General features: G+C 40.7%; 1 protein-coding gene across 2 annotated transcripts; it reads left to right on the top strand.

Annotated features, from left to right (window-relative positions):
- The first annotated feature begins 63,549 nt into the window (after positions 1-63,549).
- Positions 63,550-198,104, top strand: MCTP2 (multiple C2 and transmembrane domain containing 2). 2 transcript variants are annotated; one of them, XM_075207709.1, is made up of 23 exons: positions 63,550-63,671; positions 89,382-89,919; positions 106,584-106,646; positions 110,002-110,107; positions 129,236-129,378; positions 129,463-129,539; positions 130,791-130,905; positions 134,901-134,936; positions 139,899-140,063; positions 140,972-141,102; positions 143,749-143,935; positions 145,037-145,130; positions 150,273-150,375; positions 152,193-152,295; positions 156,014-156,115; positions 156,221-156,295; positions 156,784-156,903; positions 175,391-175,510; positions 176,296-176,337; positions 189,200-189,309; positions 192,145-192,254; positions 193,190-193,287; positions 196,369-198,104. In XM_075207709.1, the coding sequence occupies exons 2-23, from the start codon at positions 89,431-89,433 to the stop codon at positions 196,435-196,437; spliced, it is 2,658 nt and encodes an 885-aa protein (XP_075063810.1). In that variant the 5' UTR covers positions 63,550-63,671; positions 89,382-89,430; the 3' UTR covers positions 196,438-198,104. The 2 variants fall into 2 exon arrangements, with proteins under 2 accessions (XP_075063810.1, XP_075063809.1); XM_075207708.1 differs by having other exon boundaries at positions 134,898-134,936.
- The last annotated feature ends 90,254 nt before the right edge of the window (positions 198,105-288,358 follow it).

Here is a 288,358-nt window from a genome sequence, read left to right as displayed (position 1 = left end):
ACAAAAGTTGAACAGATACTGCTTGCCAAAGGCTATGGGATTGGGGCAAAGAATGGCACACAAGAAGAAAAAAAATAGAGGGGACAAACTAAGATGAAGGAAAGGGATACAAACAAGAGAGGACAAACAGAGATGGACAAGAGGTGAAACAATATATGATAGACAATAGGAAGACCCACAACTAAGACAGAGGACAGACAATCGACAAGAGGGGGTAGATTTCAAAGAGCTTCTATTTATATAAAGACCTAAATCTTAATGGAATGCATACGTACAGAGAGGGGTTGGTGTTATACCAGACTGGTGGATTATGGTAGGGGCATGTGAAGAAGTTCCCAGTTTATAATCTAAACCAGATACCAGGTCACCTTCTCCTATGCCACACCCAACTTTGCTTCTGCCAGGAAAAGGATGCCACCTCTGAATATTTTCCACTGAAGTAGTAGGAAGACACACAAGGGATCCCCACATTATATATTGTTTGAGAGATCTTCCCCTCCAGTTTTATTGGAAGCGGGAACATGTAATCACAAGCTGAATGTATGATCTTCTTTACATACATCTTTTCACATCAATTTAATAGGAGCCTAAGATTAGTGTTCTGTACTGTTGCGGGACCTGTACTTTCCACTATTTCTCATTTTCCTTAATTCCACTCCCCACACTATGATACAGGAACATAAACATTGGTGTGTTAGGGGGGATGAAGGAAGCTGGATTTTAAATTAAGGACAATTTAATTTTTAACTATCGCGTATTATCCTGGTGTGGAAGGCGAAGGGACTCTAAGAGCCTAGGGTTACCTAAACCCTTAAACAGGCCCTGAACAGACTTTAAAAAAATGTCTAAAGTTAACGAAATCTGTAAATAAAATGAGGCACCAAAAATAGTGTAGTATATTTATGTAAAAAGTAGGAGCTTGCTGAGTTTCAATATCTGCGTACTGAAGTTAGTGAGCTACAATGATCTTCAATATTGTTGTTATCACTGAGTCTCTTCAAGCTGTATTGATGTCGCAGTTGGAACCCTACGCGTTTCGTGTTTCCTATATAAGAATGTAGGTAAAACTGATTGTCAGTACCACATATTGCACATAGTCAGATTTGTGAGCATTTGCATGTTGAATATCCCAAGACGGTAAGGAAAAAATAGTTTCTTTCCAGAGCTTCCCCGTGAAGTCTGTAAATAGCGACAGGAGGAGTGGCAGTTTTGGACTTGAGGGATTTAAATAAAAATGATTTTCCTTTGTATTCCATTGATGGGAATCCTAGAAACACGCTAACAGTTATATAACAAAAATGCAGTGTTTACATGTATTTTTTTCCACATTAGGGTACTGGGACTGACAAAAACAATTTCAGCCTTTATTTTCTCCAAGGTGATGGGGAGTGTTGCGTTTTAACCAAGGAACAGCATGAACTTCAAAGATTAATTACACTTCCAATGCAGGAGCCAGGAAATAAAATAAGCAAGCAGGAAACATCCTGGTTGCGTGCTTTGGGAAGTAAAGTTTGTTCCTGTGCTATACAAAACGACAATGTCACAAATAATCAGCAAGTGGCCAGCTATAACCTACAACATAAAAACAATGGTGAAATGTGACTCTCAAAGCAAGGAGTATTTCTGTGGCAAAGAAAAGACGATAAACTGGCATTTTCTGATCTGTTTTAAGAAACTAAAACTTGGTATAAATACTCTGATTAGGTCGAATCAACAATTTATAGACTGGAAGTATGGAATCTTCAGAGCCATGACAGTTTGAAACACAATATTTATTATAATCTATTTAAATATATTATTAGATAAAAGTATAAAAGTTGTCACAGGATACTATGCAAAGTGATTTAAAGTGAAATAAAATGTATCTCTGGAGTAAAATACACACATACCAGAATACACGATAATATGAAATGTACAATTACACTTCAAGAGATCTTACATTTTCTAGTGCTAGAAACTTACACAGTTATTTATTAAACCCGGCATAAAAAACTACAAGTTCTTGCTCTCATTGTGATCGTTTGGTCTCTATTAGAGGCTTATTTATTGTGAGGATACCACCCTTAGATGGGATGGCAGTTATCCTCTGTGGGATTCAACTCACTCGGGTAGACCAGGATATATCCAAAATAAGACTTTATTACGACAGCACAACACCACAAGACGTTCACAAGATACAGGGTAAATGGTTGCATGTATCCTCCAGCAGCCTCTTGCAGTCAGCACTCCAAAGTAATAATCTCTGTCTCTTTCAGGGTCTTATCCTCCCACAATATTACCACTACCGATTAGCAAAACAGTTATGGTGTCCCCCAGCCTGGGTTACTGGCTCACACCGCCCCTGTCCTGGTAGGGTTTCCTCCAGCGGCACCACAATGCCTGATGTCTTCTACACCAGGATCCTCCAAACTAGAATAGCTCCCCTGGAATTCTCCTCTCCCTATATTATTTTCTGTCTCCACAGGAAGTAGGGTCAAATGTCTCAAACCTCCCCTTTACAGAAGGGGTCTCCCAGTCAACACTTTAACTGCTAGACATGCTGTCCCTGTTATCTTGATTAAACAATAGAATGGCTTGACTCAATTAGCTGTTTTGGCTAGATACACTACACATGGGGTTACAATAGTACATCAAGGAATGACACTGCACGCTTACATGGAACAATAAGACTTTTGACACATTATATCAGCAGTGTTACACAATATAAGTCTGTGATACCTTTTGATACAATTACATTTATATTGGTACATATTGATACATTTCCCCATGCTATTTCAACCAATATATTACTGTGGAGGCACATTGCATATCATTTAGAAGTTCTAACCTCATTACCTCTCAGGTTATCTGTTGACCTTGCTAATTAACATGGGCTGCCAACTAGTTAACTCAGACATTGTTCTGATTACAAACCAAATATCAGCTGCTCCTCATAACAATGGACATTGGAGACAAATGGTACTTACATTAGCTAACACAAGCAAAATGACTGCTGCTGTTCTGTTATTTTCACACAGTATGGCAATATTCTTTATATTTATACTACATACAATATCGCAGGTAATAGCAAGGGCAAAATGTACCTAATAACATGAAATAATAATACACATAATACACCAATGCTCTGGTGTATATACTTAGACAGGGCCAAGGATTAAAAAGTACATTAAACCGTGAGAAACGGGTGATGAATACAAAGTTTTCAGTCCAGTAGCACCCCGTTTCCTCACATTTATCAATGTTCTTTAAGCCTTAATTCCGGAGAGAACATCTTATTTTTGCCAGAGAAAGACTCTTTTATTGTTTTGCAGGATTTATCAAATGGCTAATGCAAGAGGAATCAGGTGTTAAACCTGTTATCTCCGAATACCTGTAAATCTCGGGTCAATTTAACCCTTTCACTGCTGCATTAAGAAAGCGGCAAATGATACTTCCGTGGTGATCAGTCGTGGCAGTGATAGCCACTTGTTCCAGTAAGACGCACTTGACGCATAGCTCAGCAAATTCATTTCTTATCACTGCAATGAGCAACAATAAGGAATTATGCTTAACAGGTTTTGATTGGCCCCATAATGTGAAAATTTTAATATTATTTGCAGTAATTAAGCAAACAGTTGCAGTTATTCTTTTGGTAACAGTAACAGCAGTTCATTATTATTCATTATTTTTTTATGTAGCACATACAGGTACTCCTCACTTAACGACCTACCCATTTATCAACCACTTGGATTTACGACCAGATTTTACGACCGGCACTCTGCCACTCATCAACAGGGGAAATTGGTGCGCTAATGACCTCTGCCCTTGTGACGGGATGTAGCCACACCCGTACTACCCACATAGTGCGGAAAGCAAACCACACTAACAGAATACGTGATCTCCCTGGGCCCTCTTTGTTATAATTGTTGCTGTTTGTACAGCTTTACTGTACACATGTTTATTTTCTGTTAGGCAGAGTTATGCAAAGTAAAGCAAACTTATCAAAATACAGTTTTCTTTAGTCCAACTCTTTATTCAGAATCAACAAAAATGATTACAATACATGTAGGTGCATATTACAGTACTATACTCACTTAGTGACCAATTCGCTTAACGACCTAGTCGTAGGAACGGAACTAGGTCGTTAAGTGAGGAGTACCTGTACAATATTATGTAGGGTTATGCACAGAATTTTTTAAGCACCGTTTAAATGCTGAACTGAGTTCACAGTCTGATATATCATATGTCACAGCATAATAGAGCTCATATTGTTCACCGTCACAGTTGCAAATTACAGTAACAGTTAGCATGCTTGAGGTTTTGATCATGCAAATGTTAGATAGATCATGACTATTAATGTACTCTATGTGCATGTGCCATCAAGATGGTACCTTAAGCAATGCCCATCTGAAAATGGGGAAAGAATTGATGTAGAGTAGAGATGAGCACAACTTTCAAAATAGTTATAAAATATTTGCCTTATTCTATATTTGGCTTCACCGGAATATGGCTTTAAGTGTTCCCACTCCTGCCCCGCCATACCACACAGCAGAATGAATTGAATATTGTAATCCCAGTTCTATACAGAGATTAAAAATTCAGCTAAATGCTTCCTGATTGTGGGTTCTTGTTGCCATGAGCAAAATTAATGTATTGGTCGTATTGGTTATTATGCTGTCAGTCAGATGGTGGTCATGCAGTCTGTGTCATTCATGGGAACATTTATTTTTATGCTGCTACTCGGATAATTGTAAGAAGAGAAGCGGGAATCGAAAAATAGACAGGATGATGATGGCAGTTTCTCAAAGTAATTTCTTCTGCAGCTTCAACCTGTTCTGAAGTGTAAAAGTTCATACCAACAGGCATTTAATACATGTCTTTTTTTACTAGCATTCTTGATGCTAGTAAAATGCATGTAAACAGGTTTGACATTGGCATCACCATACCCAGTGTCGTTTTTATTACTGTTACAGAGGCATTCATTCCATTTGCTTTCCGGTTTTCGGTTCACATATTGATCTACTTTTCACATTGGATAAGCCTACAATGAGCTGTAAACCATATTAAAACATTAGTAGTAAAAGCATGCCATGTTTTCGTTTGACATGAGTTTTTATTAGCATTTTTAAATGCAAAAGAAAAAATGACAGTGTGTATAAGACCGTACTATTACAGACCTTATGGCTATTTCTGTATTTCTGTTTAATAAATATACATATTTTGAATAAAGTTTCTCGCACAGAACTCGATAGGGATCTGTCTGTTTGCTGAACTACAAATGAATTGGGAGATTCCACACAGAATTCAATAGATTTGGTACTAATTGGGTAACTTCAACCGTGTCAAGCAGCCCAATGAGAACTGTCTTTGAAAGTCTTTGGGGTCTATTTATTAAGCAGCGGGTCCGACAAAACCGCCAATTCTTGGCGCTTTGCAGTCATTTTCTTAAAATGGCAATTTTATTCAAGACAAAACCAAAAAGACTGTAAAAGCGCTGAGATTCCTCAGTTCGTCGGAACCACCGGTTAGTAAATATACCCCTTTGTGTAGGTTAAAAATGTATTCAGCTCCCTATCCTATTATGCTAAGACACAAAATATGGAAGCTGAAATGGGGCATTTAGAGAAAAGGACTGGCAATAGATTATCCAAACTACATACACTTGCTCAAGAAGGGTTTCAATTGTAGAAGCTCAATATAAATCTATGTCACTTTGGTACAGACATCTGAGCCTTGTTCACAAAATGATTCCCAGTCCAGTGGACTGCCGCAGAAGCAACATCGCAATAGTGAGACTCCTACACATATGGTAGGAGTGCCCAAAAATAATGACCTTCTCACCGCCAATACTAAGTATAAGGTCCATTTGGGTTTCTTGCTTTTAAACATAAAATCCCAAAATGTAAAAAATCTTATTGAAACACCTAAATAATGCCACAAAGACAGTGATCCCAATCCACTGGAAGTCCTCCTATCCCCATTACTAAAAGAATGGTATAAACGGAATCAACTATTACATGAATATGGAAGATATTATAACATCAGCATATATGACAAATTCACAGAATGTTATACTACATGGCTACAATGGCTGGCATTTAAGGAATCAGACTGGTGCAAGGGTTATATGGTAACGGTGGAGTCTGAGTGAGTATGTACTGGTTGAAGTCTTCACCTGGAGATACCAGGCTATACACACTATATATATAAATGAGTAGGTACTTACCACCATCCTCACCCCCTTTCCTTCTCTCTCTTCTCTTCGCTCCCTAACCTCTGGGTTTTTCCTTTTGTTTGCCTATCACTGCTCTGCAACCTTTCTCTCTCTGGTTGTATAATGTTCTTTAAACCTTTTGTATAATGTTATCAATATTGGTAAAATGTTCTAGTGTTTGTACCATTTTGATGTTGCTATTTATGATAAAAAAAAGTTTGAATAAAAATGTTTCTGGAACTGTGTCTTGCTTGTAAAGAGTTTTTCCAGTCCTCCAGCGACACCACTTTATGACACTACCCAGATGAGACAAGTAATGCAATGAACCCTGTGAAAAAGGATGACCATATCACAAGGTCAGGAGGAGGGGGGGGGGGGCAAAGGTCAAAACAACAATAATTGTTTTACAATGAAGGACTCAAACATACAAAGGTAAATACAGAACAGTGAATACATAAAATAAAAAATGAAACCATTGATTATATATACAATATAGAGAATAGTTGTGAGGATTTATTTTTCATGGTCCAGAGTAACTTCAAAATTAATTGCACAAGGTTCATTCACAGAGAAATATTGATCCACATGTAGTGAATTTATTGCATGTCAATGGAATGTTACATGTTTTAGAGTCTTAACCCTAGTTCAGGCTACATTACAAATGTCAGATACAGTGTGGTATCAAATTTCAGATTGCATATTTAATTAACACGTGTGGTTCCAGGTTTTTCTATCAGCTTGTATCTGAATGTCTATAGTTAAAAATATTCTGATGAAACTCACATGGCCAGGACTCAAATATATGTATTTTGAGGGTATAATAATAATAATAATCAGTTAGTGGTACCATTTATCTGTATCTGGTGATGTTCAGAGTAGTGATATTGTTGGTTGCTGTCCTCCTGGTGTTGGTAGGCTTTTTATGTAGGGTCCCAACAGGGAAACCAGGGCTTCTGTTTTAACAGGTTCTCGTTTTTTTTTTGGTGAATCCCTCAAATTCCTTCCTTGCATTACCACTTTCTTCTAATGGTTTCTGATTGTTTTTATAAGCTTACTTTCCTTTTGCTACATCTCCCTGCCTGTCACTGCTCTTTTCTCTGGCACTCTTTACTTGCTAGACCCTTACCATTTCTATGCTACTCTACTTGTCAATTTTCTCCCTGTCTGAATCTCCTCTAGTCCTTCTGTCTTTGCTTCTCTTTTCTCTTTTCTCTTCTGTTTATCCTGTTGCTTGCTATTGTCTACTACCCTTTTTCTCTCATCACTATTTTTGTGTCTTTATCAAATTATTTTGCTCTCTGATTTCCCAGAGTTGATTCTTACTCTGACTACTCTCTTCTCTATATATTTTACATCTGCATTTTTCTAGTCTCTCTCACTGTCTTTTTCCCACACAGTTTTTTAAGTGTCTTTTCCCCATTATTATATTAAAGTCATTTTATCGCTTACCAATAAAACATTGTCCAATGTGATTGCTGTGGTTCCAAAGCACAAAGATATTTAATTGCAAAATATAGCAGGATTTACAGCAAGCCATTATTACGCATTAAAGATGTTACAATAAAGCAGGAAAGTATAAAAACACTGAATACATTACATTTTCCTTATAGTACTTTGCCCAGGCCCAGAGGATACAGTCATGGTCACATGTAGTCAGGATCAGAGAGACCGAACAATGGGGACCAGCATGCTTATATGCAGCTTCAGTATAGAAAAAACACTGATGATGTCACTATGTATACAGATAACACTTAGTGAGGTCTTCATTGGTCCAGGATTAATGATATTCCAGTTGCCTGCAGGTCATAGGTCAGTTCATTTGATCCTTTCAAAGGGTGAGGGGCAACTTCCCCCAACTGTTGTCTATGTGTCTTCACTGTGAATAACCAGTTCAAACTGACCCATTCAGTACTTTTGAGTGTTAATCTCATATTGCTTATATCTTGCGATCGCTAGATGCGCTCGCTACTCTGTCGAAACCAGGTTAATGCAGGTGAAATAAGCTTTAATATGAGACCAAACTCTTAACCTTTTAAAACACCTGAACCATAAATACCTTTATTATAGTATTATCTATGCATAAATAAACAATCTAATACATTTAACTAATAAATAAATGGGGATTGGAACCTTATTAAATGTGTATTATTTACAAGTGTAAGTGCGAATGTAAATGTGTGTATTATGAACCCATGCGATTGCATCATAACAAGTGGCATATTAATCATAATCACACGGTAAAACAATATTAATCAATTTGGTTTACTTCATCCAATTATCTGACTTTGACAATTATTTTACTGTTTGCAGTCTGCCACAATGATTAAAGGCACAGTGGCCTTCTTCTCCTCAGCCTATTTCACTGTGCAGTTCCACTGAACACAACTGTTCTATGTCTGCCATATAACTCTGATCACTATACTACTTCCCTTAACATGACTAATAGTAGTGGGGTACTCAGGCTATTTAATTAGTAACGCTACCCCCTTACGGAATTCAGTACCATGCCTGACAAGACTCTCCCACAGCCTTTAAATCTTGAAACCCTCTTTGAAATCCCATCTCCTTTTTAGAGCTTACTCTACTCCCACCTATACTTCACACACCCTCAGAACTGTCCCAATCTACACTATGAACCACACTCGCTCCATTTGTTTCAGCTGTGGCCTCATCCAATTAGAATGTTAGATCTCTCATGAGCAGGGCCCTCCAGACCCTTTATTTTCATGTCTGTATTTACATTGTCTACCTTGTATGATCCTGTTTTAAAAATGTCCTGTTGTTCCCATTGTCTGGCACTATGGAGCACTATGACACATTACAAATCTACAGTAATAATAATAATTAGTAAAACATACCTGTTTTTACTATAACTTTGAAGGGCATTATATTTAAAATGTTGTTTTTGACTAATTATGTTAAATAAGTTTCAAAACTAACAACAAAATGAATACATTTATATAATAAATTATGTTTTTACTTTCAAACATACTTTTAAACAACTGACTTAATTGTAAAGGACAAATTAATGCTCAGTCAAGACAAGCGATTCATCTTTACCAGCAAATAATATAATCAGAATTTAAATTTTTTTCCAAACAGCAATGCATTTTGTAAGTCAAGTGTTAGGTTTTAAAAAATATGATGGCTCAACTTCCAAGAGTCAATATTTACTCTTCTTGGAGGGAGATAACAGTACATATGAAAAATGTTGAGAACAATTTACACCACCTTCAGTAGTAAAATCACTGCCTAAATCACTGAATCACTGTCTGATCATACATACAGAATAAGTAAGCTGAACCTGGGCTAAGAAGAACAATAGCATACAAGAAAAAGTCAATTAATGCACAGTTGTTAGCATTGGAAGGTTCGTCAAATTCTTGTTCCTGGAACACATATTTTTAATTTTTATTGGGTTTTTTTATACAAATTATATAAACATGAAATACATAAAAGTACAGAGGCAAGGAAAATTAAGTAAGGAAGAAAAAAATTGCATAACTACAATGAAATCCATGTCCCCAAATCTGGTGAGACTTTCCTCAGCAATTTCCACTCACCCAGACAATGTTGGGCAGTCAGATAAAGCTCAGCACCCATTGACCTTCGTCCAGATTTGTGCAATTATTTTGTATTATCATTTCCCCACCCTTGATGGTAAGTGATGGTACTGAGTCTTGAGGAAGTCAGATACAAATGATGCATTATTATTATTAGTAGCTGTTTGTTCTGGTATGCATTATCACTTGCTGTTCTGAACACTGAACTTGGCAAAGAAGGGAATTCCATTTCATTTCCTTCAAAATGTGAATAATCCAGGGCAAGCTGCAAGACATATTTGGAGGTTTAAACACACCCTCCTATAAGATGACGGCTTCTCAAAAGGATGGTGTCTCAAATTGATAAGCATCTTGACATTTGAACTTGAGTAGATTCCCATATGTCCCTCATCCTGTTCCCTCAAATTCAACGGTGAGAAGGTTCAATTGCTCTGGTTGTTGTTTTTCACTAAAGTTTTTATTTATACACTGTTATATTTGTTTTTCTTTATTTTGACTTAGTTGCTGTGTTGTGGATTGTTATTCCCCCCTCCCCTTCCTCTCCTTTTCTCTTTCTGTCTCCTCGTATCCTCTCCCCCTGTTAATAATCAAATATGTTATATGTTATAAAAATGAATTGACAAAAAAAAAAAAATAATATCTTATAGCAAAATCCCAACCTCCCTCGGCCATCCAGGAAGCCAACGCACTCATTTGTCCTAAAGCTCGCCCGAATCAGAAAATCCACTCCATACTTCCAGTTCATTTGGAGTCTAAATGATAGTAAAAATAAACATGAGGTGTTAGAAAAGAAACTAGGCAAATCCAGACATATGGAAGCCCTAACCATGAGCAACAAGAATTCTCCAAACTTTGCACAATTGAAAGGTTGCTTTTCAGAAACCTTTCTACTATAAGAGGACATCCTAACCTGTTGGAAATATCCCTCTTCATTGTCTTCTTTCACTTAATAACAATGGAATACTTCCTCAAACAAATCATCAGAGTTGGTTTCTTAAAAGGCAGATGGGTTTTGTGATGCACAATTTCAAGGGGCTCCTCTCGCTTTTTTCAGTGTTTTTCAACTCTTGAAGAAAACGGAAGAACATATCCAGACCTTCTCTAACACACAAATGGCATGAAAACTCCAGAGAGTTAAATAATTCCTTGCCCCTTGCAGGTGTGTAGAATTGGCTTAATGCAGACATCTGCAGGAGTAAAAGAAAATAATATATACTAATGTTAGCCCTATCATATAATGTGTTGTACATTGCAGCTTTTGTAGTCCATAAAGGACTGTGTAAAAACAGGCTTTGTCTGTTTAAAATGTAGATATAATTTTTCTATAGAAGATTTTTCTTATTGTTGAATTTTGGCACAAACATTCTTATCATGAAACATGTTCTGCATTGTATGCTACTTATTCCCTTTCTTCTACCTATTTGCAGTTAAGACAATCAAGTAAAATTGCAAAGCAAACTTCTTGCCCTGCCAGGAACAGGCAAAGTGAATCATCTAAAACAGGGTTGTAAATGTGGCCCAGAAGGAGTTTTGGTTGTGGCAAGGGGGCAGCGCTCTTAATGGAAAAAAAAAATCCTGCAAAAAAAAAGAAAAGAAACTACTTACCTTGCGGTCACGTCAGCTGGTACTCCGGCTCCCTCCCTTGTCTCCTCCTCCGTGCGGCACTCGCAGTGAATGTCGGGTGTGATTTTTTTTATTATTTCAAGGGACGCTGACAAGTGAATAAAAGTCACCTGGTCCTGGAGCATCATGGACCTTATCTCCTTGCTACATACTTCTACTTGTATTACTAATGGGGTATTATATATTATTCTCTTTGGCCCATTATAAGTTGTTATCCCTTAACTAACATAGTGGTGTAATTATCAAAACAGGTCACAATTTGGGGTCACAGTGGTGTATATGTCAGGTACCGCAGGCCTGGTCAGGGCACCCTGATATACAATGCCTGGCTTAAATGATATTGCATCGAAACAATACAAAAAGTGATTATAGTATAATAACTAGAGAGGATTTTTTGAATAGGGCGATTGAAAGGTAAGTATAGTGGGATTTGAAAAAAAAGTTATATATATATATATATATATATATATCACTTTTTTTTCTCTATATATATATATATATATATATATATATATATATATATATATATATATATATGTTAACTATGTTTTCTATGGTTTTTTGGATGATCAGCTATCGTTATTGTTAGTGTATCTTATGTGCGGCCCAAACCAACTCGTCATCTGCCAATGTGGCCCAGGGAAGCTAAAAGGTTGGACAGCCCTAATCTAAAATGTTCTCATGTTTATGTTAAGCATTTTCCTTATGCTTCCATGAGCAGATGCCACCCCAACAAGGATGTACAAATTGTGAAAACAAATACAGTTTCACAGGTTCCTATCAGGATATATTTGCCATTAAGCTTGAAAGAGCTACTTCCTCAGCAAGTGCCTGGATGGATTTTAAATAATTTGCAAAAATCCAACTTAAGATATATTTTAATATCCCTTTTATTGTGTACATTTGTAATGTTTAGTTATACAAAGGAAAAGGGAGGGAATAGAGAATAGAGCTACAATCTAAATTTAATTTCTTGGAGGAACAGGACATTTTGCATTGGTTCGGTAATACAATCTACATTTACAAAATAGTTAGCATGGGTTAATTTCAAGAGGGGCTGACTGTTATCTGGAGGTGGGGAAGGCCCATTAGTATCCATTGTCTTTTACAGGACTGGGCCAGACATTCTGTCAGCGGCACAGCAGGGCGCCACTGTGGAAGAACAGCTCATCTACACTCCCCCTCCAACCCCCTGAACCAGCACCCACCAATGTTTAAGAGGGAGAGTGCCAGGGGTTTGGCTAGGGAGGGGAAAGCACTGTGGAAATTTGATCCTACATATAAGGAACCACTCGAGGGGAGGAGCGGTGTTCATTTTGAGGATTGATTCCTGGAAGGTGCAGGGTGGAGGGTGTTGAGTTACCATTCTCTACCAGCGGATAACATCTGCAGCTGAGAGAGATCCATTGGTCTTGGATTCTGCAAGTCAGGACAGCCAGGTGACTGTAACTCCTTAAGCTAGTGGGGTAAGGGACAGATAATGTGATAAACCTGAGAAGAAGATACAAGTGATAAAATAAGCGCAGATCTAAGTCTCCGGCTGCCCCCTCCATTTAAACTCCAACCCACAAAAAAACGAGTAAAACTAAATAGAATAAAAAAAAGGCAAAATAAATTGAAGGTATGGCGCTAGTGACTTATGTTCAAATGTCTGAAATAGTCTGAAACAAGATCTCACTGATTCTGGACCATGGAGCGTCCCAGTGGAGAATGAAATAGCTGTTTCACCGATGAGTCCAATTGTCCTTGAGTTGTACTCAACAATAGTAAGGAAATAACTTAAAGGGTAGTGCTTCTCATATTATCTCATCGTAAGACATGAAAGAGAAGAAACAAAAACCATCATGGTGCAGATTTCAGAATATAGTCAAATACACAGATATATGCTTTCAAATGATGGCAAAACACACTTCTCTCAGGAGACCCGATAACTGCTTCTGTGCTCCACCCTTCAGGAAATACACTTACAAGAAAACTTTTGATAGCAGACATATGTGATCTCATATATTCTCCTCTTTTCCTTAATATCTTCCGAAAGATCGACTCCAGAATGTGCCCAAGGAAGAGAAAAAAAGTACCAATAGTGCTTTACCTCTTATTTCAAAAAGGATATTTATTCCAGCACATACAATATAAAATAATTAAATATAAAAACATTTCTTATCGCATCTCGTTCTAAATGGACTCTTACCCCCAGGATGTTAGTTGTCAAACACATACAAATGTACTTTGATCGCCAGCAATACAAGGTACATCAAGAGCGGAAACAGAGTAATTGGGAAGAGATGCTTTCCCCAGCCAAAGTGTTTTGATTGTAACAATCTTTCTCAAGGCATACGGGGTCCCACTAACTACTTCCTTTTAATACTCAGCTTTTTCAATCATTACTAATACAAATAGCAATCACCTGGAGCTCAACAGAGCAACAGGCGAAAACACTGTATGTGTGTGAGATCTAGAAAGCATCATAAGTCACTAGCGCCATGCCTTCATTTTATATTGTCTTTTATTCTTATCTAGTAAACCTGCCTGGCATTTATTTACTATTTGTATATCATATTCTAGTGTTTGTTTTTATTACAATAAATGTATTGTTGTACTTTTCTAACTGCATTTGCCTGAATGACTATGAGAACCCTAGGAGGTATTGGGTAGGTTTCCATAGTAAGGTACCCCTGGGTGGTCAGCCAGCATGAAGTGGGTAGAATTGGGCCAGATAAACGTGGTATCCTCACACCACATTTTAAATACACCTCCCCCTCCAATGCAGCATTATTTTGCCAATGTGCAAAGTTACTCCTTTATTTGCTTTGCTACCTTAGTGGCTCAGGCCCAATGTGTACATTTTAGTAAGATAATTTTTTTTTTTTTAAACGTCCTCCCCCAACAAAATACAATGGAAGTATTTAGTAGAGCTAGACCTACAGTGTTTCTTTTTTTTACCAGGACCTGGATTTGTATTTAAAAATGCCAACTGTGCCAGCCTGGAACTAGGTGAGAAAGAAACTGTTGTAGGGGAGTATTTATTTCAATTAAAGTATTTTTACAAATGGTGTGATGGTGTTATACCAAGTGCTTGAGCTAGCTGGCTTGCTAAAATTAGTGACAGAGCAGTGGCACAAATTCATGGCAGTTTAATAAAAGATACAAACCCTATGAAACATAGTGCATAAAATCTACATTCCTGAGTTTTTCCAGGAGATTGACACTGGTATGTTTGTTACTGAAACCAGCGATACAAAGAGTATCATGCTGGTGAATGACCTGGCATTTTGTGCTAGCACTACTATGTTGAAAGGTTAAGGTGGAGGAAAATTACCAAACAATTTTTGTGTACAAAACATGCTACAATCCTTATGAAACATAGTGGCCATTTTAGACATAGAAGTAGATAGAGGAAGGTGGGCTACACTCAGAAGAAAAATGATAAAAGACCACACACACTATATTTTTAACATTAGACCACATGCCTCATGGAATGTGAGGAAGCTGGCAGTAATCAGAATTCATTAAACAGACAGTGGCGGCATCGGTAGACATTTTATACAAGAGGATAGACCAAGGCTATATTGTACAAATGTGCAAGATAGAATTGTCCTTGGGCCCATCCACCCATTTAAAAGGACATGCATAACTTAAAATCCAAGCACTTCAGCGGCAGGGGCTGCCACTTTTGTGGCTGAAGTGCTTGATTTGTTTGGCCCCGAACAAAAGCAAAGTTTTTGGTTGTTGGTTGTTGAATAAGAGAATAGATAGAAATTTTAACAATGTTGTAATGGGCATTTGGCTAACAGTAGTCATTTTCCTCATTGTTGACAATCATCACCTGCATCTTAATTTTTATCACACAATATTAGTTTATTCCCACTGAAATCTAATGTTACAGATTCTGTTTGCAATTAGCAGCAAGAACAGAATTCCTCATACAACTTGTAGTTCATTTTGATGAACACCAGTTTTTCTACATTTTTGTGAGATAGTCTCCTCTGACGATCACTCACAATGTTCCCGGGTGGGCAGCTTATCTACACCATAACTAGTTTGTACAAGTGGCTCTAAATTACCTTTTTTTCCTTTCAGAATTCAAAGAAACTGTCTGAGATATACTCCATCATTCTACTAATACAAGGTGTATAAGATTGAGACATGGTAGAGGTGTCAATATATTTCGACATTTCTTTTAAGCCTGACCAGATGTGATAATAATCTTTAACATTGGTGTGCTATGTTGACTCATCATCAGTATGACTCTTAGAAAAGGGAAGTTTTTTTCTCAAAGTAGCATTTTTCAAGAGAAGTCGAAGCAGGAGACATATCATGTGCGACTTGAGTAGACAGCTTGCTTACAAGGAGCTGTTTGCATGTGCAAAGGTTTGTGTCAGTTGGAAAGACATTACATATGACTTAAGCCTAGGATCAAGCATGGTTGCCAAAATGTAGTGATCCAATTTCAAAGTGCTGCAAACCCTTGGGTCCTTGCGATGTGAATGAAAAACTTATTCTAGAGAGCCAACATAGTTTGCAGAATCCCAAAGTTTCATCTCCCCCTTCAGCTTCTCTAGATGCTTTCACAGTAGTTTGATTAGGGTTATGGCCTGACACAGACTGGCAGTGTTTTAATTCCCTTCATTTCTACTAATTGCAATTGATTTCATTAGCTTGCATAAAACAGTAAGGATTCTCCAATGTGCTGGAGTAAGGTAACTTGTCAACCTCTCCCTATCTCAATGGATTGATGTGTAGCATATAAAGAATGGAATACCACCTTGTTACTACCTCTTGCTTCAGTTAGTGGCATGGCAGATGTTATTTTAATTGCAGCCGCTGAAATGTTCTACATGCGGTCACTGAATGTCGAAAATGCCCAGAAATTTAAATTGACAGCATCTCCTGCATTGAGCTCTCATGTTTTAAGAAATTCTGCACCACCAAGTTTATTGTGTGTGCAAAGCATGGTGTGTGTGGAAATTCACCAAGTCGTAATTCACACACAATGTTCGCTCTGTTATTAGCAATGAGAAATCCGAGGAGAGTCTTAGTGAAGTGACCCATTTTACTTTGACATCACTGAGTTATTCAAACAGATTGATAATGGTGTGCCCAAGTTGTTCTTCTGCCTTAGTATTCTTTTCATGGACTCATGTGACTGTTTTGGAGGTAACAGACCTACACTCTGAACGAGAAGGTGTGCATGAGAAGTTAAGGAAGATGCATGACCAGGTCAGGCACTGTGTTTTGCAATGTACCTGTACGTGTACCAGCTGTAGTAGGAACCCTACTAGCAAAAACTGGGAATGCTCTGAGCCTTTTCTTGCCACTATGGGTGGTGTATGGATGTTAGCTATTTTCGCTTTTTTGAACAAATCATCACATTATCAGAAACTTCTCTCTTAATCCTTACATCAAGAGCTGATGTTTTATTTGAGATTGAATTTGACAGTGTTTGGAATTTGAGCAAAATCAATTACACTTTCTACCCGCATGACCTTTTCTACTAGGAGAGGTGACAAATTACTACTACTGCCAGGACTGGTATTGGGATACTGCTGGTCTGCAGACTGATCCATGATTGACAAAAAGAGTAAGGCTAGGTACACACTGAAGAATTTTCCGGCCGACGTGTTATCTACAATGACTTTACCTTCGACCGAAGGTCCGATCGCTCGGACGATTAATGCGTAAACACTAGTCACGTTTTAGACAATTAACGAAAGACCGACCATCCCAGGCAGTGACTTTTCACAGCCATATTGTCATGAGCAAATATTAGAATTATGTACACATTGAAACGACTTATGAGGTCCATGTAACGATATCCCCAAGAAATTTAAATAAAGGGCAGAGAATGTTCAATAGTAACCACCCCAAACCCCATAAAAAGCGAAGGTACCACGTTTTCTACATACATTCGTTAGCACGTGTACAGTGTACGTTCGTTCACAACCGCACATAAACAATTTTTTTTTTACTAATATGGATACTGTTGAAGAACAACAAGCAACTGCTCTTTTTCTTCTCGCTGTGGCAAGAAGACTGCAAGTACAGACCCGAAGGGAAAGAAAGAGAAAGAATAGATCAAAGGGTGATTCAAGAGGAGAGACTCAGTCTCTCATGTGCCCCTGCTAAAGGAGATATGGGACAACAACCCTGATGACTTCAGGAATTTCCTGAGAATGAAAGAACTCACATTCCAGGAACTGCTCCAACTAGTCACCCCCATCATCCAGAAGGAGGACACCCGTTTAAGGAAACCCATATCTGTAAAGCAGTGCCTGGTTGCTACCCTAAAATTTCTGACAACAGGGAGGACACTGGCTGATCTGAAATACAGACTGGTACAGGCATCAGAAATACACACCTCCCAAAGGAGTCGCAGCTCAAGGAACTATCTGCAGTTGATCGTGGATCAATAGGAAACCAAATAAGCCGACAATCAAAACTTTGGAATGACTTTTGACCATCGTATCACTATACACACTAACCCAACTTCCGATCGAATGGCCGTATGTCGGCTGATTTGCCCAATTATTGGACGAAAATGCTCCAGTGTGTACCCAGCCTAATGCTACATGAAGTTGGAGCTACTTGTAGCCGCTAAAACACCAGGTGACTGCCCAATGAGATAGGTAAAGGAGGGAATGTTACCTTACAATTCTTCTGACACTGTTCCATAATAAACTCAAATTTAGACAATTAGTTCTTTATATCTATCTATCTATCTCTTAGGAATAGAATATAGTAGATATTCTTAGTATCGCTTTTAATTTTGTAATAAAATTGAAACGACACAAAATCCAGTTTTGAAGGTCTGCTCTAAACAATAAATGTGCCGGCGTGGCTTTAACAACCCACCATGGAGCATTGCCATTGCTTTTATTGTGTGCTTGTGGTATTGAATTAGGGGGCAATTAGGGGCAGGGGGTTCCTTGGTCTTCCTCTGGTGTCAATGACAAAGGACATTAGCCGACGAAGAGCCTACTAAAATTGACCAAGCTGGAGGCACTGAGCTCATAGATATTCAAGGTGAGAGGATATTCTACGCTGCCAGGCACACACATTTAAAAAAAAAAAACCACCCACTTGCTTGGGAAAATCCCTTATACTATAAATAGACCTTGCGGCTGTGCTAAGTTCATTGCGCATCGGAGCTGTTCCTGCGTCGTGTGTCCTCTTTTTAATTTTTTTAACCAAGCATATTCCGGATTGGATTACAAATATGGGGGCCCCTCCTGGGCTGAAGATAAGACGACTGCTAGCAACAAGGGGGCCCTTCTGTTAAGAAGAACAGAAGATATTTACAAACAGGGACATTTGGAATTACAATTTATTTTGGACTTTTCAAGAAGGGGCTATTGGAATTACAAATTGGGACATGGTTTACAAGCATTTTTGGATTGAAAGCTGCTGATGAAAAAAAAAGGAAATCTGATTGGTAATTATATTGGGGTTATCTTAATTTTAATAAATATATGTGGTATGAATGAGGGTGTTTACTGTATTTATTGGGGGTTTTATTCTTTTTAATAAAAGTATGTGGTTTTAATGAGGGTGTAGCGGTTTTGTAAACATTTTGTTTTGTGGTACTATAAGTCGCAGTCAAGCATGGGTGTCAGGGCATGTTGGCACTTGTGGTTCTCCAAGTGCCAGCATGCCCTGGCTGCCATGTGTATGCTGCTGCTTGTAGTTATACAAACATCAGCATGACCACACTGTTTAAGGCAGCCGGGGCTGACTGGGACTTGCAGTTTCAGAAAACAAAATGGCGTCAGTTTGTTTTTTTAAATACTAATTTGCGTTATTACCCTTCACCCATCGCCCAGGGGTGTAAGCAGAACCTTAGTGCTTTCAGCACTGGGCTGGTTATTCCTCCCGCTCGTTGTTTTCGGCAGACCCCACTCCCGAGGGAATCCAGCCCAGCGCTGAACAGCCTGGAGTTGGTTGTCATTATGGCAGGGGGACCCCTGCCGGGTGTCCCTCTGCTATAGTGCCACCCACCCTAGGCTGGTTTGTCTAGTTCTGGTTGCGTGAAAATCGGGAGGACCCCATGGAAATTTTTCACCTTTTTAAACTTTTGACAGTCGCCGGACCTCCGGCTCTATAGGCAGGAGCAGTGCAACAGTGATGTGTTTACTAATCACGCTGCTAGGATGCAGAGTGTTATATTTAGTGATTTTAAAAGCAAACTCAGTAGAGTTTGCTTAATTGCAGCTTCATACATTTGAGACTTGTATAGCTAGAGTGGCAAACAGTCGGGACTTTGATCTCTATCGATTTTGTAAATAGAGATTTTGACAGAAACACATCTCTGGCGATGTAACAGCAAATCTCACTTTAATACATCTGCGAGATGAAACACCCGTGAGAAAATTGCTGAATTTTCAAAATCAGAGCTTGATACATTTACCCCCAGGTCTTAACTAGTAAGTAGTGACTCTGATTAAATTTCCTTTTTTATTTTCTGAAACTTATTTGTGCAGCATATTGAATGTCTTGTTATTAATTTTTGTAACAAAGCCTTGGAAACATTTTTCAAATTAAATAAATTTAATGTAGTGTGTTCTCCGTGATTCTTTGTGAATTTACGAAGTCCATGGAGGCTCATGCTATATGTGTATATGATTTAAGTGTGAAACATTAATAGTGGTTCTGGTGAACATAAGGAAACCATAATAAATCCTTTGTGGTGGCAGAAAAGATGTATTCATTGCTAGGTGGCTAGGGTGACGCCACTAGGCTGTTCAGATTGCTGTATCTGGGACAGGCTGGGCATTTATGACAATTACCCCACACCCAACACCCAGACGTATGGAAAGAGCCCTAGTGCTTTCAGCACGGGACTAGGGACCCCTGGAGGGGGTCCACTTTATTTGTGACCCCCATTACACTAGGGGATCCAACCCTGTGCTGTTTATTCTGGGGTACGTTGTCATTATGGTAGGTGGACCCCACACTGCGGCCTCCCCTGCTATAGTGCCACAAACCCCGGCTGGCAAAGCCTAGTGCTGGTACTGGTAAATCGTGAGGACCCCACGCTTTTTTTCCCCCTGATTTTTCTAGCACCAGCCTAGGCTGACAGCACGAGGGTTAAGCTGGTGGGGGTGGCTTTTTTTGTTTGTTTTGTCGTTTTATTTTTGTTTGTTAGTTATGTGTTATGTACTGTATTATGCCAGCAGGTCCAGTGTATATTATGTACTGTATTGTGCCGGCAGGTGTATTGTCTGCGGGTCCGGTGGGTGTATCGCAGGCTGGTCTGCCAGCTGGCAGCGCCATTGGCATTTAAATGCCGACATTGTGACTGTCAACTTTACTACTTGTCGACAGTCAAAATGTTGCCATTTTAACCACATAGACACACTGATACAGTCGACAGTCAGGTTCAGTGTCGACAGACTGATTTCATCCCCTCCAGACCTCGGCTGGATCTAACCCTCTCTTTTTTTCAGAGCACCCACTCGGATGCTGACATGTAAAACATTATACATATCAAGGATCACAAGGCTCTTTAATGCAGTTCTGTCACACTTTACAGGAGGTTAATATTAACTATGGGCCAAAAAAAGGAGTAACTTTTCACCTTGTCAAAACCATGTTGCAGGGAAAGATGAATTTAAAATGTGGGAAAAGTTTTTTATAGTTGGGGTATATGTATACAAAGCTATATACAATATGGGATAATATGGGATAATCGAATAAGCGCTGACAACAATTGTCTTTTTGTTTTGAATACATATATGGGCATTTATATTTCCATGCAGCTGGAAACATATATAATGGGATATCTTCTCTGGTTTTGCCTACTTAATAGATGGGCAGACAATCAGGAGCAGTCTCTCATTCGCAAAATCTTTTACTGACAGGGGCTCTTTGGGAGCAGTCCACTCCGTGTATGAGGATTTTTTGTCTCTTAAGGATTACACCAGATCAAGACAAGAATAAAACTTCCAGGTGCCCATTTCCTTTACTTATGGGACACAATTAATTTATTCTAATAATAAGGAGGTACAAATACTTTATTGTGTATGAGTTAAACCTATCAGCGCTGCTCCTTTTGAAATGTCCAGTACCTAAATGCTGCCATTGGTGTGGAAGGTGATCCCCACCTACTTATATTTTGAATATAAAAGATTATAATCCCCTGGTACATAAGGTAATGTGTTTAATTAGATTTGGACTACATAAAATTGAAATTCACAACATATTTATTTTAATTTAAAACAGCAGTCATGTCTTATGCTGAATTGATTTTGTATGTCATGTGATTTATTTTGTTAATTGCATCCATGTATTTAATATCCAGCTTAGCTTATCTGTACCCATTGTACTCATCTGTATGTATTTATATAATCTTGTAATGTTGTTGTATGTTTTAACCCCTTATGTATGGTGAATAGGAAAGAGTAAGTCTCGTGGCACTATATATATATATATATATATATATATATATATATATATATATATATATATATATATATATATGTATGCTGTAAGTAGTATTTCCTGCACTCATCCCTTGGGCATTTTTCCCATTCCAGTGCCTGCGTTGTTCACCTCCATAAACTATAAATCTGATTTCAGTTCCTCATTATGATTCAAGAGAGAAGCGTGTCATCACATGAAATGAACCAAGCTCTATGTTGCAAAAGAATAATATTATACACGTGAAGACCTGCAGTATAACTTGGAATTTCAATGTGGTTAACCATTTGTCAACTGTCTTCCCCTGTACCAAGCTCCACAGTTGGTTGAATGTTTGTAATGAAAACCTCACAGACACCATATATTTTATCTCATTTAAAGGTATGCTAAATCACTAAATTAATTTATCATAGATATATATTGTGGCATGGACACCCTTCTTGTAACACAGGTACCCCACAAACATCATTCACACACAACTTCTAGTTGAAATAAATGGTACTTTTATTGTTCCATCACAATAGTATATACTTTGTCAAGGTGACACCAGGCAACCTATCACTGGCCAGTCCCACCCATTTTGCCTTTAAATGGAAGTCTCCTTAGGTGTTCTGTAACTCCTCTTCACTGCAGACACATCCTGTCAGCTCTGCTGTTAGCTGTGGGAAGGACACTTTCAAAGCATGTAAGTTACATCACACATTTCATATTTCTACCTTGTGACACATGTCTCAGACCTGTATATAACTTGGTCTGCAGCTTTTTACCTGCAAACTGTCAGCTGATTTCTCTCTTAGAGGCCTGTGGTAACCCTTCCTTTTGTCACAATATATATATATATAAAGTGGCTACATAGTGCAGTATTGCTTGACAATTTAATGCGATAAAAAAGGATGCACTTACATGAAATAAACTTGATAACAAGCACGTAAACAATGGATGTACAAATTGGTTGGCGTGTATGGCTTCGACGAGTTTCGTTCTCACGGACTTTCTCAAGGAGTGAAAGTTTGAATGTGGCGGGAGTGTTTTGAAGGTGGGGCGGGCCCTAGATTGGATGAGATTTCTCGGAGATTATTGGCTTACATGGTGGGGGAGTGGTTTCGTGCTTCGGTCCGGAGGAATGTGGGTTGACCGAAAAACGTGAAAAATGTATAGATCTGATACATGTCGGGCTCTGTGTAAAAAGCTAGCAAGGAAAGGCAGATAGTAGTGGGCAGTAGCTATTATTAAAGGTCCTACCGTGATAAGACTTTACGGGAGCCCATTAAATCTGTGGCGTACAATCGATCTACTGTGGGTTGTCAGCCTTAAGGAATGGGAATTGCATCCCTGGGAGGCTGCAAGTGAGAATGATGAGCGCCCTGACATATAGGGTAGTTCAGAACGTATCTGGTGGTTTTGAGTCACACATGTGATAAGTTTGATGAGGACGTTAAGGCAGTTGGTAGATGATTAGGGTTGTGGGTGATGACTTGGTTAGGGTCACTAAGGTAGAGATGGAGATGGAAATCAAAAGATATATAGATGAATGATAAGTAATGTGAGGGAATAATCAAGACATTTATGATAGTATTGATTTTAGGTCAAAGTCAATATTCAGACCTCTGGGATTGAGGGTTTTGAGGTTGTATATCCAACTGCTTCTTCCCTGTCAATTGCATCCTCCACCCCACTTTTTCAGTCTGTATTGTTTTTTTTTACATTGCAGCCTTCTTTTCCTGTGTATACTAAGAGATAGTTTCTATTATTCACCTTCTACTATCATTCTTCATCCGTTTTTCCCAAGCTCATGAAGATAAAGTCCCATTGCTAAAAGCCACAGAAAATACAGCTTAAACATATTTATTGTACTGAAAACATGACAGCTAGTCATATGAAATGCGTGGTTGTTATAACTCATAATGATTTTGTTTATGCATCATACATATGCAATCTTATCTTTTTGTGCAAAGCTATTTTGTACACAAACAAAAATAAATACAGATATACAGTGTGTATTAAGCAAAATGTGGATTAAGCAAGTTGCCTAAAGGTGAAAGCATCCTTTAAGCTATAGATTTACAAAACTGGAAGTGTCAAATAAAGTTGAGCTTAAGTTAACAGTATAGCTAAATCAGCATAGTGAAAATACCCGGGCTATAGGGCCAAATTGGATATGAGTGAAATTGCGTAAAAAATTTGCATGAAGGGAGTTTCACACATAACAGGTCATTTGACAGAGTTGCAAAAGTTCAGCTACACAAGTTCAGCTACACAACATGTTCCATTTTACTTCACTATTCCCGTGGTATTTCATTCCTCATTGTATTACCAGTTGCCTTGACAAATGTTGTCTGGGTTTGGATAAAAATATTTTCAAACAGAAGAGGTGCTATTTTTCGGTTTATGCCCTGGCATGATAATGCACTTCTCATGGGTATGAGGTGCTGGTAACACTGGTTTCTGCCTTAGTTCAACACAATCGTCATTTTCCTCCTCGTTATCTCGTTCAAGTACAACACAGATCTTGCACATTTGTGGCTTCCAAAGTAGCTTGCTCAGTTTATAGGTGTAAATCATTAACAATACCAGTCCTACTGCTTATCCTCATATTTCCAAATGGTTGAGGAATTTTGGAACGAGGTTGCTCTATAATGACAGTGTCAGAATCTGAAACATCAGACTCACATATAGCACGCATGGATATCCTCTTTAGACTCTCCTCAGGATTCTGTTAGTGCCCAAGTTGTTCTTCAGCCTCAGTGTTATTTTCAGGCACTTATTTGGCTGTTTTGGAGGTGATAGTGACAGCCCTACTCTCTGAGAAGGTTGTGCATGTGAAGTTAAGTAACATGCCTGACCACATTAGGCACTTCATTTTGAAATGGCCATTCTAGTACGAATACCAGTACCAGCAGTTGCAGGACCCCTACTAGCAAAAAGTGGGGATAGTCTGAGCTTTGTTTTGCCATTACGGGTGGTGTATGGATATTTTCCTTTTTCTGACAAATAACCACATTCATCAGAAACTTCGCTCTTAAGCCTCCTCCTTACATCATAAACTGATGTTTTCTTTGAGACTGAATTTGGCAAATAGTGTTTGAATTTTGAGGATGCTTTCTCCTGCATGATTTTTTTTACTACTAGCGGTCATATCGGTAAAAGTACTACTACTGCCAGTACTGGTACTGGGTTGCTCCTGATTTGTAGAGTGATCTATGGTGGCCAAGAGGTGTGATAATACTTGAACAAGTTGGAGCTACTTGTAGCTGTCTGCCACCATACCAGGAGAAAGCCAAAAGAAATAGTGAAAAGGGGGAATGTCATCTTACATTTCTTATGACACTGCTCCATAATATACTTCTAATTTAAAAAAATATATATATTTTTTAACAAACTTTTATATTTTTTGGGGGGTATGCTGCTCAGAGTCAAAGTAAAGAACCCCATGTGCTTGAGTGTCAGCAGCAGTACCCCCAAAAATACAACACCCTGACAAAATTTCTTACAAACTAGAAAAACGTTTAGATTTAAGAAGAAAGAAATACATTGTTGTTTTTTTTTTGGGGGGGGGGGGGTCCTGCTACACTGCTCATAATCAAACACATCATCCATTTTTTTGCTAGCTTAATAAAGAGGTCACTGAGACTGACCCTTATCAAATATAAAATGACTTTAACTAGAAAAGAGAAATGATTTTAAAATAAATGCATTTGTTTTTTTGGTGGATGCTGCTCACAGTCAAACCCTGTGTTTTGCTTGTTTCATAAAGATGTCACTAAAACTGACCCCCCCACAATATTGCTTCTACAAAATGATAGCTAGATTCATATTGGTTGCTATAGGCATATATCTTCACTTTTCAAAACTGCCATAAACTCTCAGCTTGATACATTTACCCCTTAGAAAAAAAAATTCTCGGAAATTATATTTTACCTCGTTTTCAGATCCGATTTTGGTGTGAAGAACCGAGTCATGTTTTGTTTATACTCGGATTCACAAATCTCTGATCTGTTGGATTTCTCTGAATCCAAACTACTCATTTCTATCCCAATCGGCTCCTGGGAATTTGCCCCTTCAGGAATTCAAACCTTATTTTGCAGTATATTTAGCCACCCTGCTCTGTCTTGAGAAAGTAGTATTGTACATTGTATATTTTTACCATGGTGATTATTAATCTCTATGATTAGATTTGTTATAGCTGCATTTACCATATGAACAGAGGGGGCTCAAACACCAGTGTTTACATCCCCTAATTCAAGTAGTTGCTTGAATATTAATTTACCTTTAAGAAGTGAGCCTAGGGCTTTTATTGGGTTTAACTTTACATTCCCAACCATTTTAAACTATATTTGACATCTCATACTATACGTATGTGCCTAGATATAGCACAGTGTGGAAAATGAATTGCATGAAGACCTGGCACATAACTGCCAACATTTTTTATTTGAAAATCATGACATTTTCAGCCAGGCCCCAAAACTACACCTCTAAATTGTGAAGTTCTGCCCCTAGATCACAAAGCCAGGTACATCCATGCCCATATCCTAGTCTCCATCTGAATACAATTTCATAAAGAAACATTTTGGGCCTCCAAAGTATAGAATTATAATACCTATATTTGGCCTCTGGACAAATAACAAAGGTGTTATAAGCTATTGTTATTTCAAATCAGGAGGCGGTGCAAGAAATTAAAGCTTAGGTAGTCAGTTCCTTTATTATTTCAAGCAGCACACTAGCTTTAGCAGAAACTATCACCAGCATAAGGGATCAACTGGAAGGAGGGCTTTATTTAGAGAAGTACCAATGGGAAGAGCCCAAAGTGATTAGCTGCACTTAGTGCAGCAGCTTCTGATGATCAATATTAGTTAGGCTCCTCCTGAGAAACGCTGGTTGCCGTTACGCAATCAGCTCAGGGTGAGGCAGCAGCCGCTGTTGCTGCTGCTAAAGACGCCGTTTAAAGCTGCTAGGAACTGTCTGCTGATCTTAACACTGCTCTGTATAGTTCCACCCTAGAATAACTACATCCAGTCTTCCAGTCTCTCGGTACTGCAGATCTTCCTGCCAATCTCAAGGAATGTGCCCTGAAGAAGCATGTAACCAAATACCAGCAGGCCCTTAATATTGTAGTAAACAGCTTTTAGTTTAAAAATATCTATGCTTTAAACAATACCAGTTGTCCCAAGCAATAAAAGAAGTACTTGTTCATTAGCTTGTCCAGATATTAAAGGAGGCTTATACCTATCCTTTCTCCACTAACAGATTTGTTAAAAACTACTCAGCTGCGGGGCGTGGCCTAGCAGCCGAAAATGGCAGGACGGATTCCCTAACAGCTCCCACCATCGTGAGCACAATCAGGCTGCTACCCTGTCTCACACCCAAGCCCACTAACTTAGACAAAGCTGTTTGGACTGCTAATATTCCCAGCTACCAATTAATACCTGCTTTGGGTATCAAATCGGCACTAGTGGTCACATCTCACCGCTGAGATGGTTTTGGTTGCACCCGGTGCCTCTATAATGTATTCTGGTGCCGGGTCCACCCATTGCCACCTTAAAAGCAGCAGATGCACTCTCAGCAATGTAAATGACGTCCTTCCCAGTCGCCGCCTTTTGTTTATTCGGAATTTACAGGTGATGGGTATAAGTGCTGATGGAGATGCTGTACATCTAAATTATGGTATGTACATATATACTCACTGTCGCTGTGATGTTAATCATTATTTTTATGCTGCTGTCTTTCTTGTCGGTGTTACTGTCATCGTGATGGTGACTACTACCGCATGCCTAAGGGGGAGGGATACCATTCCAAAAGTCTCCCATAATATTTTGCTAAGCTTGCCTAGCCTCTCGCTCAGCCAGTAAGAATTCACCACACACTTCTGCTGATTCGAATTCAGATGAGGACGACATGGCTCCCATCACTCGACGAGATTTTATGTCTCTAATAAAAGAAATGAAAGAACTTAAGTCCTCTGTGATCCAAACCACTCTACATTCACTACACACGGACGTGACTTCTATTGTGACCATACTGTTGAACAGAGGCTGGAGGCTGTGGTGTTTTACCAGTCAGGACTGGAAGAAGACATTAAATGTGTTTGTAATGAACTTTCCTCTGTACAGGAGCATCAGGAAGACATGGACAACTCGGCCAGATGGAACAATTTACGTATAAAGGGCATTCCTGAAACAGTTGAGCCTGCACACCTAGACCAATACCTCAAGAAGCTTTTCTCCCAGCTGGACCCTGAGGTTCCGGAGGATCACTTACTTTTGGACAGAGCTCATAGAGCCCTAAAGCCTAGGTCACCCAACCAAAACGAACCTAGGGATGTTATCCTCCGGCTCCATTTCTACATGGCCGAGGAGATGATTCTAAGTGTGGCGTGGAAACTACATACCCATCATAACATATAAAGATCATACCATACAGATCTTTCAAGACCTGTCACCTACTACCCTGGCTAGATGCAAAGAGCTTGCACCAATAACACAAGTTTTGTGTGACCATGATATGCGATATCGGTGGGTCTTCCCCTTTTGCATCTTCTTGCTCTTCTTCACCTCCTAAACACTTTGTCAAAAGGAAAGTAAACTGAAACCAATGACCTTTATTTGTTGTGGTTATATTTGGTATCTATAGCTTTACTAGTGTGGGTCCACGGTCTTAAGATCCTCAACTATTCGCAAGCCTTCCTCTTCATAACCTAACATGCTGAACCCTTTTTTTTTTCTCTGGCTTTGGAGAACCCTTTCCAATTCTGACATAACTTTACTAAGGCGAGCACCAGCAGCTGTGATCGCTCCACTGGACAGGGCCCAAAAGATTTGAGAGGCCTTGTCCCGATTTGAATAGTTTTTTATCGATCCCTTGCCTCTGTCTGTAGAGATCTTACTCAGGAGTGATAGAGGATAGTGGAGGCAACACACAGACTGAATAACAGTAGCAATAAGATACTGGAGATGATAATAAAATTGAAGAATATATTGCTTGATGATACAATAGTGTCACTCACCGGACCGTGAGTGCCTCTTCCCGGACATTTAGGAACCGTGGCCGTCCACCATCCTGAGGGTCTGCGCATGCGCAGCCCTTTTCTATACTTCAGTGTATACCCCTTTAACTCAATTGGCAGATCAGGCAACACTCCCTATATTAAGCACCTGTGGTCAACACCACGTTGCCTGATCTTGGAGTCTCATTCCTCATGAGTCTCTGAAGGTGTTCCTGTATTCCTCGTGTATTCAGCGCTGCTGATTCCTGTGGTTTCCAAACCACTTCTATTCCTGTGGTTTCCAAACCACTTCTACTACTGTGGTTCCCATACCACTTCTACCATCAACTGTATCATCGTGACTGTTTGCTGATTCCTATCCGCTGCCTCCGTGCACTACAGTCTTCCATACCACTTCTACCATCAACTGTATCATCGTGACTGTTTGCTGATTCCTATCCGCTGCCTCCGTGCACTAGTCTTCTATACCACTTCATCGCTATTGTATTATATCTTTGGGACTGTTGCTGATTCCTATCCGCTGCCTCCGTGCACTACAGTCTTCTAAACCACTTCAACGTTATTTTATATCAATGTGACTGTTTGCTCATTGCTATCCGCTGCCTCCGTGCACTCCAGCTTTTACTTCACTCACCTGCTTCTCATCAAGTCTGTTTGCTGATTCCTATCCGCTGCCTCCGTGCATTACAGTCTCCTGCTTGCAACTCGCCTGTGTTCATCATCGTGACTGCCAGCTGATTCCTATCCGCTGCCTCCGTGCACTACAGTCTCCTGCTTGCAACTCGCCTGTGTTCATCATCGTGACTGCCAGCTGATTACTATCCGCTGCCTCCGTGCACTACAGTCTCATCTCATCTTTGCTGTGGCTTCCTCGAGACTGCCGCTTTCATTACCATCTGCTACACTTCGTGATCAACAGCTCGTGCCCTGCGCTGCACTCCTGTTTCCCATCGCTGTTGGTTCCTGTGGTTGCTACTGGTTACCTCCGTGTGCCGCTGAGTCCTGCTGCTGTGGCCAGCGCTATCGTCCATCTCCTGCTGATCCACTCTCCACGCCTTCACGTGTTCCACTGGTCTCTACCCTCCTGTCAGCATTGGATTTGTATCTCATCTACTACCCTCTGCTGGATCATCTCCATTCTCCTGGGTCCCCTATGAGTCCAGTTCCACGTGTTGCTGACTCCTGTGGATTCGTGTCCCTGTTGGCCTACTCACCTGTGCGCTGCACCTGCTAGACCGCTGCCTCACCTATCCAGGGACTTCCTATTCAGTCGGCCTCCAGCCGCTCAGGTACCGCTGCAATCCCATCTGACTGCTACTGCTGAACCACGGTATGCATACTTCTCATTGACTGTGCTGTGTATTGCATATCTTGCTGGACTGTGTTTGGTTCTCTCTGGAGTCTGCTATCCGCTGAGTCTATTGCCATCATTGACTGTGTTATCATTGTGCTGGACTACTCCAAGAGACTTTCTAGATTGCAGACCTGCTCAGTCATTTATATATATATATATCTATATTGTGCATATTACTGTGGATCGTGTATAAGGTGCCTGTGTATATCCTGTGTTGCAGTCTTCCCCCGTGCACCTCCTCACATATATATTCAGTGGTACAACTTGCTGATGTCAGACCACTGATCCCTGTTTCCGGTATCACCTGTTCCATTATCCTCTCACATAGCAGTGGTACAACTTGCTACCGCAGACCACTGACTACCTGGATACCTCCACTTGGATTCCATTCCTTCACTCAGACAGCGGTACAACTTGCTACCCGCAGACCGCTGACTCTCATCACCTCCTTGTTTCTGTTGGACATTCCTCCTCACTATAGCAGTGGTACAACTTGCTATCGCAGACCACTGACTACCTTCACGTGTCCTTGTCCATACAGTTCCTTGTGTATTATTACCTCATTATTACCAGTGTTGCTAGTCATAGACTTTCCTGAGCATCTCATCGGCCATCATTTCATGTTCCGTGATCACCCAGCTACCAGAGTACTCTATTACCATCTACATTGCTCTGGTAAGCCTACCATCTGGTGATCCCTGGGTAAAGACTCCTAGTGCCCGTGACAGTAAGATCAGGCCATGACAGACCCAGATGCGGAACCTACCGCCAAAGAGATGCTGCAACATCTGGTTAGCCGTGTGGAGCAACAGGATGCCCGCCAACAGCTGTTACTTCAGTGTTATCAGTCATTAACCTCCCAAGGAACATCTGGACAGACTGTGACAGCTATTACTGAAGCTCCTGTGCTTTCCTCCGTTTCCCCATTGCCATCCCAGGTGTCTACAGCTTCCACGCTTCACCTGCCTACTCCGTCAAAGTACGATGGAGACCCCAAAACTTGTAGGGGTTTCCTTAACCAATGTTCAGTCCATTTTGAGCTCCAACCTCAAAATTTTTCTACCCATCGTTCCAGAGTGGCCTATCTTATCTCTTTGTTTTCAGGACAAGCCCTGGCTTGGGCCTCCCCTCTGTGGGAGAGGAACGATCCAATATTACAAGATAGTGCCAAATTCATTTCTACATTCCGAAGTGTGTTCGATGAACCAGGTCGTGTGACCTCCGCTGCTTCCAGCATCCTCCGTCTGCGACAAGGATCTCATACTGTAGGCCAGTACGTCATTCAATTTAGGATCTTAGCCTCTGAACTTCAGTGGAACACTGAAGCCCTAGTTGCCGCCTTCTGGCAGGGGCTTTCCGATAAAATTAAAGATGCACTGACTACTCAAGAGCTTCCTTCGTCACTTGAAGATTTGATCTCTCTATGCCATCGTGTTGATATGAGATTTCGTGAAAGAGAGGCTGAGAAAACGACTTCTGCTAAAGCACCTCTTCGCTCTAACCCTCAATTTCGTCCAGTGTCACCCGCTGTGATTCCCATGGAGATAGGACGTTCCAAGTTATCTTCTGAGGAGAGGAAACGAAGAGTCAAGAATAGACTCTGTATCTATTGTGCTGATTCCACTCATGTCCTCAGCTCCTGCCCTAAGAGATCGGGAAATGCCAGGCCCTAACTAGTTCTGGAGAGGTGAAGTTAGGGTCCCTGGAGTCCTCTCCATCGTCTCTGAAATCTAAAGTCTGCGCTTTTGATGTGACTATTTCCTTTGCTACCAAAACCTTTGAGTCACAGGCATTGATTGATTCCGGAGCAGCAGGAAATTTTATTTCCAAATCGTTAGTAAATCAATGGTCTCTACCAGTGATTACCTTAAAAACTCCCATTACTGTGACGGCTATCGATGGATCACGTCTCATCAACGGTCTCATCACCCAGAGTACGTCTCCAGTAACCCTTCAGATTGGTGCTCTGCATCATGAAGAGATATCGTTTTTAATTCTTCCTGTTACGACAAGTCCGATTGTCCTAGGCCTTCCATGGCTTCAGTGTCACTCTCCCCAGATTGACTGGCGCACCCCTCAAGTCACGTCTTGGGGGTCTGAATGTCACCATCATTGCCTTTCCCAAGTCATTCCTCTCAAGGTACAGCAAGCTTCCATCTCAGCTATTTCACCGGGACTCCCTCCTCAATATGCTTCATTTACCGATGTTTTTGATAAAGCTCAGTCTGAACGTCTTCCTCCTCATCGTTCTTGGGATTGTCCGATTGACCTTCTTCCTGGCAAGACTCCTCCCAGGGGCCGGGTCTATCCACTCTCGTTACCTGAAACTCAAGCTACATCTGAATATATACGGGAGAACCTCCAGCGTGGGTTCATTCGACCTTCCACCTCGCCCGCTGGAGCTGGGTTCTTCTTTGTCAAAAAGAAGGATGGATCATTACGCCCTTGTATAGATTTTCGTGGACTCAATGCCATTACTATCAAGAATCGGTATCCCATTCCGTTGATCACTGAGCTATTTGACCGCATCAAGGGAGCCCGTATTTTTACTAAGTTGGATCTTCGTGGTGCCTACAATTTAATCAGAATCCGTTCCGGTGACGAATGGAAGACAGCGTTTAACACCAGAGACGGGCATTACGAATATCTGGTAATGCCTTTCGGGCTATGTAATGCCCCCGCTGTTTTTCAGGGCTTCATCAATGAGATTTTTCGGGACTTATTATATGTATGTGTCGTCGTCTACCTGGACGACATATTGATTTTTTCACAGGACCTGCCTTCTCACCACCAACATGTGGCAGAAGTCCTCTCCAGGCTACGGAAAAATTCATTGTTCTGTAAATTAGAAAAATGTTCATTCGAATTACCCCAGATTCCATTCTTGGGGTATATAGTTTCCGGAGTTGGCCTGAAGATGGATCCTGACAAAGTAAATGCTGTACTACATTGGCCCCAGCCAACTACTCTTCGTGCGATCCAGCGTTTTTTAGGTTTTGCCAATTACTATAGACGCTTCATTCAAGACTTTTCTTCCATTGCATCTCCTATTGTGGCCCTGACTCGAAAAGGGGCTAATCCTAAGCAATGGTCAACTGAGGCTATTCAAGCCTTTCAAACATTAAAAGAGTCCTTCTCTTCGGCTCCAATCCTTCGACAGCCTGATGTGACACTCCCCTTCTTCCTAGAAGTAGATGCCTCTAATGTGGGCTTAGGAGCTATTCTCTCCCAACGCTCGGAACAGCAAAAATTCCACCCTTGTGCCTTCTATTCTCGGGGTCTCCTACCCGCAGAGAAGAATTATACCATCGGGGACAAGGAATTACTGGCTATCAAAGCCGCATTAGAGGAATGGAGATACTTGTTGGAGGGAGCTCGCCATCCGGTGACGATCTTCACGGATCATAAGAACTTGTCATATCTCCAGTCTGCCCAATGCTTGAACCCTCGTCAAGCAAGATGGTCTCTTTTCTTTTCCCGTTTTGAATTAATAATTACCTTCAAACCAGCTGCCAAGAACAAAAAAGCTGATGCCTTATCTAGAGCCTTTGTTACGTCCTCTGATATAGAAGAGGTTTCCAACCATACCATTCTAGACCCCAAATGTATCTCACTGGCTGCTTCATCCACCAGAACGCTACCATTTGGGAAGACCCTTGTGCCTCCTATACTAAGGAGGAAAATCCTTTCGTGGTTCCATGCCTCTCGTTTTTCTGGACACGCCGGTGAACACAAGACTTTTGAGATCCTCTCTCGAAGTTACTGGTGGCCTTCAATGAGGAGAGACGTCAAAGAGTTCATTGCTTCCTGTGAATTATGTTCGCAATTCAAATCCTCCCGCAGAACCCCAGCAGGGTTGCTGCGACCACTACCCATTCCGTCCAAACCATGGACCCATATTAGTATGGATTTCGTTACTGACTTACCACCTAGTAAGAACCATAACACTATTTGGGTGATAGTGGACAGATTTTCGAAGATGGCTCATTTCATCCCTCTGTCTGGTTTGCCTTCCTCGTCTATCCTGGCTGAACATTTCATTAAAGAGATCTTCCGTATCCATGGATGTCCATCTGAGATTGTGTCTGATAGAGGAGTACAATTCGTGTCCAGATTCTGGCGAGCCCTTTGTAAAACCTTGGGCATACGATTAGCACTCTCATCTTCTTACCATCCGCAATCCAATGGACAAACCGAACGTGTCAATCAAGATCTTGAGACTTTTATAAGGATATTTTCATCAGCCAATCAAGACAACTGGGTAGAGTTACTCCCTTGGGCTGAGTTCGCCCATAACAACATGTACCATGAGTCATCATCCAAAACTCCATTTTTTGTGGTCTACGGTCACCATCCGTCTTTTCCGGAATTTCCTGCCCTCCCGCCCACCCAAGTTCCTGCAGTGGAAACTGTTTGTCAGACCTTTAAAAATATCTGGTCTCAGGTCAGAACCTGTTTAAAGAAGACATCTGTCAAATATAAATCTTTCGCTGATAAAAAGAGGCGGGCTATTCCACCACTAAAAATTGGAGATCGTGTCTGGTTATCCACAAAAAATATTCGTTTGAAGGTTCCATCCATGAAATTCGCCCCTCGTTTTATTGGTCCATATAGGATCATTCAAGTTATCAATCCAGTATGTGTGAAACTCCTTCTTCCTAAGAGTCTTCGGATTTCTAATGCCTTCCATGTATCCTTGCTCAAACCTCTTATTATCAACCGTTTCTCAACTCCTCCCTCAGCTCCGCAGCCAGTTCAAGTTCATCAGGAGGAGGATTTTGAGATTACCGAGGTACTAGATGCAAAAATTTCGCGAGGAGTCCTCCACTTCCTCGTTCATTGGAAGGGCTTTGGTCCTGAGGAGCGCTCTTGGATCAAAGCTGAAGATCTTAATGCTCCTGCCCTTTTGAAGAAGTTTTACTCCAAAAATCCGGACAAGCCCGGTTCCAGGCGTTCTGTGCCCACCTTTAAAAGGGGGGGTACTGTCACTCACCGGACCGTGAGTGCCTCTTCCCGGACATTTAGGAACTGTGGCCGTCCACCATCCTGAGGGTCTGCGCATGCGCAGCCCTTTTCTATACTTCAGTGTATACCCCTTTAACTCAATTGGCAGATCAGGCAACACTCCCTATATTAAGCACCTGTGGTCAACACCACGTTGCCTGATCTTGGAGTCTCATTCCTCATGAGTCTCTGAAGGTGTTCCTGTATTCCTCGTGTATTCAGCGCTGCTGATTCCTGTGGTTTCCAAACCACTTCTATTCCTGTGGTTTCCAAACCACTTCTACTACTGTGGTTCCCATACCACTTCTACCATCAACTGTATCATCGTGACTGTTTGCTGATTCCTATCCGCTGCCTCCGTGCACTACAGTCTTCCATACCACTTCTACCATCAACTGTATCATCGTGACTGTTTGCTGATTCCTATCCGCTGCCTCCGTGCACTACAGTCTTCTATACCACTTCATCGCTATTGTATTATATCTTTGGGACTGTTGCTGATTCCTATCCGCTGCCTCCGTGCACTACAGTCTTCTAAACCACTTCAACGTTATTTTATATCAATGTGACTGTTTGCTCATTGCTATCCGCTGCCTCCGTGCACTCCAGCTTTTACTTCACTCACCTGCTTCTCATCAAGTCTGTTTGCTGATTCCTATCCGCTGCCTCCGTGCACTACAGTCTCCTGCTTGCAACTCGCCTGTGTTCATCATCGTGACTGCCAGCTGATTCCTATCCGCTGCCTCCGTGCACTACAGTCTCCTGCTTGCAACTCGCCTGTGTTCATCATCGTGACTGCCAGCTGATTACTATCCGCTGCCTCCGTGCACTACAGTCTCATCTCATCTTTGCTGTGGCTTCCTCGAGACTGCCGCTTTCATTACCATCTGCTACACTTCGTGATCAACAGCTCCTGCCCTGCGCTGCACTCCTGTTTCCCATCGCTGTTGGTTCCTGTGGTTGCTACTGGTTACCTCCGTGTGCCGCTGAGTCCTGCTGCTGTGGCCAGCGCTATCGTCCATCTCCTGCTGATCCACTCTCCACGCCTTCACGTGTTCCACTGGTCTCTACCCTCCTGTCAGCATTGGATTTGTATCTCATCTACTACCCTCTGCTGGATCATCTCCATTCTCCTGGGTCCCCTATGAGTCCAGTTCCACGTGTTGCTGACTCCTGTGGATTCGTGTCCCTGTTGGCCTACTCACCTGTGCGCTGCACCTGCTAGACCGCTGCCTCACCTATCCAGGGACTTCCTATTCAGTCGGCCTCCAGCCGCTCAGGTACCGCTGCAATCCCATCTGACTGCTACTGCTGAACCACGGTATGCATACTTCTCATTGACTGTGCTGTGTATTGCATATCTTGCTGGACTGTGTTTGGTTCTCTCTGGAGTCTGCTATCCGCTGAGTCTATTGCCATCATTGACTGTGTTATCATTGTGCTGGACTACTCCAAGAGACTTTCTAGATTGCAGACCTGCTCAGTCATTTATATATATATATATATCTATATTGTGCATATTACTGTGGATCGTGTATAAGGTGCCTGTGTATATCCTGTGTTGCAGTCTTCCCCCGTGCACCTCCTCACATATATATTCATGGTACAACTTGCTGATGTCAGACCACTGATCCCTGTTTCCGGTATCACCTGTTCCATTATCCTCTCACATAGCAGTGGTACAACTTGCTACCGCAGACCACTGACTACCTGGATACCTCCACTTGGATTCCATTCCTTCACTCAGACAGCGGTACAACTTGCTACCCGCAGACCGCTGACTCTCATCACCTCCTTGTTTCTGTTGGACATTCCTCCTCACTATAGCAGTGGTACAACTTGCTATCGCAGACCACTGACTACCTTCACGTGTCCTTGTCCATACAGTTCCTTGTGTATTATTACCTCATTATTACCAGTGTTGCTAGTCATAGACTTTCCTGAGCATCTCATCGGCCATCATTTCATGTTCCGTGATCACCCAGCTACCAGAGTACTCTATTACCATCTACATTGCTCTGGTAAGCCTACCATCTGGTGATCCCTGGGTAAAGACTCCTAGTGCCCGTGACAAATAGATATATAGACTGATGGTATAATGGCAATGGAAGAATATGTACAACATAGGTAAAGCACACACGGCAAAGGAATACAGGCAGAATGCAATTCACGATATATTCATCAATTGTTAGTAACTCTTAGCAACTGTATGGGATGAGCAAGTAATAGTCCAGACATAAAGATGGCAACTAGAGAATACGTGAATCCAGAGATGTAACACACGGCAGATGAAGGTGGATTACTGATGTCAATAACAGTCCCGAAAGAATGATAATATGTTCCACGTAGCAGGTGGTTACAGGTATCACGATAATTCTCAGCACAATATACTGGTATCAATCCCAATTGATTAAATAGAGCAGAGAGCACATCAAACAGTCCGTTACTTAGAAGCAATAGGAAAGCTAAGTATCCAAGCCGCGTGCCGCCCCGTAAGGCTAATATCTTCCAGCAATAATCCAATAAAATAAATATCTTTAAATGCAAAAGTAGTTCACAAGAAGAAGGTCAATAGTAGTAAACTTTAAGGCAAGCTCACTATGGAGCGCAGCCGCAGCAGTACAGCGAGCGGAGTCACAGGAAATTCTTTAACAGGAGCCAGCATGAACATACAGCGACAGGTGCACAGAATCAACCCGAGTATGCAGCAATCAACTCAGGAAAGATGTTTCAATCCGTAGACTTGACAGCAGCAAAGCTCAGCGGACCAGCGTAGGACTACAGGTACCAGATGCATAGATGAAATAGCAGGAGTTCAGTCAGCAGGTAACCACAGTGGTAGATTCAGCATACAGCGTAGAACTACAGGTACCAGATGCAATGATGTAATTAGCAGGAATCCAGCAAGAAGGTAACAGCAGTAGTAGATTCAGCATACAGCGTAGAACTACAGGTACCAAGTGCAATGATGAATTAGAAAAGTTCAGCCAGCAGGTAACAGCAGCAGTAGACTCAGGAGGCCCAAGCAGAGGAACAGGTAATGGTAACAGGACCGAGACAAGCTGAGTAACACGAAGAACAGGCAATGAGCCAAGGATCATGGGTAGTTTAAATAATACTCCAGAGCCAATGAGAATCAGGGAGGAGGTCCAAATCAGGCAACCAAGAACACCTGTGTAAAAGTAGTGTCTCTGAATGGGAACAAGTCCAACTGCAGTTCATAGAGAAAAGTCACAATGCCGGCACCTATCTGAGAGACCGGCGCATGACAGGCCTCCTGGCTCCAATCCTTTTGGTTTTGCCAAAATCCATTCTTCTCTCAATGTACTGCTCATATGTTGTTGTATGATTGCCTTTTTTCTTCTTCTGAATTGCAGGCTGATCACTGAAACCACTGTTACAGTGATAACCATATGCTGCTTGTATTGACTGTCCTGGATACGTGGTTAACCTTGCTCTCCCACCTACAGGCCTGTTTGATGTTGCTCTTCATGTTTATATCTGTACATGCTATTCTATGTGACATTTACCTGCTCTATATGTCCTTTTTTTTCTCTTGTCTTAACAGTGCAGTGATATGATGTGTTTCTTTATTTGTATTTTATATTTTCTCACTGTGTTTATTTATACCGTTATGCTCCCTTACTTTAACTCCTTACCAGCTGTAACTTTTGAGCCCACTGGGGAGATGGCACTCATCCCCCCCCACCGTCCTAACTGCCCCCTTTGCTTGGTATCTGCCAGTCACGTTCCTCATAGAGCTTGTTGCTCTCAACTGGCCCCTGGGCACCTAGTGTGCCGCTGCTTTTTCCTTACCAGCACCATGGACGGTTGCTTAGCACCACAACCGCCCTCTTCCCAATGCCATCCTGACACTCCCTATACTTCTACCTTGACTCCCCTTTCCTGGTCACTCCATTTCTCCACTTCCTCAGCTAGCCAGAACCTTATTTTGATGCCCTTGTTTCTCTTTCCACTTACCTTCTCATGACTATCCTCCTTGTCTCCTTCAATGTTAAGGGCCTTAATCCACCCCAAAAGTGAGGCAAACTTTATGCTTCCCTCCAGGCCTTTAAAGATGATTTTGTCTCTCTCCAGGAAACCCACTGTTAAATCGCCTCCATCCGGAACTTAGATCCAAAATATTCCCTCTCACTTATCATGGATGTGACTTTGCTCAGAAGAGACGCGGGGTGGCAATCCATTTCGCTCGCCATCTTGTTTTTTGAGCTTTTGGAAGCCCATAGAGATAAGGAGGGTGGATTTCTTAATCTAGTGGGTAAACTGAACAACCTCCCTTGCACCCTGGTGAATATCTATGCTCCGAACCAAGACCAGCATAAATTTTTAAACGACTGGGTACAATACTATCTCAGATTCGTAAGGGAGAATTGATAATGGGGGGCAACTTCAATGCGGTCCTTACCCCTTCCCTAGATATATCTGGCCTCCCGACCTCCCCCCCAAGAGAGATGGGAGGAATTCCAAGTCCCTGCAAGAGTTCATAAGGCTGCATAACCTGTATGATACGTGGCAGATCTCTGACTTTTAGCTTGAGACCACTCCTTCTATTCCCCCGTCCATAACACAAATTCACAAATTGACATTATCCTGCTCATGACCTGATCCTTAAACTCCTTAATTCTAGTATTCACACAGTCACATGGTCAGATCATGCCCCAATATCCTCAAACCTTTTCTCACTAGCACTACATCCCTTCTCCTTTTCCTGGAGGCTTAATTAATGAGTCTCTACTCCATGACCAAAACACAGTAGCACACCTCAATTCCCTTCTGTCTGAGTATTTTGAAGCAAATTATTCCCCAGACATTTCACTTACAACCCTCTGGAATGCCCATAAGGCCTTCATCAGGGTTCATCTATTAGCCCTAGCTGCGAGTGCAAGAAAGGAGAGACTCGCTAAAACTCTGCACCTTACTGCCTCTCTCCAACAGCTAGAGACTCAACATAAATCTAACCCAGACTATGCCATTCTTCAGCAAATAGTCTCCATGCGAGGTGAACTTGACCTCCTGCTCTCCCACCAAGTGGCCAACAAGCTGAAATGGCTGAACCAGCGTTTTTATGAAAAAGGTGACAAGGCCGATAAGCTCTTGGCCACTCGGCTCCGGACCAGGATCTCTGTCCGTAATCTCCTGGCTTTCAGGGACTCATTGGGGGTGCTGGTTTAAAACCGTAAATCAATTTGTTCTGAAATCCAGAAGTACTATCTAAAACTGTATAATTTCCTTCAGCACCCTGATGCCCTCACTTGCTGGAAACAAGCGGAGAGCATAGAAACATTTCTGACGGAAGCCAAACCTTTCTAAACTGTCCCCCCAGGCAACAGCCCGCTTTAGCGAACCCATCACCCAAGAGGAGGTGGAGCAGATTATAAAAGCTCAAAAAGCTAGCAAGGCAGATGAACCCAACGGTTTTTAGGCGGCCTACTATAAAAGGTTTGTGGCTCTCCTGGCCCCTCGTCTTTCCACCCTCTTCAATTCCATCCTGAAAGGTGCCTCTTGGCCCAAAGAATCCCTGGAGGCTCGGATCTCCCTGATTCACAAAGAAGATAAAGATTTGCTGTACCCAGGGCTGTCAAGAGGAATTTAGGGCTCCAGTACAGCAACTTACCCCCCCCCTCTCCACAGGTGATAAGTAAGGGAGCTGTTGTTAGGGTTCTGTTCACAACCACTTCCTTAATTACAGCCATGGAGCCAGACACGTGATATAAACGTTTTAAACTGTTTATTGCAGAAAAGTATAGTCCAGGTAAGGCAAAAATAAACAGTAACAGTTCAGGCTGAATGGAACAATGGATTTCCAGATCTTGGCAAACAAGCAGTAAATAATAAAGAAATGCAGCAGATGACTTAACTGAAACCAGTTTGCAGCAGTAGTCAGAAACATGCAGGTAAATCAGGAACAGAGAAACACATGAGCAGGCTAGGAACATGAATGACCAGCAAAGGATTCTGGTAATGGCAGGCATATATAGGCCACAGACAGGTGTGGATAATTAACTAGCAGTGCTAGTTAACCCCTGATAGTAGGAACGCTGAACAGCAGCTCCTCTGGGGAATCACAGGTACTGCAGTGTAATATGCACACAGAGTAACAAGGCAAATCATAACACAGGGTAAAATGCACACAAAGAAACAAGGCAGATCGTAACATTATCCCCCCCTTACAGGAGCGGATTCCAGAAAATCCATAAAAAGTCTCTTTTAAGCTTTTCTCTTCCTCTGCTTACCCCTCTTGCGGGATTTTCTAGGCAACATAATTGAGTCCTTCTGCAATGGGGTGTAGACAAAGCCCAATTCTTCGAAAGCACAGAAAGAATTGTCAAGTTCATCCACCAAGTCTCTAGAATTCTCAATTTCAGACTCAGAGTCTGAGTCCCATTCTAGAGTCGGAACAGGATCTTTTATTTTTTGACAAACTGGTGCTATGCCCATGAAGCCGGCGACCAAAGTTTGTTGTGATTGGTATAGTTGAGAAAGGGTTTTTTCCTGTTTGTTCTTTTTAGTTTTTGAAGATATAGGTTGACCAACAGAAGCAACGGACATCGATGATTTGTGAATAAGCATAGTAGCCGAGACACAGGCCGGAATGGAAACAGAAGGACTATAACCAGGAAAATCAACTGTTGATAGAGAGTACTTCTTGCACACAGCGTTAATAAAGTCCATGGTATTATGGATAATGGGGTTATCGGAATTTAGAAGGGAGAAGGCCCAGGTCTGTGGCTCCCCTCTAAAACTCATAATTATAGAACCCACTTGGTTAAATTGGTTGGCAAAGTGATCTGGAGAGTCTTGAAACTGTTTCATGGACAGCTGAAGAACCGACAAAAACTGTTTGATGTCCCAATCAAAGAAGACTGGAGGAGAATCTGATGACTTGGAAGAGGCATCTGGGCATTCTGGCTCACTAGGAAACTCTGGGGAGTCCTCAACTTGAGCAGCAGTCTCTGGAGAATCCCGCACTGGGAGGGCAGCGCATGAGTCTCCGACTGGGGCGGCAGAGCAGGAGTCCCCGACTGGGACGGTAAGCTGGGCACATCTGACGGATAGCCCAGACTGAGCACACCACTCGGACTGTACAGCACTGTTAGGAGCCGCAGAGAAGACAGCACTGTGAGGAGCTGCAGAGCAGACAGCACTGTGAGAAGCCGCAGAGCAGACAGCACTGTGAGGAGCCGCAGAGCAGACAGCACTGTGAGGAGCCGCAGAGCAGACAGCACTGTGAGGAGCCGCAGAGCAGACATCACTGTGAGGAGCCACAGAGCAGACAGCACCAAGTGGTAACTCGGGCTGAACCGCATAGAGTGTCAAGCACGGATTTGAGAGGAACATTAACCAGTATTAGCACTACTGAGCAGATAGGTGCGGAGTCTAACGTACCCCTGGTTTTCACCAGGGACCTCCGCAAGGAGGTATGGGCTTCGCTGCACAGGGTACGCAGGTCGCGGTCCTATCAGACAGTTACTGGTGTAGTGAAGAGGAGTCAGATGGTCCGGGTCAAGCCAATCGGTATACGAGGTACAGAAGGAGAATTCAAAAGCAATGTCAAAACAGGCCAAGGTCGCAGGAACACAATGGGTCACACAGAATAGAGAATGGTCAGCTAGCCGGGTCACAACAGGAATGCAGAGACTAGAGAATGGTCGTAGAAGCCGGGTCCAAACACGAGGCGCAAACACAGTGGGAGCTAGAGGCAGGAACCTGTTACTTTGGCACCCAAATGGCGCCAGAGCCAGGTTTAAATAGAGGCAGAAGACAGCTGATAGGCTCCGTGGAATAGGCACAGGAAGTGCCGAGGAAAGCGTCCCGTTGCCTAGCAACGGAACGAGCTACTGCGCAGGCGCCCGACAGGGTTGGGAGGCGTGGCTATTCGGTTGCCCAGCAACCGTCCGGGCAGAGCGGTTGTGACAAAACCGGATTAATTATTTGGGAAATGGCAAATGGTCCAATTAAGCGAGGAGCTAAATTCATGGAAGGGACACGGAGTCTGAGATTCCGGGTAGCTAGCCATACCCGATCCCCTACCTTTAGTACAGGAAGGTTTCTTCAGTGACGGTCAGCAGCAGACTTGTACCGATGCATAGACATAGTAAGTTTTGCTTGAGTTTTGGACCAAATTTGTAACATATCGTGGGCGAGGGTTTCAACTGCAGGCACCGTGGAAACTGGAACTTCAGATAAGAGAGGAGGTGTAGGGTATTTCCCGTAAACAATGAAAAAGGGAGTGTCCCGAGGAGGAATGTGAAAGGTTGTTATGAGCAAACTCAGCCCAGTAGAGAAGGTCACTCCAAGCAGCTTGATGTTCCGAGGAAAAGCAACGCAGGAAACACTCCAGATCTTGATTAACCCGTTACGTCTGTCCGTCTGGGGGTGATAACCCGAAGAGAACTTGAGTTTGACCCCGAGTTTGGCACAGAAAGCCCTCCAGAACTTCGCCACAAATTGTACACCCCGATCGGAGATGATCTCCTGAGGACATCCATGAAGACGGAAGACATTCTTCAGAAATAGATTAGCAAGTTCAGATGCTGAGGGAAGGCCTTTACAGGGAATGAAGTGAGACATTTTGGAGAATCGATCTACCACGACCCAGACGGTATTATAGCCATGGCTTAGAGGAAGATCGGTGATAAAATCCATTGTGATGCTGATCCAGGGGGAATCAGGGATGGGAAGCGGGAGAAGAAGGCCAGGAGGACTCTGCCTGGGAGTCTTATTTCGAGCTCATATGCAGCAGGCAGACACGAATTTGCGTACATCTGGACCCAAAGAAGGCCACCAGTAGTATCTAGAAAGGAATTCTTTGGTCTTTTTGTAGCCAGCATGTCCTGCAAATTTAGACTCATGTGCCCAGCACAGCAATTTTGGGACAGAGATGTGGAACCACAAAGGAACGTCGGGGAGGAGGAGTAACCGTGGTGGAATTTGTCAATGCAACTACTTAAATAGGATTGAGAATAGTTTTTGTTATCTGGAAGAACCAGAGAATCAGCCTCGATAAACGATCTTGATAGTGCTTTGCAATTCTTAGAACCAGGACGAAAAGTAAGAATGAGTTGAAACCGGGAAAAGAAAAGGGACCAGCGGGCCTGGCGAGGGTTAAGACACTGTGCCTCCTGAAGGTAAGAAAAGGTTTTTATGATCGGTCATTACAGTCACAGGATGTAATGCCCCTTCGAGGAGATAACACCATTCTTCTAAGGCCATCTTCAGCGCCAGTAGCTCCTTATCTCCAATACCGTAGTTCAATTCGCAGCCGGAAAATTTTTTGGAGAAAAATCCGTGTGTATCCAAAGAACCGGAAGAAGATCTTTGGGACAGAACGGCCCCTATTCCCACAGAGGATGCATCCACCTCGAGAAAGAATGGTCTCTCTTGATCTGGCTGTTTCAGAATGGGAGCGGAGATGAAGGCCTTCTTGAGTGTTTTAAAGGCCTCTTGGGGCCATGATTTACAGCAGACTCCTTTGCGGGTTAAGGCCGTAATAGGACTGATGATGGATGAGAAGTCTCTAATGAACTGGCGATAATAATTTGACAACCCAATAAAGCGTTGAGTAGCTTTCAGACTAGAAGGAAGTGGCCAGTTGAGAATTGCTTCAACTTTCTTTGGATCCATCTGGAGGCCAGTACCAGATACTAGATAGCCAAGGAATGGAACCTGGGAACATTCAAAGAGGCATTTCTCCAGTTTGCAGTACAAGGAGTGTTGACGGAGACGAGAGAGAACAGTCTTGACATGGAGACGATGGGAATGTAGGTCAGAAGAAAATATCAAGATATCGTCCAAGTAAACAATCACAGATTGGTATAAAAGATCCCTAAAGATTTCGTTGACAAAGTCTTGAAAGACGGCCGGGGAATTACAGAGCCCAAACGGCATCACTAGGTACTCGTAGTGCCCATCGCGGGTGTTGAATGCTGTCTTCCACTCATCACCCTTACTAATCCATATCAGGTTATATGCTCCCCTGAGATCGAGCTTGGTGAAAATCTTTGCACCCCGGATACGGTCGAACAGTTCCGTAATAAGGGAAAGCGGGAAGCGGTTCTTGATAGTGATTGCATTCAAGCGACGGTAATCGATGCAGGGTCTTAAGGAACCGTCTTTCTTCTTAACAAAAAAGAATCCAGCCCCTGCAGGAGAGTGAGCTTTCCTGATAAAACCTCGCTGGAGATTGTCAGAGACATATTGTGACATGGCCTCAGTCTCCAGTAGGGACAATGGATACACCCTACCCTTAGGAATGGTCTTGTCTGGCATAAGTTCGATGGGACAATCCCACGCTCGATGAGGGGGTAAGGTCTCCGCAGCAGATTTGCTAAACACATCGAGAAATTCTAGATATGATTCCGGAAGCCCACTTCGGGAAGCCAAAGAAAGACAAGGCACATGGATTGGTGGGTGCACCTTAGAGAGGCACTTGTTGAAGCAAGAAGCACCCCACAAAGATACCTGGGCGTGGAGCCAGTCAAACTGGGGAGAATGAGTCCTGAGCCAGGGTGAACCCAGAATTATGGAGTTGACGGATTGAGGAATGACCAAGAACTTGATCCACTCTTGATGAAGAACCCCTACCAGCAACTGAACTGGATTAGTGATACAGGTGATGGAACCGTTGACAACTCGATAACCATCTACTGCGGTGAGAACCAAAGGCTGCGGCAACGGATGGAGGGGTATGCCAAGCTTCGATACTAGAGTGGCAGACATGAAGTTCCCTGCGGATCCAGAATCCACAAAGGCGGAGCATTCCAGAGAAGTATCCGAGGTCTTGAGGGTCACTGGCATCAGGAAGTTGGTATCTTTGAGGGAATAGGGAGAATGGAGACTGGATCCTAGGACAACCTCCCTACATATGCCTAGGAGGTAGCGTTTCCCGGCCTCTTAGGACAAGTAGATAACAGATGACCAGCCTCTCCACAATAAAGACAGAGGCGATTCCTAGTCCGGCGTTCTCTCTCATTCCGAGATAAACGAGAGCGGCCAATCTGCATAGGTTCTTCAACTGGAGGTGCCGGAGACTGAAAACGAGGAGCCAACCGTGTGAGGTGGCGACTTTGATCCCTCTCCTGGGAACGTTCTTGTTGGCGAATGTCCACCTTGACGCTGAGAGAGACCAGCACGTCCAGTTTAGTGGGAAGATCCTGGGAAGCGAGAGCATCCTTGATTGGATCGGACAATCCCTGCCAAAAAGTAGTTGTCAAAGCCTCATCGTTCCATCCTAGCTCAGAGGCGAAGGTGCGGAAATGTACGGCATACTGACCAACCGAGAGAGCCCCTTGACGTAAAGCAAGGAGGCTGGAGGCGGCAGAGGACACTCGCCCGGGCTCATGAAACACTCTCCGGAAATCTTCATTAAATACAGAGGCGTTGTTCAGAGATGCATCATTTCGCTCCCATTATGGGGAAGCCCAGGCCAGGGCCTGGCCGGTGAGCAGGGATATAATATAAACTACCTTGGCCCTTTCAGAAGAGAAATTCTCCGGAGCTAGCTCAAATTGTATGGAGCATTGATTGAGAAAGCCACGACACCCCTTAGGGTTACCATCAAATTTCTCCGGAGTAGGTATAAGTAGATTTCTGGACGTAGTGGTACTTGCACCCGAAGGAGATGCGACCGGGGGAGATGGCTGGGAAGGATTCAAAGCATCCAAACGGGAGATCACCCATTGAATACACTGCAGGAGTTGAGCTTGGTGGGCTTCTTGCTGCTCCATGCGCTGACCCAAAAGGAGGAGAAGGCCGCGAGCAGAAGGTTCCCCAGAGCCGTCCATCATGGCCAGAGTAAACTGTCAGGCATGGATTTGAGAGGAACACTAACCAGTATTAGCACTAATGAGCAGATAGGTGCGGAGTCTAACGTACCCCTGGTTTTCACCAGGGACCCCTGCAAGGAGGTATGGGCTTCGCTGCACAGGGTACGCAGGTCGCGGTCCTATCAGACAGTTACTGGTGTAGTGAAGAGGAGTCAGACGGTCCGGGTCAAGCCAATCGGTATACGAGGTACAGAAGGAGAATCCAAAAGCAATGTCAAAACAGGCCAAGGTCGCAGGAACACGATGGGTCACACAGAATAGAGAATGGTCAGCTAGCCAGGCCACAACAGGAATGCAGAGTCTAGAGAATGGTCGTAGAAGCCGGGTCCAAACACGAGGCGCAAACACAGTGGGAGCTAGAGGCAGGAACCTATTACTCTGGCACCCTAATGGCGCCAGAGCCAGGTTTAAATAGAGGCAGAAGACAGCTGATAGGCTCCGTGGAATAGGCACAGGAAGTGCCGAGGAATGCCTAGCAACGGAACGAGCTACTGCGCAGGCGCCCGACAGGCTATTCGGTTGCCCGGCAACCATCCGGGCAGAGCAGTTGTGACAGGCGTCCATCTCCGCTGAGAGGGAGTATGATGGAGACGGCGCCTGACACTTGGGCTGAACCGCATGGACTGGCAACTCGGGCTGAACTGCATGAACTGGCAACTCGGGCTGAACCGCATGGACTGGCAACTCGGGCTGAACCGCATGGGACAGGGCCCTCTCTGGAGCAGACTGGAGGGACAGGGCTCTCTCTGGAGCAGACTGGAGGGATAGGGCCCTCTCTGGAGCAGACTGGAGGGACAGGGCCCTCTCTGGAGCAGACTGGAGGGACAGGGCCCTCTCTGGAGCAGACTGTAAGGGCAGCGCCCCCTCTGGAGCAGACTGTAAGGGCAGCGCCCCCTCTGGAGCAGACTGTAAGGGCAGCGCCCCCTCTGGAGCAGACTGTAAGGGCAGCGCCCCCTCTGGAGCAGACTGTAAGGGCAGCGCCCCCTCTGGAGCAGACTGTAAGGGCAGCGCCCTTTCTGGAGCAAACTGTAGCTCAGGAACAACGACAGCAGCTTGTAACTCGGCACTGGAGGAAGCGGCTAAAGACTCGGCACTGGAGGAAGCGGCTGAAGACTCTGAACCGGGTAGCACAGTGGCAGGAGACTCGGGTGCAACGGCTGCAGCAGGAGACTCGGGACCGGACACAGTGGCAGCGGGCTCAAAGCTTGAGGCAGATGATGTGACCTCAGAGCTGGAGGCAGATGATGTGACCTCAGAGCTGGAGGCAGATGATGTGACCTCGGGACAGGAGACAGAGGCTGGCACCTCGGGACAGGAGACAGAGGCTGGCGCCTCAGGACAGGCGGCTGGAGCTGGCGCCTCAGGACAGGCGGCTGGAGCTGGCGCCTCAGGACAGGCGGCTGGAGCTAGCGCCTCAGGACTGGTAACTGGGATTGGCAGATTGGGTCTCATCCCAGGGAGCAGAACAGGTGAAGTGTAAACAAATCCAGAATGCGGAGAAGTAACAACAAAAGATGGTTTGGTAAGCTGTCGTGGTCTGCGGAGAGGACAGGCTTGTAAGAAGTGTATATTACTTGCACAGTAGAGACATAGTTTGTTGGTTATTGTGCGCCGTCGCTCCGCTTTGGTCAGGTGGGGGCGTGGACCACCTGTGAACCGGGTATTTGTTACACTGTAGTTGTTACTTAAATGCAAATTTGTCATAGTACTATTAAGAGGTGCTGGCAGCACAGTTTCAGCAGCAGACAGAGTTGGCTGAAGCAAATCAACAGTATTGGATTTCAGATAAACAGATTCTGATAGTCTCCTGAGTGGGTCCAAAAGTATAGCAGAAAATTGAGCCAGCTGAGAGCATAACAGAATTATGTCAGTTTGTAGACACTGAAGCAGAGGCTGTTCAGCCATTTGTAGAGCAGACATGTTTGCAGGGAGAAAACAAATGAAATCAATTGCAATGAGAGTTCCAGGTGAAATCTGAAGCAGGGTTTTTCCACATGACTCCAGGGCTTTCTTTTTGGCTGGTCATTCTGTTAGGGTTCTGTTCACAACCACTTCCTTAATTACAGCCATGGAGCCAGACACGTGATCTAAATGTTTTAAACTGTTTATTGCAGAAAAGTATAGTCCAGGTAAGGCAATAATAAACTGTAACAGTTCAGGCTGAATGGAACAATGGATTTCCAGATCTTGGCAAACAAGCAGTAAATAATAAAGAAATTCAGCAGATGACTTAACTGAAACCAGTTTGCAGCAGTAGTCAGAAACATGCAAATAAATCAGGAACAGAGAAACACATAAGCAGGCTAGGAACATCAATGACCAGCAAAGAATTCTGGTAATGGCAGGCATATATAAGCCACAGACAGGTGTGGATAATTAACTAGCAGTGCTAGTTAACCCCTGATAGTAGGAACGGCTGAACAGCAGCTCCTCTGGGGAATCACAGGTACTGCAGGGTAATATGCACACAGAGTAACAAGGCAAATCATAACACAGGGTAAAATGCACACAAAGAAACAAAGCAGATCGTAACAGCTGTATGCCGCTGCACAGTGTCGGAGATGCCAAAGAGGCGTGGTCACTCATTGGGGGTGTGGTCAACACTGGGTGGGGCTGCACTTCTTTAGGCATGACATATTGAGGGAGATTCAATTGCCGGCGATGTGACAGGGTTAACCTGAAACAAATAATATGAGGGGTAGTACTGGGAAGAGCAATAGGTGTGAATAGCTTAATTAATATTAGATTTGGATGATTTCATAGATGATGATTTGGATGCTAATTATTTTTAAAATGTGGACGGTTACATGCAACTCATTGATAACTTCATAGCTTGAATAGCAACGCCGGGTACTTCGGCTAATAGGATGTACACCAGGAAGTATGATTCAACTGTCAGAAACGGGATACATGTGAAAGTTGTGCACCTAAGGACTTCAAGAGTGTCAGAATCTGCCTGCAGCTTTCTGCATTACATGCTGCTTGCATTGGCAGCTCCTGCCTCCAGGACCTTGGAATTGTTGCATTAATGTAATATCTGCAGTGCCTCTGTTCACCAGAGGTACTGCTATTGTGCATTTCCTTTTCATCACTAGGAGTTAACTTGTTGCACCAATTATCTCCTGCACCTGGGTGTTCCCTATTTATACCTGCCCCTCTCTTTTTCCTGTGCTGGTCATTGGCTTTCTTATGGGTTTGTTCTCCTACTGCTCTTATGTTCTCAGACTTTTACATTCTGCTGCTAACACGACTTCTCCGGATCTCTCTCCATCTATCCATTCTACCTGTGTCCGCAGTACTCCTTGCATCCAGAATCCAGCCTTCTCAATAATCCCTGTGAAGTTTCAGCAATATTGGGTTTGTACTATTTATATGTATTTTCTGATCAATAAACACCTTTATGCTTCATCACATCTCGGGCTCCATAGCTGTGATTTACATAGAAGCGTGACAATGGGAGGGTGTTGATAAATCCCTTTAATGTGTAAAGGGGCTAAAGGACAAGGGCAACACATACAATGTAACCCCTTCCCAACACCCCAGATACTCACCAGATCCTGAGGGACAACTACAAGACACACCGTACCATTCTCAACAGCAATCCGGGAACCACGCCTTGTGTCTGATCAACCTAGCACATCTGCCTTTACTGGGGCCTGACCTTTGGTTCCTACAGGGGAAGATACTAAAAAGAGAGACAGGTTGCATACAAAACAACAAAAGACAGTACCTTGTATTACCTGCCAGTGACCACCGCACCAATAGTAACCTTTTTCTTTTCGGAGAACAGACTGATACTGCTACTTACCTGTCCTGGGCCACCAGTATCCATCGACACCTAGCTACACCGCAGACCTTTGCCTGCTGCCTGGAACACCGATCTCTACTGGTCGGCATTCTGGAATTGGTTGTCTTCTTGGCAGAGGCGCTCTTAGCCCTTAACAGCTACGGACGTCTCATGACGTCTGTCTTCTTTCACTGCCACCGGACTTCTGAAAAATGATGGCACAAAGTGGCTTGGCATGCCAACGTCACACGCCGTCATTACGACACAGTGTAGTGACGCAGCGGGACCTGATTGGCTATTTGCGGCACCAACAATTCAAACAGCCGGAAGCGAGCCATAATTAGCTTCCATTCAAGGCCGCTGATTGGCCAACAGGGTAAGTTAAGCTCTGAATGGCTCAGCTGCCCACTGTCACCGGTGCCAGGACCTGTAGGGAAAGAAGATCGAAACTCACCGCCGCTGGATCCCAGGAACGGTGAGTCTTCTTCTTGTTCTTCTTTCAACCCTTTAGTCTTCTTATATTTTCTTCTGTTCTTCTATTCCATCTTTACCCTCTTCAGGTGTGCCTCGAAGGAGCACATTCTCACTAATGTATCACTAGATCTAAGACACACTTTTTCATACTCCCTGATGAAGTCAACTCTAATGAAATGCATTGAAGAGAATAGCAATTCAGAGGTCTTTTAAGGGGAGGGGAATTGGTGGTGTGGCCATGTACCTTCACACACTTTGTCCTGCTTTGGAGTGGGATCAACGTTAGGAGATATGCCAACATGATTCAATAAAAAATGCCTTCAGCAAAATTTTACAACACAAATCTTTCATTTCTTGTTAAGTTTACAAGACGCATAAAAAAAGAGATTATACAGATGATGTAGTTGACTTCCAACAGGACAGCTACCTAGTCTTACCTTGTAGGAACATGCAATCACAATGGATTTATCTTTGAGATAATAAAGGATTTGTGGTGTTATATTTCTTTTAATTTCTGGCACAAATGTGTGTTTGCTTCATTGTTGGTTTGGCTCACACAACTTTTCTCTATTCTTTTTCCATTCTTTACACTCCCTGCCCATGCAACACACCTTAAAATTTCTATTGCACTATTGTCACAGTACATATTTGTGTTCGACTGTGTACAAACATTCATTTATTACATTCTGCAAAAGCATATATTTGCAAACAGAGCAACATATTTAAAACTAAATATATTACAGTAGAGTTATGAATCCACTAGCTTTGCAACTGTTGTGTAACTACATGTCCTCTCGGCCTATGGCTGACAGGGCATGCTGATACCTGTAGTTCCAGAATAGCTGAAGTAGCACAGGTTGCCAAAGCCGGTATTACAGCATGGTCAGAGAGGGCCCATAGAATGCAAAATGCTTCAAGGCCTCTATCAGATATATTGGAAATGTTTATAATAGGGATCTCCACCTGTGATGGTTTCTAATCTAAATAGTCTCTGATCTAAATGGTTTTAGAAAACTGCATCCTGCCTGGCTACAACAATTAGCATTCAGCTCTATTCAAAGTGAAATCCCATTCAGCCTTACCTAGAGCAATAAAGGGTTTAATTGCACTTGTAGTGATTTGAGATTATGATAGATTACTACAGATTAGGTATAGGCTCTAGCAGCCCATGTTGATTATTTGCCATGCAAATGAATCCTACAGTAGCTGTCACTTTTTATTAGAGATGGGCGGGTGCGATTCCCCGAGAACCGAACCCACCCGAACTTTGGCTATCCGAGTACCAAGCTGAGGAGCTCGGTACTCTCCCGCCTGTTCCGAATCGAAATCGAAGCCGAACGTCATCGTGACGTCATCGGATCTCGGGGCTCGGTTCTCGCGATACTTGAGGATTATAAATACATGCCTCCACAGCAATCCATCGCCATTTGACAGAGGGAGAGAGCAGGGTGTAGTCATAGGCTGATTAGAGCAGGGACAGATAATACAATATTATTCTTGCAATTGCTCTAACAAAAATCGCTATAGAAGAGAGGAGGATAGAGGTTTATAATTTTGTTTTAATATTTGGCACTCCTCAGGGCTTTTGGGGTGTCCCCCATAATTGTGCATAAATATTTCTGGCTGTCAAAAGTCATATCTGTCAGCAGTATCTACCAAATAATTTTTAGCACTCCTCAGTGCTTTTGGGGTGTCCCCCATAATTGTGCATAAATATTTCTGGCTGTCAAAAGTCATATATGTCAGCATCTTACCAAATAATTTTTAGCACTCCTCAGTGCTTTTGGGGTGTCCACCCTAATTGTGCATAAATATTTCTGGCTGTCAAAAGTCATATCTGTCAGCAGTATCTACCAAATAATTTTTAGCACTCCTCAGTGCTTTTGGGGTGTCCCCCCTAATTGTGCATAAATATTTCTGGCTGTCAAAAGTCATATCTGTCAGCAGTATCTACCAAATAATTTTTTAGCACTCCTTAGTGCTTTTGGGGTGACCCCCCTAATTGTGCATAAATATTTCTGGCTGTCAAAAGTCATATCTGTCAGCAGCATCTTACCAAATAATTTTTAGCACTCCTCAGTGCTTTTGGGGTGTCCCCCCTAATTGTGCATAAATATTTCTGGCTGTCAAAAGTCATATCTGTCAGCAGCATCCTACCAAATAATTTTTAGCACTCCTCAGTGCTTTTGGGGTGTCCCCCCTAATTTGTGCATAAATATTTCTGGCTGTCAAAAGTCATATCTGTCAGCGGTATCTACCAAATAATTTTTAGCACTCCTCAGTGCTTTTGGGGTGTCCCCCCTAATTGTGCATAAAGATTTCTGGCTGACAAAAGTCATATCTGTCAGCAGCATCTTACCAAATAATTTTTAGCACTCCTCAGTGCTTTTGGGGTGTCCCCCCTAATTGTGCATAAATATTTCTGGCTGTCAAAAGTCATATCTGTCAGCAGTATCTACCAAATAATTTTTACCACTACAAGTGCTTTGCGCTCAGAATGGATTCAAAGCAGTCCACATATGATCAGAATGAGCAACCAGGTTCTGTCACCAGTCCTGATGTTAGTGTTCCCAGTACGTCATCTGGCCAAGGCGATGTCAAACAACAGAGTGTTTCCAAATCAGTGCAAAAAACAAAAAGCAAAAAAAAAATTTACTGTGTTGAAGCGAAAAAGAAGTGTTACTGAGCAAAAGTTAAGTGCCGAAAAAAAAAAATTGCAAACATGCCATTCTACACATGCAGTGGCAAAGAGAGAATGAGGCCTTCACCTTTGGCTATTAGTGGCAGATCCCAAAAAGTTACCCAGCCTACAATTGGTGCACAACTACTGTTACGCGTCAAAGCCGAGCTGCAAGATAACAGTAAGGCATTAGAGGAGAATGTTTGCTCTGATTCACAAATGACAACAACCCCTGTGGAGAGTCCATCCAACAGTGGGTTGTCTAATCGTGAGCATTCTGCTGATGTGTGCCTTAATAGCCCGAGTGTAGCCGGTGATACCCAAATTGAGGATGCCACTTTGGAATTAGAAGAGGATGAGGGGGAGATTTGTGTAAGCGACGAGGGCGCTAATGAGGATGTTGATGAGGATGATGTTGTTTGTGTAAGTCCTGCACCAGTGGCAGCAGTTCTGGCACGTGACAAGAAAAAGGCCATTGTCATGCCTGGGCATAAAACAAAAAAATCCACTTCTTATGTGTGGAATTATTTCTACCCAAATCCAGACAACAATTCTATAGCCATTTGTAGTGTGTGTCAAGCCACAGTCAGTCGAGGGAGGGACCTTAACCATCTTGGAACCTCGTCTATGTTACGCCATTTAACGAGAGTTCATGTCAAAGTGTTGGGAAAAGCTGAAAGTTCTTCCCAAAAAAATACAAGCACTCTATCATCAGCTAAGACCCTCCGCTCACCGACATACCGACGGCTACAAAATACACCCACCACACCATCCTCATCAATATCCTCAGTAGCGCTCGGAGTTAGCCCGGCATCCCACTTAAGGCTGGATGACTCCTGCACTATTATTGATTCCTCTGAAGAAAGCGTTAGTCCCACTGCTGCTGCTGTTGCTGCTGGGGGTGAATCGTCATCCCAGAGGCAGGTCAAGAAAATGAGCAGTCCTACATTTTAGCAATTAACTGTGAAACAATCATTTGCGAGGGGAAGCAAATATGACAGCAGTCACCCAGTCGCCAAGCGAATTACAGACGCCATGGCTGCAATGTTAGTGTTAGATCTGTGTCCAATCTCCACAACGCAGCTGGTTTTTCACAGTTAATTGAGGTTTTGTGTCCGCGTTACAGAATTCCATTGCGACACCATTTCTCCCGTAAAACAATTCCACAACTATACCAAAAAGTGTGTAAAAATGTAGAGATTGCGCTGAAAAATGCCATTCTGCCCACTGTCCACTTAACCACAGATATGTGGACAAGTGGAAGTGGGCAAACCAAAGACTATATGACTGTGACAGCCCACTGGGTTGGTCATTCACCTTCACCAGCAGGAACAGCAGCAGCATGTACACCACTACGTAACATTTGTCACAGGCATGCCACTCTTTGTATCACCGGCTTCACTAACAAGCATACGGCTGACAATTTGTTAGGCAAACTGAGAGATGTGATTGATGCATGGCTTATACCACTCGGACTCTCCCCAGGGTATGTCATTTCTGATAACGCCAACAATATAGTGCGAGCATTACAGCTGGGTGATTTCCAACATATTCCCTGTTTTGCTCACACCATCAACTTGGTGGTGCAGAACTTCCTACGAAATAACCGTGAGGTGCAGGAGATGCTTTCGGTGGCCCAAAAGATTTCAGGCCATTTCAGTCATTCAGCCACAGCATGTAGGAGATTACAGCAGCTCCAAGAGCAGTTTAACTTGCCCTGCCACCAACTTAAGCAAGAGGTGGTAACTAGGTGGCATTCCACCCTGTACATGCTTCAGAGGATGGAGGAACAGCGCAAAGCCATCCAAGCTTATTGCACAAGCCATGACATTGGGAAAGGAGGGGGGATGTATTTCACTCTTGCACAGTGGGGAATTCCTTCAGTCCTGTGCAAGGTGCTGAAACCATTTGAAGTTGTGACGTGTGAGGTGAGTGCAGACTCTGCTAGTTTAAACCAAGTCACTCCTTTAATTAGACTATTGAAAAAGCAGCTTGAGAAAATGGAGGAGGAGCTGAAAGCAAGCAATTCAGCAAAGTATGTTTGCCTTGATGATCAAGTACTTAATTTGCTTCACAATGATCCTCGAGCTATTAAGATCTTGAACTCGGATCAGTACGTTTTGGCCACTGTGCTTGATCCAAGGTTTAAAACCTACTTTGAGTCTTTACTTGTAAATGAGCGAGATGTGAACTTTTGCAAGGAGCTATTGCTCAGTAAGTTGTCCGTGGAACTGGTCCTTGGCTTGACGACGTGTTCTCCTTCAGTTTCTCAAGCAGCTGCTTCTCATAAAAAATAAAATTTTCAAAAAAGAAGCAGGGAAGACGCAGGGGGCAGACCAGAACAGTTTAACATCTGGGCTGGTTTGAAGGATTTTTCAAAAAAATGTGTCACTTTGCCCATAACTACATCCAATACGAGTATAAACATGCAAAGGATGGTGGAGGATTACTTTCAAGAGGTAGTTGATATGGAAATGTCAGACAGTCCCTTTCCTTACTGGGAAGAAAAGCAGGCCATTTGGAAACCCATGTACAAACTTGCTTTGCAATACCTAAGCTGCCCACCCTTCAGTGTGTACTCTGAATGAGTGTTCAGCACAGCAGGAAACTTAATCAGTGACCGCCGTAGGTTACTTCCCAAAAATGTGGAGAAAATGATGTTTATAAACATTAACTACATCTTCCACGAGAAAGGCCTGTACCATCCAAGACATCCAAGAACTGACTGTTCTCTAATGGCGGATTCAAGCGGCGATGAATTGATAGTCTGTGATGATGACGTACACACACTGATGAGGGTGAGGATGAAGCTGAAGATGATGATGATAACATCTTTTTAAAACTTTCTATGTAACTGTAGGGTGCAGTCTACCCCCAAAGAGGAAAGGGACTTGTGGCATTTCCATATCACATACCGTCTTGAAAGGCTGCTGTTTGGGCAATTTCTCCTCAAGGGTAGGGTGTCATAAACAGAGTGACCCCAAACTGCCTTTGTCCATTTTTCATAATATTGTACAGTCTATAATGGCTGAATTTTTGGGTATTTTATACAAGTGGAGGGGAGCCAAGAGAGACAGAAACCAAACTGGCTTTCTCCATTTAAATTAATATTGTACAGTTTATAACGGCTGAATTTTTTTGCATTTTCGACAATTGGAGGGGGGCCTATAGAGCCAGAAACCAAACTGGCTTTCTCCATGTCAATTAATATTGTACAGTCTATAACGGCTGAATTTTTTGTATTTTATACAAGTGGAGGGGAGCCTAGAGAGACAGAAACCAAACTGGCTTTCTCCATGTCAATTAATATTGTACAGTCTATTACGGCTGAATTTTTCGGTTTTGTAAACAAGTGGAGGGGGGCCTATAGAGACAGAAAGCAAACTGCCTTTTTCCATTTCTTTACATATTTAACTATAAGTGTAGGGTGTAATATACATCCAAAGACGATGGCTGCAATGCCAATATGCATAGATGGAGAGGAAGACAATCTGTTTTGTGTGTATAATAAATGAAGGCCTACCAACGAAGAATTAAACTCTCTTTTGGATGATTTATTACCTCTACAATTAGATTACTTATCTCTAAAACAGTTGGAGCACTAAATTGGGCTAGTTTAGGCCCAAAAACCATGATTTTCCAACAAAATAGCAAAACAAAACCAAAACACGCTATGGCGGTTTTTGAAAACCAAAACCAAAACACGACGGTAATCCAGATCCAAAACCGAATCCAAAACCAAAACACAGGGGTCAGTGACCATCTCTACTTTTTATTAGGGATGTGCACCGGCGACTTTTGAGGTCTCGTGTTTTGTGTTTTAGATCCGGATTTTCTCAATGTTTTGGGTTCGGATTTGTTTCGCAAAACACCTGCCGAAAGGTTTTGGTTCGGATTTAAGGTTTTGGATTCGGATTTTTTTTGAAAAAAGCACAAAAAGTTAAAAAATCAAGTTTTTGGGCATATTTTCACTCTTACGCTATTATTGACCTCAATAACATTCAATAACAAGCATTTCCACTAATTTACCGTGTATTCTGAACACCTCACAATATAGTTATTAGTCCAAAACGTTGCAACGAGGTATCTTTCTGGACTGCGTAGTGGAGTGGTCCCCACAATATAATAAGAAAACCATCAACTGGTCTTAATCGCACCAAAACATGTACCTGGACTGCGTAAAGGAGTGGGTCACTACAATATAAATTAAAATCCCTGAACTTGTATGATTCGCACCAATAATGTACCTGGACTGCGTAGAAGAGTGGGTCACCACAATATATATAATAAGAAAACCATCAACTTGTATGATTCGCACCAATAATGTACCTTGACTGCGTAGAGGAGTGGGTCACCACAATATATATAATAAGAAAACCATCAACTGGTATGAATCGCACCGAATAATGTACCTGGACTGCGTAGAGAAGTGGGTCACCACAATATAAATTAAAAACCCTGAACTTGTATGATTCGCACCAATAATGTACCTGGACTGCGTAGAGGAGTGGGTCACCACAATATATATAATAAGAAAACCATCAACTGGTATGAATCGCACCGAATAATGTACCTGGACTGCGTAGAGGAGTGGGTCACCACAATATAAATTAAAAACCCTGAACTTGTATGATTCGCACCAATAATGTACCTGGACTGCGTAGAGGAGTGGGTCACCACAATATATATAATAAGAAAACCATCAACAGGTATGAATCGCACCGAATAATGTACCTGGACTGCGTAGAGGAGTGGGTCACCACAATATTATTAAAAAACCCTACACGGGTCTGAATTCCACCCAAAAAGTTTATGGACTGCGTAATGTAGTGTTCCCCACAATATTATTTAAAAATTTTGCAGCAACAGTCAACGTTGTTTAATATCTGATACACCTCTATCTGGACTGCATAGTGGAGTGGCCCCGGTACCCAATTTGGTACCGGGGCCACAATACCTCCTCCAACCATGGTACAGACCATTCATCATTGAGATCCCATCAAGTATGTTAAAGACAGACAGGGTCGAAGTGTTATTGGTTGACTTTGTAAACCAAATAACTGTCCCTGTTGCACATAGTCGTGCAATGAAGACTGACTTTTCATTTAAAGGCACCATCTTTCAAGTGTAGTGTTTGTAAGTCATATTATACTTTTGGTAAAATTTGTTTATTTTGTTCCTCTTTATGGTAACTACTAATAGAATTAAAGTATTAAATAGAAGCGGCAGTTCCTCTTTATGGGAATTAGAAATAGAATTAAAGTATTAAATAGAATTAAAGTGTTAAATAGAGTGGTATAGAGTGGTAGTGTGGTATAGAGTGGTCCCCACAATATAATAATAAAACCCTCAACTGGTCTGAATTCCACCAAACAAGTATCTGGACTGCGTAGTGGGGTGGCCGAGGTACCCAATTTGATACCGGGGCCACAATAAAATAAATACACCCTCAACTGGTCTGAATTCCACCAAACAAGTATCTGGACTGCGTAGTGTGGTGGCCCCGGTACCCAATTTGATACCGGGGCCACAATAAAATAAATACACCCTCAACTGGTCTGAATTCCACCAAACAAGTATCTGGACTGCATAGTGGGGTGGCCCTGGTACCCAATTTGATACCGGGGCCACAATACCTCCTCCAAGTTCCAAGTGTAGTGTTTATAACATCTTAACACTACACTAATTCTAGCACATCAAAACCTCTTGTTTTAAATAATGACAGGGCATTTAACTTTTTATTTAATTTATTGAATTTGTTGGCATTTTCTTTTACTTTTTGAACATGGCTAACGACTGTTGAATGGTCACATAATGCCAAAAAAATAGTTGCAAGATGGAATTGTCCTTGGGCCCTCCCACCCACCCTTATGTTGTTGAAATAGGACATGCACACTTTAACAAACCAATCATTTTAGAGACAGGGCCTACCAAACAACTGTGGCTGAAATGATTGGTTTGTTTGGGCCCCCACACCAATAAAACAATTCATCTCTCCCTGTACAAACTAAACAGGCTCTACTGAGGAAAGATGTCGTCCTCATCCTCACCCTCTGATTCCTCTCCCCCTACAGTGTGTACTTCCTCCTCCTCACACATTATCAATTCGTCCCCGCTGGACTCCACAACCACAGGTCCCTCTGTACTGTCTGGAGGGCAGTGCTGTACTTCATTGAGGAATTGATTATTCATTTTTATAAACATCATTTTTTCAACGTTGTGAGGAAGCAACCTCCTTCGCCGCTCACTGACCAGGTTCCCCGCTGCACTAATTAACTTCTTCCGAGTACACACTGGAGGGGGGACAACTCTGTTAAAAAATAGAGCCAGTTTGTACAGGGGCTTCCAAACTGCCTTTTGGAGTTCTACCACGTCACTACCTCTAGTTAATTTAGATTGCAAGGCTTGTAAATATAAATACTTTGAAGATAAAAAAAAGCAGGCTGCACAGACTGTGGAGCTAGAAAGTGAAATTAATTGGACCACGTTACTTTGGTGGCTATCTATGCCCCCCCCCCCGCCCTACACTTGTAGATGAATATAAATAAAGCAGCCTGCATAGACTGTAGAACTAGAAATTCAAATATACAAAGAAATGGACAAAGGCAGTTTGGTATCTGTCTGCATCAGATCCCCTCTCCACTAGGAGTAAAACAGGAAACTTTTCAGCCGTTATATAATCTAGAATATAAATAGAAATTGAGAAAGGCAATTTGCTATCTGTCTGCATCATAATCATCAACATCCTCCTCAGCGCCAGCTACATCAATATCCTCCTCCCGGTGTACAACATTCACACCTTTATTAGCCAAGTCTGTAACTGGACTGTGGGTGATCCTTCCAGCATATGCAGAGGGCATGCTGCAAATGCTGGATGGAGTCACCTCTTCCCGTACAGAGATGGGAAGGTCAGGGTTCACAACCAACAACACCCTTGGACTCGTCTTGGGGATTTGTGATGTCATCTGTTTAGAAGGCAGAGTTCTTTGCTGTTTTGTTGTTGTTGCTGACAGCATAACTCTCTTAAATTTATTGTAGGGGGGGGAGGAGGAGGGCTTAGATCCGTGGGTGAAGCTGAACCACTAGTCATGAACACGGGCCAGGGCCTAAGCCGTTCCTCGCCACTACGTGTCGTAAATGGCATATTGCCAACTTTATGTTTCTCCTCAGATGATTTTAAGTTTCTCTTTTTGCTATTTTTTGAGAACTTGGGCTTTTTGGATTTTACATGCCCTGTACTAGGAGATTGCGCATCGGGCTTGCCAGACGACGTTGATGGCATTTCATCGTCTATGTCATGACTAGTGGCAGCAGCTTCAGCATTAGGAGGAAGTGGGTCTTGATCTTTCCCTACTTTATCCTACAAATTTTGGTTTTCCATTATATGTAGCACAAGAGAGCGTACCCCTAAGCCACACACACTCGGCAAAGCCTTTAAAAATTATATGCGGCACAGGAGAGTAGCACTGGACTTATACTGCTGAATCAGTGAACTTTGTAATAGCAGTACCACTGGACTTATACACTGCTGAATCAGTGAACTTTGTAATAGCAGTACCACTGGACTTATACACTGCTGAATCAGTGAACTTTGTAATAGCAGTACCACTGGACTTATACTGCTGAATCAGTGAACTTTGTAATAGCAGTACCACTGGATTTATACACTGCTGAATCAGTGAACTTTGTAATAGCAGTACCACTGGACTTATACACTGCTGAATCAGTGAACTTTGTAATAGCAGTACCACTGGACTTTTACTGCTGAATGTGTGAACTTGGTAATATTGCAGTACCAATGGGCTTATATACTGCTGGATTGGTTTTGCAAATTTGGTTATAATTATTTTTTTTTAAATTTTTTATTTTAATTTTTTTTATAACTTTTTTTTTATTTTTTAAAAACTTGGGAATAATCGGGAAATAACTATGCCCTTAGAAGCACAGAGCACAGGACGCAGCACCACTGGACTGAACAGGACACAGCACAGAACCCAGCAGCACTACTGAACTCAGCAGGACAGAGTACAGGACACAGCACCACTGGACTGATACTGCAGAATGTGTGAACTTTGTAATATTGCAGAACCAATGGACTTTTACTGCTGAATGTGTGAACTTGGTAATATTGCAGTACCAATGGGCTTATACTGCAGGATTGGTTGTGCAAATTTTGTTGTAATTAAAAAAAAATTTAATTAGTTTTTTGAATTTTTTTTAAATAACTTTTTTTTTTTTTTTAACACTTGGGAATATTGGGGAAATAACTATGCCCTTAGAAGCACAGAGCATAGGACACAGCACCACTGGACTGAACAGGACACAGAACAGGACCCAGCAGCACCACTGACCTCAGAAGGACAGAGCACAGGACACAGCACCACTAGACTGAGCACAGCACAGCACAGCACAGCACAGAACTTAACTGAACAGCACAGAACTTAACTGAACAGCACGAGATATAGCAGGACAGAGGACCACCTAACACACCCTCCCTCTACCCTGATCAATGCCCGAGTGAAGATGGCGGCGACTAGCGGGGAATTTATAGGATCCGAGTATCGGGAAGATCCGACAACGGGATTATGAGTCAGAGCCTCAGTTTCAGATTTGAATTTGGCGCCAATACCCGGATCTGTCTCGAATCCGACTCGGATCGGCAACGTTCGGGTGGGCTCGGATTTCATAAATCCTAGTGCGCTCATCTCTACTTTTTATACACTTTGTAATACACAGAATCCAAACAAAACAGTTTCTATGTTGAACCTCAAGGTGCCCACACACATGCAATTGGCTGGGTATGGTAGTGTGTCTGTGGGCAGAAAACAATAGTGATAGGATCATTATCGGGTAAGGCAGAAAATGTGCTCCAATAATGATTGAAGTGATACAGGTCAGGTGTTGGCTCAGGTGGCTGAACAACCGTAACTTGCCCGATTCGGCCACCAACGTGCAGGGCCTGGATGGCCAATTTTAGCCTGGGGGTGAGAGTCTAGTACTCAGCAGTCTATTAGGAACCTTTTAAAGAAAAAAAATGCTGGTAGCCCAGTGACCCAGCCCAAGGTACCCCACAATGGTACCAGCCTGGGGGGCAGATGCCCCCTTACCCATGTGTGTCTAGGTAATTTACACTACAGATCTCTGCCCTGTCATCTATCATCCTGTTTAACAGTGACATTACTTTGCCACGGTGATAGAGTATTAAAATTATATTTGAAATAAAAAATTATCTATATCTGTATTTTAACTAGGTAATAATCGGAAAGAAAAAAAAAGTCCTATGTGATATAAACAACTTCTGCTTTGCAGTTTGTGGCCAAAAGCCGTCACTGCTAACTGAAATCCGCGCTTGTACATTTGCCAAGCCTAAAAAAAAAAAGTGTATGTACAGTACATTAGCAGGCTGGCTAATTATGAGCAGACTGACTAATTAGCAGACTGGCTATTTTATTTCGTTAGCCAAATAAATCTGGCAGACAATGCTAGGAATCCACCTGGGCAGACGGCTCGGTGTCCTGGGCTCCTCCCCGGCTCGGTTCTGACAGGTTAGTCGCCTCCCATTTGTGGGCTGGTTATGGCAGAGAAGGAAGTCAGATTAGTAGCAGGAGGTGGAGTGCCCCAGATACGGATACAGTGTGATTGCCGATGTTATTTAGTGATACAGTGTAACAAGTGCTGCCAGGAGTTCCGGAGCTCAGGCCCAGGGAGATGAGCAGAGATCACCTCTACAGGTGAGGCACATGGCCGGCGGCGGAGGAGGATTAGGGGGGAGACTCTGTGCAAGTTACGATGTATCAAGTACAGGAGCCATAAGAGTGGATAAGGCTATTGGGCTATTACCAAGGGTTGGTTAACTCTTCCCTGTTCTCTCTGTGTGGTCCATGCACCAGAAAAGACTATTGATTGGACACTAAGTTTTTACAATCTGAAATAGAAATGTCTGTAAGTGGCTCCTTAGAAAGATTACAGGAGACCGACAGTTGTGGCATTTGAAAAATCATCAGTGTTTATCCATATAGCTTTTTTTAAAACACTTTTATTATTTCAAAGGTATTTTGTGTAGACCAAGCTGTCGGGGTATACAAGTGCAGGGAATGGGGGATAAAGCAGACAGGGGAGTGAATCAGAACCTCTAAAATGGTTGTGTGTTTATACTGTTCGCACTTTAACAACCCTAACATTAGAAGACAGTATCAGAGCACTGCAGCATGCACAATAACATGTATGTTCAATGTTCATGTACTTCTGTTCTGTCTGTGTAGCACATGGAATATAGACTTGGTGCATAGAAGATATCCGCATTGATCCCTATACAGTATGTATATAATGTGTGTCAGAAATGATGTGGCAATCCTAATCTTCCCCTCCCTCTTGGAAAACTCCTGGTATTAAGATAATGGCTCCATCTGCATGATCTGCTTCAGGTGTTTCTTGTCATACCTTAAATGTGCATAATAGGAATATCATATGGGTATTTTAAGGTATTGATATTGCTTTGTAGTTTCTTTAGTTCTAATATTATATATAGCACTTAATTACCACTAACTGCCTTCCACCATCACCCATTTCTCTAAAACACATTGGTTTTCTCTGTTCAGGTTTATTTTAATACTGTGGTATCCTGTGCTACATTAATAAATTGTATTTAAACACATACAATATTCTTTAATTCCACAGACGGTTTAGTGTACTAATCTAAAATTGCACAAAATCATAGCAGCTGATCATACACTTTATTTAACTGTCTATTGTACACTTGACAGATAAAATATGATTGGGGTTTACAATTTGCACCCACATGTAATGTTAATAAATGAGCCCTAGAATTGTAAAAGTAGTTGTAGTAATTTCAGTTGTCCGCTATATACCAGGTGAAGTGGGGGATATTTAGTGATGGCGTCCAGTAATAATGAAATTATATATGAATCGTGGTAAGATAAGTATACAGTCTACTAGTGAGACAGTGTAAAAGTGTTATTCTCCCTAGGGGACAATTCATTATTGTATGGCTGTAAACATACAGGTTCACCAGGAAAGTCAATAGTAAGTGACCAGACAATTGAAACACAGACATATCTTGTTATATTTTAAGCAGCTTGCTGGATAATTGAAAACTATGACTGTGAAGAAACCAATCGCACCAAGATTCTGGTTTTAAGTTTCCTATAATAAAGATGTAAGTTTTATTCTATATCCTAGCACAAGGCTGTATGTGCAATCAGCTGACCACTTCATATTAACTGCACATAGAATAGCACCATTACTCTGGCTGTTAACTTCCTGTGTTCTCAAAACACCATTACAAACTCACAGGAAGCTCAGTGCATCACTTGGTAATGGCGCAATATACTAAAGAGGTAGAAAATAAGCTCTTTATTGTGTGATATTACTTTTGCTTTTCATATTAATACCTGAATGAAGGATATTGATCATGTGCAACTTTGCAAATAAATACTCATTGTTGACTAATACCAAGAGACTTTATTGTCATATTGTTAATACTACTGTAGCTGTTTTCTATAGCTTTTTAGATTATTTTCATGAAGTGGTATTTTAACATTTGTAATTTATTGCTTTTGGGTTTATAGGAACAAGGGACATTTAATACGAATAAAAACACATTTTAAATGGCAGCTTTGTCAATTGCATGTTCATATGAGCACAGGACCACCTTAACATTATGGGCCCCCGGGCAAAGCAGTGCAGCGGGGCCCCTACCTCTATATATGTGTAATAGATAGAGATAGAGACAGATAGATATAGATATATTTGCAGGATTTTTTTTTTTTTTTAGCAGGATTATTTATTTTACTTAAGAGCCCTGTCTATGGGGCCACCTGCCCATCGTGCCCAATGGAAAAGATGGCCCTGTATGAGCAGATGAGCCACTGATCCCAACATTTGCTTTTGTGTATACACCAAACTGGGATTAGTCAGCATATGTGGAAAATAAACCTTCATTGACAATTCTTCCTGACAGCAGTCCTGCCTATTGTGTGTGGTTTTTTTTTATTTTGTGTCCGATCTTAAAAATATAAATTCCGTAAACCTGTCATTACATTTCAATCAGTAGGAAAACCATTTTTGTAATTTATTTATGTAATGAAAATCTAAAGTTGTGCGATTTTTAACTTCTGATTGACATTTCATTGAAGTGAGGAAGATATCATCATCATTTATTTATATAGTGCCAACATATTCTGTAGCGCTTTACAATTGGGGACAAACATAGTAAACTAATAAACAAACTTGGTTAAAACAGAGATGAGAAGGCCCTGCTAGCAAGCTTACAATCTGTAATGTTTTTCTACTTGGTAATTAAATGTTTAGGACACTGTGGCATTTTCTATAAAAAAATAAATAAATAAAATATCAGTGATGCTTTAACCTTGGCTTTGACAAGACTGTCTGGTCTTATCGAAACCGCCAGCCTTGTGTAAAGAGACCAGCGATGAGTGCGTACAGGCAGTATCTGGCAATGTTTTCATAAATACAATTATGTTCCTCACAATATCGATGGCAATAGGGCTTTGTTTATTTTGCCCTAACGTTAACGTCTTCGCTAGTAAAGACTCCACCTATTCTTTTGCCTATTGAACCAGTAAAGCTGTGATATACCTATTCTGTTAACGGACAGATATGTAATGAGAGCTCTTTCACATATGGGATGGTTCAAATTTTATCTTGGTGAAAGATTAACAGGAAAATCTCTGCTGTCTTGTGGGACATTTCTGATACATTTAAGTGTGAATAATTTGGAATGTTCAAATTGTTGAGAAAAAAATGTGTGTGCCATTCACTTCAGTGACCACTGCTTCATCTGTATATGTCAGATTATCTTTTGGAACATATATATAATTTTTTGGGTTTTTTTATGTCCTATAGTGGTTCCTTGAATTCTACAGCAACCTTCAGCTAAAGCAGGCCTGGCCAAACTGTGGCTCTCCAGGTGTGAAACTACATTCCCCAGCGTGCTCTTCCATTAGCTAGTCGGCAAATAGCTGGCAGGGCATGCTGTGACTTGTAGTTTCACAACATCAGGAGAGCCACAGGTTGACCAGGCCTGAAAAAGGTATTTCATTTTAACTATCATAAACCCTCATTACTTTTGTGATTATGCATCCGTTTGGTTACACAACGAAATTAGGCATTCCCCCACCCACCTGACTGATGTTAGTTATCTAATGTTTTCTGTAAAAAGAGATTTCTCTCTTTCTGTTAGGGTTGAGAAAATCTAGCCCCAACCACTGATTAGGATTTGCTGTGTACAGTCATTTTGAGAATGACACAAATATTATTTTTCACAAAGCCTGCTGATGGCAATTTGCAAATACTCTAGAATGTCATAAAGAGTGATCAGATGAATTGCAATTAATTTCAAAGTCCCTCATTGCCATGACAATGAACTTTATCCCAAAAAATTTCCACTGCATTTCAGCCTTGCCACAAAAGAATCGGCTGACATCAGGTCAGTGATTCTCTTGTTAACACAGGTGAGTGTGTTGACGAGGACAAGGCTGAAGATTACTCTGTCATGCTTATTGAGTTAGAATAACAGACTGGAATCTTTAAAAGGAAATAATTGAAATCATTGTTCTTCCTCTGTTAACCATGGTTAGCTGCAAGGAAACACGTGCAGTCATCATTGCTTTGCACAAAACGGGCTTCACAGGCAAGGATATTACTGCTAGTAACATTTCACCTAAATCATCCATTTATCGAATCGTCAAGAGCTTCAAGGAGAGAGGGTCAATAGTTGTGAAGTAGCCTTCAGGTCGCCCAAGAATGTCCAGCAAGCACCAGGACAGTCTCCTAAAGTTGATTCAGCTGCGAGATCAGGGCACCACAGTGCAGATCTTACTCAGGAATGGCAGTAGGCAGGTCTGAGTGCATCTTCACACACATTGAGGCGAATACTTTTTGAGGATGGCCTGGTGTCAAGAAAGAAGCCACTTCTCTCCAGGAAAAACATTAGGGACAGACTGATATTCTGCAAAAGGTACAGGGATTGGACTGCTGAGGACTGGGGTTAAGTCATTTTTTTCTGATGAATCCCCTTTTGAGATCGTTTTGGGCATGTGGAAAAATGCTTGTTAGGAGAAGGAAAGGTGAGCGCTACCATCAGTCCTGTGTCGTGCCAACAGTAAAGAATCCTGAGACCATTCATGTGTGGGGTTGTTTCTCAGCCAAGGGATAGGGCTTTCACAATTTTGCCTAAGAACACAGCAATGAATAAAAGAATGGTACCAAAACATCTTTCAAGAGCAATTTCTCCCAATCATCCAAGAACAGTTTGTGGCACATTGCCATACGGTAAAAGGGATAACGAAGTGGTTCGGGGATGAAAACATTGAAACTTTGGGTCTGTGGCCAGCAAACTCCCCAGACCTTAATCCCATTGAGAACTTGTGGTCAATCCACAAGAGGTGGGAGGACAAACAAAAACCCACAAATTCTGACAAACTCAAAGCATTGATTAGGCAAGAATGGGCAGCCATCAGTCAGTATGTGGCCCAGAAGTTGATTCACAGCATGCCAGGGCGAATTGCAGAGGTCTTCAAAAAGAAGGGTCAACACTGCAAATATTAACTTTTTGCATAAACTTAATGTAATTGTCAATAAAAGCCTTTGACATTTATGAAATGCTTATAATTTTACTTCAGTATACCATAGCAACATCTGACAAAAAGGTCTAAAAACAATGAAGCAGCAAACTTTGTGAAAACCAATACTTGTGTCATTCTCGAAACTTTTGGCCATGACCAGGGCCGGACTGGCCATCTGGCACTTCTGGCAAATGCCAGAAGGGCCGATGGCCAGATGGGCCGTTTGCTAGCTGGCCGGCCCCATTGCTCAGCGCACAGACTGTCATGCCGGAATTCGGCATGACAGTCTGTGCGCTGAGCAATGGGCCCAGCACTACACTTACTGATTGCCGCGCGTCCCCTCCTCCCCTCCGATGAAATGAATGGATCTGCCGAAGACTGTCACATGGGACGTGCACCATGTGATAAGTGCCGTCCCATGTGATAGAAGACACTACAGAGCGCGCCGCGGAGCGCACAAGGTAAGGGGGGGTAGTTTGTGTACAGGGGATCTATGACAGATTTTGTGAGTGTGACAGGGGATCTATGACAGATTTTGTGAGTGTGACAGGGGATCTATGACAGGTTTTGTGAGTGTGACAGGGGATCTATGACAGATTTTGTGAGTGTGACAGGGGATCTATGAAAGGTTTTGTGAGTGTGACAGGGAATCTATGACAGGTTTTGTGAGTGTGACAGGGGATCTATGACAGATTTTGTGAGTGTGACAGGGGATCTATGACAGGTTTTGTGAGTGTGACAGGGGATCTATGACAGGTTTTGTGAGTGTGACAGGGGATCTATGACAGGTTTTGTGTGTGTGACAGGGGATCTATGGTAGGTTTTGTGTGCGACAGGGGATCTATAGTATGTGTGTTTGGGCCAGTGTATGACTAAAGTGTGTGTGTGTGGGCCAGTGTATGACTAGAATGTGTGTGTTACAGTGTAACTATAGTATGTTTTGTGTGTGACAGGGTATGACTATAGAGTGTGTATGTGTGTGACAGGGTATGACTACTGTATGTGTGTGGGGGCCGGTGTATGACTATAATGTGTGAGGGGGGAGGGTCTTAATATAATGTGGGAGGTAGGCTATTAATCTAATGGTGAATTGCAGGTAGGGGCTAATTATTGGGTGCTATTTTTTTTGTGAGGTGATGGTGGGGCTATTTAATAGTGGGGCCTAACAATTTAAGATGGAGTGATTGGATTTTTAATTTAATGCTGGGGTGGTTTGGGAGCTATTAATTGAATGTGGGGCTGTTTGGGGAAAATGAGGTCTATTTATTAAATGTGATTATGAGTTAATGCCTGGGGGGTTGTGGGAAATGGATATATTTATTAAACGTAAATGCTATTTAATTTCTTGCTGGAGTTGTTTGGAGAGAGGTAAATAGTTTTATTTATTAAATTGGAATACTATTTAATGTCATGGCTAGTTGGAGGGAAATTGATGTATTTATCAAATGTGAATACTAGTATTTTAATGTTGGGGCTGCAGTGAGGCCTAATTATAAAACGTGGGTGTTATATTGATTTAACACCGGGGCTAAATTTCATGTACTCAATTTTTTTTTTAAATAGGGCATCCAACATTCCAGGATCCAAACAAGCAGCAACTGATCTAAAGACACCAGCAGCCACAAGTGGTGACAATGACAAGACAGGTAGGAGAGACCAGGACAGTCTGCCAACTGTTCTGAATTTGGTGGGTGACTGTCCCGCTTAGTCAGGATTTGGTCTGACTACAAGAACAGTTGGGAGATATGTCCTACTTCACACTGTACTGCTTGTTAAGGCAGAACTGCGTGCACCTAACAGTAGTGCACACAGTATTGCCTGTGTATTTGTCAAAAATGTGTCTAATAGCCAAATTACATCATAGGAGCCCCCCTGACTTAAGTACCCGGCCCCCCGAGCCTTAATCCAGTTCTGGTCAGCAGGAGGAATCTGTGCCCCCAGTCCAGGGCAGGACACAGCCTGCAGAGCAAGCCGAGGAGCTCTAAGTCTCATGAGATTTATTAATCTCGTGAGACTAAGAGCTTCCCTGCTCACTCTACAGGAATGTCAGCAGCATCAGAAGCATAGATAAGTACAGTGGGCTGGGGGTGTCATAATGTGTCTGGGGGGGTGACGTAATGTGGATGGGGAGGGCCTGATAAATGTAATGTTTTATTATAATGTATGTATCAATGCACCATTTTGACCACGCCCTCAACATAATGTAGCCACGCTCTTGGCGGCGCACCAAATGCGCTGTGGCACGTGTTTTTTTTCCTGCTCATCAACAGAGGTGGGCCCGTGTGCTTTAAATGCCAGGGCTGATTTTTAGTCCCAGTCCGGCCCTGGCCATGACTGTAGAATCTTTGAATAACTTGGTCACTTTGTTCTATACTTAGTTACTGTTCCACCTGGCCAAAATTTTCTATGGTGTGAGTCTGCAGCCTGTACGGTTCAGAATCCCTGGATTTGTATCGCAGCTGGCTGTACAAATCTGCAAATCTGAATTTCTTTCACAGTGTTAGTTTCCATCCATACCTTCCTCTTGGAAATGTGTGCAAAGACTTAAGTAAATACAGCCATTTACTGTGTAAATATTTGAACATGATTTCATTTAGTAAACCACTTGAAGATGCTTTTGGTGTACACATGCTCCCAATTTTCTATGTGTGCCTGCTATTCGTTCAGTAAATGGCAAAAAGAAACCTGATTTACATTGAGCCTGCACAGCACTCTTTTCCCATGCATTTAGTGGTCTAACTATAAACAGCAAGCGAAAAAAAGCAAAATTGTAAGCTGGGGTTTTCATGAAAGAGACCATGAGAAGCAAGGTACAAAAACAATACAATAAGTATTTGAAGGGGGTATGTGAGGGAGTCTTGGATAATCTGGTACATAGGAGCAAAAAGTGTTTGTTATAGGAAGACCTCATCAGATTAAACTTGTCATTTTTTTTTGCAGTGCAGAAACAAAAGAAATGCAAACACTTGTTTCTATGAGTGGATCAAATAGGTTGTTCTATAATATTTTAATGCTAAACTGATAATTTGTGTTCAGTTTTTATTTTATTTGTAACGGCAGAAGAATAAAACATGTCATAAAACAAGGTCAAAACATAGTAGACTGCAGGCAGAAAACACGATTGCAAGTAATAAACATAAAGGGGCATATTCAATTAGCTTTTTGATTCGCGGTAACGCGCGTTGCCGCGAAAAGTGCGCGTTCTTGCGGGTATTACGGTACCGCATTAACGCGGATTTTCGTTCGCAACCCTATGGGCTGCGAACGAAAATCCACGTTATTGCGGTACCGTGTATTACGTTTCGCGGCTGTTCCGGCGCGTTACCGCGAATCTAAAAGCTAATTGAATATGCCCCAATATGTAGTAGCATGCGAACAGCCCGAGACCCATTGCAGAACAATGAGGCCCAAGTATAACATGTGACAAGCCAATATAGCCTTAAGTAAGATAACCAAATAAAAAACAAGTAACACGTAAGCAGAAGAATGAAACGAAGGATAAAGCCTGCTGGTTTTTTTGTTTTGTTTTGTTTAGATTAGGGTGGGGATGGGAAGTGAGAGTTATGGGGGGTGCCACAGAAATAACTCTGCAACAGCAGAGGGGGCAAGTCACTTCAGGACTACAGGTGTAATTGTACAGGTAAGTAGAGTTTAGCCATTTCACCATCTCGGGAAAGCGAGGAGGTGCTACCAGGTGTTAAAGTGATACAAGGGGTCCTAGACTTTGTGAAATGTAGTAACTGTACCATAAAGAAGACTAGTTATGTATTGCATTGATGTTGTGTGCTAGATTATATTAAGGACTGTTATTCTAGGCAATTGGGAAGCTTTCTCCCAATCGCTAGCAATTTTTGAAGGTTGGCTGCATTGCAGATGTGGTGTATAAGTTTATTAGATGACTTATTACAAAAATGGACATGCTGGCAAAATAAAATGGTCTATGGGTCTTTGGGTAAGTGAATGTTGGTGGTATGGCTAATCAGGTCTAGGACGTCGTTCCAGAAAACGCAATATAAGTGGGCAGTCCCGCTAGACTTGCAAAAAGGAATCTTTGTGTCCTCAGTTACGCCAACAAGGTAGAATGTTTGAGGGTAAATGAAATTTCCAGTTTTTAATGTATTTTTTTTAAACCTGTGAAATATTAGTTGCTATAAATGAAAGTATAGTTGATCCACTCTATTATTTCAATCCCTGTTTTGGAAGATGTGACCTCTTGTGGTGTTGAGGTTGTCTCCTGAACTTTTTTCCCTTCTAATTTGAGTACTATATGAAAATGTTAAAGGATCGTTAAACATAATATAATTTGCTAGTAACATTACCTTCACAAATATATATTGTCAGTAGTTTATCAGAACTAATGTTATCCGGGTAAGCCTTAAGTGTGTGTGTGCGTATGGAGAAAGATTGTTTTCCTATGCACACAAGACGTCCTGTCTTTAGGCATGTTTGAGGGAACTGCAGTGGGCCTATCAGTTTTATATAGATTGTAACACTACAGCAGTTAGTGATCAGCTAAATAGAAATTTTAAATAAAATGTCAGTTTTCTGCCATAGTATAGAAACACCTGCATTTTCAATGGATTGTTAATATAGTCTGTTTGATTTTATAAACTGACTAAAAATCACTTTTAATGATGTGGTGACATTTCTAATGTGTGAAGTATGAGAGGCGAAAAATCACAGATTAGACAGTAAATGTGTACGTATGAATCTGCATAGTGATCGGAACTTTTAGTCATTGGTAAAATCGTTACAGACAGAACAGCGCAGAAATATTCTGTAGTGTGTACCCAGCTTAAGTTAGACTTGAACAGTGTACTGTTTTATCTTACATCTCACAGTTTGGACCTAATTGAAGTGATCAGTTAAACACCTAAATGGTTCTATTCATTTAATGCAATAAATAGCTGTTGGAATTAATGTAGCTTGAGTATAGTTAGGCAACAATTTGGCAATCCACACTATACATCTAAATAGCAATATATACTTTTGTAAAGCCCTAGGTTATAAGTGTGCATTTAGCAATTTATGAAAGGTAAAATGATTTTTCTACACACTGGGACTAGGAACTCTTGGTTTGCAGAATTGTTTTAGTAACGCCAAAGCTGAGGTCAAAAGTATATTTTGTTAATTCGTGGTGCGCTGTCTAATCCTGGAATTCCCTCTATCTGGAAACTCAATTTAGATTTAAAAAGAATAGAGAAGTGTTTTGCCAGTTTCTGGGAAAACATTTGTTAAGCTGCATATTTCATGCTTTCAGCAGTCTCCTCCTCATCCTTCCAGTTACTTGGAACATGAAAAATAACACGGTCCCTCTTTGATAGGGTCTACATTTGTTCCTGGCATTCCAATGATGTCACTTTCAATGGAACACACTGATGTGGCTTTTTGTAGATAACCTTAGTGTGCATTTTTATATGTAGTACTGTAAGATTTAGGTCAAGCACTGACTGACTATCTCTAAATCTGCATTCAATCACTTTTTGCATCCTTAGACTTAAAGAACTAGGGGTGTATTTATGACCCTAGTGCAGTAGCCCTCAATATGTACTGTTGCTTAGTAGCGGTTCATAAAGAAGCACCGCTGCAGTTACTATGCTAGTGTTGGTCTGGGGGGCATTGACGTCCAACCTCCACAAAGTATGTTCTTTCCAGTGAATGGAGAAAGTGCTATGTAGATCGCGCTTTCCTGATAGGGGATCTAGCGAAGCCGGAGAGGCATCAGCCGGATCTCATTGAATTTGCCCAGTAACGCCATCCTGAGATGGCTTTACATTGCTGCGCACAGCATTTCACAGCTTAATAAATTAACAAATGCTGCTGTTCCCATAGAGTTCTATGGGGACTGCAGTAAACTCCGACAATTAAGTTAATATCGGAGAAATGCTATGATTTCTCAAACGTTAACCCTTTACTAAATAGCAAAAATCGATGAAAGGGCCGCTTGCTGTTTTTACGCTGGTATTTTGGCTCTTCACCACTTTCTAAATAGACCCCCTAGGGCCTGATTTATTAAGGATCTTAACTTGAGAAACTTCTTATTTAAGTCTCCTGGACAAAACCATGTTACAATGCAAGGAGTGCAAATTAGTATTCTGTTTTGCACATAAGTTTAATACTGACTGTTTTTTCATGCAGCACACATACTTGATATCTTATTTGTACACTGAAATTTAAAGTTGATATTTGTGTGATACATGAAAAAACAGTCAGTATTAAACTTATGTGCAAAACAGAATACTAATTTGCACCCCTTGCATTGTAACATGGTTTTGTCCAGAAGACTTAAATAAGAAGTTTCTCAAGTTAAGATCCTTAATGATCGGGCCCCTAGTGTTTCCATGAAGACCCACCTGGACATGAGTGCAAAAGGGTAAATCAAAACAAAAATAAATCTAAACAGCCCAAAAATCTATCTAGCATACCTCCAGTTACGTCCAGTTGTACCAAAATTCGATCAAGCATAGGGCCAATACATGGGGAAGACTATTTAACAAGGATCGTCGCAATACTTGTACCATTGGAATCTTCCTTCTGTTGGTTTTTTTTTATTTTTTTTTACCCTCTTCGACAAATGAAATTGAAATCCCACTCTCTGGATTTCGGTTCCACTGTGCATGCATGAACTAGCCAGCTGGGTCTCGCATGTGCATGCATATCTCTGTCACTAGTTGGGTGAAGTGGAAAGTTAAACCTTACCGCTCCCGCCAAGTATCGCTCCGCTGCCACAGTGAGATTTTATTGATAAATCATGATGATCACTGGTTTTCTATCAATTGGCAGCCCAGGTTATGAATTGGCACAAGCACACAAAAAATACAAACTTAAATTGCGGTTCTGACCATTCTGTGAGACTGTCAACGTTTGTCAAAGGTATGGAAACTCTTATAAATCCATCCTCACACATAAAACCTAGAATTTGCTACCAGTACACATGGGTTAATGTTGTACGAAATGTAATGGGTTGCATTATTGCAATTTCCTGTTATATCCATAGGGAGTAGAGTGCTGCCTAGTGTGAAAGTTATTTAAGGTGATAGATTTATTTATTTTTTTATTATTGTGCATAAATTATTTGAATGCAATGCAGGGAGAGTGTGCTGCTCTGATTGTGTTTTAAAAGCAATCAGAGCGGCCGGGCAGCACACTCTCCCTGCCTCTGTCTGCTGAACAGACCTGCACATAGTGTGCAGCCTAAGCTGTCAAAAAGGGGGCGGGGACTAAATCAAGAACGGTAAAATAATCTTCTGGATCCGCCCCTGCTCCTGAGTATGATTTTAACATGACTGCACGGGAACACCCTACTGTATATTGCCTATGTGCGTCTGCCCATTTCCAACCTCGTTCCCTCCCTGAAGTCGTTTGCTAGAGTTAATTGCCCGATTGTGAGCATGTGCAGGCAGATATGTTCCTTAATGACTCCGGCCCCTAGATGGGCTATTGAACTTTTCTTTTTTTTTTTTCTTTTTTATACTTGGCTATTTATTATAGCATGTGAAAAAGTCCATATAGAAAAAAAATATACAGCTGTAACCAACAATAAGGGGGGAATTCAATTGGCCGTGTTACTGTAAAAAGTAACGTGGCCTGCTCACTATTACCAATATTACCGTAATACTGCGCTTAAATACCTTTTATTATGGTAGTTTCAATGCCAGCTTTTTGCAGCTCCCCGAGCTGCGAGCAGAAAGCCGGGTTAAATTTACCGTAATAACGGTAATAGGTTTAGCGCGGCGATACTCTGGGGGAATTGAATTCCCCTAAATGTAACGTGTAGCTAGCAGGTAGCTTTTGAAGCAGCATTTCCAGTTATTTTGTAACCTTTTCATTGACCTGCTCCTCCCTCTTGGTCAAGCCCTTTTAACTGTACTCTGATTATTTTTCTTAGGGCTCCTCCAGTGTTTGTACTATGGAGAATGAGCAACTTTTTCCAGTGCCAATCTAAAATGGCCAGTGAGATGGGTGTGAACTGGAGAACAGGTGCTGCAAGCTTCATGTTTGTAGCTTCTTATTGGTCCATGTGGTCACACCCCCATACACTGTAACTGCAGCGTTGTAGCTGTAATACAGAAAGCCGGAGTTCTATTTGAAGGTGGCAGGAGGATTTGGCTCACAATTGCCACTGACTGTTCCTAGCTAAGATGACAGCACTGGATTGGAGTGCTCTGTGAATCCATTACTTTTTCTCTCTTCTCTTCTAGCACTGGACTAAAGTCAGAACATATGTAAATAGTACATTAATTTCCTTGCTAGCCAAACCAGGAGAACAATCAGCCTGCTGCATATTAGCCATCACTCATTGTGCTCCAGACCTGTTTGTTCACATTTTTGTAATGCTTAAAAGCAAAATGAACTGCAGAGGCCATCTCTCTTTAGTAGGGGTTTTATTGTCTCTGGTTTTACTGGTAAATTGACCTAATTATCTAGGTAGGAGACTGTCCTTATGGCTGTAAACTTCCTCTAACCTATGGCTTTAGAGAATAATCCACTAACAAGGGATAGTGTGCTCTAATTAACTGGGATCAAACTGTTTACTAACCTCTGATTTTTTTGCGCTTGCAATTCACTTTTTTTTTTTTTTTTTTTTTTAAAGTCCCTTGCGAATGTTAGTTTCCGTCCCGGATATGGCTATTTATGCCATTACATTCGAATGTTTAAAATGGCCATGTAGCACCTGTAAAGTGTTCATAAAACGTTTTAATGGATCATTGTGTGTCTATGACTCAGCCACATGAGAGGCGGAGAGAGGCATTTGTTTGAAGATAAACAGTAGGATTAAGGCATGTTTTATTCCCTTATAACCTTTCCTCGTGTATTGTCTAAATTTGCAACGTTATACGTCAGCGAGTTGAAGTCCCTGTGCGCAGTGGGAATGAGCCTCATTCTGTAATCTGTTTGATTTTACAAATGTATTAAGGTTACTCCACCTGTCAAGGCCTTATCTGTGCTGCAGCTGTCACACTGGTTTAACTGTGCTAAGAAGCATTTGTAATGATTAGTATCTTCCAACGATGTACCTGGCTGTTGGAGAGAGAGATGGAATGTGTTTAATGGATCGCTGTTCAGGTCAAACTGTGTGTAACATTTTTGTAACCGTTTTGGATATTGTTTAGCTAATGTGTTTTTGGGTCTTGTTCAACGGCATTTCTCATGAGACGCTGGCATGCAAAAGATAGACTGGTTTGTGAGTACAAGGGAGAATACCACTCACTAGTCTATAAAGGAAAAGTAGAAGGGAACATAGTTTATTTACTTAAATCATCTCCTCAATTGCCAATAACATTCTTCTGGTTGGAACATATTAGTAAGAAGTGTATCATTGTCATTTATTTATATAGCGCCACTAATTTCGCATTGCTGTACAGAGAGATTACAGTCTAAGTTCCATAACATCCACACACAAAAAGACTACGGTCAATTTAATAGTAGCAAATAAACTTATTAGTATGTTTTTTGGAGTGTGGGAGGACCAGGATGAAACCCACGCAAACACAGGGAGAACATACAAACTTCACACAGATAAGACCATGGTCGGGAATCGAACTGATGACCCTAGTGCTGTGAGGTAGAAGTGCTAACCACTAAGCCACCATGCTGCCCACTGTTTCAAGCACCCCCAAGTTTTCATAGGTGAATTCGTTGGGTATGATGTCAACTGCCTGTCCCAAAAAAAAATATTTATAATTTTTTTTTTTTTTTTTTTTTTTAATCTACTGGTAAATACAGTAAACTGATATTTGAATCTTCCCACTCTAACTAGTGTATATAGAAAGTTTAAATCCTAAAATGAGCAGTCATAGTTAGCCACTTATATAAAAACCAGTGACATAGAGCTGGCCCTATATTATGGCTAACATTCACCAAAGTTAAAATATATCTCTGTAAGGTAGTTACTGAGTAACATGGAAACTCTTGGTATTGTACCCACTTTCAAGTAATGTAATAAAATCAGCAAATATTAGAAACAAGGCAATGGTTTCCAATATAGATGCAATTTTCTGACATAAGATCCATTCCTTTGCAAAGTGGGACTAAAATCTGCAAAACTCCTCCTCTTTAACCACATTTAAGTAAGAGCTCTCACTTACAGCATTTTCAAGTGAAGGGAAATCTCTCTCCTGACTTCACTTCTAAAAAAAAAAAAATATAAACATGGTAGTTTCACATTTTGATTTTACATAACCTTGGCAGTACTCTAAATAAACATTTCTTGATCCAAATCATGGACTTGGGATGTGTAATGGACTTTGAGAGTGGTATGGTAGCATGTCGTAAGTGGCTTTGGCATCCTAGGAAAGAAATGATGGGACCATTAACACTGATGTGCAGTTTCCTTATGAATCATTGCTTGCTTAAATGTAGACTGCATAGAAGTAGGTAGAGGCACTGTAATAATGCTTTGGTGGATATTTTGAATATCTTGAGTGAGTGTGAGTATGTATGTGTGTGTGTATATGTATATGTGTGTGTGTGTGTTTATCTATCTCATATTGAGCTGTATCTCTTTTCCTGTAGTAGACTATAAATTGATTTATGAACAGACTTTGCTAGACAGTGATGGTTGTTTTACAAAGTCTCCACATCCTGCTTCTGTAGCTCAACAATGGTTGAATAAATAGGAGTTGTATTACTTGTTCTGTGAATAAATACATCAATGGTCACTCAGGATTAGTTTCCTCTTTCACTGGAACTTTGTGAAGGAAGTGATGATGTGGATATACTGCGTGGCGCTGTCTTACTGTAAAGACCTAGCATTAGGTTACTAGTTCATTTGCTGGCTTCCATTGGAGGTACCGGTCTCCTATATTTAGTTTTTCTCTTATTTGTCATTTTCATTTATATCTAGCCTAGTAGGAATTGATTCAGAATCAGCCTCAATGGTTGTAAATTATGGTTGGTTTTTATTGTGTGAGTTGAACGCTGTAATTTCTACAAATATCATAGTTGGCGTTTTGGATGCGGTGTTAAAAATAAATTACAACACGGATCCAATGACACATCTTCTGCCCCCTTTATCTAATTTTTAAGTTTTCTTGAAATTGCTTTATAATCTTGTGTAATCTAAAAGATGTGTGTGTATGTGTGGTGGTTTTTATTTTTTTTAATCTTATGGTTAATGTGTGTGAATTTTTGTTCCCCTAAAGACTAACCTGTGCGTGATGTAACTTTTTGGACAAATTGAACAATTAATGTTACTCGCTTAGATCCCGTCCTCTGTTGTTTGTGCTTTTTAATACAATTACTCAATTACTTGTTTAGTTCCTCTTTTTAAACCACACACTGTCTCATATTGAACATTTTTTTAGTAATCTTTTGCCATCAAGGGGTTAGTATTTGAAAATAAGTGTTTCTTGTCTATGGCAAGCTGAATATGAGGCAACTGCTTATGTTTTTGAATCCTACCACAGGCAAAAAATACTGCATCTCTCCAATGCATTAAAAAGCTTCAAAACTTTTACAGAGATCAAAGTTTCACTATGGTGCAAGGCACTTTCATCAGGAAATTGTGTAGCAGCACACTGAAACGTTGTTCCCGGTATAGATGTGATGTATAGATCGGAAAGCTCTGGGATTTTTGTCTGTTGGTTGGTTTAAAATTCTGTTTCCCAACTCCAGTCCTCAGAGACCTCTAACAGTGCAGGTTTTCCAGGTGACAAGTGATATAATTATACCACCTGTGGATCTTTCAAAATGTGTCGGTTAGTAATGAATACACCTGTGCTCCAGCAAAGAGATATGGAAAACCTGCACTGTTAGGGAGCCCTGAGGACTGGAGTTGGGGAAACACTGGTTTAAAACATCAGCAGTTTCTTCTGTACCACTGAGCACTGTACTTCAAGTAGAGGACTTTTATTTGTCTGTATGTTTGTGTATTGCAAACAACCTTTTGGAGGCACTTGATGGTAACGGTCTAGAAACCATATAGTGCAGTGGATTCCAAACTTTTTCAGTTCAAGGCACCCCTAAGCCAAAATAATTACCAAGTAGTCCCCCGCCTTGCTTACCACTGGCCCTGGCAAGGCACCCCTGTGAGATCTCCAAGGCAACCCAGGGAGCCTAGGCGCACAGTTTGGGAACCACTGCTATAGTGTATCTCATACTTGCCAACTCTCCCAGAATGTCTGGGAGACTCCCGCATTTTGCGAGAGTCTCACGGACTCCCGGGAGAGTGTGGCAATCTCCCGGATCTGCTTCACTAGGAAGTGCCCCTCTTCCTAGTGAAGTGGGCAGAATTAGGTCCCAAACGCCGCAATTCCCGGTGAATGAAGCCCTCACGCCCCCACCATGCCCACCTCCCATGGCAGACTCCAGGAAACCAACTATTCATTCAAAGTTGGTAAGTATGGTGTATCTCAGTCAGTCCAACTCCTCTATTATTGCAGCAATCTCTAAAAATGTATGCAAAATAGTATTGCAATAGTTTCCAAAAACTTGTGTAACAGGCCAACATTGGCTGAAATCTTGTAACAGGCTTGTAACAGCACATTTTATTTATGACTGTCACAATATGCATTTTCATACTGGGGCAACTTCTGTTTAAAGCTGCAATCCCACGTGTGTGTGTGTGTGTGTGTGTGTGTGTGTGTGTGTATATGGATACTTCATGTATTGTTTGTTTCATTTTCTCTGTCCTACTTGGTCTGAGCAGACACTGTACTGGAGACACACAGTCCACCTTCCTATATGCTTTGAATGGCAGCCAAATTAATTTCTTGGAACTGATGATATTGTATCATGCAATATCCTTATTTTCAGCTCTCAGAATGTTGTCTCGCTCTCCTGAGGCGTTATGACGACAACCTTTAAATTACTCTTGCAGCTCTTCCTGCTGAAAAGGAAATTGATCTTTTTTTGCTTTTATTTATTTCAGTTAAAGTAGGTTATATCAGGAAGGGATGTTTAGTCTTCCCAACCCCCTCCATGACTTAATCATCTGAACTATCATTTCTGCTAGACCACAGTATAATCGTATATCATTTAACTTGAGTAGTGACTTTCCTGGTATTTGATCATACTTGCCAACTTTGGCGGCGAGATCTCCGCGAGGGGGCTCCTTCATAGGGGGCGTAGCTAGGCGAATCGTCCCCACCCACTTCACCCACGAAGAGGGCAGGATGCAGGAGGTTGCCCTGGAGTCTTCCGGACATTCCCGGAAGAGTAGGTAAATATGTATTTAATGGATGCTTTCAGATTCATGTTTTTGCTTGCAAACTTTTTTGTGTGTGTTTTATATACTAAGGATAAGGGTGCACAAGCAGCATCTACAGTCCGCATGAGAAGTGATGTCTCGTGCTTCTACAATGCCTCTAGTTTCAATCTTCTCATGATTTTATAGACTGCATTCTGATGAATATAACCCACAAAATGTCACATTCTTCGACAGTTAAGACAGGTGAGAGCTGGGGAGATTCGACAACTTTTTAAATCCACTTATTTAAAATACAGTTTTTTGTGGAGTTCTGGAAGTTAAACATTGATGCAGAATATTTCTTACCTGGGCTCCCGTATTCCACTTGTTTCAGTAGCTCTGGTAACGCTCCCCTCATTCCTGCAGGCAATGTGTTGTTGGTGTAGAATTTTTTTTTTTTTTTTGCATCCTAAAAGTCTTCCTCCTCAGAGAACACTCTGCGGTTTGCTGTAGTCTGGGGACGCTCTCCTAGCTTCTGCTTAGACAGACTTTTATTATACAGGTGACATTTTGTCCATTGACAACACTTTGCAGTCAGGAGCAAGGACAGCATGACCGGCCTGAAGCAGACGTCTGAGGACACAGTGGATTGGTTGGAATATCAGACTTTATATAAGTAATATTCTGAATTAATGTTTACCTTGTGGTCTTGTCTTTTAATGGTTAAATGCCAAAAGAACATGGAGCACTAAAAGCGTCCATTCACCAACTGGAAAGCCACAAGTAGTTTATGCATGGTATACGGTATGTACGCTTGGCTGTGTAAGCCTCTGCCTGGTATACGGTATGAACGCCCGGTTGTGTAAGCCTCTGCCTGGTATACGGTATGTACTCCTGGTTGTGTAAGCCTCTGCCTGGTATACGGTATGTAGTCCTGGCTGTGTAAGCCTCTGTCTGGTATACGGTATGTACACTTGGCTGTGTAAGCCTCTGCCTGGTATACGGTATGTACGCTTGGCTGTGTAAGCCTATGCATGGTATACGGTATGTACGCTTGGCTGTGTAAGCCTCTGCCTGGTATACGGTATGTACACTTGGCTGTGTAAGCCTCTGCCTGGTATACGGTATGTACGCTTGGCTGTGTAAGCCTCTGTCTGGTATATGGTATGTACTCCTGGTTGTGTAAGCCTCTGCCTGGTATACGGTATGTACACTTGGCTGTGTAAGCCTCTACCTGGTATACGGTATGTACGCTTGGCTGTGTAAGCCTCTGCCTGGTATACGGTATGTACGCTTGGCTGTGTAAGCCTCTGCCTGGTATACGGTATGTTCACTTGGCTGTGTAAGCCTCTGCCTGGTATACGGTATGTACGCTTGGCTGTGTAAGCCTATGCATGGTATACGGTATGTACGCTTGACTGTGTAAGCCTCTGCCTGGTATATGGTATGTATGCCTGGTTCTAATCACTGATGTGATGTTATGAGTCAAGATGTTTTTGTAGTCATTTAATATATGCCTATAAAATGAGGATAATATCAGAGCTTTGTGCACACTATATAACCTATAAACTTGTTTGGTGTATGATGCACAGAAATGACCTTCTAGTCATCTGCCGTGTGGAATGTCTGACTCCTCCCACTTCCATACAATTTTTATTTGGGGATTAGTTATATTTAAGGCGACCTTTCCTGCCTCAAGAAAAAAAACACACACATGACTTAGTAAACAAAAATTAACATTCTTTAATACAGTGTTTATATTCTTCTTTGTTTAGGAACTATTTTAGATTGGTCACTTGCATGTTTCTAACTGTTATTCCTGGAATTTGTAATAAAATGTTACTGGTTAAATGTTACAATTAATATACCCATTGTAACTCAATACACCCCCTACAGATCTTTTCCCTTTTTTAATTTTGATCTCTTACCTCAGTGCCCTGTTCAGTCTCCCTGAATCCCATCCATAACCCCCCTGTGTGCAGAAGAAACACCTAAGATAGTGACTGCAGGTGTGTGTGTTTTGTTACAAAACAACCACTCAATGAGTTATCTAATGTTTTACACATCACACCTACTCTCATGTAAGGGGTTTGTTTTTTTTTTTTTTTGTTTTTTTTCTTTACCTATAGTACTTAATCTGTTTGTAGCCTAAATGTCCAGCTTCTGTAGAGATTCAAATGAAGGCTGTTACCTGGTGATCTCTTTTATGAGTATTGCCTGGCGGTTTTCCGTCACTATGATGCAGTATGCGAGGATGCCAGGTGCGTTGCTGGAACATATGACATAAAGCCGTCTTTTACCATTGATTAATCTTAACTGCTTGATGGCCAGCCGGATTTCTTCACTCTGTGACCGCACCATTTCTCACTGTCACGCCACGCCAGCTTCACAGCTAATATGTTTTATTTCTTTGTCTTCGTGGCATTTCTAAGATCATGCCATTAAAACAAGTGGTAACTATGTGTGAATTAAATGGATTTGAAATTAAAAACATTCCACCAAAAAATGATCTTCTAACGGAAATAACCATCTTTCTGCTGCTTTGGTGAACATTATTATTTTTGCTTAACTGAAAGAGATTCAAGATTCTGCCCTTTAGGTATTTTCAAATACTTATACTAACCCCAGAAATCTAATTAAAAATGTAAGAGGGTAGTGGTTTAAATAAACAAGCAAAAAAACTGTACTATAATCAAGGTGTAATACTTATACAGCCCTGAGCAAAAGTCCATATTAAAAAGCGACGAGAGCACAAATATTTGCAAAAGGAGACTGCAGGGCTTAGGTAATTGATTTTATACACCTCTGGCAACGGGTCTGATTGAAACACCTCCATTCAATAATTAACCGGTGTGTCCAAATATTCTTGTTCATATTATGTATATAACACTGAGGTGCTCTCCCCTCCCCCTCTTTCCAGAAGAATGCACAGAGGCAACAAGATCAGGTTTAAATAAGAAAAGGTGTAGAGGTAGGATGTTTTTATTGCTAATATTAAAGTGGATTAGATTATATTGTAGTTTATATGGCCGCCCTTTCTTTTTTTTTTTTTTTTTTTTTTTTTTTTTTTTTTTTTTTTTAATTAAAGTAGGGTTTAAAATTTAAATGAGAATTAAAAGAAAAACAAGATGATATATTAATAAAATAATGAAAATATAAAGAATTCATTGCAATAAAATATTGTAATGATTGTGATGTTTTGTAAGTCAGCGTTGCGGTTAAGGGGAAGGGGGCCTTTTGTTTGTTGCTATAAAAGGGACTGCACGGTTATATTTGGGTGGAACCCTGGAATTGGCCATTATTGTTGGATTGATTATTTGATTGCGGACGGAGAGGCATTTAGTTTGTCGTTGTTTTTTTTTTTTGGGGGGGGGGGGGGTTATTTTCTTTTTCTTCCAATGTTGAGTTTGTAATTACCGCTCTTGTGAACAGTTACTATGTTTTGACCATAATAATTCAATAGTGCTTTACTCTCATTTGCATTCTGTTAGGAATGAGTGATATTTGCTAGAAGAATATTGAGCCTGTGTTATTCCTTGGATGTGTGTGGGAGAGTTTCTCAGATCTGGGGGTAAATGTATCGAGCTGAGAATTTTCCAGTGGGTTTGAAAAGTGGAGATGTTGCCTATAGCAACCAATCAGATTCTAACTTTTATTGTGTAGAATGTACTTGATAAATGATAGCTAGAATCTGATTGGTTTTTCAAACCCGCTGGAAATCTCTCAGCTTGATACATTTACCCCCTGGTCTTCATGGACAGCTAATGGTTTGTTTTCCAGGACTCTTCACGGATTTAAAAGTGAAATAATTAGTATTAATTGTGAATGTTTTAAAATGCTTCAACCTGTAATGTAATGCAGAGTTTTCTAGCTAGAGATCTAGTAAACATGCTCTGTTAGTGGTCTCTGAGAATCAGACTTGAAACTCTGTTTTAGGGAACTTACTCACCGCCTTCTCCATTCTTGAGTAACTATTACTTTCTTATGTGACAGACTCGCATAGACTCGGCCCGAGCACCGCTTTCTCCATTCTAGATAATGGACAGAAGTCTTATGGATCTTTTTCCATTACACAAGGAGCCAAAGTGCGACAGAACTTGACTCTGCTTTGCGGAATTAGTGGTGCTATACAAATAAATGATGATGACTCCACTTTACATGTATTAACTCTTTCATTGAAGCAGTGTCTCCTCTTTTTTTCACTTTGGGAATGGTTACTTTTTTTTTTCTTTTTTTTTGGATGATAAGTCCATCTCGTGCCCCGCTGAAAAATAAATAAATATGTCCCCTTGGAAGCAGAAAATAAAAAACTGAGGATAATGAAGAATATATGGTGTTTATACAAAGTAAATAGTACTTCAAGAGCAAGTAGCTCAACATGAGCAAACCTTGTCAGGTATAAATATCCTGTGCCCCAGGACATTTGAAATGCATTTAATTGATATCTGTTACTAAACACAAGATTTTGAAGTTTATGGTCCTACTTAAATATCTTAGAAAGAAATATATACAAAATATAGTGTCAAACTTAGATTGGTAGAAATTGCTCATCTGAACTTAATAAGTATAACCTTTAAATCATTGTATAAATCAAACCATGATTTCTCATCTTTTAAGAAAAGATTCAGTGCGTCTCCTACTACACCCCCATCAAGAGTGGCCCAGTTCACTCATGGCAAAGAATCAATTTCATTGTTCAATGGGGTTTGCCTTGATGATCTCATTTACAAGGTGGGATTGACATGACATAAATCAAGTAAGGCTGGGTACACACTACACTGTTTTCAGCCAATCAGACGATAAATGACTAATTGGCCCAATATCACAGTAATGTGTACCCTGGAACTATGAATGATCATCATTCCAAAGCACAGATCATCGTTTGAGATGATTGGTCGTACTGTTTAAAAAATGTCTTTCAGTTATAAACAATATTTGTCCAATTCTGCAGAAATGGAACGATAATCTAGCTATTTACCTGACGTTTGACAGCTGGGGTCCGGAGGCTGTCCATGCTTTGAGGTGCAGGTAGGGCTAATGCTGCCCTGTGTGCTGGTCCCCTGCTGTGTGGGTAGCACCACTTTTCAGAGGGGGGAGTCTAAGCTTGACTTACTGTAGCACAATGGTTCAGCCCATCGGCAGAGAGGGAGTGGGGAGAGTCATGTGCAGGGAAACCTCTCGCTGAAATATTGCCGGTCAGCCTTGAAGGAGAGTTGCTAACAAGAAAGGTGCACTAAAGTGAAATCGAGTAATTACCCTGCCTGGGTAAGGTGAATGGAGGAGCTTCCCTCCTCCGTACCTCTTCTCTCTCCCATGTGCAGCCTGTTTTGACACCTGTCTTTCAGGAATTGCTGTCACCATTTAGACGATTGTTATGACAGAGGAAGAGCATCTGGAGGTAATGGTGTACAGTGTGTACACATAAATCGGCAGGCTGATCAGGATTTTTTTTCATGTCGTTGGAAAATCGTTCATCGTTTGTTTTTGCTGTAGTGTGTATCTAGCTTAACAGTGCATTTTATATACACACAAAAAAGACAGTAGATGCAAGAGTACAATAGTAATAGTAGAGCTGCAGTGGAGAAGAGAAATAAAACTTACATTTGGGTTCAGGTAACAGGCAGTTGGTAAGACATGCAGAACCCTGGCGTAGTGATTATAATTTTTTGTAGAATTTAATAACAAAGTGAAACACATAATGACTGTAAGAGGACCATCTGGTAAGCGAGTGTAGGTAAGATTTAGGGTGAAGGATGGCGATTAGGGACCTACTTCAGTTATGCACTGAGAAGGGCAGAGAATGGGGAAAACACCAATGGAATAAGCTATTCTGTAGAACATTTCAGAGTGACAGCAGGATGAATGTTATGACTGCTGTCCCAAAACACGTTCACCGATTTCTCACTTAGTGCCCTAAACTGATCAGCTTCTGAAGGCATAGATTCCAGGCAGTTAATCCTGAAAAGACCAGGCGTCATTATTTTATTTTTTAATCTGTTCTCAAAGTGGTCTGCAAAAGAGATTGAAGTGAAGACAAAACTCCAGATATGAGTTTTGGTACAAATTCCAGGGTTTCTCCTAGAATTACATTCTGTCTTTTTGCCATTAAGTAGCAATTCTTTACTAAGGCGTTGGTATATGTTGAGGTTGGCAGTCCTACATGCTGTCTCTGGAGTTCACTGCATCATCTGCAAACAGACCAATTTTCCACTCATTGGTACTCAAGTCTATATTGTTATAAATGGCAAATAAGAGTGGTCCTTGGATGGATCCCTATTGGTGACTCGATTTAATAGATTGGAGCTTTGACATGTTAGTTAATGTTAGAAATGTAATTGCGAATCAATGGAAAGAGGTAGAATCTAGACCAACAGCTTTTAATTTAAGAACCGAGTCGACTGTAGCTGACAATGCTGAAAGCCTAACTTGGGTTTGGGGAAAAGATCCCGCAAAAGTGACTCCTTAAGTTTGGCAGCACTGTGGCTTAGTGGTTAGCACTTCTTCTGCCTCACAGTACTAGTGTCATGAGTTCAATTCCAAACCATGGCCTTATCTGTGTGGAGTTTGTATGTTGTCCCTGTGTTTGTGTGAGTTTTCTCGGATGCTTCAGTTTCCTCCCACACTCCAAAAACATAGTGCTAGATTAATTGGCTGCTGAAATAATTAACCCTAACCTGTGTGTGTGTGTGTGTTAGGCAATTTAGACTGTAAGCTCCAAAGAGGCAGGAAGTGATGTGAGTGAGAAATATTCTCTGTACATCGCTGTGGAAATGGTAGCGCAATTGGATACTCTAACAAGGGCAGGGTGCTTAAGGGCGTAAATAAGGACAGCCTGTAAGTTGTATAGGTAAGTTCTCTCTGGGTCAGCCTACCTAATCCGCTTTAACTAAGGCACTACATACCAAAATATTCCTTCACTCTGATATTTTGCCAATATGAGATGCCTCCCAGAATGAAAAGTGAATGTTTGAACACAATTCCCAAAATAAGCTTCTAGATTCGCTATATAGTGTAGCTTAGATTTTCCTCCCAATTAAGAGAGTTCAGGAAATACCAAAGTCCCTATGAATCCTTTGAGAATGGATATAAGCTATCATGGAGGATTGTCTTCTAGCCTGCAGGCGTATCAATAGTAGAAATTGTATAATGTGGATGTTCATAGCTGATGTTTTCCTGTATGATGTGGGAACACCTTTTATGTGCCACTGTCCCTGTAAATCTCTACTTTACTTTATTGCCCCCTGTTCTCTATAACTATGTGTGGCTACAGCTACTAGGATTATTGATCCAATTTACCAGAGCTACAGAGCTAACTATCTAAACAGGCCTGCATCCATGCAAAGCTGGTGGTGGCAGTGATATAGACCATTAAGCCTTGAATCTGAGGCCCTGCCCAAGCGAGGTAGTATCACAAAGTTGTAAAGTAATTCATCAAGGAAGATAGGATGACACCATTGCGTTAAGATTTTTCATTTATATTATGTAGGCCACCTGATTGGCATCATAACACTGGGGGTGGGATTGAAAAATACTATGGACTGCAATGGTGTTTGTTTTGAAGAGGGATAATAAAATCAGTAGTGGTATAAACAATTGCAGATTAATGGTGTTGAGAAATTGTACAGTCAAGCAGTGCTTGCTATGGTGTCTTGTATTGGAGTATTTTTTTAAAAAATTTCTCAATGTTTGTTGTATTGTTGTTGCAGGTGAAAGTACACTAAGTGGCAAAGTTGAGTTACATCCATTTCAGCACTAATGGAGTTGGATAAGCCATCAGTTTGGGGCTCTCTGAAAGAAAAAACTCGCCCTTTACTTCAGAACTTAACCATTAAGAAAACCAAGAAAAGGTCGCAGAAAATACTAGCTATCCGGGAAAGGCACCTACTTACTCATCGGATGAGTGTCTCTGTGCCTAATATGATGGCGATTGGAGGTACTATTCAGGAAGAGAGTGACTTTAATGACTGTACGTTTGATTCTACCTATATTTCCAACTGCCATTCATCTTCAATGATGTCACACAGCAGGCAAAGGGAATATGTCAAACATACAAAAGAAAGCAATAGCTGGGTGCATGAGGACGGTGTCCACATGGAAATTACAGTTACGGAGACAGAAGTTCTGGAGTCTACAGATTCAGAAACTAAAGAGAAGAAGGATGATGAGAAATACGATGATGATCAGGAAGTATTGGATTTGCTGCATAAGGAATGCATGTCTGACAAGAAGCAGGAGGGCATTGAGGTACATCAGGCAGCAATGCTGGATTTGTTGTGTATTTTGTTTTAACATATGTTGGTGCTGTAATACAAATGGTGTTTTTTTAGGATGTAAAGCAAACTGATAAATAATGAGTCATATAGTTTTCTAGTGCACTTGCCTTAGTACTTCATTTTTGTATATCTGATATTATGCATGGACTTAAATGCACTTCCTTGTTTTGCAGGGCTGCAAAACTGAGTTAATAAAAGACAATCTCTTTTCTTTCTGATTGGTAAAGCAAGTCAGCTAAGGCCTAATAATAGACTTTTCAGCCATACATGACTTCTAGAAAGGGATTTTTTTTAAACACAAAATAAGGAAAACAAAACAAAAACAAGTTGAACTCCTTGAGCACAAAAATAAAACTTCAATGGTACAGATTTCTAAGAAAAGCCATTTACATGATTCGTCCATTTCCATAATGCAAATCTATACTGTGGCAGTCTTGCACAGCATTTTAAATATTGTTACAGCTCATCAGTGTAAGCCTATCATTCTCTTAATCCCCATAGAGCAAATCATTTAACTCAGAAGCTGACAGTTTTTTTTTAATTTTCAATAGACTATTCTCTAGAAATGGTTACTTATTTGTATAAATAAATAAAAGGAGGATGGCATGAAGTGCTAAGGGGTTTCTCAACCAAGTAGAGATTGTCATTTCTAAAATCAGATTATTTTTTTTTTCTAGATGACCTATTGTTATTATCAGTTTAAGTACATAATTAGGCTAGCAAGTGAAGTATGGTGTCTGCCCTATTATCTTTTGAAAGAGTGTGTGGGTTTTGTTCTTTTCTTATATGTGGATGGTTTTATGTTGCGCAGTAGAAACATTTCCGATAATCTGTCTTATGTAACTTTTTTTATAGCAGGAAAAGCAACATAGTGTGATTTTAATTATTTGAAAACAAAACGAGCCAGCCTTGCGTTGTGTAATTTGCAACAAATTTTATGTAACCGACCCGAGGGTGTGCTTGAAGATTTGCCTGAATGTCATATACAATACCCATAGAGGTCATTGCTTGAAAGTATGATAAAAGTTATCATTGACAAACATTGGGCACATTAGAAGCTTAAGTGAAGTTCAATGATATAAGATAAGTGCATAATGATATATGCAAGTATTTTGAGCGGTGTTGCCGTGCAGATGCTGGGATGCTTACCTACAGCAACAAGATCCGGTCAGGGCAAGGCTGCTTTTGCTAGATAGTCTATCTGATTGGTGTTCAGCATACCTGTTTCTGTGTCCTATGCAACTGACTTGACTTGGCTTCCATTTGTCCAATGTCAGTGCACAACCTGCTAGTAATCTTGATGTGTTAGTGGACATTGCTAGTAGTTTTGCAATGCAAAACTTGGACGACTACTTCAGTTTATTGTACTAGGCCTCAGGTGGACCTTTCTGCCAGAAACATCTGGGAAATGGTATCTGAATTTACTTTTTAATTCTTTCTTAATAGTACAGTTATTTTTATTGGTTAAAGATTAGAGTATAATATATATGCCTACTGCTTATTCAGATCTTCATGTAGTATCAGTTCCTGTTACACCTGCTACTGACTTTGAAGCATATTGCTGTATTGCAGAAACTGCCACTGGATCTTAGTGGATAGCAGCCAAATGGGTGTAACACTATATGTATACCAACAAGTCCTGACACTGAACAATCCATGCTTAATATGTGTTGAAATCACTCCCATTCTCCCCTCTTCCCCCCTCTGGTTCAGGTTGCCCAATATCCTCATGGAAGAGTGACAGGTCTGCTGATACATTTGCTAAAAAAAGAAAATTGGTTCATGCTTAAAGCGTAGATACACACCTTACCCCATGGATTGAGCTTTTTACACATCCAAATCTTCACTACTGTTCGCTATCGTTGTAAATGCAATTGACTTATGGATTAGAATTTCTTCAACTTTCTATGGAAGTCAAGAGAATACCAGTCAAACTTTCTTGTTTAAAGTCTTATCTGTTTTTAAAGTGGGTCTCTTGGAGAAAAATTAGATTGCTTTCAGAGGATTGAAATAACTGCTTAACTGTGAGTTTAAACCTTTCATATTCATGGACATATATAAATGGTTATTCGAATACGTAAATGGATCTATAAAGAATTGGGCTGTTTGATGACGTGTTTGGAAAATATGCTCCAATGCAGATACACAAACTGAAACAATTAGTAACATGCAAACCAGTATAAATAAATTAACTTAGAACGGACGCTATATAGATGACCTTTTTATAATCTGGAATGGAGGGCAGGAACGAGCTCTGGACTTTATTAATTTTATTAAACATTAATCCATTTAACCTAACATTTACTTACTCTATCAGTACCCAGGAGATAAATTTATTGGATATTAATTTAACCATAAAAGAAGGAAAAATAGTGACATCTAATTTCAACAAAACTGTTGATGTCTGCAGTTACCTGCATTACAACAGTGGACACCATAGACCCTGGGTCACGAATATACCAAAAAGTCAGGTAGGACGACTTCGACGAAATTGCTCGGATGAAGTTGACTTTAGGCGTCAATTGGATAATATGCTGGATTCTTTTAAACAGAGGGGGTATCCTGAAACCCTTTTAGAAAACACCAAAAAATATGCACTCTCCCTGGATAGAGGAAGCTTACTGGCTCATACTAAAAATACTAAAAGTAATAATAATAAAAAATCACAAATTAAGGATCTGTGTATGAACAATAAAACACCAGCTTTTATATCCAAATATAACTCTAAATCGGCACATATTACTAACATAATCAAAAAGAATTTTGATCTATTGAGAATGGATAACATTCTAAGTGACTGTATTGAGGACAAACCTACTGTTATTTTTAGAAAAAATTTGGATCTAAAAAGGATACTGGCACCTAGTTCACTGAAACAAATTAAAGATAACCCAACTAACAGCTGGTTACTGAAACCTCTTGAAGGCTGTTTCAAGTGTGGGAAATCAGTTTGTCTGACCTGTGGCTATATTTCTAATAAATCTAAAACTGTTACATCTAATCATACTGGTGTTACATTTCCAATCAGAGGGTTCATTAACTGGGAGTCTAATTATGTAGTGTACGTCTTGGAGTGTGGATGTAAACTCCAGTACATGGGGAGAACCACCAGATCCCTCAAAACACGTTTTAGAGAACACAAGAGGAACATCTGCAATAAAGTTCAAAATCATAGTGTCTCTAGACACTTTGCTGAACACCACGGGGGTGACCCGAATGGTCTCAAACTGATTGGAGTAGAACAGGTTAATAACACGGAGAGAAGGGGTGATCGTTTTACAAAACTATGTCTGTGTGAATCATCATGGATTTTTAAATTGGCCACTTTATATCCATCTGGCCTGAACGAAGCACTGGACCACCACTGCCTGAATTAACTTCTTTCAGGGCAATTGTAAAAAACGTGTTATAAATATATAACCCATATCAACATGGTCGAGGAGTATTCATTTACTATGTTTGTATTTATTCATTTGTATGTGTGTGTATATATGTGTGTGTATAATTATGTTACACACATATATATACATGCTTATATATCTTTGTGTGTAATGACACAAGGCTATATATTGATTTGTTTTTAAAATATTTGTCATGAGATGGTGGTCCTTTATTAGAATATATTAATGATCACCTTTCAGTGATCTGTGCTTTCAGTAGTCTATGAGATTTACTCATACACAGAATGCGGATCCGTATTGTTCTGTGATTTTGTGTTGGAGGCTATGTTAACGGTTGATCGATTTTTATTCACGGTGCAATATGTTTGTTTAGTCTATTGACTTTTTATTTTATTTGTTCTCTCTGTATACACTCTGTTTTTTCTTAGAGGCATTAGCCTTGTTCTACATTTTTAGAACCAGAATTAGCCCTTATTCTAAAGGTCACAATAGGGGGATCTTCTGGTGTACATTATATCTCCGTATCAAGGAGTAATGTTCTCTTTTCTTTTTATTGATGACTTTGGAATATATGTGTATATATATATGTACCATCAATTATAATGCGTACAGTTTATGCGGGGAGATGCACACGGGTGCTTGTGTGCAGCTGGATCCCAGCGTGTTATTCACTCCCTAGAAGAGGTGCTTTAAAGGCCGATGTGTGTATTTAAGACACTAATTAAATAATTGAACATCATGGAGGAAGATCCAATCAACTAATGTATCCGCTGACTAGTCCTCTTTTTAAGGTCATCTCACAAAACCCCACATTAGCTTTGAGAAAGTGCTCTGAGAAGCACGAAACGCGTCAGGGGGGTTTGTGTGTCTTATACATGGATATGAGTGTGCCTTCGATTGTACCATTCAAGTGTTTTTATTGAAGTGGCGATTCATCTTTAACCATTCAAATTCACTCTGGGGCATTATACTACTCAGCTGGTCCATAAGAAGCCTTTATTATCACTGGCTCCAATAACCTGTACTATGAACTGAGAGCGCTCTCCAGCCAGAATTGAGACAACATTATTACCGGATCTGTGTTGTACAGCGGAGTCCGTGCTTTAGAGACCGGCTAACCTCAGAGGGAATGATATCATCTGAAAAACGGATCATCTGCTTTATTGACGGATCATAGAAATAAGGTGATTGAGATTTATCTCGCCACATACACTGTTTGATTCCGAAGGAGGCCGTATCCATGAGGTACTTTACACATTATTCATGGAACAGTGTGCATTCTAGTAAGCACATACTGAATGCTTTGGATGTTCCGGATTTATGACTGATTATTCTATCTGGATGTGTTTTTTTCTGTGTACACCAACTTTTTTCTACAGCCGCGGTTGTGTCCCCCTTTTTTTTTATATGTGTTTTTATATATATATGTGTTTTTAATATAGTGTCCTATATTAGGTATACCCTATTATAGGGTTTATTTGATAGATCCAGGAGCCCTATCTTAAGTCCGATTGATTGTGGATATTGACAAGTATATTAAATGCAGTGTTAAATTTACCTGGCAATTTGTCAATTGAATAATTTTGCTTGACAGGAGATCCTCCGCAAACTGTGGTGTTTATTTAGCCAACATTGATTTGCTTTTTTAGCAGCGCGACCTTCATTTATTGTTGTTTGTGTTACCTATTACTATTAGTGGGATTGAGCTGCCCACTGTTGGTCTGCAGCAGCGAGAAAGTCTGCCTATTATCAGGTTTCTCCATCTTCTATCTCCCTCCAATTTATTACGGTGTAACCCCTAATTTTTCTCCAGTGTGTGCCCTAACCCTTTTTGGGATTATCTAGAAATATATATACTCTCTCAAGTGGAGTATAGGGAGCCCTATCTTTACAATATAGAGTTGGTTGGGGATGGAAACCTCTCCTAAAAGCTGTACATTAAAGAACAAATTGATGATCTTTTTCCTGTTCTAAATATACCCCTGCTCGAGTATTCCTGGTCCAGGTCATTTGTTTTTTCTTATGTTGGGACCACCTTGGTGTCTTCTATCACTATGGTTTGTGTAGGACACTGACTTTGATAACTAACATCCAATCAGTAAACACTGCCAAATCTGCATATATTTTGGGCTTGGTATGTAGCAGGCAGGAGGCTTTCATAATTCTATTGTTCAATCAAAGTGAAGCCCGCAGTAGAGCCTCTGTGGAGATCTGTTAGGGGGGTATTCAATTGTTGCCGTTAACGCACTAGTGGCATATAAGTTGTTTTGCGTCTGTATGGCACGTGACTTTCACGGAGTTCTGCATTTTTGTGACCATCTGCTCTGGCGCTGGCTCTGCCCCTTTAATACAAACTTTTAAGCACTCCTTCATTTTGTACAAGCCCAAGTTGCACATTATTCAGAATGTATTTGAAATGGGAAAATAATTTTGTTGGGGTAAAATGCATAGCATGTCTAGTTTGAACTGATTGACTGTTTAGTTTTATTTCAATCACTACAGTATATGATCTACAAACATTAAACTTGATGGACAAAAAAAATTATTTCAATTGTATTTTTGTGTAGAGTTGTACGTTTACAGAACCAGATCTTTCAGAACATTTACCCAGTGTGCATATATACTTTATAGTGGGTGAGGCCCAAATAGCCAGCCAGGAAACTGTTGGTTAAGCAATGCATTGAACAGGATGTGTATTGTTTTGAAATCACATGCCCTAGGTCTGTTGGGTTTGGCTGCATGCAAAGTCTTTGTAGGGTTCTGAACAAACTATTAAAAACAGACGATTCCAACCGAAACTTGGCAAAATGAGCACTAAGCCAAGGGAAATGCATAACAAGACTAATGAAATAAGTATTGCAGTCTAAGTTTATGGGGGGAAAAGCTACCATTAACTTGCACTTAAGGCAGTTCATCTACTTGGACTCTCTGCTCTCTCTATTTTTCTGGAAACATTTTTTTCACTACCATTAGCTTATGAATAGAGATGCTCTATAACAGGCCTGTCCAACCTGTGGCCCTCCAGTTGTTGTGAAACTACAAGCCCCAGCATGCTTTGCCAGTAGACAACCAGTTGATAGCTGGACGGGCATGCTGGGACTTGTAGTTTCACCACACCTGGAGGGCCGCATGTTGGACAGGCCTGCTCTAAAATGTCAAGTGGTTCGAAATTCTATCAAATCTCACCAGTTTGATGGCCGCACAAAATGGTCACGATACAACAGTTAATAGCTCCCGATTGAATTTTGTGGCTCATTAAAATGTGAATTTTTAGATGCTACTTAAATAATATTTGAAAATAATGCATTTCAATATATAATTTTAACTGTGAACACTACTGTGTTCAAAGTTCACCATTCAAGGTTTGCAATTCAAATGTATAAATTTTTAAGGTTAAACTTGTACTGATTCAACAAACCAGTTTGAGAATCGGTATGCGTCCAGTTTGTGCATCTTTACTTATGAATAATGAAAGTTACTGGGTAAAACAGGCTATTGCTCCCTCCCCCAGGTCATTAGTTTAAAATGAGTGCAATAAGGAAAAGATTAGCCCTTTTATAGGACTTCTCTGGTTCATACCAGCAGTAGCTATATTTGCCACATGGCAGTGAGAGAAGAAATATGGCAAAGCCAAGATTTTCTACAAGAAGATGGGACTACACTCTTGACATGAAGAGACTAGTATGGGAAGCATTGTGACAACATTGGTGGTTGCTCATGTATAAGGTGTTCGGCCCGCAAATGTTTAATGTTGCCAGTCATCCACAGCTTGAAAAGTTATTTCACACTTCCCTTTATAGTATCTAACTATGGAAGCCATTAACTTGAGAAATAATGTAGAATAAGATTTGGAGTGTGCACAATTATTCTGCTTACTCTGCTGCACTGATAATCTAATGCACTCTGTCTGCTAAAGCCTGAAAATCCATTCCTACCACAACATCTCCATAGTTATTTGCAAACCGCTCAGTCTAAAGTAGAGATGAGCGGGCTCGGATTCTGCTAATCCGAGCCCACCCGAACAGTGCGGATCCGAACGGGATCCGAGCACTGTTCGGATATTTCCGGCGGGCAAAAAAATGAAAACGAGGCTCTGCCGTCCAAGTCTCACATCAAATCTCGCGAGGGGTGGGAGGGAGGGAGGGCCCAGAACAATTCCATCTTGTACCTCTTTTTTTGCCATTATGTGCTCAAGCTACCTCGGTGCAACCTTTTGGCCTAAAAACAATATTGTGAGGTGTTCAGAATAGACTGGAAATTAGTGGAAATGATTGCTATTGAATGTTATTGAGGTTAATAATAGCGTAGGAGTGAAAAAAAAAAAAACCTCAAAACTGGTTTTTAGCACTTTTTTATGTTTTTTTCAAAATAAATCCGAATCCAAAACCTTTCGTCAGGCGTTTTGCGAAACAAATCCGAACCCAAAACCTCAAGCGAATCCGAATCCAAAACACGAGACACCAAAAGTGGCCGGTGCACATCCCTAGTCTAAAGCTGGGTACATACCTATACAATCTTGCTTCAGTTGCAATTTTTGTAACAATTTCACAAATGATGAACTGCTGGTTGTGAGTGTGTACACACTTCCACATTTGCCCGACGTTGTTCCTTTGCTGATTGTGATTTTTTGGGAAATTTATAAAACCAAATCAACAGATGCAATATATTTCAGTACGATAAAACTTGATTGTGGGAGCGTACATACTCTTGAAATATCTGAACAAACTGTAGTGAATCGATATTTGTATAGTTGTGTACCCAGCTTCAGACTATAAAGGGAATTTAGTAAGTCTACTAAATCTCCGTTTCTAATTGTAGAATATATAGTGGGTGTTGCAGGGGAGGGAACCTCACAAATGTACGCTGATATATTGTTTGATCTATCCAGATGTGCCATATGCAGGAATAATTGTCTTCAAAGTACTATCTAGCAGGATCCTGGTATTCTCATTTAGCAAAGACCCCTGATGGCCATTTTCAGAGCTGTACAGGTCTTTTTGTAGCCAGTCCAACACAACTCATGTTTGAGATTTATGTTTTTTTTGTTTTTTTTTAATGCTTTTAAAAACACATCAAATGAATATATGTTTAATATACATTTTTACTTGAGTTTATACTAGCGTTTCAGTGTTCTCTCCAGAAGGTTTTGCCAGCCGTGTGGCATTAAGAAGTAGCCGGGTGGAGGCCGTTATAATACATTACAATAATATTGAAAAATGTTGGAGGTTATTGCCCACACCTGCCAGGACTGGTCAGAGTGGTGGTCAGTGGTCTAACACTGATGGCTGTAGTGCTCGCAACTTGTGGTAGTCACTTTAGCGACTACCCAAAACCCGACACCAATTTACCCGATAGCATAAAGCCGATTGCCATGTTTCCTACATTGCTGTGACATAGACTGCTTCTAATAGATCCTGGAAACAATTGCGGCCAATCAACATGCAGTCGTGGAAAAATGACGTCTTAAACGGCGACGCTGAGATGGTTGGTATTAAGGTTTTCATTTAAGGAAGCGCAGTGTCTACAATGTATGTTCTACATCTCTTCCTAAAATGATCACCTTAATACCAACCATCTGGGCGTCGCCGTTTAAGACGACATCATTTTTCCACGACTGCATTTTGATTGGCCGCAATTGTTTCCAGGATCTATTAGAAGCAGTCTATGTCACAGCAATGTAGGAAACATGGCAATCGGCTTTATACTATCGGGTAAATTGGTGTCGGGTTTTGGGTAGTCTCTGAATCGTACCCAACCCCTCACATAGATGGTGTCTGTTCTAATAGAAGAAACAATGGTTTATTGTATTATATTAGGATGCTGTTGGGCTTCAAGAGCCAGGTGGCAAGTAAAAACAGTCAGGTGGCGTACCTGGGAAATAGGTGCTGGGGAGAACACTGTGTTTCATAACTGGTTCGTTCAAATGTGTTGAAAAAAGTATTGTTTGAATAAATGCAAATAAAAATTCAAATGGTGTATGGTGTCACTTGGAACAATGATCATTGGTGATGCAACCATTTAAAATGTATAGTTCAAACACCTTAGACTTTCAGTTAGAGTCACAACATCAGATCTCTCCTGTTGCCAAGAGATACGAGCTGTGCGAAAAGTAACTGTCAGAAGTCTGGAATATACAGTCATGGCCAAAAGTTTTGAGAATGACACAAGTATTGGTTTTCACAAAGTTTGCTGCTTCACTGTTTTTAGACCTTTGTCAGATGTTGCTATGGTATACTGAAGTAAAATTACAAACATTTCATAAGTGTCATGACTTTTATTGACAATTACATTAAGTTTATGCAAAGAGTCAATATTTGCAGTGTTGACCCTTCTTTTTGAAGACCTCTGCAATTCACCCTGGCATGCTGTCAATCAACTTCTGGGCCACATACTGACTGATGGCCCATTGTTGCCTAATCGGTGCTTGGACTTTGTCATAATTTGTGGGTTTTTGTTAGTCCACCCACCTCTTGAGGATTGACCGAGTTCTCAATGGGATTAATGCCTGGGTAGTTTCCTGCCCATGGACCCAAAATTTTGATGTTTTGTTCCCTGAGCCACTTGGTTATCAATTTTGCCTTATGGCAATGTGCTCCATCATGCTGGAAAAGACATTGTTTGTTACCAAACTGTTTTTGGATGGATGAGAAAAGTTGCTCTTGGAGGACGTTTTCGTACCATTCTTTATTCATGGCTGTGTTCTTAGGCAAAATTGTGAGTGAGCCCACTCCCTTGACTGACAAGCAACCCCCACACATGAATGATCTCGGGATCCTTTACTGTTGGCAGGACACAGGACTGATGGTAGTGCTCACCTTTCCTTCTCCAGACAAGCGTTTTTCCAGTTGCCACAAACAATCTGAAAGGGGATTCATGAGAGAAAATTACTTTGCCCCAGTCCTCAGTCCAATCCCTCTACCTTTTGAAGAATATCAGTCTGTCCCTGATGTTTTTTCTGGAGAGAAGTGGCTTCTTTGCTGGCCTTCTTGACTCAAGGCAATCCTCCAAAAGTCTTCGCCTCACTGTGCATGCAGATGCACTCTCACCTGCCTGCTGCCATTCCTGAGCAAGCTCTGCACTGGTGGTGCCCCGATCCCACAGCTGAATCAACTTTAGGAGATGTTCTGGTGCTTGCTGGACGTTCTTGGGCGCTCTGATGCCTTCTTCACAACTATTGAACCTCTCTCCTTGACGTTCTTGGTGATCCGATAAATGGTTGATTTAGGTGCAATTTTACTAGCAGCAATATCCTTGCCTGTGAAGCCCTTTTTGTGCAAAGCAATGATGACTGCACGTGTTTCCTTGCAGGTGTCCATGGTTAACAGAGGAAGAACAATGATTTCAAGCACCACTCTCCTTTTTAAAGCTTCCAGTCTGTCGTTCTAACTCAATCAGCATGACCGAGTGATCTCCAGCCTTGTCCTCGTCAACACTCTCACCTGTGTTACCGAGAGAATCGCTGACCCGATGTCTGCTGGTCCTTTTGTGGCAGGGCTGAATAGCAGTGGAAATGTTTTTGGGATAAAGTTCATTCTCATGGCAAATGGGGACTTTGAAATTAATTGCAATTCATCTGATCACTCCTCATGACATTCTGGAGTGTATGCAAATTTTCATTATAAAAACTGCGTTTCAAAACACCAAAATAGATCTACATTCAGCACTTCACTATCAATGGTTTCCTGGAAAATTCCAAAATGACAACTGTACATAGGTTGAAACAAATCGGAAGACTAAGCTTAAAGAATTGGCAGTCAATCCAGTGCTACTGATTTCTCAAAGGACAAAAAAGAAAAAACTATAATACTTAGCATAAGCCACTGGAGTGGAAGTTCTTCACAACTCCTCATAGGAGAATATGGAAAAGACAAAAATGCTTAATAGTGCAATATTGTAAGATATATTTGAGCACCAAAAAGTATTATAATTGCATCTAATTCATTCAGTATAGTGAATATCTTTATCTCGTTCTCTGTTCCACGTGATCTTCACCACTCTTTCCCCCTTTATTTGAATACACTTGAACAAAAAACATTTGTGTTCAAACGTCATTCAGGTTTCTTTATCAATCACCAACCAGCATATCCGTTCCCTATAGGTTTTACACTTACAAGATCAATTAAATTTTCATATAAGCTGGGCTTTATTAGTGGTGTTCCATTCACAATTGATCCACATGAACAGAATTTTTACCCCATATAGTCTCATTGAAGACCTAGACAAAATATATAAAGTATCTAGTGCGATAGGTTTTAACAATCCAATGCAATTTATTAAATTACGTCTAAAAGAAACAATTTAAATTTTCATCTTGAAAAAGACTCCTAAAGGAAGTCGAAACGTGTCGGAGAGTTTACCTGTGGATGATAGATTACTCCTCCTAGACAATAACACACACATGGGTGATTTGCTGTATGGCAACCCGGCTATAGCATCTATAGTCTACATGCAAGTTTTTCCCTTATTTCCGGTACGAGTATCTGAATTCCCTCAGATTTTGTGAATTTTTTTATTTCTTTTAATTGTTGCTTTTAGATGTAGATATGTTAATAAATTGCATTGGATTGTTAAAACCTATTGCACAAGATACTTTGTATATTTATTTCTATGTCTTCAATGAGACTATATGGGGTAAAATGTCTGTTCATGTGGATCAATCGTGAATGGACCACCACTAATAAAGCCCAGCTTATATGAAAATTTCAAGAATTGATCTTGTAAGTGTATCACCTATAGGGAAATGATATGCTGGTTGGTGATTGATAAAGAAACGTGAATAACATTTGAACATAAGTGTTTTTTGTGCAAGTGTATTCACAAAGGGGAAAGGAGTAGTGAACATCACGTGGAATACAGAACGAGATAAAAAATCTTCACTATATTGAATTGGATGCATTTATAATACTGTTCGGCGTTCAAATATATCTTACAATATTGCACTATTATGTACTTTTTTTTATTTCCATATGCTCCTATGAGGAGTTGTGAAGAACTTCCACTCCAGTGGCTTCTACTAAGTATTATAGTTTTTTCTGTTTTGTCCTTTGAGAAATCCGTAATTCTGGATTGATTTCCAATTCTTTTTTAAGCTTATTCATCGTAAAAACTGAGGCAGCAGACTTTGTGAAAAATATTATTTGTGTCGTTCTCAAAACTTTTGGCCATGACTGTATGAGGAGCAGGACACTGCTAAATGGAGCGAATGGTGAAAATCCCAGAGGAACAACCTCCACCAAAGTACTATTATAGGTAAAGGAGTGGATTTAGTCACCTTCAATAAAGTAAAAAAAAAACAAACAACAAATGCTATAATGACTTGCTGTGGAAGAGCCGTTACATTACTTGTGTCACGTGACTGATAAGACAGGAGATCAACTGTTCTGCCAGCCAGCTACATTGGCAGGAATCTTTAATCACTTGAAGTGTAAAAGATCTCTGATATGTGGGTCTAGATAAGTGTTCGATTTCTCCCCTCCCATGGTGGTATCAAAAATCCTCTAGACTTGCAGTCTTTTTCAGTTCTGTGCTGAGCTGCTGAGTTCCAGATTGCTTACAACTAAAGCACATGTTGTGTAGAGACACTGCAGGGTGAGTGTATTTTTCCCCGTGTGATGATATAAAGGGAATAGGGCCAGTATCTGTTGATATGTTCCCAGATCTTTTTTTAGGCACCCTTTAAGGCCACTGAACCCCCCATAGGGCAGGGTGATTCGGCACTGGCATGGGGAAATGAAGCATGCTGGGTATTGGGGCTCTGGAGAGGTTAAACTAAGGCTGACGTTGGCAGGCGTTTTCCTCAGAAATCCCTGACATGCTCTGGCTGCCAGCAGATTCTGTTGCCAGAATCACTCAGAGGATCAGCTTTCTGTTTTGCTGGCTGACTGCAGTGTCTAGCTAGCACTTGGAATATCAGAACTGTCCCAGCTGTTGTTTCTTGAAGACGTGTGTAGAGCAACGGAAGTCCCTTTCTAAATAAACAAGATGTTTTAGCATCTTATGGTTTGAAATCCATTTTTAAAACCTAGGTCTGTTTCCTTGGAGGGAATTCGGCCAAAAGAAAAAAACACAAGTACCCTGTGTTGATTTGGTGCTGTCTCTATGAAATGACTCTTCATCTCTATAAGGGGCACATTTATCGATGGTCTCAAAAAGTGAAAAACAATTTTCAATCCTTATCGCATTGATAACTATTGAACTATCTTTCAAATTTATGAAGAACCCAACATAGAAACTGCAGTTCCGATAAACTATTGTTTCTGTGATTAAAAAAAAAATACTTACCACTGCCTCTTCGTAATACGCTGTCTCCGGATCTCCTCCTTGTCCTCCTTGTCCTCTTTGTTCCTCTTCATACTGCAATTGTGCATGTGCAGTTCTAAGACCTTGGCATGTGCACAACCATCTCTGCTCTCTCTCTGCAACTATAGTTGCAGAGTGAGAGCTGTGAGTGACAGGGAGGGAACATGTGATCTCTCCACACATGCGCTGATCAGCTCTGCTCTTCAGAGCAGAGCTGACAGCACTGAAATTTTTCAATCATGATAATGTACGCACGTACATTAGTATAACAAGTTACCGTAAAAAAAAAAATATATTTTTTTTTTTGGAACTTGTTAGATTTCGGAAAGGAGCAGTCACCATACTATTGAATGGTAACTGCTCCCAAAAACGAAACCAAGTGCAAAGCAGCAGATATCCACAATATCTGCTGCGTTGCACCGTTCATAAATATGCGGGGTCACTACAAGTGGCGTTGAAGTTATGGTAAGTGTCTGAAAGTTTAACAGCACTACTTGTTAAATATGCCCCTAAAAGACATGCAGGGCCGCTATGCTGTAAACTACTGCGTTTTTACCCCAGTAGCAGTTGACTGCACCCATTACACAATGGGCGCAGATGCAGCATATGACGTTTGAGTTCTTTAATCTTGATGGTACTCCGTATGCCTTGATGAGCAGGACGCACCCCATGGGGTTCAAGCGTTCAACAACCACTGCACTGAGCTAGTGACCTGCTGCGGTCTATGGAAGTCTGACACTGCACTTACGGTCTATATTCCATTCATGTATTTTCCAGTTAACTGACGGGAAACTGATCAAATATCCACACACCTGTGTCTATGTGCAGCAGAGGTGAATGCATCGTAGTGATAATGGTCACAGTTGTTTTCCTGTGCATGCGCCCATGTAATACAGGCTGCATCTTCCACTGAGCTGTGAACATAGCGGAGCCGGCACAACAACTACAGTCCAGTCAACATTACAGAGACAGTGGTGGCGGCACACACAGCGTGTCACAAGATTTAGGAGCCTATTTATCAAATCCACCCTGCAATTAATGCTAAAACCTTGCAAGAACCGATGTTTTCACAGGGTTTAAGTATGTGATGTATTTATTACAATGGTATTGCTGCATATATCTGATTATACCTGCGTTGTTCCTTTAAATACCATGCAAAGCAACCTATTTATTCCCCTCTGCATTTTTTAGACAATGTATTGCAATCCTCATTGCAAAGATGAGGATTCAAATATCATGCATACTTATTAAAAAAAACAAAAACTACAACCAGCACAGCAGTCATGAAAAATTGCTGTTCCTGCGAACCTTCTATGTCCTCTATAATCACTATCACGAAGTGGCCGCCTTTGCGGTAGTGACTGGAGGGGAGAGCAGGTAAGATGCAGTGAGGGATAAGTAGATCTTTCTACCGCAATGCTCTCCCCATGCCAGCCTGAGCTGGCGTACATTACCGTAGGTGTAATTGCTTTTTAGGATCTTCTTAAATTGTGGTATATAGCAGTCCCCATAGATATCTATAGGGACAGCTCTGGATTTCAAAATCAAATGCAAAGCAGCAGATATCTATATATGCTGCGATGCTCTCTTCATAAATGTGCACATTACTTAAATGTGTGGGTGCTTTTTTTTTTGTGGGAATTTAATGAAAAAAAGCAATAATAAATAGGCCCCTAAAAAGGGCCTAGCCTTAGCATTGTGCATCTGTACTGTTGATACGATTGTAAAGTATCCAAGTATGAACAGCACAGTCCTTGCTCTATCATACTTGCCTACTTTTGGCAAGTTGTATACGGGAGAGGGGCGTGTCTAGAGGACGGGAGGGGGCGAGGCGCGGTGAATCGCAGAATTTTGGCCTCGCGACAAACATGCAGTTTTATTGCGGGGGGTGGGCCAAAATGACGCGATTCACCGCAAATCGAGTCATTTTAGCCCCGCAATTGCGGGATGCGGGAGATTTGTCAGCTCTCCCGGGAGTCCGTGAGACCGACCCGAATTTCGGAAGTCTCCCGGACATTCCGGGAGAGTTGGCAAGTATGTGCTATATGTGTAACATAACAATAGGTTCGCAGCTTTGTGTGATTTCAGTCTAGGAAAATCTTAATCATGTTCTTTGTTCTCTTTTTAAAATGTAAAGTTTTACTTGCTCTGTTTGAAAGAAAAGAATGCTACAATATGGAGAAGTTTTTTTGTTCCTTCCATTCCCAATTGGACAGAATTGAAAGCGCTGCTAAAACTGCATAATACACGTTTACATGTTTGGCTCTACATGAGCCAGATAGTGTACCCTTTTGGTGGAAAGTCAGGTTAAATTATTTTTGTCTGTCTATGTGAGTGGGCATGTTTGGGTTGTTCAGGGCCTGGTCTTATTTGGTCCTGATTTTGCCTTTACAAATATTGAGATGTATGTACATTGGGGAGCACAATAGTTTGCATTGCTGCCTCACAGTGCTGGAGTCATAAGTTTGAATCCAAACTGTATGAAGTTTGTATGTTCCCCCCGTGTTTGTGTGGGTCTCATCTGGGCTCTCCGGTCTCCTCCCACAGTCAAAAAACATAATAGTAGGTAAATTGACTTCTGAAAAAATGGACCCCCCCAGTGTATGTGTATATAAATATATAGCTATAGATGTATGTATGTGGTAGGGAATTTGGATTGTAAGCTCCAAAGGGGCAGGGATTGAGATGAATGAATACATAATCTTTGCATGGTGTTGAAAATATGATTGGTGCTATATAAATAAATGATTCATAAATGAAATACGGTTTCATTTCTGTTTAGGCCCACATAGTAGAAAGTGCGCCAACTTAGGACTTCTGTCTTTTTATATATGTAACGCTTAGCACAAAATTCGTGGACTTATTGATGTGAATTTCGCTTTGAGTTATACTCCTTTTTTTTTTTTTTTTAATATATATATTTGTTTTTCTACAGGATGGGTCAGAAAGTATTGATTTGAACTCGTCATTATCTTCACAGTACTCAGAAGAGTTTGGTGTAAGTATGAATGTTTTTTTGCTTCACAGATCTGCATTTACACATGTTAATGTCTCCTGTACTATCAGATTATAAGGATATTAGCGCTTAACAAAGAGTTCTATAATCTTTTAAATACAGGGCAAATAACTCTGAGGTAAGCTCTCACGAGCAGGGCCCTCTCTACCGAATGTCTCATGTTAGCACCTTCTTTGTCTAGATCCAATGTAGCCATTATGTTTTTTAAAAAAAATATATATTTCCATGATTATTTTCAGTTTAACGTATCCTTGTTTATTTGTTGTTGTACTATTTGTACTACTACCCTGGTGCCTTGTTATTGTGTTCTTTGTCAATGTGTTTGTTCATATCCATATTGTTTTTTTTTCTATTTTTCTATGCTGACTGTCCGGCGCTGCAGAATTTGTGGTGCCTCACAAATAAACAATGATGATGTGACTTTCGCCATACGTTTAATCTGAACTGTTCAATAGATCTTTTTCCTTTTTAATACTATCATTTTATTTAAATAAATTCCTATTAAATGCAGGAAATATTTCTATTGTGCTGTGAGAAAACAGCTTTATTAGAATGTTGCCGAAAACTAAGAGTACCTGATGTGAGGTGAAGGGGAAATATGTAGTTTATGGTCTAGGTGTGTCCTGACAAAAGTACAATATGTGCTTTCCTGATTGTCCATGTGAGGTCTGGACAAATTCATAACCACGATGACATGACTGATTTTTAAGTTGCGTTTTACGAAGATCTCAGCACCTTACTGTAGTGAATATTGATTTCCTGCACGCCCATGTGTACCCTGTTTATTAGCCATTTACCTACTATACTTCCCAACTTTGAGACCTGCAGATTTGGGCCCCGCCACCCATTTCCACCCAAACCCAAGATCCTCCCCTATATGCCACTTTGGAATGAAACTCGCCTATTTTTATGTAAGCGCCACCCATTGTAGTCCTAGATTCAGAACTCTCCACCAAAATCAGGACAGGTGTGAGGTAGGCAATCATCAGAATGTTCCCAGAGCGCTTAAAATTTATAGGAATAATATTATTTATTTTAGATCGATTGACATTTCAGGCTGGACATCATTTCCTCCCTAGCTATAGTAGGCCTTTTATATAGGAGTGCTTATTGGAAGGAATAAACAATTATTTTCAAAAAAATGAGTGATAATGCAGCAAGTTTTAGATTTCAAAGTTATCCATGTTTAATTAGTACATAGCAGAAATGGTAAAATGTGTCTGGTTTCTAAGCCTGGTTATCGAAAATTTTATTGACAAATTTATGCAAATGAGAATATAAGAGGGAGGACTTTGAGAACTCTGAGCAAGAGGGAGGATCTCCTGCTCCGAACGAATCGAGAATCAGCTAAATCTTTGGACCAGTGGAGCTCTGGAAAGTTTAAAAAAATTAAAAGTAAAACATAGCTTAAATTTTGATTGGACCATAAAGGGTTAAGAACAATGGACTATGGGAAACTAATGCTCCTCTAGCTTTTTCATTCCGTGTGTGTGTTTTTTCCCTTTAGCTCGTATAAACTATTTAAAAGTATGTAGCACAACTTGAGTGTTGCCTTTCCTGGATATTTTTCAATTACTAGAAAATATATTAAGTGTGACATGACTAGACTTTGAGCTCTCAGTTTTCAGGAAATCAGCACTACACATAGATGTTTTACCAAAATTCTGCATCCTGAATGGAAACATTATTATTTTTTATTTATAGACGGGGGGAGGGGTGCGGGGCAAAGCAAAAAATAAAATCATGATCAAGCAGGAAATTCATTAGTCCCCCCCCCCCCCCCCCCCCCCCCCCCCCCAAAAAAAAAACAAAACCCAAAAGACAAACCCTTTAAAGCAGGGGTGTCCAACCTTTTAGCTTCCCTGGGCCACATTGAAAGACGACGAGTTGGTTTGGGCCGCACATAAAATACACTAACACTAACGATAGCTGATCATTCCAAAAACATAGAAAACATAGTTAACATATTAAACTTACTTGGAAAGGAAGTTAGTAAGAGTTAGGAAACCTGTTGCAGAATCATGATTAAAGCAGTAGTCCCATTACCAGCTACAATTTAACTTACCTGCATCTGCCCCTTAGTGGGGTTCGGGGAATTAAATGCCAAAAACTTTTTTTTTTCTCTCTTTCTGCACCCATGAATCATCTTTTTTATTGACCAGTTTGAAATGGTCACCGATATGGGTAGCATCAGGAGGACTAATAGAAATCTACAGAGATTTAAAAATAGGGTGGTGGGAAAAATGGCTCATGGAGCAGCCTCCGATGAGGGTAACAGTGGGTGATATTTTCACCCTACTCAGCACTGCACATTTAAAATGGTTTAAAATATTAAAAATACAATCATCTCTTAATATTTATATTAGATACATACAGAGAACACAGCTAGTTCATAATTGCATGGTGCAGAAAGTCCAAATTCTGAGTAACAACAATAAGATACTTGATAATCTTTCACTGCTGCTGATAGTTTGCGCGGGTGACTCCTCTGTGCTGCGCTACGCAATGGATGTCGGGTGTGATGACGTCACCCCCGACATTCACTGCGAGCACCACACGGAGGAGGAGACCAGGGAGGGAGCCGGAGCGCCAGCTTACGTGACCACAAAGTATTTTTTTTTTTTTTTTTAGGATTTTTTTTTCATTAACAGCGCTGCCCCCTTGCCACAACCAAAACTCCTGCTGGGCCACATTTGCAGGCGGGCTGGGCCGCATGCGGCCCGCGGGCCGCGGGTAGGACAACCCTGCTTTTAAAGCATTGTGCAATAGTAACAAAAACCTTAGATTTCCATCTACAAATGTGCTATTTACAAATGAAAACTTTCCATCCAACCTCTTAAATGTCTGAAATCTTAGCTTGCCGTGAGCATGGATAAGGCTGTATATGGCGGGGTCAGTGTCATGCAGCGAGGAAGGGGATGGAGGCAAGCAGAAGGCAGGGCCCACCAACAGCTCAGAATAGTAATATGTGGTTCCTGTCTAACTGATGCAGGAAGATGATAGTGTCAACTGTACACAGCATATCTATTTTAATATCCAACAGCAGCGAAAATCACAGATCTGCAGCAAAGTTCTCCTTTAAGATTTGAAAATAATTTAAAGCATTTTGATGGTGTTTAGAGATGCAAGCAGTGTTTTAATAAACATAAGATGTATGTAACTACACACTGCTAAACAGTGAATGGAAAAAATACACTACAATTAACAGATACAGAGTTTACTTTAGGAACCAAACTTTTTTTTTTTTTTTTTTTGTTAATTTCCATTCTAAGTACACATAAAATATAGAACTTGCATAGAAATAAATGACCTTTTTATTGTGTTTTGTGTTTTCCAGGGCCTTGAAAACTCTGACCGCTTTGGCAATCTTCCAAATTTAATGTCTTACCTCCTGACTATCCACTTAAGAGAGGGACGGAATTTAGTAATCCGGGATCGTTCAGGTAACTCAAAACTTTTTTTCTTCGTCTTTTTACATATCCATTGTATTTTATTTTTTATTTTTTTACAAATGAACCTGATGTAAAGATCACATCTGATCTGATAATTTGGTGGTAATGATGATAAAGATTGAAAATCTGATTGGCTAATGGCTACATTAGTGTGTGTCTGTCTGTTCAGTAATTGGGTTTTCTGTGATCTGGTTGTCTGCCACTAAAAAAACCTGGCTTTGTCCAGTTCAGTCCCTGTTTAATCTGTTTTTGGAATCTGGTTGAAGAACTGAATCATCACTTGTGTGTAGCCCGTGAAAGTTATGGCACAAAACCGGTAGTGATAGAAAGTAGTCTGTCTTGTTAGAACAGGACTGGATAATTATTGGTCACTATCGTAGTTCATACTTCTGCTCCAGTCACCAGGATGTTTTTTGGCGACAAAGCAATATGATGACCCTAATAGGCAGGTATTCTCTCCTTCATGAAAAGGCAGCCACTGCCCTGCACTTTAGAATAGCTATTCAGCAGTAGTGTCTGTGAGCTGCTACTGGTTCATTGAAGCTGGTAACGAGCAGGGCATCCCTGTGCCGGTAACAACAACACTGGCAGGCATTGTAATAGAACATGTGGCGGACACTGGCAGGTGTGTGGATAAGCATATGGGAGCACTTTAATACTGGTCTGATATATGACCACTAGCTGGGGATAATGTGCAAGTAATATTGGCTGTTTGAACTATTTTGCATAATATCCCTGATATTTTGTCGTATTTTAGCCTTATCCCTGTCACTAGGCACATCTCATAATCACTTTACTATATCTTATGTGGGGATTTCCTGGCAACATGAACTTGTCATCTGTTGTGGGCGAAGAATGTTATTTTTAACTGTGATCGGCTTAGCTAAACTCTTTAAAGGAGCTTGTTAAAGACCATGTAAAGCCACAAGTTCACACTGGTAATAGTACACAGGCATTGCTATAAGAGCCGAGTATAATAAATTAAATAACAGGCCTTATACTTCATTAAATATAATGTTGCAGTGGATTGCTATGTCAAGAGGGATCTACTTCTCTAACAGAGCAGGCACAAACTGACAGATGTTCTATCTTGCGTTTATTGTCAGAAACCTATTATCAGGGCACCTTGTTCTGTTATATGTAAGAGGTGTCAGCGGCGTTGGTGGTAGATGTTAAACCACCAGAAGCTTTAAGATGTAACCAATTTTGGTTTTATTTTAGAGCTTGTTGCAACAGATGATGTATCCATATGTACAGTTTCTCACAGTTGATACTGACTGCAAAAGACAGACAGTATAACAAGTTTATACAGTTAATGTACTTAAAACTATTATAGTACATTCATATGTACAGTTGGGAAGCTTATATTGTGGGCAATATCAGAGAACAGGTTGCTCATATATATTTTGTGACTCTGCTCACTTTATATGTGTGTGTGTGTGTGTGTCTGTGTGTAAGTTTACACAAAAAGGATGCAGCTTTAGTTAAACTTCTTTACAGTTGAACTGTCCATTGGAAGAACCCGCTGAGAGCCGAACTTCCTGTCTGTGCATGCTCAGTAGAGCGCTGCGGACGGTTGGAGGCTGCCCCACTTCCTGTCTTCACTAGATCAAAGGGAAAACCACTACCAAGAAGGGAGATGGAGCACAGCGCTCCGTATTAACAGCTTTGCCAATATATTCACAGCGCAGATTAGATTAGTTCATCCACTAAAACAGGGCCAAACCTGTCAGTCAATTACTTCATCTATTTGATTCTTATCAGATCCTATGAGGAAACTCCTAGAGATGTGGAAGGTGCTCCAGCTAATAATCTTATATGGTATCTCATCTATGTTATCTAGTAATGAGACGGATTAACCTGGAATTAATCCAGTTGACGTTGGCAGCAAATGAGGAATGCAACAATGATCAGAATGACAACAATCAAAATAATATAAGACAAAGTAAAATATGGCACACAACCCAACCTATTTAGTCACTCTGATATAAATCTATAAACGAGGATCAACAAAGGTAAAAACACTTCCATAGTTTATTAGGAGGCCACCATTCTCTAGATGCCTGGTGACTCCTCAGGTAAAAAAATCAAATCTGAAACTGAGCGTAAAGAACAAAAGGCGCCTAATAGTGTAGTAGTAACATGAGACCCAGGGGTATATTTAGGTGCTCACTTATATGCGTACCAAATATATTAAGAAAGATGGCATATTGCCACCACCATTTTTATTTATATAGCGCCACTAATTCCGCAGAGCTGTACAGAGAACTCACTCAATCAGTCCCTGCTCCATTGGAGCTTACAGTCTAAATTCACAGACAGACAGACAGACAGACAGACAGACAGACAGACAGACAGACAGACAGACAGACAGACAGACAGACAGACAGACAGACAGACAGACAGACAGACAGACAGACATCAATTTTTATAGCAGCCAATTAACCTACCATGTTTTTGGAGTGTGGGAGGAAACCGGAGCACCCGGAGGAAACCCACGCAAACATGGGGAGAACATGCAAACTCCACACAGATAAGACCATGGTTGGGAATTGAACTCATGACCCCAGCGCTGTGAGGCAGAAGTGCTAACCACTTAGCCACCGTGCTGCCCGTTAGTATGTGTGGACCAAGAATACAGTAGATCCCACTGTCACTGTGCTCCCAGAATTCCAAGCAGTACAATAAAAGAAAACAAAAAGCTATAGACTAGTATTATATAGTGCTAATACAACACCCAATATTGTAATAGTGAGTCTGCTTACCAGATAGATTAGGATATCAAGCTTATCTATTAGAATCCAGATGCTGTTTCTGTATCACTGAAAGTCTCATCTGTCTAACTCTGGAATGGATAAAAAAAAAGCACTGTGTATATAGTATAGTAATCTCTAAAATCCTTTTTAATACATCATAACAAACAAGTTAAAAAACTGACTGAATTCTATTGCATTATTACATTCATTGTGCACCCATCATTCTGAATTTGTGAAAATATGACCTGCATAGCCAGGTAGTTGATCTTTACAAAGAGTTTTATGTCCTTTAAGATTGAACCATAACCAATTGATTGATCTTCAGATTCACAGATTCATATGTAAAGTGTCTCGGACAAGCTGGTGACACTTTTCAATTTTTTTTATTTTTTTCCCATACGGCTTGGAAATGTCCTAAATTTATTGTTGCTATAAAATTCACTCAATAAATGTAAATAATTAATGTAATGTACATCTACATAACCCGGGCTAATACATTTACCTGAGATAACCATTCTACTACAAAAATCTTGGCACAAACTTTGTTCTGCCAGTAAACTCATCCATCATGGCTTGGTAGAAAAGCAGGTTTGTTTTGTTTTAAATAATAACCATGATGAGTAGTCTTCTGAATATTAAAGCTTATGTTTTAATCACTTGCTGAGAATTCAACTGCTTTCATAGCCTTACGCGTGTCTGCACGAATGTATGAATGACTATTGATCGCTGGCTCCTATGTATTAAATTCAGGAAGACGAGTCACAAGTTTGACAAAGACAAATACTCTTTTTAAGATGTTGTTTGCACAGAAGTTTGCAAAGCCAAGCTATTCTGAGGTGTTTTGTAGGGGTTATAGCAATAGAGCAGTACTGGAGAGTTGTGTGTAGCATACTGATAGAAGTCGGTGGTCCTGAATTGGGAGGGGCTTACCAGAAACATCATTCAGATTATTTAATTGACATTGTGACATTTTGATTCTATGCATCACCTACTGAGCAGTCTGAGCATTACAAAGGAGTTGGCCTCACTGACAGTTGGGGAGTGTGTTAAGCTAGGGTTTCCCAAACCCAGTCCTCAGGGCTCTCCAACAGTGCAGGTTTTCCGGATCACATGTGACATAATTAGGACCACCTGTGGATCTGTTACAATGTGTCAGTCAGTAATGAATACACCTGTGCTCCAGCAAGGGAGATATGGAAAACCTGCACTGTTAGGGAGCCCTGAGGACTGGGTTTGGGGAACCCTGTGTTAAGCAAACAACCACATGACATCAATTTGTCTCAATGCCTTGCATTACTTTTATCAGGTTTAGAAGTGTCATGTTTCATGTCACTTGTCTATGTTTCATAATAATGTAATAATTGAAAATACAAACAAAAGGCTGGAATTTCCCAGCAACAAATTGCTGTTGTGCATCACTGAAATAGCAATTTTATGCATCACTGATGCCCTGAGTTGTATCTGGAGACCATGGCATGTTCTGTTTTCAGACATAAATGATGGATTGACTAGGGCACTATCTGTGTGTAGTTTGTATGTTCTCCCTGTATTTGCGTGGGGTTTTTCCATGTGCCTCGGATTTATGTACTGATATGTTAATTGGCTGCTGAAGTCGTACCCTAGAGTGTGTGTGTTTTATGTGGTAGATGATCTAGACTGTAAGGTGGAATGTGGTAGAGACTGATATGGATGATTAAATATTCTCTGTACAGTGCTGTGTAATTTGGTGGTTCTATATAATTAAACAATAAACTGCACTGTATTATGATTATACGTATATGGGTCTTGGTCATACAGTCTACAGTGTCTTGCAGGAAAAGTAATGATACAATGCTTATGCAGAGGTCCTGCAACTCCTGTCTGTAGATGATGTGGGTCCCAAGAGCCTAATTGTAGTATTTGTCCTCCAGCTTTGTTTGGGAGAATTAATGACAATTTTACAAAGGACAAGACTGTACTAGTGTTTTGTAGTATGTGAAATGGCACCATCTTGTGGAAGTCGGAATATTTGCATTAACGTGTACAAAACACTACGAGCCTGATTGATTAAGGAAAGTAGGGCTAAAAAACGAGTACGTTTTCTCTTAGACAACCTATGTTACAATGCAAGGGGTGCAAATTAGTTTAGTTTATAATTTTCCACATAAGATTAATACTGGCTATTTTTCATGTAGCACACAAATACTTGCTTTATTTTTACACTGAACTTTAAAGTTGATCTAGAAGATGCCCTACCCCAATTATAAATCTACCCTCGCATTTTAAATTTACCTCCCCCTCCAATACAACAAGGTTTTGCCAAGGTGTGAAGTTACTCCTTCTTTTTTTTTTTTTTTTTTTGCTTTACTTTCCATAAAGAATAAGGCCCTACATGTTTAGTAATAATGGGAAATTAAAACAATCCTAAATGTGGTACAGTAAAATAACCTACTTAAAGCAATTCTGTGAAAACCTTGCTTATGAACCTGCAATAATTTTACATTATGAAAACGTTATACATTTGATTGATTGCAGTGCTATCTTACTTTGCTTTTAATTACATTTTTATATGTACAACTGTCCTAGTTATCAGTCACAAACTCATACTCATCATTTCTAGTGTGGCTTGAGAACTAGAATTGAATGTATAGACTTATTATTATTTTAAATGCTGATTTTTTTTTTTTTTTTGCCTTGTGACCTTTCTCTTGTTCTGTACGTTGAAATATGTGGCAACACTAGAACATTAGAATTGTAATTCTTGAGTGGGAAAATTGGAAGAATGTGTTTTTTATGTTCCTCCCAGATTCCTCTAAAGTTGTTTGTTTGTTTTTTTTTGCTCCAGGCCCTATGAGTTAGCACCGATGTAGTGTTTTGGAGATCACAATAGCTGGAAATAATCCTGGAGTGAGTGGCTATTTAGTCCCCACTTTCTCCCTTCCTTTCCACTCTGCCAATGACCGCTCCCTCACCGCCCCATTGATTACCTCATCTAATTTCTGCATACAATACTTCTGTGATGCCTCTCTCCTCCTGTGGAACAGACTCCTATGCCAATTCAGATTCTCCACTAGTCTCCAAGGCTTCAGATGATCCCTAAAAACTCATGTTGTCATCAAAGCCTACCAGTACTCCTCCTAATTAATGTCTCTGCCCTCCCAACCCTCTGTGTCACCCTTGTTTGTTTGTGTTGAGAGGGCCCTCTTTCCTTTTATTTATTTTATTTTTTTATTTATTTTCCTCGGTCTCCCCCAAGTCTGTCGTCCTCTGTACCCCATATCAGGTTTGCATCACAAGCCCTGTTGTACCCTGATGTTCCAAGGGTACAGTTTTGCTGCACACCATAATCATCTATTTATATAGCGCCAGTAATTCCGCAGCGCTGCACACTAGGAAGCTCCCTGCTTATCCTTGCCCCCATCTGTATTATGTAATTTTGCTGCTATTTGTTCATTGCTTAGTTGTTGTTCTTAGTTCTACTACCCTTTGTACAGCATTGCATAACTTTGTCGTGTCTTATAAATTGATCATAATAAAAAGAGGTCACAATGAATGAAAGCAGTTACAGTCCACAAACATCCCACTAACCACACATACAAACACCACAGGCTTAAACATAATACACATGTAAATCTACCTTGTGCTCAGCTATTTTTCCCACAAAGTTTGCATTATCTGGTGTGGTCAGGACTCTATTTCCCCTTTTTCTCTACCACTTTCCTTTTTTCTGTCTGTTTCCCCTGTTCGCTAATTGCATATCCAGTGTCAGACTGGGGCATAAAAAGCCCTTCAGGGAAACCAAAGGTAGGGGCCCACATGATAACATGTGCAGTGCTGAGAGGGGGCATGGCAATGGGAGACTAGCACTTACCTGTGCTTAATCAGTGGTGTTGTGTATACATTACAAGTAGCTATATAGGGATCAAAACATTTTATTTATATACAGTGGATATGAAATTACTATTATGTTACTGTGGACTCTGAATGCATCTTTTCCTCACAGTAATTCTATATCCAGTATATATATAAAGTGGTAAAAAAAATAAAAATCTGTCTGTTTTATGATAACCCTGTCTCACATGTTTTTGTAACGATCGTTGGTATGTGCAGAGAGGTGTTTACAGACACAGCACCCGTAGACATTATAATCCTGGTGTGCTGATGCTCAGTAAGGGATGCATGCAGGCTGCTAATTATACAACCTGTCTGAGATGCTGTGCTCGAACACCTCCTTTTTGCATAGCTTATCTCTCTGTAAAGCTATACAAATGATATGTATGCAATTTCAATGTGCTGTTCATTTGCTTTATTTTAAGCCTTTTCTTTTATTTATTTTTATTTTATGCCCTTCTGCTCCACGGGAGGTTTCTGTCCTCCCTGAGCTCGCCTTAGGACACCTGCGTTACGGTTTGACAGGTGTACCGCCCCAGTCAAACTCCCCACCTGTCTGAAGTAAATCATCCAGTCTGGGCTGCACTGAGCTACCATATCATATGGGGTCACCAGGTACAGGAGATGAAAGTGGTTCTGAAGAACTAGACCTTCCAGGCCTTTTCTCAGATCACCATACAGCACATCACAGTAACATAAATCAATTGATCCTTTGTAGGTTGCTTGACCTATATAGGGCTTGCAATAGCTTTATTTGTAGAGGAGCCACATGGTTCAGAGGGCACACTGATGCCATTTGTTCCACTACTGAAAAATGGTGTGGAAAAAGCCTTAGGTTGTGGAGCTTGTAATACTGCTGGACGCAGCACACTGCGCTGTTGCTCCTTGGGCTTATGACATGCTGGGACTTGTAGTTCCACTGCAACTGGTTTTTATATATTAGATAAAGAATTCCTGTGGACAGGACTGCTTTCACCATGCATCCACACTTTACAGTAGTTCCCTATACAATTGGGCACTAGAGGGAGGAGGGCCCACTCATACTGGACAGCCTTGCTGTAGTAGTGGGTGGTTTCCTACACAACCTCATGCTAACGTTACTTTCAGTTATAGTCCAATGGATGCACACAGTATGGGGCTCATTTAGAGTTAGAAGCAAATCCAGCTAGAAGGTGCAATTTTTCACCTTGACAAAACCATATTGCAGGAAGGGCAAATGTAAAATGTACGGACAAATTTAGAATTGGGAGGGGGGCATGCTCTACCGTAAGTGTAAATCAGTGTATAAATCTACCCAATATTTGTATGCTGAATAGAAGCAGTATTTTTCCCTGCATGCAAAAAATAAGGTAAAAAAATAATTTAATTGTAACATAGGTTCAAATTTGAACCTTTTTAAATAGATTTTCTTGGAGCCCTAAATGAAAGGCACTCCTTGGTCTCCAGCATAATTGTCTTCCGCAAGGGTGCACCTATGCTTATGAGAGTAGTCCGTTGGATCTGCTCTTGTCCTGATTTTGGTCTGAGGGCCGTTTTGCGGGCTAGCATTCATTTGGAGGGGTCATCACAAAACTTAAATACCACATATTTTACAGGTTTAAGCAAGTGAATACAGGAAAAGGGGAAACTCATTGCAGTTATACCATACCTGCCAGCACTGTTAAAAAAACAAAAACCCAAAAAAAACAAAACAATGGCTACAGCATGACATGCATTGCTTTTATACTATAGTAACAAAGGCAGTGTCATTGGCAGTATGATACATGCACAGGTACAGTATGTACTTCCTGCAACACAATCAGTAGGAGCTGGAAAAAAAAATCTGTGGTTCAGCAGCATGCAGTGTATTGAGGTGAGAAACTTGCACAAATTCAAATCATTAGACCTATAAAAAACTGAATGAATATTAGAGATGGGCGGGTCCGGTTCTCCGAGAACCGAACCCACCCGAACTTTGGGTATCCGAGTACCGAGCTGAGCAGCTCGGTACTCTCCCGCCCATTCCGAATCCAAATCGAGGCCGAACGTCATTGTGACGTCGTCGGATCTCGGGACTCGGTTCTCGCGATACTTCAACTTTATAAATACACGCCTCCACAGCAATCCATCGCCATTTGACAGAGGGAGAGAGCAGGGTGTAGTCATAGGCTAATTAGAGCAGGGACAGAGAATACCATATTGTTCTTGCAATTGCTCTAACCAAAATCGCTAGTGCAGAGAGGAGGATAGAGGTTTATTATTTTTTCTTCATATTTGGCACTCCCCAGCGCTTTTGGGGTGTCCCCCATAATTGTGCATTAATATTTCTGGCTGTCAAAAGTCATATCTGTCAGCAGTATCTACTCAATAATTTTTAGCACTCCTCAGTGTTTTTGGGGTGTCCTCCCTAATTGTGCATTAATATTTCTGGCTGTCAAAAGTCATATCTGTCAGCAGTATCTACTCAATAATTTTTAGCACTCCTCAGTGTTTTTGGGGTGTCCTCCCTAATTGTGCATTAATATTTCTGGCTGTCAAAAGTCATATCTGTCAGCATTATCTACTAAATAATTTGTAGCACACCTCAGTGTTTTTGGGGTGTCCTCCCTAATTGTGCATTAATATTTCTGGCTGTCAAAAGTCATATCTGTCAGCAGTATCTACTCAATAATTTTTAGCACTCCTCAGTGTTTTTGGGGTGTCCTCCCTAATTGTGCATTAATATTTCTGGCTGTCAAAAGTCATATCTGTCAGCAGTATCTACTCAATAATTTTTAGCACTCCTCAGTGTTTTTGGGGTGTCCTCCCTAATTGTGCATTAATATTTCTGGCTGTCAAAAGTCATATCTGTCAGCAGTATCTACTAAATAATTTGTAGCACACCTCAGTGTTTTTGGGGTGTCCTCCCTAATTGTGCATTAATATTTCTGGCTGTCAAAAGTCATATCTGTCAGCAGTATCTACTCAATAATTTTTAGCACTCCTCAGTGTTTTTGGGGTGTCCTCCCTAATTGTGCATTAATATTTCTGGCTGTCAAAAGTCATATCTGTCAGCAGTATCTACTAAATAATTTGTAGCACACCTCAGTGTTTTTGGGGTGTCCTCCCTAATTGTGCATTAATATTTCTGGCTGTCAAAAGTCATATCTGTCAGCAGTATCTACTCAATAATTTTTAGCACTCCTCAGTGTTTTTGGGGTGTCCTCCCTAATTGTGCATTAATATTTCTGGCTGTCAAAAGTCATATCTGTCAGCAGTATCTACTAAATAATTTGTAGCACACCTCAGTGTTTTTGGGGTGTCCTCCCTAATTGTGCATTAATATTTCTGGCTGTCAAAAGTCATATCTGTCAGCAGTATCTACTCAATAATTTGTAGCACACCTCAGTGTTTTTGGGGTGTCCTCCCTAATTGTGCATTAATATTTCTGGCTGTCAAAAGTCATATCTGTCAGCAGTATCTACTCAATAATTTGTAGCACACCTCAGTGTTTTTGGGGTGTCCTCCCTAATTGTGCATTAATATTTCTGGCTGTCAAAAGTCATATCTGTCAGCAGTATCTACTCAATAATTTTTAGCACTCCTCAGTGGTTTGCGCTCAGAATGGATTCAAAGCAGTCCACATATGATCTAAATGAGCAACCAGGTTCTGTCACCAGTCCTGATGTTAGTGTTCCCAGTACGTCATCTGGCCAAGGCGATGTCAAACAACAGAGTGTTTTCAAATTAGTGCAAAAAACAAAAACCAAAAAAAAATTTACTGTATTGAAGCGAAAAAGAAGTGTAACTGAGCAAAAGTTAAGTGACGATAAAAAAAAAATTGCAAGCATGCCATTCTACACACGCAGTGGCAAAGAGAGAATGAGACCTTCACCTTTGGGTATTAGTGGCAGATCCCAAAAAGTTACCCAGCCTACAATTGGTGCACAACTACTGTTACGCGTCAAAGCCGAGCTGCAAGATAACAGTGAGGCATTACAGGAGAATATTTGCTCTGATTCACAAATGACAACAATCCCTGTGGAGAGTCCATCCAACAGTGGGATGTCTAATCGTGAGCATTCTGCTGATGTGTGCCTTAATAGCCCGAGTGTAGCCGGTGATACCCAAATTGAGGATGCCACTTTGGAATTAAAAGAGGATGAGGGGGAGATTTGTGTAGGCGACGAGGGCGCTAATGATGATGTTGATGATTATGATGCAGACAGATACCAAATTGCCTTTCTCAATTTCTATTTATATTCTAGATTATATAATGGCTGAATAGTTTTCTATTTTACTCCTAGTGGAGAGAGGATCTGATGCAGACAGATACCAAACTGCCTTTGTCCATTTCAATTTATATTGTACAGTATATAACGGCTGAATTTATTAGTATTTTATACAAGTGGAGGGGGGCCTAGAGAGACAGAAACCAAACTGGCTTTCTCCATGTCAATTAATATTGTACAGTCTATAACGGCTGGATTTTTGGGTATTTTATACAAGTGGAGGGGGCCTAGAGAGACAGAAACCAAACTGTCTTTTTCCATTTCTTTACATATTTAACTATAAGTGTAGGGTGTAATATACATCCAAAGACGATGGCTGCATCGCCAATATGCATAGATGGAGAGGAAGACAATCTGTTTTGTGTGTAGAATAAATGAAGGCCTACCAACGAAGAATTAAACAGTTTTTTTGGATGATTTATTACCTCAACAATTAGATTACTTATCTCTAAAACAGTTGGAGCACTAAATTGGGTTATTTTAGGCACAAAAACATGTATTTTCCAACAAAATAGCAAAACAAAACCAAACAAAACCAAAACCAAAACCAAAACACGCAATGGCAGTTTTGCAAAACCAAAACCAAAACACGACGGTAATCCAGATCCAAAACCGAATCCAAAACCAAAACACGGGGGTCAGTGACCATCTCTAATGAATATTGACTTTGTAAAATATAGAAATCTAAAAAAAAACAAAAAACCAGGTGCTCACAAACTCAAACTGCTTACCAAAAAGTCTTCTGTAACTGGTCCACAGAAATAAAATAGTTATGAGCACTCAAGAGTTAAATCTTATTGGCTGCTAGGCCTGAGCTGCATAAATCAAATGGGTGTGTTCTGTTTTTTTTTTTTTTTTCTTGGTCTCTGCATACAAACACGTTGCGGATTGCTGTCGTTTTTATTTTTTTCTCTGAGGAACAACAGAAGACCTTCTTTAAAAATAAAGTTAATCTTTTTTACTTGTGTAGCAAAGCTACCCCACCCACTACCACTAGCTACTCTACAGCAAGCTATAGGTATATAATATTTATTTAAATGACCCCATAAAGTTCCAAAAAGTCATACAGTGGGGAATACGAGGACATATAGGAGGATGAGGTAGGAGTGGATAACAAGGTAGATGGAGAGAACTTTGCTTGTGAAAGATTTCAATCTAATGGGAATGGGCAAGACACTGACTGGGGGTGGGGTTTGCATTTAATGATAATGTGAGCATATGCAGGCTCAAAAGAGGAGATAAGGAGAGAGTGTTTTCAAATTTTGGTAAAGGCAAGGTTAAGGTAGTGGAGGAGTGGGTGACACCCGGGGAGCGGGAATGAGCAAGGAAGAAAACACCCATGTGCTAGCAAGTGTTGGAGACCGTCCTCATTAATGTGTATTTGTACCTGCCCTCTAGCAAGTGCAAAAACACATTGTTCCTAACAAGCAAATATGCGTCTTCGTGCTGGTCTGTCTCAGCCATATTTGCGTGTATGCTCTTACTCACCCTACGTTCAGGGGAGGGCTGGCACATTTCAGCTCGATCGGCAGGACTCGACTGACCAGCCTATTTTAAAAGGGAAAAAAATGCAGATGACCCAGCCCAAGGTAGCCCACTATGGGACTGGCCCGGGGGCATATGCCCCTGCCTACATTAGACTGCCCCATTCCCTCATCCATTCTGCCTCTCCAGTCATAAAGAGCCCCATGTGTCAGATGCATGTGTGCATATATATACGACCATGCTCAGTGAGCCTTTCAGAATTTACACTGCACAAACGCATGTACGGCCAACTTCGCATCATGCCCTTACTCACAAATGTAGTTGTTTAGTTAGAGCTTAGGTCAGAGCTGTAATATTAGAATACATTTAAAGTGGTGGAAGTCCTTATTAGAGAGAGATGGTGATATATTTGCAAATAACTGGTCTGCATGGTGTTTAGAGCACCGGAGGCTGTGAGCGATGGCAGCATTGGGACAGAGGGCGTGGCCACTCCCCATCATCATGATAGAGGCATGATCACACCCAGGCGCGTGCATAGTGCTTTTGAAGCACTAGGCTGCCCCGTACACTCCTTCCCTTAATCGCCTCAATCACCTCCCAAATTTTCCACTCCTAGGACAAAGCTGGTCCGATTGGGATGGCTGGACATAGTGGCAGAGCTACCATTGGTGCAGCAGGTGCGGTGCACCGGGGCCCCTGGATATAATGGGGCCTGCTGCACGCAGAGCCGTAACTAGGGTGGTGCGGGCGGTGCCATCACCCCGGGCGCAAGCCCGAGGGGGCGCAGCAGCCGCCCGCTACCTTCCCCTCTGTGTTACATAGTAAAAAAAAAAAAAAAAAAAAAAAAAATCAAAATTTTTTTGTGACCCCTCCCCCCGACTCACGGCACCCGCGCGCCCCCCCCCCCACTGCGAGTCGGGGGAGGGGGTTTTCCGCGAGAGGGGGGAGGAGCTAGTGTGGTGGCTGGTCCATGAAAGGACTATGAAAAAAAAACGCCGGCTCCCTGTCACTGCAGCATCACTGATGATGTCGCCATGCTGTCAGTGCAGAAGAGCCAACACTGCGGGGAGCTGAGAACAGACCTTAAGTAAGTGAGGGGGAGGGGGATCTGTCAGCTCAATTAGTTGTTCTCTCCCTAAGCACTGGTCTGTTATATCACATGCTGTGTGTTAGCAGCTCTCTGCTTCCAGGACTGCCCCTCTCAGCATCCCCAGCTCCTCCTGACAGCCCTGCGTTCCACCAACACTCTCACCTCTGCTCCTGATAACTATGACTCCAGTGCCCCTCCCAACTCTTGGTGCAGTACAGAGCCCCCATCATTGACCTTTCCTTGCCCTGCATATCAGTTCCCTCTGTTTCTATCCAGATATGTTTCCCTTCCTTCTGATCCCTGACGCCTGTCAATTCTGACTCCTGGACCCCCAAAATACAGCTGTAACCTCTGCACCCTCTCCATCACAGGAATGCTCTCTGTATAGTATGGCGGTCACAGGAATGCTCTCTGTATGGTATGGAGGTCACAGGAATGCTCTCTGTATGGTATGGAGGTCACAGGAATGCTCTCTGTATGGTATGGCGGTCACAGGAATGCTCTCTGTATGGTATGGAGGTCACAGGAATGCTCTCTGTATGGTATGGAGGTCACAGGAATGCTCTCTGTATGGTATGGAGGTCACAGGAATGCTCTCTGTATGGTATGGTGGTCACAGGAATGCTCTCTGTATGGTATGGTGGTCACAGGAATGCTCTCTGTATGGTATGGTGGTCACAGGAATGCTCTCTGTATGGTATGGTGGTCACAGGAATGCTCTCTGTATGGTATGGAGGTCACAGGAATGCTCTCTGTATGGTATGGAGGTCACAGGAATGCTCTCTGTATGGTATGGAGGTCACAGGAATGCTCTCTGTATGGTATGGCGGTTACAGGAATGCTCTCTGTATGGTATGGCGGTCACAGGGATGCTCTCTGTATGGTATGGCGGTCACAGGGATGCTCTCTGTATGGTATGGCGGTCACAGGGATGCTCTCTGTATGGTATGGCGGTCACAGGGATGCTCTCTGTATGGTATGGCGGTCACAGGGATGCTCTCTGTATGGTATGGCGGTCACAGGGATGCTCTCTGTATGGTATGGCGGTCACAGGGATGCTCTCTGTATGGTATGGCGGTCACAGGGATGCTCTCTGTATGGTATGGCGGTCACAGGGATGCTCTCTGTATGGTATGGCGGTCACAGGGATGCTCTCTGTATGGTATGGAGGTCACAGGAATGCTCTCTGTATGGTATGGAGGTCACAGGAATGCTCTCTGTATGGTATGGAGGTCACAGGAATGCTCTCTGTATGGTATGGCGGTCACAGGGATGCTCTCTTTATTGTATGGCGGACACTAGGAGGCTCTTTATAGTGTGTATGTATATTTTTATATATATATATATATATATATATATATATATATATATATATATATATATATATATATATATATATATATATATATATATATATATATATATATATATATGTATGTATATATTATATATATTTATTTATTTCGTGTGATGGTGATAAGGGGGCACAATGTGATAAAGATGGCTCCATGGCACGGTGTAATAAAGGAGAAACTGTGATGGAGGGAACAGTGGGATGAAGTAGCAGTGTGATACAGATGGTACCGTTACAATTATGTTTTAATTTGTTTCAGTGAGTTTTATTTAAAAAAACAATTAATTTTTTATACAGCTAGCATGTGACAGCTGCATTTAAAGTACTTTGATTCTGTGGAGGCTTATTATATAAAGATCCTTACAAAGCCAGACCGTGAAGAATGTGGAGGGAGGGGTTTCAGTGCAGTTTAGAACTTGTAAAGTGCTAGCCACGCCCCCACAGTAGGTTGACCACGCCCACTCGACTATTGACACTCCCACTTAGATGGGGGGCACCGGTGCCCTGTCTCGCCCAGGGCACTAAAATGTCTAGTTACGGCACTGGCTGCACAGGAACTAGATCGCTAGTTCCGCCTCTGGCTGGACAGAGCGCTGAAATCAGGACTGTCCTACCTAAATCTGGGCAGTTGGGAGGCACGGTATGCTTATAAAGGGAGACAGCCAGATTTGTGCATGGCAGAGTAGTGGTTCAGGTGTGGAAGAAAAGAGGATATGGTCAAAAGCATCAAGATGGTGTGTGTGTGTGTGTGTGTGTGTGTGTGTGTGTGTGTGTGTATTCTGGTGACTGAAGCGGCACAAGAGGTTGGTTGTAGTCTGAGAGCGAGTAGATTGAGTAAGGAAAATTGGAGATAGAACAGAAAACTAGATCCAGGGAGTGATTTTTGCAGTTGGTGGAAGATGAAGTCCTTTGCGACAAGCAAAAGATAGCTGTAATGAGCAAATAAAATATAACAACAAGTAAATCCTCTGCTAAGTGACATTACATTTTCATACCTTATGTAAGAAAATCTTTAAATATATATATTTTTTATAAAAATATCTTCTTTTTTTTTTTATTTCTTGGTGTGCATACAGAATGCTTTTTGCTTCTTCACAGATGAGTGCCATCAACATTAATATGACTTAATCCACCCATCTGATTCAGCTCTGTATAAAAGTGACTGCTACAGGGAGTAATGCAGTGAGGAGGACCTGAGACATCCATTTCATAGTGGAACTAAATGCACTGGGCCTATCTCTGCAGGAAGGCTTTGATCGCCTTTCTGCTATGATTTTTATTTTAATCCATTACTACTGTATAAGACCAAAAGTTGAGCTCTTTGTTTTCCCAATGTTTGCGGCAGCATTTTATTTTTGTTACTGGCCTTATTTAAAAAAAACAAACAAACAACAACTTTTCCTTTTACTGATCTCTACAAGGGAATCATAGACCCGTTCATGCTGTCTATAGTACTTTCACTATAAGCTGCTGCTTCTTGTTGTTTTTATTATCATTATTGTTGATTTATATAGCACAATGGTAATCCGCAGCACCGAACAGTAGGGAACACAGAGCATACATAAACCAGGGACATACAAGGTAGTCTGCTCATGAGAAGGAGATGCACTACCTGTTTATATTTTTTGTTAGAATAATTCATCCATGCATCCTAGATTAAATAAAAACTATGAAAATATAATCTAATATCTCAAATTACTGGGCTTTTTTTTTTTTTTTTTGCACAGCGTCAAGAATGTTTAAAAAAATAATTTAAAAAAAATACACCGTTCACATTCATCAGCAGGGAATATTGAATTATTTTCAGACAGAGTTGATAATTTTTATTGGATGTACAGATGGAGCACACGACTTCTCACTCACTACATAGCAACACTTTTGCAGTGTGGTCTAGTTAGGGGTGATTGGAAGCACTGTGTGACAAGAGGTCTATGTACATTTTACTGTGAAGAATCATGCAACACTTATAGCTGTACACAGAGAACAGCTTCGTGATGTTCCATGGCAACATAAAAATGGGAATAAATCTTCATGATATAAAGACCTGGTTGAAAAGCAGTAAGAAAGCTTGGAATAAAAAGGAAAGTGTATAGTAAAGAAAGTTGAAAGAGAGAATGTACAAGCCAATAAAGTAATATGAAGGTGGAACATGTTAGTTTTGATTATGGTCTACAGGGAATGAAGAGGATTCATTTATTTTCTTTTTCGGTGGGCTATGATGAGATTTAATAATTGAACTATACTGAATAAGGACCAAACATTGTATAGAACATGGGTTGATACGCTTTATGTAATTTTATTCGTTCCATGGAAGCTGGAATGCCACAGGTGGCCTTAACCATTTCCCAGTGACCTAGATGATTTGGGGGATTCCCGTGGCAGCATTCCGTACCACCTCCGGTGTTTGTTACCGATTTAATGCCATTTTACCAAATTCCACGGTGGCGCCACTGAGAATTTAACTATGATTTGGCTTTAGAAATGGGCGACCCAATACAGATCTCCACTGCGCACCACCAATAAGATCACTTGTGATGGTGTCGATATTGGTATAATAAATAGGAAGATTTGACCACCATTGCATTCATGTGATTATTTATGCTTCAAAAAATGTTCATGTCATGCGCACTCCTTCCAAAATAAGTTTCCCAGCATCCATGATACCATGCCACTTACTAAGAGTAACCAAGTCATTTTATTGTATGGATTTCACTGACACAGAAATGTTGGTCACAATCCTGTGTGCGTTTGCAGCATATTTATTATTATTATTATTATTATTTATTATTATTTATTATTTAATAATAATAATAATTATTATTATTTATCTATTTTTGGCCCTATAGATTAATCAAAGGTGGTGTTATAGTACACTCACACCTACTATCCAAGCAATTTGGACTAGTTAAGGTATAAATTCACACCCCTCTTCAGGGGTTAATGGGTAGATGATGGGACTGCTTAATATTTTTCACTTTGAATTTGCTGTATAGAGCAATAGGCAGTATTAGCAGAGTACAGCATTTAGATATTTTCAGAATTAAATGCTCTGATTTTTCAAGTATGTCTACAGTCCCCTTCCATTCTATACGCACTCATATTGCTTCCTAAATATTTTTATTAGATTGACAATATTTGAACATGTGGCTATGCCTGGTGTCTTTCCATGCTGTCTCTCCTAACACCCAGGCGACATGCTGTCATTGATTCAGTCTCTGAGCAGGCAGTGCAGCCCGCCCCTGTAGACCAGCCTCACATAAGCAGCTAGTTGAGATGTTACTGTGTTTGACAGTAGGACAATATGGCGAGATGCAGCATCTGTGTGTGTTCCTCCTCAATTATTCTCTCCAACAATTAACACCGCGCTAACCTGACACATTTCCTCGTTTTTGCTTTTGTAAATCATTGCCCCTTCTAATATTCCAGAGATTAATATTTTTCTTTCAGGCAAGTGCCGCCATTCACCCGTCAAGCAGTGTGAACATTATGTTGCTGTCAAGATGTCTGGGGATTACCCAGCATGCACTGCCTGTGAGAAAGTGACACCATAGAGGCCTACTTTTGAGATGTTTATTTTGAGAGTAAGCTGACAGGCATGAAGCTCTGATCCCAGAGTAACAATCTCATTTAATTAAAGCCCTCTTTATACTAGAGATTTTCCCACTGTTTCCTTTATTTTTATAACCTATATATTAGAATTTCAGAACAATTGTTAGTTTGATTGTTGGGGTAAATGTCAGTAAGGACTTGAAATACTGTAGCTAGTTTCATGCAGTTTAAAAGTCTAAAATAATTTTGTCTTTCATTTGTGTTTGTGGCTTCTTAATGTGGTACCAACAATACCAGGACATACACATTTTATAACATTATTAAGACTGTGTTGTGTGTGTTTTTTTTGTTTTTTTTTTAATCATTCATAAAACATGTTGGTCTGTAGTCCAAAAGGTATGACTATATATTACATAGGCACACAGTCTTTGTGGCCTCTGGAGAATGTAGCTATTGGGACGATTCTAGGTGTACTATAATATTACTAACTGTTGCTATCTTGTACAGTGCACTAGGACATTCTGTGATATTGTATCCTACTTTGTGATTTCCCCTGCTGCTAGTTCAACAGGAGTTGAAAAGCCCCATTGCAAATGTAATTGCATTGCTTTTGCAATAGGTAACCGCTTATAAATGCCACAAAGTTTAATTCTGAATTCAATTTGAATATTTCTTAGTAGTGAGAAGTTATATTCAGGATGTACAGTTTCTTGAAAATGTACAAGCCTATATTATAAATATTAATTTTTTCTTTCCCTTTCATAGGTACCAGTGATCCTTATGTAAAGTTCAAACTCAACAAGAAGACCTTGTACAAAAGCAGAGTTATCTACAAAAACTTGAATCCAGTGTGGGATGAAACCTTTGTATTGCCTATCCAAAACCTTGAACAGAAACTCCACCTTAAGGTGATTGTAGTGGAATCGGTATAGCCGCTCTTCCTTACTGCCTGTACTTACAAACTCATTTGTTTTTTTCATCGTGCTTTACAGGTTTATGATCGAGATTTGACAACAGATGACTTTATGGGGTCTGCTTTTCTAAATCTGCAAGAACTGGAACTAAATAAGTATGTTACAATTACCGATCCTGTAATATAGAATGCAGTCTACAGTAGCTCATTTATGTCCATCATTGTAGGATGTCTATCTTGCAACAATATGCAATATTTGTTTGTATTCTTATATAAGTACTTTTTATGCCATTGATCTAGGCAGAGAAGCAGCTTGTTTACTGTACAACTAAATATTGTGTAAGGGCACAAAGGTCTATGTAAGGTTAAGATAACTTGAGTTTGTCCTTCATAAATATCTAAAGCTGTACTACAGTGCAGCCCTCCTAGCCCCCAAATGAAGCCCCCATGGCTGCTACATGCAGCCATATTTTTCTGTTCTGTATTATAAACCGAGGAACTTAATTTTGTTAGTCAACTTAAAATAAGGGGGGATCCTACTCGCCCATCTGCCCCTATTGTTTTTGGCTTGAATTGTAAGTGGGGCTGAGGAAATCTGCTCAGACTATTCGTGGGGGGCTCCACTACCACCTTTTACTAGGATGTGTGGTCTTCCTCCTGATGGGGATGGGTAATGTGATAATAATCAGCCCTATCAGCCCAATTATTACCTTTTCCCTGTTTATTTTGATAGAGCTCTTGTATTTTAAAAGTTAATCTATTGATATTATTATTTCTTATTATTATTATCACTACTACTACTACTTTTTATTACTTTCACAATTCTACTTCTATTTCCTTTCCTTCAGCTGTACATGCTGTTTCATTGACCTTACTATTTAGTATTACCATTTGCCCACATATTGTATGATTTGTAGATTTGATTTGTTTTTGTTTTTTTTTTCCTTTTTAAGTTAGTATAAAAAGTTTTATGATCTCATTATCTGTTCATTTCTATAGAGTTAACTTTATTGGATACTCTGCACAGAAATACATCAAGATAGATCTGTAATGTGATGTGTATTTAACTGATACATTATTTAAAAAAAAAAAAAAAAAATTCATTCCAGTGCTGACAGCAACTCTCTTTAAAATACCTTTTTTGCTCCTATATGGCAGATGGTTTGTGCTGTGTTTTGGACCTGAATAATGACACACTATTGGGATTTCATTATGATTGTCAATACAGTTTACCGAGCTGCAATATGTCAGAATAATGTGAAAGTTGTTTTTTGAGCGAAGGAGCGTGAAATTTTCTGATATTCCAATGTAACTGATGCAGAAAGTCCTCGCAGTTCAGATGATCCACAACATTCCAAGTGAAATACAGATATTTAGTGATTACTTGTGCCTTTTATTTTCTTGTAGGCCTGTGGAAAAAGTGTTCCGGTTGGAAGATCCCAATAGCTTAGAGCACGATATGGGGGCGATTGTTGCAGATGTCAATCTGTCCATCAGGATGCGAGACATGAAAAATAATAATGTAGGTAGATTCTCACTTCTGATCTTGATTGGTAACGAAAACACTTTCCTACCAAAAGTATATGTATATCAATGGAACATCTGTAACAAACTACCTATTTTATTATACTGAGAATTTACATGTGACATATTCAGGGATTCTCATACTCTGTGGCAGTCATGCCGTAGTAATAGAGACAAATCTATTTAATCTTTATAACATAATTATTTTGTTTGCCTATGACATACTTTACTGAGCAGCCTCCTAGATGTTTGATCTCTAGAGACGTGTTGAATTCTAGACCTTTCACTCCGTATAACTACTACAATCTCCAGTAAGAGGAATACAGATGTTCAAGTTAGTTGTTAATTAGAATTTTGAGCTTTTCCTTAATGACCAATTAGAAAAATCATTAATTTCATTTTATTTATAAAGTGCCAAAGTATAGCACAGTGCTGTACATTGAGGAGGGAATCATGATGCAAACAGATGATATACAATTATATGAAAATGTAACGATGCCTTAAACTTACAATGTAAGTGGTGTGGGGTGTACTTGATACATAATATAGTGGAATAACAATTGTAGCTTTTGGTGAGGCTACATGTACAAGGACAAAGGCACTGAGATTGTTCCTGGATCCAGGTAGTTGGTAGATACAGATACAGTGCTGGGGTCTGGCTCTGACCAGTTGGGAGGTACAGTGCTGGGGTCTGGCTCTGACCAGTTGGGAGGTACAGAGCTAGGGTCTGGCTCTGACCAGTTGGTAGGTACAGTGCTGGGGTCTGGCTCTGACCAGTTGGGAGGTACAGAGCAGGGGTTTGGCTCTGACCAGTTGGGAGGTACAGAGCAGGGGTCTGGCTCTGACCAGTTGGGAGGTACAGAGCTGGGGTCTGGCTCTGACCAGTTGGGAGGTACAGAGCTGGGGTCTGGCTCTGACCAGTGGGGAGGTACAGAGCAGGGGTCTGGCTCTAACCAGTTGGGAGGTACAGGTACAGAGCTAGGGTCTGGCTCTGACCAGTTGGTAGGTACAGTGCTGTGGTCTGGCTCTGACCAGTTGGGAGGTACAGAGCTAGGGTCTGGATCTGACCAGTTGGGAGCTACAGAGCTGGGGTCTGGCTCTGACCAGTTGGTAGGTACAGAGCTAGGGTCTGGCTCTGACCAGTTGGTAGGTACAGTGCTGGGGTCTGGCTCTGACCAGTTGGGAGGTACAGAGCTAGGGTCTGGCTCTGACCAGTTGGGAGGTACAGAGCTAGGGTCTGGCTCTGACCAGTTGGGAGGTACAGAGCTGGGGTCTGGCTCTGACCAGTTGGGAGGTACAGAGCTGGGGTCTGGCTCTGACCAGTTGGGAGGTACAGAGCTAGGGTCTGGCTCTGACCAGTTGGGAGGTACAGAGCTGGGGTCTGGCTCTGACCAGTTGGGAGGTACAGAGCTGGGGTCTGGCTCTGACCAGTTGGGAGGTACAGAGCTGGGGTCTGGCTCTGACCAGTTGGGAGGTACAGAGCTGGGGTCTGGCTCTGACCAGTGGGGAGGTACAGAGCAGGGGTCTGGCTCTAACCAGTTGGGAGGTACAGGTACAGAGCTAGGGTCTGGCTCTGACCAGTTGGGAGGTACAGGTACAGAGCTAGGGTCTGGCTCTGACCAGTTGGGAGGGACAGGTACAGAGCTAGGGTCTGGCTCTGACCAGTTGGGAGGGACAGGTACAGAGCTAGGGTCTGGCTCTGACCAGTTGGGAGGTACAGAGCAGGGGTCTGGCTCTGACCAGTTGGGAGGTACAGAGCTAGGGTCTGGCTCTGACCAGTTGGGAGGTATAGAGCTAGGGTCTGGCTCTGACCAGTTGGGAGGTATAGAGCTAGGGTCTGGCTCTGACCAGTTGGGAGGTACAGAGCTGGGGTCTGGCTCTGACCAGTGGGGAGGTACAGAGCTGGGGTCTGGCTCTAACCAGTTGGGAGGTACAGGTACAGAGCTAGGGTCTGGCTCTGACCAGTTGGGAGGTACAGGTACAGAGCTAGGGTCTGGCTCTGACCAGTTGGGAGGTACAGAGCTAGGGTCTGGCTCTGACCAGTTGGGAGGTACAGAGCTAGGGTCTGGCTCTGACCAGTTGGGAGGTATAGAGCTAGGGTCTGGCTCTGACCAGTTGGGAGGTATAGAGCTAGGGTCTGGCTCTGACCAGTTGGGAGGTACAGAGCTGGGGTCTGGCTCTGACCAGTGGGGAGGTACAGAGCTGGGGTCTGGCTCTAACCAGTTGGGAGGTACAGGTACAGAGCTAGGGTCTGGCTCTGACCAGTTGGGAGGTACAGGTACAGAGCTAGGGTCTGGCTCTGACCAGTTGGGAGGTACAGGTACAGGTACAGAGCTAGGGTCTGGCTCTGACCAGTTGGGAGGTACAGGTACAGAGCTAGGGTCTGGCTCTGACCAGTTGGGAGGTACAGGTACAGAGCAGGGGTCTGGCTCTGACCAGTTGGGAGGTACAGGTACAGAGCTAGGGTCTGGCTCTGACCAGTTGGGAGGTACAGAGCTAGGGTCTGGCTCTGACCAGTTGGGAGGTACAGAGCTAGGGTCTGGCTCTGACCAGTTGGGAGGTACAGAGCAGGGGTCTGGCTCTAACCAGTTGGGAGGTACAGGTACAGAGCTAGGGTCTGGCTCTGACCAGTTGGGAGGTACAGGTACAGAGCTAGGGTCTGGCTCTGACCAGTTGGGAGGTACAGGTACAGAGCTCGGGTCTGGCTCTGACCAGTTGGGAGGTACAGAGCTCGGGTCTGGCTCTGACCAGTTGGGAGGTACAGAGCTCGGGTCTGGCTCTGACCAGTTGGGAGGTACAGAGCTCGGGTCTGGCTCTGACCAGTTGGGAGGTACAGAGCTCGGGTCTGGCTCTGACCAGTTGGGAGGTACAGAGCTCGGGTCTGGCTCTGACCAGTTGGGAGGTACAGAGCTCGGGTCTGGCTCTGACCAGTTGGTGAATACAGGCACTGTATTAAATGTTACAGTTTAATTGAAACAAATTGTGCTAGAGAGCAGAAAACTTTAAAAATGAAAACCATAATATGTTGCATCTACCAAGAACCCTGTATTCTAGGATGTGTGTTTCATGCTCTGTTGATGCACTGTATTCCATTCATAGAACAATATCTTTGTGTGAAACGCATTTCTGAGCATAATGGCTTTATAAAAAAAAATGATAATCTGACCATGATATTTGTCTATGTTTTCAAGAACTCGTGCACATGAGCGCCACAGTATTTTGTTGCAGGTACACTGTACATGTCAGGTAACTTGTCCAAGTTAACTCATCAGGTCACGAACATACATTTAATGGAGAGCAATAGAGCCTATATGCATGTGCCCTAATGGGCTACTGTGGCTGTGTAACAATAGGAGATATCCTTCCCTTTCCTTGCATGTGTCCAACACAAGTAATTATTCGTACTTTGGAGTGAGTTGTATGTAACAGAACATCACCCACAAGTTTCCGCAGCTGCTATAGACTATATGAACGGACCAATTCTTTAAAACCACACAGCTGGACAGAGAATCGCAGCGTTATCTTTAGAACAAAATGTTTCAAAGTCTTAATTTGGTGTTTATGATACATTCCTCATCTTTACATTCCGTTTTCCTTTTAGTTGTTCCAGCCTTGCTAACCTTGTGAGAAATGAAATAGACATAAATGTGCAGACTGATATTTTACACTCTTGGCACCTATTACCCTAGTAGCCGAGATATCTCTTGAATATGTTGAACTGAATTATGTGATACCTGACAGATAGTAAAAAACGCATTTAGGGATGTGTGTATAATATAATTAACATTGCAACAGAATCCACAGGAGTATGTAGGTACGCATTACTTTACCTTGTAGAAATTGTGTAGAGATGCAATTTTGTGAGCTGAATCAATATTTATACTTCTGCTCAGAATAAAATGTAGTGTTTTGTGTGAACTTACTATGCAGGTGTATATTTGTGTTCTTCATTTTCTAACAATCCTTCTATTTTCTATTTTTTTCTTCAAGCAGAGATGGTCGTCGCGGTCAAGGCTTGGTGTGTCTAAGGTAAATTGTCTACAGCGTCTTGTATAATACCATGCGGTTTCCTTTATGATGGCACCTTCTGTTTCGGGAGTATAACAAAGGCCATTTTGTACCAGTCACCTGCACGCAGTGGAAGCAGACATTTGTGGGGTGAACTCAAGGTTACTGAATATTCGTTCACCCCATTTGCCCATTAATTCTAGTGATAAGTTCCTAGTGGTTTGATATTATAAATATTGGTTAAGCCCAAAAAGTGTCTGTACTCTAAGTTAAGTTAAATGTCATTTTTGGTATGTTTTTTTTTGTGTTTTTTAATATTACTTCACGAAGATTATAATACCACAATAGAATACATTCATACAACAAGACATTGCGCAACTGATGATGTGACAACCTACATACAGTAATATATAAAAAAAAACAAAAACTATTTTACATGAAGTTAAGAGTTGGTCAAAGTGAATGTTTACTTGAAGTGTTGTATAGACAATGGTGCCTCACGGGTATGCAGTATAGACTCACAGGAGAAGTGTTCTAGTCTGTCTGGTTTTGAAAAATCAGACAGTGTTTGTAGGATCTGCTCTCTGGGGCTCAAATTAGCCGAATGTCTGCCTTGTCTTATCACAGCCTGTCTTGTGACTATGGAAAGTTGTTAATAACCCAGATAAGAGTGTGCATCATGCTGACAGGTCATTCAGTTCTCAAGGTTCTGACTAACATCTTAATATCCCACTAATAAAATATCAGCGATGCTGAGGAGTGATAAGTGATTCACAAATTAACAAGGTAATTTTCTTGCTGCTGGTTGAAGAAGTGTGAGGTATCACTCGCCAGTACATGATATATAGTTTGTGTTGACATTTCAAATGCACATTTTTGTGGGCGTAATGATTACATGACATGCATGATAACCTATTTACTGCATACACTGTAAATGTGTTCTTATGTGTCTGGCAATAAACTTGCCTAATGAAGGGGCCTCTGTGCTCTGAAAGCTAGCAAATATAATCTTTTATTTATTTTTTTTCAATAATGATATCACTCTTATACTTTTGTCTTTTTTGACGCAAAAGTATTTAACATCACATATGTGTCTGGCAATATTGTATTTTTCATGTTTGCTATCTTTGTACTGTCAATTGGCCAGCAGAGGGCAGCAAAGCATAACCTGTACCAGTCTGAAATACTGAGCTACTTCCTGCCGGGCAGGGTTTACGGTGTATGAATGTATGGCAATTTAACTGGGAAAGGAATTTCCCATAATGCTTCAGAAAACCTGACAAACAGTTGTATGCTCTAGTTTATTGATTCTGCTAGTGCACTAAAACAGCAGTACATCAATAACCATCTTTAGTTAGGAAACCCTGAGCTGTGGAGGAGTAATAGTGGTTAGGAAAACAGCATTGAGTCAAGAGCGGAAAAAATGTGAGCGTGGGGAATACGGCTTTCATGGGAGAGATGGGCTGTGGAAATGCAGCAAGAGAAAGTATATACTGTGCAGGCCTCTCATGCATCAGCAGCAACCAGAAAGTCTCCTGAGTACAGCCTTCAAAAACCAACCTAAAATTGTGTTCCAGGGAGCGGCCTAATGGCTAACAGGTTTTTTTGCATTGGCGTTTCAACTTCTTGCCTCATTCCATATCATTGAATATGGAGGAGGGGGGGCTCTTTTCATTTTTCTTTTCTTTTTTTTTTTTGTTCTTTAAAGTTTCCAGACAGTTGTTGAACTGGCTCAATAGGGGGGGGGGGTGAATTGTGGCATGACTGCACATAATCCTTCTGGTGCTTGCAAATCTGTGATAATACATCCTCCACTTAAGACACTTCTAATAGGATGTCCTAAATACTATAAATAATTAGATATTTTATAGTATATTAGCCCTTTCTACTGGCTAACAGCAGTGTGCGTGGTGTTTTTGTGTTTTTCTGGTAAACCTGCCCTCTCTAGTACCTATTATATATATAAATTGATAAAGCACCTTCCCTTTTTGCATAGTACTTAATGAAAGACAACTTCTTGCTGTATGTAAAGCTGGGCCAATCCCACAATAAACCACTGTTTAGTCCGATATCACATTAGTGAGTATGTCGTCCCCTACGATTATGTCTTATCGTACAAAAGCACATCATAGTGTTCGATTTTGATTTTATTAATGGACTAAAAATCACTATCGGCGATGGAACAGTGTGGGGCAAATGGGGAAGCATGTACGCACTCACAACCAGCAGTGTAGGCAGATCTCTGTAGGGTGTAGTCATCATCTTTTCGGCAGATGGTTATGACAGATTTGAAGGTAAATCCTGTAGGTGTGTACACATGAACCTGTATGCTCATCGGGACTTTCAGTCGTTGGTAAAATCGTTACAGAAATCGCATCTGCAATAATTTTCTATAGTGTGTTCCCAGTTAACTGTGCACAGCAAAGTGCATCAGCGAGGAAAGCAATTGCATAACTTTGATGCTTGTTACTGATGCAAAAGTGACCTCTATATAGTTTTCTAGAATGGTGTATGTTGTGGAAATGGTAACTGCTTGCTAGACTGTAGAACTACATCACCTCTTAGGCATAGTAATATTGATTTTATACGTCTCATATGGTAGCATTGTGTGATTTGCGGATAAAGCTGTTTTAATGTGTTTGATGTGACGATCTGACAGTGTTCTGCCTGAGCTGAAATCTGAACGCCGTGTAGTCCTACCTTCCCTTCTCACAGGTGTTTGCAGCCCACACAGCTCTCAAGGACTCTGGTGCGCATTACGTACATGTGTTAATTTTTTCCGAACCCCCTGTCCTGGATCTCCCGGTGGTTCAGCTTTTTATCACAGAAAATGTTATAAACTATAAACTGTTCTCTCCATGCTTTGCACATCCTACTGGCAGCAAGAAAGGGGTTATGTTAGCACTGTTGTACATTTTTATATTTGCAAAATAGGTCAGATATGAGTGTGTTTTGGGAAAGTGGACAAAAGCAGCAGACGGGGGAAGGGGGAAAAAAATAACATAGAGAGTATCACTTCAAACATGACTGCGTTAAATGCTGAAATGTTCAAAGTACGACAGCGAAAGATAAAGCCTTTGATGGGAAGTGGATGTTTCCCAGGGACATTACAAGCAGTAATCCAGATGTTCTGGTGTAATGCAATGAGTGTCCGTGGATAGATGCCGAGCTCAGCCAAGTACAGCTTGCTGTAGGCCCTACCCCTCCACTCCCATGCTGTTCTGCCATATGGAAGTAATCTCCAGTCCCCTTTTAATAGCCAGCATTAGATTCCATTTTCACAAGGCTCATACAGCTAAGTGGAGCTGCTTTATGGACAACTTAGATAGAAGCACTTCCAAGATAAACATTCGGTTTGAAATAAGGACATACCAAGCCACAAAATTATTTTAGGACATATTTCATAGAGTCGCTGCCATTTCACCGCAGCAGCTGCCAGACTGGAGGATGCGTCTTTGATCCTTGCTGGACAATACTCCCAATCACATTACCGAGAGTGTACGGAGAACGCAGACAAAAAGGGCATGTTCTGTGACTCTTCACTCCTTAATTATTTAGTCTGTCAGGGCAAGTAGTAAAAATGATAACGGACTGACTTTAAAAATGAAGACTTACACTTTATTAATGTTTTACTTTGGTTTGGTTAATAGACAATTTAATGTACTTGAAACACATTTAAACTCTGAGCATTAAAACTAGTTGTTTTTCGTACACCAGGAGTGTCATCATTTATTTAAGATTCATTTAACCATTGAGCTCATCCTTATACCAAATACAGCCCCCCTCCGCCGCTCCCAAACATGTTACCTAATTTAGAGTACTGTTTAAACAAGCTATGCAGGTGGCGCAGACTTCTCCTAGTATCCAATGGGAATTCAACGCCATTCCTGCTGGCTATACAATATGATACAGGCACTGTTATATACAAGTAGCAGATGTTCTATGGATTTTGCTTGGTGCTATATCTGTTCTGATCAGTCTGAAGTAGTTATGTGTTCTAATGTTTGAGGCGTCCTGTGCTGGAAGGGGCCCAGAATGTCCTTCAGCAAACTGTGGTATACCTAGAGAAAGTAATCGTAGAGCAAGTCTCTTGCTGTATGTACAATGCACATTAGACGTCATGACGTGTCTAGTACAACTAGTACTGCTGGTGACCAGCACAGACAAGATCCTTTTTTAAAGCAGCAATCGCACATAGAATTCTTTTTTCTTTAAATAGCTTGCTTTAAAAAGTACTTTTTTAAGCGTATATCTGTCATTTTCTCAGCTACCCTTCTATAAATCTCCATTTTCAAAATATCTTCTTTTGGCAAACAAAAATGGCTGCTAGAGACTCACAGCCATATTTGCCTACTCTCCTGGAATTTCCGGAAAGTTCTCGAATTTCAGGGAGTCCTCCCAGAAGAGTAGGGATCATCCTGGGTGTTGGTGGAGGTGGGGGTTAATGAGGCTATTTGGGTTGTCAAAACATGCAATGCTGTGAATTTCTGCATTTCATAGCAGGGGGTGGGGCCAAGGCACCACACCCCCTCTTTCCTTGGTCACCTGACCTCCCCTCTGAGGTCTCCCAGAGGGGAGGTTTTAAAAGTGGGTAACAATGCTCTCCACATGTCATGTGATGGCAGAGAGAGGGGGGGGGGGAGGAGGATGTCACAGTACAGACAGAGCTCAAAGTGTTGTCCAAAGCGTCTCTGCTCACTATTTCATGAGACGCATGACTGGTTACCTTGATAGTCCAGAATCCTACATCTTTAATAGCAGACTGAAGGAACTGAAAAAGGGAACATGGTAAATACCATCATTCTCCATATAACCTGCCTCAGTGTTCTAAACACACCTGATTTTTTTTTTTTTTTTTTTTCTCGTAGGATTGCTGCTTTAACATTTGCTTTACAAACCTAATGTAAATAATGGATGCTTTTGTTTGCATGTGGTATTAATTGTTATAACATTGGTGTTTTTTGAATATTTGCTTTTTGTCAGACAACCTCCATGCAGTCCCTGCAGTTATCAGAGTCCCTACGAAAGAACCAGCTCTGGAATGGAACGGTCAGCATCACTTTGCTGGAAGGGATTAACCTTCCTGACGCTGCTGCCTTAGATTCTTTTGTAAGGTTCAAGCTCGGTGATCAGAAGTACAGAAGTAAGGTAAGGGGTTTTGTTTTTGTTTGCTTTTTTATTATTTTTTTTAACCTACTAATCTGTATATAATATACTCAAACTCCTTTTTTTTCCTGTCTCTAATTACTTTTATGAACATTAATATAGCCATATGTTTGTCTTGCAGTACCGTAGTGGGCAACAGGATATTTATAGTAGCTGTCAAGGTGACGGCACATGTTGTATCTGCAGAGATACTTCTTATTATAAAGCCCTTATTTTAGTTACATCCCCTACAACTGCATATCTTATTCTAGGAATATAAGCTTAACCTGTCTTTTAAAGGTTTATCCAATCACGGATCAATTTGCAAAGACCACCTAGGCTTACAGGCTGGTTAGTGTTCATTATGCTGTTCCTTTGTCATCACTAGCTTGGAAAAGGGGAATTATTCATGGTTAAGGGGGCAGCATGTCATCTTCTTGAGGACTAAATGGTGCCATTAACTGCCTGTTGCTCAACACTGGTACATCTACTGCTTTGTACAAATGTATATCCTAAATACAATAAATGTTATAAATGGACAGGTTTCCTGTCCGAATCCTTAGCCACACTTATAGAGGTTTGTTTAATTATTAAAAAAAATTCAGATTGATGTTTTAGTTTCCACATATAAAAGAACTGAACACGTCCCGCTAACGTGGAATTATGAAATCGGGGTAACCCCGCATCTGCAGTTACCCTGACTTTCCAGAGATAATATTATGCTGTTTAAGATTTTTGCTACTTTTGCAGTGTGTTCTTGCCAGAATTCTAATTGGAGTCTTTGAGTTGTTACAGCGGAATGTCACGTTTGTAAATAATACTGTGAATCTTAATCTGTGCATACGATTGATGGGATGCAAGATGGGATGTACTAAATTGAATTGTAATAACATTTCTTAAATGTTTTCTAGACGCTGTGTAAGCGCGCAAATCCTCAGTGGAGGGAGCGCTTTGATTTTCACTACTTCTGTGACAGGATGGGGATATTGGAGATTGAAGTGTGGGGAAAAGATAGCCGCAAACACGATGACCTGTTGGGGATGTGAGTACATTTCAAATAAATTTTTGTGTTTTTTAATTTGTGCATAATATAATGAATCTCAATGCATAATGTATGTGCAAATCATCTTGAAGGAAGGGAGAGGGTATACTGGGCTGGGAAAAATGCAAAATCCACTACTACCTCCACATACAAGGAACACGTGGAAAACGCCTTCGTTTTGCACCTGTGTCCCTGGAAGATTCGATCAGCGCAGTTCAAAGTGCACGCCTAATCTCCACTCTCAACGCGCTCCCACAAACTAAAAGTGTTCCTAGGGTGCGGGGAGGAAGTAAAATCTGATGTGTACTGTGTAAAAGTGTTGACATCGCATCAAGTTCCGACAGCCTACCATTTTAGAACAACCCCATTCATTAAATAAGATGCTGCCAATTTTCTCATCTAACGCTGCTGTCTCCAGCCTAATTTATGGCTTAAATTAACCATCATCATCATCATCATCATCATCATCATCAACAATATTTATTCCGTAGTGCTTTACAATTGGGAACAGAGAGGTATGAGGGCACTGCTTGCAATATATGGATTGAGGAGACATTGCACCCAAGTGACAACAACAGAAATTGTACCAAAGTTTTTTTTTTCTTTCTTACTTTGAGCAAAGTGCAGCCAGAAGGTACCCAAATATTCCTATTAAAAGTATAGGAGGAGATCTAGTGCAAAATAGAAGTGTTTTTGTAGAGTGAAAATAGCTGTGCATCCTTGCATGCAGCAAGGAATGCCCTTAATCATGAGCCCTTTAGTGCTAATCAATAATCTTATCCTCATATCTTATCATTCTCATATTGAACTGATGTTTTTACACTGGCCTGCAAAATTAGGTGCACCAGTATATCTACTAGTCATATCGCACATGAGGCCTAATGAGTTTCACATAGGGACCAGGACACACAACATTAAAACTGTACATTATAATGACCCCTTATACATGTTAAGCACAAAGAGTATCTACTCCATACAGTAACCATTGATAGTCTGTAATTTATTGAAGTTAACGTTGATGATAGTTCCTAGAGTCCTGTACCATTCTTTATTCATGGCTGTGTTCTTAGGCAAAATTGTGAGTGATCCCACTCCATTGGCTGAGAAGCAACCCCACACATGAATGGTCTCAGGTTGCTTTACTGTTGGCATGACACAGGACTGATGGTAGCGCTCACCTTTCCTTCTATGGACAAGCGTTTTTTCAGATGGCCCAAACAATCTGAAAGGGGATTCATCAGAGAAAATGACTTTACTCCAGTCCTCAGCAGTCCAATCCCTGTACCTTTTGCAGAATATCAGTCTGTCCCTGATGTTTCCACTGGACAGAAGTGGCTTCTTTGCTGGCCTTCTTGACACCAGGCCATCCTCCAAAAGTCTTTGTCTCACTGTACGTGCAGATGCACTCACACCTGCCTGCTGCCATTCCTGAGCAAGCTCTGCACTGGTGGGAGTGGGCTCGCTCACAATTTTGCCTAAGAACACAGCCATGAATAAAGAATGGTACCAAAACATCTTCCAAGAGCAATTTCTCCAAACCATCCAAGAACAGTTTGGTGGCAAACAATGCCTTTTCCAGCATGATGGAGCACCTTCCCACAAGGCAAAAGTGATAACTAAGTGGCTCGGCGATGAAAACATCGACATTTTGGGTCCATGGCCAGGAAACTCCCCAGACCTTAATCCTATTGAGAACTTGTGGTCAAACCTCAAGAGGCGGGTGGACAAGCAAAAACCCACAAATTCTGACAAACTCCAAGCATTGATTAGGTAAGAATGGGCGGCCATCAGTCAGTATGTGGCCCAGAAGTTGATTGACAGCATGCCAGGGCGAATTGCAGAGGTCTTCAAATAGAAGGGTCCATAAACTTAATGTAATTGTCAATAAAAGTCATGACCCTTATGAAATGCTTGTAATTTTACTTCAGTATACCATAGCAACATCTGACAAAATGGTCTAAAAACACTGAAGCGCAGCGACCTTTGTGAAAAACAATATTTGTGTTATTCTCAAAACTTTTGACCATGGCTGTATATGATGCTTTGGTTGATCAAGGAGAAAGTAGTGAACTTGATGGTTTGATAGAAGTATTTGTTTCGCAGCCTAGATACCATGATTTTCCAGCAAAGGGGAGCTATCGATGTCTCTGTTGAAATGTTGTTTGTTGTCTGTAAACTATTTTAACAGTGACCATGTGGGTCAATTAGAGGTTACATTTGAATATAATCCGTGTTTATAAAAAAAAAAAGAAAATATAGAAGACTGTTGTGTTCACTTTGAGGGTGGTGGTGGGGGAGTAGGAGCCGTCAATAAAACGATTCACCTCTTATGATTTGTGGGCAATTAAAATTTGAAGAATTTTGGACAAACTGAAAATGCCAACTCTGTCTTCTGTTGAGATGCTGGCACTGTACTCTGCCTTCTAGTCTCAGTAGGCACTGGGCAAACATTTACTGAAGTGCTAGACTGTCCATAGAACATCCACTTGCTCTTTTATGCATTTGTGAAGAGGTTTATTGTAATATACCTTGCTGAATGAAGTTTTATTTACAATGTTCCATTAGAAATATTCTGGGATTCAATCTATTGTGTTAGTGTACTAGTTGAAGATGTTTGTTAAATCTGACACTGCACTTTTTATTTAGGTGTAAAGTAGATATTGCTGGATTGCCCAGTGAGCAGACCAGTCGTCTAGAAGTGCCCCTGGAGCATAACCAAGGATCCATACATCTGATGATTGCTCTTACACCCTGCACAGGAGTCTCTATTTCCGACCTCTGTGTGTGTCCGCTGGCGGACCCAGGGGAGAAGGAGCAGATTAGAGACAGATATGTAAGTACAGATTTTGACTAGATGTTGATGTAGAGACATATCATTCATTGCTACCAAATATTCCACTTTGGTTTCATACAAAGAAATAACATGGAAGCATTTTCGTGCAAATCCATTATTTTTGTTATCCTCATATGGCAGTGGCCATGTTCAGATTTTCATCTGCTGGAGCCCTGTTCCTGCTTTCCATTAAAAATTGTTCTACTCAGTGTAGTCTTCTACAGTCAGGCATATAAACGGTGGTGTATGGGACAGCGTTGATTCCTAGGCACCACCATCTTGTTCTGCAGAGATGAACGGTGCTACCTGGAGCAGGACTGTATTTCAGCTTGCTCTATCATTGGCTAATGGCAGTATCTGTTCAATTAAATATAATTTAGAGTTCACTACCAGTAAAATAACGGAACCAATGATTATGCAGGCTAAAGACTATCTGGGGGCACTATTGGTTTTCTATAGATGCTGGGGGAATGGAGTTCAATATTCACTAAGTTCCAACTATACGATCTTTGAGTTCTGTTTTGCTTTGCCTTCCTGCAGAGAATGTATTTGTAAACTTATTTCAGGGACTTTATAGTCTAGGAATACAGCTAGGAGGAGGACTGTCCGTTCATTCTGCTCTATGTTTGGGGTAGGACATGGGACGCTTAAAGCCAAATTCCGCCAGTAAAACCTGCAATATTTCATGGCTAAATGTGGAATGAAGCTAATATTTTGTGGCACAAGTGTTTTATTTTAAAAAAAAGTTTCTGTTTTTTTTTCTACAATCTTCGGATTATTCCATTGCCCACAGTTCTGTAAAATTGCGACTTCTTTCAGACATCATTATTTTACAGTAATTTCCATCCTTTTTTAACTGGATGCTATATATTGTGCACCACCCATATTTATATTGCAACACAGAACATTTTATGTGCTTTGTTTTGGATCTTAAATATTTTAGGATAGTATCCAGTATATTACAACGACCCCCTAAATCTTCCTGCGTAAACATGAGTTTTGGAAACAAGGTCTTTTTTGCATTTGGATCATCGTTGATAGAAATTTTTGTCTTTTCTTGTGTGCATTTGTTATATTGTTGTGTTTGCTTTGCTTCTGCAGTGCTTGAAAAAGTCTTTCCAGAACATGAAAGATATTGGCTTCCTGCAAGTCAAGGTATTAAGAGCAGAAGATCTCCTTGCAGCAGATTTTTCAGGTACTTCGGCCCTCTGCACTGTGTCTTCTGTAATGTGTTCTTTATAAGGTACTGGAGATCTGCAGTAAGAACCCAGGTGGTAGTAGTTATATGCACCAGGAGCTCTTGGTTTCCAGGATGATGAAAAAGAAGAGCCTAAGTTTTTGTAAATAAAATGTAAATATTTTCTTAGGGAATAAGGGGCCTATTTATTATAGCTAATGTTCATGTAAATTCCCCTAGAACGGCCGTTTTCGGGGAATAGACGCAAATTTAACTATGGTCCAAATCGTTCAACAGTGCATCACAGCAGATATCTGCAGCTTTGCATTTTTTTTTTTTTTTTTAAATACATGACAGTCCCCATAGATGTCTATAGGAGACTGCTATGTACCGCAATTTAATAATGAAAATGCATTTTTTATTAAATGCACATTATCTTTCAATCCTTATCTTTGCAATAAGGATTGAAAGGGATTGTGGTAAAAATGCGGTCATTAATAAATATGCCTCATTGGGGCATATTCAATTGTCCGTGGTTTTCGCCGCGGAAAAACTATTACCAGTATTACGGTAATAGTAAGCTGGATTTCAGCTCGCAGCTCCCTGAGCCGCGAGCTGAAATCCAGCGAGAAAAGTACCGTAAGAACGGAATTTACACTATTATGGTAATAGTGTGCACACTGCGAGAATTTTGGCTAGAATGCCAACAATTGAATATGCCCCTATATGTCCAGTTTTAAAATCTCCAATATGTGGTGCAACCGGTCCACCTGGAATAGTACTCCTGATTCCACCATAGAGCTAGTATGTAAATGCTATATCATGGATCCAGTCACTGCCTGCAGTGTTTCCAATGTGTCCCTAGTGTTGTATTACAGGAATAGTCCTGGATGTAGATGATGAATTTCATGGTGTAATGTGTTTATGAAAAGATTGAGTGCTCTAATTGCTATAGATGTGAATAACGTTTGACTTCGCCAAATGCAATGCAGAGGTTAATTTTATTTAGATGCCTTATTTTAGTAGCTGTGATACTGCACAGTTCCCAGATTAATTTGGCATTTTTTCGGAATATTTTGTGAAAAGCTATGAGCGCAGCCTTATTTCATTTGTTGAATTTGAATCGAGCTCTCGTTCTTCAACCAGCAGAACATGAGCGGGTTGGATTTGAACCATAGTATGGAGTTTTTGATGCTGCAGATAATCGTTTTGTCAATGTGAAATGACTTTTCTGCCTCATTGACTAGTTTTTATACATGTGCATGTTATTTGCACAGATTGCATTTGTTCACTGACCAAAAACAGTGTTCAGAAAACTAAATTGCAGGTTGAAACCGTCTTTTTTTTTTTTTCTGTTGTGTGTTTTCAAGGTTTTTTTTGCTATATTTTTTTTTTATTGCTATAATCAACCTTTTGCATTTTGAGACTTTGATTTGTTAACTCTATCAAAGCTGTAACAAAAGAGCTTTTCTTGCAGTGGCCTGAAGTGGTTAATCTTGTAGCACTGACTTTTGGGACTGGATGTAGGTAACTGTGTCTTGTAAATATGAGTGTGCACTTCGAAATACAGAGAAATTGGGTAACCTAAAAAAGTGTGGAGTTTTTTTTTGTTTTGTTTTTTAGGTTTTTTTTAACTGTGATTTGTATGTTTCTATTTAAATCTCTCCATCTTTATATCTTTGAGCAATGCAAACGGGGGTAAATATAGAGGTCTGTCATATGGGCAATGTGCCATCCCTCTGTGGTCTGGTGATGCAGCATGCTGTGGGATATGGCTGGCTGGGTATTGTTAGAAAAAAATCTCAATTTCAAATTAAAAAACAAATTAAATATGCATTTGGTTAAATAATGGATTTATTATAAAAAAAAATAAATTATTTTTTTTATCTGAGAAAAAGCAAATGCAAATTTGGATTCCTAAGACTATAATATGCCCTTCATGTTGCTTGTACTGTACAATGGGCCCACCCTCCTGTAGTACACAGGATGTTGTGTTCTTCCTTGACCTTATTATGGGCCTCATGACGCAATATGCGAATCCCATCAATATGGCCCTGTCACCCACTGCGCGATAACTCAAATCGTGACGTAGCTCAGCAAGGGGCGTCTGTGATGACACAATTCGCGTTATAACAACCACATAGAACATGGGATAAGACCTACACCTGGTTACATCTGTCCCAGGGGTTACCACCTATACAGCTCTGTTGGGTGATTTAATAACTAATTGCTTTCTATGGGTGGCTGATAATAAGCTGCATGTGTTAAAGTGGAGTTAAACCCTAAAAATAAAAACACTTCCTAAAATAATAAATGATATTTTACATTTCTTTTTAAACCTACAATTTCAGCTTTTGTTAAGTGGAAGCTTATAGTTGCCTACTCTTCCGGAATGTCCGGGAGACTCCTGAATATCTGGGAGTTCTCCCGGACTCCCGAGAGAGCAGGCAAAAATCCTGGATCCACCTGTCCCCGTTGTTCAAGACGGTGGGGGCGGGGCTAAACGCGCCATCGTGCCCCCACCCCCTGCTGTGAATGCCTAAGATTGACAGTGGCGGAGCCTAACGGCGCACCACGCGTGGCCACGCCCCTCTCGACGGACCCCCTCCCGGACAGCTGCCTTCAAAAGTAGGTAAGTATGGTGGAAGCTGCCACTTAGTCTTTTGTTAAAGTTATTTGCTCAAGTAAAGGATGACTTTGCTCAGGTTTGGAGTTTTGTGTGTGTGATAGTAGTAAAAAAGAATATGCCGTAGTGCACATTCCTGTTAACTGGACAGTTTATGTATTGGGATATAGGATAAACTGAGGCATATTGTGGTATGCACTGAGAAACTTGGAAAAAATAGTCTGCAGATTGTGACGGTCAGGGAAAGACCAGGTAGTATAGTTCACTACCTTCTAAAATATATTATCAAAATATTTTTTCAGCTTTTAGTTGCACTTTAGAAATTAGTCCCCTCAGTGCCGCTTAGAGGGGAATCCATGTAATCATTTTTTTTATACAAGGAAGTGTTTATGGAAGTGTTTATATCTGGAGTGCTATAGTTCAATACAAAGATTTTTAAGCTGCAAAGAGGTTTGGAAAAATCCCATTTTATAATGGTGTCTAAAGATGAAGGCACAGGAGCGATTTGTGAGTGTGTTGATGGGATCAATAAAGAACATTCGGTATCTTGAAACTGAGCCTTCAAAACAAATGACAGTGAAATGATTTTTAACCTGGAATCGGTGAGCGCAAACGATCAGTTTCCATTAACTTTACTTTTTTTTTTTTTTTTTTTTTATCATTAACCACAGTTCAGCAATTTGGGAAAAAAGCCACTAGTGCAACATATGTAGAAATAAAAAATCAATGTAGGCGTCGTGCGCCATAGCCATAAACCTAAAAGGCCGTTATTCTGTCAAGATAATGTTTTTTTTGCTGATAGTGTTTTTCGTGATGGCTGGTAAAGTTTATGGATTACCAGCGTAACTTTCGTGGAGCAAATAACACTGCTAATACATGGCACTTAAGGACAATCTGTACCCAGGCCTAGTGTTTGTATTTTGTTTGTTTAACTCCTTCATTGCCTGGGTGTTGTATTTTGCAGGGCTATGGTTAAAAGCGTCAGTAAACAGACTTTATCAGCCAGGCTGACTGTTCATTTCTTGTCTGTTCATTGGATTTTATTGTCTTTGGCCTGATACATGGCGTCCTGCTATATTCTGTGCAAATGTATTGTCAAGATTGTAATGGAAACATATGCAGATTATTAGAAACCATCTCCCTGCTAAAGTGACATGGAGTTTATAAAACCATAAATGTGCTATATTCTTGGAGCTGGCTTGCCGTGATTATAAGTTTACCTGTATATTCATGTGCTATTTGTGGTTCCTTCTTTTATACTTTAACTTTATGATAGACTTTGTTTTGTAACTTTGTTTTTTTCACCAGCACTTTCTGCTGAAAATAAAGAGTGTATACAATCCAACATTTTACAGTAGCATGAGGAGTACCAAAGATTAATAACAGAAATACGGATTACATTGTGTATATAAGGATTAAGGCAGGGGTTGGATGTTCTAGGTAAAAGGGTATTTTGCCCCAGTGATTTATAGTTGTGTAGAGTGTTGACTACTTATTTTTCCAGAACACCTCATTGAGTTTTTGGTTTCTCAGGTGGTATTTTATTCTTCCATCCTATGGTATTACAACAATGTATGTGTATTTAGGGAATTGTCTTATAGGATGCACATTAGACGTATGCTCAATTAGTAGATATTTACCATTTAAAATACATAATGTGTTTTCTGCACAATCATTTAACAGAGCTTCCAGCCCACCATTGTATTGATGGCTCAATGCAACAACCAATTAGGATTCTGCCCTTTAACTCTCTTCCCCTCTCATAAGCTCCTCCCACTCCTGTCTCCAATACTTCTCCCATGCTGCTTCCCACCTATGGAACTCACTGACTCGCTCTACCAGACTCTCCCAAAACCTAAAATCCTTCAAACAATCTCTCAAAATCCATCTCTTCATGCCTTCCTAGCCTACCCTTCTACCCTACTTCCTCCGATCACCACATCCACTTGTGTCCTATCTGCACCTACTGTCTATTATTACCCTCTCCCTTACTACCACTTTCCCTTGTGTGCCCACGACTGATGTCCTGTCTTAAACTGAATCTTCAGCACGCCCGGAGTTGTCACCGGTATCCATGCTAGCTGTAATTGTTAGCTCTTGACTATCCATGTATGTGTTATCATGCTTAATTGTATGCATGTGTCTGTTATTATATTCACACATGTCATATGTGGAAGACGTACGTCATATCTGTATGGTGTGCAGCGCTGCGGAATCTTTGGCATCCTATAACCATGAAGATGATTCTGCTGGTTCATACTGAGGCAGATGGGGATAGCTTTCAGTACGTGTCTTCTGTTATCTGCTTCAAAGAGAGATTGGGATGATTTTTATTTTCATGAAACACCCACAAATTCTTCTCCACTTTTAGTTTGCTGTGAAACCACTATAGAACATTATTGTTTTGTCATTATTTTCAAAAGCGAGGAGCTCTGCCTAATATATGCTGGTCTGTAATTGTGTGTGAGACAATCCATGTGCTACGTATTTTACAGTGCAATATAAATAACAAATGGTCTTTTTTTTTTTACCAGGTAAAAGCGATCCTTTCTGTGTCTTGGAGGTAGGGAACGACCGATTGCAGACTCACACTGTATACAAAAATCTCAACCCAGAATGGAATAAAGTCTTCACTTTGTAAGTAAATATTGCTGCCTACACTTTGATATACATAATATCTTGTACTTCTATAAAGCGCTATTTAATCTGAAACCAATGCAGTTTCTTAATGTTTTGACTGCTTCATTCCACTCCTTTAGTGCTGTGTATATGTGCTGTGTATCCTCATGGCAGCTATAAAAGTACATATGACATGCCATGCTCACATATATAGAAATGGCCATACTCCAAATAGATTAGTACGCGTCTGTTTTGTAGCATATTGAGGTATTTTTTATCTTATTGTTATTGACCATTTTCATTTCTGGATGGTGTATGACATTGGAAAGCAGTTATTCTCACAGAGGGTTATATCAACAGGGAGTCACCGCTTATTGACGGCAGTGTTCACCCACCAGCTCTGGGGTACACGAGTACAATAGCTGCAGGTAATGTTACAGCACCATGCGATTATTTGCATAGAGTGACAACAGAGAAACCACCTACTGTGCACAGTGCAACTTTAGCATATTTGAGACACCTGTCACTGGTGTATCTGTGTATTCTCCTGGAAACACTGAGAATGCTGAAATCTATATTGCTTTGCTGTCTAGAGGTTATTGTGAGCTGTACATACTCCTGTTTTAAAGGGAAAATATGTCAGAGTTCTAAATATGGTTACATTCATTTTATGCACAGTTGAAGAGTCAAAATGCATTAAGTTTAATAAAACAAAGTATGTGTTGAAGACTCTTTTTCTGTCTTGTTGAATGGGAACTGGTGATTTGCATATGTAAATCAGCCAAAAAGTTGGAGTCTTTTCAGACTCCAGCTGAACATTTTGGCAGCCTTCTATTCTCTGTTTCTGGCATCTGTGACACCCAAGACTTGTTGTGCTAAATGGTTTTCAAGTGAATGTGTGTGGTCTATATTGACAACTTTTTTGCATTTATCAGAGAGAGAAAATATTTTCTACTGTGTCAAGAAACAGAGTGTAATACATGGATGTATAGGCACTTAATGAATGCAATTTTAGGCAGCGGTCTGTAATACATTCTGTCTACCAGTTCAGCAAAAATATGGATCTTTCTCGATTATAAACTCTGAGGGACACATTCAATTAACTGTGGGGTCCATGATTATGCGTGGCTGCGCGTGTAAAGTGACAATACGGTACAGCAACATTGTAGATTTACCTTCGCAACCCTGTGTGGTGCACGCGGGAATCTGCGATGTTGCGGTAACTGGGCTGGTGCAGCTGCGCGTAGTTGTGGACTAACAAAACTAATTGAATAATCCCCTGAATGTTCCAAACTGTATATACTTGCCTTCAGAATAGAATGCATTGTATGACCTATATCGCTGCAAATATCTCACTGAGAACATAGTCATCTGGGTTCTTGAAGCACCTCATATTAATTTACCTGCACAAGACTGGATTTTAATATTTGTGTCTGGAATTTTCATGTGAAGATAGTTCTTATGTGTCTACATAAAGTATGTGTCTTTCTGGTAATATGGTTAGAAATACAGTATGCTTGTCATACAATGTTATCTAGATATTGTTTGTATTGTAAGGGGCTTCAGGATAAGTGTATTGGTGGATGGTCTTAGTTCTGCTTCTATCTCCATTTCTCCTTCAAGCTATTGTTTTGTTTTACTCTTAGTTCTTTTATTTTTCTTTTAGCTGGTTATTTCTCCTTGCTTCATTTAAAATCCATAAAGCATTAAATAAAAACAAAACAAGGTTGTGTAAATTTGATAACTGGCTTTGGTTTTAAACGTACACTTTTAGCATTCATCCTTGAATTGTATTGATGCGTGTTTTTTATGTTTTGTTTGGTTTTTCATTTTAGTCCAATTAAAGACCTTCATGACGCTCTAGAGGTAACGGTTTTTGATGAAGATGGAGATAAGCCCCCTGATTTTCTTGGAAAAGTTGTGATCCCTTTGCTCTCTGTAAGTGAATGTCCTTCGGTTATAATACATTTGGAGGACACTACTTTTTAATAGGAAACTGCCAAATTGTTTTGATTAAAAGTGGGTCAATTAAACCTTCCTCAAGCTTCCTTTTTGTGTCAGATGCAAGAAGAGAAATATAAGATTCAGATAATACAGATTCACTAGCAACATGTTATTCATGCAGTGTATGTAATATTTTATAATTCTGAACAATGCTTGGAGATTACTGGTTTCTCCTAGAAATCATATCTCTGTAAAATATGCATTAAACTTGCAAACTGAAATCTCAAATAAAAACGATTTGTTGTACCCCAGACAGGGCAATCTGACTGTTTGATGATTCCCCACCTTTCCTTATAATCCTCAATGGACATTTATGGGTTACAGCATTTTTTAGCAATATTCAACTCCTTCAGTTATATGAAAATTGTACTCATTGATCCTGTTACTCCAAATGTAGCCTGTGGTGCTGGAAAATAAGCAATATGTGCATATTTAATACTGCTGACCCCATCTCTCTGGCCACAGGTGCCAGCTACTGCCCCAAATGCATGTAGATTCAGACGCTTTCTCTAGAAAGGATAGCCGGCAGAAAGGAAATGTCCACACTTTAGAAAGCCCTCATTGGCAAGTGACCCAGACTCTGCTCCACTCACAGCTTAATGGGTATGGCACTTTCTTTTGCAAAATGCCCATGTCGTCGTCTACCCCCATCCATAGAGAGTGTACCCTAATGCTCTGTGTATCTGCAATGCTATCCTCTTAAAAGTCTGAGGTCTGCATTCTCCTGTCAGTGTTGTCTGTTTTGCAGACTATACAGTGAGGGCTTCCTTAATAGTTCACACATACAAAGGGCAGAATTGAAGGAGTGTGATCTAAAAATGAAGGATGGTCTATTCAATCAGGGAAAGAGGACCTGGGGGTAAATTTATCAAGCTGTGGGTTTGATAAAGTGGAGATGTTGCCTATAGCAACCAATCAGATTCTAGTTAAGTACATTCTATAAAGTGACAGCTATAATCTGATTGAAAAAGTGGAAATGTTACCTATAGCAACCAACCCCGCAGCTTGATAAATTTACCCCCTGGAGTTCACACAAGAGCTTCATGAATTCATGTCCAGTGGCAAAAGACATGGCGACCTTCCATACTGGGTCAGTTTGCATTTTAGATACAATATTTGTCCTATACTGTTTTTAGAGATGTGTTTATTTAAAATTGTTTTGGCCTGGTAGACAATTGGTGTTTTTGTCCCTTGCACTTTTGTCATAGTTTTGCCATTGCCAATCTGTACAAGCCATGGACGGCTGAATCCCTTCCTTACATCATAAAGGTAGCTAAACCTTTTGGACAGCATAATAACGTACACACAAGACAGGCTGCAAAACACTATGCGCGTAATACTTTAAGAAACTAAATATGGTCTCCAATGAGGCACCTTTTCTCTGTGCTTGGTACTGCCTTCCTGAACAGTGTTAATGTAGGCTGGGGGTAATGCTGTGCTTGTGGCAGGGAACATGCCGATGTTTACAAAGGAATGGTTCCTGCTCCCTGTACTTTTTGTGTAGTTTCTGATGAGTTAACACGTCCCTGGGTTCCCATATCCGTCATGTTATTGGAAGTGAGAGGCTTCAGCAGATGCTCTTGTACAGCACCACTCGGTGCCAAATGTTCTGTGGGATCCTCTAGCAGACTGTGCATGCTCATTTTAAAGAGCTGCCCAGTCTTTCAGCTATCTTTATGGACTTGTGGATGGTTCTTTAACTACACCTGTATAAAGGGAATGTGTGAGGCAAGTGTCCATAAAGAACATTTGGCTAGAAGTGATGCAATGTTCTCCATCAATACTGACATTAGAGCACATTTATTAATATGCCTGATGGGGCAGATTGTGCGCACCTAGGAAGCATGTCCTCTTCATTGGAAAGTGGCATTTGTAGGTTATTAACCCCTCGAGTGCCAGGATAAGCTCATTAAAACTCTTGGCAAGGCAGAGCCACAAAGGCAGTGTAGCTGGACTCTAACTTAGACAAATGTTCATTTTATTTATTTTTTAATTACAAGTTTATTATTTTCCCTGTCATCCAGATAAATTGGATGTTTAATTTTATTTTCGAAAGCAGCTGTTGAGTTATTATAAAATAACTCAATTTCAGCAACTCTAGAATAGGTGTGGAAGTTTCAATTCCTCTTACTCTGAAATATTGATCTTTTTGTGGTTTGTTTTTTTGCATCTTTTATGTTCCTTGCTCTTATTATACATGGCTTTTACCTGGTGCGTTTAAATCACGACATTCATCTAGTTTAAAATCTTATTTTTTTTATTGAAAAAAATATATTTTATTATGTTAATTGCACAAACAGGGTTTACTAAACTCTGGCCCATTGTAGAACAGATGAGTTACTAAGTAGAGACATGTATAAGTGAATTGCTATATAGCTTTCTTCATCGGAGCCTTTTGGCATGGCTGTGTTTCCCCCTCCTAAACAATCATGGACGTGCTGGACAACTCCTATTCAACAAACTGGGACTCTTTTTTTTTTTTTTTTTTTTTTTTTCTCCTATGATGTATGTCATGTCTTACACGTGGCTCCAAAGTATTGTCATTATGCCTGACGTTTGTTCTGGGGTTTGATATACACAGACGTCCTTTACGTAAAGCTCAACATTTGCTCTACTATACATCTATTTGCACATTGCCTTATATTATAGGTCTGTGCGTACATACACATGTTCCTTAAGCACTTTAATGGTTCATCTACATACCTGATGTACTCTATTATTGTGGTTTTGAAGTTGGAGGTCGAAAGAGCATGTCTTGCTGTAAAGAAACGATCACAACTAAGCACGTCCTACTATAACGTTAAAATTTCGCCACATTTAAATGTTTTGTTTTTTTCTCACCTTATACTGCTTGTTTAACACTCAGTGGCTTCATATTACTCAGTTAAGATACGGTCTTTATTTCAAGTTTCAATATTTTTAATTTCCTATTAAGTTGGCTTCCAGGTACAGAAATTTCTTGCAGCATATTCTTTCCTGCATGAAGCAGCGTACTGCTCTGAACTTACTGGAATGTATTGAGATGCAATGCAAGATTCAAGTCATTTTGCGCAGATAACGAGCCCGGCTATGGCCCACAAAATGAGAATTGTCTTCATATTTGCGTGATCTACCACTATTTCTGGTCTTTAAAATGTCTTTTGACACAAAGCGGGAGGTTTAGTACATAATAGACGTAAGGTCTGCAATTGCACCATTATAACGCCACAATGGGATTCATTTCTGTGGCTCTAGCTGCTTGTTTTTTTTTTTAAAAAAAAACAAAAAACTATTTTAATAACATCAGAGACACAAGTTTTAGCTTCCTTAGTCCTGTCGTAACAGCTAAATGGGACAAATCGTCTAAGATTCACACTTTTAAATGGGTAACTGTTCCCATATCATGTTGGACCGTAAGGTATGTGTCATTTGAACCAGCTTGGTTATCTGAGTGCAAACGATTTTCTTCTCTTGTCAATCATTTTTAGTTCCAAAATACTCCCTGTAGTGCCCTTCAGTAGATTCGCAGACAGGAAATGCTGTGCCAAGAAATGTCATCTTCTACATCACCCATTTTACTTATTCAAAGTCCTTGGCAGTTTTTGGTGTTTTTTTTTTTTTTTGTGTTTTTTTGCTTCTAGAGCTTTTTTTTTCTTGTTTTTGTGATATCCAGGTGCGGAATGGACAGCAAGTCGTTTATATGTTAAAGAACAAGGATTTGGCCAGTGTCTCAAAAGGAGTGGTTCATTTAGAAATCGATCTAATTTTTAATCCGGTAAGTTGTGCGACATGACAAGGTTATTTTTTTATTTAAAAAAAGTCAATTATCTGTACTCGCTGATCTAGGATACTCATGTATTTTTTTCCTCCAACTTTTCAGATCAGAGCGAGTATTAGGACATTTAATCCGAAAGAAACGCGCTTTTTGGAAGATAATCCAAAGCTTTCAAAAAAGGTTTGTAAATAGATACAAAGTTTCTTCTGGACTTTTTTTTGGACCTTTTTAAATTAAAAAAAAAAAAAAAAAAAAAAAGACCGATCTAAAGAATCTATATTACAATATATTGTATATAATCATTCAGCTATACAATAGACTATATTGCACATTTATCAGAATAAAAATGTATGATCCTTGCGTATTGTTTTCATGAATAATCCTACTGCACAACACTTTATGTAGTTCTCGTAATTTCACATATTACTTCTTTCAAGGCTTCTTTGTAGAATTTAATCATGTCAGTCAGGAAGTCAGGCTTGGTGACATGTAAACTTTTGAATTTCCTATTGTACTCAAACAGCAAATGTTTTCCTCAAATACTGATGCCAATACCGATCAGTTCAAGGACCAGAACATGAATTGTTGGAGTGAAAGTAAAGAGTCTCTATCTGAGTGTGTGGAAAGCTGTATGATAACAATGATCATCACTATATCCTCTTTACTAGATCTTATCAAGGAATGTTTACCGGGTCAAAAAAATCACTATGGCAATCTGGAACACAATGCGTTTTATTAACAGCTGCTTTCAGTGGGAGTCTACAAAACGAAGTTTAATAGCATTTTTGGTAAGTTCTGTCCTCTAAAATAGTGAGTAGTGTGTTACAGTAGTATGAATAACATACATACAGTTAAAAAAAAAAAAAAATATTCTGAAGTATAAACCTGTCAAGCAAATCTAGATGGACATCTTTTTACGTGATTTATTCACCTGGATCATTGGATTTGTGCTTCATAGATAATCCCATGGCAGAATATAAAATTGGTTTGAATTTTTTCTTTGTGTCATGGGATGAACAGTTCTAGCAGCGCATTGAAACGTCTTCTGGTTGGAGTAGTGTTTGACTTACAGTTTAGTGTTTGACTCTTTGGCTGGAAGTTTACATGACTCATAATTGAATAACCCTTTGTATAATGAAGAAGGATCATCTTATATTTGGGATGCCTAAGTGTTTTAATAGGATGTGGAATTGTTTAGGAAACCAAAGTATTTACTACATATTTAGATTCTATGATGCAGTATGTTTATTTTATTTTGGTGAACAAACATGTTGTGAGTTCAGGGAACAGAATAGGGGAATAGAAGACGCGCCTATCATGATGGTGTCAGTAAAACAATTGCCAGATTGCAACAGATAATTCTGTGCCCCATTAGAGCAAAATTAGGTGGAAAGTCCGTATTTAGGCAAAGTTAGTATAAAATAAAACAAAACACACAAAAAACAAAAACAAAGCACAGGATAGGTATATAAAATATTAGTTTGGTTGTATACTCCACTAAATCAGAGATAAATCATTGTCTAGATAGCACAATAAAGGTCCTAACATAATTTTGAAATTAAAGACCAGGAAGCCCAAGTGGTGATGGACATATGCCGGTGTCCCTGTAAGAGGTGATCTTCACATTTTGCTTTCGCTGAAGTTTTATTACATCATGGGATCTATATTGACTACAAATAGACCAAATCGGGTAAGCCCTCTGGCAAAATACACCTAAAATATCATTTAAAGTGCAATAATAAATGAATACCAAAATAACCACAAATGATATGCTCCTACAGGCATAATTATATGGCAAGAAAACCTATGTTTTATGGTAATGATCTATGTTTATGTAGCAGAGACTATGGCAGGACACTTTCATCTTCTCTGTCCACATGAATGTGGTTGTTTAGTAACTTCTGCTATCCAATAGAATTGTAAAGACATTTACTGCATGAGACTTTACCAGCATAGAAGTAGACTTTAATACTTTTCCTCCTGGAGATGTGAATTCCTCCTGGAAGTTCTGAGTCGCCCTGTGTGTAGTAGTGGAGATTGCTGCGCCCTACTTTTTGTATTCACACGATCTGTGGCTGTGTAGATCAGAATAAAAGTTATTGTTACTTGGAGGACATGCCGCTGATGTGTTTTGAGAGCCTCATTTTTTAATTTTTTTGTTTGTTTTTTTTTATTATTTTAAAAGGAAAAGTAAGTTCAGTAAAAGTCAATTCATTGTCAGGACATTTGGTATCTTTTTAAATATGTTTGGTAGCTGTAGACTGGAAATACATTAATCTTGGCATACAAAAATTCCTATTCAATATTTTAAATATACATATTTCATTGGAGATTTAGTTGCTAAAGCTGGTTTCGGTGTCCAATATAATACTTGTGATATTTGTGACCTTTCTCTAATCTTAAAGACCTGTTATTACTCTTACATTCTGTTCCAGGTATTCTGTTAAAGAACACGTATGTTAGATGCAGGGGTACATTTTAAATATTCATTGTATAATGGATATTACATGCTTGCCAACTTTGGGTATGTGAAGTATTAATGTGGAGGGGGGGCAGAGCACCTCAAATCTCAGCATATTGGCCCGCTGTGATTGCTTCTCTTAGCTGATGGGGCGCTGCCATGCGGGAGAATGGCCTGCTCTCCTGAGACACTAGGAGACCTACCCGAAATTTGTGAGTCTTCCAGAAACTCCTGGGGAATGGACAAGTATGAGATATTATATTGATATTCCTCTTTTAGGGGTCGTTTGTGAGGCCCTCTAACCTTCAAAGCTGCACACTGCACATTACCCTTAATCTCAGTGATCATATCAAGGTAACCACACACATGCCTCTCTTCTCTTACTCTGCTCACTTTCTCCCTCTCTCCTCTGTATATTTGGCTGCCTCTAAAATTAAAAAATATATATATATTTTCCTAAAATGCAAAAAAAAAAGTCTCCAAATTATCCCTGCACCCTTACATACCTTCAGACTTTCCAAATGCCACCACAGGTATTCAAAAACGTCATCCAGACATCACGTGTCGCTCAAACCCCCCTCACATGGCCCTACTCACCCCTTACTACTAACTAGCAATTAATGGGCACTAGTTAACTGCTAATTCATACCACGCTGCCCAAAAAGTGCTCTTTCCTAATCGATCAGGAATCGGTTGTTCGTCTGCTGATTGTACTACACTCCCACGTCCTCCTCTGCCCCCTCCTGTAGTGTGTGATCATGTGATGCTGAGCTTCATCCTTGACCCCCAGCTCTGATATATTGAATTGCGGAATACACCTGGAAATAACTGTGGTCCGCAGGTGTTGCCCATCAGTGGTGTATAGCCAGCAGTGCTAACCATTGTGTCATAGTGAATGTTATCTTTTTATGCTTCATATAATATGAAAATGTACATTTTTGGGTATAGATGTCATTTCAAATTTGGTTGCTCTGCATATATTTAGAGGCCTTTGTTTCTGAATATTTCAGAGGACTTAACGTAAAGAGATTGTTTAAAGGGTTTTCCTTCCTTAGGGTGATGGGGAAAGTAAGTGCCATATGCAGTACTTGTCTGCAGCCGTGTCCTGCGCTGTCTTATGCTTTGTCACTTATTTCTAAGCTGTCATTTGTATTAGTCTCTCTGGCTGATTCTCTGGGCTCACTTCGGGTGGTGCGCATTGTACGCTGTCTGCCTGGACTTAGCAAGCTGCAGGTCCCTTTATAGCCATTCCATGCGGGTGTTTTCTGAGCAGAAGCCTGTAATTATACCCACCACAGGTGACCGTTACAAGCGCAGCTCTGTAATAATATTAGCTGCCTGATTGGATCTGTTTATGAAATGAAACCCTTGTTGTGGTCCAGGGAGGGCTCATGCAGGGCCCCTGGCTTATTGTCTAGGTTTAGCCCTAGTTCTCATTCCACAAGATGACTGTAGTTTGTTCCGTGTCTTCGGATGCCTGACAGTGTGATGTGAATTGTGCTGGAGTTATTGGAGTGGAACCTCATTACTTTTAACACACTTCTTGCTAAGGCTCCGATTAATACAATAAGACATAAGCCCTTCTCTTGTACATCCATTTTAACACTTTAAATAACATTCACCTTTGTTTTTAGATTTGTATTCTGTTTGCTGTACTTATCGCTCCTGAACAGAGACTTGAGGTGCTAGAAGTTCTTTTCAAAGTGGTTCTCTTACATTTGGTTCTGAAGTTAAAAAATTTGTGACTAAATTCTTAAGCTTTAGATCAGACATGAAATTCAAGCAAAGTGAACTGGTTGAAACCTGTTTGAGTGTAATGGCTACATTGTATAGTAGTAATGGCTACATTGTATAGTAGTAAGGGCTACATTGTATAGTAGTAAGGGCTACATTGTATAGTAGTAAGGGCTACATTGTATAGTAGTAAGGGCTACATTGTATAGTAATAATGGCTACATTGTATAGTAGTAAGGGCTACATTGTATAGTAGTAAGGGCTACATTGTATAGTAGTAAGGGCTACATTGTATAGTAGTAAGGGCTACATTGTGTAGTAGTAAGGGCTACATTGTGTAGTAGTAAGGGCTACATTGTATAGTATTTTTAACGATTTTCCTTTCAAACGCAAACACTGTAATGTTTGCATTTTGAATGAAAAAAACTGTTACAAATGCTATAAACTGTTGCCCTTTAAGCTTAAACAGGCCTCATTTTATAGTTTATTTTAATGTCTGACAAACTACGAACCGCAAATTTGTAACCACAAATAAGAGATTATGGTTTTCTATTCAAGAGCAGAGCAGCTGCAGCAGTCAAACCAGATTGAACCAGAAGCTTGCAAAAGAGCGAGTTTGAGACTCTTGTGAACTAGCCAAATTCAACTGCGTTTCAAACAGGTTTCAATCATTAGAGCATCTCTAAGTGTGACTCCCTAAGTTAGAGATGACAGGTGGGAATTAGTGTTATAGCTCAAGACTATTTAGTGCACAAATGTGACTTCTAGAGTGCCAAAAGAGTTTTAAAAATTGGTAAACAATGAACACAATTTATTTATTTTTTCTCTTTGTATGATGTATCACAGTAGGGATATCGGCTTCAACTGGAGTTTACTACTCTTAGGGGTATATTTACTAAACTGTGGGTTTGAAAAAGGGGATATGTTGCCTATAGCAACCAATCAGATTCTAGCTGTCATTTTGTAGAATGTACTAAATAAATGACCGCTAGAATCTGATTGGTTGCTATAGGTAACATCTCCACTTTTTCAAACCCGCCGTTTAGTTAATATACCCCTTAATCTTAAAATAGCCCTGACATTACTAGTGACCAGCTTTAAGTCTGAAGTACTTTTCTTTCCATTTCCCTTTCAACTCTATGACTTATTGACATACTCGATAGATTAGGTTAAATCGCACAACAACAATACAAGTTCTGTCAGTTCTTCATTTATTGCCACCAGAGGAGGGAGTTGTTTTGTAAGTATCAAACCTGGATTGACTGGGGGCAACATCCTGGTCACTGGTTCACAGACTATTCTGGACTAGGTCACCCTTATTACTACTTGTTTTTTAGAGAAAGTGATAACATAGAAGTTAGCTCTATATAGACGTTTTTTTCAGCCATCACAAATACTCTGAGCTGAGTTACTTGTTTGAATTGGCATTATTCTTATCATTTGAGACTAGCGTGGATTTGAGTCATGGAAAATGAAATTATTTGAAGTAATGATTCCTTTCCATTGATCACACCAAACAAATAATAATTATTTTCCAAGTGATTGCTCTGCTTGCGCTGAACTCCAAAGAGAGTATTTCCTTTTTTTTTTTTTTTTTTTTCTGTCTCTGTATTTAATTAGGAGACCAAATGGAATATTGTGTATTTTGTAAATTTTACTTTAAATTCAGGAATTGATGTTACTTTAAAACAGTCCACATAATATCATACCCTTCACCCTGAGACTGGTACAGAATGCTCAGCTCCTCAACTTCCCTCTTAATTTACTATAGCAGTAGCTGGGGTAAATTAATGGATGAGATGTGTGTTAAGCATCCGGCCAAGGTAACTGCATTAGTACATTATATGGTAGGTTTTTAAATTTAGCATGTGTCACCTGGACCAATGCTGCAACATTTCTTCAGTTGCAGTACTAGAAAGATGCAGGAGAAGAGTTCAATGGATATGGGTATCGTTTCTCGCAGATGGATAGATTACCTTTAAATTTCAGTGTACAAATAAGCTATCAAGTATTTGTGTGCTACATGAAAAAACTGTCTGTATTTAACTTATGTGCACAACAGAATACTAATTTGCACCCCTTGCAATGTAACATGGTTTTTGTCCAGGAGAATGAAAGAAGACGTTTCTTAAAGTTCCTTAATGAATCAGGCCCTAGGTCACTTTAAAGTATGGATTCCATCTCTACTGATCAAGCTGTGCTATGATATAATTTGATATGTAGATTGCAGGCAGTACTTTTATTAAGTGGTTTAGTTCCTAATCACAGTTGTTAATGCATTAGCAGACCGATGAGAAATTGTAGATATACTTGGTTTTAGTATGATAATGCTTGATAGTAGCTGAAACAAGATTGATGAACCATTATACATAAATGTTGTAATACACTAGTCCTAATGTATGTATAGAACTGTAAACCGTGACTTGATGATGTCTTTGCTTATAATCTGTGAGTTCTGATGTCATCACCTCCATGTTTATTGTATAAAAGCACTCAACTTGGTGCCTTGTGCATTTATACGGTCCTGAAACCCATTGGTAAATTCATCTACTTTACACTGTAAATTACAGTACGGGATACATTATTGCATACTTAGCAACTTTAAGAAAATCTCCTCTGAGAGATCCTGGAGGGGAACTGAATTACACGAGCGGAGGGCAGTGTGGCATGGTGAATCGCATCATCAAGGCCCCCGTCCCACAGGATGCGGGAGAATGGCCTGCTCTGCCAGGAGTCCCAGAGACCTACCCGGAATTCAGAAGTCTCCTGGACGTTCTTGGAGAGTGGGCAAGTAGGCATTATCACATATATATAGTATAAATGGCATAGTGCCCTCTCGCTCCACTAACAGGTGACAGAGCACTAGGAAGCCTTTGTTTGAAGCCCTTTTACACAATGTGTGACTTTATAGCTCTCGTTGCATTGCAAAGCCCCAAATATTTTGTTGAGCACGATTGATTTTATGCCTGTGTAATTGAACATTACGAACTACCATTCCTAACAATATTAGGACAAGGCTTGTATTACTTTGTAGAAGCAAAAGGGGGGAAGGATAGGGAAGAAATGTGTAATTGGAGGCACTCAGCGATCATAATTAATAAAATGTCTATTTCTTTATTGATATACGTTAAAATAATCCCTCCTAATCCAATAGCGAAATATTAAAATAATTGTGACTATGAATGCGAGTTAAAATAGCAAAAATTGCTATGCCCTGCTACTTTGTACCAACATATATAAATTATCAATGTATGATGTTATAAGTCACTCCCTTATTGAAAACATTTTTAATGACTTGAGGTAACACTCATTAATAAAGGATTTGTTATGTGTGGTGTGAATTAATTAATGCGGTGACCTTGATTGAAATGATTGATCAATGAGAAACTTATGCGTTGCTTGAATCCGATCTAAGACAATTAGTTTATAAGTGACACAGTGTATTGTCACATTAGTCCTATAAAGTGGTTATCTAATCACTGTTGGTACCACTAATATAATAGGGACTCCATATAGGTTTAAAACATGCCCTCTTTATTGACCTCTCAAATCCACATACATGCTATCCTGTAAAGCCCAGTAGGGGTTAAACGTTAATCTTGGTATATAGTAAATTACCAGGGACTAAACAGACTCCATAGTTAGCAATTGCTTTCTAATCTAGCAAGGTAATATTAATAATGCATTGTCCCATTATTCATTTGGTGGATTAGTTTATCTATTGTAGGTCAGGCATCTATATGTTTAGTAGGTGTCCTTCTAAATTGCGGTTTTATCGTTTGTACCGTCACACGCATACACACACACATCTGCTGTTATATATCACCCTATATATAACCGCAGATGTGTGTGTGTGTATGCGTGTGACGGTACAAACGATAAAACCGCAATTTAGAAGGACACCTACTAAACATATAGATGCCTGACCTACAATAGATAAACTAATCCACCAAATGAATAATGGGACAATGCATTATTAATATTACCAGCATATATTGCTAGATTAGAAAGCAATTGCTAACTATGGAGTCTGTTTAGTCCCTGGTAATTTACTATATACCAAGATTAACGTTTAACCCCTACTGGGCTTTACAGGATAGCATGTATGTGGATTTGAGAGGTCAATAAAGAGGGCATGTTTTAAACCTATATGGAGTCCCTATTATATTAGTGGTACCAACAGTGATTAGATAACCACTTTATAGGACTAATGTGACAATACACTGTGTCACTTATAAACTAATTGTCTTAGATCTGATTCAAGCAACGCATAAGTTTCTCATTGATCAATCATTTCAATCAAGGTCACCGCATTAATTAATTCACACCACACATATAACAAATCCTTTATTAATGAGTGTTACCTCAAGTCATTAAAAATGTTTTCAATAAGGGAGTGACTTATAACATCATACATTGATAATTTATATATGTTGGTACAAAGTAGCAGGGCATAGCAATTTTTGCTATTTTAACTCACATTCATAGTCACAATTATTTTAATATTTCGCTATTGGATTAGGAGGGATTATTTTAACGTATATCAATAAAGAAATAGACATTTTATTAATTATGATCACTGAGTGCCTCCAATTACACATTTCTTCCCTATCCTTCCCCCCCCCCCCCTTTTGCTTCTACATTATTGATGGTGTAGGAGTGCACCCACCAGTAAAGATATATTCCTTCAATCTTAGAATTTATAGATATTATCAAACTGGTATAGCAATACCTAGTGTAGTGGTACTCTTCTTTAAAATTTTGTATTACTTTGTGTTTGTGATTGTGTGATGCTAAATGATGGAGGTTTTTAAATTTGATAAACTAAATAAAGTACTTTTATTCACACCCTATTTTAAAACCAACACCACGCCTTTTCACATTTGTTAATTAAATATTCCTGTAGGTGGCGCCAAAATCTCATGAATGATTTTCTTTTCCGCTCATCCATTTGAGGTTTCGTAATTTTCATTTGATTTTTTTTTTTTTTTTTTTTACTTCATTGGTTTTTAGCTGTTTTCTCATCTTAAAACCACTTCAGGATGTGTGTAATTTTTACAGTGTTCCAGCCTTACCAAGGTGCTGCTATCCTGAAGCTATATTGGCTTTTATTGGATCGGTCTGGGCACAGAGATAGAATTATGCCTTCTACAGCAATATTTTCCAGAACCTTAGTACCTTGCCAGGTGTTCCTATACTAAGGCTGATTGTTATTAGAAAGAATTCTAGGCTAAGGCCAAACTTTGTGGGATTTAACAATATTTCAATTCAGTGTAATTGTTTATAAAATATACTGAACATTGATTGTATTAAGTTGAATGTTCTCCTAAAACCGAAGAAAGTACATTTTTCTGATTTAAAGATGAACTGGGATAGGGCTATATTCTTTTTTTTTTTTGCTATTATTTTTCACTTTAAAATGATTGAATCCAGGAGTGGTTTTCAGTTGCCTTATAGCATTGGGGTACGTGAGTTAGATTCCCGACCATGGCCTTATCTGTGAGGAGTTTGTATGCTCTCCCCATGTTTGCGTGGGTTTCCTCCGGGTGCTCCGGTTTCCTCCCATACTCCAAAAACATACTAGTAGGTTAATTGGCTGCTATCAAAATTAACCCTAGTCTCTCTCGGCCTGTGTGTCTATATTAGGGAATTTAGACTGTAAGCTCCAATGGGGCAGGGACTTAGGTGAGTGAGGTCTCTGTACAGCTCTGCGGAATTAGTGGCGCTATATAAATAGCCGACTATGATGATGATGACACCTCTTCTCCCCCTTCCCGACATTAGCAGTATCAAGACAGCTGAAAATTTCAGGCTGAAATTATCATTCTATTAGATTATCATTTTTCTACCATTTTAAAGTTGCCCAATATAAACCACCATTTGCTCTTGTAGCGACATTGATATAAAAACAGAAATTATATTTTATGCTGATGCTGGATTTTAATATAAAAGTCAGACCTAAAACTAATTCCAGTTTAGTTAGTTTGGCAACTCTGCAGGACATGTGCCTCTTCTGTAGACTTAGATTTTGAAGTGTATTGTGTTGTGTGGCAACCTCTGGTTTCGCAGAACACAGCTGTGTACACACACACACACACACACACACACACACACACACACACACACACACACTCTCTCTCTTTTAGCTGTGTGCTAAGAGTACTGAATGGTATTCATTCAAGAGTAGACAACCATGATTTCTGATTGTAACATGACAATTTCAAAATTATATTTTAAAACACACCTATTGTCCTTTACTTCCAGGTTATATACCTGTATGTGCTCAATAAAAAGGGCAAACTGACATGCATCTTGACACCACTTGTTTTAACACATTCTGCGGAAATTTAAGACATTAAGCAGAAATTTAAGTTATTGAGAAATACATAGCAGGATGGGAGGATTCTCCTCTGCTGCCCCCTACTGTTTGTTCTCTGCACTCCTGCATCAGTGTTCTCCCACCACCTTTCAAGAAGATTTGCAATTTGAATTATACCATATTGTCTCTCCCGCTACACGTGGCTTAGATTATTCTCATGTCTGTGACTATCACAATAGGCATAATCACCGTGAGTGATCTTGTTTTGTGGTTTTCAACAGTAGCTTAACTCTTTAATACTATGTGGTAAGTGGGCTTGAAACGGGATACTATGGGGTGCAGAGCATAGCTTTACTGTTTAAAGTATTAAGTATTTCCCATGCAACATGGCTGTGTTCCAGCACTGTAATGCAATTGGGGGAAAGGACTATAAAATGAGTAACTCTGGTGAGGTCTGCAGGCTCACACTGCAATGCAGATAGAAGCAATGAAATTGTTAGATATATTGTTTATGTAACAGTGACAAAAGCAATCAAATGAAAATGTTTGTCTTTCAAAGCACAACTTTCAAAATAACTTGTGCAAAATATAAGGTAGAGAGAGATACAAAATAATGAAGACAAATTAATGTCATTGCCCAAAGGAAGAAAAAATTTCTGTCAGATGTATAGAATAGTCTACTTCAGCAGTTTCAAGCCACACACATATAAGATACATGCTGCATAGCTCTTTTAAACAAGATAACCGCATACTTAAAAGCCTAAGGGATGCATTGCAAGTCTGAGGCCTAAGCTATCGTTTGGAAGGTCAAAGAGTGTTAATGCACTCAGCCAAGATTAGACTCCATGTCTAATTGCTCCAGCCCTTGATTTAAACAGTGAGGCAAGGTAAGGCTTCTTTTCAGCGTTTACTTAAAAACTGTCCGACAAGAAATGTCTGACCGTCAGTACAAATTAAGTCAAAATTTTGCTTGTTAGATAGAATTATTCAGATTTTTTTCTTACTATAATCCATCATTCTAATCATCTTAGATTGTAAACTCATGATTGCAGAGCCAACTTTACCTTCAGTATTGTGTCATAATCATATTTATTTGTATCATGATCTCCTCGATGTACAGTGCTGCATAATATGCTGGTGTTTTATAAATTAAAGGATGATCGTTACAATCATGGCATTACTATTTTATACACTGTGATATGCATATACCGATGGTTTGTAGACCCTGGAGTGGTGAGAGTCACTTTACTGAAACATCCGATCCTCATTCTTCTATATACGAAACCTAGGTTACACCTAGATTGAGTTATGTCTTGGATGTTTATGGTCCGTTCCTATGTGCGCATTAATTTACATTGTTGTTGGATCTACCAATACTCCTATAAATATGTAGAAGGGTAGCACAGTGATTAGCAGGGCACACTCTCTGTTGCGTTTTGTATATTGTTCCCGTATCTGTGTGGGCTTCCAAAAACATTCTGGTAGGTTAATTGGCTGCTGGCAAAATGACTTGTAGTGTGCATGTGTGATGGAGAATTTAGACTGTAAGCTGAATTGGAGCAGGGACATAAGTAAATGATTAAATATCCTCTGTGAAGCACTGCATTATATAAACAGACAATAATGAGAAGAAAAGCATAAATAACTTGTACCGGTTTATGTCTATTGGTTAAAAGTAGCAAATAATTTTTATGAGGTATACTCCTTTTATTGTACATGTTCACAGCCGGCCTCTTTCACGTATCCTTTAGCGCCATTTATCAATTGGAGCTGCGTTCACTTAGTACATCTGCTCATCTGAGTGATGTCACAAACTAATGCCTGTGTAAAATATATTATTGTTCATTTATATACCACCTATCCTATTACACATCGCTGTATAGAGAGTCTGTAATCCTTCACATCAGTGTCTGTCCCATTGGAGTTTACTGTCTAAATTCCCCAATACATACACACGTACACTAATGTACATTTTGTCAGAAGGCAGTTAACCTACCATATGCAACAAACACATGGAGAACATGCAAAATCCATCTAGATAGGGCCTGGTTCAGAATCGAACCCATGAGCTCAGCGCTGTGAGGCAACAATGCTAACCACTGTGCCACCATACAGACAGAATCCATTAAAGCATGTCACTCCTGAAACAGCCTTAGATAAATGATATTTACACATCCCTTATCATATGTTTATTATACTAACCTTTCATCAAAGTGGATCTGTCGCCTAAATACAGTGGAGGCTTTCATTTTGTGAGCTGAATAAAGTTTGCAGCCTTTAAATTCCATAGGGACCAGTAAAATGTCTAAGTTATTGTCTGAATAATATATATGAGGCCTGACTCCTGTTCATGAGGTACTGCTTCCTATTCAACTGATAGGCTACATTCTCATGAATTATGGTTCAGCCTACAACATGGCTGCCTTCCATGCATGTAAGAGACACGTCCAATTTACTGCCTTTTATTACTACTTTATTAGAAGAACATATTTACTTCTGTTTTGCCATAAAACCACAAATATATATATTTTTTTTACGGTTGTATTCCCCTCCTTTTACACTGGTTGTGGGTAAGTGTGTGGTAGGGGATTTAGACTTTAAGCTCCTATGGGGCAGGGACTGTTGTAAATGATTCATTAGAAAGTACTGCGTAATATGGTGGCACTATACAATTAAATAATTCCTCTCCTGTCCACATGAACTAGCTCCCTGATGAAGACCTTTAAACTCCAGCTGCAAACTCCTATTATAGCTGCCTTGGATGTCGATGGAAATACTTTTTGACAGCCTATTCGAGTGTACCAAATAGTGAAATATACATAGTCTTTTCATTGCAACTCATTTTAAAATCTAGAATTAAATATCCAGGGGTTAGATTTACTAAACTGTGGGTTTAAAAAAGTGGAGATGTTGCCTATGGCAACCAATTAGATTCTAGTTAGTTATTTAGTACATTCTACAAAATGACAGCTAGAATCTGATTGGTTGCTATAAACAACATCTCCACTGTTTCAAACCCGCAGTTTAGTAAATATACCCCCCAAATGTGAAGTAGGTGAAATATTATCTTCTCAGATGTCTTAGGACATCATCATCATCATCATCATCACCATTTATTTATATAGCGCCACTGATTCTGCAGCGCTGTACAGAGGACTCATTCACATCAGTCCCTGCCCCATTGGAGCTTACAGTCTAAATTCCCTAACATACACACACAGACAGACAGAGGGAGAGAGAGAGACTAGGGTCAATTTTGTTAGCAGCTGATTAACCTACCAGTATGTTTTTGTAGTGTGGGAGGAAACCGGAGCACCCGGAGGAAACCCACGCAAACACGGTGAGAACATACAAAATCCTCACAGATAAGGCCATGGTCGGGAATTGAACTCATGACCCCAGTGCTGTGAGGCAGTTTCTGCGATCATAAATGCAAATGTAGAAAAATGTACATTCATTTTTAAACAAAATATGTAAAACTCTATGACACACCCCATTGATATTAAAACTTCTTTAGGCTGATTCTGGAGTCTCTCACAGATCCTTAAAATGTAAATTTTGAAGGAAGCACTGTAGGAACTGATCATCATCATCATCATCATCATCATTTATTTATATAGCGCCACTGATTCCGCAGCGCTGTACAGAGATCTCATTCACATCAGTCCCTGCCCCATTGGAGCTTACAGTCTAAATTCCCGAATATAGACACACAGGCCGAGAGAGACTAGGGTTAATTTTGATAGCAGCCAATTAACCTACCAGTATGTTTCTGGAGTGTGGGAGGAAACCGGAGCACCTGGAGGAAACCCGCGCAAACACGGGGAGCACATACAAGCTCCACACAGGTAAGGCCATGGTCTGGAATTGAACTCGTGACCCCAGTGCTGTAAGGCAGAAGTGCTAACCACCGAGTTACCGTGCTTACATAAATTAAAGTTTTGGTACCAAATAATGGTCATTTTTGTCAAGTCCTAACCATTCTCTTTATTTTGATTTGTGTACATTTATATGCAGGCAGCAGGGATATATGAAACAATAGAGGCAGTGCACATTGTATAGCAGTTTGGTTATAACCTTGGATATGAAATGAGCACTAAGCTTGAAACATTAGTGTCACTGTTGACATTAAAATGAGAGTATATATGAGACCTATTACATGCAAGTCTAGAAAAATCTGGAGGAGTGCAGATATATGAAAGCAGATATGAATGTTGGGGAGTAATGTATAAAATGGCGGGGAAGCTGTTTTGTGAAAAGGAACCTTGGTGTCAAAATTTCCGTTTTGTCTCTCCAAAAAAAAACAAAAAAACACCACGGGGAAATTGAAATTTCACAAGATAATTGCCCAGTTGAAAGCAATGATTTTCTCTTGGTCTAAACATGTAATTTTTGCCCAATGTCCTGTCCATAATTTTCAGTGACACTGAAGTTACGTAATATAGCACTAATCTTGATTTCAATATGAGACATGAAATCCACCCAAGAAAACAAAAAACTACTTTATGATAATAGTCACAAAGGTCATTACCCGCACTGCATACAACTCTTGCATTTTGCACAAGCACTATTGCACTTTAAGCAGATCCTGCAGCATAAGTGTATTTTGCATATACCCCATGTAGCCCACTGCTCAGGCCATATTGCACAAACCCCATTACCCATTCCATAGATTTCCCTGCCCTTTGCACAAAACCCTTTGGCCTTTGCACATATCCTATTGCCCGGAGTGTAGACCCCACTGCAGAGTCCCCATCACACTACCCATTTGGGCATGGATACCATTTCCCAGTGCACAGACCCTATTACAGATTCCACTACACAGATCACATTTCATAGATTGCATTGCCCATTGTATAGATATCATTGTTTCATTGGAAACTATGCTGCCCCCCACAGCGAAGATCCGTTGGCCAGTTCACATGCTGCTGTGCATACAGTCATGGACAAAAGTATTGTTTTTTTTAGAGATTGCTGCTTCAGTATTTTTAGACCTTTTTATCAAATGTTGCTATGGTATACTAAAGTAAAATTACCAGAATTCCAAGTGTCAAAGGCTTTTATTAGCAATTACATTAAGTTTATGCAAAGAGTCAATATTAGCAGTGTTGACCCTTCTTTTTAAAGACCTCTGCAATTCACCCTGACATGCTGTCAATCAACTTCTGGGCCACATACTGACTGATGGCCCATTGTTGCCTAATCAATAATTTGAGTTTGTCAGAATTTGTGGTTTTTGTTTGTCCTCCCGCCTCTTGTGGATTGACCACAAGTTCTCAATGGGATTAAGGTCTGGGGAGTTTCCTGGCCATGGACCCAACATTTTGATGTTTTGATCCCTGAGCCACTTAGTTATCACTTTTGTCTTATGGCAGGGTGCTTCTTCATGCTGGAAAGGCATTGTTCATTATCAAACTGTTCTGGGATGGATGGGAGAAGTTGCTCTTGGAGGATGTTTTGGTACCATAATTTAATCATGGCTGTGTTCTTAGGCAGAATTGTGAGTGAGCCCACTCCCTTGGCTGACTAACAACCCCCACACATGAATGGTCTCAGGATGCTTTACTGTTGGCAGGACACAGGACTGATGGTAGCGCTCACCTTTCCTTCTCAGGACAAGCGTTTTTCCAGTTGCCACAAATAATCTGAAAGGGGATTCTTCAGAGACAATGATTTTATCTCAGTCCTCAGCAGTCCAATCCCTGTACCTTTTGCAGAATATCAGTCTGTCCCTGATGTTTTTCCAGGAGAGAAGTGGCTTCTTTGCTGGCCTTTTTGACTCCAGGCCATCCTCAAAGGTCTTCACCTCACTGTGCGTGTAGATGCACTCACACCTGCCTGCTGCCATTCCTTAGCGAGCGCTGCACTGGTGGTGCCCCAATCCTGCAGCTGAATCAACTTTAGGAGATGGTCCTAGCGCTTGCTGGACATTCTTGGACGCCCTGAAGCCTTCGTCACAACTATTGAACCCCACTCCTTGAAGTTCTTTGATCCAATGATTGATTTTAGGTGCAATCTTACTAGCAACAATATCCTTGCCTTTGAAGCCTTTTTTTGGGCAAAGCAATGATTATTGCACATGTTTCCTTGCAGATAACAATGATTTCAAGCTCCACCCTCCTTTTAAAGCTTCCAGTCTGTTATTCTAACTCAGTCAGCATGACGGTGATCTCCAGCCTTGTCCTCGTCAACACTCTCGCCTGTATCAACGAGAGAATCACTGACCTGATGCCAGCTGGTCCTTTTGTGGCAAGGCTGAAATGCAGTGGAGTGTTGTTTTTGGGATAAAGTTCATTGTCATGGCAAAGAGGGACTTTGACATTAATTGCAATTCATCGGATCACTCCATGACATTCTGGAGTATATGCAAATTTCCAGGCAGTAGACTTTGTGAAAAATATTTGTGTCATTCTCAAAACTTTTGGCCATGACTGTAGATTCTATTGCAAATTTTGTTGGCCATAACATAATACTGCATATCCCATAATCCACTCTTCTTTGTTCAAGACACCTCTGAAAAAGTGTACCTTCAGCAATGAGTTTGTTAGGGCAAAACCCCAGACTAAATGATCAGGGACTGTGGCAACAGGAGTATTTCTACAGTTAAGATTGTACTGCAAATTTAGTTTGTGTAGTTGCAGACATGGTTGGAGAAGGAAATGTGTATGGGGCAGCTGGGCACGGGGAGACTGCAGTGGAGAGCAGAGACTAAAGCCAATATGATCTGGTTGGTAGAGCTATGGGTAGCCGACTTGTGATTAAAAGTAGATGGTTCTGCAGGTAGAGAAAAGGCGGTGTGGGAAGGAGAGATTACCCAGTCTGAGTTTTGTGTGTGTGCGCAGCATGTTGTTGTAATTTTGGTTAAAAAAAAAAAAAGCTGGTGAATTTACTTCAGTGCTTTATAAATCTTCCCCCGAAACTTGTGATTGTGATTTTATTTATTTTTCTTTTGTTTATGTATAGCTGTGTGTGTTTTTTATATATTTGTGTATACAAACACATATTTATAATGCAAATCTGCACACTCATCCTCCATTAAATACGTCTTCTCCAGGTAGCTCTGTAAATTCCAGGCTGACAAATTAGTTGCATATTTATTTTAATCCAGGCTACGTTTAAGCAATTGTCTTCTGTATGTTGTATAAAACTGCACACTAGTATTTTGTAAATATCCAACATGGTTTTACAGCATGTTTAAGGATCTATAATTTAGAGCCGCTGTTGCTGTATTTGGACTGCTAGTATACTCCAACAGTTAGAGGCTGAGGTTGCCAACCTTTTAATGCAGAAAGTTCACTGTGAAGTTTGTGTATAGTGTGTGTGTGTGGATTGTATAGAATATAACATGCTCTTATATTACGGTACAGCGTGGCATACTAGTTCCACAAACCTGGATGTACATGCAGAAACTAGGACTTGTGCGTTCACCTTCCCCAAACGCCTAATTCTTGGAATAGATTTCTCTGCTTCATTCCCCTAAAAATAAATAAAACACAGGTCGGAAGTTCATAGTCCACAAATGATCCATATTCACAATCTGAAATGGGGCGAAATATTTAAGCAGCATAGTACTGTATCAGGCTGGGTGTTTCATCTGTATATAAAAATTAAAAATTCAAACAAAAATCTGGCCTTCATGAAGTACAAGTCCTTTGGGCATATGGTTCATTATGCATATTCGTTTAATTACTAAAACACTTGGGATATCTTCTCTGTTGCCCTTGCTTTCAACTTACAGTTTGAACAGTTTCTTCGACTAGAATATATTGAACAGGCTTGCGTATAAAGTCTAGCAGGTCTTCTATGTAAAGTAATCCCTTTAAAACAGCGATAGAGCCAGAAACCGCTGCAATACAAACAAATACTTTTAGTGCAGTTTATAATTTTGTCTTTCCCCAAAAAAGAGATGTGTGCACCAGCTAATGTGTTCTGAGATGGTTTTTAATTTATTAGGTTAAGGCTGAGGTGCCCAAACTCAGTCCTCAAGAGCTGCCAACAGTTCATGTTTTCAGGATTTCTATAATCATACACAGGTGAGTTAATCTATTTGGCTGGGACAGTAATTATCCCACCTGTTTATATAGTGAGGAATCCTGAAAACATGACCTGTTGGTAGCTCTTGAGAATTAGGTTTGTTGCGGGGGTTAGGGATTACGTGCAGCCCTTTTGCGAATTAGTGGGCTGCACCTGAAGTGCATCAGGTTGCCTATAACTGACTTAGTACATACTTACCTACTTTCTCCTTGCTTTGTCTGGGAGAGGGGCATGCCTACAGGGTGGGAGGGGGCAGGGCAAGGCCAATCACATCATTTTGATGCAATTCACCGTGAATCGCGTCATTTTGGGGTGCCAGATGCGGGATATTTGCCAGCTCTCCCGGGAGTCCGTGAGACTGACCCGAATTTCGGGAGTCTCCCGGACATTCCGGGAGAGTTGACAAGTATGACTTAGTATATGAAGAGGCAAACCCTGAAATTGCACATTGGAGGTGTATTTACAGTCATGTTAATCTATCCTTAATTCTAGTAGTAGGGAAGTTATTCACGGTTTCTGGATAATGGTAGAACTACATCGTTTATAATTTGTATTAGGATCTAATAACAGAAAACGTTTAAATACTAAGGATGGAAACGGTTAATTTAAACTTGCAATCCATTTTCATATTGCATATCCATGAGCCATCCAATAGGTTTGTTTTTATGTATATAAATGAAGTGATTCTCCTGTGTCTTCATGTCTTCTATTCTGTTTTTATTTGTAGATATTTGTGCTAACACTATGGAATCTGGAGCTTTACATGATACCTTTGTTTCTGCTACTTCTCTTTGCTTACAACTTCACCATGATCACGACGGGGAAGGTCAGCACCCAGGACAACCTGGTAAGCAAAGATGAATATTGATTTTTGCCCTATATGTTCAAAGTTGCAATAAGAATAAAAACTGCTGCGTCTCCAGGAGATGAAACCTGATTGTGATTTTTCCCAAGGCAATAGTCTAATTATCTTATAAAACATGTCCCTGGACACACATCCACCTTAATGATTGCTCACCTCTAATCCTTTAATGTCTGGAGGGAGCATTGTGTTTTTCGTTCTTTTGTTTGTTTGTTTTATACTTCATCCCAGGCAATAACCACTACAAGTGTGTGTATGTATGTATGTATGTATGTATGGTTTAACTTTTTGGCTCCCATGCAAGAGTCGGTAAGTGATTCATACACTAAACATTAGACTGGATTTTGTTTTCATGTTTGTAGTTTTATTAAATTTGCGTAAAATGAATCTTTTATAACATTAATGTACATGGAATAAGAAGTGGAATTCTCAAATAGACCTATATTTTTTTGTTTTTTTTCTTTACTCTTCGTTCTTAAATCTCACTGCACGCACGGATACCTAGACATGGGACGGCAAGGCCGCAGGCCTAGGTATTGGATGGGCGTACTATTTTGTTTTTTTTCCTCACACACACAAATATATGATATTGATAGTGTGGCAGCACTTAATATTTTATATTTTTAGTGTACTCAATATTTTATTGAGTAATATTTGTTTGGGGACTGAAACTGTAAGGTGTGTGTGTGTGTGTGTGTGTGTGTGTGTGTGTGTGTGTGTGTGTGTGTGCCCATTATTTACTATGGCTTTTTTTTTTTTTGTCTTTGCAGGAGGGGATGGATATTGGTGAAGATGACGAGGATGATGAAAAAGTAAGTAACACATAAAGAAGCATGTTTGGCTTTTGACTCTCTGAACTCCAGGGGGGATATTCAATTCACCAGTAACACAGCCCGCACACTATTATCGTTACTATGATAAAAGTGCGCATTATTACCATTAGTACGGTAATTATTACCCCAATGAAATTACCATGCTACATGTAATAGTGCGCAGGCCGCATTACTCTCACGAGTAATGCGGTCAATTGAATTCCCTCCCAAAAATTATTTTATGGTTAATAACTCTACACAAATATATAATTGCAAAAAGAGGATTGCCTAACAATAGGGATACCTTGAGTTGTGAGAATTGATGCCTACAAGTTGCCCAAATGGTTAAATATTAAATGTAATATCATGTTATATATTCTAAAATATATTCAATATAATCTTCTGACAAAGAATATATTTTGCAAGCACTGTTCTGTGGGAGTGGGACGTGTAGCAATGTCCTTGATGATTGTACCCCACTGCTGTGCTTCAATGAAACCGCACAGGTGAGGAACACTAAATCAAGTCTAGTAGTCCTTTTGTGGATGAATTGTAACCAGATGTTAATTTTCTTTTCATAACAAAATCATAAGACCACTGTCTGTATAACGAATGGCATACAAAAGTTTTGAGATTGAAATTATAAATGATTGTATTCTTTTGTTTATTGCGGTTTGTATTGTTTTCATGTTGGAAATGGAATCTAGGCTTCTATTTGTCACAGGCTAAATACAATGTTTATAAGTGTGGGCAAAAGATTTGAAATGTTTTCAAGGAAAGGTTTGCCAAGCAGACTGAATATTAATTAAGAAGAAATCTTCCGCCGTTTCCGTAGTGGTAGTATTCAGCCGGCGTGGGTGTGATTGTTTGGGACTGTGTGCAGGCAATGTTTAAAACACTGAGTGTTTATTTTGTTCATATACATTTTACTTTTTAAGATTTTTCTTTTTTCTCATGTTAACACTTTTGCTATACATAAAGAAATTCATCACAATGTATGCTAACTACAATGTATAGGACAGACTCTGTGTGTATATATGTGTGTGTATGTATGTATGTATGTGTGTGTGTGTGTGTGTATATATGTGTGTGTGTGTGTGTGTGTGTGTGTGTATATATATATATATATATATATATATATATATATATATATATATATATATATATATATATATATATATATATATATATATATATATATATCTCAGAAAGTCTCCTTTTTTTTTGTTTTTGTTTTTTTAGTATTTTAACTGTTTATGTTAGCAGTAACTTTACTATCAAGAGGATATAAGTATGTGCATCTGAAAATCTAAAATCACTTAAAGCTCCCAGAGGTATTCTGCTTGTTTGCTTCTAGAAGGCTACAATAGCATCTGCTCAGTCGGATACCAAACACCATGTACAGCGATATTGATGGATTGATAAAAATAGTCCAAATGAGTGATCCACACAGTGGAGCCAACAGCCGTGAAAAAGCAAAAAGCATGTTTTCCAAAGTGGAGAAATAGAGATGTCTGTGAACCTTTTATATAGTGTGAGCATTAGCAGAAGCTCACGATCCTGATGCTTGGTGCTAGGAACATCTGTTTCTTAGGGATAGGGCTGATAAGTGAAATGACTGGATCAACATGCTGCAAATAAGTGTCCATCTCCCAGGCTGCTGGCATCCTGGTGGAAGCTGTAGGGAGATCAAGTGGTACTCGCTTTTGGTAGCCTTAATGAGATTTTAGGCAAACTATCTACTTTGTAATGTGTGAGTGGTCTGCTAGAAATACATGAAACGTTAACGTCAGGAATTCTTTTTTTTTTTTAAGCAACATTGTTAATAATACGAAACAGATTAGTGTTGTCAATAATAAAGCATTGTAGATGATGGCCATTTAATGCACTTTACATGTATATGTGTGCGCTAGCCTCAGGGAGATGTACAACAGGCATGAGTTGTAGCTGTTATTAAATCAAATTACTTAAATTCTTTAGAGCATATGATACACAGTTAAATGCTTTGGAAATCCTACTAGCCACTTTCTAGAAATGTTTACTTTATTTTCCCTGGTTATCTGTCATCATCTTACTTTGTTATTTGGATTCTATGTCATCATTGCTTTACCATTCTTCTTACTTATTTGTCTCTTCCTAATGCCATTGATGTAATTAAGAGAAGCATGTAATCTGTAGCTTTTGGGGGGGGGGGGGTGTGTATGTGTATATGTATATCTATCTCTATCTATCTATGTGTGTCGGTGGTAATCGAGTTATCGGTGCTGTAAACACCGACACTCTTTAATCCTACAGAATTATTCCTACAGTGAACAGAGCGACAAAGAAAAAATAACTACTTACCAGTAAAAAGACACACTGCCAATCCGAAGAGCGGACATCGCGACTGTTGCAAATGACGTCACTTACATGCACGACTTGCAAATTTCTGAATTTAAAGCCCCAATGCACGGACCCAGTCAAGTATTCACTTTACTTTACTTTAGGGGTTAGACGTTAAGGTTAATGATTAGCGTTGGGGCTTAGGAATAAAATTCATATTAACCTGCTCCGTGGATTGTTGCTTTAAAAAAATAAATAAAAAATAAAACAACTCCTATAACGGACGTCATTTGCAGCAGTCGCGATGTACTCTCTTCGGATTTACAGTGTGTCTTTTTACTGGTAAGTAGTTAATTTTTTCTTTGTCGCTCTGTTCACTGTAGGAATAATTTTGTAGGATAAAAGAGTCTCTGTCTGTGTTTACAGCACCAATAACTCGTACTACACCCGTGTGTGTGTGTGTGTGTGTGCGCGCGCGCGTGTGTATGATAGAGATTATATATATATATATATATATATATATATATATATATATATATATATATATATATATATATATATATATATATATATATATATTTATAAATGTATAATATGTGAGTGGTATGTGAAAGAGTGTACACACACAAACAAGTGAAGTGAATAACTTTTGTCTCGTTACAATGGCACCTGTCAAGGGGTGGGATATATTGGGCAACAAGTGAATAGTCAGTTCTTGAGGTTGATGTGTTAGGAGCAGAGAAACGTAAAGTGTCTGGTCGACTTTGACCAGGGACAATTTGTAGGGTGTTCCCAGTTTGTAGTGGTTAATACCAAAAGTGGTCCAAGGAAACCGATCCGACGACAGGGTCATGGATGCCCAAGGCTCATTGATGCGCGCGGGGAACAAAGGCTAGTCAGTCTGGTCCACTCTCACAGAAGAGCTACTGTAGCACAAATTGCTGAACAAGTTAATGCTGACTATGATACAAAGGTGTTAGAACACACAGTGCATCACAGCTTGCTGAGTATGGGGCTGCATAGTCGCAGACCGGTCAGTGCCCATGTTGATTCCTGTCCTCCACCTAAAGTGCATACAATGGGCATGTGAGTACCAGAACTGGACCATGGAGCAGTGCAAGAAGGTGACCTGGTCTGATGAATCGCGTTTTCTTTTACATAATGTGGATGGCCGGGTGCTTGTGCGTTGTTATTTACCTGGGGAAGAGATGGCACCAGGATGCACTATGGAAAGAAGGCAAGGCGGTGAAAGCTGTTTGATGCTATGGGCAATGTTCTGCTGGGGAAACCTAGGGTCCTGGAATTACTGTGGATGTTACTTTGACACGTACCCTCTACCTAAACATTGTTGCAGACCTAGTACACCCCTTTCATGGCAGTAGTATTCCCAGATGTCAGTGGTCTCTTTCAGCAGTATAATGCGCCCTGCCACACTGCAAAAAAAAATTCGGGAATAGTTTGTGGAACATTCCAAAGAGTTCAGGGGAATTTTGCAGCAAAGTCAACACCTTGATCTCAATCCAATCGAGCATCTGTGTGATGTGCTGGAAAAACAAGTTCTAGCAACTTACAGGACTTCAAGGATCTGCTGTTAACGTCTTGGTACCAGATAACACAGAACACCTTCAGAGGCCTTGTGGAGTCCATACCTCGACAGGTCAGGGTTGTTTTGGCGGAACAAGGGGACCTACACAATATTAGTCAGGTGGTTTTAATGTTGTGGCTGATCTGTGTGTGTGTGTGTGTATGTGTATATATACTGCATGTATATATGCAGTACTAGAAGAGGAAATTTAGAAGTGGCGGTATGAAAAATGTAGTGGGAATGTAAATTATTGGAATTTAATTGTTTTACAATGAAGGGAGAAGTGATGGTATGGCATACCACCATATACACCCCTACTTCCACCACTATGTACAGTATATATATTGTGGCAGAGGCTTATTTGCCATACCTCTCCTGTATGGGATAGGTAAAAACCCAGGTAATCTGCAGGAACATGCTGCATAAATTCTCTTAGTTTCCCACGCAGCCCACAATCACACAGGTGCACCACCGGAGTGTAACTGGTTTGTTTTGTTTGATTGGTGTGTAGTGTAGTGGAGGATAAAACACTGTGTGTCTGTTCTGACGGGGTGAATGATGCTGGACGTTTATCCAAGCAAGAAGTTGTTTGTGTCTCATCTGCCAGGTGTCAGAATCACAGTATGTATATGTACATACAGTGTATGTATGTAATATAACACTTCCACTAATGAACCCTCACATCCATCCCAATTTCCACTCTGAGCCACACTCGCTCCTCCTTTCTCAGTTGTGCTCTTCCAATTAGAATGTAAGCTCTCTCATGAGCAGGGTCCTCCAGACTCTGTTTTCATGTCTGCGTTATTTTTCTACCTTGTATGTCCATTTTATGTATGTCCTGTTTTCCTTACTATATAGAGTGTTGTGGAGCACTGTGGTGCCTTAGAAATATGCAATACTTTCACTTTTAATTTTCTCTTATTATGGAATGAAAATAGAATATTGAGAAGTTCTAATCACCGATACAATATATTCGGTGCAAAAATATTTCTAAAGTTTTTTTTTTCTTAATTATTTACAAATAAATATTTCAATTTAAATGATTTCATAAGTAGTCATCACTATTGCTAAGGCAAACCCTTGGTTGTGTCCAGAGGTCACATAATTGATTGAAGTCCATTTGTGAACAATTAGTGTTTCAATTGATTTAAAAATATATCTGTGAGGGGGTCTCATAGTTAATGTATTTACGTCATTGTGACTATCAAAACTTATTGAAAGCACTAATCAGTAGAGATCCTTGATAATTTCAATCTAGCTTGAAACGTGATGGCTCAATTGTCACAAACATGTTCAAAGTACAGTGGTGAATAGACCTAATTTAAATTTGTGGTCCGAAATTTGCAGTTCGCTGATCGTCCTCAAGGTTCAACATTCACGTTACGCAGTATTCAAAAAAAATTTTTTTATTGAAACTATTTTTTTTAATTAAAAAAATTCAGATGTATGAAATTTAGCTTGAAGGTGTAAGAGCTGCCTCACCTGTGTTTTTTTGTTTTTTTTTTTTTTTTTTTCCTTTTTTCATGTTTCCTCTGTTTTTATCCATCTTAAACTTGAGAAATCTGAGACTGAGGGGGAAGAATGTTAAGATTTCAAAGTTTTTGTAAATGAGCGCTGTCAAGTCAATCATAAAGAAATGAAGATGATATGGTACAACAATGAATTTGTCTAGAATAGGCCATCCTCTAATACGGAGGCCTTACGAGAAGACCGCTTGTTAGGGTGGCAACTGGGAGAGGCCTATAGCAACTCTAACATAGTTAGTCTTCCATGGCAGAGTTAGGAGAATCTGTCTTTAGGACAACAGATATTGCAGATACTTCTCAAATAAAAGAAAACTTTTGTTAAAAACAAAAACTGAAATCTCACATAAAATCTTAACGTTCACCACACACACTGGATGAAGTGGAGATCATTCTATGGCTGATGAGACCAAGATTGCAATTGTTGGCTTTAGCAAAAGTAGAGCCTAACACCATGCATCATCCCTGAAACACTATTCCTACCGTGAAGCATGGTGACAGGAGCCTAATGCTAAGGGCTTGCTTTGGGGACTAAAAAACGTGTAACTATAAATGGAGCCAGATATAGGAACATCTTGGAGGAAAACCTGTTGCAATCTGCAAGAGACATTGGATTTGGGGAAAGATTTAGAATGGCCTATTCAAAGCCCAGACCTCAATCCCATCAACAATCTGTGAAATGACTTGTACATTTCTGTTCACAAATAATTTCCAGCCAAACTGATGCAATACTGCAAATAAGGATGAGCGGAAACTGCAGTGTCTAGATGTGCAATGATGATGATAGTGACTTTTCCAAATATACTCGCGGCTATATCATACTTTACAATTTATGGTAAGTATGATCCGGGAGCCTGCCGGGGAAGGTGGGCGTGCAGGGGGCAGAGCTTAAAAAATTGGGTCATCTTAGCCCTGCCCACGTGACGTTGACGCAAAACGCGTCATTTTACAGCAGGGGCGGGGCTAAACGCAGCAATTCCCAGTGAAATGCAGCGTTTTGGGCCTAATTCTGCCCACTTCACTAGGAAGTGGGCAGATCCAGGAGATTGCCACACTATCCCAGGAGTCTGAGACTCTCGCGAAATGCGGAAGTCTCCCGAATATTCCGGGAGAGTTGGCAAGTATGTGCTATATTGACAGCTCAAGGTGTATCTAAAACATTCTGAAAAAGATAGACAGGGGGATTAGTGCTTAGGTATTTATTTGCTTTTATATTTTTGTGATTTAAGAAAATGCTTTATTTTTTTATTTCACATTACTGGACTATTTGCATTAATCAGTGGCAAGAAATACATTTGGATTCTGTGATGTAAGAAACTAAAAATGTAAAATATTAGCGGTCGCCAAAGCGTTTTGTGATCCTATGAAAGCACCAGGCTGTAGGCAAAGAACTCTGAGCAACCTTTAATTGATTTTTCGAGTAAGAGCATAAATTATCTCTTACCTTGTAATGTTTTATATATAATGTGTGTATACAGTTAATTAAATAGATTTATATAATATGGATCATGATTTAAAGGGGAATTTCATTTTTTTTTTTCCTCTCCATTTATGTCCACCAAGTTAGCAGGATGATGCGTAAACTAAACAATTAGTTGGATTTGAACAAACGGCATGTACCTGTCCGCTGCAGAATGCAGCGAACCTGTATTAAGTGTATGTGATTTAAAACTGCTAGTCTGGTCTTTTATCATCAGTGTCTTCTCTTTTTTGAAAGTTATGATCTGCAGATTGCACAGGATATAAAGAACAGTGATGAACTTTGAATAATAAGGCAACCCTTATTTGACATCTCTTTCCCAGATGAAACACCCATTTGCTTGATTCCCTACATGTTCTGTTCGATGGAATAGTTCATTCTCTGTAATGTCAAAAGCGAGGCCTCTGTGGTCTGGGATATGATGGAACAATTACATCATCATTGTGTTCCATTGAAATGGTGCTACATAAAAACTTCACTGTTGAACATCTGGTTGCAGAAACAATATGCAAAATGTAACTTCAAGATGTTAATTAATTCTGAACCCTCTTAAGAAAACAGACTGTTCCTAATTTTGCCTTCCTGGATGACTTGACCCTTTTTACATGTGTTTTTTATTGAAAGATTTTGAGCAAATATTGAACATACCAGTGCATACTTCACCATCACATTATTGGAGAATGGTAGTAATGCTCCAAATCATGGCTTTTCTCTGATTTTGTCATAGGCTTCACTTGACTTTTTAAACAAACATAATTGAGTTGCACCTTTTCCTATTAACTTCCTTTTTAGAATGTGTTCAGAGCATCTGTTATGCTTCTCCTAGATAACTATGTGCACCATCCTTTTATATATGAAATATATAGATAAAAGGAAAAAGTTTTTAAGCTGTGCAGTGTCAAATGTTAGACTGGTTATACACTGTATAGTACTATATCTACTTTTCTTATGCACTCATCCATCCTGTTAAACACATACAGATTCATCTTTTTACTATTTGCACAGACTTGCTTGGGACTGACATTTACCCTGTGCATAGCAAATATATACTAAATCTCACATACCAAAGTGTGTATATATATATATATATATATATATATATATATATATATATATATATATATATATATATATATATATATATATATATATACGTTCAATGCAATGTGGGGCATATTCAATTAGTCAGTGTTCCTCCGAATGTGGCAGGTGCGCACATCTGTAGGTACTACAGTTCCTCAATGCAAATTTCTGCTCGCACCTCTCTGAGAGACGAAGGGAAATCCGCAATGTTACATCACCTTCACAACAGCTCCACGGATAATTGAATATGCCCCTTAATGATAGAAAATCAATGCTAAGGACATAAGTAAATGCACAAATGTAAATATATTAGCCACAAATACAGTAAACTAGTTATAACTAATGATGGAGCAAAGTCTGTGCTGTTTTGGACAAAGGAGTCTATTATCAGGTCTCATCATGTAGCATACCTGCTGGTTTTGGTATAGAAAGGCAATAGTCCACATTTGGTCTGGTTGGCCTGGCTATACTTACCATTTAATCCTTCAGGTTTCCATGGAAAATCCAAATTCCTTTTTCTCCATGTTCATTAGGTTAGACTGAATCCTTATCCACAGGCATTTGTAAAAGCTGGTAGCACAGCCATCGTTCACTTCTGGAAATCGCCTTCTCCAAAAGCTGTACAAGGTTGAATCATTCCCCCAAACTTTAAATTTGCACCAATTGTTAGACTAGGAACTTTGTATTCACTCTCCGCAAGCAGTAGTTTTATTTAAATGAAGTAGTGACTCCTTATGTTCTTTCATCAAACTCCTCAAGCATTTTCCCAGTTGGACATGTAAATGTACTCATAGATTGAAGTTGCTTGGAAAACATCAGTCCCTGCAGATGAAAATTTTTTTGGCAAGTGTTTCAGGCCATTTTCAATAAAGTTCCTTTTCTCTTGTTGAAAAGTTTTTTTCTGTTAATATTGGCTAACTGTATGCCTTGAGTGTTTCAGTGGTGGTGAGGCTTTCTTGATGTGCAAGTCCTGTACACTTAGAAGACAGGCTTCCTTTAAGAGAGATAAAATGTAAGAGGGAGCACTTCAGAAATGTTCTAGAAATCCTGTGGATTGTAATCAGAATTCTGGAACACTTTGTTTTATTTAGAAGATTCTTGCTATAGCTGCATCCTCTTGTCGTAGCTGTCTTACCAAATATGGAATCTTAGAAGGTTTGATGTAGAAAATAATCAAATTTACTGATACGGGTGTACAAGGACCACGGAGTTTCTAATCGGATCAGAAGGCAAAGGTTGTACAGTTTCACATAAGTTTTATAAGCAATGATTTTGGCACCATTCATAGAGGAGCATTTGCACTTGGCATTCACACCGATTGGATAAATATTAATTACAGATTGGATACATTTTAATTACGTGCGCCATCACCCAAAGAATGTGCGCCTGTGACTTAAACATAACCAGAAGCGGCTGTATCTCATGTTTATGTATACATATATTTCTCTTATCAATGTTTCTATATGATCACTGGTGGTAGTTAGTGCGTACACATTCCTAGAAACGAGAAGAACATTTTGCATAAACCTGTTCATCTCTTACAACCAAGTGCATAAAAAAGACAGAATCATGTACAACATGGCTACTAACATCCATTTTCTATCCAGATCATTACTCATTGTCCACAATTCCACCCTTTTATACCTTTGACATCACCTTCCTGGCCTGACCAACTATGTCACCTCTGCTCATAAAATACTGGATATTCAGACCGGTTTCTCTTACCTGGATTTTCAGCTTTTTCCTTCCATGCTTGAATAAGTCAACAAGTAGTATAGGAAAACAACTAACAATTACATAAAGGATCAATAGGACCAAGAAACCCATTACTGTATATTGTATTATACCTGGCATTAATTAAGACAATCCTAGCCATGAAAGGGGATTCCATTTTACTTTACCATATTCTCTAACTTCTTTCTGTTGTCCTTCAACCACGACACTAGTCCTTCATCATAGCTCCAACTTTGTTGGCAATACATCAATCTCCGAAGAGAAGTAACTTTAATTCATATTTCAAAGTTTATGATATTTTACTTACATGCTTCATTCTTTTGGTATGTTGCAGAAGTTGTATAAATCTTACCATTATTTCTCCCATCAACAAGTTCATCTTATATTAGCCATGCAATGAATGCCCACTTAATAAAGAAGGCCAGATACTCTGGTTGGGAAAGAGAATGCAACAACAATGGCCATAGTGGCAGTTTCATCCATTTTGACTTGTTTCTGGTATCAGCTTTGTTCTATTAAGAATCTGTAGTAAATTTGCAGGTAAGTCTACTCTATCATCTTCCAAGAATGACAATGGTTCAGAAACAATAAGTTGCTCATTTCCTGACTTGTTAGCAGAAGCATCAAGAAGATTTACTAAGGGGATCTTTTCTTCTCTTGTAGTAGATGACTTTGTACCACTGAAGATATGTGGGACATGAATACTTTTCATGTTTTTCTGTTCTTGTATTATACTTGTTAAGGAACCCACGCAATTCTGATGAATCTGAATATGGCTTATTGGCTCAAGGTCACTCCTGCATTTTACCACCAATTTTTGTTGTGCTTCTGAGCAGTGGTCTTTGTTGTGGGTTATCTTCACATTCATGGGCTACTGTGCACTTTAAGCTAGAGATAATTAAAGAGTGCAAAAGTACATTTCAATATTTACATGGACCACAGAATCCCTGAATTATCTTGGATGCCTGATCTCTTATGTTCAATACATTTTATAGTTCAGTTAGTAAGTCCACATAGTGTCATAACTAAGCCACTTCAGTTGTTTTCACCAATAGCTTGGAAACTTTTGGCATAACTTCAAAAAGTTTTACAGTGGGTATAATTCTCCTACTTTCCCTGCTATCCTCAATCTCACTCATCCCTCCCATTGCCCATTTGTCACGGTCACCTTTTATCCTAATATTCCGTACCCTTACTTCACTTCATTTCCTCATCTTCCCTCTGTTTTACCACCATCCCTCAAACCTTATCGATCTACTCATCACCATTTACATTACAGTGCTGCTCACATTCACACAAAACGTACAGTGCTCATGTCTGCACTGAAACATCTGTGCCCATTAGTAGTACAGAAAAATCAGTCCGTGCTGGAGAAGGGCAGCGGGGTCTGGCATCTGATCGCCAACACTCTAATTCTGTGTGTCTCTGCACTATGTGCCACAGATTCTCCTGCGCACCTCCTATGGGTGTGATGTTACATTGCTGCAAAGTGTCTTCACGGTTGTCCCAGAGGCACTTTGTCCATCGCAGGCAGGGCCAGATTAAGGGAATGGAGGCCCCTGGGCTAAGGGGGCCTCCATTCCCCCGTGAGGGCCCCCCCATGATCCGAGCCCCCGGCACTAACCTCCTTCTCCTCCTTCCCTGGCGCGCTGTACGCTCTTTACTGAGGAGATCTCCTCAGTATGGAGACTACAGCGCGCCGGGGAAGGACCGCAGTGAAAGTGCTCAGCAGCACTGATCACGCCGGGGGCGCCCCCGACCTATCAATACTGCTGCTGAGCAGTTTCAAGGGCCCCCTGGATGCCCGAAGCCACTGGGCTGTAGCCCAGTTAGCCCTGGGGTTAATCCAGCCCTGATCGCAGGTAATAGAATTTCCTCCACTTTGACTTTGTTCTGTGACTTAGTGCACTATCTCTTCCATATTTATGGCACAGGGCTGTATAATTACAGGTTAGGGCAGTCTGGCGCTTTTTTTTTTTTGTTTGTTTTTATTCATCTTATTTTCTTTACCTTTTGAATACTTGCCAGCTTAAAAAATATTGTATATTCTTTATAAAATGTATTTGTTTTGTTTACATCAGGGGTAGGCAACCTGCGGCTCTCCAGGTGTTGTGAAACTACAAGTCCCAGCACGCTTTGCCAGTAGATAACCAGCAGATAGGTGGCAAGGGATGCTGGGATTTGTAGTTTTGTAGTACCTAAGTTAGACCATGGCGGTGATGAATTTTAGGGTGAGGGGCAATGCAGCAATCTTGATCTTGGGAAGTGAAAACAAACTAAAATCAATGCCTGCATTACTGCGTTTTATAAAATACATTTCCCAAATCCGTAATTCTATTTTGTGGATATTTTTGTTTGTTTTTGTAAAGGCTACCGTTTCATACATACCGTTTTCAACATATGCAGGTTGTGCTCTTAACTGTAATCCCATACAGATTCAGGGTTCTTGGTATCCGAGCTCTTTGGCCTGCTGTGATTGTCATGAGCTCTCAATACTTAGCGGCTATCGACTAAACTACCAATCACGCTGCCTAACTTGGGAAAAGTTCCTGCAAATTGAAAATTTAAAGCTTTGCAACTCTGTCCAGATTCTTTCATTTATCCTCTAAAACCATCTTTTATTTTTTTCACAATCTCATTTTGGTTGCATAGTTTTGATGCCACAATTGCATAACAAAAGACTTGTGCGGAAATTGGTGCATTTTCTAAACAAAGTGCTCTGCTCTGTGTATTATAATAATAATAATAAAAAAAATGTGATTGCTGTTATGTTGCTCAGATTGAATCAGCTCTGCTCTTCTTGAGCAGCTTGATAGTTACAGCAGAAGTAATGTTGTGCTTGTTAAACTGTGTTATCGCCACATTTCTTGGTTCAATCTGAAATGTGTAAATAAAGTCAGCAGGATGTCGATGGCATTGCCAGATGATGTCTCGCTGCTGCAGCACCAGTAGTCTTGTTCAGACGTTGCTGTTTCATATTCCTTCCGCTGACTAACTTGGGCAAAATATCTACCAGATCTTGTTTGTTTTGTACGAATCCATAATACTTGCCTCATAGGAAATTCACTACAGTAAATGGGGTTTTGATTTGTACTAAAAAAGTGCTTTTTATGTTTTTTGGGTTTTTTTCTACAGGAGACTGAAAAAAAGAGCATCAGAGACCGAATTCAGATGGTACAAGACATTGTTATTACGGTTCAGAATATTTTGGAAGAAATTGCCTGCTTTGGGGAACGAATAAAAAAGTAAGTCCACCCCCCACCCCCCCTTCCCCAAACCACTACCCCCTCCCAAACATAGGTGCACTCATCAGGCAAACAAATTCAGGGCAGGATCTCTGTGAACTGTTTTGGGGTTTAATAAACTGTGTCAACAGTTTAATAAACCAGTTTAATGATAAAAAGAAACGGTGGCTCCAATGAAAAATGGCAAATCAGATTATATCCAATAAGTATTAGTTCATAGTCCATAGCATGGTTTTATATGGTGGAGCCATTTGACAGCTGCCACGCTACCCTAGGTCAGGTAATTTGCAATAATGACTGATCTTTTAACTGCCTATGAGATTACATAGACACTGTGGCCGGTGACTTCTTCTTAATTTGTTAATGTTCAATCATTTTCAGGTATTTAGTAATACATTTCATTTGTGCTTGGCAGTGTTTCTGTTAGGCCGTGTTCTTTTGTCAGTGCATTTTGTGTGTAAAGTGGATCTAAAGTCATTCAAGGAAAAGATACTTTCCAACCTTTTTAAACTCCCCAGGAGCCTGGCTTAGCTCCGTCCTGATTATACAGTGCGGCTTCTGTTCAGCATGCATCTCGGGCGGGCAGTTTATTTTGAGTAAAGCGTTGGACCATGGGGCTTAAAATAAGCAAGTCACTGTGAAGTAGCAAGTACAGTACAGAACTCTTAAATTGTTATGGGAGGTGGACTAGCATCGAACAACCACATGAGCTCCAGTGCACCTGCTGTCAGTGTGGTGTTTATAGAAGGGTGTGCGGGCTCCCTGAGAGAGGTGTAAGATTTTGGTTGTAGCTTGTTCAAAGCAAATCAAAATGCTTCTGAAACTTCTAATAGAACCATTTAAAATTAATTTAATAGAGACAAGTAAGACAGCCCTATCTAATTTCTACAGTTGGATCCACATGACCTGTGCTTTGTAGGTTGGTGAGGAGTATGGATATAGGCCAGGCTACCAGATTAGTCACCTACATTATCACACATGCTGCATGACTATAGTACAATGACATCACACACATGCGTGAGAAGTAATTGCAGCATGTGTAGTGCACAGGTCAATATATACATGGATGATGCGATCACTCTGGACTGAGCCGATTTTCAGTGGTGAAAATCTGATTGCTTTGAAAAGCCATATAGTTTGGAGAGGCCACCCTTGGATTAATAGCTACACAAAACAATGTGTGGATAGGTTTGAGTTTTATGGCAAACAAGTGTGCAGCCCTGTTTCATGATTATCTAACTAGTACCCGGCATTGTTCTATGATGGCTTCTTTTAGTCTTTAATACTATTCTGCTCAAACTGTTGAAGTAATCCATTATGCCAATGAATAGAAGGCTTCAGATAAACGTAGTTATACATAACCGTTTAGGGCCTGACTCAGAGTGAGACGTACGCCGTTTGCTCAGCGTATCTTGTCTTTTTCCACACTGCGCATGTTCAGAAAGTGAGCGCATGAAACTGAGGCGATTCAGCTCTGACACTTTTTGACACTTATGACTCCTTACGCCTGTAGGGGCATAACGAGGGAGGCAAGGTTCATTATTAAGAAAAAAACAAAAATAAATGTTAATGTTTTCTTTCCTATGCTTGACACTGTGCCCTTAATGCTGCTTTTACTCCCCTTTACCTGTCTCCCCTGTGTCACACTGTGCCCTCCATGCTGCTTTTACTCCCCTTCACCTGTCTCCCCTGTTTCACACTGTGCCCTCCATGCTGCTTTTACTCCCCTTCACCTGTCTCCCCTGTGTCACACTGTGCCCTTCATGCTGCTTTTACTCCCCTTCACCTGTCTCCCCTGTTTCACACTGTGCCCTCCATGCTGCTTTTACTCCCCTTCACCTGTCTCCCCTGTGTCACACTGTGCCCTCCATGCTGCTTTTACTCCCCTTCACCTGTCTCCCCTGTTTCACACTGTGCCCTTCATGCTGCTTTTACTCCCCTTTACCTGTCTCCCCTGTTTCACACTGTGCCCTTCATGCTGCTTTTACTCCCCTTTACCTGTCTCCCCTGTTTCACACTGTGCCCTCCATGCTGCTTTTGCTCCCCATCACATATCTTTCCATTACCTTCTTTCTTCTCTATTGTTTTCTTCTCTTCTCGTGGCTGCTCTCTGTGTGCTCCTCACTGCAAATGTTGAGCGTAATAAAGACACATCTAGCATTCAGTGCAAAGGCAGGAGGGCGCGGTAGGTGTCCGATAAGTATCCGTTTTCTCGGCCCCATCAGAGCCCCGAAAAAACCCAATGTGCATAGGCTGCATGCGGGCCACGAGTTTGACACCCCTACTTCATAGCAGTTACGTTTGTAACATATAAAATAAAAGGTTTTTGTACATGTTCGCTAATTAGATGTAAGTGACTGAGGGTTTTGTCTGTTGTCAAGCGAATGCATCTTCAACAGCAAGTTACGCTTATACTTGCGTTCCTCTCTGAATGAGACCCTTTTAAACTCATGTGTTGCTGAATATTCCTGAAGAGAGAATGTGAAAATAAACTATACTTGATGACCTAATGACTGCTCTGCACATAATTGTTTCATACATCCAGATATTGAAGACTGAGGTTTATCTACTCAAAAAAATACAAATATACTGTATGCGCTTTCATTGCCTAGTTCACTCCGCAATACGTTGATCAAGGCCAATTGCTCATTGGCTACCTCACATTTACACTTAGAGAAAAACACCCTGTACCGTTATCCCTTTTCTGTGATGGCTACCTCTTGCTGCAAAAGTGGCACCACATTGCTCAGGAAATCAGTAATGCAAATGAAAATGACTTTCCTTATAGCTTTTGAGAAGCCACATGTAATAGATTTTTGTTTTGTCTTCTTACAGCACATTTAACTGGAGTGTTCCATTCCTGTCTTTTCTTGCCTGTTCCATACTTTTGGTCGCAACAATTATTTTGTATGTTATACCGTTAAGATACATCATTCTGGTTTGGGGTAAGTGACTTTCTAATTTCAATATATTGTGTTTATAGTTAAAAGCAAAATGATCCTCTTCATACCATGAACACCTTGGTTTATGTAATTACTGCACTATAATGCTGTATTTAGAGGAGCTTTCACCTCGCTAACAGGTGGTCTTTTGTAAGTACAGGCCCTAAATAACTTGCAGCGCAAAAAAAAAAGCTCAGAGAGGCTGTTTAGCGTCCTAGCTGAGCAGATTATCATGTTAAATAACCCCGCCTGGATGCCAATCAATGTCACTGCCCTCACCCTACTTCACATCTACATTCTACACCAGTAAGAAGTGACGGAGCAGGGGGGACGCAGAGAGCTGCTCAGTATGTTTTTAATATTCTCTCGTTGTCCCTTTTCTGGGTGATCCCAGCCATGGGAGGAGAATTTTTTTATCGGGTACAGGTTTCAAATAGGCAGTACTAAACAATGAACCTGTCATGGAGGTGAAAGATCCTGTTTAAAAAGCAAGTACCGTGTGTGTGTGTGTGTGTGCGCGTGTGTGTGCGTGTGTGTGGTTTTTATAAAAAATAAAATATATTCCTGAAATTACTTTGTGTTTGGTATAGTTGTTCTAGAATCTGTAATGTACAATATGTACTACACTGATAGTAAAACCACAAAGATTGTTCTGACCGTCTGCATGCATGTTAAGCAGTGTCACACGTACATATGTAATGAGGGTTTTTTTTTTTTTTACAATTCGTTTTAGTCTAGAAGTGCATCAGTGATTTAGTAGACTGGATTTTCGTTTGTTTGTTCAGAGAACTTAACATGTGACCAGTATAGAAAATACCCAAACATCAGGTTTTCACACTCATTCCTAACCTGTAAATTTGCTCACACTGCCTCGGTTGATGTGCTGGCATTCATTCTTTTTAAAGTAGGAATAAGCTCAAATGGATTTTTCTTGGCAGGCATCAATAAATTTACAAAGAGGCTTCGGAACCCATACGCCATTGACAATAATGAGTTTCTAGATTTTCTCTCCAGGGTACCATCTGATGTTCAAAAGGTAAGTTGATTTTTTTTTTTCCTTTTCTTTGAAATCATCTTGTATTATCATGTCCTAGAGAATCTACCAAAAGATATCTAGTACCTGAAAAACTTTTTAGGTAGACACATGTCATTTGCATGGCTCCTCAATTATGTTCAAGTAGAATCGGATCTAAGTATTTGGTGATTGGCATTCGATAACTGTAATACATTCTGAAAGCCTACAGTGCGTGATAGACCTCCCAGCCTGATCTAGCACTGTGGGACTCTGAACACTAGTGCACAGTTTGTGTTGTAGTGTGCAGCATTGTTTGCCTGACATCCGGGAATAATACATAACCCTGACCCTGCATATTCGGGCCTGATTGCAATCCCTTGCAAGTGCAGTAATTGAGCAAGCAGCACACAACGTACAAATGGATATCTTAGGAAAATATTATTTTACCGTTAACATTATGATGGAAGAGTTGCCTTGTTCGTCATAAATTTTTTTCATGTCTCTGAAGATACAAACAGTGTTCATTACTACCCCAGTGTAGTTTTCCTAGATTTTCTTTTCAGGTGTAGATTACAGAAGAGGTAGTTTGGGTGCATTAGATGTTGGTATGTGTGTGCACTATTCATATGGAGTCTTTCACCTATAAAGTTTAGAAGTAGAGTGCTCCACTACAACTAACCACTAACTATCTCTATGTGGAGTCGCAGTGTTCTGCTGGTGGAGGGTATGTATTGGTGTCGCCCTGGAACTAGGAGTCCAGTTTGTTTTTGATTAGGAGGAGAGGATTGACAAGGCAGAGGTAAGTGTGAAGGAGGGCTGAGGAGGAAACAAAGCAGTAACAACGTTCTAATAACAAGTAAATCGAGAAACCAAAGTATAGAGGGGGTGTGAGAAATGGTACAGAGATTGGGCAGTACATAATGGTATGATTTGAAATTGGTAATTCAGGCTGAGAGAAGGGCTAGAGATAGGAGTAGATCAGAAATATACAACAAATGTATGTGTGTGTATGTATATATGTATAATATCATGGGGTAATTATAGGTGAGCTAATGATATGAGAACAGAAGATAATGACAATAATAAAGAAAGAGGGGAAGGAAGATACAGATGAAAAAATTATAAATTAATGCAGAAATGAAAATCAAGAATACAAATTAAGGATTGATTTGGGGGTGAACAGTAAGGCATGAGAGGTGCAGGAAGGGGATATACATAAACTGAACATAAATTGAAGTAAACAATAATGGAACAATAATATGAATATCAATGGGAAATTAAAATAAAATGATACATATATGTGCTGTCTTAGATAAAATTGGATATTAAGTGGGAGTAGATGGGTGAATCACAAGTGTGTATGTAGAATGAGAGAGATAATGTAATAATTTAGAACTGATCATTGGAAATATGCTGAAGTTTTTAATTGTTAATTAGGTGATAAGAAGGAAGGGTAGGAAAATGTGTTTTATAGAAGTGTGCTGGGTGGAAGGGTATGTAGTTGGATATGGTGTGGGAGTGTAGGTAAACCTGTAACATAGTTTATATTATTGGGCTATAGATTATTAGGGAATGTGGTATTATAATAGGTGGAGAGATAATAATAAAATAAAAGAAAGGTGGATGAAACAAGATAATTTGGAACTAGAAAGGGTTCAGAGAAGGGCGACAAAATTGATAAAGGGTATGGAGTCATTAAGTTATGAGGAAAGGTTAGCCAGTTTAGGCATGTTTACTTTAGAAAAGAGATATGATTACTATGTACAAATACATTAGGGGTCAATACAGAGAGCTTTCATGGGAACTTTTTACCCCAAGGCCTGTACACAGGACACGTGGTCATCCCCTAAGGTTAGAGGAGAGGAAATTTCACAACCAGCAAAGGAAGGGGTTCTTTACAGTAAGGGCAGTCAAGATATGGAATTCATTGCAAGGGAAGGTTGTGATGGCAGATTCAATAGATATGTTTAAGAAAGGGTTAGACAAATTGTTAGCGGAAAGGTGTATCCAGGGATACGACCGTTAATTTAAAATGAAGGATAGTAGTGGATATAGGGTAAAAATAAGACTGCAATATTGAGTTTGGGGGGATTTTCACAATTGAAACAGATTGGCGGTTGCTTACTCTGGATTAATTTCAAATATAAGTGCAGGATCGCAGGAGATCCAAAATAGGTTGAACTTGATGGACTGGTGTCGTTTTTTTTTTTTTTTTTTTTTTTTCAACCTCATCAAAAATGAATAATGGAAAATGTAAGACAATCTTAAAGTGCACATACATAGCAAAAATAATAGAGCAAGCAATAGGCTATTTTTTAATGATAAATGATTGAACAAAAATCAAGGAAGAATAAAAAAATGGACATCATGAAATACAAATAAATATAAAATGTGTAAATAAAAGAAGTGTGTGTAAAGAAAAAATAAATACAATAATATAGAATAATTTAATAAATCAGTGGACCAAACTGTATGCCAGGAAACCCATGGGGGGTGCAGGTGAAAGCAAACATGTATTGCAAGAAGTTTGCAGAAGGCACGAAATGTTCTCCTGCAAGTCCGTTACGGACTGTGTGTACTCCAGAAACGCAGCCCTTCTACATCCAGACTGGCATCATGCCACCTTATATGAGAACTTGCATCTGAATCGTATTCGACAAGCATGTTCAGTTATGTGGAGAACCTCATGCAATTTATTTTTCTATGCTTTTCAGTTTGTCATCCTTATTTATAGATTTGTACTAGGGTTGTTACAGTTCACTTATGTGCGTTTCTTATTTGTTCCCTGGGGGCTTTTTAATTCACTTGTGCAGTACGTTGTAATAGCCTTAAGTCAGTAAAAAGACACCTATTTGCCATTGCTAAAATCTGTTAGAAACCACTCTGTCTCATTAAAATAATTTCTGCACTTAATATTTGCACATGTAGAAGAAACTCCATTCTGGCTACCAATTAATTCTCAGTGTTCTTCTGCTTAGAAAATGATTCATTACTGCGAATGTTCTGTAGATTCTCTGAGTGTCTCCTTGGGGAGCCATTAACTTAGTCTGTAGAAAGCTGGAATGACTTAATGGCAAACGTCATATCTGTTTACTTTTACAGGTGCAGTATGCCGAAATAAAACCTTGCGGAAACCAAGGTGCCTTGAAGAAGAAGCGAAGTGGCTTGTAACAGAGTATGGTTACATCAAGCTTCTCGGTTTTATCTTTGTAAAATCATGCACTAATTCTTGTTGCCACCTGGACTTTACTGACTTGACCTTAAGGACAACACAGCGGGGGCAGGTTACCCCCAAAGATTTGCCATTTTGTGTGTGTCTTAGACCACACAGTTTTGCTGACTGGCTTCAGTTAAACCTCCTCCATGTACCAATGATTTGCCATCAGGAACCAGGAATTAATATCTTAAACACAAAATGATTGGGAAGTTAGGAAATGTGTGTGTTGTGTTAATGTTTTGTTGGTTACTTTTTCAGTTTGTTTTCTGGTGGGGATAAGAATTTTTTTTCTTTTAATATACTTGACAATTTGTGACAACGGCCTTAACGCCTTCTTCTGGACCCTAAGATATGTTTTGTCTCTTGTGCTAAAAATCTTCCACATTAACAGAAATGTCCACTTCACCGTATTGACTTGTGACAATTTTTACAGTCTTGAACGCATGTTTTTCGCTATCGGTTGTCATTTTGTGATTATGGAGATCCAGGGGCGGACCTGGAATTTTGTTTGGGGGGTTGAGGGGGCGATTTTGCATAGCTACGCCCCTCCTTCACTTGGATTGGTTGACCCGCCCCCTTTTTCCCAATGATCAGGCCTCTCAGCAGCAATTTTAAGGTATGAAGATTGCTGCTAGGGGAAGGCAATTACCCTGATTTCCCTCCCCTCTGGATCTTCCAGTGTAGTGCGAAGATCTCCCTTTCCTGCACAATGGAGGATGCAGTACACATTTGTACTTTACGTACTAGTGTGCGACAAAAAATATCACTTTTACCTGGTTGAAGCCTATTTGATTTTTGTTAGAAAAATAAATTGCATTTGCACCTTACTGCCAAAACTGTACATAGCAATATAAAATAAAGATATATGTATATATTTATATAATCAGTTTCTAGCACTTTTTAGCTCACTACAATAATTATATGATGAGGTTTTGACAAAGATGTTAATATATTGTCATCAGTTTTCAGGTGCCGCACAAGTAGAATATACAGGCTCATGTACAGATAAGCAATCGTATTTAAGAAGATAGGTTTAAAATGTTGACTATGGCATTAATAAATATATATTTTAATACGATTTTATCCAAAGACTTTTCTAGATCATACTCTAAGCTCAGAAATTGTAGAATGCTAGATTCCAGTGCCAAAGATTCCTCATTTTATGTATTAAAAATATAATACCTTTTATCATGTGTCATTTATAGTGGTCTTACTAAACTACTGTATTTGAGATGTACACATACGTTACAGTGCAGGATAAAACTTGCGTTTCTGGATTATATGGGTGAGATGATGTAGAATTACTGTTCATGGTGTTGAATTTGAATTAAATCCAGGTACGATTCAGTCAATAGCCTGCAAAGATATGTATTGGGTTACACATACATCAATGTTATACTGATCTCCCTGTATAATGTGTATATATAATATAGTGTTAATATGTATATTTGATATTACAGCATTGCAGATTTAATTTTTCATTGCAATCAAGGGAAATTTTAATATTGCATTTTATATTGATTTACAACCACTACTGGTTGCTGCTTCTTTGTAAATCACTAACTCCTTACTTCTAAAAGCAATATTTCTTCAAAAATCTAGTCTGTTAATAATTGTCAAAAATGCTTTCCTTTTTTTTTTTTTTTTTATTTTTTTTTTTTTATTTTAAATGTAAAGCATTGTTTCCGGCTAGAGTTGTATTTTTGTATCAAATAAAACTATTTTGTTGTAAATGTTCATTTATATACATCCTATACATGTGGCTCAGTGAAATTTAGATTAAAAGAAAAAAAAAAAACACCTGTGTGTACTGTGTCTATTATTGAACAGGTGGAATTCTGAAGACCTAAACCAAGGATATATTGGGGATTTATTTGATAATATTCCATAGTTAAAGCATAGGGGCTATATATAACGAATAGCAACCAAACAAATTCCCTTTCATTTTCTATACTGTATTAGAAAAATGACAGATCTGAGTATATACAGGTATAGAACACTCATGAATCTGGGCTTCAAAAAGTGATTATATTACATTAGTGCTCACTTGGTGGCTGGTGGTATAAGTGTATTTTCTAAAGTTTAATTCTTTATACCCCTATGAAGTGGATGATAATCACCAGCTGTTGTTAAATAAATTATTTCACCTGCAAAGCTGACTGGTGTCATCTACAATTCTTTATCACTAGCACTTTTTATTGGTGTCCTGGGAGCCACTCGCCCTGTAGGTACCACATGTAACTTACCATATGTACACCATAAAAGGCAGCCCATAGTTATCTGTAGTCTATGTCCATAAATATTACATTAACAACAGTACAACCATATTCTTAGGACCCTGATATAGCGGTATCAACATCAACTGTAAGCCAACCATGTGGTGCTCACTGGAAAATGAAATAAGTTGTGATATATATTCAAAATGATTTGTATGAAGATTTGCTCTGCAACTTGCATTAAAGCAAAACCTCCAGTGTTTTTCCACGTTGTTATATTTGTCAAGAACATGTAGTATTTCATGATCCATGTCTTGTCATAGACCACAGACGCTCATTAAAAAAATCCTCCATACAAAACAAGACCTAAAAAACATGTACTGGTCTATCCCAAGTCAGTGGTAGACATTTGCATTTATCACTGCCAGTCTGGCTCTTCATAACTCTGGCATTTCTCATGCATTGTTAACAGTGATTGCCATCTAATTAAGCCACTGCTCATCAAAAGTGCCTCTCTTTATGCTGAGAAAGGCATCCAAAGTCTGCTTCCCCCAATCAATAACAAGGTTTTTTTTTAGTATTCCAGAGGGATGACTGGTGAATAGTACACCAGCATGAATAAGGATATATGCACTTAATTTAAACTTGTCATACAACTTACAATGTTGATATAGCTATCCCTCTGTTTAATGATCTGTGCTTTGAACAAAGAGGTCCGATGCTGAGTTGGACATACACCTGATAGCTTAGCGAAAGTTAGGAAAATTTGCACTGCTCATATCATCATCATCAACATCATCATTTATATAGCGCCACTAATTCCGCAGCGCTGTACAGAGAACTCATTCACATCAGTCCCTGTCCCATTGGGGCTTACAGTCTAAATTCCCTAATATAGACACACACTCACACACAGACACAGAGAGGGGGACAGACAGACAGAGGGAGAGACTAGGGTCAATTTTGATTGCAGCCAATTAACCTACCAGTATGTTTTTGGAGTGTGGGAGGAAACCGGAGCACCCGGAGGAAACCCACGCAGACACGGGGAGAACATACAAACTCCACACAGATAAGGCCATGGTCGGGAATCGAACTCATGACCCCAGCGCTGTGAGGCAGAAGTGCTAACCACTAGGCCACTGTGCTGCCCATACCCACAAAGAGAGCGCACAAATGTGTACATGCAGACTTGCTCATTCTTACGTCTGGAGAGGCGTGACGGGAGGGAAGGGGCAGACTAAGGTAGGCCAAGTACATGCAGGTCAGTGGTCACGTAAATGCGGCTGAGGCCGACCAGGAGCCGTATATTTTGCTTCAGGTAGAGGACAGGTGTAAATACATGCTAATGGTTATGATGGCCACTAGCTAGCTTTTTCTCATTGGATGATTGCAAATTCACCTCCTGAAGCTGATGGGTGCTTTCTTCATCGATTGTTCATAGATTATAGGATTTTGTGGGAGTAATTTTAAAAATATTTCCTTTGCTACATTCATTCTTATGTGAGAGAGTGCTGGATCTGCTGTACTACTGTATATTGACCCGAATAGATGATGTGTTTTTCATCATCAAAACAAATGTTGGCAAACTTTTTCTTGGGCTTATGACCTGGCTATGTGTATGTGACCTGGCTATATGTATGTGGGAGTATGCCCACCTGTATAAGCCTTGTGTATATACTGCTGGTGCAGCGCTGGACACAACTTGAGATGCCTACCGCTCGTCATATAGGTGTAAATACACTACTTTTACAGACACAATTTTTGAGCGTAAATTGCACCCAACATGCCTCTAATTCTGCATCAGGCCCATGATCTCCAGCAGTTCTTGGTGCACTTACTTTCATGGCACTGTATAAGCAGTATTCAGCAGTTGATTGGCCTCTCTTATTTTCTACTTTATTGCATATATACTAGTGGATATTATTGTTGTTAGTGCATTTAAGGTCCCCTTTTACTTGATGCAACACCCAATGCCCTGATTGAAATTTAATTGTCTCGGGCTCAATAACTGATCTACTTTTAACAGCCGTAAGTGCAGCCAAATGTTTTATTTCTTGGTGCACACTATGGGAATCCAGTAATGTTTGTGGACTTTTGAGCATGAACTGCCAGATTCTGGTCCTGATAAATAGGTTCCAAACATATATTGTCCATTCTGATGGAGACTTGCTGGGGTTTTCAGGTTATTGTCTTGCTGTTTGACCCAGCTGTATTATAGTTCATGGATGGAATGTATGGTATATTCCTGGTATAATCAAGAATGTGGCCCAAATGAAAATTAAATGTGTTTGAAGAATTTTGAGAACATTCATGTTGACAAACCTGGACCTGATTTATTTTTTTCTTGTGGCATATTGGTAGTATCCCTTTCAGGGGCAAACGCAGGATTTGTAGAGGGAGGTTTCCACACCACGCCGCCAGTGAACATGACCAACATACATGGGGGCGTGGGTATAATTTTATACAGTGCTTGGCTGCTCTCCAACTTTTCCTATCTCCATAATATACATGGGCAATGGTGCATGCATTACTGTTAGGTGCACGCAGCTCTCCCTTTTCAAGCAGAGCTGTGTGAAGCGGGAGCAGGGTCCAGCCACCTCAATTATACAGTGCCTCAGGCTTAGAGGGGGTTTCCAGGCACTAGGAACCCCTCCCCCCCCTACCCCCTCGGTTTGCCTATGCCTTTGTGGGTGGTTTCGTTCTGCTTTTCAACTGGATACAGAGGGGGGTATCTATAAAGTATAAAAACATTCTTCTATCTTCTTCACTCAAATGTGCCTACTTGCATTGCTTTTTGTCAGAGGAGATGTATATAACATCTTACTACCATAAGACCAATTAATCTTTTTAAACCCCTGGCATCTGGATATTATTATTAATAATAATATTAATAATATTATTATTATTATTATTCCCTGTTTGGGTAACAACTATTACATCAACATTATCCAGAATACTATCACTGCTAAATGAATATATGAATTGGCTACATAAGGCCCTGCTTGTGAACTTTTTTTGTGGCATGCTGAGATATTGTAATCTATTGTTATATTATTTATTTCCAGTGTTTGTTAGCTGGTTATAGTTTTATTTGTATATTGCTCATTATTGGTTTACCCTTGCTACCCTTTACAGTTTCTAATTTCTATATATATTGCATTGTATCAATGTATGTATTTAATAACCATGAGTAAATGTTTCTTTTTAATGCATTCATCTAGATACAGACTTGCTCTTCTTAGACTCATTGTCTTAATGTATTTGTTGTGTCTTTTGAGGTTTACAATGTCTCTTTTTTTTTTTTTTTTTTTTTACCAATTTGGTGTTTTATATTTACTTTGCCAGTACTATATATAGATAGCTAGCTTTGTAGCTTAGGTCACAGTCTGTTGCGATAACAAAAATAACCTCTGATTATTAATTTTGTGAATAAGATTTTGTTTAGTGATCAACTTAATACTGTGTTTAAAATAACGGTTTTGGATGTTTTCTCCCTGATAAAGGTGAAGTGCTAATTTCTGACTGGTATATTTACCGAAAGATCATAAGGTTACCGTCTTAGGGGTTTGAAGCAGAATAAAGTTGTTAACTTCCCAGGGCACAAAAGTCCCGAGGTGGATCTGGTGTACCAGAGGTTGCCCATTTTATCTGTAATAACCTAATCTCCATTCACTTAGGGGCAAGGGGCAATAGTACGTTTATAATAAACACTGTTTTGGATCAAACGAACGTTTATGAAAATAATACTTGTCACAGAATTTCAGGTCTATCATGGTCTTCTAGTGTGCTATTTTAATTTTGAGTAACAGTTTTATGCACTGTTTTTTATTCTATTTTTTTATTATTAGTCATGCTGGAATTAAGCAATTATTGCTATTGTATATTTTTTATGGTACCACAAGGTACTGCAGCACCACAGTGGGGAAATAGAGCATAGTGCAAAGACATAGATGTCTAACACCTATAATATATAACCTGAATTTTGCAGATGCATAACATCTGGTAAGCATCAATGCAAGAATATTAAGCATAATACAGTGTGTAAGCATACATGTCAACATTTAAAGTTGCGAAATTGGGACACCCACAAACTAAAATAAAATGGGTGGAGTTTTATCCAAATTTGCTAAACCCCACCAAAAATAGGGACGGTTGGGAGGTATGCATAAGGAAAAATAGGTAAGATGTATAATGAATGTGTTATACAGACCATGCATGATATGCGACACATGTTCTAGCTTCCTTGTAGGCTACACCTGCTAATCACCAACACGCGGCTACGATGCAGATGGCAGCTACTTGGTGCCATCTTTACCTCGGTCTGGCACTCTCGATAACTTTTACTATCCTTACATGTACAGAAGAGGACGCATTATCCACTATATTTGTAATAGTCTCTCTATACAGCTATTTATTCACTCACTTTCTTTTTGTAGACTATTCCGACGAAGGATACATAGACCCACAAAAATCACTCAATACCTGTCTATGAGAAATATCCAGGAAAATGCCATGCTAGAAGGACAAGTAGCTGCGGTAATAAAACCCATTATAAAACTTGTCCAAAAAGTAAGTAAATGCTGAGGGGAGAGTGTTATGCATTGTGAAGGTTAAATCTGTTCTTACACTGTGCTCTTTCTCCCTTTTAATGGTGTTTTAACGTGTCTGTCACTGGAGCACCTTTCATATCTCGCAGGTAGAGCAGTTTTCAACCAACGGTAACATTTCGTTTTGCTGCATCGGAAATGTTTTTTGTTCCACCTAAATGCCACCTTCTAATGGTAGAGGTGCCAAACGGTGGTTCATTTAATTTTATTTTAATTATTGTTATTGCCATGTATTTGAAAATGGCTGTAAATCATTAAAAGCAGCAACGTCCTAGAGACAAAGTAACATGGTGCAGACATCACCTGCAATCAATGAGAGCAAGATGCATACTGAAACAGATGCCATGTCAATCATGTGTACACCTTCTCGTTATTGACCTATACTTTGTTTGCCTGTCATACAGTTCAACCACTGGCAAACATAAAGGGAAGTTTAACCTTTTCCTATGATGGGTTTTCTTTTTACAGTATTTTTTTTATAAATGGAATGAAATAGAAGAAAACCAAATCATCTGTTTACTCCTGCTCGCCTTTGTCTATAAGTATGAGAGCCAGCTGAATGTAAATAAAGTCAATCTGGCCAGTTTCAAAGGCTTTTATTTTATTTTATTTTTTTTATTTTTTTATTTTTTTTTTAAATAAAATCTTGGACAACTCTTTGACAAAACTTACATCGGCTCATGCCTTGTGCCATGTACAGTGCAATACAAGTGCAGAATGGCGCTCTAGAGGAGATGGCGATCACGCTGTGGTCTAGAGAAAAGTCATTATCTTCAACTTTAAAATCTTTTCATTTTCCCAAGAGTTCAGACTCCTGATTATAATTGGATTAGCCTGGTTACTGGGAAAAAAGATTCCAACAGTTGTACTACTGTATGAGGTGCCCATAAACTAAATATGAAGCGATCTTTTTCTGGTTTGACATCAAATGAAGAAATAATCAAGTCATTATCATACAAAGGTTTCCCAGCTTTTGTTGGAATAAAATTGCATTTCCTGCCAAATTTTCTATCTGAATCCTCAGTGGGCCAGCTAATATTTGGGTGTTACATAAAAAGGAAAGTAACTGCAGTGTGTTCACTCAAACCAAACCTAATCCTCCCTTCTAATTAAGGGTGTTTTGTAAGTCCCACTTATCTGACATGTACATGAGAGACCCATAAACAGAGCTGTGTATGAAAGCCTGGCTCATTCTTTGTTTTGTCTGCCTTTTATATTTCCTTACATTGCTTTACATCCATGAGGCTGGGGCTGCGCTGGAGATACTATTCCTCGAGCTGTGGATTGGTTTTGGACACCGTTCTGAACATCTTACAATAAACAATCCTGATGCCATTTGTTGCACTGTCACATTGTAGAATCCCAGAACGTTCACCTTGCCCGGGATATGTAAAGTTATCATCGCTGAACGCCAAATACACAGTCTGTATTCTTTCAAGGAGAACACCTATTGCGCTGTCTCTTTGAATTTTATATCAACTGACTCATAACCTCATACATGGCGACAATGATTGTACATGCTTGTGTGCAATTTAAAAACTAATTGTCCTTAACAAAAAAAAAAAATGATAAAAAGATAAATATTACTGAATACAGCTAAAGCTATTGCATAAAAAAAAACTTTAATTACTTTTGTAAGGATAAATAACATCTAGGTGGAGGCTACTGTACGTTGATTCCTCTAACCTAGTGGTTCCCAAACTGTGCTGTGGCTCCCTGGGGTGCCGCGGCCAGGCCCGGTAGTAAGCAAGGTGGGAGGACTACTTGGTAATTATTTTGGCTTGAAGGTACCTTGAAAAAATTATGGAGACCCTAAGGGTGCCATGAACTGAGAATGTTTGGGATCCACTGCTCTAGCCTATGCCACCTGCAGATTTTTGTACATGGTTAGAAGGTACAGTGGCTCATGGAAAATTGTATTAAAATGTGCTATATTCCACAAAAATATTAGAAAGATGCATGTCTTACTATCTTACTATCTTATTATTATTATTATTATTATTATTATTATTATTATTATTATTATCTTTTATTTATGAGGTGCTACAAGGGGTCTGCAGTGACATACAAGACATATACAGAAAGCAGTGATCCATAATGCATATGATACATGAAGAACAAAATACTTTTAATAAATAATATTCACAAATACTTTATGCATGTGCAAATCAGAGGAACATACCATATGCATCATGCTAAAAAAAATGTAAATTATTATTTGATCATAAAATAACTCTCAATCAATTATATAAATATTTATTTTAAAACTTTTTTTTTCCATTATTTACAAAAAGATTATTTTAATGTTGTATATGCAATGTATTTTTATAGTATTTCTTAGTTGCATACTGTTTCTCTGTGATAGCTAGTCACTCATATATGTATAAATTTTTAGTTAAAAGACTATACCGTATCAGTCATCACCAGGGCTGCCAAGAGGAATTCAGGGCCCCGGTACAACAAATTCATGGGGCCCCCCTCAGAGTTGAGTATGGTAAAAAATTTGCACCGCCTTGCGGTGGCACAAAATTTTTCGGTGGTGTGGTTATGCATTTGGGGGCGTGGCAAATGTGCCATTGGGACGTGGCTAACACATCAAAATCACTAAGCTCTCAATTCGCCCGAGCATCACATATGTCCGAGCACTCCTGACTTTCAGTACATCTAGCACCAAACTGTAGTATAGAAAAAATGCAGTGTGTACACAAAGAATTCAGTCTTGGCCTCCACCTTACATTGGGCACAACACTCACCAAAAATTGACATTGTCCCTACTAGAATCACAACATTTCACATACTGTCCTGCTCTCTCCTACCTGTTCTTCTCACTTTCACCACCTGTTGCTGCATGTTTCTTTAGTTGCGGCTTGTCTGGATCCTGGAATGCTGGGGGCCCTATTTGGGGAAAAAAATAGCTACATTTAGATAATTCCAAACAACCCTGGCGTTAAATAAATACCATCCACGATTAATAATTAGGCCTTCCTACAGCTCCAATATTACAATAATGTGCCCCTTCATCATCGCCATGCCTTATGATCACACTGCGCCCTCCATGCTGCTTTTGCCCCCTTCATCTGGCTCACCTTCATCACACTATACTATGCTGCCCCCACTGTGCCATGCCTCTCCCCCTTTTTAACCCCACTGTGCCATGCTGCCCACCATTTTTTAACCCCACTGTGCCATGCTGACCCCTCTTTTTTAACCCCACTGTGCCATGCTGCCCTGTTTTTTTTAACTCCTCTGTACCCACCTCATTTTTTAACCCCTCTGTCATGCTGCCCCCTGTTTTTAAACCCCTCTGTGCCCCCTCATTTTTGAAATCCTCTGTCATGCTGCCTCCCCATTTTTTAACCCCCCTGTCATGCGGCCCCCCCATTTTTTAACCCCTCTGTGCTTCCCCTCGTTTTCCTCCCTTCACTTACCTTTTCTCCTTTCTTCTCTCTTGGTCTTCGCTGCTGCTCTGTGCTCCATTGCTCCAGACTGACTGAATGCTGGGCATGACATGATGACATCACACCCGGCATTCAGACAGTCTGAATGGAGCACAGAGCAGCAGAGAGGAGGGATGCCGGCTCCGCGATCAGGTGAGTATGTTTTTTGTTTTTTTTTAAACTAGCCTGCTCCCCCACCAACGAATAAAGAAAGAAATAAAAAACGTTTTTGAAAAAAAGAAAAAGAAATCGGCAGCGCAAGGGCTCGGGCCGGGCCCTCTGACATGCCCGGGCTCGGGTAATTAGTACCCGCCCCCCCACCCTCCCTCTTGGTGGCCCTGGTCCTCACTATGAGTCGGTATTCCCACCTTCCCCGTAGTGGGTGAAAACAAGCGTACTTACGACAAATACAGGACTTGTGTCGGCTGCATTTGTATGGGAACCCCCTTACTGTACTACCTGTGTTAGTCTGCCCCTTTCCTCCCCCATTCCGCTTCTCAAGTTGTAGGGAGTGGTAAGAATCCTTTGTGTTCAGACAAGAATTGCGTGCAATTGCATTGATTTGAGTAATGCCTGTTTCTGGGCATGAGCAGAGCTAATTTTATGCTATGCAAATGGACGTACATCTGAACATCAATCAGACCCTTTATGTTTAGGACTTCTAGAATGACGGGTATTTTATGTAGTTTGTATCACCATGCTAAAATATATAACGTTATTTTTAAAATGGTCTTTCTCTATACTCAATCTCTTTCTTGCATCCCCCTTATTGTTAAATTGCATAACAGAGCTCCCTATAAGCAAAGTTGTATTTAGAATTGGTGCTGTTCATGTAATTCAGGATACAAACGCCTCCAAATTGCTAATTATATACATCACATGATCATGCTCAAAATGGTTGGTTGGTAAAGACCAAATAGCAAAAAAAAAATGATAAGAATGTAAATGGAACTTAACACAATACACCACCCAATGTGTTTGAAGCCACCTCAACAGTGCTACCCTAGGGTGTGCCTTTATGGTAAATACAGCCCTGATCACATTGATTGGTGAACAGCATCAATTATTTATGTTTTTCTGATCTCTATGCATAATTGGTTTCAAGATAAGAGATCCCCTATCTTGTTATACTTTTGTTTCAGTCCAAAGTATTGTAGTACATTAACAAGGGCACTGGAGTCAATCAAACACCTCCATGTCGAGGCATTTAACCACAATCAAATCTATGAATGTTTTTCACAGTAGTGTGCATTCTTAATATTCATTTTTACATGTCTTTCAAATAGTGGCTGATTATAACGGCATTTTGGGCGGTAGCCCAAAACCCAGGGCAGTAAGAATACTAAAGATCTGCCCTAACTCCATTGTGCATTTAAGACCTAGTCAAGAGGTGCAATAAGCTTTGAATGCTGGGCGTGCTGTATATTCCAAAGGGACTGGGGAAATATTAATAAGGCACCAAAATTATCCAATGGTTGCCCATGGTTTGTGCATCATCAGGTGTCATGGTAGTTTCAATTTACCACTGATGTGATGTATGTATTTCCCATGTACTGTGCTTCTGCGTTCACACTAATTTGAACCTTTCTTTCGGAGGTGCGTTCAGTTGGTCAAAAGTATCACGTTGGGAAAAACATGTTGAAGTTGTCAGGCTTATGTATACACCTGACTTGCAGACACATGGAAGGTTCTTCCCTAAATTACAGTAGGAAACGATGACCTACAGTATCTTCACAGAACAGTTCATGGCTTCAAACCTGAACTTGCTACAGTCCCTGCATTGTAGCCCATACTTTTTTTTTTTTCTATTTCCTAACAAGTGTCTCTTAGCATCTGGAATTAATGTTTCCTGTCATTTTCAATAATGTGACAGTGAAGTCCCATTTTTAATGTGCTGGCATTTAGCATGCCACAATATTTGAGTTATTTTACATTCGTCCCGCTGCTGTCCTGTTATTACAGCTGTTATGAAGTTCTGACAAAAGGGCACATTTCTTTCTTCTCTGTTTCTCCATAATTGCTTTTCACCGTATCTCTGAATCGTAACCATGGTGATCGGCCGCAGTCATCACAAGAACCTTTGTTATTTCCCTTGTGTGAATGAAAGACAAAGTGGCAGAAATATATTGTACATTTGAAAGGGGGCAGAGATACAGATCCTACATTCTTTGGGAAAATGGGGGGAAAATGTAGGCTTTTTTTTTTATTTTAATACTCATTAATGGATAGAGGCAAATTCATTTGGATCAATTTTTATTTCTGTGGGACCAAATGGGAAACTGGAAACCAATGTCACTGACCTTGGGGAAAAAAGGTCCCGTTGTTATAACAGAAGCGAGTGAAAGAAAAGGCCCAGTCATTTCCATCCTGGTGTGTGCTGGGTACAAGATTCACATTGTCAGGTTGTTGAATAAGGGGCACTGTTATCATATTAGAATCCAGTAAATTATGACTGGGAGAGAGACATTCTCAGTCATAATAAAATTGAGTGCCAGCATTGTAAAACTTGGCTAACTTATTTGAAACGTGTCTCTGTCTGAAATACAATGAGAATGGGCTAGTAAATGGAAGTGAAACAGTAAAAAAAAATGCTATTGCATAAAGATCAGGGTGCAAGTTTAAGAAAAGAAAAATACATATGATCCTTAGTAGGAAGCTACTAAACTATTTATTTCATCATGTCTTCAATAAATTAAGCCGATTGTAATGAATATAGAAACATTATAATATATAATACGATATATATGATCTAATAGAGACACACATTCTATTTCCTTTTTAAATATAAAAATGACAATTAACCCAGTCTTTTAAACCCAGTTAAACTCATTGTAACTAGCATTGTTATACTGTAGAAATGGTTCAAATGACAATATTGCAATACCATAACAAATTAATAGGACATAATCAATACATTTAAGGTTCATCTCCTTCAAACTGCGCCTGGGACAGTAATTTTGTGGATTGAGGTTCATGAGGAGTTTTTTAAATCACTAAGAAGCAGTGTGTCATAAATTATGATCATAAAGGGCCTGAGTTATATTACAAATTCCTAGTGAATGAATAGATTGCATTTTCATGAATATTGGTTTAAAGGTGGGCACACCTGTTTTATGGGGAGCATCAGGATGTGCATAGTATCATTGGGCTGTGGTGGGCTGTTACATTCAACACAGGGATGTATATGCTGGGCATTAAAATATGATGGGCAAATGGTCTTAACGCTGTTATGCTGGTCATGGGGCAGTATATGGTGAAAATTAGGGATTGTTCTGCACCCACACACCAGATAATACATGCACTCCCCACATCCCAACATAAACTATACTCGCACATAAATCTGATTCTCATTGATCATCTCTCTACTCAAAAATTGCTTGGGTTCAGAATATCCCCCATTTCCTGGTCCAATCATGCCACTGTCCCATTAGACCAAGGTAGCCTTCCCTCTCAGCCTGCACTAGTGTCGGGAAAGAAATAACTACAGAGGTCAACCAAAGCAGCAAAGACCCAGCAATGGCTTCTGCAGAAGATCAGATGATTTGTCATGGGGCCAAAGCAGAGTCTCTATTAGCCAGTAAGTAGAGGATTAAACGCATGCATAATAGGATTATAGCAATTACAGTTACCGAGCCTGATTCATCAAGGCATTCTGAGCGCAACGTGCGTTTGTTTGAAAACGCACATAAATCGGCTCTGCGGACTCCCGAATTCAACAAGAAACAGATCCGAAGGTACGTGCGCTATTGAATTCAGGTGTAGGACTGTTCTGCTCTATTCCACAAGACCCTGCAGGATATGTCCAATGCCTATGTGGAATATATATTCGTAAAAGAACACAAAGGAAAAAAAACTATTGAATTAATGTTACCTGTTACTAATTTCAGCATTAATGACAATGCAGTTAAAAACAAAAAAAATTTTTTTTTTCATGAAATACAATTACCGGTAGGATGTTCTTAATGTCTACTGAACATAAAATACATTTTTACAGTTGCTCCTCATTGCAGACACTTGTTATAGCATGCTTAATAGACTGTCACCAGTAGTATTCAGGACTACACCTGTAGCTGGAGCAAGAGATATGGCAGAAAAGCAAGTAACTTTCAGATGCCCAAAGCCTTGATGATGGAACTTTTTACTTCTAGGATAAGAGCTAAACCAAATATTTCCAGAATTCAAGTTTCTTTCAAGAGCATAAACTAGCTTTATATTCAGAGAACTTCCTTGTAACATTGTCTAAGTCCCTTATCTCAATCCCCAACTTGCTCAAGGAAATTCACTCATATAAAGAGATCTCAGATTTCAAATAAATCAGACAGTTCTAGACTTGGATATATCCTTGCTTACCAAAAAGTAATTAGAAGGGAACTTCATTTTTTGTTGGAAACTTCATAAAATAAAATACATTGACTTTCAATTGATGAAATGTTCTCTCGGTAAACTACCCTTCTTTGTTAGTATCTCTAAAATCGGACCTCTATAACAGGAATAATCTTTTAATCTTAAAATGATGGTTCTTCCGATACTCATGTACTTGATTAAGGCCCTCCCAGTGACAGACCCACCAAAGAGCTTACAATAGATGGCTTCAAAATATATATGATCAGGTAAGAGAGAAAAACTACAGTTCATATGCATAGCCTCCAGATATCTACACATGGAGGGTTAAGGGGGACCCAAAATTCAAGCTCTCTTTCACTGTCCCACTCACTCTATATGCTTTATGGCATTCTCCACTATCAACTTGAGTCTGAGTCAGTAATTATAATTCTTAATCTGTCTCAACCTTCTTATGGCTTCCCCTCATTTCAAACTATCACGAATATCTAATTCTCACTACACATCTGGAACTGGTGTATTATGCCTTAAGGGGTATATTTGCTAAACTGTGGGTTTGAAAAAGTTGAGATGTTGCCTATGGCAACCAATCAGAGTCTAGTTATCATTTATTTAGTACATTCTACAAAATGACAGCTGCAATCTGATTGGTTGCTATAGGCAACATCTCCACTTTTTCAAACCCGCAGTTTATTAAATATACCCCTTAAGTCTGTGCATAAATGTGATTACATTGTGGATGGAGGTCCGTAGCAGTTATCTTACCAGGTAGAAACATTTTCCTTGATTATTATTGGCTTTTTTTTCTGGGAGCAATATTATAGTGCTTTTTCTTCTGTTTGTTTATCCAGTTAGCACTTATTTGTTATGTAGGGAATATTCCACTTTGTTTTCTCCATCCTATACTTGAGCTTGGAAACAATAGATATTTCTCAAAGCTGCATTTTGACCCTTTAACCCCAACATTTTTATTTGAGAGTTGAATGTGCCTACTGTACCTTGTATATTAGATCTGTTTTATGCTATAATATACAATTTTCAACCGTTTTTTTTAACAAAATTGTTTAGATTATAAATTTTAACATTGATACAAGAAAAAGAAAAATCAAAAGGAAAAATAATTCTAAACATACATTGTAATCTTATAATTTAACCATAAGGGAATTTCTAAATTTACTGAGGTTAGATAGAACCTGTGGTCAAGAGGATTGTCATCTTTTGAATGTTGCATGACTTATTTATTTGCAGCAATGGATGCTACGACCCCCCCCCCCCCCCATAGAGCCAGATTAAGAACCCATTGGGCTCTAGACAAAATGTTCATTTTGGCCCCCTTGCCCAAAGGAAATAAATAAAAAGCAAAACACAATAGAGTTAGCTGGGCTGTTCAATGCCTATCGGGCCCTAGGCGGGAGCCTCTGTTGCCTAATCTGGCTATGGTCCCACTCCCTGACTGCAAGGAAATGTGCTCATTATCACTGCATGTCTAACATGATCGTCAGCATTTGCCTAATGTCAATGGATAACTAGCCTTAAAGAATTTGTTGAGATTCCTGTCCCACTAAATAAAATCTTATTTTTCCACTTCAGTTATACGCTAGACGTGCAGATCCACACTTAGCAAAAAATGATTCGCCCAACTAATTCCATTAGATGGATCTGCACCCCTGCACATGTCAGCACCTTGGCCCAGAAATCCAGGCACCTACATATAAAAGTGGGTAAATTTGCGCAAAAGTAATGGTGTGATGTCAGAAATATCATGTAAACTGTGCATCTACGCTTAAATTAAGTTTCCTATTCGTTTTTATCATTTAGAAAAAATTGTGCACTGAAAGGCAATGGTAGTAAATGATCCATAATGTTTTCACATTTACTTTCCTGCAAACAGCCTAAATAAAAAAAAAAATATTGTCAGATACGAAGGGCCTGATTCAGAGTGGAACGCAAGTGTAAGTGTAGCTTGAGACTGAAAAAGTCGCAAGTCTATGAGTATATACGATGTATTCATAGATGCGTCCAGGTCCGAATGAGTAGTAGATGCGGACACTTGACAACAGACACAACACTGAGGGCTAGATTTACTAAGCTGCGGGTTTGAAAAAGTGGGGATGTTGCCTATAGCAACCAATCAGATTCTAGCTGTCATTTTGTAGAAAGCACTAAATAAATGAAAGCTAGAATCTGATTGGTTGCTATAGGCAACATCCCCACTTTTTCAAACCCGCAGCTTAGTTAATCTAGCTCTGAGTCACTTACATACAGCTTGCAAACACATAAAAAAAACTTTCATTTTATACTTTGCAAATTCAATTTGAAGCATCATATAAACTTGAATAATCTAGCTAAAACAGCAGGAATAATTTCCTCACGTGTACAAAAAATATATTATTTGTTTCTTTGCTACAACATGCTGGACAAATCGCAATCTATAACCGTGTGACTACTAATGTCTGAATAATTTTCTGTGAATCATTTGCAAACCTCCACAAACTTGTGTACATCTCACTCTGAATGAGGCCATAAATGTACTATTGTCATTTGTAAACATCAATAGTCCCATTTTATCCATTAGATTCTAAAATGTACTGTTGGGTATTTGAGCACAAATCAGAAGTTCAATTATATAATTTATTCATGTATATAAATAGCATTCTAAATTATTATAATTGTCAGTGAAATTGTGGTTAACTACCTGCAGTGTTTCTACCTCAATTTGATTTTCCAGGTCAAGCGAAGTCTATTTATGCATAAGACATTCCCTGTTTATTTACGATTACCCCTTTTCCAACATGGAGAAGCCATACAAAGAAAATCAGAAATTATGAAAAATCGATTGGAAAATAAACTGACTTACCTTCTACCTGATGCTGGAGATCTCCGATGGGAGCACCATGCTGACAGCAAGTGATTCCGATACGAGAAGTGTTCGGCACTGCAGGCTGATGTCATCGTGACATCTGTCAATAGAAATTTAAAGCGGCAATGTGGGGACCCCTAAAGTTAAGTGTTTAAACACTTAACCCAACATTGCCGCTTTAAATTTCTTTGTAGGCCTTCTCCATGTCGGAGTAGTGGACATCGGTAGAGCGTACCCAACCCGTTTATGCTCCCTGTCCTACTCACCCATAAAGAATATATACAATTCACACAGTGGCCTAGTGGTTAGCACATCTGCCTCACAGCACTGGGGTCATGAGTTTGATTCTCAACCATGGCCTTATCTGTGTAGAGTTTGTATGTTCTCCCTGTGTTTGCGTGGGTTTCCTCCCACACTCCAAAAACATACTGGTAGGTTAATTGTCTGCTATCAAAATTGACCATCGTCTCTCCCTCTCTGTCTCTCTCCCTGTCTGTCTGTGTGTGTGTGAGTGTGTGTCTATATTAGGGAATTTATAATGTAAGCTCCAATGGGGCAGAGACTGATGTGAATGATTTCTCTGTACAGCGCTGCGGAATTAGTGGCGCTATATAAATTGATGATGATGATGATGAAACATAAGCCTATGTGCACACAGCCATCTTTTTAATCTTTCTCCCCTCTGTTACCGTCTAACAATTGAACAGTGGAGATGTTCACATAGATATCATTGATCTATATGCAGAGACGTTGATGCGGTACACATGGCTGTTTTAGGACATCGGATACCTTGAAGAAAGTTGAGCATGCTCATAGATCCCCCGCCCCTGTTCCATCATCCACTAACCGCTAAGGTAAGACACTACTGTGCACAAACCCTTGGTAGTTAATAATCTGATATTGCAACACAAAGAAGTTGTTTTATATCTGTAGTATTGAAGTTCTCAATGGTCTGTATAAGGCACTGAGCCATCCATCTGTACCTATAGTCTTCACTCTCAACAAGTCATACTGGAATATTGGACCAGTGAAACCAGAATGTTTTCATTGGATTACAACTAAGTGCCATTGTCTAATACTGTATATAAAAGATTATATATATTTTATATAAACTGACTTTTCACATATAGTGGAGGCAACTTTTATTTTATCCGTAGTGCACCTTTAATTTTTCAGATGCAGAACGTTATATAGTCAAAGTAGCCTTGGATCAGTAAGCAAACAGTCAAGCAAATGCAATCTAAGATCCTTAGTCAGTGAGTAAATCATGAAAGGAATATTAACACAGTGACAAAGGGTCAAGCTGAGAGCTGTTAATGCACCTGCAGCCTCATTTAATGGCATAGTGCTATGCCTGGAAATGCCTTGGCTGTAATGTGTTAATAATGAAACATAATGAGTCCTATTGTTCTAAGACCCTGTAAAATATTTATGCGTTTACACTGTTTTAAACCTATCACCCTTTTCTAATAAATTTTATTTTCAGTTCAACAAACTCGGCTATCTAGTTCTGATTTAATTATAAGTGGTATTGTTCATATAGGCATAGAAATTCCTAGTGGGGTCACAGTGCAAAATTCACATTACAAAACTCTTTTTTATTTTGCCTTTGTATGCAAATTTTCTTTACTCCCATTTATTACAGCTAATATAATTCATGCATCTTCTTAGGAATTTTTGACCTTGAAATTAAAATTCTTCTGCAATAAGAGATCAGCCATTAACCGAACAAAAACATTCCGTTCTTTTTAAATGTTGAGAATGCATTCTGCCACCTTTAGTCATACAGTGGCTCTATAGAGAAGTGCAAATACCATGCGTGTTTATCTGTTTGCTACACTGAAGGATACTACTCTTCATTCAATTACCCAAGTACGCAGACACAGAAATGTGAGACCTATGCTCCTGCAAAGTCCTTGGAGTAGCTTGATGTTGTTATTGCACAAATGGGTTTATGGTAACAGCAATGAAGTTTAAAAAGCTTGTTTCTGAAAGCCTCACTTCTGTGAAATTAAACTGTGCTTTCTTAAGCTGATTTGTGCTGTGTTTAGTGCACTCAAAACACAAAGCACAAAATCATCAACAACTGATACCGACTTCTCTTCTATAAGATGTGTGGGGATTGTTCTGTGAGAGCAAAATACTAGTAATATGATCTCGGTGTACACCTACAGCCAAGGCTGTATGTAGAATTGATTCTCCCATTGGAGCTGTAGACCTGATGGATGTAGAACTGAATGTAAAGATGCCTCGTTTGTATATGAGCAAAGATGCATTTCCATGTCTGTATTTTGAGGTGAACACATCTTAGGATATGGGTAACATAAAACTTATCATATAGATGCGCCTGGAGCAAAGATATATAAATCATCATCAACTCCAAAACTTGAACTTGGATTATATATGTGCAAATTTTCCAACTTAAAGTCTCAAGATCCGTGTAACTCAAAATAAGATATATGTTAAATTGGTTTGCTTAAATTACATGTGTATGCAGGAACACATGCTATCACCAGCAGGAAGGTTAAGACCTCCCTGCCATTTAAAGTACTGTTGACCAATCACAAGCTCCTACAGAGATTAATCCACCCTGCAGGGATAGGAGGAGTGGGTCACATGTCCGCCAGATCACATGGAAGAAGTGTCCCATCAGCTTTGCAGCCAGCCAGGATATAGCAGAGCGGTAGCCAGTAAGAAAGCATCCCAGATGCCTAGCAACAGCCAAGATGGCAGAATCATAGCAAGCCGTCGTGAGTAGCATGGCAGCTCATAACACATGCCTACACTATTCATGCTTGTATTGTAACTGTATAGTGTACCTGGTAGGACCAAAATTCCAACCGCTGTGGTTTTTGGACGAATAGGACAGCAGATTTTTTATGTTCTTTGGCACTTTGTCTGCTCATGTGAACACTAGAGCATGAATGGTACAGGGGATGACCCTCTTTTGCCATAACATGCATCTTGTTAGTCCATACATTGTCCATTGTTTTTGAGAATTCTTCAGGCCTTAAAGATTATGTCTTCTGTTGATCATCATATTTACACAAACACTGTGGCAGCATGGTTTGCAATTTACAGTGACTTCTACTAGGCGAGGAAACCTCAATCTGTCTACTGGCTTGTGTGACCACTAGATTGGAGGTCTGGATCATAAAGTAGAACCTGCCAAAGCCATCAAAAAAACTTCATAGAAAAGATGAAAAATGCAGCTCTTCATTTCTTAGACGTTCACAATGTCCCTGAGCCAATCCAGGACATTGGCTTAGACTTAGAATGTAAGCTCTTACATGAGCAGGGTCCTCCAAACCCTTTGTTTTCATGTCTGCATTTATTTTGTCTGCCTTGTACCTCCCTATTTAATGTGTGTCCTGTTTTACTTCACTGTACGGCGCTGCTATTTATAGAAAATATTCTGTAACCAGTTCTATTGAAATGACAAAATAAATTAATAATAGGAATCAATTATGATCATTTCAAACATATGTATTTTTTTTTAATATAAATAATAAAATCAAATCATTTTCTAGTGAGGGTCTGATGGTCATTAACGAAAGTGTCACTTTAATTTCATATGTAGCGTTTTAATTAGTTTATATATAATAAATATTTATAATATATAATAAAAACATAATAGAAATTAAGTTAAAAAAAATATATTAATGCCATCGGGGTGTACGCCTTGTATTGCATCCACATGAAAAAGCAATATTTTACTTTATGGGAAGTGATATGTAAATGAAATGCAAGAGGTGGTAGGTCTTGGTTCCTAACGGGTGCTCAGTAGGTGGTAGTAGTCGGGAGATTTCTTACACTATCATTTTTATTGCCAGATATAGCTGAAGGGGGAAATGTTTTTATATCTGTACAAATACCCATATAATATAAACATAACATACATAAATGACACATAATACAGACAGTCCTCTCACTCTCATTATTTATTTAAGACATAAATATGCTGCTTGAGCAGAATGTATTTTAGGTAAAACAGTTTCAGTTAATGAAGAGGGTAAACCAAAAGTGGTCATAGGCAGGTGCTGCTAATGATCTTTATACTGTATACAATTGTAGTAAGGGCCGGTTCCCAAAAACATACTGTGGACATACTTTTATGTATATGCTGGGCCAGGGAAGCGGGGAGGAGGGAACCGGGGCCCACAGCTCGCTAATTCTCCGTGCATCAGGCCCCATTATCTCCATGGGCCCCAGTGCACCTGGTGCACCAATGGTAGATCCGCCACTGTACTGGGCGGAGAAATAGGCACATTTCCACAAAACGAAATATAGTCACATGATTTGTAGATCATGAATTACCTCTAATACATACCATATCCCCAGAACATGTGTTACACCTATGAAATATAAATCAGTTGAAATTCTAAAAATACACATATCGTAATAGCAAACCTTGAATAAAATTACAAAAAAACAAACATATGAATAGATAAAAACTTTGATATTGTGATTAATGCTCTCACTCAATTTAAAACATATCTACAATGAATATCTATTCAAAGAACTAAACATATATTAATTAGAAATCTTGAGCCTGGCATTATATACAATTATTCCTATTGCAGCCCATGATAGTTTCATTTAGATTCCTGAAGAAAACATGAAATAGCAGTAATGAGAAATGGATGCATTTGTCAGCAGGGAGCAGTAGTGATAGTGCTACTAGTTGAGATATCATAAATGAAGGCATTATACAAGTAGCTTCTATTTTATAGACAAATTATAAGTGTTAGATAAAGCAGGTCCTCTTCAGAGACCTCATTCAGCTTACGTTTTATAGAAAAATGTTTTTTCTTTTAGATAATCCAAATGTACTTCAGAGACATGAGTGAGAATCTATGTAGAGCAATACATTTCACATAGTATCACAGCTTCTATGATGATGGCGACTTTAAAGGACAACTAAAGCTGAAATTCAACGTATTTATAAAGTTATTTAAAAAGCTTCTAACTAGTGTTGTATGAAGATCCAGCAATTCTGTTTGCAGCAGTTCAGCCAAATTATGGCTAATAATTGAAAAATAACAGCAACTAGACACTCGGTTCTGCACAAGCCATCAATTCTCCAAATTATGCGGATTCAACAAACTTGAAAGTCAAGCTCTCATTATTGCTAAATATGCATTTCGGCATAATGCCCTAGCATTGACCCAACTGCACTTATTGTTTCTCTGTCTAATACTTCCAACAGTGAGAGCTGGTGGTGATAGCTGTGGCTGATTTGGAATTTTAACCTGAAATACTCTGAGAACTTACAGTTCGCACTTCAATCGCAGAAGGAAGGATCAACATGTACATCATCCTCATCATCACCATCATCATCATCACCATTTATTTGCATAGCGCCACCAATTCCGCAGTGCTGTACAGAGAATATTTTGTCATTCACATCAGTCCATGCCCCGTTATCATCGCTATCCTCACCATCAGTAAGATGTACAATTAATATGTTAATTTTTATTATTCGGACTGTCAGCTGGTTTGTCAGGTCTTGCATGTTTCTCCCAAAGAAAACTATGATGCTTACCCTTAAGTTGGATCTGGGCCAACATTTTAATCTTACATCCCTGGTGGCCTTGACACATATTGTGCACTTGACCATTACCATGTTAAAGATGTCACTCTGAATTTTTTTTAATTCTGACCCTTTTTGGCTTGCATTTGCAACAAGCCCTGTTCCTTAAAGCCTACCAACCATCCCCCTAACCCCTCACCTACTCTTTCCGTTCTACCTCTCTTCCCTGGCCCCTCTCTCTCTCTCCCCCTGCTTCACTGGCTCCCTTTCGTGCCTGTTTTTGTTTCACCCTCCCTTAGGATGTAAGCTCGTATGAGCAGGGCCCCCCCTCCCCTCCTGTCTCCATACCGGTTCTTCCGCTCTGTCTTTACTCCATATGTCTCCCTGGAGTTCCTGAAGCATTGGTACTTTGTGTTTACTGTTCTCTACTTCGTCACCCTGTTTTGTACTACTGTTTGTACTGTGTACGGCGCTGCGGAAACCTTGTGGCGTCCAACAAATAAATGATGATGATAATAATAATAATATTGTATGGCTTTTATTTCCTGAATTGGGAACTTTGTTGGCACTTGTTTGTAAGGTTGTAGGTGATGGCAGCAATGGCACTGTCTGATATTGCGTTATAGGTTTCACCTAGTCTATGGTAAAGAACACTTTTCACAGCATAATTTGTTTGTTGGGTCCACATGGGGAAATATTGCTTTTCAGATGTTGGTAGGACAGGCTAATTTGTTGTTTACTTATCGTGTGCCTGTTGAATGGCAGCTGCATCTAGTTGCAACTGATTTCTCTTCATCATTACAACTTGATACACCTTCGCAATCAGTTTCTGAAAATAGGTTGTCTAATGTACTTTCATTATGAGAGGCTATGGGGCAGAGTCATCAATGTGCGAAGAGCTATTTAGTAAGAGTTATTGCTGACGGTAAGATTCACCAGTGTTTGCCGGCAAAGACTTCCCCATGTATTTGCATTGGTGAAGCCTATGCAACTATTGCAGCAGTAATTGTACCTGTTCTGTGATCACCATGTCAGAATGGCAATAACAGCTCAAAATCATTAAAATTAAAATAATGTAAAAAATGTTTCATTCTTTGAATAAAGCTTTTTTTATGTTATAGATGATAGATTTACACATTTTTTTAAAATCTATTTTCAAACGGATTTTTTTAAATTAAACAGAACTAGAAGCCCAAAACAAACTGGCTCATGTATGCACACCACTAGAGAAAAGTATCATTCAGTTGCAAAAGTCTTAGTTGCACACATTTGCAAATGTATGTTAAAGCCACCCGCCACTCCACAGCACTTTTGCTAATAGGGTGGCTTTAACATACATTTGCAAATGTGTGCAACTAAGACTTTTGCATTTTTATCTACAGTAGAAATGGCAGATCTGTTGCTAAAGAAATAAATACACAAGTTGCAATAATACACATTTTTTGCCTGGGTATTTAAACATCTATATGGATATTGACAAGTAAAATGTGCATTACTATAAAGGACGAAGGTACAAAATCTGTCCACTGAAAGTATAGGTTGAGCTCTCGTTTTACGCCATGTCTCCAAAGATATGTAAAACCCATATCTTGTGGGTACATTTGTGAAAATATGGGCAAATAACGTTGCAGGTGGTGCACAATTTGCACTTTAATAAGTCAACCTTAATGACCCTTTAATTTGCAAGTCCCATTGGCAGTGCACATAACACACATCAATGGGCCAATTACCAGCCCTAAATTGTAATTGAGATCCTAATGTGTATCCTTATCCTATTTGGGAATGTTCATTATCTGACCATTTTTTCACCCTCTACATCAAAGAATTTTTTTACATTTGATTTGTTTATTTTTCTCATACTCAAGTATGGTTTTTATATATATTGTTAATGTATATGCACCTTCTCTAATAATATATTTTGACCAAGTTTTGTAAATTTTTCAGGTTTTTTACAAAACATTTAATTATAAGTTAATAATTAATCATTTTATATTTTAAAACTCAAAGTTCATTGTTATAATTTCGGTGTTGTGTATTATAACATTGCAGATCAGTGTATGCTGTATAAACCTTAGTATTATATTTATTAATAAGCTATAGTAACAATTGTGATTTTGTAAATACAAAATAAATGTTTTTCTCATAGAACTAGTTCATTGTGTTCATTTACAGGATTTCTGTATTATTGCAGCAATAAAGAGAAAGCTAAATATTATATTGCTTTGGGTATAGTATGTGCAAATGACAGTCAGCATAACTGTAATAGATTCTGGCTGTCCAATCCCTAAAAGCTGAGGGACAGTATTTGGGGTTATAATCAAGGATTTCATGAAAAATATTTGCTCTATATTTATAAATAAAACAAAAAAAACTTTTATTAAAATCAGTGAAGTAACTAAAGGTTTAAAAATGCTTCACTTTCTATAATGTTTTCTGGACATCTCTATATTCATGATACTAATTTTGCAACTTAGCGAGGCAAAATCGTTACTATTAATTCCACACACTTTCTCAACTAAAATGAGCAAGCATAAATCCTCAGGTAGTAGCAATACGTGCCCTTATTTCATATGGGTAGTTTACTGCTTTACTTGTACACTGACTCGCACAAGAGCAGAAAAGTTGGTCTTCAAAGACTGACACAAGTTCTTCACTGTCTCATCAGTACACTATAAATCTGCACGGTCCTGCCTTCAGGAGCTCACACATGGAATTAAAAGTCTGATCCCTCAATAAACAGCACAGTAATAACAGCTCAGCCAATAAAACAGGCAGCCCAATGGGCCGGCTGCTGCACATCCCGGGCACATTATTCTATCTCCTTCAGCTTGGGACAAAGATTGCATGGATTCACTATACCTCTGAGTACTAAAATGTACAGCCGCCATATAAAAAAAAAAGGCTAGTAAAATAAACTGTCTGCAGAAATGAAATCAGATGACTTCTGTCTTTTCTGGGAACATTGTGTACTTTTGATTTCATACATGTGTTTGTGTCTTCTACTGTATAAACTCAGCAGACAGCTTAGGAAGTTCCTCAGGTCAAAGCATGTGTCTGGGTTACTTTGTTGTGTCAGTTAATATTCTACGCAGGTTCCAGTTAGTTACATGTCAAGATGCAGTGTAGGTAGACAAGTAAAGATACAGTAATTGGGTGCCAACCACTCTGAAATATTCAGTATGATACAGACCTATTTAATAGATCTCTAGCACCAGCTTCGTCTACCTAGACAGTTCACGTGAGATGCATTGTGTCCATATATAGTTACTCAGAGACAACTTATGTTTACAGCAAACTCCCCAAAATTTGATTTTAATTGTAAAGTGCTATAACTATCCCAAGCCCGCACATTTGGTGTCTCTACTTAACTATTCTTATATACACCAATCAGCCGCAACATTATAACCACTCACATGTGAATAACGTTGATTAACATTGGTTATTTTGTTACAATGACACCTGTCAAGAGGTGGGATATATTAAGCATCAAATGAACAGTCAGTTCTTGGAGTTGATGTGTTGGAAGCAGGAATAATGGGCAAGCGTAAGGATCTAATCGACTTTGACAAGGGCCAAATTGTGATGGCTAGATGACTGCGTCAGAGCTTCTCCAAAAACGGCAGGTCTTGTGGGGGTGTTCCCAGTATGCAGTTGTTAGTATCTACCAAAAGTGGTACTTGTATTAGATCAGTGCATGAAATAACATCCAACTATCTTAACTAGGCAGTGCAAAGAAAAGTTTCTTTCTTTGTAAAAAATTCTCTATTGGTTGGATGAAAGTGGTCAGAAAATCACTGTTTGGTACTTTTGACGCCAGATATTGGGTTCACCTTGTCTTCTTGGCTGTCACAGTGACTTAAGGGAAGATTCCACTAAGTTCTAATTATCCAGCGAGTGCACTGGTGGGGGAAGCAACTCTACTACCAGGAATTCGTTCCTATACCTCATGGGGAAACTACGGAGAGAGAGTGGGGTGCCACAGAACATTAGTGGAGGAGAGACCTGGGACTTTCTACAGACCAGTAACGATGGGTCAAATGCTTTAAAAATCCAAGTTTCTGTCAGAGTATTATAATGTTGGTCATTGTATTGGGATGGAACAAATTGTGGAGAGTGATTTATAGGGCAGCGTTTGCAGCATCTTGGGCCACTTTACAGTGTGGCTTTAAGGTCCCTTAATTTCTAGTTACACCCCTGTAGTGTAATGATATAAACAATGGTGGCAAATCACTGAAATAATCCTTATTTATATTTTTATTTTATCCCTCATGGTTGGCACACTGCAGTCTTCCACTTTTGGTTATTTAGGGGTAGTCCACCCGCAGCAGGCAATTATCATATTTTATTTTTTACCGGTATGCCCTTAAAGAACTAACTTATGAATCTATGATGTTTTTTATGCTCCAGCCTCTTATTGCATGGTCTCATTGATAATTAAGAATCACATGATTTCTCCCCTCATTAGTGATAATATTAATAGCGGGTGGTTCTGGAGGGATTGTAAATGCACAGAAACAGGGGCTTAGTGTCTTTAGTCATATTGAGATACTGTGTCACGTCATGCTACAGTCTTGGGACTTTCGTAGCCGAAAAAGTTTCAGGTCTAAAGTATCCTGTCTACCAAGGAGAGTGTGGGTTTTGCTGTCTGTAAATCCTTATACTAAATGTTTTGAACAAAACTGATCATTTATCTTGAAAGCAATTACGTAATATCATCTGTAGAGATAATCTAAATCTATAGCATAGCCATGTGACACCATTTGATATTGAAAGAAATTCCTAAATTGTGTAGGTGGGCTTCTTATCATTTAACATAATGGATCTGTGGCTGGATCCCTTATAAATAACTTATTTGTTGATGGATCTTGTAGAAATAACTTATAATAGATATTTATTTTAATTAGGAGTGCAGTGTAACTCTGTATATCATTGCAAATGCACTTATCTTTTTATATTGATATGTGTGGAAATGTATTGACTTCTAAGACAGTATGTCATGTTTGGGTTTTGCAACTGTCTGGAGACAGGTAGTCTCATGTTAATTAGACCTTTTCAACACTGAGTGACCAAAATGTCTGTTGAGCCTGAAAGGCAGGAGGAGGTAATTATACTTGCTGGTAGACTCTCTCTGCAAGTGATCACAGATGAACGTGAATTTTGCAAGTTAAATTGCTCTCAAAGCAAGATTAGAGAAATGTTATATCCTGATAGTAAACCTTCAATAGAAAACCTCAGATGTAGTGGTGCCACTAGCATCAATGTAAAAAGGTGTTAAGCCCTTTCAGTCTGATTTATGGGCAGGCTGCATGAAGCACCTGGATTGGCTATAGGGGCTGGAGGCTGGATTTACACCCTGCCAGGATATCGGTGTAAATCTGTATAAAAGGTGCACTGTTTGACCATGTATTATACCATCTGCGCTTTCTGGATATCACTAGTACCTCAAACTGGTGTGTAACTTTCCTTTTTACGACTTTCTCAGCTAATAAACATTACTGCTCATGAAACCTGGTTTGACGCCTACTTACCTGCTGTAATTCCTGTGACCTACAGATTAGACCAATCTAATCTGTTTTTCGGCTGTTCTGAGGTTGGAACCCTGCATCCAGTACCAACGCTCTGTCCGCTACCCTGCAGCTCTGGCCAGTGTGATAGGCCAGGGAGAACCATCCACAGCAACCCTGATCAGAAGGTAAGAGGTCAGGGGTACCAGTCCAGGTGTCCAGCAAGGGGGTACGCAGCGAGAGTTACCCAGAAGGAAGTGATCCTAGGTGCCGGTGAAGGAGTCTAGAGGTGGCAGCAGCAAAAGCCCCTCCTACTGTGGTTAGAGGGCGCATTTGGGATAAAGAGAAAGGGACAGTGGCAAGGCTTGCCCAGCTGGTCCCCAGCAACACAAAAGACAGGGTGGCATAGGAGGTCCATCCTGTCACAGCATCCATAAAAGTCTCTAATTTATAGCAATTAGATCAGCTTTTAAAAAAGAATGTTTTTGTCCTTGCATATATATCTAAGAGGTGCATTTATGATTTTATTTTCTATTAGGCACTATTGTGGAACTGCATTCTCCAGTAGGCCCTGCCAGCCACTGTCAATAATAAGCAGTGTTTATTGTTCCACAAGCACCAGGATGCCCAAGCAGCTACTTGTTGCCAGGCTTTGCTGGTACTTGCAGTTCCACAAAAGTATTAAACCAATTATTATTTTACACTATTACCTGGCACCCACTGCCCCAGGGGTGCCAGGAAGAGTGAAAGTGCTATTCCGCATGGGTCTGTTTGTCCCTAGGTGGGTGTGCCAGCACATTTTTTAGGGATTTAATTTCTTTGCTGGCCAGGTTGGGGCTGGTTTGATACAATGACATGTAGTCCCTAATTTGTGTGTCTCTCTATTACAGTGGGACAAGTCCGGCTTTGCAAAGCCTGGTGTTGGCTACAGCCTTTACTGCTTTGCAGGGGGACCTGATGATCATTGTCCCTGTTATTCAGTGTTAACCCTCACAGGCTATAACACTTGCCTTAGTTACTCATTTGGCTTTAAACAGAAAAGATATGGCAGTCATTACCATCAATTTCATGAAGATGACTAGTGTATCTTTACTCCGGCCCCATATCATCAACTATTTATATACCGCCACTAATTCCACATTGCTGTACAGAGAGCTCACTCACATCAGTCCCAGCCCCAATGGAGCTTACAGTCTAAATTCCATAACATACACACACACACACACAAACAGGTCAGTTTAACAGCAGACAATTAACCTATAGTATGTTTTTTTGGAGTGTGGGAGGAAACCCACAGAAACACAGGGAGAACATACAAACTCAACAGATAAGGCCATGGTTGGGAGTCGAACTCTTGACCCCACTGCTGTGAAGCATAAGTGCTAACACCACCGTGCTGCCTATACATTTACTCATTTAGAATTAGCGTTAGGAGTGAATCAAGCAATTTTGCACCTTAAAAAAAACATGTTGTACTGCAGTGGGGAGGGCAAATTTAAAATGTGTGGACAGATTTTGAGTTGGAAGAGGAACATATCCAAGTTGCCCAGTATTTGTGTGTAGCTATTACTTTCTTTGCATGCAAAACGAAAGTTGCATGTGTACTCCTTGTGTTACAACATGGTTGGCCAAAATCTGCACCATTTAGTTGCATTTGCTCCGAACTGTAAATTATGCTGCATCTATATTCTTTATTTTGAGTTGCATGTATCTTAAAAAAAAATGCAATTTTCACCCACAGGTCTTCATTCAAGTTGCAAAAATGCGTGCAGCTATGAATAAGGCCCTAAAGCCATAAATGTGAACTATACTGATGAAGTAAGCATTAATATGACACTGCTGTTATACAAGGGTGTTGAATCATTCAGAATGCTTTTTGTTGTATAAGCTGCTGATGCTGCAGGTGAGGTCTCTTTGTTCTGATTGTCTTGATCTTTAGCAGCGTGCAGAGTGTTTGCTGGCATTGTTATATAGGAGAGTTGCTGTTGTCAGCGCATTGCCACCTGTCATCCATAGCTGGTACTGCAGCGGATCCTCACAAGCACAATATTATGATTCTTGCTGTGGAGAAATTCTTCTGCTTCAAGTTGCTGGTTTTAAACAAGTCAATGCGGGAGTGCATTCACACAACATTGTGCATTTTATATATTCATCCAGGATCTTCCCTCCCGTCAGACAAATATTGTTTGCCTTAGTCTGGTACAGCTTCTGAATTACTATTATATTGCATTTGGACCAGTATCACTGCATTATTGCCTGTGCATTTGTATTGTTATTGCATTATTATTCTTTCTGTTATTCTGCTATTGCCCATTTTTGGGGGTGCACGAGGGAGGTCTCCCTTAGCGGCTGCCCCATGCAGCCATGGTAGTTCAGCCACTGGTTTTTCCATTTTATCATTTCTGTTCTATTGTTTTATCCAACATGCATCAAGTTCCAATGTGTAATCTAGAAAAGGTAAGATGAGTCTAATTGTGAGGTTTAATACCCCTCCAGATGCAGGATGGCACTTGGAGACACAGGAGTTACACGTACACACATACAAATGTAATTTTATTTTTTTATTTTTGTTGTAAACCATACACTATTGGATGTTTAATGCCTGAGATTAAATACACTTTCTGATGTATACAATACTATAGTACTGTACACAGCAGTTTGATCTCAATGGGTTGATTTCAGCCAGTAGCATTCATTTTCCCCACGCCCCATCTATAGAGAAGTTTCTGTAGCAAATGTAGCTGAAATGTGATAATTGGCTTTAGTGTAGCGCCAGTATTGCAATTAATAGGCTGAGCTAGAAAGCACATTCAATTGAAAAACTGCATTAAAAAAGTAGTAACTTTAAAAATGTATTTCCCTAATTTCCTTAAAAATGTAATCCCTAATAAATACATATATATACTGTATGAATTCCATTGTGTTTATTTCTTACTGTTCTTGTAAAAAATCTTATTGTCTCACCATACAGATATCAAAGGGTAACGTATATACTGTTGTGAACACATTCATTTTCTGATTTATTCAGTAGTCTTTATACCTAGATTTAAGTACACAGCAGTTTGACTTCAAGCCAATCATTGATCTGTTTTTGTGAGTCACCTACCCCTCACACACAGCATGACACATAGCATGACCTCTGTTCTAGTAATCCACTGGGAAGTTTGTTATCAATTGGAAATTAAATGTAAAAGAAAACACATACAGTTTTTAAAAATGTTTGTGTCAGTGCATTATTTACTACTTATGGCTATATGTTAGTATAACTGGGTGGCGTACAAGTGAGATCCTATAAAGGGGGCCTGGCATCTGCGGGATGGCACAGTTTAGAGCAGAAGGACAACCAGCTTTTTCAACCCGGCTTAAAGCCTAATGGGGGTGGGGAGCTTTTTATTTTTTTTAGGGGCATTCCAAAAGGTGACTTTAATGGGCTGGTGCTGGTTATGTATTTTGTTTGCGGAGCTATCCCATCAGTGTTGGACTGGCCCAACAGGGTCCTGGGGAGATCCCCGGTGGGCCCCACTGCCCGATTGCCCCGTCCCCTTTTGCTAGGGGACGGGATCGGAATGCAATCACCGGGGCCTCCACAGACATAGATGTGTAGGAGCAGCCTGTGCTGCTTGGTAATAAAGAGGAGCTTCCTCCTCACTGTCTCTGTAGCACTCTGATTGGCCGAGTGACTGTGTCAGTCAATCAGAGCAGCTGATTGGCTGACACAGTCACTCAGCCAATCAGAGCACAGACACGCCCCCTACTCATACAGCCATGGAGGAAGCTGGAGGAAGCACTACAAGTAAGTTTATGGGAGTGTGTGTATGAGAGAGAGAATGTCAGTCAATCTGTGTGTATCAGAGTGTGTATGAGACCTGCATTAATGTGTGCCAATGTGCGTGAGACCTGCATTAGTGTGTGTCAGTGTCTAGGAGAAATGTATTAGTGTGGGTCGGACTGGCCCACCAGGGAAATCCCTGGAGGGCCCCAATGCCAGATGGACCCGCCTCCTACACTATGGTTAATGGACAGGATGGTCCCTTCCACGGGACCAGTCATCTTATTGTTTTGCTGTCACAGATTGTAATGATCTGGATTCTCCCCTCCTGTCCTCTTATAGTGATCTCATCACGTCTTGGCTCATCGCGCACCAGCGCACATGTGCAGTAGGGGAGAAAAGAGGTCAGAAGTTTCGGCTTGTTTGCTTCATTACACAATAGAGATACGGCATCTACAAATGCGTTAAAGTTTTGCAACAGGGGACTTTCTTGTTCCATGTGGCATTGACAGGGGCTCATCTTTAAGAAAAGAGATATTACTACATGCTACATTATATGCTACAGTATGGCACTAGTCATGTCCTCTATGGGCTGGTCCGCTAGTCACACACTCAAGTGGCTGGTCACACTCCCTCTGGTGGGCCCCTAGCAATGCATCCCCCGGAGGGCCCCTCATGTCCCAGTCCGTCACTGTATCCCCTTCATAAATGGGGTTCCCAGTGTATGCGCTGATCGATTGCTTTAATATGACATCTGGTGGTAGGCTAGATGCACTCCATGTTAAACAATTTAATACTTAACACTTTGCTAAACTTCAGTGATGCAATACAATGTGTTTCCATAAAGCAACACACCGGCAGAGTGATGTCCCTGGTATAATGTTAACATTTGCTACATCTGTATTTTGCAATGCACTTACCACTTGTAATCCACTTGCCACAATAACATAACACATGCAAATGTGCATGCCCTATTCCCATCTGCTCTAGCATTTTGCTGCATCCTATAGGCTGCCAGAGCAGATGAATACAGAAAGAGGTGTACACCTGTATATGTAAAAGTTTGTGAATTGCACAAATATACATGCACTGTGCCACGCAAGCTTTACAGCTGGTGCATACCCTTCAGTGTTTAACTTTGCTCCTAGATTTTGACTGTATTAACCTACTAGCAAAAAAACCAAAAAACTAACAAACAAACGTGAGTAGCTATGAAAAGTATATCATATTTGTTAATGAAGGAAAGGCTGCTTCATATAAGACATGATGAAATGCGACTACTTATCTCTCTATTATGTGGTGTTCTCAAAGTTATATTCTTCTTTCTGCTTTATATCCCTAACATGTCATTCTAGAATACTCCACTTTGTTATGTTCACTGCTAAGTACAATAGCAGCAGCAAAAGTAAAGTAATATTACTCTGGCCCATGAGAAACAATAAACTTTATACTTTGCACTTTATTTTATACGCAGCCTTGTGAATTTCCCCATGATATTAACTTCTGGAATTTAGAATTCGTTTTATTGTAATTTATATGGGAGAGAGCTGCTTTCTCTAATAGCTACCTGTGGGAGCTGGAGCAATGCATTAAAAATTAAAGAGCTGAATGTAAGATTGGTTCACAGTCGTAGTTTTATGGACAGGAAAATGTTTAATGACAGGTGGTCCTGGCATAGTGTACTGGCCTTGGAGACACATATCTCTTTATTTTATTTTTTAATTAACTTTTTATTTTCAATATTTTAGCTGGATTTCTGCTGATATGTATTTTAAAATGATGTTTGAATGTACTTTTAAAAGGAGAAGTCAGTGTACTTTTCTTTGCCCCTAGGGGTTAGTCTGCTGCGGAACAAAAATTACAAATGACTTGTCATTGTATCTGCAATTCTGCAGTGATACAGTGCGCAGCATAGCAAGGGAGACTTTACAAAGAAAAGAGTATTAGGTAATGCTTAGCACTACCAACATTTTGTTTCTGTGGTTAATAGTTTTACTAGAAAACTAAAGAATGTGGGAAATACATACCTAAAACCCTCCTAGCTGAACAAAGATCAATGGAGATGAGGCTTCAAACGGGTGAACTGGATCCAAGAGTAGAGAGGGGTAAAAGGTTTTAGCTCATTGATAAGTGTGGTGTATTTATAGTAGATTCCAGTGTGCCAGTAACTTTAGGAAATTTTTTGGCTTTCCTTAAGAAGCAATATAACTAAGGAATAGGTAATGTAAGGTCATCTAGGTAAACCAGATAAAAGTTGGTGTGTAGCGCCTGCGGGGAACGGGACAGACGCACACAGAAGAACTTACTTTGTAAACGATGGTCACCTCCAATCTGCTTCCAATATCCCAGCTGCGATTCGATCCCAGCAGATCAGCAGCCGCAACCCTTGTTACCTCCAACCACGTCCCTCTAAGAAAGAGACAGAGATTACGGCCGTGCCTACCAGGAAAGGGCTGTCCGAGAACACGGCAATGAACAAGGACACTCTCAGTCCAAGCTCATTTGCCGCCTCCTCACTTTGCTCTCGCCAAGGCAAGGGGGACTACAGGCACTTAAGACCAGGAACAGTCCCGCCTCAAGTACCTCGCACACCTCCCGGTGAGGGCCTAACCGAAAGGGGGAATTGAGCGGGACACTCCCGCTTCCGATCCTGCTCTCCTGCACCTCCCCGACACCTGCGGATGACAAGGAACATACAGCCTCCCTCTGCACTCTGTGAGACTAAGATGGGCTCCCACAAACGCTAAACTGACTACAACAGCGACCCGACCCTAACAACACTCTAATGGTCGGCAACGCAACTAAGTCAAACAACTATGATTAACTAGGTGTGGTGCACTAACGGAACTACTCACTAAGCACTACGGGGAACACCAGCCGGTGTTCACGAACTATACCGGAGGGCGGTTCCTAACCCCCTCACCCAGGTCTAACCAAGGAGACTGTCTCCTTACTATGGGGTCACCCACGGACCCTAAGGACCGGCTGCACCAGGCCCGACTGAGGCTCGCTGGAACAGCACACTAACCTGCAGGCCGACTGCCGCACGGAACAGCCGATCGAAACTGAACCGCCCGACTGCCTGTAATCGGGTATCGAACACGTGTCCTTACACCCGGAACCACAGGATAACCTGCACGGAACTGGCCTTGGGGACCCTCAACCAGAACCACGGGCCGCCCCTGGAACTGCCTCAAGGTGTGCTGCACTGCCACCGACTCACTCAGTCACCCCCTCTGGAAACCAGCGTGACCCCAGGGACGGGAAAACTATGTATGTTCTTCCCTGACTATGTGTAAGCTGGTAACTACACTTGTCCCCACAGCACGGGTTAGTACAGGAAAACACAGAAAACAAGAGCCTACCTTTAATGGGGGCCTGACGTCTTGCCCCTGGACACAATTATGTAGCACACCCAAAGATACAGTAATACAGACTATACTCGCCGCACAGACAGAATAAATACAGTATACAGTACTTTGCACGCTACTCATCAGAGCACACCGCTGCTAGCCAACCAGCCGGTTGCTACAGCACCCACAGGAGCCTCCGCTCTACTGTACCTCCTAACTCCATGTGCTCACCTCACACAGACCCGCGCCTACACTCACAAGGCTCTCACGCCTCTGTCACACCACCAGGGCCTTATGCCCTACACACCATGGGCCTCTGCCCGGCTACATACAGAGCCTTGTTCTCTTGGTATGGGCCTCAGCCCCCTCTCTAACTCAGGGCTCTGAGCCCACTACCTAAGGCCTTGTGCCCTGCTACCTAGGGGCACTAGCCCCTGCCTACTCAGGCCTTGAGGCCTCTCTAACTAAGGGCCTTGTGCCCTTCAGTCTATGGGCTTTCAGACCCTACTTAGGCCCTGTGGCCTTCCTTTGGCCTCTAGACCACTACCTACCTAAGGGCCTTGTGCCCTTGTACCTGGGGGCTCTGAGCCTCCCCTCACCTCTCTAGCTAACAGGGGCTTGTCCCCTTTAACAACAATATGGCCTACTGGCCCACTACTTGATCGGGACCTAGTGCCCAGTTCCATGGGCCTTGTGCCCCTAATTCAATGTCCCCACGGGCCTTGTGCCCGACCGTGGCCATGGGCCTAGTGCCCGACTCAACGCTGAGGCTACTTACCTGCTCTGTGCAGGACTCTCAGCTTGCCACGCCGTCTTCCTTCTTCGGGTCTTCCAGACCCTCCAGCCGGCGGCGCCTCTTCTCCCATTTGGCGCTGGCTCCTCTGCTGCTCTGGAGGCGGGGGCGCTCTCAGCCCTTACAAAGGCTCCCCGCCACTGCCGGTGTCTTGATTGAAGTCTGCTCCTTGTCTTGCTCCGTCGCTCCGGATGTCCCACAACGTCCTTCTCTCTCCGCCGCCGACTGGGTTCTGCCAAAATTACTTATATAGTCACCGGCGCGACGTAATCAGCCGGCGCGACCACCGATTGACTCGCGTCGGCACCAATCTTTTAAACGGCCAGGCGCGAGCCGCGATTGGCTCGCGTATCCGGCCGCTGATTGGCCAGCGGGGAAAGATGAGCCCTGATTGGCTCATCCTTCCTCCGTGGCCAGAACCTGGAAAGAAGAAGATATATTTACCGCCGCGGGAGCGCTGGACGGGTAAGTCACTTCTTTCTTCTTTCTTTCTGCTGGGCACCATCAGGGAACTCTTCAGCCCCTCCAGGGGCGCGGCAGCTCCGGGCATCTTCGCCCGCTTCTCGGGCAGCATCTTTACAGATGCGAAACTGTCTCTTCTTTTCCCCACTAGCTGCCCCAGTCATTCCTATAAGGTAGTCTGCAGTGTCATCCTGCGTCTTACAAAGAGAAGGGTTGCCAATAATGCAAGGATGCCTGTTTTCTAGGTGACCCTAAGTCGTCAGTTGATTTGATTGGTTTTTCATCGGTTGGCCAATATCTCTACATCAAGATGGTAACTATCACTGGTAGGATTCTACAGGAAGAAAGATCAAGAATAGCTGCTTACCCATGACCGATACACTTTAAGATTAATCTTCTGGTGTCCTTGTTTGACATTAGTATATATTTACTGGTTATCCCCCAGCTGTGTCAGACTATGCATGCTGAGAAGAAGTAAGGTAAGCCCTGGTGAGTGGTTATTACAGCATAACTATTGTTACATCGACGCCAGGATAGATTAGTCCCCTAATATAAAATGTAGATACAGTCTTTGTGTATAAAGGGAAAGAAGTATCCTGTCACAAACAGTTATTACACAACTGATGTTTAGAAGTGCAGATGCTAGAAATATAGAATAGTTAATGCTGTAGAATAGAAAGTCGTTTAGTAGGGTCAGCAGCACTAGTAACTACAGGTGTGCAGCACCAGAAAATGATGGTGTGATATTCGCCATATGGTCAGGATACACAGACATCTCTTTTATGTTCAGGAGATAAAGTATAGCTCGCCACTAAAAATATCAAACTAAAGGTGCAGAATCAACCCTGTCTTACTCGGGTTAAAGTTAACCCCTTGCTTGCACATTCCTAATAAATTCCAGGCCTCTCTTCTCAAACAATTAGTAAATAATTACATTTCCTCCATGAAATCCCCTCCAAAACTACTACTGTTTCTCAACAGGCATTTGAACTAAAGAAATGTTGTAGCCTATAATGTCTCATGGAATATTATTTTATTTGGTTGACTGAATATTATTTTATTTGGTTGACTGGAGAGGATATCGTCCTGAAGAGAGATCTTGGGTGAAGGATCAGGTTTTCATATCCCCCTTGTAAATAAGTTTATCTATTTATCCAATTGACGCCAGCTAGACAAGGACAGCTCACAAGGAACAGACTGCTGAACAGGACACACGTGTCCTCCACGCTCTCCTGCCCTCCGTCGGAGCCCAGCTTGGAACCCCTTCTGGCTCCTGCACTTTCCACGGTGATGCCTGCCTCCACCGCTGACGACTGCTGCTTATGGGGAACTAGGGGAACTAGGCTAACGGGCGATCTAACCCTCCATGGTGATGCCTGCCTCCCCCGCTGACTGCTGCTGCTTATGGGGAACTAGGGGAACTAGGCTAACGGGTGATCTAACCCTCCACGGTGATGCCTGCCTCCCCCGCTGATGACTGCTGCTGCTGATGGGGAACTAGGCTAATGGGCGATGCCTCTCCCCAACTCACCTCACTCCAGGCCGTGGCTTCGGCCTCACTCTCCGGCCTCCCCCTCCACCCTGACCTGGGTTAACTCCCCGGCTGTCCACCTGACTTCCCGGATACCTCTTACTACCTGCCTATTCTGTGGTGCTCTTACCTGTTTGCCGGTCCGTCTGCCACGCTGCTTCCTGGCTCTCATGCTGCTGACTCCCGCTGCCCTCCTGACTCCGTCTCCGCTGGACGCCTGCAGTCTTGACCACGTGGCCGCTTCCTGCCTCCAAGACGCTGTCCTCTGCTGCTGCTCCTTCATCGACTGCCTCCGGTCCCGGTCCTCCGGCTGCCTCCGATCCCAGTCCTCCGGCTGCCTCCGATCCCGGTCCTCCGGCTGCCTCCGGTCCCGGTCCTCCGGCTGCCTCCAGTCCTGTGGCCCTCTCTACTATACTCCTCCGGGACGACGCTGCTGCTCCCTCCGATCCTTCTGATCCTCTCCTGGGTTGCCGCCGGTGATTTCCTGCTGCTCCTTCCAAGTCTTCCGTCCTGCTGCTCCGTCTTCTTTGGTCTCCCGTCCTGCTGCTCCTACTGACGCTCCATTGCTGTTTCATCTGGCCCTCCTGATCGCTGGTCCTCCTGATCTCTGGGCTCTCCTGGTCCTTCTTCACCTCTGGCCTCCCGTTCTCTGGTCCTATCTGCTCTCTGTGACTCTGCGACTCCCCGGACCTCTCATCCAGCCTGAACTCGGTTTCCCTCAGATCACCACCCCTCCAGCTACTACCTGTGACCCGTGATCTGCCTAGGCTCTTCCTGGACTTGCTTGTTTTCTGCGATCTCCTTCCTCATCGCCTGGTACCTGTACTCTTTAGTCCTCCATTCTTCTGTTACATTGTATTTTTCATTTTAGTTCTCATTGCACTTTTCATTTCGTCTACATTGTATTTTTCTTCTCATTGTACTTTTTTCTCCCAATTTAATTTTACCATTAGGCCACCTTTACCTTCTCTCTTCTAGTTCATTTCATTGTATTTTATTTACTGCATCTGATTTTATTTTTATTTCCTATTTCTATTTTTTGCTTACTGCACTCTATTTTGTCTCTAACACTGCCTTTCTATTCCGCTCTGGTCTTTAGCCCTCTTCAGCCCTAATTCATTCATTGTCCTTACCCTCCTCGCCCTAACTTTTTCCATATTGCCATTGTCTCTCATATTGCCATTGTCTCTCATATTGCCATCGTCTCTCACATTGCCATCGTCTCTCACATTGCCATCGTCTCTCACATTGCCATCGTCTCTCACATTGCCATCGTCTTTCACATTGCCATCGTCTTTCACATTGCCATCGTCTTTCTCATTGCCATCGTCTTTCTCATTGCCATCGTCTTTCTCATTGCCATCGTCTTTCTCATTGCCCTTGTCTTTCTCATTGCCCTTGTCTTTCACATTGCCCTTGTCTTTCATATTGCCATTGTCTTCTTTATCTCTCTCCCTACCATGCCTCCCCGCTCTCGCTCCATACCCATTCTCTCCCCCCACCCTTCCTCTCCTGCCCCTCCCTGGCCTCCCCCGCACTCTGCTAATCTTGCTAACCTCATCCCCATCTCCCCCCTCTCCTCTCCCTCTTTCTCTTGTGCCCTCTGGAAAGCTAGATCAGTTTGCAACATGCTGACTGCTAGCCACGACCTCTTTTTATCCAATTCCCTCAACCTTCTCGCCCTTACTGAAACCTGGCTCTCCGACTCTGACACCGCCTCCCCCGCTGCCCTCTCCTATGGTGGCCTCTCCTTCACCCACTCTGCCAGAACTGGTGCCCGCCCAGGTGGGGGAGTGGGCCTCCTTCTATCCTCCTGCTGCACTTTTCGTTTAATTCCCCCTGAACCCTCCCTCTCCTTCTCCTGCTTTGAAGCCCACTCCATCCGCCTCTTCTTCCCCATCGATCTCTGCGTCACTGTCGTCTACCGCCCCCCTGGCCCCACCTCCCTCTTCCTTGATAACTTCGCTGCCTGGCTTCCCCACCACCTCTCCTCTGACCTCCCCTCCATCATCCTCTGCGACTTTAACTTCCCCATGGACAATCCATCTGACCCTGCTTCCTGCAAACTGCTCACCCTTTCTTCCTCCCTTGGCCTTACCCAATGGACCTCCTCCTCTACCCACTGCCTTGGCCACTCCCTTGATCTTGTCTTCTCCTACCTATGTAATCTCTCTGACTTCTCCATCTCTCCCTTTCCTCTATCCGATCACCATCTCCTCTCCTTCTTTCTCTCCTCTTCTCCTGCTGCCCTCCCCCTGCCTAAACCTACTCTATCCATTCGCAACATCGATGCCCTTGACCCGGCCACTCTGTCCTCCTCTCTTGATACTCTCCTTTCTCCCCTTTCCTCCCTGTCCTGCCCCAACCAGGTGGTCTCCCTCTACAGTCTCACCCTCACCTCTGCTCTGGACGCGGTCGCCCCTGCCCAATCCGTCCACCCTCGCTGCTCCAGACCCCATCCCTGGCACTCCAAACTTACCCGCCTCCTCCAAAAATACTCCCATACCGCTGAATGCCACTGGAGAAAATACTGCTCCCTGGCTGACTTCCTCCACTTCAAATTCATCCTCTCATCCTACAGCTCTGCCCTCTCACTCGCTAAACAATCTTTCTTTAAGTCCCTCATCCTTTCCCAATACTCTAACCCCCGTCGCCTCTTCGCCACCTTCAGCACTCTCCTGGCCCCACCCCCTCCTCCCTGACTGCCTCCGACTTCGCCTCCTTCTCCTCTAAAATTGAGGCCATCCGATTTGAAATCTCCTCCACTCTCTCGTTCACCCCCCCCACTCTTCCATCCTCCCCCCCTAGCCACCTGCCCCTCCACTCCTTCCACCCTACCACAAGCGAGCAAGTCCACGCTCTCATTTCATCCTCCCCCCACCCCCTCTACCTGTCCCCTGGATCCCATCCCCTCCCACCTTCTTCACTCCCATTCCCCCACTACCTGCTCCCACCTCGCTCACCTCTTTAATCCCTCCCTCTCCTCCGGAATCTTCCCCTCCTCCTTCAAACATGCTCTCGTTTCCCCCATTCTTAAAAAACCTAATCTTGACCCCACTTCTCCCTCGAACTATCAGCCCATATCTCTTCTCCCCATTGCCTCCAAAATTCTCGAGAGGCTCGTCTGTAGCCGTCTCTCCTCCTACCTTTCTGAACACTCCCTCCTTGATCCTCTCCAGTCTGGTTTCCGCTCCCTTCACTCCACTGAAACTGCCCTGGCTAAAGTCACCAATGACTTCCTCTCAGCTAAAGCCAGGGGCCACTTCTCCCTTCTTATTCTCCTTGATCTCTCTGCAGCCTTCGACACCGTCGACCACCCCCTCCTCCTCCAAACCCTTAAGTCCTTTGGCCTTTCTGGCCTTGTCCTGTCCTGGTTCACATCTTACCTTGCTGACCGTTCCTTCTCCGTCACCACCTCTGGGTCTCTCCCCCCCCGCCCCGTCCACCCTTCCAGTCGGGGTCCCTCAGGGCTCTGTTCTGGTGTTCTGGGACCCTTACTCTTCTCTCTTTACACCTCTTCCCTAGGTGAACTCATCAGCTCCTACGGCCTTTACTATCATCTCTACGCTGACGACACTCAACTCTACCTCTCCTCTTCTGATCTCTCTCCCTCCCCCCTCTCTAGGGTGTCCGCCTGCCTCTCTGCCATCTCCTCCTGGATGTCCTCTCGATTCCTCAAACTTAACCTCACCAAAACTGAACTCATAGTCTTCCCTCCCCCTCGCACCTCGCACCCTTCGGACCTCTCTATCACTGTCAACAACACCTCTATCTCCCCTGTTCCCCAACTTCGCTGCCTCGGGGTCATCCTCGACTCCTCTCTCTCCTTTGGCCCCCACATTCTCTCTCTTGCTAAATCCTGCCGCTTCCAGCTGCGAAACATCGCTCGCATCCGGCCCTTCCTTTCCCAAGATGCCACTAAATGTCTCATTCACTCCCTGATCATCTCCCGCTTGGACTACTGCAACCTCCTCCTTACTGGCCTCCCCCACTCTCACCTCGCTCCCCTTCGATCTGTACTTAACGCTGCCACTAGGCTTATCTTCCTTTCTCGCCGCTCCTCTTCTGTCTCCCCCCTATTCCAATCCCTTCACTGGCTCCCCTTACCCTACAGAATCCAGTTCAAGCTCCTCACTCTTACATACAAGGCCCTCGTAAACTCCACAGCACCCTACATCTCCTCCCTCCTCTCTATTCACGCTCCATCCCGCCCTCTCCGATCGGCCAATGATCGTCGCCTCTTTCCCCCTGATCACCTCCTCCCACGCGCGTATCCAAGACTTCGCCCGCGCTGCCCCCCTCCACTGGAACAAGCTCCCTCCCGCCATCAGAACTTCCCCCAATCTGTCCAGCTTCAAACTGTGTTTAAAAACCCACCTTTTTCTTAAAGCTTTCCAGTCTCCCACTTAACTTCCTACCTGTTCTTCTGACTCTTCCCCTTCGTTCCCCTTCCCCTAGCCTTCACTCCCCTTCGTTCCCCTTCCCCTAGCCTTCACTCCCCTTCATTCCCCTCCCCCTATCCATTCCTCCTTCTCTCCCTCCCTCCCCTGTGTCTCTCTGTCAGTCTACCCCACCCCTTAGATTGTACGCTCCTTTGAGCAGGGTCTTCTCTCCTCCTGTCTTCTCCACTTTTAACTCTGCTCGCCAGCTTCCCTGCCTTCCTCCTTGAGGACCCTCTTCTCCTGTCCCCTCTCGCTCCCTCCTCTTCCCCCTGGGGGTCTCCCTTTCATCCGTGCCCTCCCTCCTTGGTGCCGTTGTTGTCCGACGTTCCCCTCTCCCCGCCCCGCTAGCTGTGCCTTGAGCTCACTGAGTTACTGTGATTATTGTTTACTGTACTGTGCTGTCTCACCTCGAATTGTAATTTCGTTTGTCCCTGTATGGCGCCGCGGACACCTAGTTGCGCCCTATAAATAAAAATTAATAATAATAATAATAATAATAGACAATGTATAGAGGTCATTTGTAAGAGAGGGTACAGTAGCTTACTGCTTAGACTCTTCCCTCTTCCTGTATATTATGTTTTGTAACCAGAATGTACAGCCGAACATCATGTAAACACCGGTTTATGTCAGCAAGCACGGGATTTTATGTATACAATTTCTGTCTTACTTTATTAAAGGCAATATGACTAACCATTACTGACCTGGCTTGTTCTTCACCTTCTCTGTGCCTGCTGCATGTTTGCTGACTGATCATCCGTTACCTGGCCTGTTTCTAGCCAACTCAGTCTGCATGATACCTTTGATCTGCATTCTATCTCTGAATCTGTGTTACTTATTCTGCTGGCTTGATGGGGGAGCTGCAACTTGTGAGTGTCTCATAACAAAGCAAGTTTGGACCCTCGCCACACCCCAGGCGTGAGTCAACATCAACTACTAGCAGCAATCTGGGTCCACATAATTATAAATATTGGAACCAATTTTATTTCACAAGTTTACATGCACCCTAAATTTTAGACAGCTGCTTTTCTCAAGATACACTTATATGAACTTACAATCAAACATCTGTAGTTCAAATCACATGATCTTTCTTCCTCACATTATCTGTGGATTGTTGGCTGTATTGCCAAAGGTAAGAAACTGTTTTTGTGCATGTAGTATCCATCATTTCTTGCTGGGCACCCAGTAAACAGTCCACTGAATCATATCTCTCATTGGAAAGTGTTGGAGTGCATAATTGTCATGAAAAGGAAAGACACCTGTTAATATGAGAGACACCACATACAAGTGACCAGCATACCATGCAGAACAAATGCTAATGACCAGCATACCATACAGAACCAATGCCCGTGACCAGTATACCATACAGAACCAATGCCCGTGACAAGCACTAATGCTAATGACCAGCATGCCATGTAGAACTAATGCTGGTGGTCAGCACACAGGGGAGGGCTGGCATATTTTAGCCCGGGGGCAAAACTCGACTCAGCAGAAAAAAATACAGGTAGCCCAGTCACCAAGCCCAAGGTAGCCCACTATGGGACTTGCACGGGGGAAGCTCCCCTGCCCTCCAGCTCAGCCTGTCCCTGCCAGCATACCAAGCAGAACCCATTTGTCTGACCTGAATACCATATAGAGCCCAGTTTTAGTATTCCTTCTTCCATGTAGCTAGTTTATAAAACAAACTCCATACCTGGTGGATAATATAAAATACAGAACTCTTTCTTAGTGGCTAGTATAAAGTCCAGATCCCTTTACTAATGGCTTGTATACTGAACAAACCCTAGTGCAAATACAGTACCATTCCTTGATGCTTAATGCACAACTTCCTGGAGGGCAGCAGAGACAAACCTTATACCTAAAATGAGGCTCACGGGTGAGCCTAGCCTGTGATCTGCCCAAATCTTCCTTCTGTCTGACATTTTCACATGCCAGTTCAATGTAGATTAGACAAACTTCATTTTTGTACTTCAGATAATCTTTAGTGAGAAGAGTTCACAAACCTAAACAAAATTAAAAATCTATACTTAAAAATCTTTTCATGTGAGTTACAAATTTAGTTATAATTAGGGATGTGCACCGGCGACTTTTCAGGTCTCGTGTTTTGTGTTTTGGATCCGGATTTTCGTTATTTTTGAGGTTCGGATTTGTCTCGCAAAACACTTGACGAAAGGTCTCGGTTCGGATTTAAGGTATTGGATTCGGATTTTTTTTGAAAAAAACATAAAAAGTTTAAAAATCAAGTTTTTGGGCTTATTTTCACTCCTAGGCTATTATTAACCTCAATAACATTCAATAACAAGCATTTCCACTAATTTACAGTGTATTCTGAACACCTCACAATATAGTTATTAGTCCAAAACGTTGCAACAAGGTATCTTTCTGGACTGCGACGAGGAGTGGGTCACCACAATATATATTAAAAACCCTGAACTTTTATGATTCGCACCAATAAATGTACCTGGACTGCGTAGAGGAGTGGGTCACCACAATATCTTAAAAATCCCGAACTTTTATGATTCGCACCAATAATTGTACCTGGACTGCGTAGAGGAGTGGGTCACCACAATATATTAAAAACCCTGAACTTTTATGAATCGCACCAATAATTGTACCTGGACTGCGTAGAGGAGTGGGTCACCACAATATCTTAAAAACCCTGAACTTTTATGATTCGCACCAATAATTGTACCTGGACTGCGTAGAGGAGTGGGTCACCACAATATCTTAAAAACCCTGAACTTTTATGATTCGCACCAATAATTGTACCTGGACTGCGTAGAGGAGTGGGTCACCACAATATCTTAAAAACCCTGAACTTTTATGATTCGCACCAATAATTGTACCTGGACTGCGTAGAGGAGTGGGTCACCACAATATCTTAAAAACCCTGAACTTTTATGATTCGCACCAATAATTGTACCTGGACTGCGTAGAGGAGTGGGTCACCACAATATCTTAAAAACCCTGAACTTTTATGATTCGCACCAATAATTGTACCTGGACTGCGTAGAGGAGTGGGTCACCACAATATCTTAAAAACCCTGAACTTTTATGATTCGCACCAATAATTGTACCTGGACTGCGTAGAGGAGTGGGTCACCACAATATCTTAAAAACCCTGAACTTTTATGATTCACACCAATAATTGTACCTGGACTGCGTAGAGGAGTGGGTCACCACAATATATTAAAAACCCTGAACTTTTATGATTCGCACCAATAATTGTACCTGGACTGCGTAGAGGAGTGGGTCACCACAATATATTAAAAACCCTGAACTTTTATGATTCGCACCAATAATTGTACCTGGACTGCGTAGAGGAGTGGGTCACCACAATATATTAAAAACCCTGAACTTTTATGATTCGCACCAATAATTGTACCTGGACTGCGTAGAGGAGTGGGTCACCACAATATATTAAAAACCCTGAACTTTTATGATTCGCACCAATAATTGTACCTGGACTGCGTAGAGGAGTGGGTCACCACAATATATTAAAAACCCTGAACTTTTATGATTCGCACCAATAATTGTACCTGGACTGCGTAGAGGAGTGGGTCACCACAATATATTAAAAACCCTGAACTTTTATGATTCGCACCAATAATTGTACCTGGACTGCGTAGAGGAGTGGGTCACCACAATATATTAAAAACCCTGAACTTTTATGATTCGCACCAATAATTGTACCTGGACTGCGTAGAGGAGTGGGTCACCACAATATATTAAAAACCCTGAACTTTTATGATTCGCACCAATAATTGTACCTGGACTGCGTAGAGGAGTGGGTCACCACAATATATTAAAAACCCTGAACTTTTATGATTCGCACCAATAATTGTACCTGGACTGCGTAGAGGAGTGGGTCACCACAATATATTAAAAACCCTGAACTTTTATGATTCGCACCAATAATTGTACCTGGACTGCGTAGAGGAGTGGGTCACCACAATATATTAAAAACCCTGAACTTTTATGATTCGCACCAATAATTGTACCTGGACTGCGTAGAGGAGTGGGTCACCACAATATATTAAAAACCCTGAACTTTTATGATTCGCACCAATAATTGTACCTGGACTGCGTAGAGGAGTGGGTCACCACAATATATTAAAAACCCTGAACTTTTATGATTCGCACCAATAATTGTACCTGGACTGCGTAGAGGAGTGGGCACTGGGCACCACAATAAAATATATAAAAAACCTTCAACAGATCTGCATTACACTACACATACGGCTGCTCCTCCATCCTCTCCATCATATACATGTTGGAGTTTTAGCGTGTGACAACCTCTTGTTTTTGATAATGTCAGTGCATTTTGAATATTTTTCAATTTGCCCCACACCACTGAATGTACTTTATCTATGATACGCAATACGCATCTATCTATCTTGACTGCGTAGTGTGGTGGCCCCGGTACACAATTTGGTACCGAGGCCACAATATAATTAAAAAACCCTCCACGTGTCTGAATTCCACCAAACAAGTATCTGGACTGCATAGTGGGGTGGCCCCGGTACCCAATTTGATACCGGGGCCACAATACCTCCTCCAAACATGGTACAGACAATTCGTCATTGAGATCCCAGACAGACAGGGTCAAAGTGTTATTGTTTGACTTTGTAAACCCAAAAAACTGTCCCTGTTGCACATAGTCCTGCAATGAAGACTGACTTTTTCATTTAAAGGCACGATCTTTCAAGTGTAGTGTTTGTAAGTCTAAGTCATATTATACTTTTGGTAAAATTGGTTTATTTTGTTCCTCTTTATGGTAATTAATTAGTAATAGAATTAAAGTATGAAATAGAATTAAAGTATGAAATAGAATTAAAGTATGAAATAGAATTAAAGTATGAAATAGAGTGGTATAGAGTTGTAGTGTGGTATAGATAGAGTGGTCCACACAATATAATAATAATAAAACCCTCCACATGTCAGAATTCCACCAAACAAGTATCTGGACTGCATAGTGGGGTGGCCCCGGTACCCAATTTGATACCGGGGCCACAATACCTCCTCCAAACATGGTACAGACAATTCGTCATTGAGATCCCAGACAGTCAGGGTCAAAGTGTTATTGTTTGACTTTGTAAACCCAAAAAACTGTCCCTGTTGCACATAGTCGTGCAATGAAGACTGACTTTTTCATTTAAAGGCACGATCTTTCAAGTGTAGTGTTTGTAAGTCTAAGTCATATTATACTTTTGGTAAAATTGGTTTATTTTGTTCCTCTTTATGGTAATTAATTAGTAATAGAATTAAAGTATGAAATAGAATTAAAGTATGAAATAGAATTAAAGTATGAAATAGAATTAAAGTATGAAATAGAATTAAAGTATGAAATAGAGTGGTATAGAGTTGTAGTGTGGTATAGATAGAGTGGTCCACACAATATAATAATAAAACCCTCAACTGGTCTGAATTCCACCAAACAAGTATCTGGACTGCGTAGTGTGGTGGCCCCGGTACACAATTTGGTACCGAGGCCACAATATAATTAAAAAATTGGGCATCAACTGTCACCGTTGTTTAATATCTGATACACCTAAATATGGACTGCACAGTGGAGTGGCCCCGGTAGTAAATTTGGTGCCGGGGCCACAATACCTCCTCCAACTTCCAAGTGTAGTGTTTATAAAGACAGACAGCGTCGAAGTGTTATTAGTTGACTTTCTTAACCCTAAAATTGTCCCTGTTGCAAATATTCGTGCAATGGACAGTTACTTTTCTATTGAAAGACTCAAGCTTTCAAGTGTAGTGTTTATAAAATATAAACAACAATACAGTAGTTTTAGAGCACGTCAATACCTCTTGTTTTAAATTATGACACGGCATTTTACTTTTGGTAATTTCTTGAATTTTTTTACATTTGGTTTTACTTTTTGAACATGGCAAACGACTGTTGCTTGGTCATATAATGCAAAAAAAAAAGTTCCAAGATGGAATTGTCCTTGGGCCCTCACACCCACCCTTATGTTGTTGAAATAGGACATGCACACTTTAACAAACCAATCATTTCAGCGACAGGGCCTACCAAACAACTTTGGCTGAAATGATTGGTTTGTTTGGGCCCCCACACCAAAAAAGCTATTCATCTCTCCCTGTACAGACTAAACAGGCTCTACTGAGGCAAGATGTCGTCCTCATCCTCAACCTCTGATTCCTCTCCCCCTACAGTGTGTACTTCCTCCTCATGACACATTATCAATTCGTCCCCGCTGGACTCCACAACCACAGGTCCCTCTGTAGTATCTGGAGGGCAGTGCTGTACTTCATTGAGGAATTGATTATTCATTTTTATAAACATCATTTTTTCAACGTTGTGAGGAAGCAACCTCCTTCGCCGCTCACTGACCAGGTTCCCCGCTGCACTAAAAACTCTTTCCGAGTACACACTGGAGGGGGGACAACTCAGGTAAAATAGAGCCAGTTTGTACAGAGGCTTCCAAACTGCCTTTTTTTCCTGCCAGTAACAATATGGACTGTCTGACATGTCTACTTGGATGGTGTCAGCAAAGTAATCATCCACAATTTTTTCTATTGTGACAGCATCCAATGCAGCGAGAGTAGACATGTCTGCAATGGTTGGCAGGTCCTTCAGTCCGGACCAGATGTTATCAGCATCCCCGCCAGTGCCTCTTTTGGGAAAACTGAGCTTTTTCCTCGCAGCCATAGATGTGGAAGAAAATGAGGGTGGAGCTGTTGGCATGTCACGGTCCTCTTCAGAGGACAATCTCCTGACCAGCAGGTCTTTGCACCGCTGTAGACTTGTGTCCGCCGGAAACAGAGACACAACATACGCTTTAAACCGAGGATCGAGCACGGTGGCCAGAATGTATTCCTCTGACTTTAAAAGAGTGACCACCCTCGGATCCTGGCAAAGCGTACGAAGGGCTACATCCACAAGAGCTACATGCTTGGTGTAATCGCAATGGCTTACCAGCTTCTCCCTCACTTTCTCCAGCTGCTTCTGCAACAGCCTGATCAGGGGAATGACCTGACTCAAGCTGGCAGTGTCGGAACTGACTTCTCGTGTGGCAAGTTCAAATGGCTGCAGAACCTTGCACAACACGGAAATCAGTCTCCACTGCGCTTGACTGAGGCGCATCCCCACTCCTTTGCCTATGTCGTAGGTGGCTGTGTAGGCCTGAATGGCCTTTTGCTGCTCCTCCATCCTCTGCAGCATATAGAGGGTGGAGTTCCAGCACGTCACAACCTCTTGTTTGAGGTGATGGCAGGGCAGGTTCATGCTTTTTTGATGTGCCTCTAGTCTGCGGTAGGCACTGGCTGAATGCCGAAAGTGTCCAGCAATTTTGCGCGCCACCGCAAGCATCTCCTGCACACCCCTGTCACTCTTGAGGTAATGCTGCACCACCAAATTAATGGTGTGGGCAAAACATGGGACGTGCTGGAAATTGCCCATATTTAATGCCCGCACAATGTTACTGGCATTGTCTGACACCACAAATCCCCATGAGAGTCTAAGTGGGGTAAGCCACTGGGAGATAATTTCCCTCATTTTCTCTAATATGTTGTCAGCGTTGTGCCTCTTATTAAAGCCTGTAATGCACAATGTTGCCTGCCTTTGCATGAGCAGCCATTTTGTAGATGCTGCTACTGATGCAGCTGTTGCTGTTGCTGCGGAAGGGGATGCATCTACCCAGTGGGCTGTCACAGTCATATAGTCCTTCGTTTGCCCAGAACCACTTGTCCACATGTCCGTGGTTAAGTGGACAGTGGGTACAACCGCATTTTTAAGAGCACTGAGGACACTTGATCGTACTTCTCTGTACATTTTTGGTATCGCCTGCCTAGTGAAGTGGAATCTCGAGGGGATTTGGTACCGGGGACACAATACCTCCATCAACCCTCTAAATCCCACTCCACTGATGGCGGACACCGGGCGCACGTCTAACACCAACATTGCAGTTACAGCCGCAGTTATACGCTTTGCAATAGGGTGACTACTATCGTATTTTGTGGTCATGGCAAACGACTGTTGGACGGTCAATTGTTTTGTGAAAGACTTAGCGGTCTTACGACTTCCCCTCTGGGAAGATGACCGACTAACAGCAGCAACAGCAGCAGTGGCAGTAGTAGGCGTACCGCTGCAGGATTCCTCGGATGAATCCCGTATTGAGGAGGACTCAGTCTGGCTGCTGACTTGGGCTGCAGGACTGAATCTGATGGAGATTGTGGAGGAAGTTGACGAGGAGGGTGTTGCTGGTGTGTATCCAACTGGACCACGGGATTTAGGTGTCCCTGTACCGATGAGGGTCCTAGCCCCAGTTCCTGAACTAACCACTGAACTATGAAGGTTATTCAGGTGACGTATAAGGGAGGATGTTCCTAGGTGGGCAAGATCCTTACCCCTGCTTATTTGAGCTTTACATAAGCTACATATGGCCATACATTGGTTGTCTGGATTTGGATAAAAATAACTCCAGACCGAAGAGGTGCATTTTTTGGTCTTCTGACCAGGCATGACGATGGGCTTTTTCATCCCATGGACATCAGTTTTTCCCCCCCCTGGTGCCTCATTTACAATAACCACATCACCATCCTCATCATCATCATCATCATCATCATCATCATCAGTTATTTATATAGCGCCAACATATTCCGTAGCGCTTTACAATTGGGGACAAACGTAATAAACTAATAAACAAACTGGGTAAAACAGACAAAGAGGTGAGAAGGCCCTGCTCGCAAGCTTACAATCTATGGGACAATGGGAGATTGACACATGAGGTTAAGTATACATTTTGCATCTTGGCCCAGCCAGACTGCAAAGGTAGGGTGACTCATAAGCTAAATGATCCTGTCACACAATAATGTTGGTCCGGGGGTAGTTGTCTTGTGTGAAATTGTGTAACAGGCTAAAGGTAGTGAGGTTAAGATGGTGGTTGAGGAATATTATACGCTTGTCTGAATAGGTAGGTTTTCAGAGAACGCTTGAAAGTTTGTAGAACAGAGGAGAGTCTTATTGTGCGAGGGAGAGAGTTCCATAGAGTGGGTGCAGCCTGAAAAAAGTCCTGTAACCGGGAATGGGAGGATGTAATGAGGGTGGATGAGAGACGCAGATCTTTTGCAGAACGGAGTTGCCGAGTTGGGAGATATTTTGAGACAAGAGAGGAGATGTATGTTGGTGCAGCTTTGTTGATGGCCTTTTAGGTTAGTAAAAGTATTTTATATTGGATTCGGTAGAAGACAGGCAGCCAGTGTAGAGACATACAGAGTGATTCAACAGAGGAATAGCTATTTGCAAGGAAAATCAGTCTTGCCGAAGCATGCAAAATAGATTTTAGGGGTTTGAGTCTGTTTTTGGGAAGACCAGTAAGGAGGGAATTGCAATAGTCAATGCGGGAGATGATTAGTGCATGAATTAAGGTTTTAGCAGTGTCTTGTGTGAGATATGTGCGGATTCTGGAAATGTTCTTTAGATGTATGTAACATGATTTAGATATAGAGTCAATGTGGGGAACAAAGGATAGGCGTGAATCAAGGATTACACCTAGGCAGCGAGCTTGTGGGGTGGGATTTATGGTCATGTTATCAACAGAGATAGAAATGTCAGGTATGCTCTTGTTGGCGGGTGGGAATATTAGTAACTCTGTTTTAGAAAGATTAAGTTTGAGTTGACGAGAGGACATCCAAGATGAAATGGCAGAAAGACAGTCAGTTACACGGGACAACACAGATGTCGAGATATCAGGAGAGGATAGATAGATTTGGGTATCATCCGCATAGAGATGATACTGAAAGCCAAAGGAACTTATTAGATTTCCAAGAGAAGTGGTATAGATAGAGCACAGCAGAGGACCTAGCACCGAGCCTTGTGGTACTCCAACTGATAGGGGAAGCGGAGCAGATGTGGCTCCAGAGAAATTAACAGTGAAAGAGCGATTAGAGAGGTAAGATGAGAACCAGGATAGAACTGTGTCTTGAAGACCTAGGGATTGCAGCGTTTGTATGAGAAGAGAGTGGTCAACTGTGTCAAATGCAGCCGAGAGATCAAGGAGAATTAGGAGAGAGTAATGGCGTTCAGTCTTAGCAGTGATCAGATCATTAACAACCTTGGTCAGCGCAGTCTCTGTGGAGTGTTGAGAACGAAAGCCTGACTGAAGAGGATCCAACAGGTTGTTTGCGGAAAGAAAGCGTGTGAGGCGAGTGTAGGCAAGTCTCTCTAGAAGCTTGGAGGGGCAAGGGAGCTGAGAGATGGGACGGTAATTTGAGAGAGAGTTTGGGTCGGAGTTTTGTTTTTTTAGAATAGGAGTAATCACTGCATGCTTGTATAGTGATGGAAAGATGCCAGTAGAGAGTGAGAGATTACAGATTTGAGTTAGAGGTGAAATGAGCACAGAAGACAGGGATCTACCAATTTGCGAGGGAATAGGATCAAGAGGACAGGAGGTAGAGTAGGAAGATAAGAAGAGCGTAGAAATTTCCTCTTCATTTGTGGGGTCAAATGAAGAGAGGGTGTCGGAGGGTAGTGGGAAGGTAATGAGCTGATGGCTTGTTGAGGAAGAGGATACCATTTCTAGTCTGATCTTATCAATCTTGTCCTTGAAGTAGGTAGCAAGATCCTGAGCACTGATAGTAGATGGAGGGTTCGGGGTGGGAGGATTGAGAAGATGATTAAATGTATTGAAAAGGCGTTTGGGGTTAGAAGCCTGAGCATAGATAAGAGATTGAAAGTATGTTTGTTTTGCAGTGTCCAGAGCATTTCGATAGGAGTGGTAGACAGAAGTATATGTGAAGAAGTCATTAGAGCTTCGAGATTTACGCCAGTGACGTTCTGCTTTACGGGACAGTTTTTGAAGATTTCGTGTTGCTTTGGTGTGCCACGGTTGACATCGAAGTCGACGTGTAGTATGAAGTGTCGCTGGAGCCACTTGATCAAGGGCCGTTGCTAAGGTTAGGTGAAAATGAGGTACTGCCATCTCAGGGGATGAGAATGTAGAGATAGGGGAGAGAAGGTGTTGGAGAGAGGTGGAAAATTGTTGAAGATTAATAGAATTCAGATTTCTACGAGTATGAGGAGGCTTGGTTGAGTTAGACAGTAGAGAAGTTAGAGCAGTGGGGGTGAGAGTGTAGCTGATAAGGTGATGATCCGAGAGGGGGAAGGGTGTATTAATAAAGTTAGAAACTGAGCATAGTCTAGAGAAAACAAGATCAAGGCAGTGGTCATCCTTATGAGTAGATGATTCAATCCACTGGGAGAGGTCAAGTGAGGATGTTAGAGAGAGTAGTTTGGAAGCAGCTTTGGAAGGTGGGTTATCAATGGGGATGTTGAAGTCACCCATGATGATGGTGGGGATGTCTGAAGATAAGAAGTGAGGGAGCCATGCAGAGAAATCCTCAATAAACTGTTGGTGTGCTCCAGGGGGACGATAGATCACCGCAACACGTAGGGAGAATGGATTAAAAATGCGAATAGCATGTACTTCAAAAGATGTGAACGTGAGTGATGGGACATTTGGTAGAACTGTGTATGTGCACTGTGGGGAGAGAAGTAGTCCAACCCCACCTCCTTGTCTGCCTTCAGGTCTGGAGGTGTGGGTGAGATGGAGGCCACCATGTGAAAGTGCTGCAGGTGAGGCAGTGTCTGATTGCATGAGCCATGTTTCTGTTATTGCCAGAAGGTTGAGGTTTTTTGAGAGGAAGAGATCATGAACGGAGGTAAGTTTGTTACAAACAGATCATGCATTCCAAAGGGCACATTTAAAGGACTTGGGAAGAGAGGGTAGACAGGTGATGTGTTTGAGGTTTGCTATAGAACGGTAGTGTTCTGATGTATGTGTGTGTGAGGAGTGTGGGGGACCTGGATTAGGTGATATATCACCAGCTAATAGAAGCAGAGTGAGCGAAAGATAGGCAAGGGGATTGTAAGATGTGTGGCCTTTTATTTTCTGGCGACAGGTGGAGGCTGTACTTGTTAGAGATAATAAATAGGACAACAGTTCATGGGTGTTAAATAGAGGTGAGTGGAGTAATGCAGGTGCAATATGAACAAATTTGTGTGTTGGTGGAGGGGTGAAAGATGACACAGTCCTAAAGATCATGCCATGAAATGAGACTAAGAAAAGCAATTTGTGAAACATTGTGAAAAAAGGGGTAAAAGCAAAAAGCAAGGATATTTTAAGAATTACCTCTTAGCAGTATTCCATATAAATAGACAAGTAGTGCAGAAATAGGCTGTGGCAGATGTTGCTTATTGCTGGGAGTTAAATCAGGTCAAATGTAGTCCAATGTTTGTCCAACTGTGTTGTCTAACTGTGCATTTTCGTCCACTTTGTGAGAAAATCCCACTTAGTGCAGAAATCACACACGTCTAACCCCACATACGTCTCCCCATAGAATCAAGTTCCTCCACAGCGCCAGCTACATCATCAATAGCCTCCTCCCGAGCCACCTCTTCCCGTACAGTGATGGGAAGGTCAGGCTTGACAACCACCAACACCCTTGGACTCGCCTTGGGGATTTGTGATAATTTCTCTTTAGAAGGCAGAGTTGTTTGCTGTTTTGTTGCTGACAGCATAACTCTCTTCAATTTTTTGTAGGGGGGGGGAGGAGGAGGAGGGCTAAGATCCGTGGGTGAAGCTGAACCACTAGTCATGAACACGGGCCAGGGCCTAAGCCGTTCCTTGCCACTGCGTGTCGTAAATGGCATATTGGCAACTTTACGTTTCTCCTCAGATGATTTAAAGTTTCTCTTTTTGCTACATTTTCTTAACTTGGGCTTTTTGGATTTTACATGCCCGGTACTACGAGATTGGGCATCGGGCTTGGAAGACGACGTTGATGGCATTTCATCGTCTATGTCATGACTAGTGGCAGCAGCTTCAGCATTAGGAGGAAGTGGGTCTTGATCTTTCCCTACTTTATCCTCCAAATTTTTGGTCTCCATTATATGTAGCACAAGATACTGCAGAATGTGTGAACTTGGTAATATTGCAGTACCAATGGACTTATACTGCTGGATTGGTTTTGCAAATTTGGTTATAATTATTATATTTATTTTTTTTTTTTTTACTTTTTTATATTTTTTTACTTTTTTTTATTTTTTAAAAACTTGGGAATAATGGGGAAATAACTATGCCCTTAGAAGCACAGAGCACAGGACACAGCACCACTGGACTGAACAGGACACGGCACAGGACCCAGCAGCACTACGGAACTCAGCAGGACAGAGCACAGGACATTGCACCACTGGACTGATACTGCAGAATGTGTGAACTTGGTAATATTGCAGTACCAATGGACTTATACTGCTGGATTGGTTTTGCACATTTGGTTATAATTATATATATTTTTTTTAATTTCTAATTTTTTATTTTTTTTTACTTTTTTTTTATTTTTTAAAAACTTGGGAATAATGGGGAAATAACTATGCCCTTAGAAGCACAGAGCACAGGACACAGCACCACTGGACTGAACAGGACACGGCACAGGACCCAGCAGCACTACGGAACTCAGCAGGACAGAGCACAGGACACAGCACCACTGGACTGATACTGCAGAATGTGTGAACTTGGTAATATTGCAGTACCAATGGACTTATACTGCTGGATTGGTTTTGCAAATTTGGTTATAATTATTATATTTATTTTTTTTTTTTTTACTTTTTTATATTTTTTTACTTTTTTTTATTTTTTAAAAACTTGGGAATAATGGGGAAATAACTATGCCCTTAGAAGCACAGAGCACAGGACACAGCACCACTGGACTGAACAGGACACGGCACAGGACCCAGCAGCACTACGGAACTCAGCAGGACAGAGCACAGGACATTGCACCACTGGACTGATACTGCAGAATGTGTGAACTTGGTAATATTGCAGTACCAATGGACTTATACTGCTGGATTGGTTTTGCACATTTGGTTATAATTATATATATTTTTTTTAATTTCTAATTTTTTATTTTTTTTTACTTTTTTTTTATTTTTTAAAAACTTGGGAATAATGGGGAAATAACTATGCTCTTAGAAGCACAGAGCACAGGACACAGCACCACTGGACTGAACAGGACACGGCACAGGACCCAGCAGCACTACGGAACTCAGCAGGACAGAGCACAGGACACAGCACCACTGGACTGATACTGCAGAATGTGTGAACTTGGTAATATTGCAGTACCAATGGACTTATACTGCTGGATTGGTTTTGCAAATTTGGTTATAATTATTATATTTATTTATTTATTTTTTACTTTTTTATATTTTTTTACTTTTTTTTATTTTTTAAAAACTTGGGAATAATGGGGAAATAACTATGCCCTTAGAAGCACAGAGCACAGGACACAGCACCACTGGACTGAACAGGACACGGCACAGGACCCAGCAGCACTACGGAACTCAGCAGGACAGAGCACAGGACACTGCACCACTGGACTGATACTGCAGAATGTGTGAACCTGGTAATATTGCAGTACCAATGGACTTATACTGCTGGATTGGTTTTGCACATTTGGTTATAATTATATATATTTTTTTTAATTTCTAATTTTTTATTTTTTTTTACTTTTTTTTTATTTTTTAAAAACTTGGGAATAATGGGGAAATAACTATGCCCTTAGAAGCACAGAGCACAGGACACAGCACCACTGGACTGAACAGGACACAGCACAGGACCCAGCAGCACCACTGACCTCAGAAGGACAGAGCACAGCACACAGCACTACTGGACTGATACTGCAGAACACAGCACAGCACAGCACTGCACAGCACAGAACTAAACAGCACAGAACTAAACAGCACAGAACTAAACAGCACAGAGGACCACCTAACACACCCTCCCTCTACCCTGATCAATGCCCGAGTGAAGATGGCGGCGACTAGCGGGGAATTTATAGGATCCGAGTATCGCGAGATCCGACAACGGGATTATGAGTCAGAGCCTCAGTTTCACTTTTGAATTTGGCGCCAATACCCGGATCTGTCTCGGATCCGACTCGGATCCGCAACGTTCGGGTGGGCTCGGATTTCATAAATCCGAGTGCGCTCATCCCTAGTTATAATGTTTTTTCTGAATTAATCATTACTGAAATATCACTCTTTTATTAGTATCAGAAACTGATTTTAAAGGATTCATTGTTCTGTAAACTTTGATGTAAAGAGAAGCACATGGTTCATTTATAGAAGAGACTCTTGGTTCTTTTAATATTGTGATTAATTGTCTTTCTATAAGCCAGCCAGCTGAACGGGGTAAAGTATAGTTTAGTTTTGTGACCAATGTCCTCACATATGAGAGTTAGGATTGAGCAGCAAGATCAATATATTAAATGATTCCCTGGTAAAAGTGAAGTAATCATAACTGTTCAGATGACAATGCAGCTCTATGTACTATTATTTTAAATATCATAGTTACAGTATATGCTGAGCAAGTCATTAAATATAGATAACTACACTTCACAGTGGAGCTTGATACTGAGCATGAGACACACTGCCTACTAATGCCTGTATATATAGTTATGCTGCACAGCGAGAGCTCACAGTTGTAGCCGCAGTAAGTAACTGTGTTAACAGCTGGAAGCGTATATGAAATAAATTAATGTCTATCAGCAACATGCCAAGCCTGGAGCTCGGCCTATAAAATTCATTGCCCTGTGCCAGGTTAAATACACAAAATGACCATTCATAAAACCTGTTCAATCTATTCTCCCTAGTCATTATACAGGATAATAGGAGGAAAGATTCTTTCCATGGGAGTGATCTAGCTTGTCATTTTCTCTGGTTCTCAGTATTAGAGGTGTTCGTAGGTGGTGTCTGGCCTGCTCATCCACCTGGCTCTATTCCAGCTCTCAGTGTTATCTGGGAAAGCTTCCCATGTACAATGATAACAGGTGTGCCACTGGGAGAACAATACCCAGAAACAGGTGTGTGCTTCTCTTACTAAAATGCCAGGAACACTGCTTCCTGCAGAAATCATTCTCAGCAAAAATCACACAAATAAAAGGTTACTTGACTAAAGAGACTTTTAGGCCAAAATAAGCATATGTCTGGTACAAGGGCCAGTGTCTCATAGAGGACATTAGCACACAGTGCCAAAGGTTCATGAACTAAAGCAATCTTGCATTTGTTGAATAACACTTGTTAATTTGATGTTTACTCCAATCAGGGGAGGGCTGGCAAATCTTAGCACAGGGGCAAGACTTGACTCAGCAAGGAAAACAAATGCCGATGACCCAGTGACCCAGCCCAAGTTAGCACACTATGGGACCAGCCCGGGGGGCAAATGCCCACCTGCCCCCCAGCCCAGCCTGCCCCTGACTCCAATGTGTGTTTGGAATCTCCTCGTGCCCTACCAGTGATCTTTGATTCTGGTCACTTGCATCCCTGCTCTTTTAATAACATTCTAGTCATCTCAAGGCGAGAATCAGATGCTTAGGAATGAGTTTTTATTTAGAGCACTGTTTGGATATATCTGAAACTTGTGTCTATGCAAAAGAAAGAGTCACAGGTATTTTAATTTGTTCTGTCAGACATTTAACTGGGAAAATAAAAAAATTGCCAACATAAAGTGACTTGATAGAGCACCGAGCCACCATGAGCCACTGAATAGCTTCTTTGCACCTTTGCATGGATTGTAGAAGTGTCTGGAATTCTGTGGGAGATATGTGATATCATTATTCAGCGAGAAATTCCATCAGTTAATGCTTTGTCAGTGGTGATAGGAAAAGGTGTCCACTCCAGAAATTCTAATAGATATATTCAATTTGGTTGAGACCTGGTGATCATGTGTTTTAATTCATTTGTACACTTGCAATGTGAGTGTAGAACACTCTCTGTTTTTAATCTTAATTTAAATAAAATAAATTATGCTAAAGAAAGTCAATCCTTTGAAAAGGAATCTCTTTGCCGGCATCACCTGAATATGAAGACATCTGTATTACAGGCTTATTTGTGAAAACCCTAATGTGAGTGTATTTACCACAGGGAGTGGTATTTTTTTTACATAATGATTATATTTGTTCATTTTATTTAGCCCTTTACTGGTGGATTGAGCATTTTTCTTTTTTTTAAACAATATTGCACTATATTTTCTTCTATATTTATCTTTTTTTAAGCAAAAAGTGATTGCTGAGGAAGCTGTCTCTTCACTCGTTTTGGGAAAAATAGATGAACTTTATTTGAGGACTTATTTGGACATTTTTGTACTTTTGTTGGTTGTGCACATTCTTTTTATGTTTACAAACGCTGGTAAGATAATCCCACTTGTTGTAGATTGGATTTGTTTTGCTGGAACTTTATGGCGGTTTTTCTCACTTGCATTCCTCTGAGTGCTGAGTGAATTGTAGCTTTTGTTTTATAGTGGGGAAACCAGGACATACAAAAATCAAGGACATATGAAGTAGATAAATTACGTGCAGACCTGAAAACAACAGTTAGGTTGGGCACTAATCATGACACAACCTACAATCTAATTGGAAGAAGGCACAACTGTACAAGAGGAAGAAATATGAATCAAAATAGGGATTGGGACAGTTGTATAGTCAGTGTAGTGTAAGCTTTAATAAAGAGTGTTTAAATATGTGAAGGCTGGAATCTAAGGGGGTGGACATACACCATGCCATTTAAATATACACTACTCCACAATAGGGCTACCAGAACCAGGGCTGGCAGAAGGGTACTGGGTACCCTAGGTGCCCCTCCCCCTCGAGCACCTGATTGACACATCCCCAGGAGCTGTGCTCCGCCCACTTCCCACTGCATCCTACTTTATGTGCAGCAAGCAGAGGAGGGGATTTCAGAATAGATGCAGCCAGATGCTGCTCCTCCATATCTGTGACATGATAGGATTGTAGCACTGCGCTGTGGCATCACTGGCCTATTACTGATGTGGAGGAGCAGCGGCAGACAGCATCACAGTACAAGGAAGCAAGCTACGCATATTATGCTCATTTCACACCCTCTTCCCCATTGTCAGTCAATGAGGGAAGGAGGATGTTTAATTTAAATTCCAGGGGTGGTCAGCCCTCAGTGCAGAGGCACCACTGGGAAAAATAACAGCACTTAATGAGTGACACAAAGATGCTCATTCAGGGCCTCATTTAGAGTCGGACGCAATGTGCGTCTAAGACTTACATGAAAGAGCAGGAGTGGGAGTGTGCCGCAGCTTGGTAGGGTATTGTGAGTGGCATGCAATCCCAGTTGCGTCCCACTCGTTATACCCTACCAAGCTGCGACCAGTTCCACAGCTAGCTAACTGCTTGCGCCACCTAATTCCTGCCGCACGTTTTCTGTCTTTTTTGACGTGTGTTCCGCCTGCGTCTTGATCCAACTAGGGTAGTTTTTGCGGGTAGACACCCATAGTATCTAAATTATTCATGGTCACGCCACATAACTCCGTGTTCTGCGCTTTTCCCTTGTACTGAGACACAAGCTGTCGCAAGTGTACACTTGCGTCTGAAAAGCAGACGAAACTGCAGGGAACTGTTGCTTACTGCGCTTGCCCGTCAGTGGAAATGTGCAGGATGCGCCTGAAACTGACTTTGCGTCTGACTCTAAATGAGGCCCTCAGTGTTTTAACTGCCCCCACGATGTACTCTATGAGACTACCTTAATGTGCCTAATGGTAGCGCTGGACCTGGCCAAATCTTTTCACAATGTCAATCAAGCATTCGAGCCTGTGGGCTTCTGGCTTGCTAAGTGTAAGGCCTGTATCTGAGAACAGGGTGACGGATGATCCAATCATATGACTTTTTCGCATTTCTTCTTTGCACCGCTTGACTTGCAAAATTTCATTTGTAGAGAAGTATATGCCCTGAAACCTGAGCGTATTATCCATCATTTTTAATGTGAACCTAAGGATGAGTGTTATTTGCTTGATTAATTGTTGGGAAGCACCTACGTTCAGTACACTTTGTATCCCTTATTTACACAAGTATTTTACATTAAAAATGACCTATAGGTAATCTACTGCAGTACATATAATAATTATCAGGGTGACATTGTTTTAGCAATCTTTACCTGACAGTCAATTAACAATGTAAAGAAACAATTCTACTTACAAAGTATGGCAGGTCAATATCACATTGTAGCTTTAGCATTGTGCACATGGAATATTAGTGATGGAATTTTATTATATATTTTTTAGCATATAAAATAACTTGGTAGTAGTAGCAAGAAACTTTACTTCTGAACCATGTAAAAATAAGAGGAGCATTAAGTATGCAAGAGTTTGTATTAAAATATTACATGAACAATTTAAGTAAAGTTGAATCAATAAATATTGCCATATTTGCTATAGGGATTATTTTTCTTAAGGAACTGTAATCAGTCTCTTGCCATGTATGTGAGGACTTTTATACCTATGGATCACTTGACAGTGTTGTGTTTTTTTTTGATAGTTCTCATGGGCTTCTATCCAAATCTCACTGAAACGAAATAATAGCATGTTGCCATGACACCCGTCTCAATACTACATGTCAGACAGAATGTTGCCATTTCTTTAGCACACAACGTGACAGCTGCTATACTTTGTGCTTTGAGATTGCAACACTTTGTATCTTGAGTAAATGAGGATCGGAAAAAACGATTAAAGAAATTAGATTCATAACTTTAAAAAGTAAAAATTGTGAGATGAATTATTCATCTACAGAAATTGGTTTTATTCCCCAATCCTAAAAATAAAATATATCACTTAAAATACAGCTGCAGTGACAATTAATGAGATCTACCGACATGTAAGGACACCATCAAAGTGTAGTTGCCTTTTAATTATGTGTGAGTTAAAATAAAAAAAATCTCTCTACTTGCCCTGTTCTCATTCTTCCTGCTAACCTTCCCCAAATTCATAGCACTACACATGTGCAAAATAGTATGGGGAACTTTATTAAAGGTGAGCCTGTGTAACTTAACACCCTCAAAATGACCCTGCATAATTGTAGCATAACACAGCATAAGGCTTCACTTACATCTATTATCTAAGCTAGTATTTCCTCCTTCCTTTTCTGTATCTCTGCTGCAGACACCCAATCAGCTCTATTTGACTGTCCAGTAACCTGCATTTATTTTCAAACCTCTTGTGACAGAGGTTTATCTATATTAATTTAAGAAGATTATCAGAACAGGAAGTCTACACACACAACACATCTGGTCAGTAACCTTACTGTGACAGACCCTGCAGTCAGCCTCTTTTCGCTTTTGCAGAAAAATGAGGGTGCAATAGCTTGCGCTAAACGGCAAATGTGATACACTGTCGGATATCTAAAGTTATGTCATGGTATTTATATCAAACAGACTGTATTTTTAGTTCTGTGTTTTTTTAAAACCTGGAACTGTCCCATGAAAATAGGGCAGCTATGCATGTAGTGCACATATAAATTATAGGCAGCATTCAAATGAGCATTATTGCTGGTATTGAAAACATTTATTGGTCCTTTGAAGCCCATAATATTGTCTGGATAACCCATGGCCATAGGATGAGGAGGACCAAGTGGGGTGCTGGATTAAGGAGGGCCAAATGAGATGCTGGATTAAGGAGGGCCAAATGGGGTGCTGGATTAAGAAGGACCAAGTGTGGTGCTGGATTAAGGAGGGCCAAGTGGGGTGCTGGATTAGGGAGGGCCAAGTGGGGTGCTGGGTTAAGGAGGGCCAAGTGGGGTGCTGGATTAAGGAGGGCCAAGTGGGGTGCTGGATTAGGGAGGGCCAAGTGGGGTGCTGGATTAAGGAGGGCCAAGTGGGATGCTGGATTAAGGAGGGCCAAGTGAGGTGCTGGATTAAGGAGAGCCAAGTGGGGTGCTGGATTAATGGAGCTGATGTCAATTGAGAGACATTTTGGCAGCAAGCACCTTCTCAAGTGAATGGAGCTTGGCCTGCCACTCTCACAGGGATCATTTCTTTGCTAGACCAAACTCTGGCCAACATTCAAAGGATTAAACCAAGGTCTAGCCAATCATTGTATAAGAACAACATGCATGTAAAGATGTGTATTCTTAGAGCACTGGTGTTGCCCTGACCAATGACACTTAAGCAAAGTAGTCATGTAGGAAGCAACATGTAGACACTGCTTACACGTTTGCCCTTTGGTTCTCCCATTGGAAGCAGGCAGGCAAGTTTGCTGTAGAAAAACCAATAAAAGACAATTAGAGACTTTTATTGACAAAGGTATTTAGGATAAGTTACCACACCACAAAATGTATATATATTTTTAAAACTGGATTTAGGAATCTATTAATTAAAGGGTTAAAAGCCCTATTTCCATTGAAAATGGGTGTTACATACATACAGCAAGGAGTCACCACAAGCAATAAGATTTGCCAGTTCTCACATGGCATTAACAGAAGAAAATGAATGAAAAAATGATTTATTAATGTTTTAAACTTTTTTCTTCTTAAATAGAACTGATAGCCTAAATATTACTGTATCTCTGCTGAAAGCCCCAGACCGCCTAGCTGGGTCATGCATGTGCATATCCCCTGAGAGAGTCCCGGCGAAGTGCTAAGTGAACCCTATTCAAGCTAGGCCAGTATGGCTGAGGCACCTAGGTATCACACAGATGCCTCAGCAATGTTTTTTATTAAAACACTATAATTGAAAATATCACAAACAGCACAAAAAATAAGTTACAGACATAAATATACCTCACAACTGTCCCTATTTCGGTGGGACATCCTGATTTATGGCTTGCAAAATGGACGAGGCTTAACAGGAAAGTGGGTGGAGTTTTACCCAAATATATTCCATTTGTGGGTGGGGTATGATCGGATCAGGGGTGGGACTTATTTTTTCCACTTTCGGGAAATGAGTCAGAGGAATTTCTGCGGATACTGGTAATATACTCTATTTGACATGGTTGCAGACAAAGACGGTGCCAGGAGGGAGTGGATTATTTCACAATGCGGCTCACATGATCTGCCTGGACAACCTGAAGAACTGCTTAGTGAAATCAGGGAAAGGCAAAGGAAATAGAATATACTTACGATCAAATGTGATCTGCAAACTTATAATAGTGGTGGCTAGGGATATGACATCTTTCCAAAATTGCTGAAGTTTAGGGCAACTCCACCAGATTTGAAGGAAAGTCCCTGATTGTCCGCAGTTCCTCCAGGATGCCTCAGCAACATTTTAATTATAGATTGAGGTGATAAGTGAGTTTCCTCTGGGTCTACCTCCTAAACCACCCAAACTATAACTTCCTGTAACATTTAGATAGAAAATATTCTGAAAAGAAAAACATAAAAAAAAAACACAAATCCAACAAACAAAAAGAACACAAAAAAAGAACAGAATAGAAGGACCTTTTCTGCCATCAAATTCTATTTTTCTACCTAACCTTGGAAATCGCTGGCTGAATCAGAACTTTAGCCAGTCATGAAGGGGGATGGGAAGAGTTATTCTTCAGTGCTCTCATATACTCAGCTGTCTCATTTTGCTGCAGGAAAGCATGAACTTAATGCTTATTTAAACAGACACATAGACAGTTTACGGGCATATCCTAGTAACAAATAATACCAGCAGCTCTGGATGCAGATCTTATGGGCAAACACCTGATCCTCTTAGTAGAATATAAAATGTGAAATATAGCCCTCTTGTATTTCACTATCGATTTATCTGAATGTCGGGCTGCCAGCATACTGGTAACTGTGTCTTTTATTCAGATTTAAGGACTTTACATGTAATAGTTGTCCTAAAACTGAGTAGTAAAAATGTTCTTTATTACATAAGTAGTGGGTATAAATGTAAAATATCATTTTTGAATGTTCTTTGGAACTGAGTATTGGATTTTCTTGAAAAGAAAAAAATAGCAGGAAGCTGATAGATAATAGAATGTATCTGTTTTATTAGAATAAATGACTGATTTTGATAGTAGTTATTATTTAGCAGTTAGAAACAGACATTGCTGATGGGTTTGTGTCCCTTTTGTTTGAAAGTTTCATCAATACATGTTCAGTTCTATTAATACAACAGTTTATAGCATGGTTCTAATTGCATTGGATAAAGTGATCTGATTGGTTAGTGCTCTTAAGAGTTCTTCACTGCGTCATTACTAACATTATTATGAGGAATTACAATACTTTATTAAGGAATTATGAGTTCAAACATTGCAATCTACCCTGAGATAAATTCAAATTGTTCATAAAAGTAACACACACTATCTTCTAGATCTGAACAAATTGATTAATGTCTATTTAGGGCAGTGGAGAAACTTTATTGGCTCTGTTGATACTGATTTGCATCTGTTTTATTGATTTGAAATTGATGTTTTACAGGTTTACTGTGCCTTTACACAGAAGCCATATTGACTAGGTCATATCACTCCATTCACTGCCGCAGATAAACTGATTTACATAATTGGAAAATAATTTACTAGTTAGTGATAACACACTTGGACACTCACTGCATTTGTATACAGCACAGTGGAAAACCATAATATGTCCTTGCCCTCTGGTGTTGTGTTTGTGTAAAAGAATGTGTGTACAAACTACATGTAGAAATATATGTAAATGCTATGTGTTTGTGCATGTGCCTAATAAGCGTTTAAAATACTTTACACATACAGTTCCCATGTGGTGGACAACTTAGCATATCCATTTTTTATTTATCCAGGAGTATGGAGCTTTCATTAATTCCATTGAGGTTTTCAGCATATGCATTACTTATAGAAAGCCCATTTAAATGAATGAGCCATTTAAATGAATGGGAAAGCTTCTTTAATAAATATATAAATAATTTAAAAAAAATGTATTATGCGTCCTAAGCTCCCCAACCATGACTAGTGCTAGAGAGCCTACACTAGATCCCACTTAATGATGGGAGGGCAACAAGTGTAGGATCCCTCTGTTATAGTTTTATAGTTGTAAGAATGGCAACCATTCTTGGTGGCCCTGCCCCCCCCCCCCCCCTGGTGATGAGTGGTTTTGTTAGTGCTTCCCACCCTAAGGGTCATTTTCTAGCTGGGACTCAGGAGGGAGGGTGTAGTCCTGGGTCCCCAGCAAGTAAAAGGGGCAGGGGATGTGGTGGTTTCCGCGAGGCATCATTAGGCACCAGGAGGCATCCCAGAAAGCCTACTAGGGACAGGAAACAGCCCTGTTGGAGTAGAGCCCCCCACTGACTCTGGAGTTATTAGTCCAGTGAGGCCTACAAATAGCCCCATAGAGAATAATGTAAAGCTGTAGAGGGGTATCCCCACCTATAGGGGTACCCCAGAAGAGGCACCAGTGCAAAGAGAGCTTGTAGTGGTATGACAGTGGCAAGAGTGGGATAGTCCCCTACTACAAAGGTTTTAAGGAAGGTAGAACCTTTGGATGAGAAGCTGCTGGAGAAGTGTGCCTGGAAGAGAAAGACATGGATGCTTTGCAGCCAGAGACCCTGAATAGGGGTGAGTGAGTGGAAGCTGCCATGGAACTGCATTTGTGTGCAAGAGAGGGGGAAAGTCAGCCCCTGGATATAATCCCAAGGAGTGACAGCACCTGTGGAGAGAGTTCATGGCCAGATGCCCTGTGAGACAAAGTTATGTGCCCCAAAGCAAGATGGAGAGTGCCATGTGAAGCCGTACGGCTGAACCCTGCAGCCAGGGGAGTACTGTGAGTCAATAAGTCAGTGTGTGATTTTGATGAAGTGATGCAGAAATCCCTGACAACTTGGATGAATAACAACTATAAAATAATCTGGAAGTGTTCCCTTAACAGTTATTCCCAGCCTCTAGAGTGACCCTTCACATAGTGAAAACCAGCCCCTGGCTAACCAGGCTTGCCCGGTTTCCACGAAAACAGGGGAACAATGTTAGGGTTGGGTACCTTAATCTGATTGAGAGAAATCCGACACTGTATACACAGAAAGGAATGCATCAATGGTGTGTTCCCCTACAGGATCTTGACAGCGACTGCTTGTGATACACACTTGAAACAATTCCGATTAATGAACACGACGGCCGCCTACAATGACGTCTCTTTCAACAGCAACTGTATAAATCTTGCTGTTAAGGTGTTAATTTAAGGAGGCTTTGGTTCTACAATGTGCTTTACAAAGGCTTGTACATTGTGGAGCCGGCGCCACCTTAAGAGCCTGTCGGAACACACCATCGGTGTGTTCCTGTCTGGGTATGCAGTGTCGGATTTCTCTCAATCGTTATTAAGACAACCACCACAATGTGAGACAGCCTGACTTGGTTCCCACTTTTAACAGGGAAACCGGCATTGTTGGATCTCGCTGTCATAGTGGATACCAGTTCAAGACTGGGATGTGGGGACTAGGGTAATAAGGAATATTGGGATCCTTGGAGTGGCAACTTTGCCACCTCAATGGTCCCAATAAAATGGTAAGTGGTCCCTAAAAATCCCATTCCATTATACTAAAATGGTTAAAAAATATATATAAAAATGAAACACAAGCAAATACAACTTTCATTGAAGCAAGAATTCCTCAAAACATTTTTGACCAATTTATTCATAATAAAAAGACTTCTCTAATCCAGGATAATTTTTCTTACTTTGTATTCAAAGGAAAATGTTCTTAATTTGTAGTACACATTTTCCCTCATGCACAGTACTTGGTTGCACTCTCTATCCATACAGCTCACACTCTTTCTGAATGGGATTGTCCCTTTGTCTCTCATTCTTCAGCCTCGGCACTATCAGGGACTATCTACATTCCCTGATCGTACCTCAGTCCAAGGCATCCCACTCAGTACTCTGGTGGGTGGACTTTCCTTCCTTACACACATACTCCTCTTGAGATGCTTTAGACCAAACATACACACTACTGCTCATTTACCAGTTAGATTGACAGCAACTATCTTGGTTGCATCTTTGAACCCAGTCACTTGAGTACATCACTCGTTACAGCTAAGTTGTGGAGTCTACCTCTTGAAAGTCAAACTGGATAACATATGTCATTCTGCTGGCGTTACTACCTCTAGCTCTGTTGCAAATCGGTAAGGATCTAGGATAGAAAGGGCTCCAAGACCTTACCACTAAATGGAGAATTTAGGACCAGAGGTAAGGGTTTAGACTCAAACTGGAGGTTTTCTCTCAAAATTTTAGCTAAGCGTTAAAGTTGAGGTACTAATAGATACTCAGATACATAATGCAAAGGGGGTGTTACAGGTAAAAAGCATAGAACAAGCTGGAAAGATATAGCTATATATTTAGTAAAAGTTACAAAATGGTGTGTTTGAGGCAATAAATTTAAGACATCTGATAGTAGACATACACTTTAAAATTATTACTTTTTTAACTGATATAGTTTTGATGGAGAGACCGAAATATGGATCACAATATGAGAACATAAATACAATGCAATACAAAATCATAATGCAATGCAAATTGTACACACTAATGTAACAGTGTCATGAACGCCCAGCCTGTCCCAGATAAAGCAATCTGAACAGCTGGCCGTGACTGGCGTTACCTTAGTCACTTAGCAATGAATGCACCGTTTCTGCCACCATGAAGGATTTATTATGGTGTCGTTACATTCACCAAAACCACTTATTAATGTTTCACACTTAAATCACATACACATGTAGCATGAGCCTCCCCAGGCTTTGTAAGTTCACAGAGAATACAGTAGATAAAATGTATTTAATCTGAAAAATGTTTCCAAGGCTTATTTACAAAAACTAATAACAAGACATACAATATATTGCACAAATGAGTTTCAGAAAATAAAATAGGAGATAAAATCAGAGTACTACTTACTATGTAGACTTTATGTGTGTGAGGGAACACAATGGAAGAATATTCGACATTTCAGTCTTGATAGACTCCCTCATGAAAATGCCAAGCCCAAATGGGATGATAAATGTGAGCACTCATGTGCCTTGTGTAACAATGGGATCTGCCAGTACCCTCTACTGAGATCCATGATAGCGATGTAGCGTGCCTGGGCAAGCTGATCTAGTAATTAATCTATCCTAGGCATAGGATAAACATCAAACACTGTGGCGTCATTCAACCTTTCTATAGTCTACACAGAACCGAGTGCCCCCACATTTCTTTGGGACCAGTACCACTGGGGAAGCCCAAGAACTGTGAGACTTCTGAATTACCACTAGCTGCAACATCTCATCTAATTGCATTTTCATTGCTTCTAGCACTTCTAGGGAAGTACGATATGCTGTCTGTCTGCGGGGGATCTGGTTGCCTGTGTTTACATGATGTGTGACGAAGTGTGTTTTTCCAGGTTTCCCGTTAAAATGGGACTGATAGGGCTGTAGCATGTCAGCTAGCTGCTCCAGCTGAGAGTCAGACAGCTCTTCACTGCAGTGGGCGTCTGCTAGGGACCCTGCCTCTTTGGCAGCAGCTGCTAAATCTACCAAGGGGTCAGACTCCTGATTGTTCTCAGGCAAGCTACACACAGCTAATACACAACTTCCCTGTCATGTGTTAGGAACTCCTCCAGCCGGGACAACACAACCCGGAGTCTACTCTGTTAGTCAGGTGTTCACTGGAGCCCCTGATGGTGGGGACAGGCTGGGCTGCAGACTGACAGAGGGTCGTGAAGTGTGTACCGGCTGGGGAGAATCCAGGCAAGCGGAGTGGAGTCCAAGCAGAGGTCAAGGGCCGGCAGCAGATAACAGGTCCAATAAACAAGCCGGGGTCAGGGTTCACGAGCAGACAGGGTGGTCGGTATTCAAGCCAGAGGTCAAGGTCACGAGAAACACAGGCAGGGTCCAAATCCAGGCAAGGGGTCATACACGGGTAGTCAATAGAATTTCCAAGAGACAGGAACAAAGCACAGAGCAGGTCAGCAGACTGGCAAACAGAAGCTATAACCGGCAATGAGGCAGCAGACCTCATTGCCTTAAATACAGCCAACAGCCAATCAGAACCTACCCCTAGACAGAGCACACTTGCAGCCTAATTGCTAGATATTAAAACCACCAATCAGGGCTTAGCCCTGGAGTCACACTTGCAGGCTAATGCCTGCTAATTCAGCCACAGGCTGAATCTAATTACCTGCCCCCCATGCGCGTGCGCGCCCGGCTGCCGGGACGTGGTGCTGAAGAGGCGTCTGGCCGTTGCCTTGGCAACGGTCGGGAGTTGAGGGGAAATGACGTCCCGGTTGTCATGGTGACGGCCGGGACTCTAGAGCGGGCAGGAAGCAAGCCGCGGCGGCTGTGAGTATCGCCGCGGCTCGTGACATCATGATAAGCTTTAAGCAAGTTGATGTGATATACCTTCTGCCTCTTTTGGTCCTCATCCTTTGCCACTACATAATTGACATCATTAATGCCCTGTACTAAAGTGTAGGGGCCCTCCCAGGCAGCCTGCAACTTGTTCTGCTGCATAGGGATCAGAACCAGGATCTCAAATATGCATTCTCTAGCATTGCGGTCAGCACAGCTTTCAGGTTGCTCTGTGCCATCCCCATTAGGGACTGCAATTTTTCCCTGAACTGCACTACATAGTGTCCCACTGATATTTCTGGGGTGATCAATTTTGCTTCCCACTCTTCCCTAATCAAATCTAATGGGCCGCGCACCCGGCGCCCGCACAGGAGTTCAAAGGGTGAGAAGCCAGTGGATTCCTGCGGTACCTTGCAGTATGCAAAGAGGAGGTGCGGCAGGATCCTCTCCCAGTCTCTTCCCTGCGACTCCACAAAAGTCTTAAGCATTTGTTTTAGGGTGCCATTAAGGGTGCCATTAAGGCACTCACACAGCCTGTTGGACTGCGGGTGATACAGGGAAATAATTAAATTTTTTACCTGCATCTTTTTACAAAGACTCTGCATGAGGTTAGACATAAACTGGGTACCTTGATCAGTTAACATTTCTTTTGGAAACCCTACCCTGGAGAAAATAGTTATAAGGGCATCTGCTACTTTGTCTGAGCGAATGGAGCAAACAGCTACTGCTTCTGGGTACCTAGTAGAATAATCCACAACAGTCAGAATGTGCTCTTTCCCTGAGCTGCTGGGAATGGCTAGGGGACCCACAATATCCACAGCAACCCGCTCAAAGGGTTCAGATATGATGGGCAGGGGAATGAGAGGGGCTCCCCCACATCAGCAGATTTCCTAACAGCCAGGCACACATGGCATGAGTGACAGTACTTGGATATGTCAGTCAGCATGCCAGGCCAGTAAAAATGATGTACCAGCCTAATCATAATCAACCTGTTTTCCTAGAAGCCATCCTGGACAAAGTGGATCCGTTGAGGGAAGGTATTCTCGTGCTAGGAGGAGACTTCAACTGGGTGCTTCATCCTGCCGTCGATGCCTCTTCCGGGTTGACCAGGTATTCTGGTAAACTTTACCGCAAGGTGAGACGTACCATGCATGGACACCAGCTGGTCGACACATGGAGATTCAAACACCCTACAGAAAGAGATTATACTTTCTTCTCCCACCCCCACAATATATACTCACGATTAGACTACTTTTTCTTATCACACAACCACCTAGACCTGGTAAGGGAAGCAACAATAGGCCAAATCACATGGTCGGACCATGCCCCAGTATACTTATCTCTTTCACTACCCCAACCTGGCCATAAAACATTTACTTGGAGGTTAAATGAGCTCCTGATTCAGGAGAACTACAGTAAAACACAAATTGAGACAGCACTGGATGACTATATACTACTTAACAATCCCGACATATCAAAAATCTCACTATGGGAGGCCCACAAATGCGTTATTAGGGGAAAGATGATTCAATTAGGTACATTCATGAAAAAAGAAAAGATAGCCTACCGAGATTTACTCTTGGAAAAAATCAAATCCCTTGAAATGAGGCACAAAGTCTCTAAAGAATCAGAAACTCTGGCTGAATTGGCGGAGGTGAGAAAGACCCTCAATAGGCTGATGTTGGGTAAGATACAGCTGGACTATCGCAAATGCCGAAATAAATTCTTCCAGTGGGGTGATAAACCCGGAAAGCTTTTCGCCCGAGCCCTTTGAGCTCAGAGGGCTCAGCTGTATATATCACACATCAAATCAGACATCGGGAAACTCTGCATCACCTCCTCAGACATAGCTAGGACGTTCCACGCATATTACTCAAATCTTTATAACCTTAATAAGAAGATATCACTGGCGGAACGCTCTGCTAAGCAGGAGCGCATAGCGAACTACCTTGAGAGGGTTCAATTTCCCAAACTAGACACAGATGCCATACAATTGCTGGAGGCCCCTTTCATCCCCGAGGAACTAGAGGAAGCAATAAAAACAACACCCTCAGGGAAGAGTCCCGGTCCAGACGGTTTTACAATATCCTATTATAAAACCTTTAAAGCCAAATTGATACCGCTCATGCTCCAGGCCTTCAATGCGATCTTGGCCCAAACTCACTTTTCACACCAATCCTTGTCAGCACATATCACAGTATTGCCTAAAGAAGGGAAAGACCCAGCGCTTTGTCCAAGCTATAGGCCAATATCTTTGCTTAACGTGGACATCAAATTATACGCCAAGCTCATTGCAAACAGAATGAAACCACTCCTGCCTAAAATCATCCACTCAGACCAGGTAGGCTTTGTCCCAGGGCGCGAAGCTAGCGACAACACTACTAAAATAATTGATTTGATCCAGCAAGCCACTACTACCAAATCTTCCACCGTTTTACTATCTACAGATGCGGAGAAAGCCTTCGATAGAGTGGATTGGGATTTCATACAGGGAACACTTAGTCATTTGGGTCTGGGGCCGGTGGGGTTGGCGAGAATTCAAACATTGTACACTCATCCAACGGCAAGAGTTAGAATTAATGGGGACTTATCAGAACCCTTTAATATAGCTAATGGAACGAGGCAGGGATGCCCCCTTTCTCCCATGATTTTCATCCTATGTATGGAGGCACTCGCGCGATCTCTTACAGCAAACCCAGACATTTCAGGGGTCCGGGTGGGAGAGAGGGAATTCAAATTAGCCCTCTTTGCGGATGACCTTCTAGCCATCATCACGAATCCGACCGTCTCAATTCCGAACCTGGTGTCGGAATTTCGTGTTTTTGGAGAATTATCTCACTTTAAAATTAATTATTCAAAGTCAGTGGCCCTTAATATTTCCTCCCCACCCAACATAATTGAAGGTCTGAAGTCGGCTTTTCCCTTTGTCTGGCACCCCACGCATCTCAAGTATCTAGGAGTGATCATGAACAAAGACAATTCAAAAATATACGCAGATAACGTCCTACCTATTACTGCGACTATACGCGCCAATCTGAGGTATTGGCTTCAGAAGGACTTTTCCCTGATAGGTAGAGTTAATGTCGTCAAAATGAACTTACTCCCGAGAGTGTTATACCTACTACACACGCTACCAATTCATGTTCCCACTTCATGGTTCAATGAGCTACATAAGGCCATTAGACATTTTGTCTGGAGGGGTAGGAGACCTCGCTTCAGACATGACATATTATATACACGCAAATGTGATGGTGGTCTGCAGCTTCCACATTTTTCAACATATACGCTGTCATGCTGAACAGGGTTCTAGACTGGTCACGAGGAGGAGGGGACAGGCAGTGGGTCTGGATTGAGGACTATGCTTTAAAGACAGTGATTGACCTTGTCCCATGGCAGCCCTCTCTTCCCATTTTTAAACACCCGACTATATCCCCCACTCTGGCCAGATGGTCAAAGCTGCGTCATATCCCAAACATCTCCACAAAGCACTCACCCTTGACGGCGCTTTTTGATTACCCGGACTTTTCCCCCGGCTTATCGAGACAGTCATTTAAACATTGGATCCAGGCAGGGATCACCCGTGTCGGCCAGCTGGTGGGCAGGTCTGGGGTCATACCCTTTGCTGAGATACCGGCAAAGTGGGGTCACCGCTGGTCCCTACCATAAAAGAATGGTTTACACGGATAGATTTCTATATGGTAATGGATGAAATAATTTATGCGGCAGAGGACAAAAATAGAGCATTTTACATACTGTGGTCGGAATGGATTGAGTTTAAAAATAAAGCGTTGTTCGCTCAGTGGAATGTATGAAGCTTATCACATACCCCCTCCCCCCCATACCCACCCAATCTGAACAGCTGGCTGTGACTGGTGTCACCTTAGTCACTTAGCAATGAATGCACCATTTCTGCCACCACATAGGATTTATTATGGTGTCCTTACATTCACCAAAACCACTTAGACCACTAGACGGTTTATAACTTTGGGCCTCAAACTCCTCCGAGATCCTTATCTGTCTGGCTTGTTTCAAAAGACCCTTGTTAATTGCACAGGTCACCTAGATCAGTCAGCAAAGCATACTTTGAGAGGTTACATAAAATATTCACATGGTGTTACATGAATTCAACAGATAATAACAATCAGCCATTAGATATACTACATAATCATCACAAATACCATAACTGATCAGTAATATCTAGGTAGTAGTTGGGAAATTACTGAGTGAAATTAAGAAGTTCTGTGCCTGAAAGTGTAGCAAATATGGGGGCATCAGACCTTATAATAACATGTTAGCCTCTAAAACTTATAAAAATTGAACTTTTGTTGGAGCAATTACTAGAGAAACCAATTAAAGACCAAGCTTAATGATGTGTCTAAGCTCTGAGGCTTGTTGCTATTCTCCACGTCTTATTTCATATGCTTCAAATTCTTTCATAAAAATCCTTTAAAGGTTTCACTTGAACGAGAACCATTTCTCCAATTTAAGAAAAAAAATTAATTGACGTTATCAAAACTAGGTAAATAATATACTGTAAGAAAACTGCATTGATTTTACTATATAACAAGCTAAGCCCTGGGGCAGGAAGAAATGCTGTACATTCCAGGAAAGCTCAGCTGGATAATGGTGTGCCTTTAAATGAATATTGCTTTTATAAAAAATAAAAGTATGTAAAATATTATATATATTTGTGTGTATACGTGTGTGTGTGTGTGTGTGTGTGTGTGTTTGTGTGTGTGTGTGTGTATGTATATATATATATCTATATATATTGTGACGAAATGGGGTGCTACTGGAATGAGAACTTTTTATTCATCACCCGTTTCTCACAGTTTAATGTACTTTTTATTCCTTGGCCCAGTCTAAGTATTTACACCAAAGCATCGGTGTATTACGAGTATTGTTATTTCATGTTATTAGGTACATTTTTCCCTTGCTATTACATGCAATATGTTATGTATTAGAAATAGAAAGAATATTGCCATATTGTGTGAAAATAACAGGACAGCAGAAGTCATTTTGCTTGTGTTAGCTAAGGTATCATTTGTCTCAAATGTCCATTGTTATGAGGTGTGGCTTAGATCTGGTTTGTAATTAGAAAAATGTCTGAGTGACTTGACATAGCTAGCTGGCAGCCTACGTTAATTAGCTAGGTCAACAGGTAATCTGAGAGGTAATTAGGTTAGAACTTCTAGATTATATGCAATGTGCCTCCACAGTAATATACTGGCTGAAATAGCATTGAGAAATTAATTAATATGTATCAATATAAATGTTATTGTATCAAAATGTATCACAGACTGTGTAATTTTGCAGATACAATGTGTCAAATGTCTTATTGTTTCACGTAAGCGTGAAGTCTCATTCCCTGATGTAATATTGTAACCCTTAGTTTAGTGTATCCAGTCAAATAGCTAATTGAGTCAAGCCATTCCATTGTATATTCAATGAAACAGAGGCTGTATGTCTAACAGTTAAAGTGTCCCCTGCTGTAAGGGGGAGGATTGAGACATTTGACCCTACTCCCTGTGTATACAGCCAAGAATATAAGAAGGTCAGAATACCAATAGATTCATGTTAGCTTGGAGGATCCTGGTGTACAAGACATCAGCAAAAAGGACTCTGGGCAGGCATTGGGGTGCTGCTGGAGGAAACCCTACCAGGACAGGGTCTGTGTGAGCCAGTAACCTAGGCTGGGCAACACCGTAACTGTCTAGCTAAATGGTAGTGGTAATATTATGGGAGGATAAGACTCTGAAAGAGACTGAGATTATTATTTTGGAGTGCTGACTGCAAGAGGCTGCTGGAGGGTACATGCAACCATTTACCCTGTATCTTGTGAGTGTCTTGTGGTGTTGTTCTGTTGTAATAAAGCCTTTTTTTGGACATACTCTGCTCTACCCGAGTCAGTTGACACCCACAGAGGGTAACTGCGATTCCAGGAGAGATAGAGAGAGAGAGAGAGAGAGAAAGAAATAAAATACACTGATCAGCCACAGCAGTAAGTCCTTGAAGTTTATGTTTAGAAGCAGAACAAATGGGCAAGTGTAAGGATCTGAGCGACTTTGACAATGTTCTGCTGGGAAACTTTGGGTCCTGGCATTCATGTGGATGTTACTTTGACCCGTAACACCTACCTAAACATTGTTGCAGACCAAGTACACCCCCTTCAAGGCAACGTTATTTCCCGATGGCCGTTATCCACAATGAATTATAGACGAAAAGGGTACGTACTCCTCTATGTGTAATCGGTTGGGATCAGAAATGAACATGGCACACATAGGTAACATACGCCAAAATGAATAAACCCTAATATTACATATAGAGGTAGCAAGACTGTTAAAACAGGATATGTTGCATTACTTATTATTTACTACATGTTACACTCATTATTTTGTACAAACAAATATGACAGAAATGAGACATAAGCCTAATTTAATTACGTCCATATTTTATTTTAAACTTCATCCAACCTAGAAAATAAAGTTGCACAAAAATAAAACATATATGCAACAAAAAGTAATAGCAAAATAATAAACAGTAAATATAGCACCACACATCACAACTAATAGGCTAAAATCCACCAAATTATATTTACATTTGCCATTTCTTTCCCCATACTGCCAATGGCTTCTCTCTCCTCATTAAATAGTTTAGCAGTGCTCCTCATAGTGAAACGTTAATTGACCATGTCTGTGTGTATGAGATTTTAACCAAACAGCAGCACTATTTTTTTATGTCTGTTTTTCAGAACTTTTTGCATAATGGATTCCCGGTTAAGAAATCCCATACATGTATATTGTTACACTGTTACAGCATTTGTTTATTGACTATAAATGAAACCTTAGTTTCAAATTGAATATTGTACAACAGTTATCTACAGAAGCATACATACACACGAATGTATGTATGTATGTGTGTATATATATATATATATATATATATATATATATATATATATATATATATATATATATACAAACATACATTCGTGTGTATGTATGCTTATGTAGATAACTGTTGTACAATATTCAATTTGAAACTAAGGTTTCATTTATAGTCAACAAACAAATATATATATATATATATATATATATATATATATATATATTTGTATATAAATAGATAGATGGATATATATATATATATATATATATATATATATATATATATATATATATATGTAGCCTAGTAATAATGCAAAAATAATGAGACAGGAATGAACAAGAACTTTAATTTACTGTCAGCCTAAGAGTTACAAGGTGGCCACGTTTTTATAAGCAAGCTTTTTAAGGCATGGAGGAATCAGGCCAATAACCACTGATGTTAAAAGGACATGACATATGCCCAAAGTCAGGGCATAGGGCTGGCTGCACATATTAAAGTCAAACACATCAACACATGTGATCCACAGATAAAGTACGCTGTCTGTGAATTTTTAGGTAATTGCTCTTTCACCCTCCATGTTGTACAGTTGGAAACAGAAGTGAAAAGTGGGCATGCAAAGCATGGCAAAAATAAAACATATAGGCCAAAAAGATTGCAGCAGAGAGAAATCCATAGATGAAATGAGATAACAATTAACGAAGATCCATTACAGAGATAGGTCTTCTGATTAACTCTGTGTTTATCTTAAAAATGTCAGGATTATATTATTGAGTTGAATTCACAACTATTATGTTATATAGTGGACTGAATTCATAGAAAACCAGTACTCTAAAGGATAATAACTATACGCCTATTAGGGGATAGATATCCTGGCACATGATTTAAATCTAATAATGTTCTGAGAGATGAAATGATAGGAGGTACAGTGTGTCTCATTTTATTGAGGAAGTCACAATATTTTATTACACCATTTCAGTATCTTTATCCCACAATTGTTTCTCTATGTTTTAATATTTTGCTGTTTATTGTACATACAATGTGGAAATTTAACAAGCTATTTTTTCTAAACAAAATAAAGCATTTGATTTTAAAATATTAGTGTGAATTCAGAGGGCCCCCACTATAAGGGACATATTCAATTGACGGCGGGATTGCCGAAAATCCCGCGCTCGAAAAATATTACCGTTTCAGCTTGCGGCTCCCTGAGCTGCGAGCTGAAATCCAGCGAGTAAATTACCGTATTAACGGTATTTACGTGCATGATTACCATATTAACGGTAATATTTTTCGAGCGCGGGATTTTCGGCGATCAAATACCCCCCTAAGAGTCTTTTTTTCCTCTTTTCTTTCATGATATATACTCTTGGGGAAGCACCTCCTGTCTCCTCTAGAACAAATTCAATACAGATTGTTACTATTTACAACTAATATTTATGGGTAGGGCCGGATTAAGGGAAGGGGGGCCCCTGGGCTAAGAGTACTGTGAGGGCCCCCCCCATGAGCCCCGCTCCACCCATGAGCTTACCTCCTTCTGTTGTTCCACTCCCTGTAGCACTTACACGGCGCCCAGTAATCTCCTTACGGAGGAGATCTCGTGAGAGTGAGATTATGACTCATAGTCTCACTCAAAATCACAAGATCTCCTCAGTAAGGAGATTACTGCGAGTGTAAGTGCTACAGTGACAGGAGGCAGCTAACAGAATAACATTTGCTGTTAGCTGCCTGACATTCTCCTTGAACAGGTGACAGTCGGAGCAGGGGACGCCCCCCGACCCAATGAATGCCGGCAGGCCCCCTAGCTGCCCAAGGCCCCTGGGCTGTAGCCCCTTTAGCCCTATTGTTAATCCGGCTCTGGGTAGGGCAGGTATTATCAGAAGAGATTTTTGGTATAGGAGGTTGTGTGCGATTGTTTGTAGACCAGAGGAGAGTAAGACTCTCCTCTGGTCTACAAACTTTCAAGCGTTCTCTGAAAACCTACCTCTTCAGACAAGCTTATAATATTCCTCAGCCACCCTCTTAACCTTGCTACCTTTAGCCTGTTACACAATTTCACACAAGACAACTACCCCCTGACCAACATTGTTGTGTGACGGGATCATTTAGCTTATGAGTCACTTTTACCTTTGCAGTCTGGCTGGGCCAAAATGCAAAATGTAGACTTAACCTCATGTGTTAATCTCCCATTATCCCATAGATTGTAAGCTTGTGAGCGGGGCCTTCTCACCTCTTTGTCCGTTTTACCCAGTTTGTTTATTAGTTTATTATGTCTATCCCCAATTGTAAAGCGCTACAGAATATGTTGGCGCTATATAAATAAATGATGATGATGATTGTTCATCCTACAAGCTAAAAACCATAAGTTATGAAATACAAAGAAATTTGGTTTCATAAAATAATCTTTCACCATGTCTATTCATACATAAAGTTGCATATGTTGCACTATGAGTTATTGTGCTTACTAATATTCCAAGGCGTAACTACACAATGTACTTACAGACGACAAAGGGACCAGCCTGAGGCTTGTAATTAAAGTATTTGAAAGTTATTTGCAGTGAGTTCATGCTAACTACTCGCTTTGCTTATTTGTGATATACATGCATCCAACTTACCACAATAACAAATATTTCATTAATATTACCTGTGTGCAAGTTTGGGTAAAAAATAAAATAAAAAAATAATAATATTAATATTAGGTAAAACACATTTTAATTCGGGTTCTTTTTTATCAAAGTTTGAAAGTTTTTTCAAGAATGATTTGTAGCATCATGACAATTTTCCAAAAAATCACATTGATTACATTACAAAACTATGTTCGATATTTAAAAAACAATAAATTTAGAATGATTGTGTTTCTCTGGTGTTACTGGAAAGTCTACATAATAGACACTTCCTTGTTATGTAGAAAATTACTAAATTACTATTTAGTGGTCTCTTTGATAACATTGTGAAATGTAATGGAAACCCAGTGCAATTAATTCAATTCCTATCAGTTTGACTAAACTAGACTACTAAAAACTAGTATGTGATTGGTCACTCTGGGTTACAGCGGTGTTATCCTACAAGAGGCTATGATCCTGTTGTGCTGCACGTCCTTTGGAGTTCTTGCTGTAGAGACTAGACTAGCGGCGGTGGGCAACATGTGGCCAGCGGCCTACTCTTGTGGCCCAAGCCGGCTGCCCCCTGATCTTATAAAAACGGAGCAGTCGACTTTTACTTCAAGTGCGGCCCTGCACCTCCTTCACATTGCCTCTCACTGGACTAGGGACTGAGGTCTGATGGGACTGTGAGAAGTTAAGAGCACACTGGGCTGCTCGTGGGCAAGCGAGAAAACAGTTTGGTGCCAAAGGAAATTGGTTCAGTTTGTCCACCAAAAGCTGGTGGACTCCTGGGCTGAGCTACTTCAAGCTGTTGTAGACCTCTGGCAGGATACATAGGAATATTGCACGCAGTTCATACCCTAGAGTGGGGCCACCAGTATGTAAAACAAAGGATTGATGTATTTGCCTTCAGATTGGCATAACAGCAGCGACAATGGTAGCACAGTTTGCAGTGAAAGTCCCTGGAAGGGCTATATAATCACTATTTGCTTTGTTCTACATTTCCTCTGTGTGGTTTATGTATGTCATTTAGACCAGTTCATTGTTTATTAATCTACTTGTGAATATTTGTGGTACCAACTAAATACATTTCTATTTTACTTAAATGTTTAGCCTAAGAGTTTTACCCAAGCAGCAGTACCCCAGCATTTGATTGTGCCACTTCCTCCTGCATGGCAGTGTTATAAACAGCGACACATAACACATGAAAATAACGGGCAGAGCTGGGCAGACTCCTCTTGTTCGTTACCACACTGAATAGACATACTGATATATTGGGAACATATAAACAGCAATACCAGTTCATCCTTCCATGATAAACTAGGATAAACCATATGTACTAAAACAATCTATCAGCTTACTTTCAATCCAAAAGTTTAAAAACAACATAATCCATCAAAAAACAGAAAAAGCATTGAATAAAGTTAAGAACCAATATGCAAAATAAAAAGTACAGGCATATCCAAGGTAACATAGTAAGAGACCAGTTTTTAAATAATAAAGATCCTAGGATCTCGTAAGACAAATTTAAAAGCCAACAAATAAACATACAAGTAAATAAATTATTAGCAGCAACTTTAACCTAAAAATCTTCTAAACTTTACCTAGCCCACATCCTAGATTCTTCTCCAGCCTTTAACTGAAGACGTAACCTGATCCTGGTCATTATCCTACGTCAAGCTCCTCACAGAGCTCGGATCGTTCCTCCTCGAATTCTAGACATGTGAGAATAACTCACATAGCATAGTCTATGCGAATGGAAAAATTATTTTATGTACCCTTGATAAAACCTAAAACATCATACTTTTGGGTGTTATAGGCTATATTTTGTGTCCTGCAACAACAAAATGTGCTTGAACAATGAATGCTATCTCACCATGTTCACCTTCCGTCCAACTGTAGTAGTTATGTTACATGGGACCTAGCCATTCAACCAGCAATTTTGCCCATGCCCAGGCTCCTTTATATAGCATGTTCCTGGACAATATTACAGTACAATACTATTGCTCACCTTTAGCAATCAGCATTTGTGCTGTACATCACACATACATCATGTTTTTTTAGAAACAATAATAAATAAGTCATTTTCAGGGAATAACTTTTTTTCTGGGACAAAGACTGATAAAAATGTGGTATTGTAAATAACCTATATGTATGAACTCAAGTATAATGCAATAGAACCAGTTCATATGTCCATTTGGACTTCAGCCATAATCATAACATCTATGACAAAACGACTTGGACACCATCCAAGGACTCTGTTCTTTGCAGTCCTCTGATTTGCAGAAGGCAAACTTAATTTGACAATTTTACAGTTAAATCAAGTTCAGCCTGAGAAATTGTTGCTTTACACAAAATGATTCTGTTTCTATCATCTAAATAAACATGAACTGTACCTGTCGCGAATATTTATAGGGTATCATTTCTGTATAGCCCAGAGTAAAGAGTCTCGCTGTATTGTTAAATCACAAAATGTTCCCAGAATTTATTGGCATGAAAAAAGGTTTGATGATCTCCCTCTGTCTCTAAGTATTATCAAAGAATAATTCTTCCACAGAGTCTCTTTGCAATTAACAGCAGATGCAGCTGTGTTATTGTAGAAAAGCTGTTATCACAGAAGGAATTTTACTATAGAAATGTACAAGTCAGTTAAATCATAAGCACATGAATAGAGCTGTATTGTGTGTGTCTTCCTTTTTCTTCTTAGTAAATTTACATTAGTAGTTTTCATTAATTGTCTGAAGTTTACAGCAATTAAATGAGCTCTGCCTTATCCAAAACATTGTGATAAATATTACTAGGTTCCTCAATTAAATATGTCAATGCTTCTAGGAGTTATGTGGAAAATTAATACAATTGTATTCCTGGTACCATGGGGTGCTCACTCTTCACAAACTGGCCATGTTCATTTTACTTGGGGCAAAAATTAATACCACCTCCGAAATGTATGGACAAGGCAGTGGATATTTAAATAGGCCTAGAAAGTACCTCGCTGGTCAGTCGCAAGTTTCCTATTGCTAGTAAAAGGACCAGAGAGTGCACATTGCTCAAAAGAGATGAGTCCAATCGCAGCTGTTATCTAGTGTAATGTAGGACTCTTATACTGTATGGCTTTACACGCAATACAATACTGCCTGGGCAACACAGAAGAGGTACAAGCTGGAACTGACATAGGGTAGGAGGAGGGCGTGGTGACATTGTCGCATCACCATAGCCACTCCCCCACAATAAAAAGCTGAAATTCTCAGCATTGAGGGGGCTGAGCTTAATGTCACGATTAAGCCCCGCCTCTCCATTTTGGCAAATCAAATGCGGGAGCTTTGCCTACTCTTCCAAGAGTCCGTGAGGACTCCCTGAAATTTGGGAGCCTCCCGGGAATTTCGGGAGAGTAGGCAGGTATGGTATTAACCCGAGATTACAGAAACCCTCTACACTTTAAAACTCAATGAGAGAGACTTAATTAGAAGCACTGTGCCGCCGAACATTGTCGCCTATTAATGTAAGGAATTTCCACTCATTTTTCTGTGTGAGAAAAAATTAGCCTAGATTTCTGTCTGTACATCACATTAAAATGTCTCCACAGACTGTTCTAGAGACACATCACACTGAATTAAATCTCCCCCAATATCTAGAGTACGTGTGTATTTAAAAGTGATATATGGTACATTTGCTCTTCAGTCTACATCTTTTTTGTCTGCGTGCAGAGAGAGTGGGAGTAAAGACAGAGAAAATAGAAGAGAAGGATATGCTTCATTGGAAAGGTGCAACTTCAAGAAGTATTTAAATATTTTGAAGGTCAGTAAGAGTCTGATAGGGCGGGGACGGTTTCATATGTGGTGAAGTGTACAGGAGATATCCTTCTTCTAGTCATTGGTAGAGGATGGGAGTGAGGTTGAAAATAGAAAGTCACTTGGGGAGAACTAAATAGCATATATTATAGGATAAGTACTTTGACACATAGTGGTAACTGAACTGTATTTGTCACTTGGTTACTTTGAAAAACGGACTGTTAATGCAATCTCCAAACTGTGAAATGTTTCTCAAAGAGCCTGTACAGAAAATCGGTACATACAAGGTTTTGGGAGTGAAGTTATTTATTAAACTACACTATAATATATAATATAGCAATTTAAGACTAATATTAATCAAGTCAATATTAATGATTCAATAATTAAATGTACTACTAAATACTGGTTAATATAGAAACATATCTACAAGACTAATGAAATATTAGCATGGTCCACTGCACGTATTACTTAAATGTAATACTTAAAATTGGAATGAATCCTAATGGTGTAAATATGTTGACCGGGTAGGGGGGCCTGATACACTCTCCTGGGGTAGATGGTGTTTATAGCAGCCGAGGGATTTCACACAAGTCCAAAGCTTTTATGCAACTGGCCTCACCCAGTTTTATTCAGTAAGAAAACTCTAAAATAAACACCTTGCCACCTGGGTCTAACTCAGTGGTTCCCAAACTTTTGCAGTTCGCGGCACCCTTAGAGTCTCCATAATTTTTTCAAGGCACCCTCCAAAATAATTATCGAGCAGTCCTGTTTTATAAGCAGTCAAAAAAACATAATAAGTATTTAGGTCAGGACAGAGATACTTATTTAGTTGTATGCAAAATAATGCACATACATCCAAGGGAAAATAATATTTTTATATATATTGTTTTCAATTATATTTCTGTCAAAGAATAATTTACAGCTAACTCACACTGTGCCCCCTCTGCATCCGCGCTCTGCCCCCTCTGCATCCTTTCAGCCCCCTCTGCATCCTTTGTGCCCCCTCTGTATCCACACTGTGCCCCCTCGCTCTGCCCCCTCTGCATCCTTTCAGCCCCCTCTGCATCCGCGCAGTGCCCCCTCCTTCTCCCCCTTCTGCATCCTTTCTGCCCCCTCTGCATCCGCGCTGTGTCCCCTCGCTCTGCCCCCTCTGCATCCTTTCTGCCCCCCTGCCCTGCCCTCTCTATATCCCACCATGGACAGGAAGAAAAAATAAAATAAAAACTTACCAATCCGGCGGCGCCCGGGACCCAGCATCCTCTCTCCTGCCACTTCTCACTGAATATGACGTGACGTTATCACGCCCGGCATTCAGTGAGGAGGGAGGAGGTTGCTGGGTCCTGGGCGCCGCCGAAATGGTAAGTTTTGTTTTTTTTTCTTATTATTCCTGGCCACGGCACCCCTGTGACAGCGTCACGGCACCCCTGGGAGCCGCGGCGCACAGTTTGGGAACCTAGGGTCTAACTAAACACTGGTCACTCCTCACTAACAAAACTAAATTAAGTTTCAGCACAGTAACATACAGACAGATATCAGGGTTTATCTCACAGATGCTCTGCAGCCCCTGTCCCCAGGCAGTGAGAGACTGACTGAGCTGTCTTGCAGACTTTTACTAGCACAACTTAGGTGCATCTCCTGATTACCAGCAGAATTACCGGTAACTTGGAAGACCCGACTAATGGGCCTAATGGATGGAGCCCACCCTCTCTCTCCATCCATAAACCCCAGAATCCCTCTCCAGCCTTTCAACAGGCCTATAGCCCTTCAGCAGCTCACAGACAATAGCATTTTCCTGACTAGGTTAGGAATCTAGGTGAAATATGCCTGCCATCACACATTAATCCTTGTCACAACAATATATTCTAATATATATATTAGAAGATATTGTGTGTATATATATATATATATATATATATATATATATATATATATATATATTAGAATATATTGTGGTGACAAATATATTGTGTGCTACACTGTGGAATGACAATATAATGAACTAAATCAGTCTTGCATGCTATGTGTAACATATTAATAACATACACGTTTCCAAACAACTACTTAGGAGAGTGGTGCTTCTCTATGATTGCAGAAGCCGGATTGTGATTGGCTTGAAGTCTCCTAGGCAACATGATTACTATAGATTTATGGGCAAACACAGGGAAATAATGTTCCTGTTAGGTACTACAGAGAAATTATACTTTGTTGTACCATCTGTTAAAGTGGGAAAAGTATGATAATAATCTATGCTGAGTTAGATATTAAAATAAAGACTGCTTTACTAGCAGTAGTCGTGGGGTGTGTTTTTAGGTATGCCTGAAGGAGGAAGAAAGAAAGCTAAAATATCCTTTGCTTCGTAACAGAACCACAGTGGAATGTCAGGCTGAGCAGTGTATTTTACCTTTATATTTAATATAAGAAAACTACAAATCTTGGGTTTAGTTGTATGTTAGCTTTCCTTTGATACTGTGTATAGCACCTTTAAATATTCTGAAGTCTGAAGAAATACACTGTAGTGATTTCAGCGTTATCCTGAGCTCACACTTGTCAAGGCTCCCGAGCCTGAGTTTGTTTGTACTAACAATACTGCTAATATGATATATTAAATGTCATTCCAGCAAAGCTAGGTATGCATATCTCTCCTACCCTACTGCCTGTTTATGCTTATTCAGCCCTTTGAATAATTTAACACATTTCATACTCCAAATTACCCGCGACAATTTGACATGGGCTGCTGGCAGTTTACTTGAAACGTTCAGTGTTAGGTCAGAGGAGAGACCCAGCATCTGCTAAATAGAAGGATTCTACCGACGCAGCCAGGGATAATTAGAATGGTGCTCCACATATTAATAATATGCTCACGATACAAGCAGCACTAGCTACCAGCCATCTATTATGTCAATATGATCTCTACATGGAATTTTGAAACTTCTGACATTGTTTTCTGTCCAGTAAAATGTTTTTCCAGAGAATCATGTAAATATATACATGATATGGCATACATATTTAAGGGCGGTAAAAATGGAAAATAAAACAAAATAAAACACATTAACATTGAGCAAACCCATTTGGTGGTGCTGACATTAAATTAAAATCTAGCCTTTATATGCATAACGCTTTGAACACTGCAACTACTAAAGCTCCAGGGAGGAAATTTACTAATGGAAGATTTTTTTGCTGGTTTTAAAGCCACCGCACAGCTCCACACATTGCCAGGAATTTTTACCTCCAACCGCAAGAAAACCCCAGCCGCTGGCAATGTGTGGTGGTTTCAAAACCTCTAAATCGCATGCTGATAAGGACAAACTGCTGGGTAAAACCCGATTGCCCACTTAGGGCAAAAAAAATAAATTGTGCCCCTTTAGTGTAATTCAAATAAAACTGTGTCCCTTAGTATAATACATAAAGAAATGTGTCCCCTTTTGATTTAAAATAATTTTATGTGCCCCCTTCTCACCTATAGGAGATGTATCGACGTAACAGGTGAGCTTATCCCGATACAGCTATATTGTCTACAAAATTCTCTTTTATGTATATAGAGATTTATATATTGTTTGTTTTTGAGCGCCGGACAACATTTTTTGTGCCCCCTTATTATTATTGAAAATAAAGAAATCTACCCCCTTAGTATTGTAAATAAATCACTATTTCCCCTTTTGTATTTTTAATTCTATAGTAACCATAATTTTGCTGTAGGACACTGAGGGCTAGATTTACTAAGCTGCGGGTTTGAAAAAGTGGGGATGTTGCCTATAGCAACCAATCAGATTCTAGCTTTCATTTTGTAGAAGGTACTAAATAAATGACAGCTAGAATCTGATTGGTTGCTATAGGCAACGTCCCCACTTTTTCAAACCCGCAGCTTAGTAAATCTAGCCCTGAGTGTAATAAATATTTACCTGGATCTTCTTCTTCTTCTTCTTCTTCTTCTTCTTCTTCTTCTTCTTCTTCATCTTGATCTGACATATCCCAAATGAAATGAAAATAAAAAACACACATAGACGACATGGACCAAGGAGCTCCTGATGTAAAATGAGTTAATGTCCGGTAAGTTGTCTACTTAATACACGGTCAGTCAGTCAGGTGCGGTCTCAGATCTGGGCTAATAATAATAATTAAATTAACAGATTGAAAAAAATGGTGCATCCCTTAAATAGGCAACCATCACCAGTGCTATAGCCTAGGCTGCAGAGAAGGGCTGCAGAAAGCCGCTGTGGGGGGGGGGGGGGGTGGGGCAAGACTCGACTCAGCAGCCTATTAGGAACATATTAAAGGGAAAAAAAATGCAGCTGGCCCAGTGGCTCAGCCCAAGGTAGCCTACTATGTAACCGACCCGGGGGGGGGAAGACTCCCCCTGTCCCCCAGCCCAGCCTGCCCCTACTAGGCTGGTTACTGCTAAAATAGGGGCAAAATGAGCAAGGAGTATCCCTGCCAGTGCGGCAACCTGTACCATGCAATGCCAGGCACCTTGTACTCCTTGGTCACTGGGTGCCAGGGTAATAGTTAAAAGTCATAAAATCACAAAGTATCATTTTAGAGTAACAAGTTACAGCAAGCTCTGAAAGCCATAAATTGCTTGGCCATACAAGTGCTTGTAGAACCCATCCCCGTCACAGCTTTTATTTAATGTAAATATCAGGGGCAAAGTGCTGAAGATCTGCTGCATCACTTGTCATTTACAACATATATTGGTAGATAAGCTGTGTGGAAGTTCTTTAGGAATAACCAGACTATATAGGAGAGTGCATAACTCTGCATGATTAACACGTAGATATTACAATTAAAAATAAAGTTACTGTAGATGTACTGTACATTCAATTTTCACATTGTGTGTTTTAATGCCCAGATAGAACTAGTCTAATACAACCAGACTGCGCTTCTTGCATCCCTCTGTATTTACGTTGAGTAATGCCATTCTAAGGACATTCAGAAGGGTGGAAATAGCTAAGGCATGTTGTTTAAAATACAAGGATGTTTAAGTCAAATGGCAGGGACTCCTACATATAAAATCTCAAACTCATCACAAAATAGCTAGGGAGACATAATGGGCCTGATTCACGTCTGGGCATACATCCATTTGCATAGCGCATCTTGCGTGTTTCCACACTGTCCATGCACAGAAATGGATTTTACACCATTGAGCACAATGGCAAATAACTCCACACCCATCTGACACTTGCGACCCTTATAACTTGAGAGGCGGAACAGGGAAGAGAGGGGGCGGATTAACATAACCCATGTACAGTAAGGGCGTGTTATGCAGATGAGGCCAACTCAGGTCCTGTGTTTATCGTACGTACGCTTGTTTTCAGCAGTATCTTTTATACCTGCTACCGAGCATGTGAAAATGGCGGATTATAGTGATGATCGACAGGGATAGTCATTGATTTACACACATGCTTCTCAGTAGCTATCCCAGAACCACTGCATGTATGCGTTTAACATTTATTACATGCACTTTAAGAATTGAAAAGTTAATTATTTAGTTGATGTAAAATAATTTATGAAATAAAAAAGGGATTATATTTGAAACTTTTTTCAATTTGTTATATTGTTAGCAGTTGTTATTTTATTTTATGATCTAAAAAAAAAAATGTTTGTGTTGTGATGTTAAATTGTTGTACATACGCTTGTGCGTATACTGCATTCTGTTATGTGTATTTACATAGGTAAAGTACTGGTTATACAGATAGTATTTCCACCCATATTCAAATCATAATGTATCTCAAGAACCATTTTGATTTGAATAAGAGAAGAAATACGCAAAAGTTGAATGCTTTGTTTTAAACATGTAAATTGCAGCCAATTTGCGTACAGGCTTGAATAAGGCCCGATGGGAGGGACAATGCAAAACAGTGTTGGAAAAAAGACTGCATGTTCCATCCCTTTTTCACATTTAAGAATCTCACAGAATACAATGTTTAATTATTTAAGTATGAATTTGTATTTGTGAGTAACACATTCATATTCAAAGAGGCGCTATTTGTGTCCAAGGATATATTAGATTTTTTTATCCAGGGCAGAATGTTTTAGGAGCAATAGTAAGGACATGGTCCAGGCCGGTAGCTTTAGACAGCACAGAGCCCCACAGTCAGCAGGGGAATCTGCAGAGAATAGGGGCCTGACTGGCAGAGGAAGAAGGTTAAAGGATTGGTGAATTCTGGGATCCTGCTCCAGGGTTTGGCTAAACATGTATTCATGCTGGTTCTGTTCCCTTTGTAGCTCCATATTACCTCTATGTTGTGTGATGGGGAATCCGAGTACACTATTTGCCAGTCGGTGTGGGTAATTAGCCTAAGGGTGCCATGACAGTCAAGTAGACCACATCAAAAACAAATTGTAGGTAATGTACTACCTCAACAGATGGAGGCAAGGTGAAGAACTTTCCATAACCTATATCGGGTCACACAACACAGACTGTAATCATGATGTCATGTGTAACTCTTGCTCTTTGCCAAATTAGGAACTTTGTTACATTGATTCACTGATCTCTAAGTAAGGTGAATAGTTGTAGGTGTACTTAAATAGTATAACAAATTAAAACACAGTACTGCTTTCATATAAAAAAAAAAACAACATTTATATGTCTTTAAAACTAGATCTGTGAGGATGCAATGTTACCACTTAGAATAGTGGGCTGTTTTCTCTGTATACCATTACTTTTCTTCTATGCTCAAGGGTGCAGAATAAGAGAGATCCACATAACGGTTAGCAGCTGATATGACACCAGGCAATTGAGTTATATCTGCTCAAAAATGTCAGCAGCAATGCCACATTGTGTCTCATTAAATATAATAGATTGTGTCATTAAGTGTCATAAGATCTTATATATTGAGATCTCTGCTTGTTGAATCCTGCATTTGGACGGGTGTCACAGCTACAGAAGTAAAGAGTCAGGACAGTGAGTGTTTATTAGTGAGACAAGGATAACTGGCATCATACTTTAGAAGAATGCTTTACAGCCGATGTTGGGACAGACAGTTGTGAATGTTTCTGGACAGATATTTTCAGAATGTGTTGACTTGCTGTAAGGTAGAAAGATGTGCGATTGAAGAGGAGAATTAGCTGAGCAAGAGAGGTCATTGTAGAGAATCAGACAATGTCACAATGGAGAATTCAGTGTCTACTCAGTGGAATTGTGTTAGTAGTTCCATATGATATCACTGATAAGTATGCATAATTATAATTCAGCATATAGTAAACAAGATGAAAAGTAGGGCATGTTTATTAAATAGTGGTTTACTTTATATTCTCCTGTGACTAAGAATCCACTGCCAGCAGGAGCAGGCTGGCAAATCTCAGCCCGGGGGGTGCACAGGCAGGCGCATCACATGACACATGACACACATCGTGTGTCATGTGATGCGGCCGCCTGTGCACTGACGTGGCCGCATCGCGTGTTTTGTGATGCAGCCAGCCCAAACAGGGGTCAGACTGAGCGGCCCGGAGGACCGATGCCCCCCTGCCCCCCAGCCCAGCCCAGCCCGCCCGTGACTGCCAGTGAATGTAGGCTTATGCCCAATGAACAACAGTGGTTATAATAATTCTACACAACATTATTGAAATTAAATTTGTTGGATGTAAAGATTGAAATCAAGATAAATCATATTAGATATTTTTCCACCTTTAATGTGAGTTTTCAGCCAAGAAATTCAAATAAAAAAAACAAATA

Source organism: Mixophyes fleayi, chromosome 4 (assembly GCF_038048845.1).
Source record: "Mixophyes fleayi isolate aMixFle1 chromosome 4, aMixFle1.hap1, whole genome shotgun sequence".
NCBI classification, from domain to species: Eukaryota; Metazoa; Chordata; class Amphibia; order Anura; family Limnodynastidae; genus Mixophyes; species Mixophyes fleayi.
Note: the sequence above shows the minus strand (reverse complement) of the source record. Positions and strands in the feature narration are given on the sequence as shown.

What these genes read in the sequence shown, in the direction of transcription:
- MCTP2 (XM_075207708.1), top strand. Translation starts at nt 89,431, where the DNA reads ATGGAGTTGGATAAGCCATCAGTTTGGGGCTCTCTGAAAGAAAAAACT. An exon ending in ATCCAAAGCTTTCAAAAAAG is followed by an intron (nt 156,296 to 156,783) that starts GTTTGTAAATAG and finishes CCTCTTTACTAG; the next exon opens with ATCTTATCAAGGAATGTTTA. An exon ending in ATGACGAGGATGATGAAAAA is followed by an intron (nt 176,338 to 189,199) that starts GTAAGTAACACA and finishes TTTTTTCTACAG; the next exon opens with GAGACTGAAAAAAAGAGCAT.